The sequence below is a fragment of the Nelusetta ayraudi genome, unplaced genomic scaffold, assembly GCF_046127955.1.
Source record: "Nelusetta ayraudi isolate G7.1 ecotype Tasmania unplaced genomic scaffold, CSIRO-AGI_Nayr_v1 ptg000011l, whole genome shotgun sequence".
Lineage (NCBI taxonomy): Eukaryota > Metazoa > Chordata > Actinopteri > Tetraodontiformes > Monacanthidae > Nelusetta > Nelusetta ayraudi.
The window spans coordinates 8768417-9056774 of NW_027466061.1; the positions used below are offsets into that span (position 1 = coordinate 8768417).

Here is a 288358-nt window from a genome sequence, read left to right on the forward strand (position 1 = left end):
TCTGTCCTCCGACACCTTCCTTTGTTTCCCGTCTCTATCCTCGCGTCCCCTACGATGACGGAGCTCTCTGATCGGTGAGGAACACTCACACCACCCCTCCTCTTTCCTTCACTCAGCCTTCAAAAAGATACCTGAGCGTCGTGTTGATTTGCAGGGCTTTGCTCAGCATCTTGGCTCCGGAGTCCTCCAGGAGGTTGCCGCTCAGGTCCACCTTCCGCAGGCAGGCGTTGGAGCCCAGAGCGTTGACCAGCACCGTGCCCCGCTGGCGGAGCCTGGAGTCGGCCAGCGAGAGCGTCTGCAGGGCCTGCGGAGGAGCCGGTGAGGCCCGAGGGTACAGAGATAAACAGTAAGACGCGAACTGGACTTGGGCGTTAACATTCAATGAGCGATGTGAGGGAGCTTTATTTAAATTATATGTCTGCAAAACAGCACATCAGAGACAGATAAAACTGCTCATCCTGTAGCAAGCAACCACGCTGCAATACCCGTTAGCAGCAGCTGGACTAGCAGCTGCTTCTTGTATTTGTCCGTCTCTTCTGCAGCTTTCAATAAATGGCAGCAAGCGGCAGGATTTTCCTTATTGGTGGGCTGCTAAAATGGATTTAGAATGGAGCTTTGCACAATGGATGTGTTGCAATGTGCCAGATCGAAGCGGGAGAACCATCCCTTTAACTTCGTCTTTCGTCAATTTTTCATTAGAAAACACCAACGTGGCAGAATGGACTCCAGATAATTTACATTTAATATGTGACTCTGTGCTAATTCATGTTTGTTATGTAAATATGGGGCTGCAGCTGCCGTGTTTTTTGTTTGTTTGTTTGATTAAGCATCAAGAGCAGCTTCAGTAGCTGCAATGCAGTCTGCGGCTCAGCCATGCTAACAATTTCCCACTGGCTGCAGTCTCACTGTTTCTATTCCCCCTTTTTTGCACAGAAAATCTTCAGTGTTGATAATAAACACAGAAAAACTTTGGTTTGTGATGTGATATCTGATTGGATGGTTTCTCTAACGGGCCGATCCACTACCGACTCTGTGCACTTAACTTGATCGTGCATATTCATGTCATAGGCTATCCCCGTCACTAGTGGTAAATAATTCAGTAAGCTACATGTAACGTGGCTGGACTGGTAAAGCAAGGGAGCAGCGCCCCCTGGGGAGCATTTCAAAATAAACGGGGACAAAATGACTCAGTGGTACGTTTGCACCTTGCCACAGCGGCAGGTGGGAGAATCACACATGGGTGAGAAAATCGGTGGGTTGCTGCTGTGTGTTGTGGAGTGCGTGGCATGTGTGCGACTACCAAAGCGGCGAGGCGTCGTGTAGGCGCAGAACGCCGCGGTGGGTTTTCTGAGCGGGCTTGTCTGCGCGCGCAACACAGTGTGTTACATAATTCCACTCACACAATCTTCCTCTTGCACCAAATGAACCAGTTTCTGCAGAATTTCATCCAGCACCCTGAGGGGGCAGAGAGAGAGGGAGAGGAAGAAAAACATCCTTCATCACTTTCACTGTTGTCATCCTCAGCACCATGTCATCACCCCCCCGACACTCCGTACCTGCCCTTGATGTTGAAGTTCTTCCCCAGCATCAGGTGTTTGACGGAGGGATGCCTGGCGAACGCCGGGAGGACGGACAGTAAATCTGCATCCAAACCTGCAGGCACACACAAGCAAACATCAATAGAGGTCCATATGCAACAGCAGCAATGAACCGCTCCTCAGAGCCTTCTGACAGTGGAAATCCATTGGTGTAAGTCTTATTCCTTATTCCAGCAGAAAAAAACAACTTAAATGATTCACATTTAGAGGAAAAAAGTGTATTTTTTAATTGTTTCACACTGGAAGCGACCAAACTGACCACTGCTGGGCAGCACAGTCAGCGACTCATTATTCACTCTGCCAAGCGCGGATGACTTTCAAGGGGCCTTATTTTGCAAGCGAACTCCCGCCGCCCACGGAGATCACAAAGTGTGCACAAAATGATCCTCCGTGCACTCCCTCCGCCTCACTCCAAACCCACTCGGTTTTCCAATGGCTACAGGGCGCTGCGAAGTTACCATGGCGAGCTGCTATTCTGGCACCGCGGGCTAAAAGAGGCGAGAGAGGCGGAGGGTGAGAGTGTGTGTATGTTGCAAATCTTTTAGGAGAGTCAAGTTTATTCTGACAGCACAGAGGAAGAGGGGCAGATACTTCTGCCGCTACTGTCTCAATATTAATTCTATTATTCAAATGAAGGTGTTTCTGCTAAACTCCACTGTTAACATCCTTGTTTGAGTGGATCTCATTTATGAAAGCTTTATTTTTCTGTATTGGCTTTGGTGTGGGTGGTCTTTCATTTTCAAGACATGGAACTTTCTCTTTTACTGTCATTTTCAACATTTTCTGGTTATGACCGTGTGTGCCTCTACGAATCTCACTCTCAGACAAAGAAGGACATTATGATTCCCCTCCTGGACCTGACAGATTAGAGTCACATTGGGGAAAAACAAATTTTGCTTCATGAAATTAAATGATTGGTGAAATCGCCCCAATCATTCCTGGGCGCAGCGCCGCTGCTGCCCACCGCTCCCTCGGGGGAATGGGTCAAATGCAGAGGACAAATGTCGCATCCTACAGGATGTGACAATCACTGGGGCTTTAACTTTAAAGGTTGGTTTAATTGCACTGGACATGGACTAGAAACGGCCGCTTCTCTTGCGGACGACTTGAGAAGTCCAGCCGCTAGCATAGAGCTGCGACTGTTACCAGCAGTCTGCAAACACTGCCTGCACACAGAGCGCCGGCCCTCCAACCTCCTCCGTATAGGACTGTTGACTCTACTGTGCATTAATGTTCTCCACTGTTATCGAGGGGGATTAGCTCTCCCCTGGCAGCAGTCATCCGAGGAGCCTGAAATTTTCACAGCTTTTTCACCAAACTGCATCTGTTGCAGTGCTGTTGAACATTTGCTAGGAATTATTCTTTTTGTAGTGGACAAAATTAGGCTGAATAAATTTGTGGTGTTCCAAACAAATTCATGTCAAATTTAAGAAGAGGTTCAGGTCAGAGTTGCAGAGTCTATTTTCCAGCCAAGCTGCTGGCTCTCTGGTGCTGCGGTCTTCACCTCATGGCTATATTATTTTAGGTTCATCTTGAGTCCACCTGCCCTTCAGGATGATGTATCCTTCTTCTCCCAGAGGCAGCTGGGACACGATTCAACCCCCTCTAGCTAATGTACATCAGCAGAGCGCCTTTTGGTGTGTGAGAAGCTGGAGCTGGAGAGAAGCCATGTGGTCGCAGGGAGGAGATGCAACACAATGGCCGCCGGCCCTGGAGTCAAACCCACAACCTTCAGCACAGAAGGTGACAATGTCGGACACAAGTATGATATGTGACGGAAGTGCCATAGTCCATATGTGGAGAAGAGACAATGTCTGTCACATGGACGAGTAAATTAGATAAATAGAGCCTTTGCGATTGCGAAATCCAATTGTGAGTGAAGCAATATTTTGCTCTTGTTTTCTCTTAATTAATGAGCAAATGTTGCTCAGTTCTGATAGAGATTGATTACGTTGCAGCAACCGCACTGCGGCTGCCATTGTTCACAAGTTAAATTCATACTGATACAAGTCACCATTCACACATAACATAAATACTATAAATAACAATTTCATAATAGCAGAGAAGCATGAAAAGGTATGAAGAGAAAAATTCAAGTCCAGCAAATTAAGAGCAATCCAAGCAGGGCAGGAAATCGAGTTAGAAAGGTTCTTGTGATGGCTAGTTGGCTCCGGCTACTCTGTAGCTCCGCCTCTTTCTCCTCAAAAGATGCTGATTGGTGAGAGGGCTGGCGACATCATGACCAAGCCAGAAACAAATCAGACTAGAGCTTTAAAAGCCGGCAATGCGGTGATTCAGCCTTTTTAGCGCTTCACGTCTGTGCAGCTCGGGCAGAAAACGCATCGACTGGTTGCCCCTATTTTGGCGTCACGCTTCAAAACGAGATCTAAGAATTTCCAGCAGTACAGCTCAATCTGACACCCCGCAGCTGCCGCTTCAAAGACCGAGCTTGAAATTTACGCTGCAGGATTTCTCTTTAAAAAAAAGGAAAAAAGAAAAGCCAATGCCAAGTTTAAAACGGCCCTTCCGTGAGCATAACGGCACAGGTGGGTCTCACCGTTGTCTGAGATGTCTAAAGTCCCCACGCAGGAAACCCGGGGGAACAGCTCCTGGATCACACCTGCACCCGCCGACCTCAACTGTTGGGAGAGAAAGACAGCGAGGTGGCGAAACGTGACGAGCATGGCCAAAGGGCGTTGAGCTACGGAGGAGATGAGTGAGTGTCAGCCGGCGGAGCGTACCTCACAGCTGCTGATGTCCAGGTGTAAGTCGCTGATATGAGGGTTATTGGACAGACCCAGGAACAGAGCCCTGAGGGGAGGAAAAACACAAGCAGAGTTGGCACAGGGATTAGCAGACCAGCTGGTGATAAGTGTGAGAGTTGACCAGAGCAGAAAAGAAAAAAAAAAAAAAATTGCGAGAGAGAAGGAAGCGGCAACTAATGACAAAGCATAAGGTGAAATTGAGTTGGAAAAAAATAAAAGATTACGGTAGTTCCAGATTAAAAATCCAACGGCGACTCTTTTCCGCTCCGTCGAATAACCCGAGCAGATCATCCCACCTCCAAACCTTCTTTCTCTACCTCCTCCTGCACAACCATCCCAACAGGCAACCCTCAAAGTTTTAGAACCATCTTATTGGATTTAAAGAAAAGGAGCTTAAAAAAAGGAGATCTGAAGAACTCTCAGAAGAAAATCACCTTAAAAACCTCCAACTTGTCTTCAGGAGAAGTGGCCAACTGTTGCGCGCGAGTGCACACACACACACACACACACACACACACACACACACACACACACACACACACACACACACACACACACACACACACACACACACACACACACACACACCTCCGGGTGCAAGAAAGAAAAGTGCATTAGCACATCAAGGCTCTGCTGGAGGTTGCCATTGTGTGCTGAACACAAATTTGCGAGTGCTGAGCTGCGAGGCGGTGATGATGAGACGCCAAGTGGGAAGTCTGCACCGCCAACTCTGGTCAAGATCTGTTACGCAGCGCACTTCCCCGTTGTTGTTGTTGGCTTTGTTTACTCGTCGACTGATTGCTTTACGTATTAGCGGTGAATAATAGACGGTAACAGCAGCCACCACGAGGTAGAAAAAAGAATGTTGGATGTGGAAATATTCCGTGCATGCCCCTGAGGCGAAGGTTGTTTTTTTCTTTTGCTTGGCTGCTCTCCGATCCTCTGAAGCCTGCAAGGATGTTGAGAGCTGCACAAACACGCTTCAGCGCGGTGGACACCAGTCAGGACAGCAGGCTGTCCACTAAGCTGAAGGTCAGTTCTCTAGAACAACGGAAAACGAGTCCTTAAAGAGAGTCCTGACAGCTGAATCTCAAGGTCTTGACAGTGGTCTCTAAGGTGCAGGATGTTTTATAACTCGAGTCTGACATAATCAATGTCTGTGTATGATGCAGGAGTTTTGTTATGTTTTTTATTCTTGTATGATGAGCGGTTTAGCTCAATCTGACTTAAGGCCAACGTGCATCAGTTATGCATTAAAGGTCCCATATTGTCAGACTCCTTGTTCGATTCATAACATAGCTGGCCACATAAGGGTATATTTAGCATTGTGTTTTGAACCTGCTTCTAAAACAAATGCTTTGCCGGACCTGCTAAACGTGACGCCCATGCATAATAGTGAGCTCTTGATTCTTGGACACCGCTTGGACTATTAGCGGAGTGCTTTGGGCTGCAGGCCGGCTTCTGGCTGCAGCTTCAATGCTAATGTTACCACCGGGACCCTGTTGTCTCAGAGAAAAACAATGAGGGATGTCGATGGAAGGAAAAAAACAAAGTGAATTTCCACCAGACAACGGCATCCTTCCGAGGGAGTTTGTGCCACCTTTCTGACATGACAGCAGTGAATAATAATATGACGGGGGCTGTTTGTTGTGGCTGGTTGCTACTGTGGCTCTTTTTTCAGATTTTTTTGAGACAACTCGGTGCACACCTCCTCCACAGAGGTCATCCAAATGAAGAGGAGTGATGAGTCGCCAGTGTTGTTACAGGCGGTGACACACTAGTCAGAGCTGATGAATGGCGCAGGATTATTCATGACCGCCAACGAATGGAGATCCACAGAGGCACACACAATAACACAAACATGCAATTTGTAAGGCAAATGAGAAAGAACTGGGGTTTAGCATTGCTTTATTTTCCAATTTAAACTGGATCAGAATGAGCTTCCTGTTACCTCATTGCAAAGTCAGAGAACTTATTATTGTTACTGCTATATTCTCAGCCTTTCAACGAGAAACAGCAGCAACCATCAAGGCAAGCAAATTGTTTCCAGATTCCAATTTGCTCAAAACAAACAGATGCCATAAACTTGTTTACGATTGCCTTGTCTGTGTGTGACTAAACATGCTGCAAAGTCTCAGACGAGGCCTTTAGAACTTTGTATTGTAGTTTCAGCAAAGACATTAGCTGTGTTTTTATAACAGATTTTCACATCTTTATTTCTCATCCTGCCTGTAGCCTCAATTGATTGATTATTCCTACTCCTGTCTCAAAATCTCTGGATACAACATATGTAACCTTCTGTTTACAGCTGAAACTGATGGACCTGGAACTTCAACATGTTTCGAAGTGGCCAAATACACCTGACTGGATGTTGTTTCACGTCCCAAAGCGCTGAATCCCACATCTGTGTGTTTTGCCACACACTCTCTGAAAAGTGGAGCAAGGTAAACAAGTAGCAGATGGATTCCTCAGGGACGAACGACTTATGTTTATGTTAGTTTTATTACATTAATCTCACCGGAATCTCCAGAGGGAACGAGGATTGAATAAACACTGTAGTCCGCATTAACACATGTTTTGCAATGAGCGGGGAGCCTCGAGGAGCTTATCGGATGACAGTGACTCACCTCAGTGAATCAGGCGGCACCTTCATCGATGCCAGGCTGACGTGGGTCAGGCTGAAGGCCGAGCTGAAGAACTGGCGGAATGTGGGCAAAGAATCTCTCGCCTTCCTGAGGTGGAGAGGAAAATGGAAAAGAACAGACAGGAGACGTTCATTTGGAGTCTATAAGGGACAGGAAACAGGAGCGGGGCAGAGAGCACCAAGCAGGGAGGGACAGACAGGAGCCGGTGTGAGAAGATGGCGGAGGGACTCGGAATGTTAATGGAAAGTGACGGGAGACAAAGGGGCACATCGTGCACGACAGAGAGAAGGACAGTTAAAGCAGACAGATGTCGACTATGACATTTAGGTCAGGATTAAATCAAGCAGACACCGGGAAAAGGTGAACCCGGCTCTATTTACTGCCGCCGGTCAAAAAGAGAAAAAAGAAAAAGAGCCGGTGCAACTGGCCAATTATCCCAGCAGCTGTGAGGAAGATAACCCGACTCCAGAGGATCGGACGCTACATCAACATCCCTCCGAGTCATCAGACGTCTGGACAGCGGCCCCTGTGCTCGGGGGAGGGATCGCTCGAGTTCTTGATCTTTGTCAAGACACGCCAAAGTGTCCCCGTCTGCAATTTTCTGCGCAGCTAATTCGCAATAGGGGAGAGATGAGTGGAAAAGGATGAATTTGTCTCCCTGAAAGGTTGGAGAATCTTCAGGCAGCTGATGTTTATTAGAGAGGAGGCATCGATTTTATTATCTATTTAGTTTTCTTGCAACCTCAGCCGGATAAATAACAGGCTTATTTGCGAGATGACACACTCGGGAGAGCGCAGTTAGCGAGACACTAACACAGATCACTACCAGAGGTCATAAAGTTCAAATGCATAACGTGTTTGCATCTCCTGCTACTTGGGGTCTCACTGGTTTGTTGCTGACTCTTGACACCTTGAGACGTCTTACAGGTGAAAACTAATCAAATGTTTACACAGCAAACACTGTTGTTAGATGTGATGTATGTTATACACATATATGAGTATAATGCTTATTGCAATGAAACTGTATGGCTAAGATTTTAATAATAATGATGATAATGATAATAATAATAATAATAATAATAATAATAATAATAATAATAATAATGATAATAATAATAATGATAATAATAATAATGATAATAATAATAAACAACAGAAATGTCTCTCATCCATCCTGAACAGCTCCAATCCAAAGCGTTTTCTAGCCAGTCTTGGTATTATGTAACCACTCTGCCTCCTTTTGGTCATGACAACACTTGATGTGACTGCTGCAAGCTGCCCTTGAACCGCAGAAGAACCGAAGGGGAAGAGAAGAGGAAAGGACAGATGGCGGAGAGACTAACGTGCAGCGGCAACTTCAGATGAAAATAGCAAAGAAAGACGGACACAGAAGGCCTTTCTCCATGGGAGAACTGCTTCTGAACGGAGCTGAGGCAACAATATGTTAGTTATTCTTTTTTAATGTATTGACTTTAGACTCCAGCAAAAACCTGGCGACCCTGACTGCAGGAGTAGATGGTTACATAGAAGGAGAATGGATGTATTGACTTGCAGTAGGGCGAATCACACTCTGGTCTGTGGCAAGTGTGGTTCCTCGCTCTGCTACTGCGTCTTATTCCTTTATTTCAGCGTAAATAAAAAGTCATAGTGCCACTGTAAAACTCTGGCAACCAGTAAATATACCACCATGCCAGGCCATAGCAATGTTACCAAGTGAGGGTTTCAGCTTATGCACATTCAGCCTAAATTAACATCTCGCCCACGTTCAGCGGCACAGCATCTGCAATATGTCTCAACCTCCAGGACATAGTGAATCGCAGGGTTCTCTTCTCATGGGCGCCCAAGTGTTTGGCCCAGCTGTTTCAGACGTTTGCAAGCAATAATTTGCCTGCATGGTGACATAATGCACGATCACTGCAGGCCTGGAATTTTAATTCTGCCTTTCGCTAGATTCTCTGTTGTATATTGCACCGTTAAGACGGAGATAGATGTTCTACATTTTTTTTTTACCCATGCAAAGCAAAAAATGCCTGATGGACTGGATCCAATCTTGCCTGTACGCATTAAAACCCTGTGTACAACTGTTGGAAAGACAAAGTGGTGTGTGGCTGAAGCAGAGACTCATGAAGCAAAATGTGAGATAAAGAGAGAAAGAAGAATCTAGTTAAGTGTTAAAGAAAATACAGAGAAAGGCTGCGAGGGAGTGAGACACTGTACGTGTGTGTGTGTGTGTGTGTGTGTGTGTGTGTGTGTGTGTGTGTTTGTGTGCGGGGGGGGTCAAGCCAGGATATCAGGAAAACAGTGAGGGATGACCCCTCCGCCACCATCCCGATAACCTCCCTGCGTACTGGACCACCACCGACGCTCCCTTTGACCCGCTTGGAATGATTAGCATGCAGCAGGTCCAGCTAGCAGGTAGCAGAGAGCAACTTGTCACCAAAACATGTGCGTGTGCGCGTGCGAGCGAGCGTCTGAGTGAGTTTAACAGCATTTACATGGGCGGCTCGTTCTTCCTTCTAAGTGCCACGTCTGCGTGTCACATGGGTGAAGGTGGCGTCTGAGTCTCGCTCCGTTCCATATTCATGAGCGCCGGCCTCTTATCGCCTCAACTCAGCCTTGTGACTCGGCGATGTCGCTGCAGCCATCTGACCGGCAGCACTGAACCTGGTGCGCATTTAATATCAGGAGACCCCAGAGAGGCAGGGGGCGCGGATGAACTGCGAGCAGAGAGTCAGGGAGGAGGAGGAGCAGCAGGAGGAGGAGGGGTGGGTGAGGTGGGTGAGACGAGAGGGAGAGAGAGAGAGAGAGAGGGGAAAAAGGGGAATGAAAGGAAATGGAGACAGGTTAAGAAGTAAAGAGGATGATACAGTGAGGGAGGGAGAAGTAAGAAAAGAGGGATGAGAGAGAGGTGAGTGATAAAAAACAGACAGGGAGGGAGGAGGATGAGAGTTAGAATCTAGTTTGAGGATTTTTTGTTAAGGATCCAGCGAAAGCCAAAATTTCCATTGTGAGAATAAACAATGTAGGAGGAATAACGTGAAACCAGAGAAAGGCAAAAAAATGAGATGGATTAAGAGGGAGCACAATAGTAGGAAGGAATAAATGAGGGAGGGAGAGAGAGAGGAACAGAGAGAGAGAGAGAGAGAGGCAACCGAGCGAGGCCGGGGGTTGGAACAATAATTCCCTTCCAAAATGACTCTCATTTTTCACACATTCCTCCTTCTCTGCTATTCTGTAATGTAATCTAGTGAGGAGAGAAGCTCCTGGGGGACGAGGCATGATGAGAGCCTGAGTAGCTTCTGCCTGTTAGCTAGGTAAACACACACACACACACACACACACACACACTGAGGGAATGTATTATTAGATGCAAAAGAGGTCTTGCAGGCATAAAATCTGTGCCTGACAGATGGGAAACTTGTTAGCAAACAGAAATATGCGCACATCTGAGACAGACCTCTGTACATTCCCAACACACACAAACACACAGGCCCACACTCTCGCAAAAACCTACATGCTGCGTTGAACCAGAGCACGACGGGGGCTGGAGGGAGAGACGAACACGCGAACTCAGCCGCCCAAGTCAAGGGCTTGAAAATAATCTGAGGCTTCGCCTGGCGCCTGCTGGCTGGAATTCCTCCAGAGTCATTTCGCAGAGTCAGAAAAGGAAAACAAGTACGTGTGTATGTGTGTGCGTGCGTGTCAGTGTGCTTTAAGCCTTAACAGGGACTTAACACTTGAGCTGGAACACTGACCTGTGAGAGAAGGAGTTCTTGGACAGGTTCAGGTAGGAGAGGTCGGCACAGCAGCCCCGCAGCAAGGCCCCGAACAGCTGGCAGAGAAAAAGAGGAAAGGAAAACCAATGAGGCTGCGCTGTGTTGTCTTGGCCGTGGCCGATGATGTGATTCTGTTGTGTAACAGTGATTTGCGCTCTTCAGCGCTGTCCAAACAGATACAGCGCAGCTCAAAGCTGATACCAACGCAGGCCGAAGGGCAAAAGAAGTGAGAAGTGAAGCCAATCTTTTGTTGGCCGGCGAATCTCGGATGAAAACGTCCCTGAACACAACATGTAAAACACTGTAGATTTGCCTGGCAGGTCTTTGGATGGGGGAGAGTGAAAGATTAGGATCTAGATTCACGGATGACTTACTTGCATCACGCTTAAAATAATCAAACACTTTCAGCAGAGCAAGAAGCGAAACGCTGGCACACAATTCCAGTTGCATCAAGGTAAAGACTGCTAGCATCACATCCTTCTGTAAGTCATGGGACGACTTACAGAAGGATGTGAGGCTACCTGAACTCATCACTTTGGGGGAATTGCAGTCTATTTAAAGCACTGTGAAACCAGTTCTATTGAGCAATGTACTTGTTTTTAAATTGTTTCACTTCTGAAAAATAAATTATTTTGACCTGTTGCATGTTCTTGTGTTATAGTGCTATAGTGTGTGACTGCTGCTGTTCTGTTGTTGTGTGTATTGCTGTAACTGTATTTGCTGCTGTCTTGGCCAGGTTGCGCTTGTTAAAGAGATTTTTTTTACCTGGTCAAATAGAGGACATTGTTTGCATTGTGGCACAAATACATTGAGTCATGCAAAGGGATCAATGTAATAGGAGCACTTTTCTTTTGATAAAGCGCAGTAAAAACTGCAAAAACACATCAATCAGAAAAAGTCTTCTCTTTCCCCCAAAGCAGGACAAACTGGCAACAAGATGTGGAATTGTACTTAAGTGAACCAAAGTCAAGCAAGGAAAAAAAGAATGGAATTACTGACACACTCACACAATTCATCATATTGACTTTTCATCAAGTGACGGCCTTCCCATTAAATCGAGGAAGACGAAGTCGCTTAAATTTCCTCTAAGAAAATTAACTGAGCTTTAATGCTCGAAGCGGCACCGCGCACGGCACTGCAGCCATTCATCCCCCATCCATCAACGTGCACATCTGACGCAGCTTCCGTCTTGTGAATACAGCTCGGATCACTTTCAAAGTCTGCAGAGTGCCAGAAGGAAACCAAGGGGGAGAGTGACGCGGCCTGATTTATCTGGAACTAAAGATGATAAATGCGTGTTTGTCCGACGACGAAGTGCTCCTCACGTCTGACTCCTTCCAAGACTTTGAGTAACATCTCATCGCCGGACAGAGGTTAAAACAAGAGTATCCAAAAAATCCATCTCGGCCCAACTGAGCCACCATCCTTCAGACAAACTGACTAATCGACCCTTGTCAGTGCATCAATGCAGATTATAACAGGAACTTATTAATAATTCAATCGGGCCGACCCGGCACTAAAAAAGACAGAGTCTCTCTCAGGCAGTCCTCTGCCAAGGATAAATGACATTTAAGGAAGCGGCGCAGGAAGTTGAGCTGCAATCACAGACGGCACTTTTTTGTCCGTCCCGTGGGTCGTTTTGAAGGAAATTAAAGGGGGAGGAAAACGTCTGAGAAACTTGCAAAAAAGAAAGTCAAGTAGAAGCGGCGACTTCCATTCATGCAAGTAATTTAATACAAAATTTATGGCCCACTTATGCAGGGATGGAAGAAGAGGAGGAGGAGGAGGAGGAGGAGAGGGAGGGATTAGCATCACGGCTCGGACTGCTCCCTTCAGAAACTGATACCTGCCTGACAGCCGGCCTGCTGCTCCGAGGGATAAAAACCGCTCAAGTGAAGAGCGGCAAATAAAGAGGAGCAAACAGAGCTGCGGAGAAGAGGGAGCTGCTGCAGGAGGCGGAGAGTGTGGGGGGGGGGGACGGCAAACTCCACCGCCAGTGAAAGTCTGAAAGGGCTGCGTGTTAACTTGTTTGAAAAGTGTTGTCAGTCAGATGCACCTTAAAGGTCTGTTGTGTAAAGCTATCCTCAACTCTGCTTTCCAACAGTGATCTGTGTCTCCAGTCTGTCTGTCTGTCTGTCTGTCTGTCTGTGAACTCTCTCACCGGCTGCAGGTGCCACGCAGCTAACACAAATTGCTTTTAAAAAGCTTCACTTAGCTTCGGTGAATCTGATGAATCACAGTGATTTTGTTCAAAGTTTCTCAAAAATTTCTTGAAGCTGATGAAAATATGACGACAGCCTGCGCAAATCTATCAAAGAGGGAGAGAGAGAGAGAGAGAGAGAGAGAGAGAGAGAGAGAGAGATTGAGATTGAGATTCGTGTTCAGCTTGCTGAAGTTTACTTGGCTTTAGTTTATAGGGTCACTCTGGGAAAAGGGAAAATAAAACTTCCTACAGCTGCAGCAAAATCTTCAGGGCGATAAATACATTAGCAGAGTATAATTAATATAATTGAATCACATTTCAAATAACCTCAGGACTGCTTAGTGTTGTTGTGTTTAGTTTTTTTCTGCCACAGTGCAGCAGAGTGAGTGAAGTGGGAACTGCAGGTAGTTGATGGTGCAACGTTCAATGACCTGTGCACTCCGTTCACTTCCATACATACAAATCAAGTAGTGGAAGCAACAATTGCTGCAAGTTGCAATGAAGCCACTGCACCTCACTTAATGACAACTGATCCGAGCAAGACTTTTAACCAGTGACACCGACAAACTTGCTCAAAACACTTGACGCGACAATGATGCACGCTGAGCGCAGCGTTGCACGGCCTGCGGAACAAAAGTTCTCCCGAGCTTTTACGAAAGCAGGTCTGGAGGAAAACAGCAAGGTATTCTACATTGGAAGCTAACCTCTGACCTCCGAGCAGACCATCATTTATGGCTGCCCAACCTTGGACGTCCTTGCTGCACAATATCTTGTCAGCAGGTGTTGAGCACTGACGCAGCAGAATTCACTGTAGAGTGCCGGACAGGCGCGACCCGCCGCTCGGCTCTCGCACTTTGCACAAATCTTCAAATCCCAGAGGGAGACGGGCACCGAGAACCTAAAACATTGTGAGTGCACTTGTAAATTTGATTTTTCCACAGAGTCCACGTGTATTTGCGGCGAATCAGCAAGAACTGCCGCCTCAGCAGCAGCAGCGACGGGCGCATTAAAGCCCGGCCACTGAACTCTTTTGCAGAGGAAAGCGCCGTCACAAAGCCGTTTTATGGCGCCGCCGTCTTGCTAAATTTAGAGCGCAGTCACAACGCAGAGCTGTCCTCTGAAGTGACAAAGACACAAACAGAGGCATAAAACAAAAAGGCTCCTGCGTTGTTCTCACACAATACAACCCGTCTATAATTCATAAGTGGCTTCGTGTTTCAAGCGTAGCGCCGTCGTCTCAGGGTGTTTTAGCATCGCTAAAAACATTATGCACAGAGGAGCTTGGAGGAAGGCAGCCGCGCGACGTCAATCCGACGCTTTTGTCTGGCGGCTGATTTGTATTCGGGACGCTACGCCGCTTCTCCATTTCTTTGCCCGAGTCTCACTCCAGAGATGAGATCAGACGGTGATGGCCGGATAAAGACCGTAATAAGAATGGAGAATACAAACCGAGTCCACGGTGCAGTCGGTGCCAGACAGGTCCAGGTGAACCAGACAGTTGGGTTGGGCCAGGAACAGGAACAAGTTCTGCAGGGAAAGAAGGAGGGAGCGTCGATTAGTGAGTGATATAGTGCTTGAGAAGCAGAGAGCAGCTCCGCTTTCCTTGAACTACAGCTCCGTTGAGTCAATGATTAAGTGATTAAATGAATTTAGCAGAGCTGTAAATCAGACTTTCAATTGGCAATGCGCTAAAGCTCAGTGAGTCTGCAAAAAAAGGAGGCCACACTCTGGAGGAGTCACTGCTGCTGCTGTGGCTGCAGAGCCCCAGGAACTGCGGAGGAAACCTGTTGGCAACACTGTTCAACCTGCAACAGATTCTCAGGAGAGAAAATTTTATTTTTATAGATATCCAAACAGCTGGGCTACAGTTTGCCAGAAAGATTGTGCAGAACTCATCTGAATGAGTAGTGACTTGGAATTGTTTTTGCAAGATGGCATCTGAAAGGTCGTTTCATTTTATTCAGAGGTGAAATAAATACTGAGATATTCCCTGAATGGAAATAAATGAAGTCTGCAAAATAAGCTAAAAACATCAATACAGGTGTCCCTGAGTGACTTCAGATTTACATATTTATGCAGATTACAAAACAAAGCAGACTTTCTGTTTGGAAAAACTGTGTTTCTGATGCGTGAGCGAGATTGCAAGTCATCCGTCGGACTTACTGTGGCGTCCTCTCCAGACAGGACGCCTGGGTTTTTACTGAGGTCCAGATGCAGCAGCGAATTGGAATAGTCGTCGCTTGAACACAAGGCCTGGGACAGAGAGACCACACCTGAGGAGGAGAGGAGAGCGGAAGAAGAGGGGCGGATCAGAAAGTTCAGAGCATCTCTGACTCACGGCGCCATGCCACCTCCGTAGAGCAGTTTAGCGCTGTGGGCGTGACTTATTAGTGACTAATAAAGACGAGGCTGCATCGGGGGAGGAGGGAAATGAAACTCTGTGGCTGCAATTAAGGTAATAATTGAGCGTGCAGAAGCTAATACAGCAGGTTATGATCTAGACACCAGGCCAATCTGCCTCCTGTCCAGAATCCAGGCACAGCCTGGGAGCAGGAACCATGGTTCTCTCAGACCAGATGAGTGGTCTGGGAGAACCCAGCACCCAGTTAAAACCACAGGAACCTCACAATGTTACCAAAAGCAGAGGAGGGACTCGTTTATCTGTTTGGCACTTTTGCCACGTCGGGGGAAGCGGCGAGCTGCTACGTTGTGGCTCTGCGACGCCGACGAGCCGCTAAGCTCTTCATCCCTAATTTGTAGCGATTAGGGGAGAAATGAGGAGAAGGGAGGGGGCGGGGGAAGGTGTCTAATCCAGCCTCAATCCATCTATCAGCCGCTTGATTCTGCTGGAAGTGGAGAGTTCTGGTCTTGCTGATCTGGTGACGTGACAGTGGGCGAGCCTGCGTGTGTGTGTGTGTGTGTGTGGTGGGGGGGTCTCACACTGCTGCCTAGTGCGACTGAGCACCTCGCACAGACGACGCATCTGCATATGTTTTTCTTTTTTTTGTCCCGGAGCAGGACAGAAGGAGGTGGGGAGGCGAGAGATCCATAAATATTCAACAACAAAAAACCCCTGCAAAGTCACGCTAACACTCTCTCTTCAAGGTCAACAGCATCAACGCCTTTTTCCTCGAATCAAAGCGTCAACACGGCACCTGGAGAGCTTTTATCCCCGTTCTTAAAACCATCCGAAGCTCAAGATTTTAATTGTGCCGTGGATACAAACTCCAGCTTTGCATTTCTAATTGCATCTCAGCACCCCGCTGCCCAAAAGTGTCCTCACGAGGAGGAGCCGAGCAGACGGCATGGAAACATATTCTTGGCAGAGAGTGGGATTGGGCTTGACATCATCGCTCTCTTGCCTCATTAGACGCTCTCTCTCTCTTTGCTTCTGTTTGGTTTCAAGTCAACATCTTTCCCTTCATACTTTTTTTTGAAGCAGTGCACAGGAACACAACAGAGGTGGGGAGATAAAATCCCTCGGTGAGCTCCGGCAGAGCTCACACAAAGACATCTCACTTTTTATTTTATTTTATTAATATACATCACAACCAAAGTCTGGCTGCGTCAGTACATGTGGCTGAGCTGCGTCTCAGACAGGATTCACACCGCCGCTCACGGCGCTCCATTCCAACACGATGCTTGAGAAGCCGCCCATATCTGCCGTCTGTGTTTACAACTGGATTAGAGATTGCCTTCACTTGAAGCAGGCTGCACTCAGCATGGTTCGGCTATCGGCACTGAAAAGTAAATAAGCCGCAAGTAAACAACGATTCGGCAGCAAACGTGAGCATCATCCAGGACGCCGCTGATGGAGGTTGCATAAGAAGAAAATGACATTTAAAAGCTACAGTTTCATGCGCACAGGATGGTTGCTCTCAGTTCCACAAAGTGGCACATCTCGAAAACATATCACATTTATTTCCATTTACGAAGAAACTTTTCTCTTTTTGCGCGCACATTCATGTCATTTATTCATTTATTTATTATTATTTTTAATTTGTGCTCGCTTGAGCCACGCAGCGTAAAAAGCAGCCGTCATAATGCAGCGACACTTTGGCATGAGCGACCAGAGGCTACACATCATTAGCGCTAAATCTGAATAAGCTGGAAAACTGGAATGAAACATGCTAAAAAATGACCGGGGAGAACAAGCTGTGCACGTGTGGATGTGCACGCCTGCCACTGTGATCCTGATGACTGGGCTGTAATACGAGGGGATGGTCACACTGTGGGGATGAAAGCAACAGAAGTGGGACACTGGAATCATTCCAATATGGGATTTGTGAAGGGGAAAAAATTATGATCGACTACTTCTGATTCTGACCTGATTTATGGTCCAGTGGGGGGTTGGGGGTCTGCTGGTGTAGAAAAAAATGAAAGTGGCAGCAGAGCAGCACTGTGGTTCACTGAGGGGGTTCAAACTCACACTAAACGGGAAGCTCTCACTCGGTTAAAAGCCATTTTCATTCCAAGCCACTCCAACATTGAGTAGGTTGTTCTTTCTTTTTTTTCCCACGCCGGTAAATGTGTGCGGTTGCGCAGGCGCTGCCACCAGGGGGCGCGGAATCTCAGAGGAGTCTTCTTACCTTTAGAGGACAGGGAGGTCTTGGAGAGATTGAGGAGGCGCAGCCCCTTGTTGAGGCGACACACTTGTTGAATTAAGTTGGACACCCCTGAGACCAAATACATGAGAGAACAAAAAACACAAAATAGAGGCTGAGAACAAAAAAACAACATTATTTTTCTGCTTTTACCGGGAGCAGCAGGTCAGAAAAAAGGACCAAATTATTCTTTTGATACGACGGCATACGACAGATTAAGGCTAAAATAATCTTTCATGATCAAAACTGTTTACCAGCCAGGCTCCGTCGAGGAAAACTTAGTCTCTTTCAATGCACTTTGACGAAAAAATGATGCAGCCAGACGACAAGCGAAATATTCAGTCTCATTTTCTTCCACGCAACAACAGAACATCGTATGCCGGGCTAAATTACATAGAAACTACTGGCGGCTTGGTCACTCTCATTACCCATATTACAGGCATGATGATGAGGAAGATGATGATGATTTGAATCACTCCGCTTTATTAAAAATGGATTGCACTGCAGCGCCAACCCTTTTCCCCTGCCTCCGTGCTTTCCTCTGGCATTTTATTCATGGGTGCGTGAAGATGTGCAAAAGAAACATCATCACAATCATTATTATTACTCTTATTATTTAATTGATTTGTGAGTTTTATTGTGACGGGGATAAAAGCTGTGGCAGTAAACAACCTTGCAGTGTCGTCAGTAGGCGCACGTGCCCCAGGGAAGTTGATGGGAGAGTGAACTGCTACAATCTGACCTCAACAGACAACAAAGAACACGCACGCGCGCGCACACACACACACACACACACACACACACACACACACACACACACACACACACACACACACACACACACACACACACACACACACACACACACACACACCATCCAGCACAATAGTGAGCGGTGGCAGCGAGAGCACGGAGATTGCTTCAGCGTCTTTTGTGTGAAAACAGAGGCAGCGACAACAGGCGACAGGCAGTGAGGCGAGGAGCTGCTACCTTGGTTGTCGAGAGTGTTGTGAGCCAGGTTGAGGGAATGAATCACAGAGGCTGGGTTCTCCGACAGTGCCGAGGCCATCTTCTGAGGGAAATCCCTAAGGATAAAACAGAGAGAAAAGAGGAGATTCTCTGGCTGAAGTGCTTATTCAATAGCAAACGACAGTGAAACGCGATGGAGAGCTTTCCTTGATTCAATCGCAAGAAGCCGATCAAGGTTGACCCCCTTTGCACCGTGGGAATTGTCTTTGAATGGCCGCACTATTCTCAGTGTGCATTCATTGAACCGAGGCGTACTGGTGTTTTTAACGTAGTGCGGAAGGAAGTCGATTTTACAAAGGAGACAAAGAATGGAAGGTATGTTTTTAGAATCCGACGGAGTCATGCATTCAGCAAAGTTAGCATCAGGTTGGGCAAGAAAAAAAGATAAATTCTGCTTGGGAGGCGGTCAACAGAAGACTAAATATGCTGACAAACAATGGCGCTCCAGTGGACTGTGGAGCTTCCACCAGAAGCCTGAAAGATAAAGCTTTTCATCACAACAGAAAGAAGTTTTAAACTCTGAAAACTTTGTGACCTTTAATTGCAACGACTCAGTGGCTTTTAGGGATTTATTTAGCTTCACACTGACTGTTCTGCTAAACATTCTCCACAATAATTACATGTTTGTCAGCTAGCATACAACATACAGAGGTATTTGCACTGAAGTTAAGCAGGAGAATATTCATCATTAAAAGTTTCAATGATAATCACTCCCTGCTCTGTTCGTGCCCCAAAATCCTTTGAATTGGCAACATGAATACAATATATATGATGTTCAATACATGTTTGAAGCTTATGTTTGAAGCTTATGGAGAGCCACTAATAAAAGCTGCCCTCCTGACTGGAAGCGATTTAACAGAGGCGGCGCCTCCGTAACTTCATTAAGCTCAGTAAATCATCTTTCCCCGAGGCAACCCATTCCTCTCAATTACCACCGAGCAAGAAAACAGCCTTTTACCTAATGCCACCGTCCATGCAAAGAAGGTGAAAAAGTTAAGTCAGGTGAAGGCGAAACTTTGGCCAAAGTTTTAGCAGATTAACGTAAAAAAACAAAAAAACACCCCGAGGCAAATAGGAGAAATGATCTGATTATTACTGAATAGACGAAGAAAAGTTAAGAGTGTGTGCGTGGGAAAGGAAAGGTCACGACAGCAGCAGGAGAGACCGCCGCTGAGCTCTGGCGAAAAGGTGAGATGAGATAGAAGGAAACTGGAGCAAAGGAGGGGGCGGGGGTCTGACAGGTGATGGTGCGAGAAGGAGAAAAGGAGAAGGCCAGATCAGACTGAACAACAGAAGGCGTCCGTCGGGAGAGACAAGCAGGGAGACCTACGACTTCAAGCCGGCGTTCTCCAGGGTGAGCTCCTCCAGACTGTTGGACTTGCTGACCGTGTGCAGGACCTGGTCCACCACCTCTGAACCCTGGAGAGCCACCAGAATAAAAGAGAGAAAGGTCAGCAGGATCGTGACCAGAGCTAGAGCAAAGACGGTTAAAGCCATGATGATTCATACACACATATAAACGTATACAATCCTGATTAGAACTTTTTCAGTTCGTAAAGCTTGTGTTGTTGTTGAGCTCACGACAGTAAAGGAGCAGTTAACCATCGGCTAGTGTTACATAAACAAAACTCCAGCGGGTAAATTAGCTTTGACGAAGTGGCGACAACACCCAGATGCAGTACCCTCCTCTGCTCCTCACACTCCAAAAGAAAAGGACAGAGATCATTTTCACACTTTGCATTTGTGGCACTCTTGTTGTTGCTTTTTTCTCAGCTGTATTGATTAAAAGAAATACTGAACCTAAACAGCAAAACAATAATCTGAGCTTGTTGACTGTCTCTTGAGTGGAAAATCTCTTAATGCCCTTTATTAAAATTCAGCAGTGCAACACCACAGGGAAAAAAGATCCAATCCAAACAAGTTATTCAACAATGTGCAAATACAGTGTCACATAGTTTTTTTCCCAGCAACAGCCACTAGTCTTAATCTGAGAGGAAAACATCCTTTGCCAAGATGACGCCATATACTGATGTAATTTACTCTATGAGAAATCATCTGTCAACAGTTTGTTCACTCAGAGAGTAAGCAATAAATACAAGATAGGATAACAGGAAATACTAGAGATGACTTTGAGATGCTGCAATAGGCCCAGGCACTGAAAACATTCTCAACTTTTCAAATATTAATTTGTCTTACTTTTAAAACAAAGCGTTTACATGTGCTCTGCCTCCGATGGATTCTACTTACTCTAATGCATAACATCAATATTTAATAAAGATTGACATAATCTCGGTTCTTCAGAGTCGAGGCTAACTTGCCTATATTCTCTTTGTATTGTAACCTTTGATTGATTCGCTGCACATGGCTGTCACTTAAAATGTTATCTCAGGAGATTGAACGACATGTCATTGATTTGTACACGGTGCCTTTAGTCGCGATCGATAGCAAATTGATCGGAACCTTGTGAATTCTAACCAGTCCCTGGAGAATCATTTAAATGGGAATCACTTGTGGACAGCAAAATGAGATGCAGTCTGATTATACAGCAATATGTTCCCAGCAGAGAAAAGAATGAAAAGCGAAAATAGACCGGTTGCCGAAAAATGAAAGGTCCCAGACAATGAAAAAAATGTTCTAATGTTTTCTAACGATAATCTGTCTTTCTATGCTGCATCAAATAGCTAGTGTGAGCTAAAACTAGCAGTTCTAGTAATGAGCCCCTTGTGATGCCATTTAGGGCACTGATGACTGGTGTGGGTTACTTTCCTGACTCTTACAAGAGATTTAACTAAGCATCAGTTTTGGCAGGAAGCACAAAACTCCAGTGTGTGGAAATGAACATGGGACCTTTAACTGAGCAGCAAATTAGCAGATAAAAGTGATCAGATAATATCAACACGGGAGCAAAACTACGAGAAGCTAACAATGCATCTAAACAGTAAGGAAGAAAAGAGATAAAGGCATGAAAAGGTAGTTACAATGCGCAGGTCTTTGCAGTACAGCTTGGTGAACCAGGTGTTGTACGCAATGGATGCCACGATCACAGCCAAGTCCCTGGAACAGAGACAGACACATATTAGAGACAGACACCCAAAAAAGTTTAAAAATAGCAAGACTCCATCTGCTCAGAAGCTTTTCATGCCATTGATCCATAAATTCATGTAATCGCCAGCCAAAGTTTTTCTTTGTTCCCTTTTCTTGCAAAAGAGCAGTTCATCATCGGGACAGGGAGAACACCGTGGGCAGGGCCTGCTTTCTGCCAGATGATTGATAGCGCGGCCGCGGCCAGGAAAAAAAAGAAGAAGCAGGGATAGAGATGCAGAGATCGATGCCGGGGTCAGGGGGATTATTCAATAAAGCCACAGTTTGGTCCCGGCGACGGACCCTCGCACTGCTGCTAAATCCACTCCTACACTCCTACGCAAACAAGAGCCCACGGAGCACGCTCGGCCAGGTTTGTGACTGAGCAAGAAAGGAAGAAAGAGGGAGAGAGAGAGAGAGAGAGAGAGAGAGAGAGAAAGGGAGATTATAAAATCCTCAGAGGTCCAAGTAAAGCGGTCGCGCCGCCGCACCTGCTATACATCATCCAACAAACAGCAGCCTGCTGCACTGAAGGGAGAGGGAGGGAGAGGAAGAGGAGGGCCTGGAAACCTGGTGGAGGCAGCGGGAAGTAAAGACGGACAGGAAAACAGAGTGAAAGGGAACGCGAGGTGAAGACGGGAAGGAAAAAATAGTAAGAGCAGGAGAGCCCTGCTGCCGCCGACTGGCAGCGTCCCGCACTTTACATTCCACCTCAGAGGGGGAAATGGCTGCGGGCTGTGTTCCTTTTCTCGTCGCCGTGTTAGACATCAGACTGGTCCGCTCTGACTAACACAGCTGAGTCCCCTGTCGCCCTGGATGTGTGTGTGCGTGTGTACAAGCAGATGATGCACATGCCAGGATTCATCATCAACGCCGGCGGTCGACTCCCGTGGTGACAGCAGGACAGCGTGTCATTGACCTCCACCACGTGTCAATCATTCAGTCACGACACGGCGATCCTCCGCGCTCACCACCCGCACTTGCACTCGCGCTCGCAGACAACGCAGGGGGCTCACTCTGCACTCTGTGTTCACTCCTCCGCACGCGTCAATTTGGCTTTATGTGACGGGAAGACGCCAGGAAGTTGACTTGGAGTGGGGAGGCCCTGTAGCTGGGATCGGCTGCGGCGGCAACAGTTGGTCCATCAAACATTCTGCACCGCTCGCTCACATTCGGTCGATCAAACTCCATTCATTGAGCGTGAAATCGCCTCCGCAGGTGTTTCAAAGTGCTTTCACGACCAAAAGAGGAACCGAAGGACTTCGTCCTCAGCGAGCCACGAGCTGGAGGAAACCTCAACTAGATATCAGCATTTTAGCCTCCTGCTAACAGCAATGCATCGTCGACATTGCTTTAAGTTTAGATAAAATACTTTGTCTCTGTAGCAGGCGAACGTCTGATGTTTCGCCAACTACAAAGCTTGTTTTCAAACACGCGAGGCCGAGGCCGAGCACAAAAAAAAACGTCAGTAGTCTGAGATGCCGCCGCGCTCAGGCCAGTTTAAATGACCCTCATTAGAGAGGAACTGAACTCTTTCTACTGTTGTCAGTGTGGGCAGCTCGTCCAGGGACCGCGCTCGCCGTAAATCATAGCTCAAGGTTTTAAAATAGCTGCATCCATCCAATCAGTTATGAGAGATGATCCGCTCAGCCTGACCCACAAAAAAAAAAAAAAAAACAGTCCAAATCCAGAGCAAACAATCAACTATATGCTTCATACTGGCACTAGAATTGTCAGGCCTGCAGACGGGGAGAAGAGTTAGTGCTGTGGCGCTCTCCGTGGTGCTGATCCTGCGGCGCCGCTCTCTCTGCTCCACTAACAACTGAGAGAGAGATTTGGGCAAATTAAGCAGACAGATTATTCTGAACGGCTCTCAGCAGTAAAGAACGGCCACCACGCAGGACGAGCATTGTGTAAACGCTCTTCTCTGGTCAATCTGAGACCCTAACCCCCACTGCAAGTTAACGGTTGAGTTGCGAGCTTTAGCCGCGTTGTGACTCAAGAAAACACAGTGCTCAGTCATCCATTCAATCCATTAGTTAGCTGCTACATGAGTCGGTAACCCTGACTAAAAAGACAACAGCGTCCAGAATCTACAACGTCGAAAGCTTATTTTTTTTTAATTTAACAATTATCCTTAAGAAATTTCAATCTAATTTCATATTTAAAATAACATCCTCAGGCAAACCCTGCAGGCTGCAGCCTGCAGCAGTATGCAGCGCTAAGATCCATTTGTTGCAATGCTGTTGCCTATCAAAGGCATCGTTCTGAGACCGACTTTGTCCTGAGGTGGTAATGGATGGAAAAGGTCAGAGTTGCGCTCAAATTTAGGGCTCCACGGTATTCTGAGCGCGCCGTGCCAACACTTCACAACGATAAGGCAGCTAGATTACCAAATAGCTGGCGGGAAGGTCGTCAAGCGTCCACTAGGGAGCATGAAAGCGAACGACAATCTGCCCCTTTTAATATTTATTGTCCCAGAGTGAAATATTGTTTTGTTGCAGACAATAGGTCAGTGGGGTCAGTGGAACCGTAACTCACCCGGCGGGGATGGAGAATATTAACTCTGATTTGTAAAAGGTTAGCAGAAACTCAAACCATTAGCAAACAGCCTCTGGGGATGTTTGCCATCTGTGATAAATCAATGCAACAGCCTCCCTCCATACAGATGCATGACTTTAAGACTGGCAACGCAGGCTCATGGAGCTGCAGTTGGCCGCTCACCGCAAAAGCCAAACAGCATCTCGGATGCTGTTTGAACCAGAGGGTGTTACAATATTCCTCTCCGCCTCCTTAAATCTTAACGGACAACATGCGTTACAAACAGACACAGTGCAGCTCTAACGGCCCTGTAATGTCCCCATTTTCAGATTTCCTCTTAACAGACTGCAGCGCAGCGGCTTTGCACAATTATTGTACATATACGTAGTCTCTATAGATATATAGTGAGACATATTGTATATGTCTTTCATTAAATTGTATAAATGGCCAGAAAACAGTATATTTAGCCCTGTGTTGACAGCCTCCGTTAACAGGGGGATGGAGGATGTCAGAAATGTCAGAGCTTTTTTCTTTGTGGCATCATAAAGTACTGATTTTACACGTACACCTTCCAGAATGGCAAGAGTTTAGACAAACTTGACAGCAGGAAAACACGGCTGGAGTAAAATATTGCACAACATGAGGCCATTACACTGGAGCAGCAAGTAGCAAGTGGTAGAAACAGCTGCGTGGACATGTGCCGGTGTGGAGGTGGTTGGTGTGTTGGAAGACAGAGATGGCAAAGGAGGAGGAGAGTAAAAGTGGATAAGAAAAGGTGACAGACAGAGAGGTGTCTGCTTTCAGTAAAGAGCGACGGACGGAGTGGATGTTGGAGCGGACGGCAGCAGGCGCAGGCAGCACGGCCCTGTCACTCGAGGTAACAGTGGAGGCCTGGAGAGGATCAAAGAGTGCATGGAAGAGAAGGAGATGGATTCATCCACCACAAACAGAAAGACACCAGTCCCAGTTCCCCCCACACACACATAGACGCGCCTTCCTGACCATTTACATGTTTTTATGAAATCAGAATGAGTTGAGCCTCTGCAGAGGAGCAGGGAGAGGCTTCCGGCTTCAGAAGAGGAGACATGACACAACACAGCCCCTCCTGCATAAGGCTTTCTATTTTTCATCAAAAACTACATGAAACAGAAGGGGCAACAACAGCAGCGCCGTGATACAGCTCCTCGGTATCAAAGGCATTAATATATTAATAAGTTTGCATCGCCGTCATGCTCCTACGAATAGCTTTTTGATTTGCAGCAGGACTGAGCGCTGAGGCTTTCGTGGAGTCTCTGCTGTGAGGAGGATCCACCGCAGCTCAGTGCTTCTCACAGGACAAAACATCTGTCAAAGAACATCGAGCCGCACGGAATTCTACCAACTTCCGAGAAAGCTGTCGGATCTTTTGTGACTGACAGCCCTCAAACACACATGAACACACACCGCTGCACTACCCCACTACTTACACACAAAAGATGCAAACAAGGGGATAGAAAAGTTGTGACATCTTTTGGAGCTCTGAATGCTAAAAGACACATCGCAGCTCGCTCAGCTATGATCCTGAGAGACATCTGAGCCCAGACAACGAGCGACTGATGGCCTCAACTTTTACCCACCCAGGGTCTTGTTAGGAGAAACAGCTCTGACAGGAGATAGTTTAAAAGACATTTTCTTTCAGAGGAGTGGATCAGAGGGGAAAAAAACCCCAACAAACTCAGGTAGTTTTGCTTTTGTCCAAGCTCTGCACTCCATCATAGTGGATTTGAGAAGAAACAATGAGTTTGTCACAAATTGCACAGCGTCTGTGGAGACCACTTTGTTTATATTTGCCTTCAGTGAATCAGCGCAGTACACAAAGCCTTTGTGCACAATCTAAATGTGTGACTTCACAAGATTTAGCGTGACGTGACTCACAAGACAAAAACAAGATGCAAAGTAAAGCGGTCCGGCGACGCTGCACTCTTCATGGCGCAACCTTGGCAAAAGGCTGATTCTTGTTGTAAACTCAGGCATGACTTGGATCGCAGCACCTTCTCTTAAAAAAATCAAAAATAAATAAAAAAGCAGGAGCACTACATACTTGCTTTGCAAGCAAGTCTTGAAATAAAAAGGGGAGAGAATAAAAATAAAGCTCTGCCAATCTGGAAAATCTGTGGCCATTAATTTAGTAAATGAACTAATAAATTATGGCCTCTGCTTTTAGTCTACCTCTTACTTTACCTGAAAACACAACCGTGTCCAAACTCAATTATATATTTTCAGTATTTTGCAAAGGTCAATCCAAAAATGATTTTTCCATTTCAACACCAACAACCAAATTTTAATTGCTGCATGTTTGGAATCATTCCGGAAGTCTGAAATAAAGTGTGTCACCTGCTGTCGAGGTGGCTGAAATCCAGTAAATTGAATTCTCTGTTGTCCTGAGAGTGGTAGATGGTGTCGACATCCTGAAACAGACAAGAATAAAGGAGCCATGAGGGGAAAAACAGACGGGAACAAGAAGGATAGAAGCAGGCCAGAGAGCAGCCACATAAAAAACAGCTTAGAGTGGCTTTCCAGCGCGCAGCACATCAAGAGCTGACAGAAAAGTTTCTGAGCTGCATGCGACAGCGTCCTCACCCACTGCACTTCCTCTTTGCAGCCGATCCCGTTGTAGTCACAGAGAGCTGCGTAGGTCTCAGAAAAACCTCCTGCGGAAGACAATGAATCAGAGCATCTCAGATAAGAAGAGCGAGAGGGGATGAAAAGGACGGGCGAAGGCAGTGGATGAAAGGGGATGGAAGTCGGGGAGAGTGAGGCAGAGTTTGCCGGCAAAGAGCGGCAGGCTGGCTGTAAATATTGAGGTGAGATGAAAGAGTTTCGCCACGAAAGAGCCTCTCTTGTAGATTAACAGGATTACCAACAGAAGGCAAGCGTATCCAGCAACTCTGGCCTTCTGGCCCACTCAAAGGCCGAGTATCCATTATGATTTGGTGGAAGCCGGTGACTCAGAGAAGCTCGACGGAAGGGTGCGTCTGTGCGCCTACTCACCGCAGGTTTTGTGGGTCTCCAGCGAGGAGTCAGAGTTTGGTGACAACTTGTGGCTTCCATCGGGTACATCCCCCTCCGCCCGACAGATGGGAGGGCTGCGAAGAAGGAGGAGGTGAAGTATGTTATGCGGCACGGCAGTGACAGAGCAAACCGACTGGCGAACCAGTCGGCTTGCACAGAAAAAAACATGCATGTCCAAATAAAAATGACGCGTGGGCCTCGATCTTGCAGTCACCCTGTTTTTCATCTTGTTTTGTTTACCGCCTTCTTTCTTTGACACTGATGCACCATGTCTGATGTCTGGCTCCAGGCAGCAATATTTGATGACCAACACATCACTGCTGCATGTCAGTGACACTGAAGTCATATATTTGGCTTTCTACTTTATTTAGTAAACAGTGTTGGTTTGAGGCATTTTAATAATTTTCTTTTTCCTTACACTTGCAGTCACTTTGTTGTGAAGAGGTGTTGTTATACTGCTGGAAAAAAAAAAGATAAAAAGTGGTGGCCACAGCGTCATTATGCGGAACCGAGTAAAAATGAAGCGTAAATATCATCATTTTACCTCCCTGAGCTGCTAGAGTGCCGTTAAGTGAGGCCTTTTTTGCTGACCCCATGAAGCACTTTCATGCTTCGACAGTAAACTGGTTAAAGGCCCCACGTGTGATATCAAGAGGGATCCACTGGCAAGAAACTGAGAGGCATTCGCATACAGCATGTATGTCTGTCGTTCTGTAAGGTCACTAAAATTTAAACAATAATTATCTCACTAGCACTTCTCACTAGCGCTCTTCTTGCGACAGTTGCAAAAAGCTCCAACGGCGTAATGAATCATCAGGACACGCGGAAGCAAATTTAGCTCCTGTTTACAAAATAAAACACAGCTGCGTGTAATTTCAAAATAACACGGTCTTGTATATATCAGTGCTCATTTGTAACAGAAGAATGTTTGCAGCAAAGGCTTCACTTGCCAAATAAATAACTCACAAAAAGCACAATTGGAGCTCTGGGATTCAGCTCATAGCCACAGCAAAAAATGAGGACATTCTTTAGCCCGCTGCCTACTGTTGTTTGTATTTTCCCAAATATCTCCCCTCAATGGGAAGCAAACTGTGAGCACAAAAAAGGGAAGAAACGAGACGACAAAGTACATATCGTATTCATGCATAATACAGTGCTGTACCTGCTCTGACTCTTTGATAGGATTACACGGCTATACTGTGGCATTCAACACACGGCACCTTTAATCCCATTTGTCAACACACACGCACGCACACGCACGCACGCACACACACACACACACACACACACACACACACACACACACACACACACACACACACACACACACACACACACACACACACACACACACACACACACACACACACACACACACACCAGCATCCATGGCCTTAATCCCCCCCGCCCTATCTCTGCAATCATCGTCCACCCCTGAAGTTGTGGATCTCCAAATTATCTGCGTCCTGTATTTGATGCAGTGGCGCCAATCGTTGACGCCACCTCACACGGTCAAAACCCACCACAACCTGCCTCCTCTCCCGTGATGTTCTCGTTAAAACTTTCACACCGGAATAAATCAACGAGCAGAGAGCAAGCAACCTGAAGGATGACCTATAGTGGCGCAGTTAGGTCACCCAGGCGCTGTGTGGTCAGACCACACACGCACTGCACGCACGCACTGCACAATTCCTGCATGCGCTTCCCTGCTACTCACTACTCGCACTAAATAAGCGGGTTTTTAAAAAAAGACAACGGAGCCAACAACAATGCCTTCAGGAAACAGCCCACTCGGTGTCAGCTGACTGATCCAATCTCAGTGACTGTTGGTTGTTTCAGTCCGCTGTGACACGCAGAGATGAGCTGGATGCGAACTGCAGCGATACAAAAAATAAAAGAAGAGAAAAATGCATTTGGCTGCTGAAGAGGAAAAAAGCCCCAAAGTGAGGCTGCCAAGTTGCCAACACTCTGTCGAGAGCTGTTAACGTTGGCCAACTTGCCTCGGCTCCTTGGCGAAGGCACAACACCGAAACTGAAAGACGAGGCCGGAGGGGGAAGGGGGGAAGACGGGGGAAGGGGGAGGAGGGCGGCTGCCCGATGATGCTTACGCGTAAATGGAGTTGTTGAAGACTCGAGACAGGGCGTAGTTGATGTGGCTGACCATGTGATCCAGCTGCTCCTGCGTCTGCAGCCGCAGCGAGTAGGTGGTCTTGTCCGTGTCGATGACAACCTGCAGGAGGACGGCAGCACATTTCAACACAGGCACTCGGGAGAGGTCGGACAGAAGGAGCCGGACAAGAAGACAAGGCAAGCGGCGGTGTCACCTGGTGCTCTGGATAGGTGTTCATCGCTCGGATTTCCAGGAAGTTGAAGGTGACCTCCATCTGCAAAATGGCAAAAACAAGCTTGTAGTGCTGACTTGCTGTTAAATAGCTCTTGTCTTAAATATTTTACAGCTACTCCTTGAAACTTCAGCCTCCCCTTCTTGGTTTTCTTGTGAATGCGCCTAATCAGACGAAGAGTAAATATTTCTGCGAGATACTCCGAAAAAGATGTTGAACGTAGCCAGCAGAAACTCGAGCTGGCAGAACATTAGTCATGCTTGGAGCAAAAACCCCCACAGAGCGAAACTTGCAGTTTGGCTAACGATGGAGTGGGAGTAGATCTCCGCAACCATGACTTTTTTAAAAAACACTTCCAGAATTTGGATGCAGCAACTGAATAATCTACGTAGCAAAGCACAAAGCCTGAATCTGGACCACTCTCTAAAATACTGGCCTCAGCCTGCGCATTACTATTAACATAAAAAAAAAAAAAAATCTGAATGGTCTGCTTACTTACAGTCAACTGTTTAACTGATGTATGGTCTTCCAAGATTTGTTGGCTGTCACATTTCAGGAATTGTTTCAATAATGTGAACATAACCAAAGTGTCACAGTGACAGAATTCTGCGCTACATAAAGGCTAAAACAAAACAAATGTTTCAATCAGGTCTGACAGGTCAGACAAATCGCAAATAATCTCATTTTAAACAAATGTTGAACTGCTGCTTCTGCTGTGGCTTCATCCCACCCTCCCTCCTCTTTAGCTGCATCATGCCAGGCGTTGTCATGGCTCCTATCGTTCTGAAAACATCACCGTGGCCATCACTGCCCGTTATCTCGTCTCTGCCACGTCGCTCTGAAAGGCTACTCCTGTCTGAGTTACCGCAGGATCAAGGTTGGCAAGTGAGAGCCGAGGAACATTCACCTTGGTGGGCACTTTGACAGTGAAGAGATACAGCCTCCATGTTGCCAGGACCTGAGGGGCAGGAGAACACATTCATTATTATTATTTATCACTTTTGCTGTCACAGAGCAGGAAATACAAAATGCTAATCACAGCAAAAAAATAAATAAATAAATAAAAACTGCACAGTGAAGAGTCAGTAAAGAGAGCAAATCATCTCCCCGGCTCGCCCCAGCGGCTTCTAAGTTATGCGCACAACTCCAGACATTAGCGTGCTAATGGTGTTAGCGCGTGCGTGCAAAAAAAAAGATTATGGCGAGAGTGAGTCGCGCTCCGGCCCAATTCATTAGACTAAATTCTGGGCATCTGTGCAGCGCATATTCAACAGATGAGAGAGAGATGAGAGGAGAAGGGGAGGAAGTAGGAGGAGTGGGGGATCGGGGGGCTGGGGACCTGGGGGGGCTGGCGGACGGAGAGGTGTGCTTTAGCCCAAAGAACGCCATTTCCATTTAAAAGTGTCTGGAGGTATAGGAGAACATTTTTAAAAAAGAATGAATATATTCACATCTGCGAATGCAATTAATCTCATTCATAATTCAAAAAGCCCTCATTAGCATAGCCCATGCATGCATTGTGCATCTCCATCCTCCGCCCTCCTTCCCTGCTTCTCGGCCACGTTTTGGCCCCTTTTCATCTCAATCCGAACCCGCTCTCATCTCTCCCACACATCACATCACCTCATTCCTCGGATTCCCCTCTTCATCGCCATGGAAATCTGTTCATTTTCCCATCTTCCTCTTAAATCCCTAATCCCTCCATCTCCCCGTGCGCCACAGCGCCTTATACGTCTTGCCCCCCTCACACCTCCAGATACTTCCCCCCCTTTGCTCCTGACTCCCAGTCTCCTTTCTGTTTCAGTTTTTTTTCCCTACTCCTTTTTCTGCTCTGTCGCTTTCAATTCCTCAAGGCCCCTCTGAGCTGAATGGCTAATGGCGCCCTGCTGAGTGGCGGCGAGAGGAAGAAAGGAAAGGAGAAGGGAGAAGGAGGGAAAGACGGGAGTTGACAGGAAGACATAGACGGCAGAATTCCTGCCCGATAATGAAGTCTTTGGGCGCGACAGAAACACCCCGCAAGCCAGGCCTCCTAGCAGAGCAGCGCCTCAACAATAGAGACGTCCAAAACAGATCCCGGGGCAGGTGAGGGAAAGAGGATGGAGACGGAGACAAGTGACAGGGAGTCGAGTCCAACAAACAAAAAACAGCACCCTGAGCGTCAAAGAAGGGAGGATTGAGCACAATCACAACTCTTTGACGAGTTGAAACTGTTATATAAATGCAGAGCAGAGGCGGGAGGGGTGGGGGGTGAGGGGTGGGTGCAAGATATGAATGTGCCTTAAGGCACGCACGCATGCACACAGAGGAGGATAAAGATTAGGTGACAGATTTATATATAGTCAGAAAACTGAAAACCTGACGTTGGCTGCCCTCTGCCCCCCCTCCTCAAAAAGCCTGGCAGGCTGACAAGGAGAGGTGGGGGGAGGGGGGCACCATCACGTAAACAGAGGCATCAATAATGCACGCCCTCCGACGGCTGCCGATTTGATCTCCAGATGCCGAACAAGATCTCACACATCACTCTCTCTGTGTCTCCATCCTCTCTTCATATATCATTTACTGACCCTTGAAGTAGCGTTAAAAGCAGATCAATACTCCACGCAGTAGAAGCGTATCACGTGTCGTCATAGGAAGGGGGAAAAACAACCAAAAAAAAGGTTCATGTTTATTTGATACCAGCAACAAAGCGGAAAGGCTGACATCCCCGACTTCTTCCACACACAAAGGTGCATGACCGCAGCTGACGGACTGTTTGCAGTGGCTGCTGGGTGAACACATGGCAGCAAACTGCATCAACATCCATTTAAGAGACAAAAATACGAAGAAAAAAAAAACCCAATCCAATCTGTGTCTGTTTGCAGAGTGCTTGTGCACCACAGAGGCAACGAGTCCGTCTATGAAACTGTTGCCGTGTTTCCCAAAAACATCAAGTACAAGGTTATCATAATAGTGGGCGGGGTGGGTGGGGTGCTTGAGGAGGGCAGCCGAGTTCCAGAGAGAAAATCTTGCAGTGGGTTTCATCCTAAAGCCCAGTCCACACCACAGCTTTGCGATAAGCAGCGGAATATGGACACTGATGGATTTAGGAACGACCTCTTGTTCTGACTTCTCCCTGCTGTTGTGAGAAAATGGAAATTTGACTGATAGCATCTCAAAATATTAACGAATCAAATTAAGAGTTTCTTGCAATGTTGCCATTTGCAAACTTGGCACTTTGGATGAGATGCTTCCAAAAAACTGGGGGCGTTATTTCACGTCCTTCTGGGAAAGAGCTTACAGAAAAAGGATGGAGAGAGAAGGCCAGTTCAAAGTGATTGGATGAATTGGAGATCAAGTGGGATTTTCTTTATTTAAAAGACCAGTTGAACCACAGCTTCCCACTGGTACAGGGCATCACTCGACGCATGCCACAGTTATACAATGGCTCAGGAAGAGCTGCAGTGTTGTACTAGCAAGTGAATGTTTTTGATCTTCTTTTGATGCAAAAATAGCTTCTGATTTTGATTAGAGTGGCCACTTTAGCTCCCGTGCTCATCTCTTGCATTCACTGCCTGTGCTGTTTCCGCAGTTTAAAGATGGCTTGCGGCAGTCACTCTCCATTTCGTCAGAAAATAATTGCTGGTGATTGGTTTCTCACTGCTACGACCAAAGTCGCGAGACTAGCATTCAACAATCACCGCCGTTAAATTAGGCTGCTTCAATAGTTGTCAAACAGGGCAAGATGATACCTGCAGCAAGATTTTTTTTCTTTCTTTCTGTAGAATTAAGTTGTATAGAGAAAATCTAAAGCTATTAATATCAATTGGCTGGGATACCGAAAGCAGCGGCCAACCGCCACGGCAGACCTGCTCCTCAGCGGATCAACGGAGAATCCTAAAAGCTGCACAAAGACTTGTTTCACCAGACGGGAAATCCTCCTTGATGACTTCTTCTTTCTTTGTTTTTGATGTGCTCAGCCAAGGGCATGGCAGGTGACGTTCCCACAGAGCAATAGGATAGTGGCGGAAGAGAGGGGGACTGCTAGAGAGGAGTGCAGGGGTGCCCTTGCTGTGACAACGCAGCGTCACATGCACAATTTCAAAGAGCTGGTCAGCCAACCAGTCAGTCCCGCCAGCCAGCAGGCCAGACGGCCTCCTGAGCATGCTGGGAGGGCAGGGTGGGGGCATGTGTCATCAGAGGGAGTATGTGTACAGTATGTGCATGGAAGACAACAAGTATTATCTCCTTTTGAACGTGTGTGTGCGTTTCTATGCATCGTCGTCTGAGGGCAGAGGGCAGAGGCTTATAATAATCATAAGCTGTCAGGCTGAGGGTCCTGCACTTCAAACGAGATGGTACAAATCAAAGTGTGTGTCTGGGTCGTGTGTGCGTGTGTGTGTGTGTGTGTGAGAGCAGTGCTGCCTCTAAGGGAACGAGCTTAGGATCAGTGCCAGATTTGGCTGCCTGCAGTATTTCTGGCTCGTCCACAAGGGCATTTTAAACACACATGCAGCACAAAACATAGAATAAGAATTCCAACGTGGTCATCAACAGATTTCCAAGTGGGAGAGCAGCGGCGTGCACGTTTGCATTTTGACTCTCGTGCAGTGTACGATGCAGCACAGTGGCCTGCTAGATTGGCGCTGGGCTACAGTCGTCTGGATCTTCAGACACACACACACACACACACACACACACACACACACACACACACACACACACACACACACACACACACACACACACACACACACACACAGTCAGCAAACATCACTCAAGTGAATGCAGCATCAGAGAGAGAGAGAAAGAGAGAGAGAGAGAGAAAGAGAGAGAGAGACTACCTACCATCAGTCAATCTGTCAGCTCACGAGTAGGTCTCTGCGTGTTTGTGTGTGTGTGTGTGTGTGTGTGTGTGTGTGTGTGTCTGAAAGCACGATGCCCCAGGTTGTGCACTAAAAGTGGACTCTGGCTTAAAGAGGGAGGCGAGATGTAATGCTGCAGAACAAGACTTCTGCAGATCGTCAAGGGGGGAAAAAGGGGACATCTGACTGAAAGACGTGGCAAAAAGAGAAGAGAAAAAGGGAGAGAGAGCAATGAATGGCAAAGGAAATTTTAAAAATGGACCCACACGCACACATCCACAACCCAAGTAATAGGAAAGGGTTGCGGCATCATTCTGTTCACGGCAACCGGAGCCAGGATGGAGGGTGTAAGACGACAAGATCCAACGGAGTGAGCAGACGGAGAGGAAGGAGAAGCTGGGATGATGTAAATGTGGGAGAGAAGACGGGGAGAACGCAGGAGGATCAGGAACATGAGAGAGACGGATGATGGAATGAAGAGATGAAACTGAGGCAGATGTACTCCGTGATGCCTCCAGGTCCTGAAAACATGCACACACATACACACATACACACTGATCCGTTCACACGTTCACGCCCCCTTATGGAGATGAGGAAAGGTCGGGCCGTCGCACTTGATGGGATCGCCGCCACGGGCGAGCTACATGTGTTATGCTAATCACAAGAAAGCACGGCCCTAATTACAGTACAGGGCCTCGCCACGCACCGCCGGATGGTAAATACAACATGCCAGCGGGTGGAAAATGAATCTGTGCTGAGGCTCTCGCGGCCAAAGGCGATGAAATGTTTCAAAAAAAGAGCAGGAGAGAGTCGATGTAGGGCTTGATGTTCATAAACAAACAAATGGAGGTAAGAGTGAGACAGTGAGGGAGGAGGAGGGGGGGCAGGGTGGGAGCGAGGGAGCGAGGACTATTCTTCTGCTCACACAAGCCCGTCTCCAGTTTAATGCTTTGCACTGGGCCTTTTCTTCCTCAGCCCAGAGCTCAGCGGGACTCCCTCGGCAACAAAGTGTCATCCCTGCCGACAGCACCGACCCCGATTTAAGGCGGAAAATTAACTGTGGTAGCCTCACACACACCATACGTAACGGCTAATTAGTGATCTGAAACTGCGGACTCCTTTCTCATTCCAAACAGAGCTCCATCCAGGCGAGCGTCGGCGGTGCCAGACAGCAGTGAAAGGACAGCGGAGGAGAATTTCCCTTGTCTCGTTGATGGGAAAGAAAAAACCAAAAAAAAACTGTTGGTGCTCCTGCTTCTCTTCCCTTTTTCCCATTTTGTTTGAGACAAATTAGAAGAAGAGGATCGTTAGATTAAAGGCTGCAAGCAGGAGAGGACAGAAGTTGTCCTGCCAGGGGTGCAGATGATGAGATGATTCACAGCGCTCCCACTGATCAATGCTGTTCATTTCTCCACCTCTAACGCCACCTTCTCGGGCAAGATCAATGTTATATGTGCCTCCGGAAGGAGAAAAAAAAAAAACAAACGGCCCCAAAAACAGGAAGAACAGAGGAAAACTGACACGCAAATATCCCGTCTCATGTTAGATGAACAATGCTGCATTTGATTTGCAGCTTAAACGAGATGTCGCGCTGAATACAAACACAAGCTAACATCTATTCCTGGTCTCCCAGGCTCCACACTGTGTAAAAAAAATTATTGTTATTGCCACCATTGAGTCTTAGGAAAAGAGCTGAGAATAGCACAGCTGCTGTGTCTTTGAATAGGGCCTGTGGCATCTGGTTATGAGCCTCCTTGTATTGATCATAACTGGAATATGATGTTGAATGCAGACTAAGGAAACCCGGATTTTAGCATCTCCGGTTTCCATTGGCTGCTTGTTATTTGTACAGACGCCTGTGACGTTTTTTTTCTACAGCACAAAGAAGAAGAACTTTATATCAGAGAAAGATGAGACCACTCTGGCTGTGGCACCGCAACACACTTTGCACCAGTCAATGCCAACATTGTGTTGCAGATATGGCAACAGACTTAAATAGGTCAGCATTCCCATGCTCTCGCCAGTCTTAACTTCCAATAGCGTGTCATTCTTGGGTTACTGAAAGACAAAACTACAAAAGTGAGAAGCTCTTGTTGCCCCCACCATGCTTGTTCAGCTCATCCCTCACGTTCCTAAAGAATGGACTGCATTCCTGCCTTTCTGCATTATCCACAAAGCCAGGTCAAACTCCTCGAAACCATGATAAGATCCGGCTACTGCAATAGTGCACAAAAGAGCCAGAATACATAGAAAAAAGAAAAACAAAAAAGAAGAAACACAGACATATAATCGACGTACAAGCAGCCATATTTCCAGAAAGAAGAAGAGGAAGAAGGACGTTTCTCCGACTGTAAGGCTCAACCTGTTTGGACAAGGTTGGCTCAAGGCTCTGGGTCACAGCAGCCATCAGGCGTCACACACACACACACACACACACACACACACACACACACACACACACACACACACACACACACACACACACACACACACACACACACACACACACACACACACACACACACACACACACACAGCCTCTTGTACTGCTTGTACTGCGACTGCAGATTGTTCTGCTCTACCCAAAGCATTTACTGGTAGTAATGGCGAGAGACACAGGAAGCTTTGAAGAACTCAAACTGTGCCTTGAGAATATCTACATATTTTTTAAGGGCCATTAACACCCTGCAGGTAATGCCTTGAAAAGAGGTGTGTTGAATTATAGACTACACCTGCCAAGAGGCCAAGGATCTTGCAGAGTTCCCACTGATTTATTTCACAATGCCTAAATATGTAACTTCATTAAAAGGAATTCATGTTCCTCAATGTGATGACTCATTACTACAAGGACCCTGAAAAGAATCCGACCAAAACATCATTTAGTGGGAAATATTTCCTGATTAATGTTGGCAAAATTAGTTTCGATTATTTATTTTTTTAACCATGTTTTGAAGTGGTCTTACTTTTAAGCAGACGTTAAATTAATATTAAGATTATGATATTAAGACAGATGATTGGTTGGGTGAATGATATAATTGTACAGTAAAAGAAAAAAAAATCCTGCTGATCATTTGGATAAAGTATGTGGCCAAAACACTGATAATCTGATGGTAAAAGAACACACTTTCTGTAATCTTGTCTTTGCATCAAATTTGGCACTTGGTTGAAGTTGCTTAGTTAATTCTAATGAGGGAAAAAAAAATCTACTATTGCTCGAAACATCATCTCACATCATTTAATTCTCTGATATCTACATGTAGATTTACTTCCTTTACATTATCATTAGTTTCGATGACAGTTAAAGACGTTTAGTGATGTGGGTTTTTATCACAGAACACGACGCAGAGGAGCAGGGAGGGAATTCAGTTCAATTCCGAAGATGATTAACCAATCACAAGATGCTGGAAGAAGTGGAAAAGCAAATTATTCATTCATATTCGTGTAACAACAGAAGCCTTTTTGTGTTACTATTCCAGTGAAATTAACCATTCCTGTTGCAGCAATCTCTTTAACAGTCACAGCCGCTGAGCATCAACCTCCGAAACGCTTTGCAAAAGCCGCCCTCGAACCTCAGTTCCTGTCTCACGAGCCGGACCGCCGCAAAACCACACAACCTAAGTGGGAATAAGCGTCTAAAGCGACTGAGCGTGCTCTGGACTGTCAAACAGTGGCAGTCTCAGCCGGTAATAGGCCCCATTATTAGGTGGAGCCGCAGAGCCGGCGGAGGGTAACACAAAGTGACCCATCACGATAAATAAGTGGCGGAAGAACCAAATCGGCAACTGGGGCATCTCAACCACATCAGAGATTTTCTCCCCTCCACCTCCACTTCCACCACCACCACTCTTTCCTCCCTACACTTTTTTTCCCTCGTGGTGTGCCTCCTCCCTCCCCTCCCTCTCCTCATACACACACCCCCCCCCCCAGCAACCTCCCAGTCTCTCTCCACCCCCCTTTATGCCTTTGAAGATGCTTTGTTTTCAGACTTGCCTCTAATCTTGCAAATAGGGTGCTCTAATAATGTCCCTGAGTAAGTGTGTCGGCAAATTTTGACGCACTGAGCAATGTGTGTGGGTGTGTGTGTGTGTGTGTGGGTGTGTGCAGACGCCTCGTGCACATGTCAAACTGTGAGCATCAGCTTTCGCAAGCGTGCGTGTGTGTGTGTGTGTGTCTGTGTGGGTTTCTGCAGTGTTGCAGGCTTGAATGTTGATGCTCCCCAATGCATTGCCCTGGGTGGCGTTTGGATGTCATGCTGAGTCCTCCCCAAGTCTGAGGAGGGTGAAGGGAGATTTCCCTGCGTGTGTGTGTGTGTGTGTGTGTGTGTGTGTGTGTGTGTGTGTGTGTGTGTGTGTGTGTGTGTCAGCATGATGGCTGGTACAGTCAACACACACAGACAGCTGGATACCAGCAGCCTCCGGAGGGGAAAAGGGGGAAAGAGAGCAAGATGTAGGACAAAGACTTGAAAATAGACCATATGAACTTGACAGATAGCGGCGCAATAAAAAGTCATATTTTCTCAAACTTAATATTTTGAGTGCACAAGTGCGTGCAAAGTGCATTTAGTTGGCAAAAGCATCAGCGCAGAGCAATCCCCAAAAGGGGGGCAACGGCTGACAGACAATGCTGGTACAAAGTGGTGTTATAGCGTTAGTGTGCTAATTATGCTTAGCCTCCGCTAGCAAGCTTGTGCACCCCTCAAGATGGCAGCATATTTTAACAGGGAAGTGACACTGAGTGAATTCAGATTATACGTATAGTATTAGTAAGGAGAAGAAGAGGAGGCTATTAAAAGATGTGTCACTACTGCAAAGTTCAGACTGCAGTGTGCAGTTTGGGACAAGACTACTCAGGTTGCGATTAGTGCCCCCAAATAAGTATAACTGCTCTGAAGTACACTGACAGGACGGAGAAAAATGGCGCACAAGGAGAGTTTTAAAATTGGGATGAAGGAGAGAATCACATTAGAAGGAGGATAAAGGTGAAAGAAGACTTCAAATAAGCCTGCTGCAGGCTTAGAAAAAAAATGATGTTCAAAGACTAAATCTCGTCACATATTTTAGGAGGCCTAAAATATTCCACTTCCTCCATCCCCCCAATGCATGATTTTTTTCAAGCACAACGTGGATGTTTTAGCAGATGCCGCTGCCCGGCGAGACTGAAGCAAACGAGGCAACTTATAAACCCTGTCATCTGCTCTACATGCAAACGAACAAATGTATCCATTAGAGTGAAAAGATTGCCTTCTACAGGCGCGGACCTTGACAAAGAGCTGGAATGAGTGCTCACATCCCTTTCCCCCACCCCTTTCCTGCCTCCTTAAAGGAATTTCGGGGACGGGTGCAGCAACCGAGGCTTATTTGGATAATAAAAGACAAAGAAGAAGAAGAAAAAACCTCTCATAAGGCCGAGCCTTAATTGAATTGCTGCTGATGGAAAGGAGAGCTCAATATCGTTTTGAGCAGAGATAGGTGGAAGTTGGATGCGCATCACGAGGGAGAGGGAGGGAGAGAAAGGAAGAGGCGAGTGGCGATGTGGCAGTGGAGGGAGGGGGGCGGGCAGGGCAGGGGGAAAAGGGGGGCAATGACAGCGAGGACAATAATTGAGATGGACAGACAGAGAAGGAGGAGGATGAAGGGAAACAAAGAGAGTGGATGGCAAAAATATGGGAGGCAGAGTCGTAAAGGAGGAGGGGTGAGGGAAATAATCTGTGGAGTTGTGATTATTACCTCTAGCTTTCTTATTATCGTCTCCTGGGTTGATTTTTTTCTATCTTAACGTCAAACTTGGGCTAGGAAAACATGTCTTGCACTCGCAGTAACTGCCTGCGACTCACGGATCGGTTACGGATGTGGTTGAACAGCCGACAAAAGAAAGTGGCCTTGGTTCACAAAGGCTCTTTCGCACTCCAAGTAACAAACATATACCCACGCGAGCACACACACACACACACACACACACACACACACACACACACACACACACACACACACACACACACACACACACACACACACCTATAAAGACATGAAATGTCAGAGATGTCAGAAATGAATACATATAAAAAAAATGATACACTATCATAGTACAGACAAAGATAACTGCTCTCTCTCACTCACACACACACACACGCACACGCACACGCACACGCACACGCACACACGCGCGCGCCAGTGGCATTAAGGCCATGCTGCCACTTTTAATAAAGTGTGAGGAAGGACTCAGTAGGCCGTGTCAGTATGAGGCCTGCTTTGCTCTCCTTAACCAGCATCTGTCTTAAGCCTGATTCCAGTGCATCTGCTGAAAGTCTCAGATGGTGTAATCTGCAACTCCTCACAGCTCTTTCAATTCGTCACAATGAGCCTTCACTGATTTCCGCTGGAAGTTGAAGAAGTTGCTCGGTTTCACATTCAAGGGCACATTAGTCGCAACTGTAAATATCCAACATTTTGCAAAAATTCACTTGCACGCTGAAGTGCACTTCGGCATATCAGCCCTTCGTGATGTCACAAAAAGCAGTGATAACTTAATGACATCTTTCTAAGGTTATTGGCAGCACCCCCAGCCAGGCGCTGGTTCCAGCCTTTGAGATCTCCTTGCGGTCGCCTCGTTTCTGTCACCTTCCAAATCCAAGCAAAGTAAAACAAAATGCAAATTTTTTTGTGGGAGCCTGTAAACAGAGGGCTAAATAAGATCTTAAAATGGGTATCATATGGGACCTTGACAGGCACTAGATTCGATTTCATTTCACCGCTGGATGTCATCATTTAGCACAGCATGAGCAACACAACAAGCCAGCTCCCTGCACGTCCTCATCAGCCTCCAGTGCAGCAGCACTGAACCTCCGCTGAGCAAACAAGGACATATCACTTATATTATATTGCATTATATTGCAGCCCGAGGACGTTCCTCCTACTATTTCTACCGCATTCCTTTGTTTTCATCATAACGGGCTATGCCATCGTCAGCATCGAGCGGTGTCTGTACACCTCTACTGGCTGTTTACCGGCACAGCGTCTGAGAGAGCCAGCAGTTCCAAATGCAGGGAGAAAGAGGCGAGTCGCATGCATCAACATGGTCATGTTGTCAGCTGCCAGGTGACCCGGAGTGCCTCGGAGAGAGGCAGGGTGTGGCTGTGTCTCTCACCAGGATCCTGTCCTCGGTTTTTCCACTTCTTGTGTCCTGCCTGATGGCGCGAACAAACTTAATGGCCTGCTTGTCCAGCACCTTCCTGATGCTCTCTGGAGACAGGAGCCGAGGGGAGGGGGGGAGAAAGGGGCGAGAGAGGGAGAGGGAGTGAGAAAGGCAAAACGAAGCTGGTTGAGACGCCTTCAGAAACCCTGTAAAAAAGCTTTTACGTAAGAAATCAATCACTTTTAAAACACGGCTGGGCAATAAATGAAAGAAAAAGCCTGAATAATTAAGTGGAGAGACATTAGGGATGCAAGGATAGCAAATTTCCATGCCCCCAGTCTGGCCGTTAAGTGGAAAAGAACACCGAGCCAGTCTCATATATCTTTGTATTGTCGTCATGTTTACTGAAGCAAAGAGTTAACAACATCCACTTCTGTCAAATTTATCTTCCTGCATCCATCTGTCTGATGACCCAAGGACACATTGTGGCTGCTGCCTTTCCAACACAAAGTGTTGATTTTGAACACATGGGCAAAGCTGCATTAGATTTTCATTATGTTGATTCATTTCTAAACCTACAATTAACAGTAGCAGGTTCGCACAAAAAAAAAAAGACCTTTGTAAATACACAAATGTTCTCAAACTATTTTAAAGACTACAGGCAAAAATTACCTCCATAAACATCCTGAGACTTTAACCTTTTGATGTTCAGATTTTATTTTGAATGACAGAAATAATTGAATTATTGAATAAGCTGTTGCAGACCTTGTCAAAAACAATCACACAACCTTTGAAGTTTTTTTTTATTCAATGAAATTTTTGCCACTCTGGGTCTAGATCCAAATGTGCATGAAGGTTTATTGAGGTTCAGGGTCTTTTATTGTACCTCTTTCGAGAGCTTCATTTTTTTTTTTTTATCCTGGACTCCAGGGGAGCAGGCTCACATGAGTAATTTCCTTAAAGGCCCTATAGATCTCAAGGAAACAGTTAACCATCTGTTTGCAGCCTCCAATCTAAAGTGATGATTTGGACCTTTTTACGTGTTTGAAAGAGGACAAAAACAAGGCTACAGTAGGAAAATCTGTGCAAGTGGAACACATGGTGTCATTAATAACCTGGGGAAGCTATCAGGGACCTTTGTGACATCACAGAGGGCACCTATTAGTCTTTCTTCATTTCTGCGACAGGCTAGAGACACAGGTTACTGTTAGAAAACATTGGATAAGTGAATGTTCACTGCATGAGAGCTTTCAAGGCTATGAACATGGAGAAAAAAAACGGGTGGCGATCGTGCAGCCCAACGGGTGGGATTCCAGTCAGGGATAACAGCTTCAAGTGCCACTTCAAACAAAACATCTAACATTAAACTCATTGACCTCCAAATGGGGAAAAGTAATAGAGTTGTTCTGCATGAGGATAAAAGAAGAGAGCAAACAAGAGAGAAAAAAGGTCTTTCTGGTAAGACTTGGCAAGTGGCTTAAACCTCCATTAGATGTTATGATGGGTTAACTTTTAATTTGTCACCCCAACAGGTTGGAAACCAGCAGGTTCTGAGGCATAAAGAAATGATTCAGAAGCTTTTCACTTCGGAGCATAATGGAAAACCGAAGTCCAAATGAGTTTTTATGCTTTCCAGTCAAACCTTTGTATTAAAAAGTGTGTGCCGAACAATATTGTTCCTTTTTTAATTTCGAAAGCGAGTGTAATATTCCTTCAGAAACAAAGGGTAATAAACAGTCACAGAGCTGCAACAAAGACATAAACAAGAGGAAACACACACACACACACACACACACACACACACACACACACACACACACACACACACACACACACACACACACACACACACACACACACACACACACACTAACATCCTTGCACTGAGGAGGACTCATAACTGGGCTATTTTTAGTATGAGAGAAAGAAAGGAGCGGCCCGGCTCATCTCAGTGGAACCGACCACAAGACCCAGAGCTACAATCTTCAGGGGCCTCTTCTCCACCAGAGCACACGACCCTGCTGAAGCTCAGTGAACCGCAGCGGAGAGCCGCCGCCATTCACGTCTCCTCCGCCACAAACAGACACACAGAGCAACCTGCTCTTCACACACACAAGGTCAACCTATACACTCCGGAATGCAATCACACACACATGCCTGCAAGCTGTGCAGGCCTGACATTTGCAGGCGGGAGCCTCACCATATGAGCTCAATATGAGCTAGTCAGATGGAGACACGGCACATGATGCTGTGTCATGATGCTCGGCTGCGTCACCACCGTCCAAACTTTTGCACTTCAGACCCCCACACTCATAATTCTCAGTTCCCTCAGTCAGCGACAGCCAGAGTTGGCTTTCATGCTCCAGTGAGTGGCAGCAGGTGAGGGACGGTGGGACGGGGACGAGGTTGTGGGGGGGGGGTGACTGAATCGAACGGGCAGATCGAAGGAAGGATCAGCCAAAGGCAAACAGAGGGGTAGTGACATTAAGCCGGGGTAAGACCCAATCGCTTAAACCTTTTAACACACTCTCTGCCCCTAAACCTCCACCTCAAAACCTGTCAGCGTGACCTCAGCATCTGCTGCAAAATGACCAGAGAAGAAGATAAAAGGGATGGGGGGTCAGTCTCCCTTCCCTCTACATTTTCTTATTTCCACACTGTCTTTTTGTCACTTTTACAGAGCACATGCCCTCCCCAAACCCTAACACTCCCCCAACTTACCCTCCTGTCCCCAAGTGGCAGGTGTGTTAATAGCTTAAATCTTCCTGGTTCTTATCACAAGGCCAGACAGACGGAGATTTGACTCGGTTGAGCTGGTAAACAGCGGGATTTAACTGGCCTGGTCAGCATCAATGTGCAGTGGAGTGCACGTAGGTGTACACACACACACACACACACACACACACACACACACACACACACACACACACACACACACACACACACACCTGATCCTGGCAACACATTCTATATATGTGTGTGTTTGTTTAGACTGAGTGTGTCTACTTGCAGACTGAAGCTATGCTGGTCTGCTGCTCTACACACACAGCTCCCTGTAGCACAATAACTCCCACGCGCAATCACGAAGAGAAGAGAAGAGAAGAGAAGAGAAGAGAAGAGAAGAAAGGCGGGGGGTGCAAAGTCCTAATGAGCGCACATCAAAGCCTGATGTACACACGCATCCACAGCATCACTTTCAAATAACTGGCAGCGTGACAGCGCTCTACCGGCTTTCTTAATGCACAAGAAAATTTATAAATAAGAAAATGTGAAAGTGAACGCTGCCGATCGAAGCCGAGGTCGACGCGATGACGATCTCCACGAGCTCGCAACAGCTATCAACTATGACTCTGGCTGGGTGAACAATCCCTGTGGCCGCCCAACGTCCCAACTCTTCCGGGGCAAGACTTCGGTTGAGGAGGAGGAGAAGACAAAGCGGAACTAAACCCCTCACCCCTCGACACGCGAACTTCACCTCGTGCTCTCCGCACTCACCTGTGAGCTCCCTGCTGACGTTGGCGAAGCCCGCCGCTGTCGTCTCCTTGGAGGCCATAGTGCGCTCCTTCTCCTCCTCCTCCTCCTCCTCCTACTCCGGCCGGTCCGACCCGGCTCCTCGACTCGACTCCCCGGAGCTCTTCCCGACTCTCGTGGGTGCACTTCCTGTTGAGGCTGCAGGTGCTGCTCCTGGCGCGGTAGGTGCCTGCGCGCTGCCGTGCGGTCCGACGCGACGCGGAGCGATTCCTCTGCGCGCACTGGCACAGTCCCGAGGAGCGCGTCCGACTTCAGCGCTCAAGCACGTGAGAGGGAGGGAGGGACAGAGTGTGTGTGTGTGTGTGTGTGTGTGTGTGTGTGTGTGTGTGTGTGTGTGTGTGAGAGAGAGAGAGAGGGAGAGAGAGAGGGAGGGAGAGAGCATTTACAGTGCGGTAAATTATTTTAGACATTAAAAAGATAGTATAGAACAAGATTATATCGGGAAAGATGGCTATATTTTCGGATGTGAAACAGTTTTGAAGTGGGACAGAAATTCAATTGCTAGGAGGAACTGGCAGTGGGATTCTTATGTAAACTGAGATTGAGGAAGGTCCACACCAATCAACATAAGAATCTAGAATTATAGTCATTATAAATCGGACCAATTGTGCTAATTTGGAACGTTAATATAAAATTACGTTGAGTTGATGGCTCAAACGTCATTTTAATCCCTTTATCCCTTAACCATTCGCATCCTTGGTATTTAATAAGTGATCGGCCGTGTAACAATGCTAAAAAAAAAAACAACAACAATCTGTTAATAATAAACATGATACTAGATTAGTAAGGACAAGGAAATACTGTACCAGAAGTCTTAATTATGTTTTGCATTAGATGGCACGTATACTGTACAAGGGCACCGCAGATAAATTAATAAGATATATGTAACTTCTACCAAAATGGCGTCTTCCTGATTTTTAGAAGTCACCCGTAACTTCTCTCAAATTCAATCTTGAGACTGAAATCTGTCTGAATGTAACAGCAGCAGTGGCAGCTAGCTAGCTAGTTGATTTGTGTGTTGTTGTTGTTGTTGTTGTTGTTGTTGTTGTTGTTGTTGTTTTAGCATTACTTCAGCAGTTTTCAAATGTTCTTAGAAAGTATGAGTAATCTCTGTTGTGTTTGAAAATATAGAAAAATATGCTTGCTAATTTGGTCGTGAGCCTTATCGTGTATTACTAGACTTTAGACCTTACTGCGGCCGTCTCTTCATCTTTTCGCCATAGCTAATTATTAGCATCTAGCGCACATCTCCGTCAACTAATAGGGGCCTGATAGCAACTGTGATTGGCTGAAAATTGAAGGGAGCGTCACTCACACTTCCGTGGGAAAGATTGACGAGAATATTGTTGTTAAAATTAAGGAATTAAAGAGAAAACAAAAACAACACAACTTTCAAAAGCTGCAAGTACTATTTTGTCACTTTAGAATGAAGAAATGAAAACATGTTTGATGGGAAATGCAGTATATTTAAATGCCTTTCCATTTCTAATTTATATAGAATGATAATAATGTAGAGATCACGTTGAGGTCACCCACCAATAGATGAGGATTCCATACACTCAAACTTTATTCTAGATTTTAGTATTCCAGAGTCTTTTTCTTTTTAAGCCAAGGCGGAGTTGGGAGTCATTTGAGGACTGATTTTTTTTTTTAGAGGATTTTTTTTATTTTTTATTTTTTAATGTCAGAACAGAGAGATATGCTGCTGCCGATACATGTTTTTCATGGTCTTTTATCCCCTCTTCTGATGATGAAACGACATGCTATAAGTCATTTCTATCTTTTGCCTTTTTCTCATTGGGGTCCCCAAGATCACTGCTCACGGCTGTGATAGGATTCAGGATGGAGAATGAGGAGGCCAGGTTGGTGCCCGTGCAGCAGAGAAACATTGATGTATGATTCACACACTCGCCTGAATAGCTACTACTTGTCAATGTCAGTGCTTATGCAACATCGTTCACCTGCTTTTCACAGTAGCAGACCGGAATTAGACCAGAATGTTTAACTCTTTTTCTGCTCTCATGCATCACCTACTAATATGAAAACCGTCTCACAAAAGACCAACATGAATGGGCTGTGGATGGCTATGCCTACTCCCATTTCCAGAAATTGAGCCTGACAAAACCTGCTCCATTTGATGCACTGCACACATGCACACATTCTAGGGATGATTGTGCATGTGTGCATGTGTACCAGGGCCTTTGTTCTTGCATTTGATACTCTGATACTCCAATGAAAGAAGACTTAGCAGGGGGCATCAAGCTGGAAAAAAAGAGGGGTGGGATCGTGGAAGGAAGGCGGAGGGCCAGCTTGCTACAATGGCAGGTTTATAGTCTGGGGACTGCAGCCATCTCTTGTTTTCATCGGGTTAAAAACTTAAGCACTGTCTTTTTTTTCAAGCTGCACTTGAAACAGCCTACCATTATTTATTCATCAGTGTGGAGTCTCATTGACATGAGTGGAGATGCTCGATTTGCCCTCAATTACTCGCCGCTGTCTAGAAAAACTATATAAGCATGAAAATACCTGCGTAAAACAAAGCTGGGAATGTTTGTTAGTTTCCTTTTCCTTTCATTTATTTATTTATTTATTTATTTATTTATTGCTCCAAAAGACATGGTTAGTCAGGCAGGCAGTGTGTTAAAAGAGAAAAAAATTGTAAAAAAAAATAGACAAAAGACAAAAGTTGTGAGGGTTAACATTTGGTTGTCAGCTGGCACAAAGCAACAGCTTATATGTTAATAGAACAAGTCAGACAGTCGTTATCTCTGCGAAACCCTGAGAGTGACAATGCGGAAGAGAGGAGAGAGGATGGAGGAAAACATATCGAGAGCTTTAGAGTTTGTCGTTTCTCTCCCTCCACCTTTTTGTTTAAGTGCACAAGACGATGCTTTTGGAACAACTGTTTGTGTAAACCACGGCAATAAATGAAGGTACAGCGTCCCAAGGTGTGCAGAGCGTCAGGCGGCCCTTGGCTGTGGCATACTGCCCTCATCTGGTTGGATACACGCATGTCTCATTCACCCATAGGCTCAAAAGCACGACATGCAGGAGGAAACACTTGAGTTCATGATCTGGACTGTTATCAAAGGGTATTAATTACTTTAGATTTTTTTTTTTTTTTTGCATCAATCCCAACATTTTATTGAAGGCTGCTTTAAAGCAAATGAAATTATGATTCTAGTTTACGGCCAATATGTAATCTGTCACAGCGTTGCCATATTTTTATCACACCGGGTAGTTGTAATCTACCCAATCACCAATTATTAGTCATGACCACTGGGAGCAGCAGAAGCTAATGGATTGTGAGAACTACACTCACAACACATATGTGTACAGATACGTGTTGCAAGCACCCAAACTGTCAATTTATAATCCCCCTAGTCCTAGCTGCTTTGTAGCTACATGATAAAGAGATAGAGTGATAGAGTCAGAGCAAATCTGAGCACAATCATACACATGCCAGTGTGCATACTCCTCATGTAAAGTTTATGACTCTGAAAAAGAAAACAAGGGGTGAGATTTTTTAAGCAATAAGGCTGGTCCGTCAATTTCTATGTAACCCTATTTACAGGAACCTTGACTGAAGAAATAAAATATAACCCCAAATATTGCAAAAAAACCAAAACAATGCAAATCACCACTGTTACCTCATACTCGGTCCAAATGTAAATCTGGGCTTTGAATTCAGTCTATTTTTGGCACTTCCTGGGAGCAGCAACTTACTGCAGCCAGCCAGATGGAGGTTGAACGCCCCCCCCCCCTCCCCAACACACACACACACACACACACACACACACACCATAAAAATTAAGCGAGAGCGTGAAACAGCTGCCTGCCTTTGTGCACCAGAGGCGAAGGACTCTGTCAGGCTGCCTGCCTGTTGATACAGCACTTTATTCTGTGTGATGCCGGCAGTCGCCTCGAGATGAGCAACAAACAGAGACACAGGCTCGCTTACTTATTGGAGGTTAAGAGCGAGAGGAAGTGCAGAGTGGATAACAGCCTGGGATGAACTCTCTGCCTTTCTATTTCATGGCTCGACTGATCTGTTAATGTCACACACTAAAGGGCATTAGAGGGTATTGACTGGACTTGACGCCTCAGGTGCTTTACTGTCCTTTCAAAAATAAATCTTTTGAAGTTTTACAACAGGCAAGCGCGAATGGTCACATTGACAACACTGGAGGGAAAAAATGGGATCAAATCTGGAATCATTTTCATCAGGGTTTGATTTTATTTTTTTTTCTCATTCTGGCGTCTCCGCTTCTGAAAAGCACCTTGATGCATGACACAGATTGCTGCTGATCTCACGGTAACCGGTCAGTGCAATCTGAGATGCAAGGCATTTAAATAAAAATGAGTGGGGGAAAAAATCTCCCCCGCTCATTGCATGAATAAAATGCAGAATGAAGAGAAGGGAGTTTGGGGAGGTGATGTCTCTTCAAGGACCAAAGCGGGAGTAAAAACAAAGCAAAAAAGGAGGTTGTGATCCTGAATGCAAATATCTTATCTACAAAATTCACCTTTTCAACTGATGTTTTCTCATAGTCACTCATAATTCTCATAATGTTTACATCCTGTCAGAGAACTTCAAAGAATTAAGAAAAGTCCATTATCGGTTCTACACATTGCTCCAAATTTGTAGATGCATTAGTCTAAACATTCAGTTCTGCAAAAAACAACATTTTGAGATGTCACAAAGGGCACTCGCGATGTCTAGTTAGTGATAACGCCCTAGGCAGGTACTGGCTCCACCATCTTAGGCCACTTTGGTTTTTGTCACCTTCCAAAAGTGCAGAAGGTCCAACAAAGCAACGGTTTTACCAGGAAAATAAATCAGCATGTTTAGCAGCATGTTTAACAGGATGCTGTCAACACAGTGCTAGATAGATTTTTTTTTTTGTTCCCAGGGAACTCTACACTTTAATTACTTGGTCTGTGGAGAATGAAAAATAAAGACTGGCAAATGCTTTTCAGTGCTTTTAATAGCACTCAAGGTGCATGCTTCATTGCTTATTTTTAAATTTGGACTCTTGCGTTGTTTGATTTATTCTTTTTCAAAGTGCCATTACATGTGTTGGTTGCATATGACCAAACAGCACCATCTGTCCCTTTAGCTTAAACAGCAAACAGCAAACACCACCAAACAGTCACAACTGTGAAAAAGGCAGCTGCTTCTCCTGCAGGTCTACATCACCGTCTGCTGAATTTGACATGGCCTACAGTTGTTGATACAGGGGGGTTGGTTGACCGCCTCAACTGTGTTGAGACCCTGAAAGATCCTGTCGCATTCAACCTCAAATTCTTTGCTACAGTAAATAACTATTACTGGGTCTAGGCGTGGGGCATTGCATCCTAGATTTCTTTCTCTTTTTTTTTAAAGCATGGTTTAAAAGAGAGCGAGAGAATGAGAGAGGGAGAGAGAGAGAGAGAGAGAGAGAGAGAGAGAGAGAGAGAGAGAGAGGATTTTAAAGGAGGCTTTTAAAGTGCTATAAATGTGCAAAGCAGTGGGTTTGATTAGCTGCACAGCTTTGGTAGGGAGCAGGAGTCACACTGTGGTAAACATAAGCACACTCCTATTTGAATTAACGGCACCGGTTTGAAAACGCATAAGTGGAAGAGTGGGCGCATATTTTTGCATTTAAAGGGTACAATTTATAAGGCTACCCGACCTAGCGGTTGCTAGCAACAGCAGATGATTTTCCACATCGGCCTCGCAGTTACAACACCTGCAGGATGAAAAGACTCGGGCGACATCCACTGCAGTCTGACGCACCAGCCTTGAATGACTTCAATTCAGCTGCAGCATAACAGGATTCAGGTGTCACGACATGCATAAAAACACAAAAGTCAGCAATTTTGCAGAGGGAAATGAGCACTACAAGTGCTGTTTTGCAGGATAATAAAAAAGTGGAAACATTTTGAAAAAGCAACATATTATTCTACAGATGTACAAATGTGCCCCCCCCCCACACACACACACACACACCATAACTAGGGCTAAGCAGTGTTCCTCAGGTTCTTCACAAGACGTGATCTGCCTAGTCAAGCATACCTGCGAGTCCTCATTTATTCACTAATTAATTTTCTTTGCCCATCTGTTCTTTCTCTAGGGCAGGGGTCTGGAGCCCATCCCAGAATGCATTGGTTGAGAAGCACAGCGAGATAGACATGAGAGAGAGACAAAGAGAAAAAGGAGAAGAAGAGCACTCAACACAACCCAGAGAGAAACTGGAAAGGGGGTAATTTTGCGTAAATCAACTATTAAATACGGTTACAAACATGGCCTACTGCATCAGGCAAAGCATAATGTATTTCGTGAAAACTGAATAATGCATTGTTAACAGGACCCAGCTCTCAGCTGAGGGATAAATGTGCACTCGAAAGTAAAAAAGAATTAACCAGTGCAGCAATGAAAACTTCATTTGGCATGTAAATGCCAAAATAAAACTATTTATTCCACTCAATGAAGCAGCAGCGGTAGCAGCGGTGGGAGCAGCAGCAGTGTGTCTCCAGGTGGCAGCACGTGCAGATGCAGACTGAAATGTTCAAATTTGCATGAGTTAATCAAAACTGCAAAAAAAAAAACAACTAATTTTACAGCTTTTTGAATGAGAAGCAGAAATACCTAGAGTTCCCTGCAGCCTGCAAAAGGTGGCTTTTGACCTTTCTAGCCTATCTGCCTTTCTCACCCTGGAGAGTTTTCAATGTTCGCAGTTATTTGTATTCTGGAACAAACAATATCAAAATTCAGGGTGAATAAAATGTTCAGAAATATCCAAGTGAAGCAAACAGAAAAGCCACAATCACTCCAGGAACTGTGGGGGTGAGAAGAACACTTCTAAGGAAAAGCTGGGAAATTAATATCAAGTTAATACTGAGTTAGCGTGTATACCAGCAACTTAATTGGCAAACTCCTGTCCCATACTAGACAAGACCTCCTTTTCCCTTCAGAACTGACTCAATGCGGTTCTGGAAACATTTGTCAGGGGGATTTTGCTCCATATTGACGCAACAGCCTCTTGGGCGGCTGCAGTGGATTTGTCAACCACACGTCCAAAGATGCCAATCTCCCGGACATTCCAACACCTCATCCCCAGAGGAGCTCTATTAGATCGAGATCTGGTGGCCATGGAGGCCATTTGGGTCACAGAGAACTCATTACTTTTTTCAAGATGACAGGAGTTCTGTGCCATGGTGTGATACGCTGCTGTCTGCACCCACAGCTAAATAAGTTAAGTGTAGACGCAGAGCCATGCGCTCATGCACGCGGGCAGTGTACAAATGTAAAATACCCTTATTATACCCTAAATCACTACGACCTATTTTGGAAGGGTGTCTCCTTCCTCATAATTATGTAAAGCCGGTGGGTGAGAAAGAGACTTGACGCATAAGGGATCCTCCTGTCACACCCTTGTGGGGAGGGTGGCAGGGAGGGAGGCACTGAGTTGACAGCAGGGTGGCTGCTGAATATGTGTCAGTGTACTTTTCTGTCCACAAGGTGGCAGAAAAAGTATTTATTTTATTTTTTAAAAACAGAGACGTTGCACATACATGTTGCCAGTGAAGCATCCGTCCATTTTCTATGACCACTTCTCATGCACTCGTGGCCTCGAGGTGGGTGGTGCCAATCAAATCTGTCTTTGGTCAGAGATATAGGATTACAACGTGGAGAAGTTACCAGATGATCGCAGGGCCACATAGAAAGACTAACAACCATTTGCATTCACCTCCACTCCTATGTTGGCTTGTTTTTGGACTGTGGGAACCCGGAGAACTTGGAGAGAGCCCCTGCAGCCATGGGGTGACCATGTAAATGCCAAAAATAAAGCCCCAGGCCTGGAAATCAGACATCGCTGGCTGATGAAGAAAACTACGGCAAACTTCCAAACCTAGACAAGCACACGCTTTTGTCTCTCCGACATTGTTTCAGGCTTCATCTTTTCTGTAACTTAGAAAAGTGACATATCACATTTTTTCCCTTCATTTCCACTACCTTGAGTATTGTGACCTTTCCAGCTGACTTCCTGTAATATCCCGCAAAGAGTTCTATTGTCACAAATGGGCTGCAGGGGCACTTCCTGCGACGTCAAGCACACAGAGGGACTCGACAACACCCCATGTAGTCCAACAACAACTCTCAGCCGCACTGGGACTGCGGTTCTGTTCACTCTAACTGATGGCTGAAAGGTAAAGCTGCCATTTTCATGTTGCTGACAAATCGTCATGTGGCACCGTCCAATGGGATTACAACCCGACAACCAAACATGCAGCTCAATCAATTCCTTCACAAGTGACACTCAACACACAATAAACCTTAAGTGGGGACAATATTTGCACTGTTTTCCACTGTAGGTTTGAAATGGTTGCTGAATTATGTGCAGCTAGAAGACCTTTAGGTCTTATGATGCTGATTGGTTTTAAGGTTGAGAGGAGTTTGGAACAAACCTCAAATGTGTGTGATCAAAAGTTTCAAAAGTTAAATAACAAAAAAGTCTGCAGGTCGTCAGGGTGGACCCAGGTCAAAACTCAGCCGTTGATCCGAAACACAATGTACAAAGTGCAGGATCAAAATTGGAGGAGGAACAAAACAGAAGGGGAGTAACACGATGTTGCAGCAGAGAGGAAAGAAATCAAACTGTGGAGATGAAGGCGTGCCGGGCGGTGAACGAAGAGGGCAAGAAGAGGGGCAGACAGGTGAGACAGGAAGGAGGTCGTCTTGAAGAAAACCTTTTGAGTCTTGACACTAATGCACTGCAACAAAACTTAAAACAACGTCCGCGCTCAGGTTGTTTCAAGCGCCTGCTGGGACACGGTTTTATATCAGGGATCGAGACGTCTACTCTGACTGCACAGTGGCAATAAAGTGGCAACGACGTGGCAACACTCGACAAAATCACAAGCTGATGACAGCAAGGACACAGGATTCATGTAGTCTCTCGGTCTGCAGCAGTTTTTTGAAATCTGACTGACTCGGAATGAATGTGACAGATATCCAATCACCTGACATGTTGGTTTTCAAACGGTTTACTTGGGGCTTTTTCCCATATGGGTGTGTATAAATAAAATCCAGCTGATTGGTGAAAGATTCCAATTTGTGTGGTGAAGTCAGCGAGGAAGGCGAGAAATGATGGCACACGATGGAAGGTCCAGAAGCTCATAGTGTCTTTCAGTGTGATGAATAGTATTTGACACGAACCCTGAAGACATAAGAACCTCTGACATCTTGACACTGGTCAGCAAATATTGGATCACGGAGAAATCTCGACTCTGCTGGTAAACTTCAGTTTGTTTTCAGTCTGTTCTTAACATCCATTTTGGTACTGAGACATCAGGCCAGGACATTTCTGACTAAAGAGAATGGAATCCTACCAGGCAGAATACGCTCATTTAATCCCGAGCAGCTTGATCTAACACTGGGTGTTGATTGTGAGGGAACTGTCCCGCTGGGATTAGAAGATGCAGGAGTTTTGCTACAGCCAAAGAAGACTCTGTTGTTTTAGTCTTGAAGACTCTCTCTGCAGACCCCTGTCATGATTTGGCCTCCAGGTGATGGGAGGGGTATCGGGGTGAGCTCGCTTCAGGACGCCAGTCAAACTGGTCAAGCTTAAAAAGGGAAAAAGGGCTACGGAGTGTATCAGAGGTGTCTTTTTTTTTTCTTTCAATCATTCTCTCTCTCTCTCTCTCTCTCTCTCTCTCCCACTCTTTTTTTGCAAGCAAGCACGATGGTTGACGTCTTCAAAAATGAAAATCGTTGCCAGTAGAAGTTGAAATATGTGGCAGCTCGACTGGGGGGTTGGTTCAACTACAGGTCAGCACACAGCTAGAACAAAACAAATGGGCTGGTTTGCTTCAAAATAACGTCAAAAGCCTCAGAAGGAGCTGATGCGTGAGTGACTTCTTTTCCGGAGATCGTTATCAATGATTTGGAGAGGTGAAGACACAGGGACGGGACAGACGTACAACCAGACTTCTGGGTTTAAAGTTGTGAGTCGTAAGAAGAAAAGAAATGCAGTGCACACGGAGGGGGAGGAGCACAGAGCTGGTGGTTGATCGCAGATCTAACAGAATTTGTTTTTAATAACCAGCCTGGCCACAAGACAGACAGATGAGTGTTGTTCTCTTGGGACCTTAGACCGAGGCCACTCGTTTTTGTACTTTCCAAAAAACTGGGACGAGAAGGAAGAGAGAGAGAGAGGGAGAGAGAGAAAGAGCGAGAGAGAATTCCATTGCCGAGTGTCTTTTTTTGTTGTTGCCACCAAGTGGAACAAATCCAACCAACTGTTCCGCAGTGTTCAAGGATGATCGCTGTCAAGGACTCACCTCCCACCGCGATTGTTAGTTCTGCACCTTCACTCGGGGTAGTTTCCTTAAAATAAAAATGCCGTGTTGTGAAATGAGCCAAGCTAATTACTTGTCCCTGAAATTAATATCCAAATATATATTTTTTAAATAAAATAAAGAACAACTAATGAGTCTACCGAAGACTGTCCTGTGTGGCTGTGCGTTGGCGGTGATATCTGTGTGTCTATAAATCCCTTCCTCGGATGCGCTGCCTCGTCTCCTACCAGCAGACAGCGAAGTGCATTAATTAATTGTGTGAGCGAAGGGATGGATGCCAAGTCGAGGTGTTAATGTCAGCGTCCCAGACTGCCGAGGAGCAGCATTCTAAACTTCCACATCCCAGCAAGAAAAACACCCGTTACGTGCTCCGATGACATATTTGGAGAACGCTACTACCACGCTGACATTTCGTTTTGTTTTGTTTTTTTCTAAAGGAAGTGCGATTTAATTTGTCTAGGAGGAGTTTTTGCAGCAGATGTGGCTAAAAGGAGTTTATCCCCCCAGGCAGGGAGCGGTGCAACACACAGTGCAATAACTGGCAACCCTGCATGACTCCTGCTTTACGAGGTTTGTCTGCAGAAAGGTGATATTAGAGTTTCCCCCGGGTGTTCCTGAGAGTGCTCCTCAGTGGCTAGATTCAAACAGATTATTAAATTTTAATGTCAACTGCCACGTTAGATAAAGTGTCTGCAAAAGGAAACAGTTGCAGTTTAGGGGAGGATGACCAAACCTGGCATCCCAGATGTCTCCTTTCCCCCGAGTCCTTCTCTATCTGGGGGTCAGTGCACAGAAATCCTCGATGAAGGGGACGAAACAGAAGTTGATTAGCTGAACCTTCTGTCTGGCCAATTGATTTTTTCCTGCACACGTGGCGGCTGGGTGGAGGCTTCTTGTGAGCTTTGTCATGCTTCTTCTGTGGCTCTTCGGGAGTAGAAAGTTCCATCGTGTGTAATCCGACCTCCCCTGCTGTTATTTTTGCTTGTTATAAAGATGAAAAGGACCGAGTTAACAGCAACTGATGACAGTCAGTTTTAGTGCAAGATGTGGGCGACAAATGCCAACAAGAGTGGACTTTATGTGATATATTCATGTTCAGTAGAGAATTGAAATGAAATAGCTGCTAATTTTTCATAGAGACCATCTGGAGTCCTGCAGTTTTCCCTCTTTACTGCTTCCTCGGGAAACACTTGTTAGTATCCACTTAAGGCCCTAATTACAGACAAATTTCTCCCCTTTTGACTGGTGCCACTTCTTTATTTAAACACTCTCAGTGTCCATTTTGGATATTCTGCTCCTCCTCTGCCCTTAATTCCATTGACAGCCCACTTTGGCCTTCCATCACAGCAGCAGCAGTAATCAAAAAAGCAGCTGTGGTCTATATTTTCTGCTGGCGCACCGGCAGGGGATTGATGACGGAAAACGGCAGGGTAAGACAGCCCGGCTCTGTAAAATATATGAAATTATTATCAGGAGATTGAGCATGATATTATCTTGAGCTCTTTCTCCCTGTGCTAGAGTCTCTCTTGACCTCCTGTGACTCTTGCTCAGTGGAAATGGAGTCTAATATGGAAAAATGCAATTACAATGGCTTGGCAGATGAGAAATGCAGACAGAAAAAGAAAAAGAAAAGAGGAGCGACAAAGAATGCTGAAGGAGAAATGCATTTCCTCAGTTATCCCTGGGGATACTGAGTATTAAATACTCTTCAATTTCCCATCAGACCAATGCAAACAATGTGCATATAGGCAGGGAAAAGTCATGTCTGGTTTGTTTTACGGTTTCAGCGAGCAGGGAAACAAACAGAAACATAACACATAAAAAAAATAATAAAAAAGAGAAATCCTGTATCATGCTGCAAAAGGCCCGAGGACAGTAGACATGCTTGTGTCTCAGCGTGTTCGCAATCTGCGTGCTTTTCCAGGAGCCAAATCTTGAGTGATCGTCTGAGATGACAGCGAAAGCCAGTGGGCAAAATGTAGGAGGCAGGGAGAGCTGGACTGGAGCAGACTGATAGACACGGGATGAAAGAGAATCATCACTGACTTGGAGGCATCCCGGTAAAAGAAGACTGGGATGTCTTTTTAATTTTTAAAAGTGCAAGGCTAAAAAAATGAAACAAGGGGGACAATGCATGCACTCATACAGCCAAAATCTATCAAATAGATTTCCCCAAATTAGAAAAAAAAAAAAATTCTAAGCAGTTCTAGAAATCTGCCTGTTGTGATGTCACTAAGGGGCACTGACACCTCTAGGTTAGTGACAACGCCCCTTGACAGGTGTTGGCTCTGCCCTAAGGGATGGTTTTGCGTTTGTTACCTTCCAACCATGTGGAAGGTCCAGCAAGGCTCTGAAAACATTTATAGTGCAAACAGAAGGCTAAAATGTTCTGCTTCCTTGAGAGCTATTTTTTTTCCTTCTTTTTAAAGAAACAAAAATAGTTTCTTGATTGTTGTTTTAGGCCACTCACCTGGAACCTTGGATGAAAGGTAAGGATCTGTGATTTGGTACAATCAAGGACTCACAGCCAGGGTTTGGCTCCGCCCACTGAGAATTCTGAATTAGAAAAAAGCATGAAGGCAGAATGGTGCCAAAGGCAAGATTCTACAAAGAGAAAAAAAAAACTGTCTTTCTGCAATTCAAGTTGATATTACCTTGACTTTGACCTGAATGTAACTGATGACTGTGGAGCCTCAATTCCACTGCAGTGACTACTTGAATACTCGAATTCTTGCTGCTGCATCTGCTTCGCTTGTCTGCATCCATCAGCACGACATGATTGCAAAGACACAAATGTTAATTTCTCGATGCAACAACATTTTTAATTTAGTGAGTGACTCTGTTCCATCAACTCATACTCGGTTCCAAATCCATAAATAGCTTTGTACTTCAGGAAACTGAGTGGAAACGCAATCATCAGCCGTCTGTCTGGCTTAATTTGTCACAGCAGCAACAATATGAAAACACCATGTGCTGACAGTCAACAAGTTAAGGCATCATCATCATCATCATCATCATCATCATCATCATCATCATCATCATCGTCACCGTCATCATCATCATCATCATCATCATCATCATGTTGCAGCCATGTGTAATCTGAATCTCTAAAAATAAAATGCGACATAACCTCATCCACGGCTGTCGTCCTGGGCTGGCAGGGTTTTCATCAGCGCTTTTGCAAAACTGCAGTAATCTTATTAGAGCTGTCACACAGGCGTCACACACAAATAATGAGTGTGTTGTACGGTTCCAGAGCGGGATTAAGGCTCTTCTACTTCACCACGTCAATCCCAACTTCAGTATTTCTGCCTCCGCTGCTTTCTATTGGCATCTATAAGGCGTGTTTGTCTGGAATGAAAATGAAGATTTTCAACTAGAACTTTAAAGAGGCTTTCCACAATCTTACATTTTCAACAGGGAATCTATGAAATGCTCAATATTTTGTGTTTATGAAATTGTTAACATGATAAAAAAAAAATTCAGGCTGAGGCTCAGTCCCGAATAATGTTCTCTTTTGACCTTTTTACGATGAACAGTGTGCTGAAAGAACTCCAGCTGCATACCTTCCAGCAGGTGGCAGCATGCACAAACCAATGTGCATTCCTTCCCGACTGGAGCCATGACTGCTCTCTGCCTGTTTACAGGAGCAGCACGACAGATCAGTCGGTTCATTACGGCGATTATCATAAATATTAGAGTCTGAGTGATGCCTTGCAGCTCTGAAAAACCTGCTGCACAGACGGGTGGCTGAGAACACAACGAGGCTGGAAAAAAATAATCAAAGTCTGTGTGTTCGAGGCCCCCTTGAAGACGTTTGAAGAGTGCACATCAGCATCATGGCAGAGCTGGGCACAAATAGGTACAGCAAATCCTTCATTTCTGGCGATTGTGGGTCGCTTGTTTTGTTGTTCTAATGTCATCGTCATCATCATCATCATCATCATCATCATCATCATCATCATCATCATCATCATCATTATGACTGTGGCATATTCATCCCTTGCATTTTGAAAGTCACTCATGAATACCGACAAGCCCCCAAGCTTTGAGGAAAGGCTCCTTTAATCTCATTGTCCAACAGGGCTGAGCATTTTGCAAGAATCAAAGACTCTCCGAGCACGAAGCAAAGTCAAGTGGAATTTCGAGGAAGCTGAAGCATGAAATGGTGCACAAAATGTCCAAAACATTTCCACTCGCTGTAGGTGTAAAAACAAACCGCGGCAGGGGTGGTGGTGGTGGCCGACACTTCAAAAACTTCCCAAGCACAGTTAGTCGGCAGATCAATTCAATTCAATTCATTCTTTTGCCCTGCATCGATTGGGTTGCATGCCATTTGGATCCCCGACAGCAGCAAACTTTTCAAAAGGTGTCACTATGAGTTATGTGACTGCACTGTGACGGGAAGGTTGTGAGCAGTGACACGGAGTGGCTCTGGAGTCCTGGTGAGTAGAGAAACAGTCGTGAGTGAAGGAAGGGATGAGGGCCATTATACAATGCAGAATTAATAACATAAGTGATGTAACGAGCGCCAGGTTGCATCAGAGGCTGATAAGGCGCTGCCAGCCGCGTTCCTTGGCCTCCCTGATTAACGTCATCTGAGCGCAGATGAGCTGCAAGGAAAACAAAAGAACAAAAGCAGGGTGAAAAAATAAAATAAAAAGGCATTGTGTCAATCATATACATATATATTGAAAAGGAACAGAGTTGGATCCTGACAAGCAGGTGAAAAGTTGGACTTCTCTCTCTTCTCCTCTGATGTTGACATTTCTCCACGATCGATGTGAGACAATAAGAGGCACTAACATGGCGTTTCACATTTCACGGCTGCTAAAACGTCCGTCCGCCGTGAAAAAGGTGACTGGACCAACCTTTTGTCAAGTAACATTTCAGAGCCGAGTGGCCAGCTAGTTAAAGCGTGACGTCTCCTCTCAGCGGAATTCGCTTCACATCACTGCCGAGTGTGCTGCTGTGTCGCCAATTCAAAAAGTCAAAAACAATAATAAAAAAAACCCTCAGAATCATTCTTCCCTCTTTTTAACAGCTCATAAAACACCTTCTTCTTGTGCTCAAATTGCCTTGGCGGCATCAGCCACACTAAGCTCTCCACCATCAGCAAGATCTGAGTCACTTCCTGTCTTCCATCTGAGACTTTCATTTCCAAAAAGGACCCATGTGACTGATGTTTTCTAGCCACAGCACTTCACAAACTGTATTCAAGAACACTCAGTTCTGGAAACCTACCCTTGGTCACAGAGGGCACAGACAGACCTCCGAGTTTAGTGACCACACCCCCTGACAGGTGTCGGCTCTGCCCTTTGAGAACTCTTTTGTTTTTTTCCCCCTTCTGAATATGCATTTAGAACAAGGCATCGGTTTTAGCAGCAAGCTAAAACCCAGCGGGAAGTTGTTCACAGAAGGCTAAGTATGATGTTTTCTGGAGATCGGGGGTATTTTTGGGATTGTTAATTGTGTGTAGCTGCCCCACTTGGGGGGAAATATCTGAAGGGGGTGGAGCACAGGGAACCGCTTGCAGTGCCCGCTTTCTGCACAACAGAAGCTGATTGCTTCAGGAAGACTAACAACTCCACTCTAACAACCCTGAATTGGAGCTTAGCAAGACGGATGTGTATAGGCAAAGGTAAAGCAGCTTTATTGTTATTATGCAAATGAAATAGTGAGCTCAGAAAGGGGGCCAGCCCTGAGCCGACCTCGGAGCCCAACGTGCAGATAACATGCAAACTTCACACAGAAAAATCCCCAGGAGGCCAACCGGGGACTGGAACCCAGGTCCTTCTTGCTGTGAGGACACTAGTGAGCACTTGTGCCACCCAGGAGGAAACCTCAGCAATCCCACCAGGTTAAAAAGAAAAAATGTGGAGGCAGAATCTGCGAGTGATAACGTCTAGTTTTATTACACAACTCACTCGGTTGAACAATTAACCGCTCTGACGGAACAGGCTGATGACGCTCACGCTCCCCCCGTCTTTTCTGTAATTTGTTTTTGTGTTCACTTCTCTTTTTCTTTTTTGTTTCCTATTCGCACCCAATGCTCATCTGTGCAAATAGAGTCTGTCACCACACACACACACACACACACAAACACGCAGCTGCAGACTCATCCCCCTGAGCTCTGAGCCACCACAGCAACATCGGTGCAGATACGATCAGCCCGCCTGGAGCAGCCGACCAAACTCAGCTCCCAGGAAACCAGCACAGAGCTGATAAATAAAATGCAGGTCTGGACACTATCTGCCGTCCGCTCTCTCTTAAAAAATATTCTGCCACAGCTTGTATCTGTATCTCCTTTAGTGAATGGGAGAGGACAGGGAGAAAAATAATACATTCTTACAGGAAGGAGCCGGGCAAATGTAATTTCACTCCGGCCAGGTTCTCTTGCTTTTGTGGGCCGCGCCCACGTGGTCACTGTTTCCAATGACAAAAATCTCTTCTCCTTAGCTCATTGCCTCCACAAAGGATACCTCAGGAGGGTTTGTGATGGTTTCTGATAAAGGGACTCTCCCAACAATAGCAGACAAGACATCAGTTGTCGAGGGAACCAGGGAAAGAAAAATGCCGAGCGAGGCTCCTGTAGTTTTCTTCCTAAGAGCAGGGCGCTTATTTTAATTGTGCAGAAGGATAATAGTCCCCCTCCTGTCTCTCTTCTTCTACCAACTCTATCCCCTGTATGCAGCCGCCGAACACTGTGCCGCGGAATGCAAATGCGGGTATAAAGAGTGGGGAACAGTGGTGGCGCATGCTTAGCAGCGTCTTCCTATGATTACTGTCTGGCATTAGGGCAAAGGCTCTACGCTTAAGGAAGCATGATAAGGGATTATCTCGCCCGGAGCAAGAGCACGTCGTTGCAGAAAGGCAAGACAAGACACACTTCTAATGAAGATTCCCAGCTAATAATGTCCTCGTTAAGGAAGCCGCCCCATCCCGCCGCTTTGCAAACAAAGCAGAAACAGGAGGGGACCGACACGCAACCAACAGGCATCACACACACACACACACACACACACACACACACACACACACACACACACACACACAACACCACCACCCACCACCCTCAGCCGCAGTAAATACCTCCAGACCCCAACTTCTATTTCACTAATTACCCCAACTAATGCTGCACCCACCCCTTTTTCCATTAGCAAAACTCCCTCCCTCCCTCCCTCCCAGAAACTGGACTGCTGCTCCACTATGGATTCCCTGTCAGCTTGCTACGGGGAGATCGAAGTCTAATTAAGATTGTTAATGAAGATTTAATTTTCCACTTCAAACGAGCCACTGAAGCTGCGGGAGTGTCCCGAACTGAAACGGACCGGAGAGAGGGATAGGAGGGGGTTACACGTTTTAGAAAGACAAAAAATTTAATAATAAAAAGTACATTGTGAAAAAAAAAATAACCACAACAAAATCAATGAGGACAGGTGTGAGGTAAAAGTTGGGTGGGACAGAAAAAAAGAACGAGCGGAAAGTCGGCTTCACGTTGAGTTGAAGGAGTTAGAAAAAGTTGCACCCGGTTTCAGTTCCCCCTTTGCTGATGAAATTCACCTTATTTCTTCACTTTCCTTGTGTTTGGTAGCAGCCTTTAAAGCATGTACACTGTACTTGGAATGCACAAGATGCACAGGCACAGGGACAAGTAAACACACACACACACACACACACACACACACTCACACACACACAAGCATCCGCGCACAAGCCGAGCAACATCCACACATCCACTGTCTGAGTAGCCAGAGGGTTTGTGTGTGTCAGCAAGGTTCAAAGAGAATGAAGAATCTCACGTTCTCCAATCCACATGCACGCGCACACACATAGCTATATATTATATATATACGTGCTTGCATGCACTCACGCGCACACACACACACGCATGCGCGCGTGAACATGTCTCGCGCATGCACACGTTTGCTCGTCTGCGCCACGTGTCCTGTGATGCAACAGTGTGGGGCGCGGGCTCGTACCTGGCTTCCTCCCCCAGCCGACTTCACTCTGCGCTTCATCATTCCAGCGCGGCCCATTTTTATCTCGGGCCGCTGCCATTATGCTGCGATCAATTATGCATGCTGTAATTATTGACAGCGCCGTGACAGCCCGTCTCACCTCCAACGCTGCATTGCAGTGTTGATGCTGGAGGCAGACAGATAAACGGACACTTAGGAGCTGTTGTAAATCGATGGCGGCGTTGTGTTGCGTACAAGTTGGCGCTTTGTCTACCCGAGCGGCGGGAAAAGAAAAGAGGTCGGGGGTGGTGTGTGTGTATGTGTGTGTGTGTGAGAGAGAGGGGGGGTGGGGGTGGGGGGTTGTGTGGTAGAGGTCAAAGATGTTTCGCCTCTGTCGAGTTTAAAGGAAGAACTGGTTTGCAGCAACAGAAGATGAGGGGAGGAGTTCCCGATTTGCTGCAAACTGGCCAAGTTGTAGGTTTTCTTGCAGGTCAGCCGGCGCCGGTACCGACCAATAGAAAACCTGCTCTGAGACCGAGACCGAGTGCCATCTTGTCCAGTGCAGCTCATTGCTCAGCGGAATTTGTTTCCATCCAACATTTGCCGCATTGGCTCTGTTTCTGAAACAACCACCTCAAGCTGACTTCCAAACTTTCTTTTTGCAAACATAGACTTTCTTTTTTAATTTTGCTGTTGAAAATGGAACAGTAAAACATATTTTTTCTTGCAAACTTGCAAACGTGAACTCTGCTGTGGTGCAGCAGAGCCCCGTTTGATGAGGAGCATCGCTGCGAATTTGCCCCGGACACAGAACAGACGCAGAGGGCTTTATTCCTCCTCCTCCCTCCCTGCCTGCCTGGCACTCTGGGCTCTAAACCAATCACAAGCAGGCTTTTATGTAACGCAACAGACTCGCATATTAACTGCTAATGCGCTCCTTTCCCCTCTCTCCCCTCCCCTTTGTCTCTCCGCCCGCTCTCTTGTCTTGAGGCGAGTATTATCATTGTAATCAAGCAGAGACCCAGCTAACACGATCACTCTCTAAACCGTCATGTAGAAATAATCCCCTCCTTCATATTTGATTATTGTAATAAATCTTTTTAACCAGCTATTCAAGCCATGCAGCGGCGGCAGCAACTCACACATCCTCCCGATCAGTCGCTCAGCGGGGGGAAGGGATGGCTTGGTGAAGTGCTGCACAGATAGGTTGTCGGGGCGGGTGGGGGTGGGGGGCTTGGTTATTATTTGGATGCATCTGTCAGGTCTGGTCTATTTGCTGGGGTCTAAAATGTGCCCTCTCCGTCCCTTTTTTCAACTTCTTGCTGGGAACAAACAGAGAAGTCTCCTCTCGCCATCTCTCAGATGATTGCTCTGCAGAACTCAGCGCCTGTCCTCTATTACTGACCTCACACAGCCCTGATTGGACGGAATCGGTGCGGACAAGGTGTTCCTTCATCCTGCAGTCAGTCGTACTATAGAGCAACACACACACGTACGCACGCAGACACACACACACACACATTGTGGTCTGGAAATTTTGAGGCGGGGAAGCAATTTGACAAGGCGCAGCAGACCCCAAACTCACAACAAGACACTCTCATGAGGTGTGCACACATTTGTATGCACGGCACACCTCTCACTCGCACTCTCTTCACACTGACACACACACATACAGGGTTGTGTTGTGTAGAAAGCCAATGTGAGCAGTGGAAGTCTGATTAGCCAGACTGTTTTGGTTTTTTTTTGTCTTTTGGTGGGGGGGTGGGGGTGCAAAAGAAGGAAGGCAGCAACACAGGAGGCCAGCAGACTCATCTCTTTGAAATACTTTCTTTTTTATTCAAATTTACAAAAATCAAAAGTACAACAGAAATAAATACACATGGTTTAGCGCGCAATGGTGGAGCTGTATCAACATCGTGCAGGAGCAATGAAGTCAACTGGGGCTGCAGAACTAAAGGGAGGAGGGGACAACAACAGTCAGATTCTGCTTAAAACATTTTTGTGTTAATCTTGATCTTGGGTCTTTCTTTGACACAGGGACTGATGACCACCCTAGGGCCACATTGTATTGTTGGACTTCTTTGAAACTCCAGAAGGATTGTCTGGATCAGATCTTTACAGACCCAGCCGTGAGCAGCAAATGATGGATATTTAGGTCGTGGGTGAACTGACCCTTTAGGACAAATCGTCAACCTATCATTAAGTTCTCAGGGTGACAAAATGGCCTGGCGGCACCACTTCCTTGTCTTGCTGCGGCTCAGCAGGTGCATCCAGGTTGAATTTGAAAAGAGCGAGAGGAAGCCGAAGAGGCAGCGAGGCCGACGCTCAACAGCTTTTATCCCATTCACAACAGCCGACTCATCGACGCACTTCAGACTGAACCAATTTTCTGGCCTCAGGAGACCGAAGATGATAATCAGCTGGCGACAAGCTTTTCCACATCTCCAGAAACAAGACAAATCAGGGAGAATTGCTGCCTCTGACTCTGACCAATCTGCCAAAGTAGTGCCTCGAGTTAGACCAATCAGCGACGACCAGACACCTGGATCCAATCGTTCGTTTGGCATACACTGCCTAATTAGAAGGTGCACGGAAGGTCACTTGTTGGTATATGTGCTAATTGCTGCCTGAAAGTTGGCAGTGATGCCGTGGGAATGATTTCTGCGTGTGCTGAGACACAGAGTGGCTTAGAGAAGTTGGCACAGTCCACATGAATGCTGAGGAAAAACAACATTGGCCAGATGACGGCTTGGCAAAGCTGAACAATTTGAATTCTTTTCTGTCTTTTTTGCTATTAACAACAATGCTCATTCTCACACTAGGACGGCTCCAAGTTGGGAGGCAGGCGTTTTTATTTATTTCTACACTGTACACGATGCACTGAAATGATCACCAATTTACATTTTAAACCACTCAGAGTTTCACTGCAATAAATCAGTGTTTAGAGGATAATCCTGTCTCTTCTGGTGGTTTCAGTGATCGTCTTCTTTAGATTTTGATATGCACCTAATTGCTGGGGGGAAAAAATAAAACTTTTCAACAAGGTTAGGATGAAAAGATCTGACTGGCGGCAATACGAGCCGATGCATATTCAAGCCCCCTCCAATATAAACTCTTTAACCTTGCTAATCCGCCCATATGGTTGGCTTTATATTTTATGTGTGTTTGTGTATGTGTGTACACACACACATACACACACACACTACACAACCTGGCCTGAGCAAAACATTTGTAGTCAAAGCCACGGCTAAGCATTACAACCTTGGAACGGGAGTTACCTACGGGACAAAAACGGTCCCGGAAGCCTGTTTGCCACCGAAGGACATAAAAATACGAGAAACAGATTTTTAATGGGTCTTGTGGCCATATTGATGGCTGATGCCTCCATCCATTCATCCTGGAGTAACAGAGGCAACTGTGAGCAGGGAGATCTGTTACTGGAATGGCATTCTTGATCAGCACTTAAGTAAACATTACAGATTTTTTTTCTCAAATAGTCAAGAGGCCTGTGCTTTTGCAAGCTGCTCAAAGGAAGAAAAGGAGAAAAGCTCTGAACCATTGAATTCCTGCTCAAAAATGGCCTCGATGACGGTTGGACAAACTGCCTGTGTTGCACACTTGGAGCGGGTCAATCAGATTCCACCACTGTTACCTCACTGAGTCAGTAACAGCGAGATACTTCTTGTCCGAGTAACAACACGGCAAAATTGATGAGTTCTGTCCTGAACGATAGCCGAACAATTCAGGCTGGATATTCTGCAAGATGGACGTGTGACATTCAGACTTGAAACCTCTGAAATACAAAATCACTTACATAATTTCATATTAGACTTGTGTGAAGTGATGAGTTGCATCCCAGATCCCAACAACTAAGCGCCAGAACCAAAGTCAGAACCAAAATAGTGTCAAGATGTAACAGAATGATTCTTTAAGTTTGGCACGTGATACACACCTGTTTAATTAACCCAAAAGCTTTGTCATTTGGTGTTACACTGCATGAAATGAAGTTATGCAACACACACAGTTTTAAATCCTCCCCTCCTCACTGAGATTCTGCAAGCCCCACTGTTCTCCAGTCATTGAGCAGTTTTTGTACATTGGTCCAGAAAACATCCAGTCAGCAGCATTGCCACCAGCTGGACCAGCTCAGGTAACAAAGGGTACACAGGCGGGCATGAGCCTCACTTCAACTCGATGCTTTACTTCCTGTTTGGTCAAGCAAGTGGTCACAAGACGTTGACGGACAGGACTGACCGACGCTGCCGACTGGACTTGTGTGGGCGGAGTTACAGTGAACCGGCGATAAACTGCGACAGTTTCTGCGATGACACACCAAAGACACCACGTTAAGTTGAAGGTGTGAGGAGAAGCTCCCCTCCAGGACATTTTTGTCAGCCAATTGAACGTTGATCTGCGAAAGTTCAAATCAAAGTTTAAGATTTGTTGGGAAACGTTCTTCCTGTCAGCTGAGTTGCGCTGCATGAACTGTATAAAAAGTATTTATTGCTATTTTTTTCATTTTGTAAAATACTTATTTGTGCCTGAATCTGTATTTTTGACTGGTAGAGCCAGTCAACACAACATTGACGTGTTAAATTGACATTTAGAGCCCTTCCGCTTTTATTTCCTCTTTGGTGCTCCCCGATCACAGATAATGTTTGCTCCTTTTTAACCAATCTTTGGTGTTTTCTATAGGTCCCATAATTTCCGGTCCAGTGGAGCAGCCTGATTAATTAACTGGTTAACTGTTCCAAAATTAAAGCTGGATGTCTTGTTGGACTTTTCTGTGACAGGGGCCAAAAAGTGTAGCAAACACCAGGGAAAGGATTTTTTTTTACTCTTTGTGACATCACAAAGGGCTCAGAGCAGAGCAAGAAACAAACTTATGTTGTGGGACAACGTGTTTGACACTGTAAGAAAAAAAAATGCAGTAAAAGTATCAGCTCCTTGTTCATATGGAGGCAAGTTCAAGTTCATACTGGCAGCAAACTTCAGTTTTAAATATATTATTATTATCATCCATGTAGCAGAAGATCCTCTTTTATCTCCACTGGAACACCCACCCATTGCATTAATTAAAATCTTAATAAATTATTATATTTTTGAGAGTGTAATTATCTTTCAGATGTGGAATTTAATGAATTTATTTTTTTCCCTGGCAGTGCATCACCACTGACAGGCTCCTCAAAACATCACTAATTCCCCTTCATAGTCTATCCCTCTCAGTTTTGCAGAGTAATAATATCCTGGGGGTAAAAAAAAAAAGAAAAAAAAAAGCTTAACTTTTTTGCTGTGTGTCTGTTAGGGGGAATTTCTCCTCACTCCTGTGGATTTTCATCAGATCGGTTTCACGCTGGGACGGGCCAGTTCTGAGGCTTCCCGTCACTTGGAATATTCTGGTGGGTGCACAAACTTCCGCCTGAGGTCACGCTCGTTGCGTGTGCGTCTGAACTTGTCCTCAGACTCAGAGAGCAACAACCACAAAACCTGTTGGTTGGTTTGTTTTCACCACACAGATGTTGCAAACACGGTGCTGTTTTTGATGTTTGTTTCCTATCGATGAAGCTGCAAAATCCAGCTGAGATGATCCAGTTCTAATCTACAGTACATACAGACAGTCCCAACAGTGTTCCATCTGGACATGTAAGTACAGTTTTTAAACTTCTTCTCATTATTTTTTTATATACTCTCTTTTAGCAATAATATTCAGTGGTATTTACATCTGAAATGTTCGTACATACAGTCCAACGGAGCGTCGTCTTTTTTTTTTTTTTTTAATACATTTTCACTCTTTTTTTTCCTATTACATTGAACTGACATCTTATATATAAAACAAGTGTAAGCTTTGACGTGACTCATTATCTAGAATTGAACATCACACGGTACAAAAGTGCATTCCAGCTGAAAAGCTCATCTGCCTGCTGACCTTCAACAGGAACAGGAAGTCTCTGCAGGCTGCGTTTTCCCTCCTTCAGCTGCGCTACCGACTGATGTGTTGTTTGTGTTATTTATTTATTTTTTCCTTTTGGCTGGAATAAATGTTCAAAGTGGGGCTGATTGCCTTCCTTTTTTCAATTTCATAGTGTTGAAAAGGGAAAAAAAGAACAAAAACAACACATTTCATGCTCTCTCTCTCGTTCACTCACACACGTGCACACACGCACGCACGCACGCACGCACGCACGCACGCACGCACGCACGCACGCACACACACACGCACGCACACACAAACACACACTTGTTGTTGTCCTCAACACCTGTTCAGCTGGACTGCTGGAGGAAAGCAGCCGACTTCCTCAATCAAAAACACAAACACAAAAAGATCAACAGCGGATTCGCTCTCTCTCCGCAGGGAGTGTGGAGTCGATACGCTGCAAAAATTACTGTAGTACAATCAAAGCCTGGTGGTGTTTTGTCAGTTCTTTTGTGTGTGTGAGTGTGTGGGTGTGTGCTTGCTGTGTGTGTGTTTTTGCATGTATGTGTGTGCGTGTGCTGTAAACAACGCTCAAGTACAAAAAAGACGAGATGAGGAGCAACGGCGGCGCTAGTGGGGGGTGGGGGCGTGGGGGGGAGATCACTTCCTTAAATCTTTTTAATTTTTCACAATGTCAGTTTTCCTCACGGGCTGAGCGCAGGAAGAATCTTTTGCGGGATTTAAATGATTCATCATTTTCGTTTGCAATGAAGTGGAGCAGCAGCGGCGGCTGAATAATTCACTTTTTCCGCCGCTGTTGAGGAGAAAAGCAACAGAAAATTCCGTGCGATGGTCTCACTTCCTCGAACACCTCTCTTTCTCCTCTCACTGTGCCCCCCCACCCAACTTTGAATTCAAATATATATATATGTATATATACACATATATATACACATATATATATATATATATATATATATATATATGTATATATATATATATATATTTGAAAAGCAGTTGGCAGCGGCAACTCTTTAAATGTTTACTCTCACAAAACCGTCCATGGAAAAGCTAATGTAGCATCGTTTGTGTCATCACTTCTTAAAATTGTCTGTCTCCCCCTCTCTGCCTCACAAACACACACACACACACACACACACACACACACACACACAACAAGGAAAGCAAGAGACGCTTCCATCCTTCTTCCTCGCGTGAGAGTTGAATTTAATCGACTCCTGGATGTTTGAGCTTGTCTGTCTTTGTCCGGAGTGTTTAATAGATTGTTGTTGCCCCTCCCTCCCTCCCAATGCACACACACTACGAGACACACAAGCACACACACACACACACACACGCTACCAGACACACACACTCTCTCTCAGCCGAGGGCAGTAGCAGCCACGGAGACAGCAGCGTCGTGTCTCTCTGTGTATCTGTGCTCAACCGTCTCAACACTTATTGCTTTAAATTACATCAATCACCCCCAACACCACCCTCCCTCCACCCCCCACCCTCCCTGGGCTCATTTTTCTCTGTCTCTTTTTATTACTTTGCCTCTTCATCTTTCTCTCCTCTAACTTCTCTTCACATTATTCGGGCTCCGCGTGCCTTTTCATCATCCTCCTATTCCCAGCCGTCCCTCTCTTGCCCCCTTTGCCCCGCTTTGCTGTGTTTTTATCCTCCCTCAGTCCTTCGCCCCGTCCCTGGCCAACTTCACGCCCTCTTTTTTCTCTTTCCTCTCTTGCTCTTGGTCCTTCCTTTCCATCTCTTTTCCCACCTCCTCCTCCCCTTTCTCCTTATCTTCCCTCTCCTTCTCTCTGTCTTTGAAGAGTTGGGCCAATTTGCGGAACTGGGGACCCCACTCTTCCAGACCCGCGCCCCACTCCTCCTTCTCCCCATCCTTCTCTCCCTCGCTCTCCAGCGAGCTGAGAGACCCAGCCCGGGACCCGGAGCCCTCCAGGCCGTACACTTGCACCGAGTCGTACGGCGGCTGCGACGGGTCGAAGGTGACCTGCGCCAGACGCAGACGCAGGAACTCGCCCACTCTCAGGGCCAGGGAAGGGCCGGTGGAGCCCGGGGTTCCTCTCAGGGCCTCCAGTCCAGGGACCCAGGCCGGCCCGAAGCCCAGGCCACCGCCGTACGTTCCCTGGGGCTGCCCCGGGAAGGGAAACAGCTGGGGCGTCATATCTCTTCTGCCCAAAATGTAGCCGCCGAGGCCGACCCGGTCGCGCCAGTCCCCGATGAAGCCGGGCGCCTCCGGGTAGACGGATGAAATCCCTGCGCCCTCCCTGTCCGGCCTGGCCACCACAAAGTTGCTGCCCATCTCCAGCCCTCCTCTGCCCAGGCTGCCGCAGAAGTCCTTCTGCCCCGACGGCTCCCCATGCAGGACAGTGGTGTAATTGTGTCCACTTGCTGACCGCTGATGTCCGTCTGCCGAGGCGCCGCCGCTTCCATTTCCAACTCCACCTCCACCTCCTCCGCCGGAGTCAGACTCAGTTTGGACGGAACCCTTGCGTTTCGGGGACGTGCCGGCACGGGACCCCCGGCGTCCCGCCAAGGGCAGAGTGGCAGAATCGCACACCCAGCCTCCCGAGCAGTTCCCCGGGCCCATCATGGAGCCGGAGCGGGTCATGACGAGGGTGTGCTCCCTGGGCAGCGCCTCCGACTGCACCTGGAGGAAACGTAGGCGAGCACGAGTGGTTTCAGTCTGGGACTGGGGTAAGGTGTGGAACTGGTCAGGTTACAGCCGCACAACAGCGGGATGAATGATTGTTTTTGGGTAAAGAGAAAAAGAGCAGAAAGAGAGAGAGAAAAGCAGCAGGGCGGGGAGGAAGAGCAGGAGATGTTGATTAAGTGAAAGCGGTTGAGACAATGGGGGGAGGGAGGAAAGAAAGCAGGGAGGAGGAAGGAGGAGAAGAAGAGTTGGAGAAAGCCATAGATATTAATTGAAAGCTAAAATGAGCTAACACTGCACTGTGAGAGGGAAATGGAGAGGGACGTGATGGAGAGATAAAATATTTGAAAATTGAATTAAGGGAGGGCCTCTGAATGGCCTAATAAATAAAACAAAACATAGAACGGACGGATAATAAAGAACAGGATGCAAACTTGCTGATTTGCCTGATTCATCATCTACTAGCGCCTTTGTCCCGGGTGCGTCCCGCCTGAGCAAAGAGAATAAAAACGCTGCAGCCTCCTGGCGGATCCACGCATACAAAAGGTTGAAAGCAAACCCAATTATTTCAGGTTTGCTTAATTACTTCCGCGCTCATCTGTTTAGTAAATTGATTATCTTGGTGATTCATTTATATGTGAAGTTTTTTGCCCCCCACCTGCCTCCACTACCAGCAGCCACCCCCCCACCAGGGAAGCCATCTATCGTTAATCATGTTTAATATATTCTGGGATTCATTATTCAGGGAATAATACACCTGCATCACTTCCTCTTCTTCATGCCTCTTTAAGCATCCATCCATAATCCATACGACCGTCCGTCCCTCGCTCTCTAAGTCCCTCCCCCTGTCCATCCCTCTCTTCTTCCATCCATTCATCATCTATCCATCCCTCGGCCCATGTAGGCTTGTGTTTTTATTTTGAAATTCACAGGCTGTATTGTTCGGTAGACACCTAGGATTACAATATGGGCAGAGGCGAGGCAGCATGGCCTAGTACAGGTCTCAGGCCCACTAGCTGCCAGACGTTAGCTACCGTGCGGCTACGTGAGCGTCATGCCATTGCGTTTGAAGCTGTCGAGACATCGTGTGCCTCATCAGGTGTTTTAGTTTATTTTACTTGCACGTAATACAACTGCATCAAGTTGATAACTTTGGCACATGGGAAATAACAGCTAGTGAGAAAGAAAAAAGAACTGAAAATATCATGTGCAGGTGAGAAAAACCCTTAAGGACGTCAGCTGATCGTTTAAAGTCGGCAGTCTCTCAAACAAGCCGAGCGGAAGCAGCGGGTACTTTCAAAGCAGTTACAAACTCTGTGCACATGCACGAAGGGAAAAAGATGATCTTTCTGTTTAAAATGAGTTCAGAACATGAATGCACACTGCATCCCGTTGCCAGTTTTGCTGGCAAGAGCTGCCGCCTGTGTGTGAAAAGCCAACTTCCTGTCTGTGCACCTGAAAATTCCTCAGAACATCTGGGGTTTTTGTTCAAGGAGCGCTTCCGTGCAAAAAACAAACGTCTGTCATTATAGAAGCTATGACATCCTGCAATGTGGAAAACTATTTTCCTTTGCAATTCTAAATTCATTCAGTTTATTTGGAAAGCCTTGAATGATCTTTCAAGTATAAGTGCAGACCTTGAAGAACCCCACCCTGCACCAGTTGGTCAGTCTTACCCAGTCCATATCTTGGCTGTGGCTCATTTTGTCTACGCTGCTGCCGTCTGTGCAGTTGCTGGCTGTTCCGGTCCCTGCTCCCCTCTCCTGGCTGTCGCTGGTTCGCGGGGTGCCGCCGTCCGAGGTGCTGACCCCGCTCTGGGGCGCCGTCCCGTCGCGGCTCCCCGTCCGGCTCCCGTTGCTCAGATCCGTGGGAGCGATGTACATGGCGCCGGCCTCCATGGGCCCTGCCATGGCCGCCTGGTTCTGAATAACCAGCGAGTGATCCGGCTGGCCCGGGAAGCGGTAGCCGATCTCTGCCAGGCCCGGTTCAAAGGTTCCGCCCGGCGTACGTCGGAGGATGGGCAGCGTGTGGCTGCTGTAGCAGAGGCGGCCGTAGAGAGGCCCGCCCGGTGCTGCGTAGCTGTGCTCACCACCTGCAGTCTGAACCCAGTTGTAGCTGGACTTGTCCTGTCCGCGATGGGCGTAGCGCCTGCTGGGGCCAAAAAAAAGTCCAATTAGCAGTTTGAGGAGGCGGAACTAGACGACAAGGCGCATAATTCACATCATTTCACGTTCTTCTGAAGCAGAAAGAGCAAATCTGCAGAAAAAAAAATATGTGAAGCTTAAGCAATATTTTTTTCCCTAATTCCTCAATATTGAGAGACTTATGAGGACGGAATTTAAATACAGAAAACTGATGCAATCAAAGCCAAGTTATCTCCACTTTCATCCGCCTCTGTGTTGCTTCCCAGACTTCTCTGCTGGATGGAACCAGAACAGTCCTGTTTGATCAGCTCGAGTAGCCCCTTCAGCGGCGCCACCAGCTACGCTCCGAATACGTTGCGTTGAATTACTCTCAAATTGGACGGCATGTTTCAGTGAATCCTAATTAGAAACTGCTGGCATGTTACTGAAGATTGGTCTGACCGAGAATTCGAAAAGAGTACCGCTTTTGGCCCTCTCATCTAATATCTGAGTTCGGTCCTCTCTGTTAGCTTGTTGAAGAACTCTTGACGAGCACTAAAAACCAAACACGCGTAAACACATACAATCAGGGCTTGTTTAGCTTTTTTTTGCAATTCGGGGAATCATTTGTTAGCTTGTCTCAATACTTTACACTCACCCGCCAACTCTAATTTAGGTGCCAACTTTGACTTAACCGCTAACTCTAGAGTTAGCATCACAGAATGTCTCCAGAAAATTCACAGGAGCAACAACAGGTTGAAAATTTTCTCCAGCGAATCAAACCAGGAAACCTCGTCCTGTTGGCCCGCAGAACTTCCGGCTAAAGTTTTTCCAGCCCCACACGGAAAGATTCTTTGTGCACACATGCAAGTGGCAATGGCGTGTTAGCGATCATTGCTTCACACCAACCGTTCCTCCACGTCAACCAAACACTAAGAGCATCACAAAGGTTTGTTTTCATTTGGTGAAAACATTGCAAAGGATTGCGTTCCGCTTGAAAGGTTTTTTAAGTTGGCTGGCCCACCTCTGTAAATTGCGAGAAGCAATTTTTGATAAAAAACAAAAAAACAAAAAAAAAACAACCGCCGCCTTTGTACTTGTTTACGGTCTCCGCTTATGGCCTGCATGACTTCATCGGAGCTAATTATTAGTCCAAAGGCAATAACATTGTTTCATAAAAGACATCAAAGCTGGTGTGAAGCGGCCCTCAGATGTAGCAGAAGCATAAACAGGCTTTTGTGAAAAAGAACATTGCAAAGGGGCTCTTTTGAGGACCACAAAGCTTGATAGCCTGCGCCACTTGATTATTGTGATCCGGAACTTATCACTTACTCGCCTTGCTTATTTTGGGCCAAGATAAACTTCTCACTTTGTCTTTTTAGCATCCAAACGTCCTTTAACATCGCAATCAAGTATGACGCAATAAAACATACAAAAAGAAAAGAGGGTGCTATTGTGTAGCGCAGTGAGTGGACGGACTTACACATTCCTGCTGTCTAAGGTGCGGTAGCCGCGAGAGCGCGAGCTGTGGGGGGCGCTCTGCAGAGCCGCAATGTCAAAGGCGGCAGTGTCGGCCTCGCCGCCTCCCTCGTCGTCGTACGTTATGATGTTCTCGCGCACGTCGTCCTCCTCCAGCGGCGACAGCGAGTCTCGCTTCTGACGACGCAGAGACAGCGACAGGGCGCTGACGGCTGCGGGGCGGCGGGATTATTGAGGAGTCGGAGAGAGAAAGAGAAATTGGAAAAAGAATGATGAAGAGACCGAGGGGGGCAGCAGTCTCCGGGGAAATAAGGGTAAGAGAGGAGGAAAATTTTGAGGGAAACAAAAGAGGGGAGGCGTCGCAGATACAGCGGACGCCTCTGGTTGGAGCACGGCTGTATCATATCGCGCGGTGCCGCATTGCAACCGGTTTGGAGCTGCGGCCAAGAAACCGGAGGCTCGACTCTCCAGCGACATCGGAACTCTTTGTCCGTATTCTCCAAGCATTCGAGCCCATTTTAAATGTGAGCGATGAGCAAAAACTCCCCCGAAATAAAGGGGGGCGAGATCCTGGTTGCACTGCCGAGTGTATCTTTTACACTTTAAATATTTAATGTTTCCAGCTGATTTACTTTAGAACTCTGGATAAATCAGTGCAGAGCACCTTTTAGTGTGCTATAAAACGTTTTAGCGTCTCACCCCACCCCTGTTGGATGGAGTCCAGTTCGGCCTCAGTTCAAAGTAAAATTGCTAAATAATTTAGGGTAGAAAGGTGATGCAGGTTGCACTGTGTTCAAGCTGATGCTAGCACGCTAGTTCACGCTTATTTTGGACAGCGCTATGTTCCATTGAGCAAAAAAAGCTGCAAATGACGCGAATAAGGGGAACAATGGGGAGTGTTGCAGAAGAAGTGATGAATCTGTTGGCGTAGTTAGCATTATCCAAGAATGCTAGCCACACTAACGGACCCCGCTGTATTTGCTTTTGTTTTTCTAAGCCGCAGAATACTGCTGAACGCTTTGAGGAGGTCTTTGTTTACTGGTTTTGGTTGGATGCCCTCATCACCTCCGCCTAAAAACCCCCGTGCGGCATGATCACCTTCATGCCGTGTCGCCTCCTCTTCATGGCCGATCACTCTGGCCTCTCCCAGAATGATAATGTCCCCGTCTGCGAGGCATGAGTAGCCATTCAGCACGGCGGTTAGAAATGACAGCGATGCTGGCCGCGTGCCAAAAGCCTCGCCTGCGAGCACCTTGACACTTCTACGTTTCAGCGAAGGCAGTGGAGAGGTTTTATTGTCACTCTCAGAAATGTTGCTTTAGCCGTGATTAGCGCTGACCTTGTCGGAGGAGTGAACAGGAACATGGGTCAGGATGAAAAGCAAACCCTGCTATTGAGCAGCCGTGACTAAGAGAAAAATCATGCCGCCGCTCGCCTCTGTTATTTTCGTATGCAGATTTAGCATCGAGGGATGTGTGTGTGACAAGGGTAAACAGGCCTTAACGCTGTTTACTCGTCTCTTCATCCGTAGATTATCATTAACCTCTTTTAGGGGCAGGAAATGTAAATCGGATCTTCGTAAATAATTGATTTGCAGTGTTGGAACACGAAAGGGGTTATACAGCAATTTTCTTTTCTTTTTCCGAAGGTACCGTTTTATGCAAATGGCACTTTAGTGATGTTTGCTAACAATTCTGTTGCTCTGAACTCTCAATTGGCTAAATATACCATTTTACTGGGGATTCAGTGTTTTCTCTGGGGACAAGTGATCATGCAAAGGCTGCCACAATGTAATATAGGGACACAAAAGACTTTTAATTTGGAGATTTTTGGGAGCGACACCAAAACACAAAATAGTCAGAAGCTTTCAGGGTGATTTCTGTTCCACTGGATTCCGAAATGAAAAGTAAAGGCTTGAAAACATAAAACCTCACGATGGATGGCTGTTAAGATCCTACTCACCCAGCAATGTGGCGACGCAGGCCAGGATGGCCAGAAGGGCGGCGGTGCTGAGCCCGGGGGAGGGCAGTGTGGACTGCTGGGGGAGACACACGGCCTCCCGCTCCCAGTCCCACTCGCCCACCTGGGCCTGCTTGTTCTTCTCCTTCTCGCCGGCCCGGGCTCCTCCTCTCAGGCAGGGACAGATGGACACGGTGACCGTCCCGGTGCTGGTGAGACCCGACGTCCCGTCTCGCAGGACCAGCGGCACGTGGAGTGTCAGGCTGGAGGCAGCGGAGCGGGACAGCGGCTGCAGCTGGGAGAGCAGCACCAGGCTGGCAGTGGGTCCTGAGGGCGGGAGGAGGGCAAAGTTCACACAGCGCCACAGCCTCGATGAAGCTTTTCTTTTTCCTTAAATTTTGCACATTTGCAAAAGTGCCATTCAATCAAAAACGCAATTGATTTCACTTCCTCCTTCCTTCCACTAAAACCTGCCGTCACTGCCACCTGTTTTGTTGGGCGGTCTGGGGAAAACAGTCACACCTGTTAGCTTGCAACTGTCCTGATCGACTACGCTAATACGACACCAACCAAGTAAACCTCTGTGGATGTCCTTCCCCAGTAATATTTTTAAAGATGTAAATGCAATTTCCAGCATGCTTGTGCATTTTACCATGATTTCAGATTGAAAATTTCCTTCCACTTTCATTCTTTTGTACTCTGCAATTAATGGCTACTATTTGATTTTGCCAGTAGCACAATACACAGAGGACTGACACTGGCAACCTTTTGGAGCCGAGGATTTAGAAATCACAAAGTGAGTTATCAAACCAAACCTTTGACTTTCTATTTAAGGTGAGGGGTACGTGACCCCCCTCCAAAATGAAATTCTGGTCACACCCGCGACCACTCAAGTTAAAGGGCAATTTTGACTATAATGGAGGTTTTGCCAAACTGTTGCAAGTTATTGATGGAGGCAACGGCAACACTTTTTGATCCATGCTGTTGTTTGTGGAGGGAAGGAATTTCACTTTTCATGTGAAGAAAAGAGTATTTCTTCCACTAGTGTGGCGTCAACAGCCTCAGTTCAGTTTTATAAAACAAAACAGAAAAAAAAGAAAAAAAAGATTTAGCTAACATATTCTACTCTCAGTCCTTTAACTGGTATACACTGTACCACTACGCACAGAATTAACATGAGAATTTGAATTTTCTCTTCATCGGTCTCCTGTATTTACAGCAGCTGCCAGGAGCAGGTGAGCACGGCGGCTCTGCCTTCATGCTAACAACTTGGTCTTGAGCCGTTCCTGGAGCGCTGACAGTAGCAGCGTTGCCTCATGCCTCCTGATCGTTTGTTCCCACTGACGCCGCCTGCTGCATGACATTGAGCTATGCGGGTCACAGTGTTTGCGTTTTATTGCCTCATCTTATCCTTACGTTATGAAAACAGTATCTTATGATTGAACAGATGTGATCATTCCGAAGCTGACAGAAGACGTTCTGTTCTGAGGCAGCTCCACATGCGTTGTTGTGTCGCAGTCTGTGTGTGTGTGTGTGTGTGTGTGTGTGTGTGTGTGTCAAATCCACGGAATATAGAGGAGATGCTGCACAACACACAGACACACACATTCAGGCAGACAGACACACATGCACACAAGAGGAGCGAAATGGATATTTTCTTGAGGAATTGCATTATATAAAGCAGCTCTGATTTCTTTGAAGGTTTTTCATAGGAAAATGTTAGTGTGCGGGTGTGTGTTTGTGTGTGTGTGTGTGAGAGAGTATGTGTTACTGTTGGCAAAACAATAGGAAGACGGATGGCAGATGAGAAAGGCAGAAGTGCGGAGAAAAGAGGGGAAGGAGGGATTTTCAGAGGGAGCTGAGAATCCTGAGAGAAGAAGAGGTGGGAAATAAACAGCGTGTGTGTAGACGACAGAGGGAGGGAATTAAGAGATGTACAAAGAGAGAGAGAGAGAGCGAGAGAGAGGGAGAGAGAGGGGGGGAGAAGGAAAAGATTGAGTGCCCACCGCCGCTGTCCCTGACGCTGAAGTTGAGGGCAGCGTTGGACTCTGGAGGGATGCTGAAATACACGGTGCTGTCATTTCCTCCCTCATCTCTATCAATCGCCCGCAACACCTGCACCACCTGAAACACAGAGATAGAGGGAGCAGAGCAGAGGAGATTGGATGAGCGCGCGTGTGTGTGTGTGTCGGGAAGAGAAAGACGCAGGGAGACGGGAGAAAACGAGAAGGTAATGGGAGAGCAAAAAAACCAAAAAACACTTACACAAAGTGCTTTTAGCCACAAAACCATTAACCCACGTCAGCAGGAATCAAAACAAGCCAAACAATTAGCGGAGAAACACACGTCTGATAGCCGCACAGAATAAATAACTGCGTCTGACATATCCATCCCCTGGCTCACAACACAGTGTGGGACGACTTTCTCCTTTGTCAAATCATGTAATAGCTGGAGCTCCGGTCTGCACTGACAATCTTTGCAAAATTAATGGAAAATAATCTCCCGCAGCCGTCGCTGATGGGTCATTTCCTTTAAATGTATGAAAAAAGAAAAAAAGAAAAAAAGTCGTCATTAGGCAAGATGTCCTTTCAGAGACACTTTTGAGTGCAAGTCAGTGGGCTGAGAGGAGGGATGAAGGGCGCCACATGCTCTCTGAGTCAGTGTGTGTCTGTGTGTGTGTGTGTGTGTGTGTGTGTGTGTGTGTGTGTGTGTGTGTGTGTGTGTGTGTGTCTGCAGGCCTTGGGAAAATTTGTAACGTGCAGTCTCTGAATGTTATCAGTTGGTGTGTGTGAATATTAAATTGCAGTTTGGCTAATGACTCGCCATGCAGGGAGGCAGAGCGTCACAATGTCATAATCCTGCTTTTTTTCCCCCTCCCGTCTCCGCAGCCTCGCACACGCAAACATGACACATCACAGGGAGGTTCTGGTGGGGGCAGAAAATAATAAATCGACGGCTTCGCCGAGGAGGCACAGATTCAGCGGCCGACTGAAAAAGACACGCACAGAGCAGCGTGAAGCACCAGCAGAAACAACAGATGGGCCCAGATAGGGAGTTACAGAGCCGGCCGCGCGACGCCAAGGAGTGAAGGTGAGCGAGAGAGTGAGTGAGAGAGAGAGAGAGAGAGCGAGAGAGAGAGAGAGAGAGAGAGAGAGAGAGGGAGAGAGAGAGAGAGAGTGGATGATTTCTGTAATGGAGAAAGGCTCAAGTGCAGGCGCCTTAATGCAGAAAAACAGGCAGGAACGCAACTAAAGCATGATGGATGGTGGCGGCGCAGAGGGAGACGCGTGTTTTTAATGCGGATGGATGCTGCAGCCCGTCTACGCTGCGTCTTGAGCCAGTGCGGAGCCAGAGTTGGTCGGTCAGTTTTTGGTGCAGGTAGCTGAAAAAAGTGCACAGCGGCCTCCGCTACCGGCGTCTGCGGGTCGGTCTGTGATTGTCCCTGAATAATCAAGAGCACGAGATGAGGAGCAGGTGCCGCACATTCCTCTGAACAAGGCTGTTTATGCAATCTCAGTGGCAACACTTGTGAAAGTGCAGTATGCAGGTCTGCTAAATGCATTTATTCATGGCAAGGTCTGAAAAAACAAAGAAAAAAGAGCAGGCCTTCGCTGAGGCTCAGTCCTGAATAATGTGCCTATAGAGTGCAGTTATATAATCTCTACTCAAAAGTGAGTATGTTAGGCTCCGGACCCACAGTTCATCTTTCTCTATAGACTTGTGTGAGGGCGCCTCTGATTTAATTTTGTCTGCTTAAGATACACAAAATAAAAATAAATGACTTCAATATATAAAGTAAAACAGTACTGAAGCATTTGGCAAAGAGTATTATGAGGGACTTTGTTTACTGCAATTTAAGGCAAATGCATATATTTATTTTTTTTTACTGTTTTTTGCCCAAAACAAAACAACCTGAAGCCTGCTGAGCATTTCTCCTAGTAACACTGTATTATCGGGCAATCCAGTACGGCGAATATCAAGAAAGTTGCAACTGTGACCTTTTCAAAATAATTTGGCGTTGGATATTATTGTGATATCGTTTGGCGAGTTCTGCTTCCCTCTTCGAGCAGTGCTGGTAACAGCACCAACACTTACAATGCGCTAACAACTATGACTTTACACAGTGTATATCAGCAAAGTTGCAACTGTCAGAATAATGTGTATTTTTTGTCAGTTACCTTCTGTCTGTTATCATCATATAATGATAGGGCAATATTCATTACATGCTGTCTTCTCCTTCTGGCAGGGTATTGAAATGCATGTGCACACTGCACCAACTGTAGATCCAACACTGTGCATACAGGGAAATCACACCTGTGGCCTGTGTAAAGTCAATATCACACCAACTGATACAGAAGAATGAAATGGATATTTCTATCGGCCCCTTTTGGCAGCGTATGGAATAGCAGAAACACTGGAAACCCTTAAAACATCAGAAAGTCAAGCAAAACTGTGCAAATGTATGTGTATGTGCTTGGTAAACTCATTTGGTTCTAATTTATCAGAGGCAGATGTTCAGTTAAGTTGCAAACAATTCCCTCTGTTATGTTTGCTTTCAGAGAATCTGTTTAGTGCAAAATCTAATTGGCTGCTGCAGAGAGTTTTACACTCAAATACAACAAACATAAGAATCTATTGTATCAAGTAGGTGTTTAAAATGACAACCTCATTCTGCAACACTTTAAACATTCCACATAAAAGAACGACAACGTATTCATTTATTCTGGCTGACAAATTAATGGTGTAAAAATGACATCTGAGCACTTGTGGATCTGGCTTGCGGAGTCTATCTCCCCAAAAAGATTGCAATGAAACACATACAGAGGGTAATGCAAGAGTCATTATTTAGGTACCACTTGGGAAAAACCTGGCAAGTGTAGTGTAGCGACAACAACATAAATCTAAAAGCCACAACCACAACAACAAGAAGAACAGCGCTGTGAAAAAGTAAGAAAGAAAAAAAAACAACATCTTGCAAACTTTAGAAATAGATTGTCTTGCATGTCTGACAAATTACGATCGTCAGCGGCGCTGACAAGACTTCAGAATGAGCTGGAACTTGAATTTAGTGGCGCCACATGAGCACAAAGCCCAAACTTAGTTCTAACAAGTAGTTCCTCCCCGCGGCAGAGACAGAAGCAAGGGAACAAAAGCAGAACGACAGACTGCGGCAATACGTCAAATGTCCCCTCCTCCGCCTTTGGTTGTGTTGCAGAAAAACAACAAATGACAAAGGCCTGCATCAATTTTCACCAGGATCGTTGCTACCATCAACACAAACAAAAGTCTGTTCGAGGTGAAGAAGCTGAAAGACAATGTTAGAAATCATTTGTGAGGCTTTTGGGGGGAAAGGACTGGGCCTGTCCTGACCTGGCCAACGGAGGAGGAGTCGCACAAGGCCGTCGTATACTGTCGGTCCAACTCTGGTGCGTTGTCGTTCAGGTCCAGAGTCTCGATGGCCACCACCACCCTGGACACCTGGCTGGGATTGTCTGCCGAGAAGAAGAAGGAGAAATGTCATTGGTAAAGCTTGGGGACACACTGTGCAACTCATTTCCAAATTTGAAAAGAAGTGGAGGACACAATGATTGACACAGAAACGTAACGTAACGTAACGTAACGTAACGTAACGTAACGTAACGTAACGTAACGTATTGCAATGCAACGCAACCTGTTTCACTTAATCACTCTTAAATTTGCCCCTCACCATCTTCCGTCCGCATGTCCTGCCGTCATAGCTCTCTGACGCTATTTCCTGTGTCCCACCGTGTTTGCATTTGGCTTCACACCATTGCACACTACCACCCTGTTGCTTCCAGTCCACAAAATTCAAGCACGTTGGATTTGACTTAAGAGCGGCGGAGTCTCAAGCACTAGTTGAATGGAGTCTTTAGCCATCATACAATGAGTTTTTTGCGCCAACCGCCCCCTGCTAGTGTTAATTGGTGCAGGCGAGGCTTGACTTTGAATCCTGGACAGGAAACCCAGGAAAAACTCTCCGGTGATGCAGTTCTGCAGCGGAACAACAAACACCAGCGTGCTGCTAAACGCTGTGGCTGCAGCCACACTCCATTAGGTCCGTCCAATTGTCCCGACGAGCCAGATCAGGCATTGCGAGCCTTTGCCCGAGAAAGATTCCACGGCTCTCAGATCACATTAGGGAGTGCGCACAATTGGCTAAATATACAGTGGTGCATTTGGTTTCATTTGGCTTGTGTTAGCTGGAGCGCGACTCAGGCCTCCGTAGCAGAGGAATTTTTCCACATCAAAGTGTTTCGCTCTTAGCCAGAGCGTTTCACAGCGCAAATTTTGTATGTGTGTGTGTGTGTGTGTGTGTGTGTGTGTGTGTGTGTGTGTGTGTGTGTATACATGTGTGCAATGAAAGCAGTCAATCTGCATGCAGTTACACAAGGGTGCAGTTTAAATGGATTGGCAGAGGGGTCTCTCGCTCTCTCTCGTTCCCACTTGGCGTGGACACACACATGCTCAAAACACGTAGTCGCCACAAAGTAGCACTCATTCACCGCGGAAATCCAGGCTAAACTAGCGCAGCGCAGTGCTAATCGGTGGAGATGTGCGTCGGCGAGCCTGGAATTCTCTTGATCGCCTCGACAGGAAGGCTCGATGTGCCACGGTGAACACACACACACACACACACACACACACACACACACACACACACACACACACACCAAATCCCTCAGCTGTAAAACCTGATTGGATACAGACACTTCGGTGTGTGCAATGTGTCTTTTCCACTATGTGAAACTTCTTTTCATGCCCTCCACGCTGACTGAGATGTTCCATGGATCTAAATATTAGGGCATGTCACCTGCACAAAAAAGCTAACTGATGTATATCAGTTACTACATCTATTGCTACATCAAACTGCTACAAGCAGCTGGCAGACGGTTGTAGATTCATTTTTCTCATTTCTGCCTCTGGACTGAGAGCAACTGCTGCAGCTCGGCAGCCCGGTGAGATGCTGACCAAATTGACTTTTTTTCCCCCCAAAAAAACCCTCATTCTGTTGTCGACAGCTCCTCTAGCAGCTCCTCCTCAACAAGAAGGTTTGGCGATGCTCCAACGTTTACTCTTAAACTCGGAGAGAGCAGCTGGTCAATCGGATGACCCAGAAGAACTGTTCCTCAAGTCTGGATTCAATTAGAACTTAAAGATCTCGTTCAGGGAAAACAGCAGAGTAGGAGGTGGAAACAAATCTCCTACTCCTACTGCTACGGTGCTTAAATTGCTTTTAGCCTCAAGAATGAGAAGTTTCAGGAGGAGAAATTTAACAGGCAGAAAATGTGTTAGAACAAATGTATATTTTAAACTACAGAAGTCCTGAGAGGATGATTTAAAGGTATTGTTAATCTTGTTCAGGTCAACAAAACAAATCAGGAAGTTGCCTGGCTTTTGTTTCCAGCTTGGCTTTGTTTTTGATTGATTGATTTTGTTCTCTCTCTCGCTCTCTCTCTCTCTCTCTCTCTCTCCCTCCCTCCATTGTTCTCCTCGACGTACTCACTGCTAAGTAACTGATGAACAAACCGTCTACCTGTTTGATTTGTTTTTAATAAAAGACCCCAAGAAAACAGGTTTTTCTCCCGCCTCCACTTTTCGATCACAGACTGTCAACTAACGGATGGCTTTGAGGTTTGATTGTGCGCCGTCCGTCTGTCTGTTTCCATGAGTGGAATAAAAAGTGAAAGGAGCAGATGAGTGATGGGCGATTTTGGCCACATTCGACGCTTACTGATGCTGTGCACAATTGAAAAGAAAGCTCCCTTTACCATCCCTCCATCGCAGCTGCCATCGATCTGTTGACTGTAAAAAAAATAAATTCTCTATCCTCTCCTATTGAACCCTCTTTTGTGAGCTGCTCCAGTAACTCAGGCCCTATAGATCAGCTGATTCCCAGGCGTGCCGCATCAAACTCCCCGCTTGATGTATCGAGCGCTAAGCTGCTTAGCCGAGTGTAGCGGCTGCCGGACGACACAGAGAATGGACGGCTGACGCTTTCTTAAACCTCTTATGCCCTTATGATCATTAAAGGTTTTATTTTTTTTTCCCCGCTCGACATAATCCGACTGACAAGCCGCTAATGTCAAGAGAGGCGAGGAAAGAGCGACCTCTGACCTCTCTGGGTGGCGATGACGGTGATGTTGTGCCAGTGCTCCCGCTCCCGGTCCAGCTCCATGGCGGTGGTGATGAGGCCGGTGTCCGGGGTGATACGGAACAGCGCCTCCGGGTCTGACTGAGGATCAATGGAGAACCTGGAACACAGATAAAATAATTAAATAAATAAATAATAATAACAATAATACCGATATGGGAGAAAGACGTCAAGGTGAAGATACGGGGCTTTGGGGTTGAAAGAGGGAAGGTGGATGGGAAGGAAGAGAGAGGAAAAGGAGGGCGGGGGGGGTAAAAAAGCAAAGGGAGGGATCAAGCGGAGATGGCGGCGATAGCGGCAGATGGGGCGAGTGTGCGCGGCAGCGATAAGGAAGTCTGCATTCAAACGGCCAGAGATTTAACGCAGGGAGATTATCGCCGGCGATAGCGGCTCTTTTGAAGTGCCGCTGATTATCTAAATATCTCCATGAATATACATGAATGTAGACCGTCATTCCTCCCTGCACATGCTCCTCGTCACCCCCCCACCCCACCACCACCACCACCACCACCACCATCCCGATGCTAATCGGGACATGCTCCAACGTTGTGGCGCAGAGCGTACGGAGCGACTCGCCACCCTCGTTGAGGCCACGGAGTCTCGACCCAGTGGGCGGATGCACTTGATGACTGGATAAGGTCACACCCGGCAGGGTCCCGATGTTGTCACTTAAGGTGCTGGGGGCGAATTTTATTTGAAAAACACCCACCCACATTTGCGCCTCAAGCAAAATAACCCAACATCTCAAAATCCAACAATACATTTTTTTTCTTTCAAAGTTCTACGAACCAGAAAACCACAATAATTCCTCAATGCCAACAGTAAAAACATCCAATGATGCAACTAACAAATCTACAACCGGATTAAATTCTTATGTTCTCCGTTGTAGATGTACCTCCCGGGCAGCAGGTGTTGCACACACTCTTGCCTGACTGTGCTCTTGGTGGCCGAAGATAGCGCAACCGGCCATAAGACGCAGATTGTTTTTCGCACTTTTAAGGGTTTTGGTTCTTCACGGAGTCAAGAGTTCAAAGAAGTTCTTCAGTTGAAAAGGCACAACACAAGTCCACCGATCATTTCCGGGAATAATTCATTTTCTCCATCTGGCCTGTTACAGATTGCTTGTAAATGTCGGTGAAAGAAAAATGCTTCTCATGGAACAACTTTCAACCAGTATTTGGATGTTTTGTTGCCACAGGTTTTGTATCTGTCATTTCTTGATTTGTTGATATTTCATTACGTAAATCACACAAACACGGCCATGAGCATGTCATTGGAACCCGGTGCCCAAAGATTTGCCACATGTTTGACCTTGAATTGACAGGACAATTAATGATGAAACAATGTGAGACGTGCATTTTCCCAGCTAAAGTTCCAGTTTTAGTTTTAGTTTTTAGTTTTCTTCTTTTTAATCTTCACACGTTTCACCAATGCCTACATTTTTTCCAGCACGGACAAAAAGCCCGCTGACATACCTGATGTTGTTGGTGAGGCCGGTGTCGGGATCCACGGCGCTGACCCTTCCCACGGTGCAGGCCGGAGGGCAGTTCTCAGACACGTCCATGTGGTATCGGGACCTGGAGAACCTGGGAGGCTCATCTGCATCCAGCACCGCCACTCGGATGGAGGCACGGTCCTTGAAGGGGCCTCGGCGCAGGAAGCGAGGGTCCACCATGGGGTTGAGGACCTCCACTGAGAAGGAGTAGGAGCTCCTGCTTTCATAATCTACCGCCTGAGGGACAAGAGAATCGGAGATGAATGGCAGAAAATCTACTCCAACAACGATCTCTCTCTTTGTCCTGTCGGGGAAGTCTGCAGAAATGAGAGAAGATCATCCTTTACTGCTTCTGCTGGCTCCACTTTTCAGAAAGTGTGTACTAAAGCATGCTGTTTGGGGAATCAGCCCTTTATGATGTCATAGAAGGCAATGATATTTCTCCCTGTGGGCTAAAAATACTGTTGCTCAATAGAAGAAACTGCTCAAATGGAGTCCTACTTGAAAATGATTGGAAAATGTGGGAAATAAGCCCATTGTGATGTCACACAGGGCTCTGTGACGTGATTGTGACGTCACACAGAGCTCTGTTTTTTGTGTTGTTTTGGTCTCCTTCCAATCATGTGAAAGGTCCAACTGAGAATCAGTTTTAGCAGGAGGCTTGTGTTGTTTGGTTTTGGCTTTTTTTGGATCACTACTCACACAGAGCTGCTTCACCGTGTCCGGCATTAAAGACTAAAGATCTGTGAAACATTCAGAATCTGGGACCTTTAAGACCCACGCCTGCTGGGAAATCAACAACGGCGACACCTTTCAACAGCAGCAACTTTCTGCAAATGCCTCTGCTGTCAGCGTCAGAACCAATTAACTGTGATGCACTTTCATTTGGTCCAAAGCTCGCACCAATTCCTATTTCTTTGTGCACAGGTGACTGCTAAATTACACATCTAAAGCAAGCAGATAGACAGCTAATCATGAATTATTCCGACAGAGGATGGTTCTAAATGACAAAAAAAAACAAGAACTATGATTTGGAATAAATAATACTGTTGTTGCTGTGCACGTTCGGATGTGCAAAGTGACACGTTTGAAGGGAGCTGTGGGCGGAAGCTCAGACTGTGAAGTTTTTGTGTGTGAGTGAGGCGGGACGGCAACGTAACGCCAACATCGCCAAAGGACTTGAAAGGATTCCTGATGGCTCTGACACGGAACACCGCAACGTACATGTCAAGTGTGTCGGTTTGTCAGAGTTTTGCTCAGAGGCCGCGTGTTGGATTCTCGGCGCCGCGGGGAGACCGAACGGCGCTGACATTTCCGTAGGAGTTGCGTGCTAGTAAGTTTTTGTGGCGTTTCAGCGGCTGAAAACATTTTAGTGGAGCCGCTGCTTTTTGTTCGCCTGGCAGGTACAGTCGTCTTCATTACAGGGGAAAAAGAAAAACCCGGTGCAGCCGGAGTTTGTCCGGCTGAAGCTGTGTGTGGGTGGGAAGCTGTTTTTTGTGAACGTACAGCAGGACTTTGAAGAGTTTTTTTTTTGTTGTTTTGTTTTGCTGCCCTGATTTTTTTTTGTTTTTTTGCTGGGATGAATGTCATAGATGTTTTGTTTTTTGTTTTTTCACCCTCTTGTGTAACTGAATAAAAAGAGCAACATTTTATCAAAAAATAGAAACACACTTCACACGGCTGCTGCGACAAGAGTCGACCCACTCCAACCGATTTTATCGTTTCTGATTAACTGCATTGACTCGGGTGGAAGACGTTCCGGTCAGGACGGCCACTTCAGGTGTTTGTCTGCCAGAAACTCGTGAAGCCGCGAGCGTCTGTCTGAGGCGAGGCCTCTGATTGGGTCGTTATCGCTAGCGAGGAGCAGATCAAGGCAGAGAGGTAATGGAACGCACGCCGCTCTCTGTCTCGCCGCTAGCATTCGCGCCGCTGACTGAACCTCCAGGAGAGACGCGCAACACGTGCGAGCCTCCTGCCGAGCCTTCCAACTTCATCAGCGCACGTACGAGCGCCTCAATGGCGAGGAAGCTCCACATCCGCTGCCAACGTGCCTCCCGTCCTCAAAGCCAAAGTGTGCGTGAATGAATAACTCTGCAGTGATTGGCACGGGGAGGAGCGCTGGGCGGAGGGTAAGCAGGCTCCCTGATGATGCAGAATAGTGGTTATCAGACTCAAACATGGCTGAAAGACTAATATAAATATATATTTCCCGTGCCTGGCAGGCACAATATTGACATCCTCTCGTTTGTGCCGCGCGTCCGTAGCTATCTCTTCTCTTTTCCTCAGAGCTGTAAAGCAGAGGAAAATTGTCTGATTGAAAATCTGCAGATTTTATATTTATTATGTGTGTATCTCACTCGCTCTTTCTCTCTCCCCCTATACATATAGATGTATAGAGTAGAGTGGAAAAAGAGATCTCTGCAAGGAAAAATAAACGAAAGAGGGGTGTGTGTGTGTGTGTGTGTGTGCGTGTGTGCGTGCGGGAAGAGAGAGGAGGTTCTCCATAGTGGGTTCCACGTTACGAAGGGGAGGAGGACAGAGAGAGTCAATCTGTCTGAGGCGGAGAGATGTCACTTACACTGTGAGCACACACTCATCACTCGCCCGCCCCACTGCCCTCTCTCCCTCTCTCTCTCCCTCTCCCTCCATCACGCCATACTCCTCCTCCTCCTCGCCACCCCACACACTCCATGCCTGCGACACTCCTTAATTGTCTGACACAAAGCTCCAAATTAAAAAATAAGTCAGGCAGTTAAAGGGACGGCCTTCCTGAAAACGGAGGGTTTAACTTTACAGTTACAGTTGCTGTCTGCAATCCTTTGCAGAACCACCACCATGGACCGAGTGGCCAAGTTTGAAAAGTCTCCTCATGCGCTGAAGCATTTTGGGTTCCTCAGGTCAGCAGGAAAGTTGACAGACAGGGAGAAAACCATCTGCTGCTGGAGTGGAACTGCGACACCTGCAGCACTTCATGGCACATGCTGTGTAATCTCAACGAGCGGTCGCTGTTCTTGAAGCACCAAATGCATTTTCTTTTTCTGCCTTTTTAAAAATATCTCAATAAATATTCCACAGTGAACTTGATACTGAGATATCATCGTTTTCGCTCACCTGCCTGGCTGCGTTCTTCATCTTTCCTGCTCGCCCACCTCCGAGCCGCTGAAATACTGCCGCTCAATCTGCACCAGTGTGGTTTTCTTTAAAACTAGCACAGCACATTTGACCAGAATCCAACCCCCCACACCCGCCGTGTTAATGGCTGATGGCTTTCATGTCCAGTGAGTGCAGGACGACATGCCTGTCAGTGCAGGAGCATTTTTATATTAAGTGTACATTAAACAGCCATAAATGGTAATAACTATCGGGCCATCTCTGGCAAATGAGGATGAGCAAGATGATGATTTCTCTTCTTTGGTGAAGCCGTCGAGTCAGAGGGAGAATCATCACGTTGAAATTGACCGTGAAATAATTGTACTCCAAAGCCCTGCTGTGTCCTGACACACGCTCTTATCTCTTGTTAGCATTGCTTTACACACACACACACGCACGTGCACGCACACACACACACACACACACACACACACACACACACACACACACACACACACACACACACATACAGGTTGGACTGTAATTTTCTCCTGCATGGCCACGCGCTGCACCGGCGCTCTGTTTTGAAATTCAAATTCCTCCACACAATGTCCCTTTCAGACGCGACACTCAGTTAGCAGAAATTAATTAGCCGGCCTGCACGCAAGGCTGCAGATACACAATACACCGGCTGACCGAGTGTGTGTGTGTGCGTGTGTGTGTGTGGTTGTGTGTGTGTGTTTCCGTATATGTAGATTATCATAAATGTTCATCTCACCAGAGATGCTGCTTCTCTGTGTGTGTGTGTGTGTGTGTGTGTGTGTGTATTTGTGTGTGTGTGTGTGTGTGGGAGTAAATCCTGTACATGCGCATGTGAAGAAAACAAAGGAGCACATTTCCAAGTCTTCTTGTCAGGGAAAGTGTGTGCTGGGGCTCTGGTACTGCTCCGCCCTGCTGTGCCTGCAGCCTGGTTCCTTTCTTGGTTTTTTTGTGCTTTCTAGATGGAGATCATACACCAGGCTTGTCTGATGACAAACACGGCTTTGGACATTCCTGCCGACGAGCAGGGCTGCGGCGAAGGTTGAACAAAGACGCCTGCAAATCTCCCTCTCTCTTTTTTTTGACTTTGTTCATGCCTTCCGTCCATCTCCGCTCTCGCTCATTCCGCGTCTCCCTCCAGCCTGCGGTGTCCGGCTCTACCCATCCAGCCGTCAGTCCGTCTTCACTCCACCCAACCCCAACACACCCAACCCCCCCACTCCCCACAACCCCAGCAGCTCTGAGGAGATTAGCGCAATCTCCGCTCTGCGTGAGAAAACAAACACAGATAATCCCGGCCGCGTTGCTGGCGTGTGACCAAGGATTAGCCAGACGTTTTTAAGTGAGATCATATGGAAATAATAAACGGCAAACTGACACGTGCCCGAGATCCCTTGTCCCCAAGGTAAAGAAAAAACAAGAAGAAAGGGCAGGATGGAAGAGGCGCACCAGCAGCAAAAACCAAGAAAAAACAGGGACACCCTAATGCTGTTGGCTGGCTGCTGTGTGTAATGAGGCACTGTGAAAAGCAGGGAATTGTTCCTTTTTTTTCCTTCTTTCTTTATGTTAGGTCGCGGCGTCAGTGCTTATCGGGGACCTCTTGAGCCCCGAACCTCAGAGGCAGAACAATAACTACAGTCCTGATGTAGAGTCAAGCAAAAAAAAAAAAAAAAATCCTGTCCCTTAAACAGCCTCTGGGAGAGTGTGTATCAAGCAGCGATGTGCTTCTGCAGGTGCTCCCTCCTTTTGCTTGTAGAGGCCATTCCGTTCGCCGACCTGCAGGCAGCAGGTGTGCAACCTTTCGCTAATAGCGCCGCGTGCACAAGGGCTAGCGGGATGCATGGGAGAGCCGTCCTGCTATTTTCTGCACCTGAACCTGCCTTCACTGGCTCGACATGCAGACTCCACACACACACACACACACGCCACACAGTCCTTGCTGCGGGGCCACAGTGCCGCATCACGGTGGCACTTTTGTGTCTATCACGTCACGACTTTCTGCATCTCCGCCCGCGCCCTTCTTCTAATTGAGGAAATCTTCACTGCGTGAATTCATTTGATGGGGTTCAATTGCATTGGGAGGAGAAAAAAAAAAAACACCAGCTGGAAGATGATACAGGCGCCTACACCACCACTGGCCATTAGGGGGCACTGCTGCAGAGCAACAAGCGTCATAGAGCGGCTGCACCGGAGAGCAATAAGCTAATTCCTCCATTACACCGTGGCCTTTGTTCAAACACTGTATCCCAAATCTATTAGCCACGACACAGCGTGTGTGTTCATTAGCAGGGCTGTGTGTTTAAAGTCAGAAAGCTGGAGCTGAGCGGCCGGCATGTGTGTGAGTGGGAGTGTGGGGGGGGTGTCATGGATGGAAATCAGGAGGAATGTGGCACCAAAACGTGCCGTATTTTGGCCGACGTAGTTTTTTTTTTTTTTTTGGGGGTGGGGGAGACTCGTGGTTGAATGTGAATGAGGTCTCGCTGAGCTGAGTCAGAGCCGCCTGACATGGTCTCCACACAGGATGAGAGTGAGGACGAAGCCGGGAAGGGAGGGGAGGGGAGATAGCGCGCGTTTGTGTGTGTGTGTGTGTGTGTGTGTGTGTGTGTGTGCTCTAAATATTTGAATGCTGCACAGTGAAGGTGGGGGTTGGGGGCCGGGGGGGGTCAGACCAGCGACTGATGAGGAGGTAACAGGGTGGGGTGGCTGGATGCTGATAGAGGGCGGCGGCCACCAAAATCCTTTCATTGCTGGGGGAGGATTGGAGGGGTGAGTTGGGCCTGGGGGGGGGGGCTCTGCAGGGCTGACAGTAAATAAGCAGTGATAAGCAGCGCCGCAGCGCTCGGCGGATGTTAATGAACCAGCTTCTCCGCCTTGTCCCTGTGTGACCCTCCCGCCTCGTCCTGCGCCTCGGCAAAGTCCACTTCCTCCGACTCGGTCGGTGTGATCACCTCTTCGCCCTTCATCCTCCTCCTCATCGGCTCATTCCTTCTTTTTTTGTCGCATACTAATGCTTCCGGGGCTTCATATCCAAGAGTCGCTGCATTGTCGGTTCTCCAAGGCCACAACAGATGGTTCAGAACAACGGGTCTTCCAAGCACAGAAGTGTGGAGTTGGGAAACTGGGAACTGGGAACTTCTCCGCCATTATCCTTGGCAGTCAACTCACACTGCTCTTGGACTACACTGGTCTCATCAAGTCACACAGAACCCAAACACATTTTCCTGGAAGTCATCCAGACACGGCCAATCTACCAGCCTGACATCAGGACCAGAGTTGTGCGCTCCTCCTCAGAAAGCCCTCTGCCCGGAACGTCAGTGGGAGGAGGAGCGCACAATTACACAATTATAATCACATTTAAATAAATAAATATTTTACCATTTATTAATGTTGTGTAACAAAAAGCAATCTAAATGTTTTTTTAAGGCGTAAATGCTTCATCCTCAATTCTACGGTGGATTTGGAGTGGATTTGGAGTTCACGCCTCCATGGAATTATGCGCCGACGTTTTCTGCAGCGCAAATCCATGCTAGCAGGGCATCTAACTGTAAAATGACCCGAAGGTTGAGACTTGAGAGGTTCCAAGACTTTCTGCCACCGATCCGAGTGCGAACTTCCACACAGTTTATTCTGCTTTAAACTAGTTTCCACCCAGCGCTTTTGCACATTAGCTCTGTTTCCAGGAAGGACAGCAACCGCGCCGAGCCAGCGTCAAAACAAAAGTACAAAAAAAACTAAAACTAAACGAAAGTGGTTTAAATTGTTCTATTTCCATAAATTGCCCCACCGGATTCTTCAATTTCTCCAAAACTGACTGTCTGGAAACTGACTGAATGACTTATTGTCAAGGTGTTGACATCCGCCCAGACAATCTCTCCTCCTGCTCCCTCGCTTCACCTCTGAGGTGTCGTTTCCGAGGTGAAGACGTTCTCCCCGTCCCATAAAAGAGCAATCAGGCCCCTCCCACTCCTCCCCCCGCCAGCCCCTGCCCCTCCCCCGCGGCCGCTGCTTTCTCACACTTTAAACACAACCGAGCTCCAAGGTCATGATCTGTTCTCTGGTCTGATGTGTGGCTCCGCTTGTATCATCCCTGTGGTTTTTATTGGTGTGTATAAAGCCTGGGCACAGCTCCGTGCGCGTGGGTGTGCATGTGTGTGTGCGTGCGCGGCAGATCGGCGGTTAAAGAGATTCAGCCCACAGCGGCGAGATGACCAGCAAGGTCAAGGCCGACTCTGTGGCGGCACAAATTGTTCCACTTGGAAATCCTTCCTTTCTCCCGGGGTCAGGCGGATCATCTCCGCTCCTCTGGTGAACCTCTGAATCCTTCTGGCTTTCCATTAAACGCACGCCTGGGATTCCTTGGCGCGACCTCACTTATGCTAAACAGGGCAGTAGATGTACCGAAAGAAAAAAAACGCCAAAAAAAGCAGAAGAAGAAAGAGCCGAAAAAAGTGTTTCCCTTTTTTCGTTTTTCTATATTTTGTTTTGCACGTGTGTTTGTTTGGGTGACGAAGCGTAGAGGGAGGGGCCGGCTTAGCCTTAATGTTCCGCGCTGTTTGTTTTAATTCTATTAATTAGTTTGGTTGATTTTTTGCGCCCTCTTTCTTTTCATTAGCCGCCGCGCCTGGCTTCTCCGGGAGGCCAAATCCCCTCTTAACCTCCCGGAGACGGATGCTGTTTATTCATGAGCCTCTCCGCCGTGACACACCCACCTGGAAGGCCGTGGCGCCGTAAATATTCAAGGCTGCACTTCTTCTTTGCCTGGCTTTTCAAAGAATAAAAAGGAAAAGGAAAAGAAGCTGCAGCCTGCTGATGGGGGAAGCCGTGTTGAAACACTCGCCACTCTCTGCAGGTGGGCGGCGACGCAGGAGGATTTGTTTGCGCGCTTACAAGATTTCTTTACGCGTCACTTTCACCAGTCGATTGCAACATGTCGAACTGATTGATCACCGCCCCCCCCCGACCCACCCTGACCCCGCCCACCCATCGTCACCCACCTCTGGCTGCGGCCTCCTTTTCCACCCTCCTTGTATTTCTCATCTCAGTCCTTTCTGGACGCTATTCCTATTCCTTCCCTGCTAGCATTGCAAATTTCTCTCCGGCTGTCAGTGATTTTCCGCGGCTCCTGCTGTCTCTGCACTCCTCCCACACCTCTGCGCTTTCAATGTCTTCCTCGCCCCGCTTTTTTTTCCCCCTCTGCGCCGTAGTCTCGCTCACCTTGTTACACCCCGACTCTCTGCTGTCGCTGCCTCTCAGGTCCTCATTTTAACACTCCTCTCTCTTCCCTGCACTTCATCCCATCACCTCCTCCTCCTCCTCCTCTTCCTCCTCCTCCTCGTTCCCGGGTCCTCGCCTTCGATCTCTTTCTTCTTGAATCTCTCACCGTATCCAGTCCTGTCCCTGCCTCCCCGCCGCTCTTCAAAGGAGCTCATCCAGGGCTTGGAAATCCTGCTCTACACACCACCTCCAGGTGCGGATTGTTTTTAATGAATCCTACAAGTCCGAGAGTGAGAGCTGAAGCGGCCGTGAAAATCACACACACACATACACACATGGACTCTGTATGTGTGCGTGTGTTTGTGTGCTTTGCGTCTCCAAACACGGAGTAACACTTTAAAATGCACAAGACTTGCGCACCCTCGCCAGTAAATCTTCCATTCATCACAACTGGGATGTTCTGTGTTTGTGACTTTCTGCAGAGATTTCCTGAAAAAAGAGGAAATGCCTGCATCAAGTTAGGTTGTCCTCGAAAAAAAAAATGAAAAAAAAAACTTTTAATAATGTATGTTTTACTCTTTGGTGTTGGGAGAGAAAAAAAAAAATAAAAAGCGACTAAAGCAATATTTTCACAAGGCCTGGGAGCAGAATCTCTCTTCTTCCTTTTTAGAAGGTTGGTTCTCAATCAATACTTTTGTTCAAGGAGCAGCATGCAAAATTCAGCAAGTTAGGAAACGACGTGCTGCTGTAGTGTTCACTGCCCTGCTGCTACACAGCATGAAGGTTGTGGGTTCGATTCCGGCACGGTATCTGCCTTGGCACTGTTTTCAGGCAAAACGTAGGCGAGCCTTTGCTGCTTGCAATGATAAATGTGTATTTATCTGCTGTGCATGCATTGTGTGAGAGCTGTGTGTTTTAGGCTGTGGCTGGTTGTTGTTGGACAAAACAATGCATGGCAAGAATACCCCTCGGACCCCGGGACACAGTAATGGGATTTTTTTGTTTTGCATTTTATCACCTTCATACACTAAAATATTAAAGTTCCCCAGCAGACACATTCTGTAGTGCATAAAATACCCTGCGAGGACTAATATTTTATTTAACACAGTTTTTGCCACATTTAAAAAGTCGATGCTGGGAGACAATTTACTCTTTACCCTCAGTGTGGAAAAAACAACATGAATCCAATATCAGCGTCGGACAAACTGACCAATATTGTCAATTTTTCAAATATGACAATATCAATATTTCACATCCTGTTTTTCTTGCAAACACAATTGGAAGAAAAAAGAAAACAATCTAATGAGCTGCCTCTACTTTCTCACATTCGTACTTATATTCGTATTGCCCCGAGTCTATTTGAGGAAAATGCATAAATGAATTTCAAAAAACGTCAACCTGCATTTTTCATCTGAAAAAACAAAAACAAACAAAAAAAACAACAACTGTGAAGAAACAGCAATTTTTAGCACACTGGCAAAGCAGCACCGTATGTGATGGGTGGGAACTATTTTCAGCAGCGGAGGTGCAACAAGGACACTGTCTGTGGGTGGAGTTAAAATAAACTGTGTTTGTATGTGAGATGTTCGTGACACAGAATATGGAAACCTGCTCACTCTCACTCGTGTGTGTGTGTGTGTGTGTGTGTGTGTGTGTGTGTGTGTGTGTGTGTGTGTGTGTGTGTGTGTGTGTGTATTTTTATATACTCTGGGTCATGAGGTTCCACCAATTTTGGCAAGATTTTCTGGATCAATGCAGCAAGATGTTGGCCAATAGAAAATAAAAACTGCAACAAATTAGATTCAGGTGCGTCATCTGGAAAAACAATAACATTTGATGGTTCGGCTTTAACTTTGACCTCACTGAATTGCTCAGTTACAAATTCTTAAATCTCAAATGTTTGGCTTGTGGGGCTCCCATATAGCACTTCAAGTGAGTTTTAGTGTTACACACTAAACAGAACAAGACAAAGAAGAGGAAGTGACAATTAGACAAGCTGTAAGGAAGTTACCATGATTGCTGATTGCATGATCAGCACTGGATGGAGATTCTTCAGCTCTAGAAGAAAAACACAATATTGCACTAAAGGCTTTTTTGGTGAAAAAAAAAATCAGCTTCACTGCTGATTGACACCGTGAGCTGAATGTTGCAGCTCACCGCTGACACAGGTCAGCGAAGCCATTTGTTGTTACTTCCTCGTTCAAGTAGAAATAAGGAAGAAAAAAAAATTGATTGTGTTGTGCTTCAAATCTGACAATTAAATAGGTTCCTATAAAGGTTTTATGTTTTAAAACCCTCATTTTCTGATCTGTTGGAGTCTGTGTGTTCTGCCAGGTTACAACACTGAGTCTGCTTGTCGACTGCAGGTGGTTGCCAGACAGGAGAAGGTGTCTGACTTCATTAAGGCAGACAAACGCGTCCTACCATTCAAAGTCTGCAGGGCCGGACTTAAATGAAAGGAACACATCTCAGACCTGCCCCTCCTCCCTCCCTCCTACCTCCTCCTCCTCACTCCCTCCTCCCTCCTCCTCCTCCTGCTCCTCCTCGTCGTTAGGGCCGCGTTACGTCTGAGCAAAGAGGCGTCTCCCCTGACGAACGGCGCCGTAATGAGCAGGTGTCGGCACTCATCCCCTACCACTGCACGCATCTCCGCCAGAGAGCATTTATTGGCGAGGACGGGCGGCATCGGGAGTGACCATTTGAAATTGAAGTGGTGAGGCGTTGCACCGTGGGGAGCGATTAGCCAGCTGAACTCGGGATGAAAAGGCAGAGCTTCATTGATCCCTTCGCACAAGAAGGAAATGCTCCGAGGGACTCGAGGCAAAAAGGAAACACGACAAAGGAATGAAAAGGCCTCTGCCGAGAGGAGCCGCGTCGGCTGCGGTCAAAATATTTTGCTGCCGAATAATTGCGCACATACAAACATCCGAACACGGATGAGGAGCCGTGCTCTGACTCAGCCCGGCGCGGATGTTCCATTATCTCGGCACTAAGCAGATGGAAACATCGATAAAAAGAAGGAGACGACGGTTGGCAGCGACTCAAGCGGGAAATTCATTTGTCAGAAAGCCGTCAAAACACACTCGTCAAGCGGGGAGAAAAGTGGCGATGAATGCAGATCGGCGGCGGCGCTGTGGAAAGGATCTGACGGCGTCAACGCCACCGCGTGTCGGCCAGTGATTTCCAGGTTAATGGGCTTCAACGAAACGTTGAATTGTAAACAAAACGCAGCGACGCTCCAAAAATCCCTCCCGCGTCACCCGAGGTGACACAGATTCCTCCCCTCTGCTCCATCCATCACACTCTGAACCTCAACTTATCTTCTGAACTTCAGTTCCGGGATAAAACTGTAAACCTAAACTGGGCTGGGTTACAAACAAGCTATTAATATTTTTTTAAACTTTAATCTGTTTTTTGAGGATAAACATCTATGTTTTGACCGTGAAAACATTGTCAAAAAAAATTAAAAATAAAAAAAAATAAAAAAGAGTGGCCGCATAGCCCCATTCAAATAAATGAAATGCTTAAGGCTTCTTGTATCCGTTCTGAGGAGAGCTCACAGAAAGTTTTTGCACAGGAGAAAAAAAAAAACACAACAGACAAGATAACAAAATTGAAGGTGATTGGATGAACCTTTGTCCATCACAACTCAAGGTGGCCAATAACTGTTTTTAACTGCTAGCGTAGCCACTTAGCAAATGGATGCAAACTGAGCTTTTAAATCTTGTGAGCTTAATGTCCTGAGCGGCAGCTAGTTTAGGACCACTTTCACCTGCTTCCTAATGCTTTTAGTCAAACTCTGATGGGAGCTTTGTCGGGTGGATGTGGGAGGCTTCCAGACTTGGAACCACATGGACTCAGCTGCATTGGAAAGTGACGTTCAACCACTCAAGCATTGAACCCTGACCTTTGCACACCTCCTACCTTGTTGAGGGTGATGACGGCCTCCTGGTTGACTCCGGTGATGTTGAAGGTGTCGCCGGACTCGCCCTCCAGGATGGTGTATTCCAGCTTGGCGTTCTCTCCCAGGTCAGCGTCTGTGGCCGAGATCCGGCCTATCTCGGCGCCCGGGATGGCCAGCTCAGACACGGAGAAGGACCACATACCTGCAGGAGACATGCGACAGACGGGGTGTCACGCGCCGGTGCACTTTTTTTCCGTCAGCTGAAAATTAAACCTGCAAGACCCACCGAGCCAATATTTACAGCGCTCGGCTCCAGATAGGCGTTTAAACGCACCGCCGAGGGTGAAGGGGGAGATAAAAGGGAGAAAACGCAGGAGCTCAGCATTGAGATGTTATTAAAAGCCGGGCAAAGGGAAAAAAAAAAGACCCAATTAAAGAAGGCCAGGATTATTTAGAGAAAAAACACACACAGAGGGAACAGAGGAGATAAGGGGAAAAGCGAGAGATTACAGGTAGGAAAACACTTGAACTTGGAAGATATGAGCTAACTGCTCATCGCAAGCAGACGCTTTTGGGTGCGCGAGGCGTCCGCTGCTTCCTGGGGCGAACAGGAGTTAGCAGAGATAACAGCCGCTTTTATGTTTGCTGTCATCATGGCTGGAAACGTTGGGCAAGGTGGGGGCTGGGTGGGGGGGCAGTAGGAGGGGAGGGAAGGGAAGGGGAGGGGGGATGGATGCACGCCGCTGCAGCCCTTCTGCAGATATTGCAGGGTGTTTATTCCTCTCTTTTATTTTGCTAAATTATCATTACAGGACGCGCGGAGCATATCTGTTAATGTACACCTGATCACCTGTCTGATGGACACCCTGGGAGCGAAGCGGTGCATGAGTTCACTCCGCCAAAAACACATCAGGGAAAACATTTATTTCAGCAACCGCCCACAACTTTATTAGGGCTAACACACACACACACACACACACACACACACGCACACACATACGCACACAAATACACACTCCCAGCCTCGCTGACGGGAGGAAGAACGATAGCACAGATAGAAACGTAGCACGGGGGATAAAAAGGTTGGATGCAACTGCAGGCGAACAGACAGGAAGCTGTTCAGACGCAATTGTTATCGGCTCACTTCGAGTTAAGTTAATCAGATAGAACCCCTTCTTGGGAAAAATACAAAAAAAAAAGTGTGAATCAGAACAACAACAGACAGAATGTAAGATAAGGCCGGCACTTGGAGCAGCCGCGGTCTCGGACCCAATCTGAACAATCTGGCGAGCTCTTCTCGCCGCGACGGAGCCCAGCGACTCACTCAATCACTCCGTCTGTCTTTCTAAACCTGTTGATGGCGGATGCTTTGCACCTCGTGACTGATCCACGGTGGGTCAGGTTTGGTTCAGAGGTAAAGAGGAAGGGGTCGGAAAGCTTTTCGCTACAATCTCGCAGGAAATGCGATGAAGAATGCAATGTATCTACTTTGCCTGCACTAGCTCACAGTTTAGACGTGAAGGTCTAAACTGTAGAGTTACTTATCATGTGTTTAAATGGTCTTCCTGGACACTTCTTCATGGACACCATCTTGCACTGAATTGCCCTAAACTAAAAAAAATCCACTCAAAAAAAAGTATTTTTAACCATCAAACCATTTGTGGTAACAAGCTACCGAAGATTGTACCTAATAAAGTGGCCGGTGAGTGCACACGAGTAATCTCTAATCCAATCGAATTGGACGAGAGATTAGATTGAATTTTTTTTTTGTATCTCTCATCAGTAAATTCCATCTAGGAAAGGCTTGACGCTAATCCTAGCTTTCTGACGTCCCACTTAATCTCAAATCTGTTTTATTCCAACTGTGACGACGTGACAGCAAAAATCATAAAACCCAGATCAGAGCCACGTCCGACACTACTGTTGATACATGTTGGCCACCGCCTTGAGGATGGACCAGCCCTTCATTTAAACATAAACACTAATGATTTGCATACGGAGGTGGAGCAGTTGTATATTTTCAATGTCTTTAAGCTTTACGTACTTTTTTTTCAATCAACCAACCCAAATAAATTTTACACATAGGACCTATAAGTGAGTGTGAACTGCTCGCGGCTCTTTGGCGTCCTGCGTGCACGGCTGCTAAACGGCTTTGCTAACGGGGCCGTGCTAAGAGTCGTCAGGCTGTTTCCGGCGTCGAGGTGTTTGGCAGACGAGTGAAAGGAGCTGATTGGTTGAGTGTAGAGCAGGAATAGACGTAGAGCAGCTTCCGTTTATTAAACGCCGTCTGAACACACTTTTTCCCCCTCCTCCAGCGGAGGGGAAAATTAAATCACACTCAGCAGTTTTCAGAATTTTGCTCTCTCTATTCTAGTCAACATGGTCCTGAGCTTTTTTGCCCCCCTTCATTTGTTCTTTCATTTAAAAAAAAGTAGTAGAAGTCCCTAGTTTGGTTTTGTTGCCAGAAAAAAAACCCTAATATTGCCTTTTGTCCTTTTTAAGTGCTTTGTTACGGCGCTGCAGCAGGTACACAGATGACTCACTTGACTGCGACAGAATTTTCAAAATATAAAAGGGAAGAAAATCAATTATTTCTGCTTCTTTTGTTCCCACCATCTCTGAATCAGAGTTTCTTGTCTGCTGTCACTTTTTGTGAGCATCACGGGTGTCATTCCCCCCCCCCCATTAATATCAGACTATAATGGTATTTGCCTCTGCTGGCACACACTTATCACATCACTGATCGACATGCTGTGACAGAGTCGGTGCCTATACTGCAGCAGACGCCATGGATTTAATGGGATTAAGGCAAATTCATCATTAAAACCGCTGCGAGTGAAAGCGTTTATTATGACGCTCACCTGATTGGCTTAATGCTCAGGCGGACACATACTCTCAGACGCATTAGCGGCCGTGTGCGTGTGCGTATGTGCGTGCGTGCGTGCGTGCATCCGCAGCTGCAACATCTACGGGATTTCCAACAGCAGATTCTCAACAGAGAATATAAACATCATTTGGTGCAGAAATTATGCTGTTGTTTTTATTCCCTCCCCCACGACTTTGGAATTGCTGTGTTTGGTTAGCTGGGCAGCACAGTTGCATTTTAATGGCACGCGTCACAAACAGACGGCTTTACTGTTGGGATGAATAGCTGCAATTAGCATCCTCTAATCTCCAGCCTTTTTTTCTAATCCCCATATATATGTGAAACCTTTGCTGTGGACGAGCAACTCAAGATCCAATCAAGATGTTTTTTTTGTTTTTTTGTTTTTTTAAACAATGAATTTAGTGAAAGCAATTATTTTGGGGCAGAAACATAAACATGTGAAAAACATTTTTTTTTCCTTAATTCCAGCATCTGACCGTGCAAAGTTGGTGGATGAGCACGTCCCAATCTAAGTAGACCAATCACTGTCTTTCAATCACAGGTTCACCAATCACATAATGGAGACTGTTGATCTGATTGGCCTGATTTAAATGTGGCAGAAAGATTATTGGTTCATTTGCCAGCTCATTCAAGTTTTTCTTTATTTTTCCTCCTTTGAGTCCGAGTCAGAGACCCGTCCTTGTCGCTGAGTTTTCTGTCTGGTGTGTTGTGTTGCATGTGGCCGACATGTTCACCCTGTGTATGCGTGGGTTCTCTCCGGGTTCTCCGGCTTCCTCCCACAAACACATGCATGTGAGGTGAATTGGAAACTCTAACTTGTCCAGAGGTGTGTGTGAGTTTCAATGGTTCTTTGTCTCTATGTGGCCCTGCGAAGAACTGGCTTGTTCAGGATGTCACCCTGCCTTTGCCCTATGACAGCTGGGAGAGGCTCCAGCAGACCCCCAACAACCCTGAGTTCAGGAAGAAGTGGGTGTGGAATATGGATGGATGGATGGTGTTCTAATTACTCTATTTATTCCCATTTTTCTTGCATCACTGACAGTGTTGTCATATTGTTGTTTAAAATGTTTTGTTTCCACAAACACCAAGCTGTATTTGTATTTGAGATCCATCAGCCACTGAAGTGCAAATCATTTCCCGTAAGAGACGACTCACTGTGCAGCTCCGTCTCAAATGTTTACATCCCGCTAATTTGCAATGTTGAGCCAGTTTGCAGGAAAACGCAGTGAAGAGCTGCCCGGGCTGCATTTTCTATCAACATAATAAGAAAAAAAACCAAACTGTAACAGTAAGGTTTTACAAAGACCATCTTTGGAAAAACAAACAAACAAGCAAAAATAAAACCCAGCAAATGCATGCAGCATCTTTCCCTGGTTATGTCAGTCAAGGTTAAAGATCAGCAAAGGTTCTGCTCTTGGTTTGATGAAAAGCATCAGGAATAAATCAGAATTAGGACAAACTTTAACCTCAGCCTGCCTGTGATCTCAAAGACGAGCTTTGCCTTAGATTAATATTAATGCCTGCGCAGTTGGAGGATCCAGCCGACGGAGCAGTTTCAGCTGTCAGAAATGAATTAATAAAAAAACACACAAAAACAACAATGCCGGCGAAACACAATCCAGGGCGCAATTATATTTTCACCCACGACATAATTGCGGCAACGAAAATTGCAGTTATTCCTGACATCATGTCTGGCTGAACGGGGCTGTTCTGTGCACGATACTTCTAATCTTTTTGCTCGAGAGAACAGGAAACAACGGGGAAACTGGTGTCGCCATGCAATTAGTCGGGATCTTACGCCGGAGTTGAGAACAGGAGATGTTTGATTTGCTGTGAACACCAAAAAATACAGAAATTAATAACTCCACTCTGTTATGACTCTACTTTGCCACCGCTGACACCTACGGAATGTTAAAATACAATTAATGAGCTTCATTGTGTCAGCATTTGTTCGCGGTTTAGTGGCTAAATGGTCAGGGGCCAAATTCTCAGGCGTTCTCAACTAAAGATTGCGGCCACTGGACTAATAAGTGAATCAAAGGTCCGTGTGGGAAGTGAGTCAGTGTGGGGTATTGATTCTCCGAGGCCTCGCTGACTGCACACATCCAGGTTTACAGGCGGAGGAGAGTCTTTGTTTTTCAGCCCGGACGATGATTGCAACAATCTGTGGCTGCGTCGGTGAGAGGAAACAAAGCAGCAACATCTGCTGCATCGTTTAGATCGTTAGTGGGAGGTAGAAGGTCACAACCAACAATCCTGTCTATAGTGAGTTTCCCATTTACACGGTTGGTTAAAAGAAAAAAAAAAAAAATACAGTCGGAATTTGAGGCTTTGAATGGTTGGAGGAAACGCTGCCGTTTTGTTTGTTGTCTACAGGTCGGTGTGCTTGGCAGCCGACTCACTTTTTTGTCGAAATGGCAAAGGAACAAAATTGACCAAATCTGTTCGTTCGCTGCTCCAGTGACCCGGAGCTGCTGCAGAAAAACACCATGGTGGACTTCAGTTTCAGAGCATGAAAAGCAGCGATTCAAGACAAAGCAGGCCATGCTGGACAGGAATGTTGGACAAAGAAATAAAGTCTTGATCGTTTGATTACAAATCACATTTGCATAAATCTCCCAAACAGAAACAGCGGCTCACTTCTTCTGCTCCTCCAGTTAGACGTCACAACTTTCTTTTATTTGTTTGTTGTTCTGTAGATATCAACAACATACATTGTCGCTCAGTCTTTTGTAGAAATCACTGCTTCTCAACTCAACAAGGGAAGTTTTTCATTTCTATTCAGTGTAACTTTCATCTTCTAAGCAACTGACCGACTTGCAGACACTTATGAAAACTAAAGTTTTTGGGGTTTTTTAAACCGCAGAAAACAAAAAGACGAGTTGAGAAGATAATCAGGGGGGGAACAACTGCAAGAGCAGCCAATCAGCTAAATTCCAATTAACCGCTTTCGTAACGAGCTCAGTCCTAAACACAGCTACCAGTCTGCCAGCAGGTGCCTCTCTGCATTCCTTTGTTTTCTCTGTTCCGACTGTCGGGGCAAGAGCACATCCGACAGTAAACAATCATGAAAACAAAACAAGAAGAGTGACAGAACTCAGACTGCACGTCAATCTCCCGGGACAGATGTGTGCTACGCCCACTGAGGCCCTGCTCGGCTCCGCCCACACAAAGCAAAAAAACAAAAACATGGACAACATGTGGCGTCCAATCAACACAGATTGTGTGCGGCGCAATTAGCATGGCAAGCATCTGGGGCTGAGACTAGGATGGCGGCGGCAGGAGCAGCAGCAGCAGTGGTGAAGACTCGAACGTAAACATGGATGTTGCTAATGAGACGCCAAATTAGGGATGTTATTTACAAGGTGGTGAGAACGGTTCCTATTGATCTGCGTTGTTGTATCGGGAGGAAGCAGAGGCCACGCACACCCACTCACCCACACACACACACACAATAACGGCGATGAGGTGTGTGATGAGAGCAGCGCCAGCGAGACGAAGTCATTATCAGCTTTCAGCGCACGTGGCAGAGCAACTGACAATACGGGTCGTACATCATTCCCACCTGTGATGGACTACAGGGGGGAGTGGAGGTGGGTGGGGGGGAGGATTCAGAGAGGGGGAGGGGAGAGGGACAGGGTGGGGGGCCAGCAGGGAGTGAAGTGAAAAGCTGGGACTCCCACCTCATTTTGCACATAAAGAACCTCAGAGGGAAGGGAAGCAACAACAGGCTCATGATAAGAATCAGCAATGCGAAGATAATGGAGGGTGGTGACGGTGGTGGTGGCAGCTGCGCCACCACATCCCTCCGCCTTTGTTGGCCCAGGTGGAGCCGTGAGAGGGGACAAGAAAAGACAGACGTCTCTCCTGCGCCTCCTTTCGGCCGGTGGAGAATCTCTGTTATCTCCTCAACACATTTAACGACATTTAGGAAGAAATGGAGGCCCCAGGAGAGAGAGGGGGGGAGAGAGAGAGAGAGAGAGAGAGAGAGAGAGAGAGAGAGAGAGAGAGAGGGAGAGAGAGACAGGTGGTTGGTATTAATTAGGGAGGATGTCGTTCGAATTGGGCGACAGAAGAACAAGGGAGACGACGTGAACTTGGAAATAGAGCGTGTGATCTTGGAGGTGAAGGAGGCACCGCAACCTCAAAGACAGATAAATGTTACAGGAGGGATGAAAGACGAGAGGGACCCGGAGCGAGGGAGTGAGGGAGGGATGAAGGGCGTAAGAGGCTGAGGGTGAGGAAACCCAGCAGGGGAGCTCGCTGAGAGGGGAGGATGGCGTGAGGGAGAAGATGAGGTTGAAAGGAGGAGGGGGAATGAAAAAAAGAGAAGTTGAGAGGAGGAGAAGAGGGGAGGATGAGGACGGAAGGAATAGAGAGGAGCAGCAATCAGACGGAAGAGAATCTTAAACCAGCATTTTATTGTTTCAAGCACTCACTTGCATTACCAAAGCCCTCAATTTTTCAGCGAGAGAAGAGTAGGAAGAGGAAGGGAGGAAGAGAAGAAGGCGGAAGGTAGAGAGGGAGGTGGCTGGGAAAAAAAAGCAGAAGATGATGGGGACAGAGAGAGAGAGAGGTGAGAAGAAGAGGGGTGAGAGGATCAGACGGAAGGAAGACGAAGAGTGACGTAAAGATGAGAGAGGAGAAGGAGGAGGCGAAAAAATGAAGAGAGGAAATGAGTGGGAGTTGGAAGGAAGGAAAGGAGCAGAGGAAGAGGAGAGGGAGGACGAGAGAAAGGAAGGAAGACGCAGGAATTGGAGCAAAGTGGACCTTTAACTGAGGCTTTATTGTTTCAAGCACTCAATTACATTAAGTGACACCAAAACCTTTAAAGTGTTTTATCAGAGGGAGGAGTGAAGAGAGGATGGAGAGGATTATGAAGAAAGGAAAGAAGGGAGGAGGGGTGGAGGGGGGTGAGGGGAAGTGGAGGCAAAGCAGCCGGAGAGGGAAAGACGAGGCGAAACAGCAGAAGAGAGGACTGCGGAGGAGGGAGAGAGGCAGGGCAGGGAAGGAGGGAGGGACGGAGGAGAGGAAGATTGAGAGGGACCATGTGACGCGTCTTATCTGAGCGTTTCCCACCACAGAAGGCGTCGCATTGGGGGAGTCATTAAAAAAAAAACCTCGAGCTGGCAGAAAGCAGCAAGCAGCAAGCAGCGGGTTTTCAAAACAGCCTGAATCAAATCTGAATCCATTTAAGGAGGTGTGGTGGTGGTGATGTTGAGGGGGTAAGGGGGGGGGGGTTGAGTGTTGGCGGCCTGTCTGCAGGGGGCGCTAACACCGGAGAAGAGGGCCGGTAGGTTCGTCGCTGCCGCCCGGCTGCTGCAGGGTCTTGGCGGAGTGCACCACCGCTCGCCTGCCGCTGCTCCCCGTCGTGGCTAATGGGGTTAATAATTCCTCCCTGCTGCAGGCCACTTTTATAAAACCAGCTGCTGCTGCTGCTGCTGCTGCTGATGATGATGCTGCTGCTGCTGCTGCTGCTGCTGATGCTACTGCGGCTGCGGCGGCTGCGGCGGCTGCCGCTGCTTAAGTTGCCGCGTGCCAGAGAGCGACAGGCCATTAGCCATTACTGAGCTCTGCTCTTGTGCCGGGATGAAAAGGCCCGGGGTATGCCTGAGTGTGCATGTGTGCGTGTGTGTGAGTGTGTGCGTCCATTAGTCCATTAGTATGTGAATAGCTGCACTTTGCATGGCGTTGTGGACGCAGGCAGGTAGCCGAGTGCAAACAATGCAGGGGGATGCTGTCAGCGGCCTAATGCACCAGTGACTCTGATCAGCTGCCACATCTGTTTCATTGCCCCTCCCCCTCCCCTCCCCCTACCGCCCAGAGATGTGCTAGGCTAGCTCCACCCCTTTATTTTCATAACCAGCCAGTCTAGTATTTCTTTGTGTGTCCGCTACACCAGCGGCCACTCAGCATTTCCATTTCTTACGCCGACTGACCCGGGTCACGACAGAGGGGAGGTTGGGGGATGAATATTGCAAAATTACGCAGCATCCGTAAGACCAGCAAAACATCAGAAAAATGAAACAGAGGTTTTGTGTCAAACACCCCAGTGGAGATCGTGGCTTTAATTTTGGACGATCATGTGACTGTGACAAGCATCTGGCCACACACCAGTGGGCGGAGTCAGTCGGGAGACAATCTCAAGATTCCATATTGGAAATAAAAGAAGTTAGTATTTTTTTTTGTCTGTGCGGCCCTGGAGTGGGCGGCCCTTGGACCTGCGCTGGTATCCAGGGGCCCACATCTGATGAGGGTGGACGTCTTGACTTCACCTGGCAACTCAGGTGAGCAGCATCGATCGTCGGCGTTGTTTTAATGTTTTATTGTCCTTTTCTTTTGCAGACGCGCAGCAAAGTGACGCCTGACACGGTGACTAATGACGCGGCTGCAGGAGTATCGTGGCTCGGTGCCGGCTGCGGAGGCGGATTCTACATTTTGCAAGACGGACACGTTCCCGGCAGTTTGAGAGGAGAGGAGCAGGAGACGGAGCAGGGGACATCTTCTCATCCATTTCGAGTTTCACTCTCTCAATCTGTGGCTCATGTGACGTTAAAATAATGAACCTGTGACATGCATAGAATGCTGGAGTGACGTACCGCAGCCCGTCCTGTGCGTGACATGAGTGGGCAGTGCGAAGCTGGCACAGTTGCCCAAGTGTGCGTGCGTCACGGCACTGCAGGAAATGTTTTTTTTAAGTTTTAGTTTTTTGAACAGCTTTTCCAAAAAACAAACAAACTTTGAATGATTCAAACTTAAATGCCATTGATTCCAATCAAGTTAAGTGATAATAATTCAATCAGTACAACCTCAACCTTGACCAATCAAGATCCACCTGTAGCGGCATCATGTGACGCAAAATATTCTCTTCTTTTCCCTCAGTGTAACTAACATTTTTGTTTCAAGTTGTTTGATTTCACTTAATTTCATATTAATCATAAGAAACTTGATTGTCTCATCTTCATAACTAACCACTGGACATCGCCAAGCTGACTTCATTCTTGACGACCATGCGGTGGCCGATTGTTTACCTGCTCGTGTTTAGATGAAGCTCCGGTTCGGACGACTTGATCAGATTTAATCTCGGAGAAGCTCCTGCGACAGAGACGCGGCCCAGCGAGGAGATTAGAAGGAAAACCATTAGAGGGTTTCATCTGTATACTGAGCGGAGGTGATGAAAAGACAAAGTGGTGGCAGCCTGGCAGGGTGGTTTAAGAGGAAAGCAAAGCTCAGTCGGCGACATGCTCCGATTGGAGGCGCCGCCACTCGCCTCCACCTGCCACATATTGAGTGAGAAAGGAGAGAATGAAGGGAGGGAGCTGCAGGGGAGGGAAGTGAAATGAGAGAAATGCGACACGGAGGCCTGGCAGGGAAAAGGAAGTAAGACGGGAAGGAGTGGAGGGGGTGAGATGTGACTGAGAGCAATGTTTCCAGCAGTGATTTTACTGTCTATTGAAGCAGAAAGCGCTGAACTTTAGATGAAATATTAATACGGTGCGAGAAAAACAGGGGGGGATGGAGGAAATAAAGGGATAAAAGGCCCGATGGTGTGAGTCACCTCCGATTTAATTAGATCCCGCTTTCATTTCAACTCCTCAAGCTCTCATTTCGCCTTCTGAAGACCGAGAACTTAATTATGGAACAACAATTATTGGAAATTATTGCCTATTACCTAATTGTTTGGATTATCGACCGGCATCGTCGCTGCTCCTTTAGCAACCGCAGCCCCAAAAAATTAAAGCCAGGAGAAATTAGTCCCCATAACATTTTTTCCTCTCCTCCTCCTCCTCTTCCTGCACCCCCTTCCCCCACCCCCACGACTGAAAATGACGCCAGTGCCAAGCGGTCGGCTTTAATTAACACGGGGTGTCGTTGCGGCAGCAGGATGCGGATTTGACAGAGGGGCTTTTGGAGCCCAGATGAAAAAGTTGCATCGCCCTGACAAAACGCCATCAATCCCCCGACAACAGAGAGTCACGGCTGGGGAGGGACAAGAAACAGAACAAATTAAATAAGACCCAAATTGGAGATTTTTCCTTCTTATTTTTCAGTGTTTTGTTTTTTTCTCTGGGTTGCCTGCGCCGAGTGATTTAAACTAATTGAATACATTATGTTCAGCCGCTGAGGCTTGGAAATACAGCCGGGGAACCGGATTTATCAGCCGTCTCAGAATTGGCCCTTTGATTCATGTTGACGGTGAACCGCCGACTATAAACTTTTAACTGGAAGGAGGAATTATGACGGCGGATCATCCCGCTGCTCCCGACCGTCGGTGCAGGGCTGTAAATTGCGACGCAAATTCAAAATGCAGATTTATTTTCTTTGATTTGAGGCTTGCCGGCTACAAATGTGGCGGCGGCATCGACATCTGTGGCCAGAGAGCTTCAAACAGCTGAGACAAGACTGGCAGAAAAAGAAGCGCTCGCTAAAAATACTGAGGTTGTGAGCAGATTTCTCAGAGATTTACTGGTTTCAACATGTAATAAACTTCTTCTGCATGATGTGGGCAGCCACAGTGCAGCACCCGCAGGACCAGATCCAGATCTAGACCCAGATCCAGAACCAGATAATGATCCAGATCCAGGTCCAGATGCAGATGCAGATGCAGATGCAGATGCAGATCCAGAACCAGAACCAGATCCATTCCAGGGCAGTGGACTCAGGCTGGATATCAACCCAGGATACATGTTTCTGATTGGTGGAGAGCACCAGGGAGAACATGCATCATAGCGACTCACATGTTTAGATGATCACAAAGCAGGAGAAAAATACAGGGGGGCACTGTGATGTCACTTCCTATGGTGATATGATATTATCAAATCAAATCAAAGTTCGTCTGTACAGCACCTTTCATACATAAAATTAAAACCAAGGTGCTTTCACCACCGCAGGAACAGTCAGGCAGTCGTATCCTTTCTGATACGGACAAACATACGTAACCAAACCTCACATGTAACTTTTCCCCATGCAGGCCTCCTCTTCTCCTCTTTCTCCCCCTTTTTATGCAAAGCGCCGCACTTTTGCATTGGTGCACTGTGTCAGAATGGGCCTAGCGAGAGTTGAGCCAATAACTGCAAGTGCAGCAGTTCCAGGTGACCACATGGGAGCGCTTGTACAAATGCGGCGGCGGCGGCGGCGGCAGCGCAGCAGAGCAGGTGTACACCTCCGGCCACATTAGAGGAGAGCAGAGAACACTCCATCCACTTGCAGTCCAATGTGGTGGGCGTTCCGGCTCTCGGCCGAGGAACCAGGAGCGGCTGGAAGCCGAGGCTGTTTACTTTTCTTGGTGAATATATGAGGTCATGTTCAGGTCAGACTCCAGTGGCTCAGTTTTTCCTCCACGGTGTTCTTCCTTCTTCCAATTATGAATTCTAGTATGAAAACTAGATGCATATTTATCAAACAAACAACTCCTGCTTGTTTATTTTAACTCATTTTTTTGGTAGCACGACGGGAGGCGAAGATTCCGAGCCGGCCCGGCAGGATGATATCACAAAAGTTATAAAAGAATAATCATCTGTTTGCCAAATGCTTTGGGCTGCATTTATGATTTATAAGGGAGCTGTGAAACGTTAGAACCACTGGGTTTCTGGCCTCGCCTGCCTTTATGTAGAAGGGACGATACCGTCCGTTCGTCAGCCCGCGGCGGGGCCGTTTTCTCCCTGGCGGAGTGCAGGGAGTCTTGGGGAAGATGATGAGCTGCCGGCCCACTTCCAGCTGTGCCCTCGCCGAGCCCTCGGAAGAAACGGGGTCGGAGCGCTGAGAGGGCAAGAGGGGACAGCGAGGACCCTCAGGGAGCGTGTCCGCTCGGCTGCTCAGGGCTCCTCGGGGGTTTAGGTAGGAATTGTGCATGTTCACCCGAGTGGACATCAGTGTAGTTCCTTGGCAGCGGCGGGGGGGATAAAAGCATTTTTAATATACTTTCACTGTTCTCTTCAACTTTTCTTCCAAGGATCCATTTTGAGGACCTCTGGCTGGGAAAAAAAAGTTGGAATCGCACTTTGCACGGACAGCCGAGACAGAAGAAGACTAAGGACAAAAAAAAAGGAGCCAGTATCACTCTGGTGTGAGGCAGCCGGCGACGGCCTGCCACACCCCGTCGAGGATGCGGCGCTCACAGTCCAGCGACTCCATTCATCAAGCTAGACAGAGAGAGAGGCAGAGTGCCGCGGAGGAGGGAGGAAGAGTGGAGAAGTAAACAGAGGCTGAGGGGTGAAAGGGAACACGGCGAGACAACGGCGGCGGGGCTGAGCGGCCGCGTAGCGACAGCAGGTGTTGGTAGGTGAGAGAGCGGGGGGGGGGGGGGGGGGGGGGAGGAAAAAGAAAGAGACACGAAGCGAGAAAGAGGAGGATGAGGAGGTGGTGGGGGAGGAGGAGCGGGGCAGGGGGGCGTTTAGACGGCGGCAGGAAGCTTCCCATTAGCATGGAAATCACTTCCTCCTCGCCGCTCCTCCATGGCTCACTGATGGCTCGGCAGAAAGAGAATGGCTTTAGCTCCTATTATTCTGCGTGAGGGGCCACGCTGCCAGGTCAGATGAAAAAGTAACGCAAGGAAAAAATAGGAGGTGGAGAAGGGCGGGAGGACTGTCAAGACTCTCTCTATGGCCCGTTTCCCCTCCTCATTCTGCGTGTTTTCCACAAGCATGGTGGTGGTGGTGGTGGTGGGGCGGGGAGGGGGGGGGGCAGGGGGTGGGGGGTGGGAGGGGGGGGGGCCGAAGGAAGGTGTGATGGATTCAGGTAATTTCCACAGCAGCTCAGGCACGGGGAAAGGAAAGAGAAAAAAAAGCAGAGGCAGGCGCACAAATGGTGCTGTTTGCCGGTGTTCAATGAAGTTTTAAATCCCCCCCCGTTTGTCCTCGGCAGCGGCGGGAATGTTTTGCCAGGGCGAGAACGATGCGAGCGGCGAGGATTTAAAGGCCTCTCGGGCTTCTCGCTACGTCAGAGGCCGGATTCACGGCTCGCAACGCCCCACCAATCGCTCCTCGCGGACTCGTTTGGCGATGGAAAGAAAGGCCGGTGGGGGAGGTGTTGGCGTGCTCACCGCTTCAGACGTGACGCTAACGTTGCCTCGTTTGTCGGATTGGAGCCGAGGGACAGGAGTGAGGGAGTGAGGGAGAGAGGGAGCGGGGGAGCGAGGGTGGGAAGGAGGAGGAGGGGATAATGGGACGCGTACCGTCCGCCGAGGCCGAACTATTGAAACTAGGACTTTTTCCCAGCTGGAGCGGTGGAGCAGGCGAGGCTGCATCATCACCGCGCTGGATTAAAAAAAAAGCCTGCAGGGAGGTTGAGGCGGAGCCGCCGCCCACTGCAGGCAAAAAGCCCTAATTGTGTGCTGTGATACGAGGGAACCGTTCTAAGGAAAGGCTTCTCCTTTTTTTGCCTTCCACCCCCCAGAGCGAGCAAAAGAAAAACCCAAATCTATTTTTTTTTTTGTTTTGCATATTTGCAGCGCCTTTGAAAAGTCCATCGGCGTTTATCTCGGGCAATCTCATCAAACTCGGGTTCGAAACCGGCGCTCGACGACCAACAGTCAGCTACTCTGCCGTCCTTGCTGCTCTTCTTCCTGTGTGATTATCACAGCCACCATGAAGCCATTAGCTCCCACTTCTCTTCCCTCCGCCTGGCCTCCCTCCCTCCGTCCCTCGATCCTCCCTCGCTGTGTCCATCCTCCCCTCCTTCCTCCCCTCCTTCCTCCCTCCATCCTTCACGCTTGGCTGCACTCGCCCCAAGGACCTGCTCTTGTGCATTCTAAAGAGACAGCGGCGTCCCGTCTTTATGATGCCGGCCTCCCTAAACAAAAGGCTGGATGCTTCGCCGCCATTGGACGAGGGGCCGGTGGCGTCGGGACCCGGATTGGCCGACACCGCCTGTCCCTCAACTTTGATGAAGCCATTACTCCTCGTCAGACGCGCATTAGTCATGCCATTTAACTAAATTCATTATCGACGGTCTATTGAAGGGGACACAAGCTATTTTTCGATATGCATTAGGAGTCACTGAGTGCGACTCTAAATAGGACGGAGCGGACAACGATGCAGGAGTGGCGGCGGCCCCTCGGGCGAAACAGGCCGGTCTTACCGGACCTAACGGGGTCGTTTGGGGGGAACAGAATTTCACCAGTTTACCTGATGATGTTTCCTAATCCACAAATAAAAACAGGTCAAGCTGACACGAAGCCTGGCGCAATGGAAACAAAAAAACTGTGATATGTTTATAGTATTTAAATCAACTGCTGCAAAAATAAACTGACAGCCAGGAGCCGCTGAACTCGACTTTGACCTTGACTCACACCGGAACCGCTGAGTCCTGCAGACGCCTCGGAGTCACATGACCACCCTCATCTCACTACCCCCCCTTTCATGTTGCGTGCGTGACCACCACTGGCTCCCATGGCATCGGAACAGGGTTGAATTGTGTCGGGGTTGACCCGGGTGCTGCAGGAGGTCACAGGTGAAGGAGACGCAGCAAATCATGATGTCAACCTGCTCTCTCTCTCTCTCTCTCTCTCTCTCTCTCTCTCTCTCTCTCTCTCCTGACTCACCCACTCCACCCCCTCTGTTGGCCGACGCTCCTCCTGCCCTCTCATCTCCGCTGCACTGAAAGCCACAATTCCTGCTTTATCCGTCCCGTCTCCTCAGCCCCCATTCTCTCTCTCCTCCTTTATGTTCCCAGCGCCTCCTCTCACCCACTCCCTCTGCACCTCCTCCTCCTCTGCCTCCTCCTCCTTTCTCTAACGCTTGCTCTTCGGGGCAATTTTTATCACACCTTCCTCTCTCACAGGCACCGTCATTCTCTCTCTCTCTCTCTCTCTCTCTCTCTCTCTCTCGTTGGCAGAAGAAGAAATCGTACATTCTCTCGCCGGCGTTTCCATCTCCTCTCACTCCTCTCCGTTACAGAGCCCGGCTCTCCAGGGAAATGAATTAGTAATATTTATGACAGAGTCCTTCCTCCAGCTCCTGCCTCGCCGCCCCGCCCCTCCCCCTCCCCCACCTCTGCTCTGCTCTCTCTGTTTCATCTCTGCCGTGCATGAAATGACACTGATCTTGTCGACACTACCTGTGTAGTCACCTGTCAGCGCCATCTATCTTCACATCCAAGGAGCGGCGATGGCTGCTGCCACTGTTTTTCATGCGGCGCCGCTGGCGGGCCGAGGTTGTTGGGAAAGTACATAAAAATGGGAAGTGCACTTATTTATTTATTTGTTCCCCAACGGAAAAAAAGCCAAAGTTTATGCAGCGAGTGCATTTTATGAGTTTTCACTGGGAAGCCCCCCTCCTCTCTCAGGAGCTTCTGTGTGTGCTGCTAAATTAAAATAGCAAAGTGCCGCCGAGAGTCGACAAATGAACGTTTTGCCCTTTTGACAGCCGAGCCAGGGCGACTGTTTCTGAACTCCACAACGGAGGGACAGTTGGCAGACAGATCTCGGGGATTCGTCCAGATCAACTCACCCAAATGTTGACATTTAGATCAGGAAGAGGCAGGAGACGAGGAAGAAAAGTGGAGAGGAGATGCGCCGCTTGCACGTTTTGAGCCCACGTGCACGTTTTGAGCCCACGTGCGTTTTTTATGTCCTTTATCCTCATCTGACGACTAAATGTGAAAAAAAAAAAAAACACCTGCATTGGCTGCATAACGAGCTACACAAGCCCACTTCATCACATTCTGGGGCGTCTCTCCGTTTCAGGTGTACGCCGGGAATTTATCGCAGCATAATGAACACAGACGGTAGATTAATGAGGTGCACGGTTATTATTTCAAATAAAAAGATGGTAAATGGCTCGATCAACCCAATGACACGGGCCGGTGAGGGTTGTGTAGGAGACAGCTGGGGCCGCGATAGCCTCGCAAGGAATTTGCTCGAGGAAAGAAGAAGAAAAAAAATCTAAGGCAGCACTCAAAGCTTTTGTGTGGCTTGTTGGTGGAAGATGATCAATAACGCCTGGTGTTTCTTCATTAAACTTCAATCTTGGCTTTGACAATGAGGCAGTTTGATGATGATTTCTGTGCACAAGCACACTGAAGTCCCGTCTCCGGTTCCTTCTGCGTTAATCAGAGCCTCATATCGGTGAACAGCGGTTGAAGTTTCCGTTGTTGGATGTTTCTGTGCTGCATGAAAGAGCCTGAATGGATCATGCACTGTCCCGGTGCTTTCACTGGCCTTTGACTGGCTTTTATTGCGTAGCCCAGCATGACTAATGGGCCACGGCAAGAGAAAGCTTGTGGGCGGAGCTCCAGATTTTTCAACATGTAAACATTCACAGGGAACATCAGGACATCTTCCATCACACTCAGACGCCTGGAGACTGCTGGCAGACATGTTGTGAATATATTTAGTCCCTTTGCTGCGTGTTTTTCTTTGCTTCTATTGTGACAATTTGTTTGCGTTGGTCCATAAAAATATCCCGACGTTTAAATCTAAGAATACACTATTATGTTGTTTTCGCTCTGCGAGTCTGAGTGACTTAAAAGAGTGGAAACCTCAGCTGACTTGTTTACACTGAACATTAACTAAACATCAGCTGACTGACTTCAGCGTGGCGACTGGATTAGCGAGTTATTTTCCTCACACACACCCAAAATTGGTGTTTTTGTTTTGCAACAACCCGGGAAAACAACTGGGTCAGGGTTTATTTTTGTGTTTCAAGATTGTCTGCTGCGTGGGTTTCTACCTTTGTTCTATTTGGTTTTGAGCTGACTCACACGTTGCTTCCTCGGTTGTGCGTTGGCGCAGTAATTTCCCGTGATGGCAGGCAAGCCCGTAATTAGGAATCTCTGCAAAAGGTGGGAAACAAAGGTAAAGCGGTCGAGGCTGCAGCGTCGAAGGCTCCCGTTGCCGCTGAACAAGGTGAAGAAGTGTTCCAGAAACAAATTATTCCAGGTATCTCATTGGCCGGCTTCATAACCTACTTTGCAGAACGAATGTGACGACTGAGCTATGCGACCGCCTTGTGCCTGGGTTGGCTGTAGATGGCGCCGGGTGGATATGTGCTCAAATTGTCCCTCGGAGAATTATGTGGCTGCGACGTGCACACAGTGATAAATTATTCAGCTACTGTAAACACGGAGAACCGTGTCTGAATAAATGACTACATGAAAACAAGTGTATGAAATCTGACTTCAGCCTCGGAAAGACGACGCGGCGGCCCCTGCTAGCTGCTACCGCCATCTTAATTTCCCTGCGGATGGCTCCCAGGGAGAGGCGGCTCATCTGCTGCGCCTGTCCCGAAGCTGTGCGACACCCGAGTTGATCGCTGGAGATGCGATTTGATACCCAACCGCCCCTTGTTTACTCTCAAACAATTACCCAACCATGCACTGCGGCGTGCACGCTCGTAATTAAGCACTTAATCAGGCGAGGATCCGCCATGGAAAGGGGACGACGAGAGGACCTCCCCCTCAGCAGCCTTTTATTTTTGCATCCATCTGCCTCGCTAACCAGATATATTTTCTTTTTCCTCGCAAACCATCGGATTCCGATGAAACCAGGGCCAGGCGAGATACATGCATGCCATGCCGTGCAAATACAGCGGGAAGAGAGTCCAAGGACACCACTGGGATTACAAGAGAAAAACAACATCTAATGATTTAAGCGAATTGAAGAAAACGATTATTTGAGGGTGAAAGTATTTGACTATATTAAAACTTTTCGAACACCTGATCTTAACGCTCAAAAGGAAGAAGAAAAAACATCCAAACACAGTTCAACTTGATGATGAAGCTCGGAGGAAAGTGTGGTTGGTATGATGCCAAACAAAGCGAAAGAAAGTCCCAATTTTACACTTGTTTAAACCAAAAATGAAAAAATATATCATATAAAAAATAAATAAATGAAAAACCCCTGGCTGGAACAGTACTTTAGCCTAGTTTCCCTCCCGCTATAGAACCACTTCCTCGGGGCTGGAAGAAAATCCCAAGACAGCGTTCAAACACACACACAACCCCACTTAATTCCGGGAATGGTGTTTTCGGTGAGGGAGAATTCTAGGGCGCCACGTAGAAACAAGCTCCCACACAGCAGCAGCAGAGGCAGCACCTGTTTCATCTTCTCCTTGTGAAAACATACAGTTATGTACCTGCTCCATTGTAATCCCTCTTCCTTTAGTAAGTGGCACAAAGGAGGGGAAAAGAAAAAGCGCAGCGTTGACCTTGGCGTGCTGGAATTTTGAGTCTTTTGAGAAGAAGCATTGGAGCGTAATTGAGTGCAGTAGCCGGCTTTGAAGGCTCCACACAGGCAAAAGAGCAACAAATAAAATAACAAAAAAAAACAATCCCTAAATAAATAAATAAGCAGAAGGTAGGTCACAAACACAAAGCAACACCCACTCACGGTAAAAAAAAAAAACAAACAACAAGCCGTGCACGCGGTTAAACGTGTAGAGGCCTCCGCCAGAAAGTTCGCGGGCAGCCATTGGCTGGACGAGGCTCCTCGTCGCCCAGGCGGATCAGGACCCAGGCTGGGTTTCCTCCAAAAAGCCCCACAGCATGGCACTGTCCCGGCACCAGCTTTGATCGAGCTTCAACCTCGACTGAGGTCGAGACCTACACTGCACATTAGTCCAGTGTTGGCATTGGGACCGTTGGCCTCAAGGGCTCGCCAGCAGTCACGTGGCTGTTCCCCACCTGAGGCAGCTGATCCGTTGTTAAAAAAAAATGTTTTGTGTGAGCACCTCAATCAGGAGGCTCTGATCCGATGCAGCTCCCTCAGCAGCTCAAAAATACGAGCAAATGGTTAAAATTGTGCTACAAAAATACTGAAGGGAAACCTGAGGTAGCTAGACGTTGCAAAAAAGGAGAAAAACCAGATAATCAGACAATTAGTCAGAGCTGCAAGAAAGCAGGAAACTTAAACGACTTCCAGCAGGCTCGTCGTCAAATCTTCAGTTGACTTAATCAGACACAGCTTCTTTTCTGGGATATCCTGAAAAGGGGAAACTCTGCATGCGTCCGAACCATTTATTCTGAATGAAGGGTTGATGTGTGGATCACCGTGATGGGTTGAGATCGTTTCATTTCGCCCTCATGAAATCAGCAAAGTAGACAAATCTCTCCTCCAATTAATTTTAATGCGACTAAAGACATTTTGGGCACGTAAACATAGCGACTGGCAGGTCTTTGAATCAAGCCAGGCTGTTCATACTCAGAAGTGTGGAATGGAGGGTGTTTGACTTGCATCATCGTCAGTGTCTCAACATGCAGCAGGATGCATGAGTTTAAGTCGCCCACAGCTGAATTTGTTGCTGACACATTTACCCATCTGATTAATTCTGAGTTGGCTAAACAGCTGAAAGAAGCCTGTCTGCTTAGTACTGCACGTCCGAGCAAGCTGCATGTGGGCCGGCGTTTGGTTTTGTTTTTTTCATTCGCTGATGTTAAACGGACAACAATCTCTGTGCAGTTCAAAAGAGCAGCTCAGTGCTGAGCGGCATGGTAGGAAAAAAAAAAGAAAAGGGGCCAAGGTCAGAGTTTTTCAAGCTGCGATGCCCGTTTTTCCTGGAAGAGTTCCAGGAGGAGGGCGAGGGAGCGGCGCGAAGAAACAGCGAGAGGTGAAAGGGGAAGGAGTAACGCTGGTGTTCAAAAAATAAAGTGAAAGTTTGTCTGAAGTTAGAGCAGCGGCTCACAAAGGTCAGCACGCTGCAGGCGCAATTCAGGTCTCCTTTGAAGCCCATCGGCTGTAGATTTATTGGCCAGTACCCGATCCAAAATATTATTATTATTATTATGAGCCCACAAATCTGAGACCAACATTTTACAACTTGTCTAGTGAGTGACTCACTAATGTTTTAACTTTTACTTTGCTGACAACTTAAAATAAGTACCAAGAAACTAATGAAGACGAAAAGAAAATATGACCAGCGTCCCCAGTGAATGTGATGCCAGCACAAAGTTTGAGCTAGCAGCTAGTTTGAAAGTGACGGATTCTAACAAATGCCACAATGTGATTTAGCACTGTGCTAAGTTCATGCTACAAAAATAAAAGAGAAACATTTAATTTAAAAGAACTGCCTAAAAAAAGTAGCTTGTCAATGTGTTGCTTTGAACCCAGAAAACAGGCTAATGGATTGTTTTGTCTGATCCTAATTTGTGCAGAAAATAAATGTTTCAAATTTAATTAGTTATGATTAATGGGGCTAAATATTACACAAATCATCCTTGCAACGGTTTTCTGCATGAAAGACACAATAGACTCTGATGGGGAAAGCCAACTATCTCTCTGCTCGAGAAAAAAGGGGAAAGAAAACAACCTAACAACGGCTAATTAAGGCAACAACGCATTTCCAGGCATCGACTCTCCTTTCTTTAATTGGAGTGAGGTCAGCAGGTATTGTGGAGGAGGACGGCATTAAGTGAAGGGAAGACAAGAGCGCAGGTCATTGAGAGCCCTTTGCTCCCCCAACCCCACCCACACCTCCCTGCTGTTCCACAACAGGAACCGACGGTTCGTCTGTCTCAAGTTGACAAAGAACACGCTTCCCAATTTTGGTGGTGTCACTCAGTGAAGAGAAGAATTAATTTCCTACGAGAAGAAACGGACAAATGCGGAACGGAGGCGAGTAATTTGCAGTTTTAATGTCCAGCCAGGACAATAAGCAGCTAATAATCCAACTTGATTACAAAAAAAAGAAGAAGAGAGAAATCATGTCGACAGGCAGCATTATGCAAACGAATCATTTGATTCAAATTTTGTTAACACTAATCCGGCGGTATTATGGCCACATCCGTGAGGCTTAATTTAATTGACTTTTATCAAGAGCTTCATTCGCACGTCCGCACAACCCAAATTCCTCCATCGATCCGCCGCACCGTGAACGCCGCCGTCAAAGGCTTTGCCGAGGATCCAATTAGGCCGTTTTGACGAGCGCCGCCATCCGTTAACCCAATCGCACGGCTGCTGACGGGAGCATTAAACCGCCGCTGGCGTGAAGGAGCCTGATGTTTGGCTGCGATGGGGCTGAAAATGTCGAAGTCATTCATTCTAACGCTCACGCCTGCAAAGTGTGGGTGAAACAAACTATTTTAAACAAAAAACAAGCCCTGGACCGGCGATGCGTGACTGCAGGCGGCTGGTGGACGGCGTCCACGCGTGCACAATCACTGCCATTATGCGCCGGCAGCGTGCTGAGTTACTCACTCTGGGTGAAGCGTGGCGGGTTGTCGTTGACGTCGGTGAGCTTGACGGTGACGGTAGTGGTCCCGGACAGGCCGCCAAGGTGTCCCCCCATGTCTTTGGCCTGGAGCAGCACCAGGTACTGGTCCTGGGTCTCCCTGTCCATGTCGGGCACGGCTGTGCGCAGGATACCTGAGGATCAGCACGTGCGTCAGGGGGTTAATGACGATGACTCACAGGCAGCAAAAAACATTGCATTCATTTTTCAACCTCCGCCTGATGAGCTAAAGAAAGTGTTCGTCAAACTGGTCTCATCCAGCTCTGCCGTCAGCGTTGCCACATCTTTTCAGCCCTGTCCTTCACTCAGAGAGTTCTGTTTGTTTTTCCTTGGCGTAGAATACACTGGGCCCACTTTGTTTCAGCTTTATTTCATTAATGTCAGTGAATGACTGGATGAGATTGTAATGAATGTGGTTGTACACAGAGGCGGAAGTATGGAACACTTTTGTCCTTGTCTGATGCTATCTATCTATCTATCTGTCTATCTATCTATCTATCTGTCTATCTATCTATCTATCTATCTGTCTATCTATCTGTCTATCTATCTATCTACCTATCTATCTATCTATCTATCTATCATACTGTTGTGATGACAAGTCTATTCATATCATTACAGGACACCACAAAAAATACAAAGAACACAACCAGAGTGCAGTAGATGCAAAAACAAACAACAAAATTCGACAGTAACATAATGAGTCTGAGACGAAGAAGAAGTAGAAGGAAAAAACACACCAAACATCTTTTGGTCATCCGAAAACAATTAGCCTTTCGACACCAGGGGTATGTTGCACCAAGGTAGGATTCCAACATCCATAGTCAACAACTAAGCCAAGTTCAACCAATCCAAAACTTGAGTGTCCAGGCATAATTGGTTGCACAAAGACGAAGCCAGGATAAGCAGACACAGATTCATCAAGCCAGATGAAACCTATCCTGGTGCGCAAGCGGCATCCTTCAATATACCCCGTGATGAAGTCATCCTCGTGCTCAGATTATAAATCAGTTGAAATTGTCGGTGAAATTGATTTGGGGTGTAAGTAAAATTGTGTAAATGTGACTCCAACAAACTGTAAAAGTCTATAAATAAAATAAATAGAGGCGCTCACTGACTTAATTGAATTTCCGTTTGGGATTAATATAGTTCCTCTGATCTTGTGTTTACTACTCACACTCCCCTGTCTCATTTGCACTAGCAAGTGTGTGCGTACCGGGTGTGGGTGCCGTCACACACGGACTGGATAAATTGAGCCAGGATAACCAAGATATCCTGGCTTATTCTAGTTTTGTGCAATGGGCCCCAGTGTAAGGTAGATCAGATGGCAAACACAACAACAAAACACAACAAATGATAATTAAACTGACTCCTGAGAAAAAATTAGCAGAACCAACTCTTTTTGACTTTTAACAAAAATAATTTGACAAACATGAGCCTATTTTAAAACGCAACATTGGCTTCCCCAGTTAAAAACATAAAACGAAAATTGAATTGTTATCCAAAAGCATCAATCATACTTTTAAATTAACAATATCAGGATTGACAGGTTGAAGTGTAAAACATAACATTGCTTCAAAGTAGCAACAAAAACAATCCTTTAGGAAGCTTAGGTCTGGATAACAGGAGACTAACTGCGAAAACCTCGTACGTCATGTCTGGAGCGTCGGTAAAAAAAAAAAAAATCTTCATGCCTGAGAGAAGATTGAAAATACGAGAAAATTGGTGAATGCAACAAATCCTCCTAAATTGCTCATCCAAGCATTTTTAAGAACAAATCTGTTTGTACAAATGCTTCTTGCATAAGGCCCATTGATGTAAAAGCATTTGTATTTAACCAACTTAAAAACATTCATTGTGTGTAATCAGTAGGAATCAAGGGAAAAGGTGTTTTCTCTGAGATATTTCTCAACTAACCAACTTCACTTCTCTCTTGCTAAAGTGAGAATTCCAGATCTCAGGTGTGCAGCTAATGAGCCGCAGCTAATGACTTTTTAATACAGTAAACAAGCGGTAGTTAATTAATGTAAAAAAAAAATCTGTTTCATAAGCCCATGTGCCCTAATTTTGGATATGATGAACACAATTGATTTTCAGATTGAAAAACAAATAAACGTCCTCAGACTTTATTTCAGCAAGTCAGCTTAATCTCTTAACAAAGCTCATTAACACTTTGATTTTCGACAACGCACCTTCACTTTGTGAGCACGCCATCATCAAAGACTCGGTTGACTGAGTTTGATCCGAGCGGCAGAGCAGTGAACAACGTCCTGTATGAGGGACTGAGGAAGCGGAACAGGCAGCGTGACCTTTTGCGAGTGCCTTGTTAACATTTACAAAACCAGATCTGATTGCTCATTATGAGCCAAGAAAGTCGTGACCCCTTATTAAAGACTCAGTCAGGCCTCTGATGTTACACCTGTTAGTGAGTTATGAATTAAAAAGGCCGGGAATTTTCTCAGTCGAGGTTTTTCATGTGTTTCAGCAAACAGCTGCAGCGGTTCACCTGACAGACGGAGGGCGTGAAGGTGCGGGGAAACAGGGGTTTCTCGACAACATAGCAACCGCGGCGGTGTCATCTAGGCTTCTCGCTGAGCGTTGCTTCCTGTTGGTTTTATGCAAATAAGTTTGAAGGAGTTTGAACAAAATTTTACGCATAAATCACATCCACTACAAATTGCAAAGAATATATGTATGGCTCAGATAAACTGATACAGCTGGGACTATCAGTTATTTTTGTAACTCATTTATCTATTGATTATCATCTTTGAGTTGATTGAATTTTTGAATTTTATTTGAATTTTATTTGAATTTATTTGTCTTTGAATTATTTTGATATGCAAAAAAATAGCAAAAACTTGTAAGATGCATGATCAATGTCCATTTTTTCAGAGCCAGCTGAAAAAAAACAACCATATAAAGTCTGAAAGTCTGAAAGATATCTATCCTGGCCATATACGTCGGTCGTCCGTCTGTTGTGAAACACAAAAACGGAACCAATGTTGAGCCTCCACTTAGCAAAATCGTTGTTGAACGACTAATCATTTTAGTAATCATTTTCAGCAAGTGAAATCACAGGTGGGCATTGATAAGACACATCACCACAAAAGCCCCGCCCACCTTGACCTGCCTTAGACCTGACAGATGGAGACTCAGGCCCCTATTGCCAGAAAATGGCAAAGTGACAGCGTGCTGTCAGCATTCGCCGTTCTGCATTCGCACTGAGATGCAAAGAGACGCATCAACCCATCACCAAGGCCATCGACTGGCTTTAAAGGCCATAAAACCATCAAAGTGTCACAAAATAACGGCAGCCTTCCCTTTATAAGCGGGAAGGTTTCACCTCTAATTGACAGACGGCACTCATTTCAGACCTTTAAAGCAGTTCCCAAAGTCTGAGGGACGACGTCAGTCCGCTCCGTCAGCGGGCTGAAGACGCCGCCGCCGCCGCCGCCTCCGACAGTCTGACAGCTTCTCTGATGGTTCGGGAGACACTCAGCTGCCGCCTGACAGCTACAATATATTACTTAATGTTGCATTGATGGCGCACTTGCGCGCCCGCAGACACACGCACACACACACACTCGTGCATATAGATACATAAGGAACAAAAATGTGAGGAGGCTCATATGGAAAAGATAAATCACTCCCCGCCGACAGGCCGACGTGCTGACAGAGCATAAAATCTGGTTCTGCATCGCGCAGCTCTTAGCGAGCGCGGCCCAAGACACATCACTTACAGGCGTTCAGCATCAATCACCTGCACCTCGGCACAAACGACCTCATTCCGCCGCATGCCATTGGACGGCGCCTGCCGCTCTCGCCGGCCGACGTCAGCCGGGGGCCCGAATGAGTGGAGGTGAAGTGGCGCTGGACTGTTTTGAATGCTTGACGGACGAGACGTGGGAGCGTCCTCCACGTTTCCTGAGCGGCGGAATTCATGAGCAAACAACGTACGAGCGGCAAATGGGCTCGCCGGGGTCCGAAGCGCCCGTCTCTAAATGAAACCTTTGGTGATGGAGCCAACGAGGAGCCGGATGATTGAAAAACGGGAGATAGAGAGCGGAGGGGTGGGCAGAGGGGCGGGGAGTCGGGACGGAGCGGAGCAGCGGACGTGTTGGGAATGCCAAAGGGCTCCAATGGCACAGAGCAAGGGCGGAGCTATGCGGTAGCCAGTGGTGGCTTTGCACTTGAAAAAGGTCTGACACTTCCACACTACAGCATCTCAAGTCGTATCTTTGTTGATTTATGTACAGTGTCTTTTTTAACATGTATTTCTGATTTCATGATTGTCCTGGGTTTTGTTCTTTGGGAAACAAGACATTCGAATAAGAACTTTAATCTCACACTAACCCTGTATTGAGGACAGTAGGAACAAGCTGATGAAGGTTTATTCTTAATGTGAACATTGGTGAAGATTTGCTTTCCTTTAATTCATAGAAATGGTGACTGGCTGACTCATGAGATCACACTGACAACGTTGAATAAATGCAAAGAAGACTACTGTTACTGTAACAATTGGAATTATTCTAAAAATAGTCATAGTCATTTCCAGTGATGGGCAATAACGCGTTAGAAGTAACGCATTACTGTAATCTGATTACTTTTTCAAGTAACGAGTAAAGTAAGGGAGTACATTTGCAAAAACAGTAATTACATTACTGTTACTTTCCCGCAAGCTGGCTGCGTTACTCAAAAAACAACAAAACTACAAGGTTTTGTTGTTTTTTTTTCGTGGGACTGTCTCATGACAATGACAGCGACGCGACGTATTCGCGACGTGCAGATATACGTAAACAGACAACATGGAGCGCGAGAGAGACCGGGACCGTGCAGCGTTTAAGGCTTGGAAGTAGCGACATTACATTGAGTTTGACTCAGTCAAAGATGAACATTAGATAAAAACATTAGCGTCCACTGTACACTCTGCATGGGGGGGGGGCTTTTCTACCTTAAATCTGAGCAAGCACCTAGCAAACCGGCAAAGGAACGTGAAACTGTACAATAAATAATATATAAATAAACCCAGGGCTAAAAGTGGTGCCAAGCTGCCACAGAGAAAGTCATTTGCAGCAGTGGAACAGTTGTTCAGTTTAGGTGGATTGGTGATTTCCCCGGAAAGGAACAGACCTGTCTGATAGGAGATTTGAGCAGCTTTTGCTGATGCGATAATAACCACGGTTTCACTCCAAAAGAAAACATAAAAGCATAGGGCCTTGTCAGGGTAGCCATAACCTGAGACCTTAAATGTGGCATGCAACAGCATTTTCTCTGTTTTGTCAAACACATTATTGCTCCTCACTGCACTTTACCACCTGTTAAAAGATGTAAATGTTAATAATTTGGAAAATAATCAAGAGACAGATTTTAATTTATGTTTGTTTATATATGTATATACATGTGTACATATATGTATGTGTACATATATATTTATATATATATATATATACATACATATATATATATTATTTCTATGCTGGGATATGCACAAATATAAGTTAACAGAAAGAAAGAAATGCTTTATGTTATGAAAATATTGTGGAATGTGCAGAAAATAGGTTTAAATGTTCAACAATTTTCTACAAGTTTTTCATTTCAGGTATTGACTTATTGTCACCCCTGTGCGAGTCATGATCTCACCCGGTGAATACCCCAAGGAAACATTTCTGGCTCGCTTACTGGCTCAAGGGTAATGGCTGAAACACACCAAGTGGTGACTTACAGTTCAAAAGAATCAGATTCAGAAAACTAAACTGAAAAAGCTGGGTGTGTTTACTGCAGCAGCCATCATATGCAGGAAGCAGTCGACTGAAGACCGTCAAGAAGCGGCCACCAGTGACTCATGTTGGTACAACAGACCGTCTATGCAGCCAATGTGAGGGAGGGAGGGGCAGACAAGCCCAGATGTAATAAGATTAAATAATTTAGGCCTCACTACGTCAATCAAAAACAAACATCTGATGCATCAGACGTTCGGAGGCTTATTTTTAAGTCAACCAGGAAAAATGGTTTCTACCCTCCAGGTGGAAGCGGCTCCTTGAAACTGGGACAGAAAATTGAGGAAATAATTAGAGGGAATCACACCACCTCCAGCCAAACTCCAGGCTCCGGGTGACGTCTGCGACAGCTACCCGGGTTCAGCCTTAGCACTTCAGCTAGCGGGGGCCATGGTTGACGTCTCTGTCAGAGCTTTCCAACATGGAAAGAAAAAACAAGAAACAAGACGACGAGGCTGACAAGGCGAACGCCAACCCTGCTGTCGTCACAGAACCGTTTCTGCTGAGTCATACTGGACCGAAGCAGGATATGACTGGGAGAGGAGCTGCTGTGCATATATGTACAGGCGTGTGTGTGTGTGTGTAGTGAATTGCAGTTTTAAGAGGAGGAGGACATTTGAGAGCGAATGAGAAAAATAAAAAAAAGTGGGAGGAGGCGAGAAAAGATGGATGACTCAGTGTGACAAGAAAATGATGGATGCACCGAGCGAAAAGTGTGAGAGTGTGTGTGTGTGGGTGTGTGTGAGAGAGAGAGAGAGACAAGGAGAGAGAGAAAGAGAGATGAGAATGTGGGAAAATATATTTGCCTGGCAGGTTCTTGCATGTGAACCTGTTGTGCGTACCTGCACTGACACACACAACACATATGCATATATGTATGTATGTGAGGATATATATGTGTAACGTGTGTGTGTTTGTGTGTGGTATTGCTTCACTCTGACTTCCATCCATTTTCCAGGATTCTCGACATCCTCGACTGGAACCCTTTCTGCAGTAAACCACACAAACAAAACCTGAACCAAAGCATCTCTGTGAACCGAAGCCTCCACTGTAAAAGAAAAAAAAAAAAAAAAAAACTTCCAGAAAGTTGTAGATTTGCCAAGAAGGTCCTCACTCAGCTAGTTAGAAACTTGTGCTAGTCCCCACAATGCCATATCTTAACTGGGTTACGTCAACTTGCAGAGAAGAGACAGAATGTGATTCCTGGCTCGCAGCCTGTAAGTCAGTAGTGAGAAGTGAGAACTTTGTCTTTGTGCTCAGAGTGAAAGTCACTTTCAACGTGTCCTTGCAGAGCCGAGTACTCGGAATCACACCAAGAGATCCTCGTAAGCACATCCATGTGCAAATGTGTGTGTGTGTGTGTGTGTGTGTGTGTGTGTTCTTGAAGTATATCATTATGAGGACCAGCATGAATTTCTAACTAAGTACAATGAGGACATTTGCGGAAGCAAAGACATTTTTACTGGTCCTCACAAACTCGTTCGGATGAGCAAGGTGAGGAACAAGGCTAGTTTGAAGTTGTGTTTGACATATTGAGGTATATATAGTCCTCAGAAAGTGTGTGTGTGTGTGTGTGTGTGTGTGTGTGTGTGTGTGTGTGTGTATTATGCATGCCAGGCCACAAGTTGATGCTGCAATGATGTATCATAGCAGCAGAGCAGAACACAAACACAAACTGCAGGCGTGATCTTCTACTAGGAAGTAGTAGTACAAACAAACAAACAACGCTCACTTCAGTGAGGAGGGATTGGTTGGAGGAGGGATTACAAATCCCACCTGAACTGGGAACGCCTCGGGTCCCCCGGGAGGTGCTGGGAAGCGCTGCTCATGAGAGGGAAGCCTGAGATAACCTGAAAAGTCTGCTGCCACCATGGCCCACTTTCAGATAAGCAGAGTGGAAACCAGTGGCTGGAGTTCTGATGGAGAAGGCTCAATAAACAGCCTGCGCTCTTTTGGCTATTTGACCAAAAACGAGCTGCGACGTCACTGTTTTCACCAGCCGGCGATGCTGTTGGAGAATCCAAAGATTCTGCACTGGGCTTGTTCTCAAACATCGTGGACGCTTCATTGTGGAAAAAGGCCAAACTGCGACAAAAACTACGTTTGATGTGAAAACCTTTGTCTCTGGCAACGTAACAGCGCTAATAACAAAGCTAGTAAAGTCATCAGAACATACAGAGTCACATCTAAGGATAAGCCATGTGTTGGCAGCAGCATCTTCAGTGGATTTGCTGGGTTTTTTTTCTTTCCCTTTGACAGCTTTCATGACATCCTCTGGTTGAAAAGACAGGTGCAGAAACACACACACACACACACACACACACACACACTGTCTGTATGTTTGATGTGTGCACACACTCACCTGTCTGGGGATCGACAGAGAAGTACTGCTGGCCCTGCACCAGCGTGTAAACCAGCTTGGCGCTGTTGCCATAAGTCGGGTCATCGGCATCTGTCGCTGTCACCTGGATTATAGACGTGCCTGAAAGTAGGAGAGGGGGAATGGGGGAGAAAAACAAGAAGAAGGAGAAGGAGAAGAAAGTGAATATAGGTGCATTGTCACAAACAGGATGCTGCTGTCCTACAGGAAAACTTCAGCTGCTCCTAGCCGCTCCTTTTCCAATCTCATTCAGGCGGCGGTGGCGAGACAAATACGTTATTCGCCCCCGCCCACACCGTCTCCTGCCGACCCCCCCCTTCATCCCCTCTGTCTCACTTCATTTCTCTTCATCTCCGTCTCCAATTCCCATTAGCTCCCGCTCTCGATCGGCTCCGTCTGTCTCCTCCACGGCCCCCGTCTCCCACTGGCAGCCTTCAATCCCCCTTTATAACTCGCATGCCGAGTGACAATTTGGCAGGGGAATTTAATTTTTTTTTTATTTAAAATTGTTGGCCAAAATATATATATATATTACAGACTATATATCAATCTCAGTAAACACATTTGATGTGCAGAATATTCACATTTGTCTATTTTTACATGAAAAGTGCAGGCAGGGCAACTATTCCCAGATGAACTTGAGCCAGACAAGATAAGAGGAATGATTTTTTTTTGTTGCAAAAACCACTGTCATTTTATTCCTGATCAAAGGCGCTGACGGTAAAGGGAAGATATAGGTTGACTGTATGTGTGTGTGTGTGTGTGTGTGGTCCAGAATCGAGGTCCGGACTGCTGGTCTACACGCAGGGAGTCCAGCCATATTATTGTCAGACAGTTCAAGTCACGAGGGAAACTTTCTCTGTTACGTGCTGAGAGTCATTTTATGTGTTGACGTGTGTAAGTTTACACAGTAGGTCAGAAACATAAGTAAACAAATAAACCCCGGGATCAAACCGCTTCACTGCCGCGTGAGCCTCAAAGCAAACAAAGAAATTAGATTCTCTATTTTTTTTGCCATTTGTGTTGTTTGGTTGGCAATATGGTTCTCAGCATGGTGGATCAGTCTGAACAAAAAGCAACACAAAACACTCAGGTTGACTCAGTGGTCCTCAGCTGGCAGAGTTAACCTCTGTGACCTCGCCTCGCCAGTGGCTGTGGGTTCGCCGCTGTTCCTTACTCACAGCCTAAAATCCACCACAGTAGCAGGACAACATCCTTCATTGTCAGATTGCAGTGAAAGCCAAGACTGAGGTTGGAGGCAACATCCTAAATAAATCTCTACACCCACGCCTGGGGACAATGCGCCGTTGCCAATTTACCAATCAACCCAAGTTAGCATGTCAGTCCAGAGATGTCGCACAAGCCCAGTGGAGAACATGCAGGACGGCCTTGGGTGAGAATTGAACCCTTTACCTTCTCACTGTGTCAGCCTTGAACAGGACGACTCTCTTCAATTGCCTGTGGCTGCGAGGACTAAAGGCAAAGCGCCTTGAAAAAGAAGTCAGAACAAACAAGACTCAAGGCAGAAAAGAGATGTATAAAAATAGATGAGAGCATTTTTAAATAAAAGAAACTTCTGTAATAAAAAGGTAGTTGGGGAGCAGGGATGGAATAAAAAACAGTAACTCGTTAACACCTTTAATGTTGGGAACAAACAAAATAATTGTACAATTACTGGAATAAATACATCCATTTGAAAACGGAGAACAGCTCTTTTTTTGCTTTTCTTTTGCTTTGGTACGTGTTTAACCAGACACTTCTTCAATAATAAATCCAATTTCAGACGACTGTCCCAGAATCTGTCTTCATAGCCTGACGCTGCGTTCTCGCGCTACACTTGAAGTCCAGGTGTGTTACTCAGGAACGGGCTCATACATGTCGCATGCAAAAAATGACGAGCGGGATTCTCGGTCAAAACAAACAGAAAACAAACAAAAACACAACAAACTGCGGCGGCGAGGAGCCGGCCCCGGCGAATGAGCGGAAGTTGATAATTAAACAGCGGCTGAATCTTTAATCTCCGTGTGAAGTTTAATTAGCTTTGACACCAACAGTCGGTGTAATCGAGGCAGATCATGCATCATTTAATGTGAGGGTGCTTTGTTTTCCAGTTGTTTGCTAATTACTCGGAGGGGGGGAAGTGGTCGAGTGCTGGCTGTGTGTTAGCGTTCGGGCCTCAGACGCCTTCTGATGTTTGGCCTGTTATTTTTTAAGCCATTTTTTCAAGCTTTTCAACTGCACCCATTCTGCAGCAGGAGGGGGAGGGGCAGAAAATACTATCTGCACTTTTTCTATTTTTTTTTTTCTAAGAGCCTGGCACACAGAGTGACACTACAAAGTTGCTGCTTTTCAATTGCTTTATGAGTCAGCCTCTGTGACACACAGACACACACGCGTACACACACAATAGATAATATAGAAGAGTGTGCGGGAGGCACACACAGATAAGAAGACAGGAATGTTCCTTTTGACAAGAGTTAAGAGCAATCAGAGTCGGGGATCAAACGGATTGACTCCGGGGTTGACGCAACAAGTGCCAGGCGGCGGCAACAGTGTTGGTATGCAGCCAGTCAGCCGCTTGGCGATGGAGAGCCAGTCGCGCTCGGCAAGGATCAAATATTCAGCGACAAGCATCCATCTGGGATGCTGCTCTTACCGCGGGAACTTCCGTCTTGTGTTGGGCGCAAAAAAAAAAAAAGAAAATATAGACAAGGAGCTGTGCTGCGCTGCAGTGGCATAGCGTTACATAAGCACGTGCACTTTCTAACGTTGCCGCTCAAGGTTAAACTTGAAATGTCGGCCTGGTAGATGCACGTCTGCCAAGATGTTTTTACCCACTCGAGTGAAACACAAATCAGTCAGTGGGGGGCGGCGGTGGGAGCTCGGGGCGCTGCCTTTGCATCAGTGTCTGGTTGGTAAAGATGAGCTAAATATTGAATCCATGACGGAGTGAACAGCTCGATCTGAAGGCTGCGGCCAGCAGGTGGCGACGAGGCGACTGGTGGCATCACTGGAGAGTCTTCAGCATTTTAACAATGAACTCAATAACTCGACGCGCGTCCCTGGATGACTTCAGGAGGAAATGAAACCTTCAAAAAGGCGGCTGTGAGGAGACTTCGGCAAATTTGTTGTGTGTTTGCACCAATTGGTATGTTTTCATAAAAATATGGAGCGAATTTGTCCAAAGAGAAGTATTTTTTCTGATTTTGGCTCTCTTTTAAGAGAAAAGTGCACCTCTGAGTGGAAGCCATTTCCATTTGGGTGTGTTTAAGTGGAGACCAGAGTAACTTATACCCACAAACTGTTTCCTTTCCTGCCGGCTCTCTGCAGTCGAGCCCTGAAATTTAAACACACTGCAGGTTGAAACACTTCTGTTTCACCGCACACACACACACACACACACACACACACACCGTGCACTTGGCTGCTGCTTGTCCAGTCAAATTGAAAGCAACGTGACAGTTTTGTAAGCCTCCAAATGTCAGACTTTATCTGGGAGGACGCTTGTTTTGTACCGGCCGACTTTCTGAGAAACGCTCCCAAAGTGTCCTGGTGTCCCGCGCCGGCAGACGGTGTTGTTTGGAACAGTGAGGCCGGGGTGATAAGGGTGGGGAGTGGGTGTGTTAAAGGAGTCTGATAGACACAAACAACCATAAATCAATGCCAACATAAAACAGGACAGTGGTTTTTAACAAGAAACAAACCCGACTGACGCAGCCAGAGCCGACTATTGATAGATATTCAGGTGTGTGTGACCCAGAAACCCACTTTTCCTTTTTCCTATTATGAATAAACTGCCGGCAGAATTTAGTCCTATTGAAATATCCAGCATCCCTGTAATGGTTTAAAAAAAAATAGTGAGAAAAAAGATTTTACAGTCTGATGCTCGGATATCTAGGACTGCTTGTTCTTGACACTTGGCAAATGGGTGCACACACACACACACACACACACACACAAACACAATAGGTGTAGGCAGCAAAGATATTAAATATGATTAGATTATTAAACAAACACACGACTGCTAGCGTGCTAATAGATGCTTTGGGTCGCGGCCGGTGGTGTCGGCATCTCGTCCGTTTCACAAAGAGGTCATCTCTTTTCTTCGATGAGGTTAGAAAACAAAAGCGCGAGGCAGCGGAATATTGCTCCTCTCTTTGGAAAGAGTCCCAGTGAAGCAAAAGTCTGCGCACGGCCAGAATAGCAATAAACAGCAGTAGCGGCGGAGGGGAGATGATGTCTTCTTTACTTAAAGCGCAACAACAGGAGGCTTCTCTATTTGTCGAACGCTTCCTCTTTGTTTGCACAAATAATTGAATGTATTGTCTTAGTTTTACTGGCGCTGGGACAACAGTTAGGGGACCTTTTGTCCTACAAACTTCTGGGCGTCAGGGAAATGAACCAACAGTAAACTTGACGTTGATATTTAAGTAAAGCAAACTGTATGGGAAGCATGCGGCGTGGAAAAGGGAGACCTGGAAAGAATAGTCTAGCACAGTGATTGGATGTTTGTCCAATCCTTTCCTTCACATTCAAAATGAGCCAATATTGTTCTCACGACTAAGCCCTGTAGCCCCGCCTCTTTGGCCTCAAAGGACCCTGATTGGTCTGGTCTGGTCTGGTTTGAATGCGATTCAGACTGGGGCTTTTAAAGGTGGGAACAGCTTTAAATCACACATGAATTCTCAGGAATCCAAAAACTAATCTAGCGGCTCCAGAAATGTTTTTGGGGGGATCTCCTCTTCCTGGCTGCTGTTTGGTGCCAGCTGGTTGGGATGGAGTGAGTTTTGCCAGTGTTACCAGTTTTCTGGAGCCGCCACCAAGTCTTGCGCACACGGGATGGTTTTGGCAGGTGTCGGCAATCTCTCAGTGTGTGTGTGTGTCTGTGTGTGTGCTTGTCACAGGAAAAAATGTTTATATTGCACATGCAGCACTTAACATTCATTTTATGGAAATGTGGGCTAACTGAAACATTAAAAAAGTCTGTTTAAGTCACTATCATAATTACACAACCTGGGATTTACCCCCAGCGCTATTAGGAACGGTATTATCATTATAATAAGGCAAACGATTTGACCTTTGCATAATTACAAGCTGCTAATTTATTCAAGCTATCGTCTGGAAACGTATGCGGTGTCTCGTCTCTTCACCTGCAGGTGTAGGTGAAGCTCTGACAGCTGGTTGATGCCAACGTGAAGTCTTAAAAAAAAAGAGAGATAATCTGACTGCGCGGCACTTGAAGTGTCCTCTCATTTGCATCTGATTCAGGGTCTTTGTGGAGAAGGTCTCAGGCGCTCATCCAGCACCGCGCCGGGCTGAAGGATAAACCCCTGATGGCCCTTCACGCTACACAGCCGACGCTGTTTCCTCACGTATTGCTGCTGGTCAAGGGTCTGCAGCAAGTGATGCACTGACACACACTTTTGCTTTTGCTCTGGCTGCACTGCTGGCAGTGTCAAATATTCATGACAACTGAGTGAAAAAAAACGACTGTGTGACATATCGCATTCACAAGAGCCCTGATTGCAGCACTGAAACTCCAAGAAGGAACAATAAACTGCAACAACTAAGAGAAACACGTTCGCAGTGCGGAAGTGTGAAGTGGCCATCGTCGTCATTTCATTCCATCGGTGAAAAGCCATCAAACTACGGCAGCCTTTTTAGTTCAAATCATGTGGTGCAAACCAGGCAAGTTAGTGTATGCAGGTCCAGCCTGTTCCCACTGCACCCAAATGCACCGTCCACAAGTCCAACTGGGCCAACCCCAGCGCTGCCTGTGCAAAAACACTAGAGAGTAAAAGTGGACAAACTTGTTATAGACTCATATTTCACAGAGGCCAATTTAACACCAGTTCTGATTGTATTTCTCCAGACAAAGGAGGCTGTGAAGGACGGCCGGAACTGTGGCCTAAATATGATGAAACCATTGCAGCACAGACGTCCTTCACTGTGAGCCACTTTTAGCTCGGACCTGCACTCAAGGCCAATAAGAAGAAGAAGAAGAAGAAGAAGAAGAAGAAGAAGAAGAAGAAGAAGAAGAAGAATATATATCTAAGAGTCAGAATCTGAAAAGGGCATCCCAGAATACCTCAGAGGATCTTATTCTTCACTTGGACAGAAAGCTGCACTGAAGAGAGGAATGTTTTGCTCCTTTGTGCACCTGCCAGCTGCGCCACTAACGTTAGCAAATGTTTGCAGAGAGCGTCTGCGACTGTACAAAGAGAGGAACCACAGGAAAGTTAAAAGAGGCATTTGTTTATCATTATTATTATTATCATTATTATTATTATTATTATTATCATTATTATTATTATTATTATTATTATTATTATTATTATTATTATTATTATTATTATTATTATTATTATTATTATTATCAGAAGTAGTAGTAGTAGTAGTATTAGTATTAACATATCACAAGGATGTTAGGCCAGCGAATAGGTTCATCTACATTTTAATGGAATTATGGTTTTTGGTTTTTGTTTTTTTAAAAACATTTTTAGCGTTTTAATTTGGTAAATCCCTTGAGCTATTCATCTGCAGTTCAGGGATGTGGTCAAAAAAATATGCATGCATCTATTTTTTATTGACTAAATAATTTATTGTTTGGTTTTTAGAATGTCCTCCAGGGGCCTTGCGAGGAATTCAAAGTATTCTTCCATTATTTAAAAAAAAACATCTTGTCATCTTGACTAAACAAGCAGGAACAATAAATCAAAACTCACTTCACCCTCACAAAACATTGAGTGTGTGTGCGTTTACAGCTTGAAGGATAAAAGCACTTCACGATAAAGTGCAAGCAAATGCGGCACTGGTGAAATGGTGGCAGAGAGTCACGGCTGCACAACAATAATTTAACTGACTCACGTGATCAAGATTCCTCCCTTCCTTTCTGGAGGATGAGTCATGTTTGTGTTTCCGGTTGACAATCCCATATGATAAGTGCACAAACCCTCCTAATTTTGCATTCTGGAATTGTCTTTCTGTAAAGAAGTGACTGAAACTGACTGTAAAGAAAACATAACACCCATTAATGTCTCCATTTTGCCAAAGGTTTACAAGCATGTGCACAGTATGGGAATGCAGTGTGCTAATGGAAGCAGGAGGTGATTTTGTGGCAGAACCTCTGCGGCTTCATCAGCTTGCTCAGTGTCTTTTAAACACTGGCTCGTGTCGATTTTTGTTGGACTGCCTTTCGCTGCAACGGTTTAAATTACAGCTCGGCGTTAACACTCCCACTGCCGACTCCATTACCAGTCTAATTTGGCTAATTGGTAGTTTGCCTTTTTTTTTTATCCTCATCGCTCATTCTTCACAGTGAAAAGTCATTTTTAATAAAAAAAAATTTAGCTGCGCGGTCGATACAGATACGCAATTCAAAGCTATTGAAAGAAATACCTTTAGACATTCTCCCCTCTGAGATAGGAATAATAAAGCACACTGTCTCGCTTTGGTCAAAGGGGACATCCATCTTTTTCTCTCTTGTTTTTTTTTGGAGGCTGACAGCAGCGAGTAGCTGCTCTGATTAAACAGCAAAGCAATAAACTGCTACAGGCCCTTGTTGCCACAGCCAGAACCACGGCTTTAACAACTCACTAAATCAAAGTTATTTATTATCCAGAGCTATTAAGATTAGTTCTTGTTTTATTATTTGGCTCTTGTTCCTGAATTAGAAAAAAAATGAAATGAAATGAAGAAAGAAATGATCGTAATAAATGGACGTGATATGTAAAGGTGGCATGTGGCCAATATTGCAGGCGGGCTCCTTAAATCCAGGTTGCTTGGTATGTCTCCAACACCTACATGTCATCTTCTGCTCTCAAGATTAAAGGCAATAATCCCCTTATAATGAAAATCTCGTCGCTGCTGTGTCACCGCACAGTGCAGATGGCGTTACAACGGCGATTCAGTCGAGTTATAGCTGCGGTAAAGAGGCAGCGAATTGGGTTTCAGTAGATTACCACACAGGTCAGATCACAGCAGTAAAGACCAGACAATCGAACGGCTCTGAGCCCTGGGCTGGTATTTCCAGCACAAGCGTCCTTCCTGGCGAACTCATTTTGGTGGATGCATTAAAAGGGTCGAGCGCTTCAACGTGGGCGTGTTGTTTTTCCACTTGTATCAAATGCCAAATGTTGATAATGATGCCAAATGATGGTATGCCAAACATCATGCGGTTATAAAATGCTCCGTAGCACTTTTAGATTCCTGTTTAGGGGTTTGCTGTTTGAATTCCAAGTGACGTGTCCCTCTAAAACTGATTCACCATCAGGATAGCGCAGAGAATAGATTCAATTTTGACAGCTAGCGAAAGATGCATTCTTAGCATGTTCAGCTGAAGCCAATGGAATCACATGTACTTTAGCATTTGGCCTCTTTAGCAAGCCATCTATTTTCTCCAAGCTATGCTGTAAACACGACGTTCATCAAAATGCGGTACGTCTAAAAACTCTAGTGAAATATTCCCAAAAGGAGGTTTTGCCATGCATGTCAATAGCCAATCAGAGTTCCGGAGTTCATCTCATATAAAGTCTGGATGGTGCCAGGATCTACGTTCCCTCTCAGAGGTCACCTGGAGGCTTTCCTTCTTGGAAACTCGTTCTTGGACAAACCAACACACCACACCGACACAATGTTTCCACGTGGACTGACACGCTTGTTCTGCCTGAAGACTGATGAGCCAAATGTTGTCTGCAACCTCGCACCCACCTATGTTGGCCATCTCCGGCACAGTGGCGCTGTAGGGCCCCTCGTCAAAGACAGGCGGGTTGTCATTGATGTCCTGCACGCGAATGATGAACTGGGACGAGGGTTCCAGGGCGCGGTCCGTCTGCCTGTCGGTGGCCGTGGCGATGAGCCGGTACTCGTCCTTCTCTTCGCGGTCCAGCGGCTTGGTGACGTGGATGTTGCCCGTCTTCTCGTCGATCACGAAGACGGAGCCCGCCCCCTCGCCTCGTAGAACATACTTGGTACGTCCGTCATTCCTGTCCATGTCTGTGTGGAGCTGCGACGGGGGAAGAGAAAAATAGTACATTAAAAATGGAGGGAGCGGGGACTTTAGTGGGAGAGAAAGACAAGTTAGGAAATTAAACTGTTTGTTTTTAGGGGTTTTTTTGGAAGCGTGACAACAAAAACAAACCATTTTTTCACTGAATGCCTGCAGGGTACAGTGGATTTAAAGAGAGATACACCAAAGGATTGTACACAACACCTCCTACATGTACTCTCGCAGAGGCGCACATACACACACACATATGCGCATGCGCGCGCACAAGCACACGCACACGCACACGCACACACACATACACTCCTGCTATTGTGCAGCTCTGTGTCTCTATTGCTGACGCAGAGGCTGTTGAGAACGAGCCTAATCTCAACCAAATCTCTCTCTCTCACCAACCACACACACACACACACACACACACACACACACAAGACTCCATTTGCCATTTCTTTTCCCCCCAAGATGCCGGTGGACCAAACAAGCTTGCAAGTCTCGGCACATCCAGCGGCTCTGGCTATTTAATGAAGGCAACGAATAAAAAAGGGAATAATGGAAAGTGGGCCGATCAATTATCTAATTACTAATATGGGTGTCTGAAGGTGTATCTGAGGGTTGCGCAGCAGTGCGACGCGCTGAATCCAGGCCAGTGCCAGAGGGGCCATGGTGGATCGACGCCTGCTGGGACCCCGCAGAAGCAAGATGAGGAGAGAGTCCTGCGGCCCCTCCAGCACTGAGAGGAGGCATAGTATCTCGGCAATGTCCGCCGTCCCCGAAGAGAGGGAGGGATGCTGCATCACGTCAGGACTCAATCTCATTAGCCCAGTCCCCCACGTGGGTTGGATAACTGTAGTGGGTCGCTAACAGAGCCCACCGAGCCACAGGAGAGCGTGGAGCCGTGACTTTAGTCAGGAAGAATCGAGGAGAGACGTCTGAGAAGGACTGTGTGTGTGTGTGTGTGTGTGTGTGTGTGTGTGGGGGGGGGGGGGGGGGGGGGGGGGGGGGAGCGTCTGACAAGAGCATTGTTGCGTGGCAACAGCTAAGCACATCTCACGAACACAGAAAAATAAGAAAAAAAGCAATGAGAATAGATGCTGTGGATCCAAACGCTCATTTACTTTGAGGAACGCAATTTTTCAAGGGGGTAGAAAAAAGAAAAAAAGGAATGCTGCCGTCCACTTTCCGGGGGGTAAACGATAAGTATGGATGTTGACAATGTTGTTTATCGCTGCTGTGAAGGCAATCATAAATTCAGGCTGCCTGGGAGAAGTTGAAAGACAAAACTGGGGGAACAATTTGTCACAATGTCCGAAGTGAGATGAAAGAAAAAATAGCTTCCACTTTACTTTAAGATTCCTTTATTCAAATGAAGATGCAAATGTTTGAATTCCGCATTCGCTCGAGCCAAGGACCTTGAAACGGGCCGACGATGATGTGGAAAATCTCCTCATCGTGCCCTCTTCATTCACAACATGTATTTGTGCCTGTCAAAGTTAAAATGTTCAGATTGAGTGACTGATTCAAAATGAGTGAATATTTGGAAAAGAAGTTGAAAGCTTCAACACTAAAAATCTGTTCTTTGCAGCATATTTTATTGAAAATAGATTAACCTAACTGGAACTGGGCTTTCTTGTCAAAAAAAGCATCTTAATTTTGAACCTGCAGGAAAGTAAAGCCAGTGTGGAGCCAGAAGCCTTCCAAGTGATGGAGATGGACTTGGACTCGCTTTTTGTCCAATTATTCTCCCATCGACAGAATCAGAATTGTCTTCCTTTTTTTTGCACTTTCCTTGAAGCTCGCTGCTGTGAGCTTCAAGGAAAGTGCAAAACCACAAAGATTATGTGGATGACTTGATGCTACCAGGCCGCAACACGTTTTTCAATTGTGAAAAATACTGTTTTTTGTGGAAAAAATACAACAAGACCAACAAACCAAACCCCTTGCGAAATGTAAAATAAATAAATAAATAAATAAATAAATAAATAAATGAATCCATGAAGCATTTTTCTTCTTCTTACAAGTTTGTCTCCTTGGCCAAGTTTCAAGGTTTAGCTGCCAAGAGAAATGTTTCTTCTTCTTTTTTTTAACCTGAATGGTGAAGCGACACACAGACACTTTTTTTAAGAACAAGCTGTGGAACATGTGCAGAGCGACATGTTCCAGCTGTATGGTGGGAAGGCACTCAGGCGTTCTGACACACCAGAGCAGTCAACGGAAACATGACTGTCCAGTTGGAGTGACAGTCTTTAATCGCTCTCGCTGAGCTCATGTCTCTGTTAATAGGCGCAACAGCGACCAGTCAAAACGTTACTTCGCAAACAGTCAATTCAGCCGGTCTGCAAGTGGGCATTCAATCGCTCAGACAGGAGAGGACTAAATTACAATGCAAAGCTGCTGAGGGAAAGTACTACGGATGAATGGATTTTTATTTTTTCTTATGAGAGGCTTTAAAAAAAAACTAAAGTGCACTGCCCGGCAAATGATTGATATGCAAAACCGCCCAATGAAAAAGAGTGACGGAGGTGTTTTCGTGCGTTTCAACACCTGTCAGTTCACAAGGCCGACAATTCTCAAGACTTCTCAGCAAATTACGCATGATAGCTGAGGGGGATAAAAAATATTTAAAGTACGCAAAAACACAGAACAGATGTTTCCAACGGCGTCGCAGCTCCATTATAAACCCAAAAGTGCAAGTCGGAACAGCAAGTTTTCAATTAAAACAACCCAAATGCACACGTACTATATCTTGACATGTTTAACGTTAACATAATTGTAAATAAGATCAAGTAGATGTAAGGATTGCGTTATCTATTTGTCTAATAAATAAACATGAATGCAACAAAGGTTAACCTATGCAGAGACGGTGAAGTGGGGGAGAAAGCATAAGGCTCCAGGTGATACACAGAGCCGTGTTTGAAATCTTACAGCTCTTCAGTCCAAACCGATCAACCTGGACGACTGCTGTGAATTTTATTGATTGGAGGAATTACTGACGTAAAAAACGTTTGAGAAAACCCACACAAAACATCTCCTGCTTTCCCTTTGGAGGCCTAAAAGCACACGCAGAAGGAGTTGCCCTTGTGGTACCAGCAGGTATTGCAGCTAAAACGCTCTCTTTTTCTCCTTAGACCAATATATCAAAAAGACTCTTGTTAATTTCCACCATCTGTTGTGAGACAAAACAGACTAAAGAAACTCTTTTGGGAACGATACGCAGGCGGCTAAACTAGAAGCGCACCTGGAAGCTGGGGGACATTTTTTTTGGGTGTACAAGTACAAACTATTTTGCAATTTAAAAAAGAAACTGCCTGCAGCTGCCAAACTCCACTCAGACAGCCTCCCCTTCCATCCACCTGCGAGCAACAATCCGTTGCACAAAGAAATCCTCAAAAATCTCTTTGACCACTTTTGACGATATTTGTAGGGAATTTGTTGTTGCGACAGTGATATGGCTTGTGATAAATACAAGAGTGCAACTAATGCTTCCAGTGCCCAAAAAGTGAGTTGACAAAAAAGACAAATGAAAAAAAAAAAAAAAAAAAATGGAGAAAGTTCAACATTTCAATGCCCGCTTAAATCATTTCGATTTTCTGGTTTTCCAGGAATTCCTAGAAGTTAAAAGCCTCTGTCATAAGCATCTGAAATCTTGTGTTGGCCATCAATGTACTGTATATTGGCCAAATATATAAAGCATGAGCTTGGTAAAGTCAGTCAACTGAACTCCTGCAGCTGCTGCATTAAACAGTGACGCAGCGTTTGCAGCATACGGTGCAACATGAAGGCCCTATCCACACGGGAACGTTACCGTTTTTTTTTTCTTTCCCGGGGTCGAAAAAAGTCGCGTCCACACGCTGGCAGATGGAAATGGAACGGTGGGTGAAAACGATGTAATGCGTATGCCACACCGAAACGTGGCGCTGTTAACAGACGCTGACAAAGGCAACGGACCCAGAAAATAAAAATAAGCCCATTTCCGCTACACGCCAAACACGAAAAAGAAACAATGGCGAGTGGAGGGAAAAAACTTTGGGGTAGATCCTCAAAGAAGGGCGCGCAGCGCTAAAATGCGTCGCGTTTTGCGGCGAGATTGCGGCTGCAATTTGCGCCACAAATGCGGGTATCCACAAAGGTTTGCCTGAAACAGGTGCGAATGCTGCGGTCTGGCAACCTGAGAGCAGTTTGCGCCAAAGGTTGTTGGTGAGTGCGTGTGTTTGACAGTGAAACTCTGCGAGGATAAAAGCGCTCCTGTGCTCCTGGCAGTACGATGCCTCCTCCGTCTACCAAGACTGCTGCCATAATGGAAAGAAAGTCAAGACACAAGACACGTTAGTCACCAACACCTGAGTACCATTTGTATTTTTCATAGCCTATCTAAAATATTGGCATATATACTGTAGTCTATGCCGATCTATATATAAGATTTGGGGAGCCATATACATATTTCAGGCTTTTCAGAGAGGAAAGTTTCACTCAGAAGCCAGACACACTTGGACAGGCAGAAACTGCGCCTGGTTTTGGCTTGCGGTGTTTGCGTCTGTCAAACTGCGTGCGGACACGAGCGCAAACTCTTTCTGGATCTGCCGCTGTTTGAATGAGGCATATTTGCATAGAAGGGGGGTTCATTTTGCGTGTAATGACTCATTTAAATACATTCAAATCAGTCTGGCGCAACCCTGCCGCTACCTGCGCCTCGGCGCATTTTGCGGCCATTTTCACGTTTGCGTCCCCTCTGTGGATCGGAATCACCGTTTTTGGCGCTGTTTACACGGATTTTCTGGCGCAAAAGCCGTGCAAATGCTTTGTGGATCTGGCCCTGAGTCTCTTGTGTGGACCGACGGTGAGGTGGAATTACTACTACATGTCACACTGGATTACAAATCCGCTCGCCGCCATCGTTATTGTTTGTGCCGCTGCTGCCGCATGGCATGTCTTGTTTTTTTCCGGATGTCATGACGGTGACGGTGCGATGACATCATCGTTTTACAAGGAAAAGCCGTTTTCACTGTCCAGATGGCAACGATATGACAACGACGAAACAGCGTTGTCGGATTTTCCCACTCTGGGACCCGTTGTCAAAAAATACCGTTTCGGTGGACCCAAAACGCTGTTGCCATATGGACGAAACGCCGTAACGGTTAAATACTTTACCGTTTCCACCAAAAAACGTTCCCGTGTGGACAGGACCTAATTGACAGCAGAGTTGAGCTGGCCATTAAAAGCCCCACTGAGTACTCAGGAAACCCCTGGATGAGTTGTCACCAATCCATCGAGCAGCACCAACAGGCAACCAACACATTGCAGTGGCGGTAAAGTCGATGGGAAGGGAGGCAGGCCGCTGTGTGATTACTGAAGTTGTCAACTTGAACAGAGTTGGATCGCGTCTCTTGGCAGCAGGTTCAAGTCTCAGCCCTTCCTCCACTCAGACCGGGGCCAATTGGCTAAAAACCACCTGACCGGTCAGGACCACCACAGGAGCCCACTCCCCACAGCCTCTCTCCTTCACATAGTGCCGCTAACAATCAAAGTGTTAATGGCCCCGGAGCTTAACGAGGGGACTTAACGAGCTCCTTCATGAAGCCCAGACCGTCATTACCACAGCGAGCGGCGGCGGCATGGCTGATTGAAGGCACCGCTCGGAGTCACTCTGGAGCAGTAGGAAGCCAAATCCATTTAAAGACGACCTCTCACCCTCCGCCGCTCCTCCAAGATTAATGGGAAAGTATAAGAAAGAAAAAAAAAAGAAACGCACTTAAGCGGATAAAAACAGCTATGATGTTTTATGGCCACGTTGAGGTGGCTCCGCCCGGAAACATATTTCAGCCGTCGGCCCGCGTGCAAAAACACCCAAACAACATTACGACGCAGGTGGCTATCACCATATTTCACATCCGTTTAACTTGAATAATATGACATCTCATAACTCCGGTGTTTCATATCCCCCCTGATATACCATCAAATATATCAGGAGCCAAACAATATGAAGCCACCGGCCACGAGAGTCCAATTTACTGACGTTGTCACCTCGGCTCGGTGAGCGATCTCTGCTGGATAGGCTGCCACTTTCCATTTTCCCCGCCAACCACTGCGCGTGAAGCAGGCCGACTCCTAAATCTCCTCAATTACTTATATTATCATAAGGTAATATGCTCGCGCTCATATACTCAATTTCATATTTTTGTGATAATCATAAATCACTGAGCAAAAGGGGGAAACTAGTCCGTGCCAACCTTCAAATCACTCAGATAACTAATATACCACACACACACAAGCACACACACACACACACACACACACACACACACACAAACACACACAAATTCACATTTCTGCAGCACAATAAATCAAGAAAACAGGAGGAAAATGCACCTTTTTCCCCGCAGCTGTGCGTTAACTTAATGAATGTGGATGTTTGTTTTGCCTAGTGTATTCAGCCTGTGCGTGAAAGTGTGTTTGTCTGTATGCGTGTGTGTATGGATGGTTCCTGATAACAGACTGGACAGGAGGTGAGGTTATGACCTGTGCAGGACAAAAAAAAAAATCATCTGGCAGCTCAAGTGAGACGCCTGCGTTCATTTGTCCCCTGGCGCCAAAGTTCAATCCCCACAAGAGGTTTGGGGCAGTTTGCAGCAGGTTGCACTGCCAGATTTGAGAATAACCCACCTATTAATCACCTTCAATGTGAGAACTTTCAATAATGTTCAAATGTCACTGAGAAAGAAAAGAAAGAGGTTGCAGGTAATTCTGTGAATTGAAACACAGCTGCTGGTCCTCTTAAATGAGCCAGGAAGCGGCAGGGAGTGCTGGGCGGCACAGGGCCCGCAGGGTCCAGGCAAATTCATTTGCTGAACACCCACCGATTCATAGGAACATTTGGAGAAAAGTGAGATGGCAGGAGGACAACAAACTCTCGCAGGAGCGCAGGCTTAATGGACAGCGGTGACCTAGAATCATGTCAAATAGTTTAATTTTGAGTTTCTTTTGGCAAAAAAGATTCACGCTTGCAGCAATAAATACAGAAAAACTCTATTCATTTATTAGAAATGATTATGTTTGCTATCTGATTGTGTCTGTCTTCACAAATACTAAATATTAGTGGAATAGAAATGCTATTTATTATCATTATATTGTCTACGACAACATTTGGATTGGGCTTCTTTGGTGGACAGTTAAGAAAGTTTCAGACCAAGTAAAAGAAACAACAGACGAGACTGAAAAGAAAGTTGTTGCACTCGCTGAAAGCCTTCAAATGTATTGCACCTCCTTGATATATTCTACTGTAACACTTGATATTATGAAGTTAGATAATTATAGAATTGTTGATAATGAGGAGACGGTGAGGACGTGGTTGTCAATCTCATTGATAATCTTTAAAAGTGCATTGCGTCATATTCTGAAACCCACTGGATGCTGTGCATGTTATTTCCTGCTGAGAGCAGCAGGCAGCGCTGGAGCCACAGGAGCCACCAGGGCCACCGAGGCCACAGGAACCACAGGGGCCAGCCAATTCATTTGCTGCACACCCACTGATTCAGAGAAACACTTGGAGAAAAGAGGCCCGTCATGGAAATAAAAGAAAAAGGCAGCAAAAAAGGTTTTGGATGCGGCCAGTGTGTGTGAAGTTCACTGTCTGAGCTGCTTTAAGCCAGTCGGAATAAAACCCCAACGGTCACCTTCCTCCGAGCAGGAAGAGGCGGGACCTGCGGCCAAAAACAGGAAGCTGCTGCAGGCTTGTTAAAGTCAGCAGTGGCTGCAGTGTGGACGCCATCTGAGCCCTGCAAGTGCAGCGACGTGCACTGACGAGCGAACTGCCTGCCGTCTTGTCGTCGCAGCTCCGCTTGAAAGCTGTCGGATTCAGTTTCAAACCCCCAGTCGCACCCAGTAGATCAGATCACACCAATATGACAATATATAATACAATATAACAATATATTATATATAATACACGATATAAGGACTATAAATACATGTTCTATTCCACTTAGATTTTACTGTTTGTAATGATGGAAACAATGAAATAGTAAACATAACCATTTATAATAAATAAACAGAGTTTTTTCTGTATTTAATGCTCCAACAGACTCAAAATTGCGTTCAAGGTCGCCATCGTCCATTAAGCCTGCGCTCTTGCGAGAGCTGGTCGTCCTCCTGCGATCTCGCTTTAGAAACACGTTCCATCGCTACTCCTGAAGGGGCTTTTTGGATGCAGTCTTGTCAAACGCGCAGAGACTTTAAATCTGCTCCACCCGTCTTAGATGAGGCTCCTTTCCAAAACGACTTCTGTGGGCTCTTTTCCAGGCGGACGTGATCCGTGCCTCTGCGGCATATTAAAGATCCTCCCTGGCACATCGAGCTTGTCAGATGTGGTTGCGGAGCTTGTTTGTTGTGCACGACACTGTTTAGTTCATAGCTCCAGGTGGTTATACAAGGGTGTGTGTGTGTGTGTGTGTGTGTGCGTGCGTGCGTGTGTGTAAGTGTGCGCGTGCTGGTAGCAATAACTTTAAAGGAAGTGGTCTAATGACTCTGAGACTCCCTCTGGCCTCAGTGAGCCTCCACTTGGCACAGCTGCTGCACCGGGTGGACAAGAAGCCAAGATGTAACTAAGAATCTACGTGTGTGTGTGTGTGTGTGTGTGTGTGTGTGTGTGTGTGCACATGCGTGCGTCAGCAGCGGCTGAAACGGAAGTGGGAAGAGACAGTTGAGAGCAGGCCAGGAAGTGTGGAGCGATTAAGGAGGATGCCAGCATCTCTGCGGCAGCTAATAATTAAAGTCAACATCTCTACGGGTCGACTCCAGTTCGGTTCCGCTGACGTCTCCGCTCGCTTCGCCATCTGGGACCTTTAAAAAAAATGATCGTAGTCACGTGCCTCCCCCGCCGCCACACATTAACAACATGTTTGCCGTGTGCTGTGATGTCTCTAAAAATTCCAGGGTGGGATTAAGGGCACAAGTGTTTTTTCCTGGCGAGGGGCTGCATGGAAATGACTGCTTTGAGACGAGGAGTCGGAAAATTATGCTGAACTGTTTAAAGAAAGCGGGGGGGGGGGAAGGAAAATCCATCCCCTGCATGATTAATATGTCACTTCTTTGGAAATAGAAAAAAAAACAGCTAATACCTCGACCCACAATCCATTTTTGGCATTAATAGAAGAAAATATGCTCTTTCATCCTCGCTAAAAGCCACCTTTCAAATTAAAAGCGGGCTACTTTCTCGCACGTTCGCACTCCTAAAGAGTTTCCAGTCAAATCAGACACTTTCTAATTTAAATGAGATATCCGTGCGACAAAGGGCTTTATTCAAACGCGCGCTGTGATTGTTAGGCATTCATTACAAACGACTGCAGAGCGTCTGCATGCGGCGCCGGGTTTTTCAGTTTCTTTTCATGCCACAAAAGAAGGAGAAGACAAAGGAAGAGAAGAAGAAGAAGAAGAAGAGGAGACACTGGAAGAGAGGAACCTGCGCCGTCAGACCGAACATGAGGTCTTAATCGAATCCGACCGGGTGCCGTCTGATAACGATGCCCCTCGATCGGTTTTACAACAAGGCTCAAATCGATTGTTTACACACGAGAAAGTATCAATAAATTGGATTTTACATGATGGACATTTGTGTGTTGGTGGATTTGACGCTTCCAGCCAATAAACTTTACACCACTTCAGACTTTCTTCTTCTTTTGTTCCGTTAACTTCCCTTTTAAAATGGTGCCACAGTCGTGAGGAGCCTGCATTTGTGTGACAAGTGTTTGAGTTGACAGCTTCCCCAAAATCTTCTCTGCCGACACCAGACAGCCGAGACTGAGGACAGATTAGCCAACGGGAGCCTCGTTTCAGCCGTCGTCTCCGTCCGCCTGGAACTCACGCAGACGGGCTCGCTTTAAACCCCGCCCACCCAAACGGAGCACTTGTGACTCCGACAGAGACCATCGTAGTGTGACAAGTCTCCCTGTACTCTGTCTGAACCTTCAGTGATGGCTCCTGACAGCCAGCGTGCCGGGTGACTTCCTGCGTTGCGCTGCGTATCTTGTGTTGCCGTGGAAATGTGCACGAGAACAGAAGTGTTTTGTGCTTTACAGACGGATTAGAGGTGAAAACATCGACTACGCTGCTCAGCGCTGAACCACATGGATTACATTTGCGCTGCCACGCTTGGCCCACAAGCTTCCAGGAAATACAGGTACCAGGAAGTACAATGGGAGGACGCACCTGAATGCCGGTATGAACGGGTCCTTGCAGCGGCTCTGCGGTTCCAGTAAGTCATCGGTGAATCGTTCAGCATTGATTCGCCACCGATAGTTTGCCGGTTCGCCCCTTTCTAATCCAGCTGTTTGGTGGACCTGTTGCCTTATTGTCATCTGATCGAATGCAGAGTGGGCGACTGCCCTCTGTGTTTTAGCTCACACACTTCCTAGCACACACATCACTATACCCCCTGCCCCCAGCAGCAGAACATTCATTATTCATCTGTATTAGACTTTTCCTTTAGCGCCACGACGCGTCTCGCCACTGGTCTCTGCCTTCGCCATCCATTATTCAGGACAAAACTCTGCTTTTAGCCTGCCAGTATGCAAATCCTACGTTTTATTAGAATAATCAGCCCGTGTGTGCAAGTGTGTGCGAGTGTGTGTGTGTATGTACACGGCCGTTTGTCCTGGCAACTGTTTTATGCGTTTTATTGCTGGGGCCGCTGTCGGCGAACACTTCAGATCATATTATCAGTGGAGGGAGACGAGCTGGGGAAAGGCCATTGGAGGCTCCACTCGCTGCTGTACATTTAAAGGGCAAATCGCCCACATGTATGCCACCGTTGCGTGCCACTGCCCAGAGGAACGGCTCTTTACCGCCGAGGCCGCCGCCAGAGCCCTGCGTCTGAGTGTGTTTACGCGTACAAGGCAAGAAAAAAAAGCACTGGGCAACAACAAAAAGAGATTTTTTTTCCCACCCCATTACGGTTTTGTCTGCTTTGTTTTCCAGCACCGTCTTAAAGGTCGCTTTGGTCTCGTTTTAAAATACAGCCGGTACAAAACAATCGCCGGCTGCCAGCGACGAGGAGCTCTGACGCAAGCGACGCCCTTCTTTGATTGTTGGTTCAGTGTCGGACCACTCAAAGGTTTTGGTTTCACAGCCGCAGCTGTGTTCAGTTGTCAGTACAGTCAAGACTGAGAGTTTGGCAGCATTTCTGCTGATTTTAAGGTTAAAATAAAGTGAAAAGAGTGTCGGCGGTCTTGGCTGGATTGTTAAAGTGCTGTCAGGTTTGGCTCCAGATACAATGTGTCCATTTTTAATGCCTTAGGAAAAAATGTTTTTTCCAAGTTTCAGCAGAAGGTTTTATTACAATAAAACACTGGGGCCTTTAAAATTCCGGGGGTGTTTGATCAAACAGCTACTATGATGAAATGGAGGGAAAGGCTCGCAGGGCCATTTCTGTATATCACACTTGGGTGCCACAGTGCAGGTGTGAGTTCAGTGTATGTTCATATGCATGTTGTTTCATGTATATTTCATGCTTTATCAATAATGCGTGTGCCTGTTTGAAGGATCTGCGGTGAGCCTCAGATCAACGCACATAAATATTAACCTGCGCTTGTCTCCATCTGTCAGCAGGCCCCTCCCCTCCCCGCCGCTCCCCTCCCATCCCATCCTCTCACACTTCCTCACCTCTGTCCCCGCCTCCCCTTCACCCTCTCCTCCTCCCTGTCTACGCTGCTCAGCTGGCTCTGACCCTGCCGCCTGCCCTGAACCTCCCCCCGCCTCACGCCAACTATTGTGCATGCGGAAAAAAAACAAAAAAACAAGCAAATAAACAAATCACATTTACACGGGCTGATAAGTCCTCAGAACAAACCTATCAAAGAATGCTGTTCTGTATGATGGGGAGATGTTTTAAGCCGCCCTGATCCATGTTTTCAAATCAACAGTGAATGAAATGGCTGGATTTGAAAGAGCATTTCAAACATCTTCCTGCGGAGCGCGCTGCAGTGCCCCCCGTCTCTGCTTCACACTGGTTCCTTTTTGGGCCCAGCAGGTGGTCGTGTTAACCCAAGCCCAAAAAAAAACCTCCTAAAAACACTGTGCATGCTTCATGAGTCAACACCAAAACACGCTGCTGAGCGTGGAGGAGAATCTTTTCAAAAACAGCCAAAGAAAAACCAGCGCTAGGCTCACGTCTGTCAGGTGTCCTGATCATCTTCCTGTCTGCTTCCTCTTTTGCTCGACGTGTAAAAAATGCAGTCGACAGTTCAAAATGGATTCAGCTTTAAAACAGTTTATTCACAAATCAACAATGAAATATTCAAAATTAGCACAATAATGACGAAATAAAATTGGACTATTATCCTCAACAACACAACATGTGTAATAATTTCCTCATTAATAAAACCTGAAACTGGCTCACTAAACCCAGCTGTTAAATGGCTGATCAAACCACACATGAAACTGAATATATTAAACTGAAGATCTTCACTTTTCATCCCTGCCTCCCGTAGACCAGCTTCTGTGATTCATTAACAATAAATACACTGAAGGTAAATAAAAATGCTGGACTCATGCCTTGAAAGGGGCATATTTAGCCCTCTGTTTGCAGCGTCCTGCTAAAATCTCCTGCTAAAATCGATATGATTTCCCAGCAGAAGTATCAAATGGGCTTGACTAATTCCTATAGCCAGTTCACCGACAGGCCAAAGTCAGAAAACAATGTCATTTTCACCCTGTGGAGGTTTAAATCGATCACTTCATCTGACTGAAAAAAAAATAAGCAATCCAGCTGGAAATAGTCTTGTGCACATTTAAATAACAAACTTTCACAGAATTTGGTCCATTACGGCAACACGTTGATATTTTCTGCGGCGCCGAGGCGGCTTTGTAAAAAGCGCTAAAAGTGGGAACAGACAACCCGTCGCACCTCATTTAACGCAGCTCCAGTGGCTCCCAATCCAGACATTAATAATGAACCACACCAGAGAGCCGGAGAGCGGCTGCTGCTGCTGCTGCTGCTGCTGCTGCTGCTGCTGCTGCTGCTGCTGCTGCTGCTGCTGGTGCCGCCACCACGGCGGCTTATTTATGAGTTGGAATCAGGCGTGTTTAGCAACAGAGATGATTGACTGGCCAGATCCTCCTGATAAACTGCAATAATCTGTTGCACCGAAGCTGCCTGAGGGTGATTTGTGTCAACCCGCAGCCACTGCCCTTTCCCCCCCTCACACACACACACACACACACACACACACAGACACACACAGGCACACACAGGCACACTCTCCTCCCCCGTGCCGACTTGTGACTCCTGCTTGTCCTCTCTGGCCTCCCCCTGCCCTCCTCTCTGGCCCTGCCCTCCGCCCTCCCCGACTCGCTGCCGCCTTCGGGGCCGATGGAGGCAGCCGAGTTTCAGCTCAAGGTCGCGAGCGCAGAGCTCAAACTGGGCAGCGCATAAATTAAAGACTAGGCCAGCTTGGCTTGCACGCTAGGTGTCACTAGGTGCTGCGGCCGGGTCAAACGCTCTTCTTCGGTCCTCTGACACCGCTAACCTTGACAATTCAGCCTGGGGTGATGGAATAAATACCTCTTCATGCAGTGCGTTGCAAAGGCTGTGCACCGACCGCTGCACATTTCCAGGCATATCTGTACTTCTAATAAACAGTCTGCAATGGACAGCCTTTTCAGCTGGTCTTACAGCAATATTTTGGAGTTTTTCTAACTTCATAACTAAAAAGAAAAAAAAAAATTTTTACATTAATGCACTGATAGCAGGGACAATAACGCAGCACCTTCTTGCCACAGGGCACCAGTAGCTTATGCTAAAGCACAAGCTAATCAACTTATCAGCAGATACTTTCAGCAGGACTTTGGCTTTCTTTCTGTATCTCTTCTTCATCCCCTCTTGGTATATTTAAGGACAATTTCACAAACTTTACAGCTAGTTTGGTTCCTATAAAGCAGGAAGGGACTGCCGGAAGGGTTAGGTGAGGGGGAAAGAAAGCAGAAAGCAACTGTGGCAAAATAAAATGAGAGAAAAGAACAAGACCAAATGTTTTGTTTTGTTTGTTTGTTTGTTTGTTTTTGTGGTAAACATGTTTTCTTTTTACTCCTGACTGGCTTAGGCAAGAAAACAGGTGTTGCTTTAGCAGCCAGCTGAAAAGCCTCAAATTTATCAACCTGGCAAAACTAGCAGTAAAAAAAAAAAGGCAATCTAAATCAACAGAAATCTTACAGGCAGAAGAATGATTCCATTTTCAAACACTTCCTCCGGGCTTTTTACCAAATGGATGCATCAGATAAATCCAAAGGATTAAGGAAACATTCCATTTGGTGAGTCAGGATACATTTATTTTATACGTGGGCCCCGATGTATGCTAAGCTGTTCATACAGATAAAATAGTGCTTTTTCTTTTGCTTTATTTTTTTGCATGGGAGCAGCGCTCTGGATTCACATGCTCACTTTGCTGATTTGTTCGACATTATCCCGAGATGAAACAGCGGCTATAAAGGGAGGAGGAGGATTGGAAGTAAAGGAGAGAAAAGGCGGCTGCGCTTCCTTTGACTTCCATCTTTAATAGACTCCACAGTGCCCCCCTCCCACCCCCCTTCCCCTCTCGCCCCCCACCCCCACCTCTCCTGTCGCCTTGTTGCCTCAGTCGTCTATTATTTTTTTTCCTTGTGATCACGTAGCAGCTCTGCACGGAGGCACATTTGAATGCGGCCTCCGCCGGGGCTGGCGATAAAACGATATTTAACTGCTTGCTCTCTCCGAGGCTCCTATTTTTCCTCGCCATAAACCGCCGCCGTGCCGAGTCCCCCCCAGGGTGCCTTCCCCTCCTCACCCGCCTCCCGTCACTCTCTCTCGCCCTCTCTCTTTCTCCGGGCACTGAGGTCAGCTTCACGTGTGATCTCGCCCTGATGAGCCTCATACGCTCATCCTCGCCGCCAGTTGTAAGCCATTAACCTTTTCTCCTCCTCACCCCGTCTCCCCACGACCCCCCGTCTCCCCCATCACCCCCGCTCTGTGCCGCTGCACGTCATTAGCGCCGGTCTTCTTGAGCCGCAGTCACTCTGTTCTCTGCCGTCGGTCCCACCCCTTTTCTTTGGTTTTTCTGCACAGCGTCGCTTCTCCATCCTCGCCTCCGTCTCGTGCAGTTACCTCTCCTCCCCCCCCCTCTCCCTACCCCTCCCTCCCTCGCCTCCTTCCCTAATTGCCGTGTCGCCCCTGCTGCGCTCAGACCCGGAGGCTAAACGGTGTCTGCAGGGAGCGGAGCGGTGGCGGCACGAGAAAGCACAGAGCTGCTCACAGGATCTCACTTTCCTTATTTTGTTATCGTTATTATGGTTAATAAGCCGCTCGTCAGGAGGAAAGTGTGTTTACAGTCGCTGTGGCCGCTGCCGCCACTACTACTGCTCCTGCTGCAGTTATATTGTGTTTTTTTTTTTGTTTGTTTTTTAATCTCATCTCAAATCACTCAGACTTCCAGCAGCCTGGTTTCAATAACATCAATTTTATGGACAGCGCCTTTTTTTTTTTACACCTCACTTCTCTATGGAGGGAGGAGGGTGGGGATCGGGGGGGTGATAGAGGGGTGTCAACAGCTGCCTTACAACACTCCTGGACTCACCTGGTAGTAACGATACACAGATTGGTTCTGCCAATGTTTAATTCATCCAGCTGCTGCCCTCAGCTGCAGACCTGCACTGATTTAAGAACCTCCACTGACATAAATGTTTCCCGCCACCTCTGCACGATCACTGGGAGCCATATTTCCTTTAAGAATAAAGTCTCAGCTCTCGGGCCTCGCAGCTGATTTCTGAAGTGTGGCAGTTTTTGAACCAAGAGTGAGAGCAAAGTTGTTACCTCTTCCAAAAAGGTATGACGTATACATACATATATATGTATATTCTTTTTTGATTGTTCATCTGAGTTGCAAGAGAAATGATCCCCCAAACTCACTAGAGCCCAAACAAAGAGCATTTTTAGCCGTCTGTTTACAGCCTCCTGCAAAAACTGATGCTTTTTTTGGACCTTCTATATGTTTGGAAGAATCCAAAAACATGGCAGTCTCAGATTGCCGAGCCAACACCTGGCTGGGGTGTGGTCACTATGGTGATGTCACAAAAGGTGCGTTTCAAGTGGGTTTCTGCGAAACAGAGCGATCTGAAGGAGGTAAAATATGGTCTTCCCTCATTTGTGGAGTTCAGTGGCAGAGAACAGATTAGTGAAAGAACACACTGATAATGTGGACTTTTACATAAAATACGTCCTTCAAATTTGCACGGAAAGTGTTTTTACAGCAAGCATGAAGTCAGGGGGGCAGGAGGGGTTAGGGGGCCTCTGTTGATCCAGCATGAATGTTTTATGTTTTATGGACTGACTGACTGACTGACTGACTGACTGAGCTGGCGGAGAGAAAGACATGAAGGAGGAAAGAGAGAAATAATTAACACCCAGTCCAACAGTTTCAGTTTCAGGAGAGTTTAAATATTAAAGTTGCTTCCCAGAGAAGACGGGCAGCTTGAGGGAAACAAACACCTCAACCGCTGCCGATCTGCTACCGAATTTATTTATGGCCAACTCAGCTGGATGTGTGACGTGGCGCCTGCAGGATGAAATACATAGTGTGCAGGTGGCTGTAGGAAGTCTTCCAGTTCATGCTAATGAATGAGGAAATTAGATGCACTAAGGTTTTCCAATGTGAAATTTGTCTCAAGAGAATGCTGCTTCGTCTTTTTTTCACTTCAAGTAACAGCGACACAGAGAGGGGGAAAAAATCGAAACCTAACATTTCTGCAAATGTGAAAAAGAAATCAAAAAAGAAATGAAACATTTATAATTACCAGTCTGGAGACAGAGATGTGGGTTTCTAGCACCAAGACACATAAAAATATACAACAACAACAACACAACACCCAGTAACGAGAGAAACTCCTGCAGCCTGTGATCTTTACAAATTGCCGCAGCTGAAGTGAACTTGTCGCAACGCGGCTCCATTTCTCAGCAGGACGCCTCGGAGTCGGAGCGCTACGTGACAGGGCATTATGGGTACAAATTACAAACAACGAGCTAATAATGTGTGCGCGACTGGACCGACCATTAACAGACCATTTACACACCGTTAGTCGCGCTAATGAAACGACTAGGCGGATGTTAAACTTTCAGTAACAACGTAGTTTGATGGAATTTTATTCAAAACTACAGTAATAAATAATTTATGGGGCTGATTATGTCTTTAAAAATAATGCAAACAGGCTGCAAGCCAGAAGCCTAAAGGCCTGAATCTGATTTTAACATGAACTTTTTCATTCTTCTTTTTTTTCCCTCCAGCTCTCTCTCTCTCTCTCTCTCTCTCTCTCTCTCTCTCTCTCTCTCTCTCTCTCTCTCTCTCTCTCGCTCTTTCCCTCTCCATTTTCACCTCGCTGCAGTGATTTCTTTTTCGGGGTGAGAAAAGGTGTGACTCAGCGAGCAGATTACTGTTCCGCCGTCAGCGGCTCGATTAGCCGCAGTTAGGGAGGGGAGTCATACACAGGGCGACTGAGCCGCCTCGCACCTCCTCTGCCAGCGAAAGGAAGTGAAGGAAGAGTCTCTTCGCTCCGTTCGGATGGTTTGCCGTCTTATTCAGGTTATTCAGACACTTTCTCTTTGGACCCAGATTGTCTTTCTTGCTGTAATTGGTCAACTCCCAGATAATGTCACAAATATCTTTTAGACCTCGTAGAAATACCTCGTAGAAAAAGAAAAAAAAAAAAGGTAGGAAACCGCTTTTCACTCCGCTGCCGACTTCTCGTGTACTTTACCGAGTTTGTGACGTTTCTCTCGTGTCAACTTCTGACAGAGACCACAAGAAGTGCAAACTCCCGAGAGATGTGGAATTTCACATTGAGTCTCTCTACAAAGCTGTTCCTCAACTGGCTAAAGTCTTTTGCATCACAGATAAAATAGGAGAAGGTACTTCAGAGACACTGTATTCAACCTTCTTTATCTTTCATCCTGAACTCCTGTGGAGAAGCATCACATGAATAATGACACAATAACTATTAATTTAATTATATAACCCAATATGAGTGAGAATATTCAGAAGAAGCCTTTATGCAATAGATTAATCTCTTGACGACTACTACTCTACGCCCAAGAAAAAAATATATACATATTTTTCAATTTAAGGTCCCTTGCTAGTCAAAATTCCCTTTCAGCGGCACTTTGCTGCTCTGTCCATCCTTTACTTTGTTGTTTTCTCCAGTGTGTGTGTATGTGTGTGTGTGTGTGTGTGTGTGTGTGTCTGTGTCTGTGTGTCTGTGTGTGTGTGTGTGAGTGTGAGTGTGTGCCCACACGCACACTCGCTCGCTCGGAGACCCGTGTATGGAAATCACCCCTCTGCAATTCTACACAGGAGGCTGCAGAGGACGTGCAGGGAGGCAGTTTGTTTTGGTACTATGTGCAGTGATGACAGACAGACAGACGGAGGACGGACGGACGGACGGACGGACGGACAAACAGACAGACAGAAAGACAGCTCTAAAGAAGAATTTGTCAGGGAGTCCGAATACTGAGCATTGTTGTCAGTCAGTCAGTCAGCCAATCAAGGATTTAGCAGGTGGCTGTAAACAGAGGGCTACATTTGCCGGACATCTACTGGAGTGGAGCGGAAACAGAGACCTGGAAAACTGGCACAAACCTTTAAAATCCTGAAGCCCTTCAATAAGAGTCTGTAACCACCGACCTGCCTTCCAGTTGTTGTACCTCCGTAATGACTGCATCACGCAAATCAAATCTCGGGAAAAAAAGAAAGCACAATGCGCACATGTACATGGCAGCCACCTCCCTGCCGCTGCTGCCTCCACCTTGGCGCTTCTTCACAGAGGCAACTCGACACCGGGGCTGCTGCCATATCATGTGCGTGCACGTTGCCGCCCCGAGGCGCCGCGGCGAGGCGCAGGCATTATCAATGAGACTCGGGTCAATAAGTGTGTTATTTATACATCTTCACTCGGCCGCCGGCCCGGCGGAATCTTTACAAAGCACACACTGCCCGGCAATCTTCGGCACAGAGCGCAAATGAATTATACAACGCAATAAGGAGGCTAAGTGAACTATTCCCGGGAATTGGGGGTAAGTCTCTCTCGCTCTCTCTCTCTCTTTCTCTCTCTCCCTCAGCACAGCTCCGAGTGCTTTATATTCACCGAGTGCAGCAGCCGGAGTGCCGTGGCAGGAGCGGCGGGGACAATGATGTTAATTGTGTAATACAGGTATATATTTGACTAAGTATGAATTATGGATGCGGGCGCCCGTGTTAACGACGTTCTAATGGTAATGATCGCCTCCGTCCTCGTCCCCGATGCCCCGCCGCATTACACGGCGCGGCGCCTTCATCCGATCGCCCGACGAATGGAAACAAGGGAGAGGCAGCGGGCGGAACTTCCTGTCGGGCAGGAAGGAGGAAACTGGCGCCGCGTCACAGTCTTTCTTCCCCGGCGCGAGGTGTGAGCGCTTTCACATTTCAAGGCGGCGAGCGAGCGAGCGAGGACGGGAAGAAGAGCTAATCAGACAGCGGCATGTTTTCTCTCTCTCTCCCTCTCTCCCTCTCTTTCTTCCCTTCCTTCCTTAATCCCGGCTCTGCTGAGGCGCCTTTTCTCCTCCGGAAAAATGTGTGTTCCTTTCACGCTGGCTCTGCAATCACTTGGAACCCAAGTACAGACCGTGTGACAGCATCAATTAAATTCACAATTATCATGAGGCAGAGACACGCCAGCGTCAGAAAATATAGCAACACGGTGGCGTTGTGTGTGTGTGTGTGTGTGTGTGTGTGTGTGTGTGTGTGTGTGTGTGTGTGTGTGTGTGTGTGTTTCTCTGCACACCGGCATGCTTTTTTGTTTGCGCGTCAGGAGGCAGACGACCACGACTCATGGGGATGTTCAGTGGCCTTTTTTGTTTTTCACCTCGTGTGAACCTCAAACAAATGGGACTCAACACGTCTCTTGACGCTTGTTGGGACAATTTCATAAGGGCAAATGGACGTTTTTTCGTTTTTCGGATTCATGTGGTTGGAGGCCAACAGGGTTTTGTTTTTGTTTGCTTGTTTTTTGAAGTGGTAAAACCACTATTGAGAAAATAAGAAATGAGAACCAATAACCAGTAGTTTGAACAAAAAAAAATAATAATCTGACGTGGAAATGGAAAACAGGAACTGAAGTAAGTGTAGCAATCTTGTGTTACGTTTTGCAAGTTCATGAAAAAGATTCAAGGTCAGTTTCTGTGACTCGTCTGAAGAGTGGTGGCGCTTGTTGTTGCTAAATATCAACCCACAGCGTGCGAGAATCAGGCTTAGAGTGCAAACAATTCAGTCCGTCAAGCCTCCCGCCACGAGACGTGTGTTCATGTGAGAGTCGCGCTGCCGGGACTCACGCCGGCTTCTTCGCACACTTTTGTTGTTGTTTTTTCTTCTCCTCCCACTTTATTAAAGGCCAATCAGATCCCGGCTGGAAAAGACGGCCAGTGTGTCCGCGGCTGATCCTCCACCTACTGTGGCGGCCGACCCACACTGAGGCAGAGCGGCAGATTAAAAATTCATAAGCGTATTTAGATCCATAAGAGCTTTATTCATGTGTGCCGCCACCGTCTAATACAGCAGGGCAACTAATCACACACGCACGTCCACACACACGCACACACACATACACACAGAGTCACAATGCCGCTCTGGTTCTATTCCAAGTGTCAGCGCTATCATATGGGCTTGGGTGTGTGTGTGTGTGTGTGTGTGTGTGTGTGTGTGTGTGTGTGTGTGTGTGTGTGTGCTCGCCCTGGCATTGTTCCCCTCTTCAGAGTGCCATACAATGCGCTGGCATAAATACCTGCTTGACACAGCAGATTGCCACTAATGGCTTTTACACACAGCGCCATCTGTAAGCCGAGGCCATCAGTACCACCCCCTCCCCCACGACCCCCGCTCACACACCCCCCTCCCAGCCCCGACGGCGATGATTCACACACAGCGTTTGCATCGGTTGAAGGCAACCGAGGCAAAATTATGGCTAAATTAAAATGATGATATTCGCTGCTGAGGCCCATGACGAGGGGCGAGGAGCGCAGAACGAGGAGCGCGGAATGAAGAACGAGGAGGGAGGAGCGTGGTACCCGGCTGCAGACGACACAAACAGAAGCGTGAAACCTGATAAGACGGGATTGTTGCCTGCCGGCGGAGCGGAAGACAGACAGATCCGCTCATCAGCCGACGCTCCTGGAGATTTTTGCACTTTGACCGCAGGGAAATTTACGATTCCTAATTAAAAAGCTGTCAATAATAATTAGCGACTGTGTTTTCGGCGGCACCGCGGTGGCCTGGGGGTGTTGCCTCGCAGCAAAAAGGTCACAGGTTCAATTCTGACCTTTCTGTGAGGAGTTTCTCCACAAGCAGCCGCCCAGCCCGGCCCGGCCCGGCTCGGCTCGGCTCGGTGCTGGTTTTTCAGCTTCTCCAAGAGACATTTTTAGAAAACCTGCCAGCAGCGTATTTATGTTGAAAGAAGGACGGGAGGAAAACGCTGTGTGACAGAAACTATTCCGGACTTTTCTGGACTCAATGACAAATATTGTACTAATGGTTTATAAAACCTTGCTTATCCTTGCCTCTGCACAATTGACTGCCTTTTGCACATCTTGCTCTTGTTTGTTTGTTCCATTTGGATCTATCTATCTATAGCACTTCTGTGTTCGGTGGCTCAGAGTAAGCGAGACGCAGCAACAAGAAGGTCTATCAGAACTCCGAGCTGATGGGTCTCAGCGGACTTTCAGAATGTGTCGCGAGAAGCTGAAAAACTAAAAACCCTTTGATATGATACAGATATGGAACCGTCATATAATGACGCCAGTGGGTTTGGTGCTGGCGTGCTCTGACGGCTACGCCCACGTTGGAACTCAATTGTTGTGGAAAATGAGTCGAGTCGTGTAGAAACTATGTCATGGAAAACCGCCAACAGTCTCTCTCTCTCTCTCTCTCTCTCTCTCTCTCTCTCTCTCTCTCTCTTTCTCTCTCTCTCCCCGTGTCCCTGTGATGAACTGCTGACTCGTCCAGTCCACGCAGTAGTTCAACACAAAACAGTCTCAGTGCATGTTTTAGGTTCGTGCTTCCGTTTTTGTCAATGGCATCCTTTTGTCTCACACAGTCTTCCACGACTACATCAGCTGTCGTGACTCCAGGCCCGACACGCTGGGAAACCAGGGCCGATGGGGCGCGTGTGCGCCAGTTCTGGCTCTGGAGCAGAGGATGCAGGTTGTGGCGCCTCCGAACACCACGGAGCTCCGGCAGCCTGCGGTCACCACGCGGGGATCATCACTATTCATTTGCGCGGCAAAACGGCTGCAGAGGCTCGTAAATGAGTTCATCTAACGCAGCTGAGACGCAGCTTGACACGCGGCAAGGCCGCCGAGAGCGCTGCCGCTACGGCGCCACCGCCTCTCCCTCGTCCGCCGACTCCGTGGTGAGAAACACAGCGGGGCTGAAATGCGGACGGTCGATGATACTGCTAAATCACAGCGGCCTGAAGGAGGCGGAAGCAGCGGTAAATCAGCGGGGGTGGGGGAGGGTTGTTGGGGGGGTGCTAGCAGGACTCGGGCGAGAACCTTGGAGCACTCAGGCCTTTTCTGCACCCCCAGGGTGACAAATCAATGGCGAAGGGAAGACGAAGGAACAAAAAAAAAAGTAAAGCTATTAATTCTCCTGGATATGTCAATTCTCATTGGCCGCTCCGGATCGCTCGCGATCACAAAGGCTCCCCCGCGGCCAGACGGGATCCCAGGATTCGGTTGCGCCTCAACGCACTGTTAATTCATTACCGTTTTTTTACAGCTACCTAGAAGGCAGCGCACAGCGGCGGAGTGATGTAAATCAATTCCGATAGCAGGTTTATAACTCGGAGCAGATGATGGAAGAAGGGAAGAAAAGAAAAAAAAAGACTCAGAGGGGGCGTGACTGCAGGGTTAAATTATGCTAACAGTTCCTTGTGTAAAATGTGTAGGCTGGCTGGTAAAGGGGCGCCTGGGGTTAACTAAGCCATGACAGAGGAACCTGGAGCTGAATTATTCATCAGACGGTCGGTGGGTGCTGGTCTTACCCGTCCGATGAGCACAGGTTCCGGCCCCGCGTACTCCTCGATCACGAAGAACTGGTTCCAGATCCAGCTCCTCCTGCTGCGGGAGCGCGACCCCTCCCTCTGCATTGGCTCCTCCTCCTCCTGCTGGTGCTCCTGCTCGCCCTGCTGCTGCTGCTGCTGCAGCTCTTCCGCCTCCTCGAACACGAGGCCCGGCCCGTTCTCCGAAACGATGTCGCGGCTCCACTCGGGCGCCGGCCGCAGCCTCAGAACATGGCCACCGCCACCACCGCTGCTGCTGCTGCTGTTGACAGCTTTGCCGTCTTCATCTGCCGGGTACTGAGCCGCGACCAAGTCTGTTTGAGCAGCGCCATCCGACTCTGTTAATGGGTCTCTGCGGGGATCTGTGGCACCGCCGCCTCCTCGCCCTCCCAGGGGCTGCTGCATCGTCAGCACAGCCGGCGGAGAATCATTTGCTTCGGGGGGGCGACGGCGCGGCGGGGAGCGTTTTGCAGTGGCTTCTGTTTGGCCGAGGCCGACCTGGACGAGGTGTTTGGTCCTGCCGTCACCACCGTCCAGACTCTGCAGTTCACCCGCTACTTCATTTCGGGGCTTGACTGTCAAGCCATCGTCGTGATCTGCACCGAGCCGCTGGGTGGTCGCCGGCCCCGCGAACGGCGAAGTGGTCTGATTATCGGAGGTGGCATGCTGCTGAGCGACAGCCGCGTCTTGTCTGGGCAATTTCAGAGGCTCTGACTGTCCGCGATTAACGTCAATCAAGTCCCTCTTGCGGCTCCGGCTGCCCTTGCTGGGGAAGCCGAGGCCGGCAACGCTCTGCATCTGGGAGTTGACAATCCTGACCAGGTTTTCTTTGGAGAGCAGCTTCAGGACGCCGTAGCTGCCGGTCAGGTTCAGCTTGCGGCCGGGATCCACGCCGAAGCCTTTGGCCTGGGCCTCGGCCAAGTCTGGCCTGGTCCTGGATCGGGAGCCCGACTTAAAGCGGGTTCTGTTTGCGTGTGAATCCGGCTTGTGGTGAAGGGCGAAGGTCTTCTCGGCTCGCCCCGTCTTCCCGGCGATGTCGGCGCTCTTGGTCGTGTTCTTCACTTTCCTCATGTCCTGGTTTTGTGACATGCGGGCGCTCGGCTCTTTTTTGCTGAGCGAGTCGCCCTCACGCTTGGGTTTGGGGACCTTTCGCTCGCCGCTGGCCACTAGCGCCACACCGTGGCTCTGCACTGGTTTACTGTGAGAGTAAGTCCCGGCGTCGGCCGCCTGCTCGTGACCGATCAGGTTCCGGAGGGTCACGACGGGCATCTCATTGGTGTCCGCGCCCGAGTCCCACTGGTCCGCCGCTCTGCTCGCGTGCGACCCGCTCGCTCCTCTCCTCCGTACGACCTTACTGGCCGAGGCGCTTCCTGCAAGCCCCGCCCACAGGCACAGGGAAACCAGTAGCAGCTGAATTCTTGCAATCATCGTGTCTCGTGGCAAAACGTCCTAGTTCGAGCGAGCTTTGCTGAGAGGCAGGTGTTGTTTTCCGGCTGTCTTCATCCTCTTCATTCTCGCGCGCAGCCTCTCACTCTCCCATCCTGCGCCCTTCACACGGAGCCGGAGGGCAGGTGTCACTCACTCCTTCCCCTTTAAGTTGTTTATTTCCGAGCCGCCCTGACTATCTATCTAAGCGAGGCTCTCTCCGCTCCGTAGTCGTCCCGCCAAGCGTTGCATTCGGCTTCCCGCGAAGGGGCTGGATACCCTGAGAGAAAAGATAAAGATAATTAAGTTAAAACTTTAATCATCTCGCAGCGTTAATTAAAAGTTGGAGGCTGCGCAGACAGGTGGGAGGACTCACGGACAAACAGGAAAGGAAGACAGACAGACAGACAGATAGACAGACAGACAGACAGATTTTAGAGCGCGAATCACGACGACACAAGCACAGAGACATTATTATATATATTGTGGACTGTGAGATCCATTTATACCATCATAATGACCTGTGTGGATTTTTATCATTCACGTTTATTAGATAGCTAGCGACAAAGCTATCATTACCATATTCTGCATGAGCGAAGATGGGATAACAGTGATAAAAAAAATGCTCTGAGCGCTCTGCGGTGGAAGCTACTGCGAGGGATTCCTGACTGCAGCTGCAAAAAAAAAAAAAGATAATAAAAAATGGAAGAGCCGTGACGGCTCACTTTGATGTGTGATTAATTAGCTAAATGAATATTTTGCTTTGATCAGTCGGTTAGAATGTCAATAGAGATGCGAGCCGTAGATACAGACGAGCTTAAAGTAAAAGGTTTATCGCCTCCTCACTTATCCGACGCCAACAAAACTGAATCTGCACACCATGGAGAACTGTTGCCGCAATGTAAGCAGGCACTCAGACGGCGCCTCACTGCCCTTGAAGGCTGATGAAGACGCAAGCGGCCGAGGTTAGCGACTAGCTGCATAAAGCTCACATAAAGCTCAGCGGGTGAAAGTATGAGTGGAAGGGGGAGTGGTCATTGTTTTTTGTGCATTCAAGAGAGTGGATTTCCCAGTAACTAAATTCACTGCCAAAGAGTCAGCTGTAGCGACGCGTTTTCTTCTTGATTAAGACCAGGGTGCATATTGTCTCACTCTCTGGGTTCAACGCTGGCACGAAAACCAAAAACAAAGAAACCCATTAGCGCGCATTATTAGGTGTTTTTGTGTTCAGCATGAGTCATATCACCGTCGCAACACTCAAAGCACTTATCGCCTGTTTCCCAACAATCTGCGCACGTCTCCAGCGCACTCCAAAGGCAAATCCAGGACCCAGATAAAAACATCAGGTATCAGCCAGGTTGTCAGGGCGGAGGCACAGGGGCGCTAACATCCGAGCTCTGTGGTAACACCAGCCCACACACCTGACAAACCATCGCTGGGACGCTTTCCCCATGTGCGTCATCGTATCAATCTGCTCTATGTTTTTTATTTTCTACTAAAAATTGCACAATAAGACAGCCAGCGGGTTGAAATGTGACCTTCACTGGTGGACTCAACACACATCCGCAATCATTTCTTCACTTGTTTGTCAACTCCCAAAAATCACTCTAGATTTTTTCGCAACTTGAGTTATGTATGTAAATGTATATACATATATCAAACAGAGACACTAAAAAAGCTTGTCTCACATGTGCACATGCTTCAAAGGGAGCCTGATGTGTGAACACAGACCAACCCGGAATTTACCGAGCAAGCCCCGCCCCTTGTATCAAGTCTGCGTAAGCCGAAGTGACGCTGGGGAAGCGGGGAGAAGGCGCTGGGTGGGGGGGATCAAGGACGCGCCTTCTTCTCGGTTAATGCCGCTTTAATCAGCTGCAAGTCAGACGTGCACGCGGGACGTAGACAAATGCCTCCCGGAACTGGAATATGTCAGAGTTGTGCAAATCATGTGCAGCATGTTTTCCCTCCGAGCTCCTGGCGTGGAACCGAAACCTGGCCGGAACCAAGTGTAGAAATGGGGACAGGAGGTAGGCTGGTGGGGCGGAGCCAAAACCTGCCAAGGGGTGTGGTCATCAACCTTGGCGTTGTACCAGTGAGGTGTTGATGCACTTTACGACATCACAAAGGGCTTACTGGGTGACTTGAGCACACTTTGTGAAAAGTGGAGCAAAGAAAGCAGCTAAACGCCTCCATTTCTGGGGGTTGACTGGCAGGATGGAGACACAGACTGTCCTGGGAAAAGTGAACCAGTGAATTTTGCATCATGTGGGTCCTTTAATACAGCATGCGCAGATTCTGTCAAGGCAAATATTTGCTGGCAGAATCTTTCAGATCTATTTTTCCAGCCTTCCTTGATAAATAATATTCACGCTTAGCCCTGTGTGTGCAACGTCCTGTTAACGTTGATGCCTCCTGATATTTGTCAGTTTCTTCTCAATGGAGCCACAAACAGACTTCAACTCCTTCATTAAAGTCTTGAGTTGATTCCTTCAAAACGGTGCGATAGAAAGAGATGAGAAACTGGAAGGTAGTTGGTCTGAGGACTGAACTCTGCTCTGCTCTGCTCAGCTGCTTGTGAATTCACAGATGTATTTTGGTGAAACTCGCAGCGTCGGGCGGCTGCAGTAGGTTCCATCCTGGTCTCGGTGCCGACAGACCCTGTCAGCGCCGCTCGTCGGGGCGTGACCGGAGTTGGGACGTCCCCTCCCAGAACAACGCTCCGCCTCACCCTCTCCTCATCCCACTCTTCCCCATCTCTCCATTGTTCTCCTCCTCTTCCCTCTGACAGCAACTGTTTTTGTGATGCAGTGAAGCAATGGGAGGAATAAAAAAGGAGAAATTATCCCTCCTTCCCTCCCTTGCCACCATTCTCTCTTCTTCCACCTCTCCCACTCACCACCTGTCTCCTCCTCCTCTTTCTTCGCTGCATCCGTTCTTTGAAAATCTCCTCTCTCTCTCTCTCTCTGTCACTTTCTCCATGTGTGTTTTAAAAACCTCGACTATTGTCTCCGCCGCTATTCTCTCATCCTCCCCCACTTGTCTGCGTCAATCACCGCGGCGTCACCCTCCACGGCTTCAAATCAATCAAGCTGCTGGCTCCCTCGCCACTTCCAATCGCCACGCCGCGAGTGACAGGCGCCTCGCCGGCAAGCGTCTCGCCATTCGCCGCAGAATCTGGGAGAAGGGAAAAGGACAGAGCCGAGAAAAACGCTGCCTGGATTTTCCGCCACAACTTCTATATGAGCGCCAGAGGCCATTACGGAGGAGCTGATGCTGATGATTGGGCTGAGTGTGTAATCTCATACAGGCAGCGCCGGTAGGAAATCTGGTGGAATTCGACGGAGGCGCTCTCGCCCGTCCCGCAGGAACCTGATGGCCGGCCAATCATTGCCGCAGGTAGCTTGTTAACAAGCCCGAGGGCAGGTGGCAGGAAGCGGCCGCGTATACAACACCCCCCACCACCACCCTCTACCGCCCCTCCCATTACGCCCACATCTCTTTGAAGCAACAGCGTAAAAACAAACAGAAAAATAGTTAAAAGCGATTCTAGTTTTTCATCTTTCTTTTATCTCTGCTACGGTTCAAAAGCTTAGAATTGAACTCGGAGCTGTTTTAAGTCTCCTCTGTGACGTATCGATCCGTGTCACCACCTCCCGCGGTGTCCTCCCTCCCCCTCGTCCCTCCCCCCACTTCCCACTACCCCCCAGCCTGGTTTCAGGCCTGTTCGGCAGTAAGTGAAGTTAATTGGCTGCTCTGGTTTGAGAGTGCAGGGGAGCACATATGTCCCCATTACAGCTTCGTATAGCGTAATAGGGTGAAATTGCGGTTTTCATCTTTGGCGGTAGCAGGGTGGTGATGATTTCACCTGCAGCCATTTACGTGCGGCGGTGGTTTTTTTTCGCAGGCCGGTCAATAAAGATAACACGGCGCTCCTTAATTAGAGGTTCAGGAAATGCCTGCTTCACGATTTGCAAAGTTCAAAACGCTGCCGATTCGGGTCTGCCCCGGTTTGAATTCAGTCAGTTGGTAGAAATCTGCCCGGTAACAATGGTGACAGAACCGATAGCATCCAATTCCGGTATCAGGGTCTGTTATTGACATAATTTATTCATTGGATATCGATCCGGCAGGGCCGATCCGTGCCGCCGATCCATATTCCATTCCACCGCTCTGTGTTGGACCGTGAACGCGTCGTTGGCATTGGCAACCCGGGATGATCTGCATGGGTGCAACTGTGGCGCGGCAGTGAGCAGCGTCGCATCGCAGAGCGCAGCCTGATGAGTCCAGCATCTGGGAAAGATTTCCACTAAGGTTCGGCAGGAGTTCCTGCTGGCGAACAGCCAAACTGGTTCTGCAGCGCTTCTCAGAGCGTTTCGAGGTAGATTTTTGATGCCGATATTTGCGGTTCTTGCACTGTAATTGAAAAAGACTGAAAAATATTTGCTTTGCAAAACCTTTCCCACTGGTCGCCGCCGAGCGATACGCTGTCCCGTGACGATTGCAACCAGATCAGGGATGGAGAAGAAAGCAGGTCGGCGTCTCTCTAACCTCATTGATCACAAATAATTTGCGGCTTTGGAGACGGCTTGGATTCAATTTGGTTCACCAGTGCTGCAGCCAGATCATCGCCATCGATTGAGAGTCATCAACAACTTTTACAAGATTGAAAGTTTGAATTGTGACGTGTCTTGCTGCCTGGTAGCCTGTCATTGTTCTCCCCCTCGGTGCAAAAACCTTGCAGCAGGAGTGTGCAGGAGTGCAGGAGTGTGACTTGCGCCCTCGTGACTCTTCGGAACGTCTATTTATCTGCTTGTATGTACATTCAAAGAAATGTACGTGCAAAATAAAATGAAGAAGAAAGAAGTCCAGAGCATTACTGGACACACAAGCTCTTGAACACGCTCATGAAATTCATAAAAGCGCTCGCGACAACACAAAGGAAGCATCCACGCGCTCTCAGGCTTGCCCTGCATTTCTCCTCTCACCACTGATGTGTGCGCTTGTTGTGAATAAGAAAGGGTGGGAAAAAGAAAAAACCCAGAAGAAAAGCTCAGGAGACTGCCTCTCTGGACAAAGTCAAAGAGAAGAAAGGAGGCGCTCTCGCACATCAGGAAGAGGGAGAGAAACAGAACCCCCCTCCCACCCCTGAAAGAGAATTATGCATGGAGCGACGGAGGTAAGCTGGAGAGAAAAAGTTGGACACGGAGAGAAGAGCAGGAGGGGAAAGCGGCGGGATGTGTGGATGGATGTTGGTGGGTCAAAACTGATGTGGAAAGAAAGCAGCAGAGAGCAGGATAAAGTTCGACACGGCCGCCACAGTTTAACCAGCTGTTTTTTTTGTTTTTTTTCCTGCCACCACATGTCACCGTCGACGCCTTGATTGCTGGGATAAAAGGTCACCTGTCACTGTGTGGGGAAGAAAAGAGAGAAAAAAACAACAACAACGGCGGCTTTCATCTGCCGCCATCCCCCTGGCCAGCCTCTTTGCTTCCTCCCCGTCCCGGCTTCACTGACGCTCCCACAGCAGCAGCTGCTCCGTCTCCCGGGACGACGCACAGCAGCCCACAACTCCCAGCAGGCTGTGGGTTTGTGACGGGACATGACAGCGGCATGGTAAACATCCAAATTGCAGCAGTTTTTTCTTTCTGTTTTTTTTTTTAAATTTCCTTGAGCTGAGAAATTCCAGTCCGCTTATGGGTGGCTGCCTGTTGTTGAGATTAAGTCTGAAAGAGGCCGAGTGTAACAGAGCGGCGACAAGGGGCTTTGGATTTGCTCGGCTTTTAGTGAGATCAATGGGTTTGAATTAAATGGCAAAGAGTCAGAGGCTGGTGGCGCACGCCGACAACACGCTGCTTTTTGCACACAAAAAAATAAAAAAGGCCGCTGACATGTTTTGCCTCTGCCGCCACCGCCACCTCTGGCGCGGCTGTCGCAGAGACGCTCACACTCAAAAAAACAGCATGGTGCAAAGGCTGAGTTATTGTAGATGAAAAACATCCTAGAGAACATACAGAGGGTTCATCTTTGAAAAGAGCAAAATCTGAGTCCGCAGGCCGGTGCTGAATCCGTAAGAACGCGTTGGTAGAGAGAGAGGGCGTTTGACAGGCCGGGAGAAATTCCCAGAGTACTGATGTTCAGGTGCAACAGCACCGGGAGTTTGTCCTAACTTTGCTCTCTTTGCTGGTGTTGAAAGCAGACGCTGCAATTGAGGATTGTATTTGCATTAAAACATGATTAAAAACACAGAAGGAGGCAGGAGCAAAGTCCACCAGAATCTTGCTGCTTATTTGTCAAGCCGGCCTTAAAGAGGAAGTCCTGAGCAGTCAGAGCGCATGAATAAGTCACGGCAGGGTGCTAAGTTTGCAGGCAGCCGTCGGGACGACGGGAGCTAAGACGGCAAACTTGACCAATCGTTATAAATAACAACATCCCACAGAACAAACACAGAGTTCATCCTGGAAAGCAGTCAAAAGAGTCAGTTCTCTGAACAAGCCTTTGGGTTGGACGAGAAGCTGACCACTGGAACTTCTCACTTCTGACATGTATCACTCCACCTCACAGGTGCTCTCGTCACTCATCCACACCAGAATCCCACCCGCACTGCGTCCAGACAAACAGATCAGACAAATGCAATAAATCTGCAACTTTTGTCCGCTTCACTTGGTAAAATACGCTCAGGCAAATGAATGTGTAAATAAACTCTGTATTCATGGTAATGTGTCTGATCTATTTATTTTGGTTCTTCTGAGAGCCTTCCAAAAAAAATTTAAAAACCTCACTAACAAATGACTCATTAGAAGCAAATTAATGACGCCTTAAAAATAAAAACTCCCGCGCAGAAAAATTTGATTTGGGAAATTACACAATTTCAGCTTGTTAGATTTTAATGGAATGAGGCAGCAGGCCGTTAGTTTTTTTTTTTCTGGAAGCAGCTGATAAAAACCAGAAAAACATTTACTTAAAATAAATAAATAAATATATTGCTTGATCTTACAAGCTTACAAGCGCAGAAATACCATATTCGCTGTGACAAAAATCAAACTTCGGGGTTTAATTTGAAGTTGGCTGATAGAGGAGAAAGTCGGAGTCTGCAGCGTCGCCGCGGTTTGGCAGCGGCGTTTTAGATATGTGAAGATCTTCACTCTCTCAAACTCTTCATCCCTCTGGTGCAGCCTGCCTTTAATTAAGGCTACAGATAATTTTCATCCCAGTAACAGGCAACCACTCCAGCCGGGACGCGTTTGATCAGCGAGAAGCCGATGGATCTGGCTGAACATGTTCCTCAAGAGCAAAAGCTTCTCCTCCTCTTCCTCCTCCTCCTCCTCCTCTTCCCCCTCCTCTTCCTCCTCCGCTGCTGCAGTATATAAACTGAGAAAGACGCCATAAAGATCAAATAAATCACGACAGGCGACGCTGCGGAGAATCACAAAGCCAGGAGAAGAGCCAGCAGGTCACGACGGCAGCAACGTTTGCAGCCCATATTTTACCACCTTGGCGGGGGTTCAAGTACTTCTCACCTCAATTCTTTCTTTCCGTGTGTGTACGTGTGTGTGTGAAAACGCAGCCTGGGAGTGTGTGAGCACAGCCAGTGGTGGGGCTGACCTGCTGCTAAATTATGCTCTACCATCAATAAATCAAGCACAAAATGAAAGTCATTAACATATCCTGGGTAAAAGGTTCCTGAAAGGCAATAAATGTATTTGCGATACGGCATAATATTACTAACAAACTGGTTAATTGACAACATCTGTGGCAATGAGGCTGCGAAAATCACAGGATCGTTGAAGTTACGAGACTCCAGCGCTCAGAGCAATCATCGTCTTTGATGGAGTGAATTTGACCGTTTTCAAGCTAATTGCTTTGAGCACAACTGTAGCTGCTTGGCAGTTTTAATGGTTGGAACGTTTTCACTGTTGTGATTTATTACAACAACTTGGTCCGCAAAATAAAACGTTTCCTAAATTTTATTGGATTTACTTCTCGTGCATTCAAAGAGGGAAGATAAAACTAGCAAGGCGATTGGATGATCTATCGTCTGGGCTTTCTATTGATCCAAGGTGTGAAATTAGCCAGATGTGACGCCACCTTTTGGCTGTGCATTTGATTTTTTTGTTTTTGTGAAAAAACGGTTTAAAGAGAGGTCAATTTGTGCTGCTCACAGAGAAAAGCGTTTTTCTTCCACTGCAGCATCTGTGCTCATCTCTTCAGGGGCAGCCGATGTTTACAACTCACAGCAGCTTCTTCTGTGGTTGGAAAGGTCACCCCTCCACTTCGTCACAACTTAACCTCCTTGCACATTTTTTTTTTATCCCTAAGTAAAGCAGACTGGTCTTGGAATCCACAGGGACTCCAAGAGACAGTCAGTGAGCAAGATCTCTTAGTGGAAGTCTGAGGCAATCCGGCTGCCGTGCGAGGTTGATACCGCAGCATTTCCCATCTCTGAGTGGTGGGAAAGGGCGGCTGACACCATGCCAAGTTTCAGTCCTGACTCAGGTCGTGTTTGCTTAATAAAGGCTCGACATGAAAAGCCACAGCCGTCTAGGAGTCTGGCACGATCACGATCACAATAAGGCAAATGAATTCTATCCCAGGCACCACGTGCCGTGTGTTTCTGCGTGCAGGCTGCAGGCTTTTCCTCCCTGCAGAATCTGCTTGTCAGAGCTGATCGCTGCTGCGCTGCACCACATTTGTGACTCTGGCGATGCACCTCGCAGCGACTCTCTGGAGCAGCTCCTCAAGAATATGCACCGAGTCCACTTTTGATGTCGGCCGCGACTAACGGTGCAGTGCGGATGAGGTCGGGCAAGAGACCAGACCAGGAGCGATGTGAAGGCTCTGTCTGTTTTGGAATAAAATAAATAAATAAAACAGTTTCTGCAGAGTGGCTGTGCCAGAAGGAAGTAAGTGATGATAAGTTGGGGTTTCACACCCAGAACCTGGGCACTTACTTAGAGGCTGTGCATTGAAATAAACCGATAGCATTAAAGGTCTGATTCTGTGTGCTTTTCTGGATCATTAGTTTCCAACCCTGCCTCTAGTGGAGCAGCCTCGCAAGATTAATTACCCCAGAAACTCTGTAGATCCCCAAAAACAGAATATTTAGCTCAGTGTTGCACCAAGAAAATGCTGAGTTTTTTAGCCATGTCTTTGTAAAAGTGAGAAAAACAAGGCAGTCCGAGAGGGACAGAGCCAACATCTGACAGGGGGTGTGGTTACTGACCAGGGAGAAGCATTTTCTAATGGTGCGTAGAATTTTTTCAGTGTGTCTAGGCTTTTAGCCCTTTGTTTTCAGCATCCCTGCTAAAACGTTGGTAGCTTTGATGGACCAGCCCTGGGATAGGAATTTGACAAAAAAAAAAACAAGGCTTTGTCAGAAGGGACAGTCACCACAGCTTCTTATTTTACCAGCACTCAAAGGCCCCATATTATAGTTTTTGTCATGTGTTTTTCATCTGTAACTCCAGTGACTCCAGGGCCTCACATGATCACTTATTCTCAACTTTTCTCTTTTCTGAGTTTACATAAAGACAGAAAGTGATTATTCTTTGAGAACACTGGAGAAGGGAACTTTTCTTAATATGGGGCAATTAAGTCGCCGACAAAAAAAATAAGAAAATGTATGGAATCGGAAGCGGCAGCAGAGCTGAATGTATAATTACTGCAGCTGACTGGCAGTTTGTGATGAGGAGGAAACAGGAGCTGACGACGGGTGTCTCACTTCACTCTGAATCAAGACGAATCGAGCAAAAGGACAAAAGCACACTGATGAGCAGGAGGTGTGTGGGTTGTTTTTTTTCTCCCTTTTTTTCATTTCCTGCCCTGAATTTGGTTCTCCAACCGCCCTGGAGCCACGCAGGCCCTTTCACGTCTCACAGCAAGGCCACGCTCTCAAACGACAGTGATGATGATTTCGCCCGGGGGGGGGCAGGTCCGCCTGCGCGCACCTCACCCCGTCTCAACCTGTCCGACAGACACGAGAGCACAGGACTGGAGCCGGCTCCAGTCCTGTGCTCTCTCGACGCCAGAGCCGCACAGCCAAAGACGGCTCCTCTCGATGGCGTGCAACGCCGCGGTGACGTTGCACATGTATAAAGAGAAAACGAGAGCGGAAACGTCTCCAAGCTCTGCCTCATGATATTCAACACATTAGGATAATTGTTGCCTTACTGCCTGCAGCTGCTACTTTGTTTTTATGGCTGCTCCTAAATTCAGCGGACAAGCCAAGAAGAGAAGAATAAAAAAAAGCAATAACATGCAAGTCCAGGGGACAAATGCAATGAAAACACATTATACATGACTTTATTGGGGGGAAGTATCTGCCTATAAGATTAATGTGGAACGCCAAAATCAAAGTATCGTGACGAAAGTGTCTCCATTTCTGTTTTTTCACGCTATAATGAAACAGGAGTGTGTGTGTGTGTGTGTGTGTGTGTGTGTGTGTGTGTGTATGTGTGGGTGGGTGGGTGGGGGAGGGAGGACTACAGATCCCATCATCCTTTGCATGTCACTTGCAGAAGAGGAAGGAGCTGAGCAGAGTCGTGGTAAAAAGAAGTTTGAGGAATTGCTGAAGCATTTCCGCGTCTCCCTCAAGAAGGACTAGAACTTTTTTCACACTTGCAGTACTTTTCTTGCACGGTGAGTGTGTGGCTTTTCATTTCCTGCTTGCGCTGCTGCCACTAGCCAACACAGTGCTGGCTGCAGCCGTATCGCGGCGCCGCTGCTTCCAGTGGAAACTGGGATGAGACTTTGATGGAACTCCAGATAAATCCCGTCCCTGTGCAGCTTTCAAGGCGGCTGCCTGATTTTCCCTCTGAATGCATCAGAAGGTCATCGGCAAATCAGACGCCTCCTCACCTTCAGGGCCCTCGTGCAGTTTTGCGTGGCAGCGCCAGAGGAGTCGATCAGCTCCAATGAGCCTCACGCACCAAAAGGTCGGCAGGCGTTTCCCACGTCACGTCGCTCATTGTCCGTGCTCGCAGGTGCCCGCCGCGTGCTCTCTGAATGGTGAGTCACGGGCCTGCCAAGGCAGTTACCCAAATTACAGCAGACGCCTATCGGGCCTGTCGTCGCTGCTCTTCCGCGCGGCCGCACGCGCCGCATCGGAAAGAGCGACGCGATCCTTTCAGCACGGCAGCTGACATTTAGCAGAGACGAGTCCTCGGGAGCCACGAGACGGACTTGGTCTCCGTGAAAGTGTTTCCGAAACAGAGGGGATGAGGATCTGTCAAGGCAAGCGTCCGTGCGCGTGCATGCGTGTGTGTGTGTGTGTGTGTGTGTGTGTGTGTTTGTGTGTGCGTGCGTAATGGGATGAGAAAGAAGAAAGCTTCTGTCAAGAGGAAGCCTGGAAACTAGAAACCAAAAAAAAGGGTTTGTGTGTGTGGAGGGTTGCGGCAGGGGGCTCAGATTTCAACCCTGGAATCTCATTTGTCCGTCTTGCCAACAGAGTTTCCACACATGCTGAAAATCTCATCACTCCATCTATTCCTTACTCCTCTCACACCAACTACCTTCATGTTCCTCTTCCACTATCATTGTGAAATCTCTCCATCTCCTCCTGTCTGCCAGGTCGGACTGAAATCCTCACTGTCCCTCCTCTGGACATCAGCCGAACCCTCTCAGTCTGGCCTCCCTGCCTTCACCTCCAACACTTCTAACGTCCCTCTGTTGTCCTCAGTCCTCAGAGTCTCTATAGCCAAGGTGACACCTCATCCACTGCAGCTTCTCAGGTACAGTTCAGTCAAATTCAGCGTGGACAAAACACGTCACAGCTACAAAAACAAGACAAAACTGTGTATCCTGCTACAATTATGTAACTTGTATTTTTTTCAGTTTTGTTGAATTAATCTTTTGAAGATAACTTTTTTTCAATATTTTTAAAGCAGTTGCACCTCAATGTCGGTTTCATGAATGTCAAAAGAGGGAATAAATCAGGATCCTGTGCTGCCAGAGCCCCAAAAGATAGAGTGTTTGCTTATTTAACTTTACGGAAGGCTGTGCAGGCACAGCCATGACTGGAGATGCAGTCTGTGTAGAACTGCCAAACACCAGCCAGTACATATTGAGACACAGGAAGTGTATGTGGTGCGTAACTCCATCTGATTCGTCTGATTCATCTGATCTGTCAACTCTGACCTCACCACTCGTCCCTCGGCTCGAGGTTCAAACAGGGGCCTTTTAACCGTGCCGCACTCCAAGATTTTCTCTCTGAGTTGGATAATTCATGCCACCGCTTCACCTCCGCCAATTTACATTATTATTTTTTTAATGTTGGCCATCCGTCCAAGCAGAGATCTGAGGGGAAAATAACATCTAGAGTGAAACAACGGCCTCTTGGCAGTCTGAGGATGCTTCCATCTCCTGAGCTCTAAAAGGCTTCCTGTTCCTCCACAGGTGTTCACGGCCTTTGTCTTTCCTTCTGTTCGCCGCCAGGGAGAAAAAAAGCAACACAGAAAACGACAGGTGTTCGTCCACTGAACTATGGCGGAGCCTTTGTTCCGGCCAGCGGGATCCAATGTGTTTCGATTCTTGTTTCGAAGTTCTTGGAAACGCATTTGAGTGAAATTGTTCACTATTTTTTTTCGTCTAGCGAGAACAGTTAAAGTCCAATAGCTGCTCTGCATTTTGAGGATGTGACTTTTGTTTACAATTCAGAAAACTGAAAAATTTAACACATCCACCAACAAAGAAACAATCAGGTGAATAAGATCTGATCAGCGAAGTCAAAACTAGTAATAGTAATAACAATAACATTTTATTATTAGTAGCAGTAGTAGTAATAATAATAATAATAATAATAATAATAATAATAATAATAATGATAATTATTACAATTCTAAATTATTATTATTAATAATAATAATAATAATAATAATAATAATAATAATAATAATAATATTAATCATAACGGTAATAAGAATAAGAATAATATCAGATCAAATCAGTTATTATTAGTCAGTCATTTGATTCTGACTTCCACTTCTTTTGGCAACAACAGCCTCAAACCCATTATCAGTGTTCCGTCAGCTGCATCCTGCTGCCTGCAAGTTGCCGGCTGTAGCATGCGCTGACTTGCGCTGACTAGCCCAGACTAGTGCTGACTAGGTCTTACTTGGGATGACAAGCGCTGGCTAGTGCTGACTAGCCCAGACTAGCGCAGACTAGGGTTGGCTGGCGCTGACTAGCGCTGCCTAGGGCTGACAAGCGCTGACTAGCACAGACTAGCGCAGACTATGGCTGACAAGCGCTGACTAGAGCTGACTAGCCGAGACTAGCGCAGACTAGGGCAGACTAGTGCTGACTAGCACTGTTGCGCCATCATAATCCTCCTGCTCGAAGTCATAAAGGTCTGATTTACACCCGGCACAACGTCTTATTTCCAGCTTTGGAGCCGGCAAGGTCTTCTGCCTGGCGCCGGCCCTCAGCCTCTGATTCATTCCGCCGGTGTCTCCCTCGATTTGGGTCACTTTGTTGTTTTGTTTAGTGAACAGCGGTGGCGGCAGCGGCTTCGGCTCAGGCACAGAAAGCAGATTGCAGCATGTGTAAGTCGCTGTCTGTGGCAGGTTATTGCAGCGAGGCCACCTTGGGGTGAGGATGGGATAAAGGACGTGGAAATTAAAAGTGAAGAGCGACCTCGGCGGCCGTAGCAAGTGAGCAAGGATGTAGCCTCTCCGCCACTCGCAGCCACATGGTTTGAAGAGGGACTTTCTGTCACGCTGGCATGTGTTCTGGGGGAAGATTTCCCCGAAGGCCCTGATACCAGCGGGGTGTAGTCGGCCGAGGCAGGAGGTCAAAGATTGGCTCATGTTGTGTTTTCAGGTGGATTCATGTTTGGGACGTTCTGGTTGGGCGCCATCGCTGCACCTAATAAATTCTGTTTAAGGCGAAAGGGGGGAGGAGCCCATCGAGAGGCAGGAGGAGGAAATCTTCTTCCGAACACACACACACACACACACACACACACACACACACACACACCTTCTATCTGGTTTGTATCGCTGTTTTCCTCCACAGTCGCCTTCGTCTCGGTGCAGGTGCAAGTCCAAGTTCTAGAGTGACACCGTGGAACAATCAGGTGTCTGTGCTGATGTCCGAGTGATGTCACAGGTATGAAGGTGTGACAGACATACAGAGGTATAGTACAGAAGTATCCATTGCGTTTGTCTGCATTTGGTTCCCACAGCGAATTCTCTGTCTGCCCTGATTATGCAGATTTAAAGGACAGAAGAGTTCATATGAATTCCAATGCTGGTCAAATGAGGTCACAAAAAAACAACTATATCCGATCTGCACAAATCTGATTCCAATAGATCAGGTCAGATTTGTATTAACACAAAAGAAATAAAATAAAATAAAAAGTCACATGTGGGTCACATTCACACTGGCCAGGTTGAACCAAATCTTGAAGCGTTTACACTGGCGGTGCAGTTTGTTTGTCCTACTTTGACTCACTAACACTGTCTCTCTCTCTCTCTCTCTCTCTCTCTCTCTCTCTCTCTCTCTCTCTCTCTCTCTCTCTCTCTCTCCCCTCTCTCTCTCTCTCTCTTCCTAACCGGCCAGTCATCCAAGCCAATGACAGGCAGTGAGGTGGAGACATGTCACTTCCTGTTGTTGGTCCATAACCTGCGGAGAGCTGCGATCATGGACCTCCCTGCAGCGGCGGCCGAGGTCACAGCGGGAGAATTCCTTCCTCACGGCTGCCGCTGCCCCGCCCCCTCGCCTTTTGTCTCCAGTGTGGGGCGGGAGTAGCCGGAGCCGCCGAATTTAGAAAAGCCTCAGTGTTCCTCCCATAAAACCACGTCTATGGCCGTGGAGGAGCTTACAGCGTAATCCTGCATGACGGATTGAGTCTGCCATGCCGCTCCCCCTCGCCCCTCCTCCCCTTCTCTTCTCCCCCTCCACTCCCTCCTCGCCGTCTTCTAGTCTTCTGGCGAAAGATAGAAGACAAAAAAATACCCGTCTGCATGTCCTGGGTAGCGTAACGCGGCCGCTCGACTCGACTGGACCAGTTTGTTTGCGTCTTCATCAGCAACTAACTGGCGCCGCCCTCCTGGAGGAGCGGAGTAATGCACTGCTGCATTGCTTCCTCTCATACTTTGCTCATTCGTTTCAGCAGTCTCTCCATCACCAGTATAAGTAAGTTGAAGTCCAGCACAGCTGACTGGAAGTTGCCCCACCACACCCTCTCTCCTGCTGCCAGCTAGCCGAGATGTTGGAGACGCCGTCACACTGACTTGTGTCCGCGCCGGAGGAGGAATCCCAGCGGGAAGTCTGAGTCTGGCGCAGCGATGCTATGGACGTGACCTGGATTTGGATTCTCAGCCTCCCGTGCCACGGATTACTGCACAAAGGCGGGACGGGGATCTCGCACGAGAGGCGAAAGGATCGCTGGCGGTGGGCGCCGTCCTTCCCTCCTTCACTGTGCGGCCACTCAGCCTGATTCACTGAAGGGTTGCGTGCGTGAAAACAAAGCAAAAAAAAACCTGGCTAAACATGAGACCCAATCAAAGTCAAGTCAGTTTTAAAACTTTGTTGAGGAATCCCTCAAAATGGCCGGCTAGTAAAGTTTTGACAGTATCAGTGGCCTTAGTTTCTTAGTCTTATTATCATTTAAATGACCCAGAAACGATGTTTTGCTTGACTAAGTCGCCTATATGACGGTGATGTAGTGTGTTAGTGTGATTCTTTATGGATGCTCGAGCCGTGGTGTCATATTGACACTAAATATGACATCACTGATGACCTAGGCGTGAAATGCACGGCCCGCCACTGGTGTAGCGCAATTAGTGACTGACAAATAAATAAAAAAATAAATAAAAACATGTCCAAGGCTTTGAACTAAATGCAGCGGCTAAATAAATTTGATTTATTTAAAATGCATTTTAATAGACATTCATCCTGTGAATGTCAGATTGTAGCCTCCAGGCTAATGTCTGTTGTCCCTGGGGGGCCACAGCATATTAGTCTTCAGTTTTGAGCCTATTGGCAGCAGCCAATCAGTGCAGTGCAGCAGGTTGCAGGTGACCACCGGGTTTAAAGTCGTCCCCCAGGAGATTTCTTTTGACTTTTGCCATTTACTTTCGGTTTGGTGTTGAAAAGGGAAGGGTTTTCCTTTTGCCTCTGCGTGGTAGCAGTGAAGGGCACTGGTCCAGAACCAAACCACTCCACTGCTGCACAAATAAACTGGAGTTACCATTTTTTTTTTTTTTTTTTTTTTAATCTGGCAGCGCAGGTCTCACTCCTTCTTCATAGTTTTTATTAGGCTAACTGAATGTTCATTTACTTCTCCCACTGTGTACAGTTATATAATCCACACTGCTCCTCTGCACACAAATTGGAGAAAAGAGAAAAAAAAGGCTAATTCTTTAAGGGCTCAGGCAGGAAAAGGTTCAATCCGCCCAGTTTGCTGGGCCCTCCCCCACCACCTCCTACCCCCCACATATACACACACACACACACACACACACACACACACACACACACACACACACCTCCTCCCCTCTCTCCTTCATAGACCTTCCTGTGGCTGGTGGCACAAGTTATCACCCCATCTCACTCCCTCCATCACTCCATCTCTCTAATCTTCCCTAATCTTCCGGCACAGAGCGAAGTGAGAATTACTTTCTCGCCCGTCTTTCATCAATCCCTTTCACCTCCCCTCCTTATCCCCCTCCGTCTTCATTCCTTCTTCTTCTTCTCCTTCTCTTCTCGCCATCTCTTACTCCACGGGATCATCTTCGCCAGCTGCTTCCTTAATCCCCCTCTCCTCTCCTCTCCTCTCTTCTCCTCCTCTTCTCTTCCTCTCCCTCGTCATCCCTCTTCTCATTCGGCTTGTCTCAGTCAACAAACCTGCCGAGGTCACTTCTGCATTGCCCTCCATCTCCTTCTCCTTTTCTCCTGTGCCCTCTCCTTCCATTTTCACATCCAACTCTTTGGATTTTTTCCCCTCCCACTCTACCTCACTCTTCAAAAGGCCCCGGGAGAGTTCTGCATTCAGCCCAGACTATTAACCCCGAGCCGTGTCCGTGTCCGTACCTACTGCTGTTTGTCCATCCCCGACAAAACACATTTTAACACAAACACACACACACACACACACACACAGAAAAAAAACTTTTCATCCTGTGTCGTCTTTTTTCCTATAAAGAAGAATTCCAGCAAGCTGCTTCTGAGTCGGCACTCAGTCTTCCCGTCTGTATGTCTGAATGCACTTTTCAGCCTCATCAACAGGGGCAGCAGTGTAGCTGCTCAAAGACAAAATTCCTCATCACAACATCCCTGTTCCAATGTGAGACGTTCAAATAAGTGGCGACGGCAGACGGATGAGGCGACACTCTGAGGGACGTTGTGAGACTTTGACTCAAGCATTTCAGCCACTTGGAGAAAAACAGATCGTTAGCACAAAATCCTCCTGGTACCCACATCAATAATAAAGTGATAAAAGTCCTGTCATGTCATATTAATAATGCAGCTCATCACTCAGCTCAATGTCTCATTACATCACAGACCTGCTTCCATCCCAAATTTTGAACATTAGCTCAGTTTCCAAAAAGGAAAAAAAAACTCAACCCAATCAGAAGAAGTTTGAATTTTGCTGCTTCCATAAATTTCATAATACAGGTTTCAACATCTTAGGTCTTGATGGGAACTCACTAGGTGGTAGGCCACTGTAGCTGTAATGCTAACTAGCGCAGGGGTGGGCAAACTACGGCCCGGGGGCCATATGCGGCCCGTTAAGCGTTTTTGTCTGGCCCGCTGAACTTGAATTTTAGAAATTATAATAATAATTAGTCAGTCATAAAATAGCTGTATTTCATCCATTATCTCAGCCTTTTCGAGGTCATTTCAATAAAAAGCGAAATACAGTGAGGCTTCAAAAGCCACAAATGTTGTTGTAACTTTGCTTTTGTTCCTTTTCAATACACATTCAATCACATGTTTTCAACTTATCCCATGATATATTTCTTCTTCTTCTTCTTCTATGAGGTGGGTCACCAAAACACTCCATCCACCTGCTGCTGCTCTGGCCCCTCTGTCACATTTTAGAACCCGCTGTGGCCCAACTTGTCAAAAGTTTGCCCACCCCTGAACCAGCAGTTTAGTACCTAGCAGCAGTTAAATAAAGAAAATTACACAATTACATTACAACTTCGCAAAGGTGGAGATTTTTCCACTCTTCTGCACCCACAATGGGGTGAATGAAAATAAATAACAGGTGGGAGGGAAAAAAAACCTGGTAATCACAGCTAAAATGACTTGAGATGCTGCCTGTTTGGACCAGGCTGTTAGAAGGACATCATGTGCCATTTTGTGTGATGCTCTTTTTCACACCGCACAACAACAACATCGACGCTCCCTGCTGGAGCCACACGAGGTGAGAAAGACTCTGTCGCACAACCTGAGGTGATCGCCGACCCCGGGACCACCGTGGAACTCTGTCGCTAAAAGCCCAAAGCGAAGAAGCTTTGATACAAATGCAACTCATGAGCGACTGTAAAATAAAAAACAAAAACATGTTGCTTTGCTTCTCCTCCGTTTTCTCCCCAATTAAAAATCATTTCCGACTCTTGAGTAGAAAAAAAGAGTTAGAAAAAAAATCATCGGCTTGATTAATGAAAAGCCTCGGTCACAAACAGAGTGAAAACAGCGTCCTTGTGCATTTATTAAGGCTTGTCGCTGTATCATCTCGACAGCAAACAACAGAGAAAGGCCACATTTGCCAAGGCTCGCTTGACTCGCTCTCTAATTTCCAAAGTAGTGCCACGCACACTCACTTTAAATCACACTTTGATTGGGTAAGCCAGCGTGCCACTTGAGAGAACACCCATTTACATTTCACATTCCCGGTGGATGCAGAGCAACAAATGAATATTAATTCCGCTATTTCTCATTATCAGCCCCGCGTAATCATGATGAATGCTATCCTGCATTGAACGAGCCTTCGGGGTCGGGGAAAAACAAAACGCATGCGATATTGCATATCAGTAAACACTGAAAGTCAGGAAATGAGTGCGAGCAGAGGGAAGGGGAAGCGCGGGTGGAGAAAAACTGCTCTCAGATCCTGACCTGAGCACCGGCTGATATGGAAATAACGCTCACTGCAGCCACATTTGCAAGCAGGAATAAATCTGCTCACTGAACATAAAAGTGGAGTTGCAAAATACGTCGACTTTTAAGAGATGGAACAAAATGGAAACTATCAGTATTGTGCAATGTAAGAAAAAGCTTGTTGGCAATTTAAATTTAAAAAAGGCCAAATCTGACAGTGACTGATCTTTAACCAAGACAAAACTAATAATGATGTGTTTCAGGTGAATATGTCTACAAGCACTTCATCATGTGATCACACTGATATGTGATCAAAAAAGGTTTGAAAAGTCAGGTTTGCAGCAGTAGAAAGATTCAAACATGTCAACAACTCATCAAAGGTCGAGTGGTGGTGTGACCGCACGAGCACTAGCATCCACTAGCTAGCCAAATGTTCTTCGCACCAGCGCCACAATTTAATTCAGGCATTGAATTGATGTTTTTGCAGTGTGTCTCTACCATTTGTTTGTGTTTTGCTGTTAAAAAAAATTGGAAATAGAAAAAGAAGGAGAAAAGTAGGTGGTCACAAAACAAAAGGCAAGGAAATAAAAATAAAACACGTTAGTGCTTCTGGTGATTGAGAACAAGACTTTGCATGTGGAGATTAGGGTTCTGCATTGAATTAAAGCGTACGTAGCTTAATTTCTTAATTCAGCCTTAAAAAAAAATAATCCTGAGTCATTCCAGTGAAAATTCTCTTTTTTAGCGGGAATAAGCAACACCTTCGTGCACAAAGGTTTAAGCTACGGCACAGAGATTCTTTACGCTGTTTCATGTACAGAAATAATCTATGCAGCAGCAGCAGAGCTGCAGCAAAGGCGTACTTCAGTCTCCTTACAACCAAACGATACGGCCCCTTGACTTCAAATATATTTATTAAGTCCCGTTTGTGTTATAAATTGTCCCCTTGAGACCTCGGCGGATGATGCAGAATTAGCTTCCAGGCTTCAGCTCCACGCTGAAGGAACGACGCTGAAGAGCAACCTTGAGCAAAGGCACGGAACCCGCGAGAGTGGGTGACGTCGAGCTCCAGATAAAAAGCAACAAAAGGCATTAATGGAGAGAGCAGGGGATGGCAGGATGGAGAGGGGGGTGGGGGGGAAATGAAGATTAGCGAGAGCAGGATAAACAGATAAGGAGCGCGCGCACGTGACGAGGGAGGTAACAAAGTTAGAGAGATACGGGCACACGGTGGGGTCGAGATCGGCATCCGCTAATCTCATCTTCCTCAGAAATGAGAAAAGGGGAGAAAAAAAATAGATGGTGGGGGTGGGGGGAGGAGGGAGGGTGGCAAGAGACGGATGAGGGATGAGAGTCGCGCTGAGCCAAAATGGATGAGGGCTGATTACAGCGCAGACGAGCGCCGGGTCAGGTTGTTGCCTTAATCAGGAGTGGATTTGCCGGGCCGGTGCAAGGGGACGTATTAATACAGTGGAGGAAGAGACCCGAGGAGGTGGGGTTAAGCTGCTCGCCACCAACGCTGCCACCCGCTGGCAGGCCCGCCGCCCAAGACGGCGGCGCCAAGGCATTAGCATGCACGCGACAAAGCGCGGAAATCACGCTAATCGCCGCGAATGCTAATGGCGGTGATTGGCGCAATCACGGGGGAAAGGTGGAAGGGCTGAGACGACGGGAGGTCAGCTGCTCCCTGATGCTGCCACTCCGAGGGGCGGTGGAGTGGGACTGGGAGGGAGAGCGGGAAATAAAGGCATAATGTCACTGCTCTGTCTGACGTCGGTGGGCTCATTAAACCCACCGACTGGCAAACACCGAGCTGTTCCATTCTAATTTTAACCGCTTTGTCATCTTATTCATTCCAAAGCGAAGGCGTCACGACTGAGGGCCACGGCGTCCCACCTCGTCCCCCTCTCCCGGCCGTCGCTATGTATTGCCTCCAATTATGTAAAAAGCCTGGCCTGCATGTGGGGGTGGGAAACAGGCACACCATCGCTAAAAGCTAGCAAAATAGCAAACAGGCCGCCGCTTGCATTTTTTATTTCCCCCCCTCCCCCCCCGAGGTTACGGCCAAGCCGTATCCATAATCAAGGCAATTAACCTGCGCATGTCTGCTGGGACCTGCAGCTGCGGTATCTAGTGGTGGTGGTGTTAGTGGTGGTGTTAGCGGTAGAGGTGGTGTTAGTGGTGGTGGTGTTAGTGTTAGTGGTGTTAGTGGTGGTGTTAGCAGTAGAGGTGGTGTTAGTGGTGGTGGTGTTAGTGATGGTGTTAGCGGTAGAGGTGGTGTTAGTGGTGGTGGTGTTGGTGATGTTAGTGGTGGAGGTGGTGGGGGTGGTAGTGGTGATGTTAGTGGTGGAGGTGGTGGTGGTGTTAGTGGAGATGGTGGTGGTGTTAGCGGTTAGTGGTGGTGGTGGAGGGGGTGGTGGAGGGGGTGGTAGTGGTGATGTTAGTGGTGGTGTTAGTGGTGGTGGTGGTGGTGTTAGTGGTGGTGGTGTTGGTGGTGGTGGTGGTGATGTTAGTGGTGGAGGTGGTGGGGGTGGTAGTGGTGATGTTAGTGGTGGAGGTGGTGGTGGTGTTAGCGGCAGTGGTGGTGTTAGTGGTGGTGGTGTTGGTGGTGGTGGTGTTGGTGGTGGGGGTGGTGGGGGTGGTGGTGGGGGTGGTAGTGGTGATGTTAGTGGTGGTGTTAGTGGTGGTGGTGGTGGTGTTAGCGGTAGTGGTGGTGTTAGTGGTGGTGGTGGTGTTGGTGGTGGTGGTGGTGGGGGTGGTAGTGGTGATGTTAGTGGTGGTGTTAGTGGTGGTGGTGTTGGTGGTGGTGGTGGTGGGGGTGGTAGTGGTGATGTTAGTGGTGGTGTTAGTGGTGGTGGTGGTGGTGTTAGCGGTGTTGGTGGTGGTGGTGGTGGGGGTGGTAGTGGTGATGTTAGTGGTGGTGTTAGTGGTGGTGGTGGTGGTGTTAGCGGTAGTGGTGGTGTTAGTGGTGGTGGTGGTGTTGGTGGTGGTGGTGTTGGTGGTGGTGGTGGTGGGGGTGGTAGTGGTGATGTTAGTGGTGGTGTTAGTGGTGGTGGTGGTGGTGTTAGCGGTAGTGGTGGTGTTAGTGGAGATGGTGGTGGTGTTAGCGGTAGTGGTGGTGTTAGTGGTGGTGGTGTTAGTGGTGGTGGTGTTATTGGTGGTGATGAGATGGACCAACTTTGACAAGCCGGCAAAGTCTGGCTGGTGGAGGGCATCTGTTTGGACGCCTCAGCCGGGCAATACCGTGTAATCACGTTTCACGCCATGCTAATCACTTCGTGCTAATTTATCGGCACCGTGAAAACAATCTTATGCACTATTAAGGCAGTGCGGGGGAGGAGGAAGCAGTGGAAGGGAGAGGAAGAGGAAAAGCAATAGGAGGAGGAAGAGGACAGACAGGAGAACGGAATTGTAAATTTTAGTCTGGAGTTAATTCAATCTAGGGAAAATCCACTGAGCGCTGTTCCTCCACCCTCCTCCACCCTCCTCCGCCCTCTGCTCAGGCCGTTCCATGCGTCTCTTCTGATAGCAGCACTGTCGCAAGTGGAGGGCTGTGAAAATAAAAGGAGGAAGGGTCCAAGAGACGCCAGAATTCCGGAGGATTGTGTGGCATCAACTTCCTACTTAATTAAAAGTCTAAATCCTCCTCACGCTCTAAGCCCCCCGCCCCCCCCAAAAAAAACCAGCCCCCCTGTATTTTATAATTAACACACTGATCTCACAACCGTCCCCCTCTCTTTGGAAAGAAAATGAGGGAAAACAATTTAAAAACTTTCTCTTCGTGATTTATTTTTTAAATTCCCAAACACATTAATTAAAAATAGCCAATGAGGAACGGTGCAATATTGAGGCGGACCCCCACTTTGCTCATTAGCCGCTGGTTAATTGATCCTAACAGCGATGTTTACCAAGGGGACGCTAAATAGGAAAACATTATCATCTTTACCGCCACTAATTGCAGAGGGGTGGAGGTGGTGCTGGCGGTCCTCAGGGATGTTATCGGGAGGTTTGAGATCACACGGAAAGAGGATTTGAAAGTTCCCCCTGTGGGATATTTTTTCTTTCATTTTTTTTCTTTATTTCGTTCTTTTCTGGTCTCTGCGGAGGTTTACAGTCGTGTCTCGCACATGTTGAAGGTTGTGGGATATTACAGAGCGAGAGAATGTAGCAAGGCTAACAGCAGGATCCGCTAACGTCCAGAGGGCTGCATGTTCGACAGCTTTGAAAGAGGCAAAAACAACACGTAAACACAGACAAAGAAGACAGGGAAGAGGAAGCTAATTCATTCTATTCTCGTGTGTAAAATAGGAACAAAACAGCAGTAAACCAAGAGGACAGCAGGGTAGTTAAGCACAGTGACTCATTGCAGCTAGCCACTGGCATCAAACAGGAAGCCTGAACCAGTTGGTGGGCTAGCATGTGCTCACCCTCCAAACTTAACAAACTTATTTCCGCAGGCTTTTGCCCAGACGTCCATGAGGTGCCGGTAGATCGACTGTTGCTGTTGTTCTCTGGCGGACGAATATCAGTGGGACACGTCTCCCCACCACTCAGAGCGACGCGGCTCATCCATCAAAAGTCCATTACTCCAGATCCATCACAACGGCTCCCGACTGCCGGGGGGAAAAAATAAATAAAACTTAGTAAAAAGGGCCGACTGGACTGCTTTTATTTTCGAGGGGACCATAAATATCCTCGAGACGTATTAACTTTCATGAAACAACACTGGCTTTTATTTCCTGCGGGTCAGGGGACGGCTAATGACAGGCGGCCCAACAGGTGAGACAGGCGTGAGAGATGGAGGCCAGCAGAGCTGCTCGCCATCACGGCTGCTGCTCAGGATATGATCGCCGCCGTCCGAGAGCACACAGTGCATTTTATCTTTGTTCCACATTCACATTTCTCCTCTTTTAATATTTGAAAATCCTCTTTTTCACTGTTTGGACTCTGAGAAAAAGTGCCCGCAGTGAGTGGCCGTTCTTTCTTTTTCTCTTTCCGCGCCGACACTTTTCAAGTCAAGCGTGAATTAACCGGAGTCGTTCTTCAACCAATGCCTTAAAGTTTGTCGGAAACCGTTCAACTCTGTGTTCTGGTGTGAGTCACACATACATTCCCCCAAATAGATACCATTCCACCCAGAACAGGTTGTGCAGTACTGGATGTTGGGCACAGAACCAAAATAAAAGCAACATCTGATGGCATTCATCGCTGCTCCGCCAACAACAAACTACGCTCCGTAGGAAGATCACAAGCCTGTGAAAAAAACACCTTGAATTAATGATTACTCCAGCATTTCATTAGACATTCGAAGAAAAAGAAGAAGTGCAGAAAAATCTCCAAAAGCATCGACGGATCAGCGCCTCAGTTCTTCTTCACATCTTCTGTGATCTGATTGGCCAATTCTGCGCTGCTGTGATTTTTTTATGTTAATTCTTTCCTTCGACACAATTCAGCTGTTTTCCTCTTGCTGGCCTGCCGTCTCCTCTTCTCCTCCTCACACTCCTTCATCCTTCCTCTTCCATCAGCCTAATGCCCATTTCCTCTCCCTCCCCCCTGCCTCCCCCACTCTGCCGGGTGATTTGACCCTGATTGATAAATTCCCTCTCCCACAACGCAGCGTGGAAAAAGGGGCAAATTAAAAAAAAAAAAGTACATATATTATTAAAAATCCATCAGATATGAGTTCTGTTGGTCCTGTGTCTTTAATGCCGGCGGAGCGGAAAAAAGGGCACTGTGCGCTGAGGTGGGAAGGGTGGGTGTCATGTTATTAACATGAGTGATGATGTCATTAGCATGGCACCTCCCCTCTCTGTGTCTGGCCCGGTTGTTGGCATGTTTGCAGCGTGGCGTGACAATTTGATTAGCGGAGCCGCGGCGAACGCTAAATCACGTCGGTCGCAGGGTGGAGGAAAAAAAGAGGTTCCGGGCCCGGCTCAGCTGCCCCCTGCAGTCCACTCACACCCCTCACCAGGGGGAAGGAGGATCATCGGCTCCGTCTGACTGGAAGGAGCTCGACGGGACCAGATCATCCCGGCAGCGCCTACACAACCCCAGACCCCCAGAGCAGTGTTTTTCAACCACTGTGGCGTGACACTGTAGTGCACCGTGACATAATGTCAGGTGTGCCGTGAAAAAGAAACAATAATGTTTCATTGTTGAGTAAGTGTGCTTTAAAATGAGTGTGAGCCTGTTTCCCTCCCTCGATCCCTCCCAGGATGTCAGCTGGAAGTGCATCAGAGCAGGTCTCGCACTGGCTGAGTGTAAATAAATGAAGAGACTATGTTGTCATTATTAGGCTACAAAAAATGTCATTTTATAATATATTTGGTTTGTGGTGTGCCAAGGGACAAGAGGCACAAAAGGCTGAAAAACACTCCTCCATATCTCCCCCTGGCCCCAGGAGCTCCGCCCCTCTGCTCTGCTCCTCTCTTGGCGGGCTGCGTTCCTCCACTCGCTGCCCCTCGTATTATTTTATTCCTCCGTCGCCGTACAAACACAAAGCCATCAGTTATTTATTCTCCGCTCAATAAAAACTGCTTTAATTGTCTCCACTCTCCCCTCACACCCCCCCCCCCCACCCCCACCCACCCCTATTTCAACCACTCGTTTTTAAGCCTCTAGTTTTTTGTTTTTGTTTTTTCTATCCGAGGCGCTCTGCTCCTTTTCCCACTCCAGCTTCTGAACCGTTGTTTTTTTTTTTCCCTGCCTGCCATCACTCCCACCCTGTCTCTTCATTTCATTGTGTGTTTTTTCTTTTTCTCTGTCCGCCGGCGGCCCATTTCATTCAATTAGGTCTCCCCGAGCGTCGCTGTTATTGTTATGGCTGATAACGGAGGCCGCCGCCGCCGCCAGGCTGTCACTGGGACCCTCGTCAACAGCCGTCTCAGCCAATCAGCGACCTTATTACTGACATCTGTGAGAGGAGAGGACGGCGCGTGAGTGTGTGTGCGTGTGTGCGTGCGTGCGCAAGAGCAAGACAACACAGTGGTGGATGGATGGATGGATGGATGGATGGATGGATGGATGGAGAGCTTGAGGAGGAGAAAGTGAGAGAAATGGAACTGGAAGTGAGGGTGTGTGTGTGTGTGTGTGTGTGTGTGTGTGTGTGTGTGTGTGTGTGCTGGATGCGAACGTGTTTGGCTGGTTGCGAAGTGTGTGTGTGTGTGTGTGTGTGTGTGTGTGTGTGTGTGCTGGATGCGAACGTGTTTGGCTGGTTGTGAAGTGTGTGTGTGTGTGTGTGTGTGTGTGTGTGTGTGTGTGTGTGTGAGTAAGAGAGAGGGGGGGGGGAGAGAGAGCATGTGAGTGACAGAGACAGACAAGCCAGAGGGATTGATGAGATTATTATGAGGCTGATATGTGCATAAACAGTGTGTGTGTGTGTGTGTGTGTGTGTGTGTGTGTGTGTGTGTGTGTGTGTGTGTGTGTGTGCGCAGGATGCCTCCAGGCTGTTGCTGGGGTTTCTGAATCCAGGACGAAGGCTGATGGACGCCGACTTAATTGGCGGAAACTAGTTTTTGCTTCGTGTTTCTGTGGAAATGGAGACAAAGCGCTCCACGTATTCCGACGCCGCCGCTGCCTCGTCCCTGTTTATCCCATCCCACCACCTCCAGCTCTCCCCCCCCCCCAACCCCACCCCTCTCTCTCTCTCTCTCTCTGCTCACATTTACATTTCTGAGTCTTCTTGTTTTTTTTCTTTCCATGAGAAGAATCTACCGGTGTGTCAGGCTGATTCCCTATGGACCAATTAGAGGAGTTCCTTCGTCTGTTCCCCCACCATGGCTCCGCCTCCTTTACAGTCTTCCCCTTCCACCTTCTTTCCACTTTTAGTACCATTTCAATATTTAAAGTTCCTACTGCCAACATTTCCAACATTGTTCTTTTCGTCTGCATCCTGACATTCACTGTCGCACAGGAAAGGAATGCGAGTCGAGTGTCCATAATATGACGAGTCTGTTTCTGTCGAGATTTGCTGCCAATAAATGAGGTCACAAATTTCGGGGATTTCGAGAAAACTTTGACCTCAGCTGAATCTTCGAAAACCTGTTTCCATGCCACATTTTACATGTACCAAGGTTTTTACGAATCTTACTGGAATATTCCACCTCAATATTCTTTGAAAGTCAAAATCAGGAAGTATGAAGTGCCTTCGAGTGCCAGCTAATGTGCTGGTGGAAGTGACATCAGTGACCTTGTCCAGAAAAAACAGCCGTCAGAGGAGGTTCACCTACCACCAATGATTTAGATCTTTTTGTTGCTTTCTCAGGAAAGTAAAAAGCAGCTGCGTGCACACACACACACACACACACACACACACACACACACACACACACACACACACACACACACACACACACACAACCAGAGGAAGAGGATGATCTCACTCTTCATCCAGGGTGTTAAACAAAGACAAACCTGTCATCTTAAGAAGATTCAGGTCACTTCTGACAACACACATGAGTGTTTTTCATTTCATTGATTAATATGACGAGCAGTGACCGTGGTGACACTGTGTGTCGAGGCGACAAAGCACTTTAGAATCAGGCTTTTCACCCAGCTGAAGACACCACAACACAAGGTATTGCTATTGTGAGAGCCACACACACACACACACACACACACACACACACACAAGCTCGCACGGCCTGACAAATCAGGATTCGCCGACTTTCACCACACACACAAAGTTTTCGAGACCAGAAAAGTGGAAGCGTGAAATCCAGGAAAAGCCTCTGTCGTTTTTCCCCGTTTGGGAATCTTTGCTCCTTTCTTCCCGTCAGGTGCGTTGACTCTTCGATAATGACGGAAACTCCCGGGAAGCCGCTTCAAAGCTCAAATGTCAGCGTGCCGCGTCACCGCCTCGGAGTGAAGATTGCTTCCAACAACCATGACCTCCTGCGATACATTGCCTCTCTCTGCTGGCTGACTGCCTTAAAGTGATGAAATCTCCACAGAAGAGCAGCGGGGGGGGGGGGGGGGGGGGTATAAAGCAGTAAAGGTGAAGAACTCAGTTGCTTCAGAAGAAGGGCAGCAGTGTCTCCCAGCTGGCTAATCAGGCAGTAATGCTGCCCCCCCTCCCTCCCCCCAACACCATCTCTCCCTCACACCAGCCAGAGGGGGGGGGGGGGGGGGGGGGCTGCTGGGCATCGCCCCGCAGAGCAAAGAGTGGAGGGGTTAATCCTGCCAGCACCGTGTAGCTCCTACATTCAATTAGCTGCAGTTAACACAGCCGCTCCCGTCTTAACTCCTCTCATCCACCGCCGCTGCAGCGCCAGGTCGAAGGCTCTCCTTGGACTCTGGGGCCACGGGAGGCCAACAATGATTTGGTCTCCAACGAGACACGTCGTGGGAGGGCGGGGACTGTGAGGAAGGCAGGGCTGAGGGAAGAGCGGCACGAGAGGACCAGGGGGCCACCAGGAGTGTCAAACTCATCAGCATCATAAGAGTGAGAGAGTGTGTCAATAAAGCAACCGCCTCTGTATTAGTTACTAATACTGAATATGGATTTGTATGGCAGTAAGGATATACAGTAGATATGCGAGCTGCCCAGTTTTATGTTATTATGACATGAAGGTTGAAGAAGACCAGCATCACCCCATCGATCAAAAGTCTTTCAACAAAGACAAATGTCAACAAAAACACAAGTCACGACAGTATCTGCAAACATTGGACGCCAGCTGTCAGTCTGCATCCTGCTGCATTGTGGGAGATGCAGTTTTAAAGCAGCACAGACTCTGAGATTCTGAGAGGGTTTAGGTCTCTGACAGGACGAATCGCTGCAGCTCCAACGGAAACGCACTGAGGTACAAATGGTTCTAAGGGTGTAGTATGACTTCTCTCTCTCTCACACACACACACACACACACACACACACACACACACGCGCGCACACACACACACGCACAGACGACCAGTGTGTTTGCGATGTGTGTCTCGCTGAGAGCTGATCTCTCCCTGTCTCAGCTGGAAGCAGCCCAGAGTTATAAATACAACAGCGGGAAATTTATCCCTGAAATGAAGCACCAGGAAACTCTGCAGCAGCTTCCTTTTATTCTTCCTTTCTTCCTTTCTTTTTCCTCAGATGCATTAAACGATCATCTGGCCATTCTCACATTGCCGGACAAAGAGAGTCACAAACCCTCTTTCAAGTCATCAGTTTGCTGAGGATGTAAAACCATAAACGCCAAGCATGACGGTGGCCGACTGAACGACTCGTCGCTCCTCATTGTGACTCTTGGCTTCTTCCCGCTGAGCTGCTCTTTCTAACCGCCCGCCTCACGTTCGTTATGCTTTGTCACGCTTCCAAATATTCACAGAGCTTCCCAGCGCTCCCACCGTCAGTGGCGACACCCCCACCCACCCCACCCCACCCCACCACCACCCCTCTCTTTTTGCTGAATCCCAGGATTTTTGTCTTCTCTTTCCTTCCCCAAAAGAATCCCCTCGTCCGCGACGTCCTGAAAAAGTGCACGCCGGTCGCACACCGAGGCCAGGATTGCGCATTGCGGCTCTCTCCCCACCGCGGCGTATCGCCACAGCGGGATCATTTCCGTTAATTAGAAAACAACCCCCCCACCCCCCCCAACAACTCCCCCCACACACGTTTGCGGCGCTGTGTTTTTTAGAGATAACGACTCGCCAAGATGGGAGAGATACGGGGCGAGCGAGGGGAAGACGGGCTGCGACCCAACGCCTCCGGAGGGTCACCGGCAGGAGGCGGAGCCTCGTGACGGAGCGCCGCCCTGCCCGGACGTCCCGCTTTCACACAGTAAAGAGCTCCAGCGACAGGGGGTGACATTCCCCACTTCCAAGAGGAAACAAATGTTCCGACATGACGGGTGCTGCTGCTGCTGCTGCTGCTGCTGCTGCTGCTGCCGCTGCTGCCGCTGCTGCCGCTGCTGCCGCTGCCGCTGCTGCCGCTGCCGCTGCTGCCGCTGCTGCTGCTGCTGCCGCTGCTGCTGCTGCTGCTGCCACTGCTGCCACTGCTGCAGCTAAGGCTATAGCTGATGAATATTTATTGCACTCGCACACTATTAGAGCCGCATCGCACTCCTGCCATTTCACGCCGACACTCCACATGCGAGTGGAACTGGGGCGCAGGGGACACTTCTGGGCCCCCTGATGAGAGAAAAAAAGGCTAAAAAAAAAAGTGAGGAAAAAAAACAGAGTGTGTTTTTATATTCTCCCTACTTCTTGTCCCCGATTTCCACAGTGTGATCATGTGACGGGCCCTCAGGTGGCGTGGAAACAAGCTTGGCTGGCTGCTCTGGCTGCACTCCCGCTTCCATACCTCCGAGGAGGCCTCTGCTCCCGCTCCCCACCTCACTCCCCCCCACTGCCGCCATCAGCGCCGCTCCCCGGGCCGCTGGATTCCCTCCATGTTCAGCAGCTCTCTAACTGACCTCAGGCCAGTCTGTCTGCAGCGCCAGGCCCAAGCCAGGCTCAGGCTAAAGACTCCAGGTCTTGGGGGCCAGACTTGCTTCAGGAGGCGCTGGGATGGGATGAGGTGGTGACAAGCGCCAGGCGGAACTCCCTCGACTGCTCGCCTGCACACCTCGGCGTGCGTTTGTCACAGTGAAAATGAGCTGCTTCCTGGCTGCCGCTCTGCCGAAGGAGCAGCGAGGTGGAGTAATTATAGGATCCGGCATGAGCGCTTTGATTGCAAATCAGTGTTTGAGGGAAGGATTATACAGCCGTGAGGAACGGCAGGTGGTTGAGAGACTTTCCCCCCCGCCCCCTTTTGTGAAGCACAAACAAGTGCAGAGATTTAACACTGTTTTCATGCACAGTTGCTTCTGCCTTCTGCCTTTTCCGAGCGCCTGTCTGAAACTGTTCTGACTCCAGCAGCATGTGTCCTTGGCTGGTTCGACCTCGCTGCTGAAACTTAAAAAAATATGAAAATATAAATAAATAAATTGTCCATTTCCGACCTCCGAGGACCTGAGGCAACAAATCGAACGACACCTTTACCTGCTGCGCTGTGACTGCAAACCTCCGTGTCTGCAGACGCGAGGAGCATACAGCGGCCCGCTGCCGCCGCCTCATCATCGATCTGAGGCTGCGAGACTCAGCCAAGGAGCTATCAACCTTTTAAAGTGTCACTTTCAGGAGGAAATGGATTGGCGCGGTGGGACAGCAGCGGAGTGGGGAGACAGCGAGGGTTAGATATCCGAGGACAAACAACCCAAGTAATCAAATCACTCCCATCAGGAGCTCATCGTTCACGGCTAAACTGTTCACTTCGGGCTGTCTTCTTGACTTTTTTGCTGCCAGTCTGTGTATGTGTGTGTGTACTTGCCTACCTATTAAACAGGGGACATGCGTGTCATTACACATTCACCAACAGAGGACTAGAAAGGCAAGAGGGGACATTTCCCAGGTCGCCCCTTGGACATGCTTTAAATCAAGATAATTTCACGTCTAAAAGTCTTGTTTCTATTGTTTTTTTGCATTTAGTTAATAACCAGTCCACATTTAGCTTGTGAGGGATGATAGTCCCCTGTTGGTAACATACACGTGTATATGTGAGTGTGTGTGTGTGTGTGTGTGTGTGTTGCCACACGTCGTATCGTACCAGATCAGATCACGATCAGAGGACCGCACTCCTGCTGCGCCGCTAAGCCTGGTACCGCGGAGCAGCGTTGATGGATTTATTTATTTTAAAGTCCAAACAGGCTGCAGTCGATGAAACGCCTCCGGCGATCTTTAGGTTAACAGGTTCCTCTAGCCGCTGGAAATCCGAGAGCAATTAAACCGCAGAAAAAAGAGAAAAGCACTCAACTAAAAGCTGCACTTGTTCCCCCCGCTAAACGCGCGAGGCCGGCACAAACACTCTCCAGGCGCTGAGGATCTGCCTCCTGCCAGCGACTTGGAGCGCCGGCGCTAAATTAATATTTCCACTTCTTATTACCCAGTGTTAGAAAAGCTTCGGGGGGAACTTTTGCCGACGTGAGAGAAAAGCGCCTGAAGCAGATTTTCCGAATGAAAGACTTATTTGTGTATGTTGCAGCTGTAGGAAAGAAAGGAAAAAGCAGCAGCAACAGTAGAAGTCGGTTCGGAGCGTTTGACCACACGTCTCTGCGCCACCAACCCGCACGCCACTATCGTGAATAATGAAAAAAGAAAAAACACGGCTGTGCTTTTCTCCCTGCATGCCGCCGGCTTCGCCCTCTGCTTCGCTCTCTCTGCTGCACGCATCGCACAGAAGAAGACTTCTGTCCTTCTGTCTGTGTCACTCGAGTTTTGTTCCGGGAGCGAAGCGACGACGAGCGAGACGAGGGGAGGTCACGCTTTTTTGGTAAAAAGAGAGGGAGGGTCAAGGTCGAGATGCGACCGGTAAAACGCTACATTCAAATGTGCGAAAGATCGAAAAAAGAAAAGAAAAGAAAAAAAAGCGGTGGAGAGGGTTTTTGTAATATAGGGAACATTCACACATCACAGGGTTCGGCAATTACTCGGAGCGCTGAGAGGCACGTCGGCGTGGAGAGGAATTAACTTTTAAAGACGGACTCACAGAGTCGACCGACCTCGTTAATGGAATATTTAAAGGGAGAGTTCACCCCAAAGCTGACATATCGCCCATTTTGCTACTCGCCCCCTTGTTGCTGCGGACGTTTTCTAAAGGGGGCAACAAGGCTTTCTATGTTTTTTTTTCCTCAGGCAGAAAGAAATCTTCTAACTGGGCCACAGGTCAGAACATGGAGTCATGAGGCGTCGCCCGGGTGTCAGGAAGACGAAGAACCACACCACGTTTGTGTCACCGTGACAGCGACGAGCACCTCCAGCTGACTTCAATTCTTCCACATTCAGACTGCAGGCGAATCTGATTCAAATCATTTGACCAATTGACAGGTGCAGTGCTCAATCCGTAGAGTCATAAATCCATAAATAAGTTAAGTTAAGAATAGTTTTCCCCTATCCTTTATAAAAAGTAAATGTTTCCCATTGTTTGAACTGCTTTGTTACCAATGAACAAAAGAAATAATGTCTGTATTGTATTGAATCTTTTCATTCAAAATATTTTTTACACAACAATCAATAAAGTGCAGGAGGAATGGCTTTTTACAAGGGAATTAAATAAATAAAGCTGAAAAGAACAAGCAATCCTGATTCATAGCCTGCTACTCAATGCAGCCAGTGCGCAGTTGTTGTGAATGGGTTGCGCAGTGGCATTGCCTGCACCGACGTAGATTACAGCTTAGAACGCACACTCTATGGAAACGAATGTGCGTTTGCATCGATAATAAAGTTATGTTCAAGATGGTTCAGAAATGCAGGGAAAACCCCAAGCCAATACGTTTTGTTTGTGATGATGTCTCAGTCTGCTTGTTAGCTTAGAAGCCAATATTTTACGACGTGAGTCAGACTCCGACTCCGTTTCGATCAACTGTCCAACGTGCTGTCTAAAAGCTGAAATGTTTCCAAACTTTTGAAGTCTTGCACGCGTCGCTGTGGTCTCGGACGTCGCAATATAAGTATACCCTACCACTCGGTAGAGACGCTATTGCAAACATGCGACTCTCGGTAGAGATCGCAATGAAGTGAGATGGCTGACTCCACTGGAGAAAAAACACGTCTGGCGACAATAGTCAATGGAATTCATTGTCGACTATTTTTATTATCAATTTTTGTCGACAACGTCGACGAATCGTTGCAGCCCTATTGTTGACCCATCTGACAGGTTGCTGTAGCAACGACGTCGGAGTGGAGGCGTCGTCCAGCACGTGTAGTGTGTGACGTCACAGCGGCAAAAACTGAATGGACTTGTTGCGATACATTCCCTGGAGCTTGGCTTGAATGGAGCCATCACCCTACAGACTGATGAGCCAATGAGTTTCCTCCTCTGTCCAGGCACTGCTGTTTTCTACTTCTTCTGTCTGCTCCATTACGTTACAGCTCTGCACCTGGAATGGCTCTCTCTGCTCTGGCACATTGGGTCTTGCGTCGCGTAGAGTGACATTACAGACAGTCAAAACCGATGGGTGAGAAGCATCTGTCCAAATGCCATTTGAAACTACCTCCTGAAGGAGGTTTCAATGCGTTTTGCAAAAATCGGATTTCATGTCATTTGTGACTCTTCAGACTACAAAAGAGCCATCCAGGTTTCAATCTGGATGGGCTGAAAATCGGATTTTGGCTGGCAATCGGAACGCAGCTTAAGTGACTTTACAGCAATGGCCACATGAAGACGACTGCTAATTAGAAGGCGGGGTTGGATAATTAAGCTGGCTAGCTAGGATCAAAGTGGACCAAAACACCTTTCAAACAATTTGATGACATCACGCAAGTAGAATGAAGTTATGTTTTTTGTGATAATTGTTTTGGGCTTTTTTTACATTGGAGTCACAGAGGCTCCAACCCCCCCAGACTCATGATACTCCAGTTACACAGATCAGAAAAAGTCACAAGGACAGAATTTAAGGTGAACTACTCCATTACAAAGCACAGGGCACTATGGCAACTCGTCTGTGTGTATGTGTGTGTGTGTGTGTGTGTGTGTGTGTGTGTGTGTGTGTGTGTGTGTGTGTGTGTGTGTGTGTGTGCGTGTGTGAGGGCGGTGGTGTTCCTATTGTGAGTGTGTTTCTTGTTCTTGTTGCAAAAGTATAGTCAAGGAAAAAAAAGACCCGCTGGACACAAAAACCTGTAAAACCTGACAAGCACCAACACACACGCACACGCACTCACGCACGCAGACACACACCAGCGCATGTATCAGCATCGCGCTGGCATCCCGGTGCATGGACACTCACTCGCAGCCACGAGCGCGGACTGTACTGCATGAGTACACATATATCCCTCTGGAGGGAGGAAATCCAAAGACCCGACAAGACAAGTCAAAGGGATGCGACGCCCGGAGGCAGAGGCAGAGGAGGACGAGGAAGAAGGATGATGGGAGGGGAGAGAGAAATATTCATGGGAGACCCCGGAGAGCAAAAGAAGGAAGGGTGGGCAGAGAGAGAAGAGAAAGGGACAGCGGACGAGGAGGTGTGGGAGGAGAGGAGTGAGTTGGAGGGGTGGGGGGTGGGGGGGGGAGCAAGAGCGCAACGCAAGTCTGAGGGACGCGGACGGCTGGAGAAAGAGAGATGTGTTGGACCGGATGAGAGCGAAAGAGACAAGAGGAGATAAAGTGTCAGAAGGATGCGGTGGATCAGGAGCGACAGAGCGGGAGGACGACGGCGTTTAGACGTCGGATCCTGCGAGGAGTTCGGAGCGCGGCTAAAAGGCCCCAGCGATGGGGAGTCTGGGAGGAGGAGGAGGAGGAGGAGGAGGAGCTTGGCGGCGGCGCTGCGATGGCGATGATATCTGGCCGCCTGTGACACAATCTCAAATTGGAAATCGCTGTTTCAATCTCGGCTCGCCCGCCCGCCACCCGTCCAGCTGATAACAAGAAGGAGCCTTAATTCTATTAAAAGTCTCTCCTGAGTGTGGCGGCGGTGGCGGCGGTGGCGGCGGCGGCCGTGATGAAGATGTCAGTAGCGGGGGGGGGCGATGATGGGGAGGGGGGGGCACGGTGATGGGGAGGGAGGGGGGTTCTGGGGGAGAACGGTGGAAAGGAGAAGAAGACAAAGTTCTCCTTGGTCTCTAAACTGCTCATCATCTCAGTCCTCACCAACCTCCCATCACCCGCACCCCCCCCCCCACCCCCCCACCGCATGTGACCCATCACCCTCTCTTCCTCCTCCTCCTCCTCCTCTTCCTCTACCTCCTCCTCCTTTTCCCTCTCTTCCTCCTCCTCCTCCTCCTTTTCCTCCTCTTCCTCCTCTTCATCCTCCTCCTCCTCACTCCCGACTTTTCCTCAAACTCGTCTTGTCGTGCCAAGACGGCCGACCTCACCACCGGCGGCGCCGCCGCCTCGACACTCGGCCGTTTGCTCTCCACGACCTCCTGCAAAAACATTTTGGCAACGTCGAGCCGTGAGCGCAGTCAATCTTCCTGTTTTCCTCTCTTTTTTTTTCCTAAAAGAAAAAGAGAAGCAGCTGGCTAATCGCTGAAGGACAGCCGGGAAGCGAATAGATGTTGGTTTACTTTGTTTTTTTGCAAGTCTTTGCTGGACTGATAGCTGGACGGCCGGGACCACAGACTGTCAAGAAAATGATGGAGAGGTAAACTCTGAAGAGAGACATCACACACAATATCATCCCGCTTTGACTTCAAATGAAGAAGAAGAAGAACAACAACAACAACAACAAATAGAAGAAGAAGAAGAAGGCAGAGCCTCCAGACGAGTGTGTGTGCACGCCGCCGACCGGCAGTAATAAAAAAGGGTTGGAAAAAAGTAAACAGCTATGACTGGAGCAGTCAGGCAACAAAGTGTCAGCATAATGAATTCATCAGACAGTCATTAGCTTCTATCTGTAGAGGTCCAAGCCAACCACCCTCCACCCCCACCCCACCCCCCGCCACACCGCTTCTCTTTCTTCTTCTTCTTCCCTCTCGCCCTTCACTCCCTCCCTTCTTTCTTTCTATTACAGACACGGAGCGCCGAGCACTGGAAGCGAATGCTCACTCAGCTGTGAAAGACACTGTGTGTGTGTGTGTGTGTGTGTGTGTGTGTGTGTGTGTGTGTGTGTGTGTGTGTGTGTGGGGTGTGTGTGCTCAGTTTAGCGGCTCGGCCCGCTGATGATCGACTGTCACACAAATAAACTCAACGTGAGGTCTTTCAATTTTTCCAAAACAAGTGCGAAGTGTGAGTGGAGGGAGAGGAGGAGGAGGAAGAGGAAGAGGAGGAGGAGGAGGAGGAGGAGGAGGAGTAAGAGGAATAGAAGGAGGAGCAGAAAGGGGTGGAGTCAGAAATAAAGACTTGGGTGGTGGACAGTTGGGAGAGGGTCAGAGCCCAGAGATAAGACACTGGGATTAGGAGGAGCTGTGCACTGCAGGAGATGAAGAGGCCGAGATACGGAGAAGGGCAGTTGTGTAATCGCCGGGCTTTAAAACCACTCGGCCGCCGCCGCGCCCAGAGCCCGGAGCTCTAAATTGAGATTATAACGGAGGGGATTGTGGGAGAAATAGACACTAATAATGACAAAAGATGAAGCCGAGGATCAAGACGATGGGCTGTTTGCCGGCTAATCCCCGCCCTTCAAATCTCACCTCATCTACTTGCGGTGGGACAAACTGTGCGCCAGACGCCCACCCGCCCGACGCCCGTCAACGTAAAAAAAAGCAAAAGCTTCAGATGAAAGTCCGTCTCTTTCAAAAAGAAGAAAGAAGAAGAGATCACTCCCGGAGCGGTAACCTGTGACGCCAGAGCCGCGCTGACATATGCAAATCCAAGAGAAAAATGGAGGGAAAAAATAGGCTGCCGACGGCCAAATATAGCAAAAATGAAGAAACAAATAAATAAATACAACAAAAGCAAATAAGACGGAATAATGAATTTAAATTATTATGGATCCGGCGCCGTAGAGACCCGTTTAATTAAACAACACAGCAGCGACTCAGCTCCCACAGAAGCGTTGCACTCAGCTCTGCCGCTCCAATAACACTCCCTCGCTTTAGCCTCCGCCGATCGATGGTAATAACCGCAGGATGTGGAGTCGGACTCGGTGAACTCGCTCAGGTGATGTTAGTCGGGGCAGGAAAAGTCGGCAGAGTATTAAAAAGAGGAACTTGCGTCAAAACTTTGGAATCTGATCACTAAGGGTCCAGATGTGGTGAGCGTTTAGTCGGGCGTGGGGGTAAAATCTTTAATTACTGGGGTCAGTGTCACACCTGCAGTTGTTGAGCTCAACCTGGTCGCAACCAAAAAAAAGTGAAGCGGCGTTTTGTTGTTTGTTTTTTATAATAAAGCAGGAAGAGTTCCTGGATGTCTTGCAACACCTCTGTCTGTCATTTGTTAGTTTTGGTCACGCTGGTCAGTGCAGACTTTAGCTAACCACTGTTTCGTTTTTTAATTTTTGTCAAAGAATGCAACAGAAATATTTAACCCCCCGCTTACAGCTTCTGACATAAACTCACTCTGTCTTATAATATTATTTTTTATGCTAGTTGGCATTTATCATGCATGATCACTTTGGTGAAGTTTGGTGAGAATTTTAGGTTGTAGATATGTTGAGGGCGCTCATTCTCTGGTTGTTCTAGGCAACTCATAGACTTTAATTTGATAGAGTGTTGATTGGTTTCCAGTTCTGTGTAACTACGTTGACGGACGTGCAAACGAGTGAGGCTAAATGACTTCTCAGAAAGCCGTTTCATGCTTCGACCCTCTCTCTTGACATCACAAAAGACACAAAATGTAATCACAGTCAATGGAAGGAATTCACAATGCTGAGCTGAAAGCGTCTGCTCGCCGAGTCCTTTGAAAACTAACTAACTGACTGTGAGCAATATTGGCCATGACTGCACTTTTCAAGCATCTCTTTGCAGCCTGCCAATAATTGTGCAGTGGGAACAAGTGAAGCTGGATGTGAGGGAACATTTCAAGTCCGGCTGTCATCAAGAAAAGCGATAAAGTGCCACAAGTCCACCGCTTTTCAAGGGTTGTTTTCCAAAAAGAGAGAAAGATTCTATTCTATTTCGTCATTTTGGGCTTCCTCAGTCTTAACCTCATGAACTTAGTCCATTGGCTTTGATTGTCCATAATGTCAACTGTTCCAGATGTAAACAACTTACAGACGTGGGTTTACAACTCTGCAGCAGTGGCAAAGTCACGGTTGCTCTCCAGTCCCATTTCATTAACTGGCGAACGCTAGGAAAACAAATAAAACCCCACAAGTGTCATTTTCGCACCACAGCGCTTTCAATCCATCCCGGCACAATGTCACGTCACGTCACGTCACATCACGGCTGCGTCTCTACATGCACAAAAGAAACCATTTCATCAGGCGCACTTACGCAAAAGAGTCGACCATTTTAAACACATGAATATTTAATCAGGTCGGTAAAAAGCTTTGCGTGAGATCTCTCCGTGTTTATGTCGGGGCGAGCAATGCACTAAGAGCAGCCCTAATAAACAGGCATTAATATAACATCTTCATTAATTCAGCAGAGGCGTTAATGCGGCATGCGCTGTGAAGGGCCACTCTCTGCAGGCGCAGCGAGAGCGAGGCAGCGGAGGAGGTGTCGGGTTTGGGCGGCCGCGATGCGTCACCGGAACTGCGTAACTGCTTGAAAAGTAAGCAGCTCACTGGGTGAGTAATGTCTGTCTGCTTGCGAGACGTTGAATGGACATTTTTACAGTTGGTCTTACAAGCTAGCTAGCAACAGTGGTGTTTGCTAGCAGTAGCGCATATAAGAGAAGAAATGAAACGTGGTTTGTGAATTTTTTTTGGGGGGGGTAAAAATATAGAGAAACAGAGCGTTAATATTAGCTGTAGCTATTAGTGGAAAACATTTAATCACCTGGCTGCATCAGTGACAACCCAACACATTCCTTTATTTAGCATTATGGCTACGTTTTTACATTGAAATTAAGACAACACACGCTTACTGCTTTTTAAATTCATTCATTCATTTTCTATACCCGCTTCTTCCTGAGCTCAGGGTCACAGGAGTCTGCTGGAGCCTATCCCAGCTGTCTTAGGGCGAAGGCAGGGGACACCCTGGACAAGTCGCCAGTTCATCGCAGGGTCACATAGAGACAAACAACCATTCACATTCACATGCACACCTACGGACAATTTAGAATGTTCAATTGACCTCACATTCATGTTTTTGGAGTGTGGGAGGAAGCCGGAGAACCCGGAGAGAACCCACGCAAACACAGGGAGAACATGCAAACTCCACACAGAAAGGTCCCAGGCCCGGAATCAAACCCACAACCTTCTTGCTGTGAGGCGGCAGCGCTAACCACTGTGCCACCGTGTCGCCCCTGCTTTTTAAAGGTGTCTGAAAAATTGAATTTCAAGTTGTGAATATGCAGGCCCAACATTCAGCTACAACCTCCTGAAAACAGCACACTTAGCCCTCTGTTTACAGTTTCCTGCTATGACTGAACCTGTGTTGGGACCTTTGTCCTGTGAAGAGCCAGAGAGCAGAGCCAACCCGAGGCTGGGGGAGTGGTCACTAACTGTTTGGACCGCACACCGACTGACTTTCACGTCAGATGAAACCAGGAAAGGGAACCAAGTGAGTGGGAGGGAGTGGCCCAGTGCATTCTGGGACATATAGGCTTTGTGCCACTTGAGACTCGGAGTGGAAAAAAACACATCGTTGTAGCAGAGCTTCAGAAACTCTCAACTCAAAGACAGAGGACTCTTGTGAGGAGCACTGCTGCCTCCTTTTTCACCGACTGGCCGGCGCCGGTATTGACCAGAAGCGGTTGCTTCCCTCCGATGGGTCGCGGGAAGATTGGCAGGACTTATGGACCCGATCCATCCGGCCGTCTTGACACCCGTCTACCCGCCGTCTAGTTTGGTGAGGGGGGGGGGGGGGGGGGGGGGGGGGGAAGATAAGCGATCGATGAGGCCAATCGATGGCCATCCAAAGACGTTGAGCTGCGCTGCTGCAGTTAAGGGGCTGTCGCTCAGCTGCAGCCGCCTTCAGGGGGCTGCAGCCTGGCAGCAGGAGACACTTTCTCAGTCACTCGCCCTTTTTCTCTTCTGTCAGCGGGGAGCAAACACTCCCCAATGCTGGCAAGAGGCAGCGGCGAAGTGGGGTGGTAGTGGGTGAGAGGAGCTGGTGGGGAGGGGGGTGGGGGGTTAGCGGCTCCTCCCAGGAAGTCATCACACGGCGGTGGGTTGAGGGTCTCTCTTGTTCGCCAGCAATAAAGAGGCCCTGATGATGCGACACCCAGGCTGAGCGTCGCGGCTGAACGGGGGCTGAACGTGAGGCTGAACGGAGGCTTCATGGGGGCTGAACGGAGGCTTCATGGGGGCTGAACATGAGGCTGAACGTGAGGCTGAATGGAGGCTGGACGGGGGGCTGAACGTGAGGCTGAACGTGAGGCTGAACGGAGGCTGGACGGGGGGCTGAACGTGAGGCTGAACGTGAGGCTGAACGGAGGCTGGATGGGGGGCTGAACGGGCGCTGAACGGGGGCTGAACTGAGGCTGGATGGGGGGCTGAACGTGAGGCTGAACAGAGGCTGGATGGGGGGCTGAACGGTGGCTGAACTGAGGCTGGATGGGGGGCTGAACGGGGGCTGAACGGAGGCTGGATGGGGGGCTGAACGGGGGCTGGATGGGGGGCTGAACGGGGGCTGAACGGAGGCTGGATGGGGGGCTGAACGGGGGCTGAACGTGAGGCTGAACGTGAGGCTGAACGGAGGCTGGATGGGGGGCTGGATGGGGGCTGGATGGGAACTCTGCACTTTCTGAAAGGCAAAGCCGAGAGATTTTGCCGGAGGATTAATCCTTTCATCAGCGGCAAAAGAAAAAAAACTGGGACATTAATTGCGGCAAACAGCTGCATGTCGCATGTTTACACAGCCGCCTTTTCTTTTTGTTTTTTCCCCCTCCACGACGTCGCCCCTTGAAAAATATATAGAGAAAAGCCATCATCAATAAATGCAGGGGCAATTATGAATCAAGCTCAAATGAGGTTTTCTTCTTCTTCTTCTTCTTCTTCTTCTTCTTCTTCTTCTTCTTCTTCTTCTTCTACTTCTTCTCCTTTGCCAACGTCAAAAACAGCCCCCACGGTGGCAGAAAACACGTGGCGGGAGACGGGGAAAAAAATGCATGCACGTACACACACGCACATACGACTCCACGGTGGCAGCAGAGAGTCGCTGTGAGCGCTGATCAAAGGTGGAGCCGCGTGGGGTTCTGGCTGATGAGGAGGAGGAAAAGAAGGAGAAAAGGTAGAAGAAGAAAAAAAACAGAGAAGGAGGAGAAGGAGAAGACAGGAAACTGGGAGTCAAATCACACAAGCGGTTGAGAAGCTGAGACGGCGTGGACGCCCCGACGCTTGGGAGGAGGAACTTTGGAGGGCTGAGAAACAGCAGCAGGGAATTCAGAGGAAAAAAGTCTGGAGGGAAAAGAAGAGGAAGGAAAGAAAAGCAGCGGCAAAGTGACCCAATGGCGGAAAATAAGGGCAGCGGGGAGGTAAAAACATCGGGGTGGAGCACAAGCAATAAGAACCAAAGGGAAAAGAAAGACTCAAAGTCAGCGGGGAGCTGCGCAGCGGAGGCGGCGAGCAGGAGAGCAGACAAGGTAACATTCACCGTCAGAGCCGATCAATTTCCTGTCGCCTCAATAATAGATGTGACCAGCACGGTGGGCTGTTACCTGCCAGGCCTGACCAACCCCAATACAATCCCCGGTGGGGCACACACACACACACACACACACACACACACACACACACACACTCAAAAAAACAAGCAAGTGATGAGAATTATTCCCAAACACTCTTCAGGCAGAACTCGTGACCTCGCGACCTTTAGGCTCAGCAAGGAAAAAGGGAAGCTGAGCGGCTGAATCCACGGTGGCCTCGTGCACCAGCACTGATGTCACCATCACTCCCATTCATCAACCGGCCACTAAACCCCCACCTGCACCCCCCACCCGCACCCCGTGTCTCCTCTCGCCCTCGCGTCGCTTCCCTTTGATCTCTCCGCCCTCCATCTTCCACCACACGTGTGCGTCCAAGGCCATGCGCGACTGCGGCGCTATCAACACACACACACACACACACACACACACACACAATACACTCACACAACAACACACACACTGGTGATTGGGTGCTTCTCCAGCGTCATCACTGTCAGGTCGTAATCACAATGCTGCACTTTGCAGGAAGGGATGGTGTCGTAACGTACGCACGCACTCACACACGTGCGGCACAATGAACTGCCGTCACGCACACGCACATCCGTTATACAAAGCGCCGCCGCTGCCGCCGCCGCCACTAGGTCACTGTGGGAACGCTTTGACGTGGCCTGCAGAGGAACGGACACCACATTGCACCGGATTCTGCAGCATTTTTACAGAGTTTTTTAAAACGTTTTGGGGGCGGAGACTGAGGCAGGCCCCTTTTGATTGGTTGCTTTTAATCAGCTGAAGGACGTCAGCGCCTGTTAGCTAGCCAGCTAATATGCTTCAAGCATGGTGGTATTATAAGAACTGGATAGTGGGCTGCCAATATGGCAGTGTGGTGATTTTTTTTTAACAAGTGGCCACTTGAGGTATTGCAGCCAAAAATCCTGTGCAGCTCACAAAGCTTTTTCCCCATAGACCACAATATGAATATGAACTTGTTAAACGGCTAACAGGACGACTGCAACCTGAAACGCCATTCATAATAAATTTTTATATGGTAGATTTTTTCAGATCTTTCTAAAAAATAAAATTAAAAAAAGTGTAAAGGCCAAAAAACCCAAAGAAAATAGTTAATTCAGATTGTGATGTCACAGTTGTGTCTCAGCTTGTTCTGATTGGCTGATGCATCCTGGTGCATCACACGTGTTGCACGAGTGACACTACTGCACATGCTCTATGGGCCGCGTAATGCTGAAGCAACCCGTGACCCAAAAACCTTTTCGGCATATGTGTTGGCTGAGCGACTCCATTGAAATGAATGGGCCGCAGGATTAGGTCCTGGAGGCTTGGCCTCAAGTTATGGCCGCAGGTTTCAACGAGGTATAATCGTGTGCAGTGGCATTTATGTATGTCAGCGCTAAAACAATGCCATAACTGTCAACTGTCTGCAATTGGCTGCTGAAAAAGCAGCAGCGGCAGCAGGAGGAGGAGAGCTGTCACTTCTGGCCGGCGCAAAACAGCAGCACATGATTTGGGGGCAACGTTACTCACACATTATAACAGGAGAATTGCAGCACAGCTTGTTTATTGGATCATAATAATGATTCTTTGCTCCCCCTAAACGCACGTGCGCGGGCAGGCGCGCACACACACACACACACACACACACACACACACACACGGGTGGCGCAGCATCCATTCACCTGCTGCTAACAGCTAGCGGGAGCGTGCAGCAGACGGTGGAGGGCAGACATGTGGAAGAAGAATCAGCATGACAGAACACAACAGGAACAAGAGCTTCTCACTCGGCCCGTATCTGCCAGGCCGCCATCACGCCGCTCCACCCAGATGTGTAACAGCAGAACACACACACACAGACACACACCTCACATTCATTTTCACTGCAAGCAGCGTATGGCTAACGGAGGCATCAGGTTAATGATTGCGTGTGATCAGACGCTTGCTCTCACTTGTGTTTGATGACATTTTCCCCATTTATTTGGCACAAACGCACGCCGGCAGAGGCTTGCAATAGTCGTTGTGTTGTGGCAGGTGGGAATCAACAGAATCGAAAACACATTCGCCCGACACGCTCAGAAGACTTCCAACTCAGCTGGGGGTTTTTCCCAAAAAAAAGTGAAGAGTGAAGTGGAATAATCGGAGGAGATGCATGCGGCGCCCTGTGTTCAGGAGTGCACGCTGGGAACTCTCTGGCAGGAAGCCGCAGGGGGAGGAGTGTAAAAAAGAAAAAGAAAATCTATTTGGAAAGTGTTGAGACTTAAACGGCAATAAAAACCGATGAGCCAATTTGTGGGAGTCAGCTGGACGTCAGTGGGGTAGTCATCTTCACAGTCTGTGATCACGGATGACAAACACTTGGACGGGAGGCAGAGAGAGAGAGAGAAAAAAAGAGGGAGAAAAAAGAGTCTTTGGCGCAATAGAGGGGAACAAAAAAAACATGTTGACAAATGGGGGGGGGGGGGGGGGGGGGCACCTCCAGCAATCAAAAAATGAAAAAAGGCCGTGCAATCAAAGTCGGCTCATACTCTTGCAATTTAATTGCGCGCCAAGCAAACTTCCTGCTGTGCGTGTGAGTGTGGAGGAGGTGATTGAGCTGGCCTCACATTCTCTGAACGCGGGGAGACACAGCTGCCGGGTTTGTGTTTACAGCTGCGCAGGGTTCAGTAAAAGTCAAATAATCGTCTCGGCACGACGGGTTTGTCGGGCTGCGGATCCCACAACTCAGCCCGGGAGTCAAGGACGCACTGGAGGTTCGGGACGATGAACCTGATGAGTTCCATCAACTTTTTCCTCCAGCATTGTATATATTGCTATATAGTATATTTGTGTGTGTGTCCTTTGTTAAATATTCAGGCTGATAACCAATGTGCGTGTGTGCAGAAATGCGGAGGTGTCCTTTAATTATTCCCAAATGCAATTTGCATGGTGTGACCTTTTGGAAAAGATTAAATATTTTATCGCTCTCTGCGGCGAGATGATACTTGGCGAGGCTCCTCTCCCGGCGATAACAGATCTGTCACACCGGATAAGCAACCTGCCCGGCTGACAGCGACCAGCCTCGTTAGCTTCAGGTTGGTTAGCACGCGGCAGGCTCAGCTCAGCTCTGAGTGCAAAGGTCACGCCCACGGCACAGCCAATGAGAGGCGGCCAGTAAAGAGGAAGTCAATCAGCTTTCAATAGAACAGTGTTGAGTGACCCAAACTCAGGAGAAAGCCCACTTTCTAGTCTACAGTGAGATGTGATCCTGCTCAACTGATAAACTGAACTGATGTGCAAATGAATGTCATTTTGGGCGAATAGGTGATTATTTAAAACTGAAAATACTTGTCGTCTAATACAGCCATAAAAGACACAGTGTGGAGTTAAACTTTTTCTTTTTTTGTTTTCTTTTTTTTTTTCATTAATTCTGCAAGAATGATAATAATAATATGGAACCATATATTACATATATATATATATATATATATATATATATATATATATATATATATATATATATATATATATATATATATACATATATATATATATATACATATATATATATATATATACATATATATCACAAACCTCTTAATCCAGTTGGTAACTGACTAAACACTGAAATGCAAACATTTGCATTAATTTCATCGTTGTCAAGGAAGTAGCTATAATGTGGGTGTGTAAAAGATTCAACATCAGCTTTTTTTTTGGAAGACTAAAAAGCCGTTCTAAAGTTGTTTGCCACTAATTCAAAGCAACGTTATATGTCGGGGCAGCTGGAAGCGCCGCGGTGCAGCCCTCTGTTCTGACCCTGGCCAACGCTGGCAACCCGCCAGGTCGCTTCCTGCCTCCCTGCCCAGTGCATGCTGGGATTGGCTGCGGTGAACTTGTGACCCTTAACAGAAATGGACCTTCACATGAAACAATCCTTCGCTAATGTTATTCACAGAAGAAAGTCTGCAGGATGCTTAAGAAACAAGCGCAGAGTTAGAAGTAGGAAAAAAATCCAATCACTTGAAGCTTCTGTAAATTTTGCACACCTCTTTCATGCCGTTTCAAATCTCAGCCTCCCATAGCTGAAAAAAATCTAATAAAATAGCAGGAATCGGTGTTCAGCAATAGGAACAGGAGGTATCATTACATTAAAAAAAAAACATGTACCTGGAGAGAAGAAACAAAACCGCTTCCTCAGATTCAGGCTCGACTCCCCCGCGAGCCGCTAACTAGCGGTGTCGCAGCCGAGCGTGCGACAAAGCAGGAAAACAAGGAGGACAAGTGAGGGGGGAGCGGGGGATGGGGGGGGGGGCGCGTGGGCACGACGGTCCACTTGAAGAGGAACAAGGAGCTGCAGGAAGGCGAGGAACAAACGAGCCTCACAGCGTGAGTCCAAAACGAGACGAGGCTCCGTCGCAGCTCGCTAGCTACATCGCGGCGTCAAAGCCGAGCCAAAACAAACGCCGCGTCAACGCCGTAATGAACGAGCCGCGTTTGAGTTTCGCAACGATGGTAATTAGTCTGGAGACGGCGCGCTAGCGTAGCGGAGGCTGAGGAAACATGGAGGCCGCTTGGCAGCAACTCAAGAACAAATGCGTGCTGTGCGAGTGTGGGCTGTTCCGCTAATGTTCCACAGAGTTGGAATCTGGCAGCGGCGCGGTCGCAGAACCTCGGAGATGCCGACACCTCCAGGGCCAGGAGAGCAGCCGACTGCTGGAGACGTTCAAGTTTCCTGCCGCCGCGGAGAAAATTCTGGGTCGCAGGCGAACGTGGCAGTGGCTGGAAGTCGGTGAGCAGGTGACCGTGTTTGTGAAAGAGAAGTCCGATAAATAAGATTCTTCCCAGCGGGCCAAGCGGAGCGTTGTGAGCAGGTGCAAAAGGTACAGCGGACAATTTCAGAGGAGACGGATCACCGTCCACCGTCCACCGGCCTCCATCGCCAACACCAACCGCCTCCTCCTCCAGTAGCAGCAGGAGCATCCTTCCAAACATTCATAATATGGGCACTGCTATCCCCTGCTTATATCTACATATATTGATTGCTAGATTCAAATTATTAAAGTGTTGCCCTCTGGAGCAAAGTATATTTTTTTACCTCTTCTGAATGAATGAATACAAAATACAAAAATTGTCATGCTTGTCACTGGCCAAGACGCTGCTGCATTTTGAAATAGAATTCAAATTCAAATTTTAAAATGAACTTTTCATTCGCTATTTTGGACTTTATTTTTTTTTAACCTAATTTATCTAATTTTTAGTGTAATATTATATTTATCTTATAATTATATTATAATAACCTGCCATTGCTGCTTGAGTAGAAGTGCAGTTGTTGTCATGAATAACGTCTATTTATCCTTGTAGAAAATGAGAAAGGCTTTAAATGGTGTGGAGAAATATTTTCTACATATGGAAAAGCTTTACCCAAATTCTGTCCTGAACTAAACTAAAAAAATCAGTTGAAGATCATGAAAACTTTATTGTTCCTGGTTGACTGATACCGGCCGTCTTATTACTTGCTATCAACAAGAAAAGTTGCATGATTGAGAGAAAGTGAAGCTGGAGTTGAGGCGCTGCTGGGCCACCTGGCGGGACGCTGGCTTCAGAAGGGCAGCTGTTAGCGCAGAGAGCTAAACGCTGCCACTGTTGTCACTATTGGAAACAACATCGCTGCCTCCTGTCATCCTGAGGAACAGGAAGTACACGCTGGCCGCCTTCCCGAGTAGCTGGCAGACACGGGGGGGGGGGAGGCGACTTTGTATTCCATTAAAGCAGTTTCTTCGTTGCTCTTTCTTTTTCCTTTTCTTTTTTTTCTCATTTTACTTTATCCACGGCATTAATTAGGCTTGAAAAAAGTGAGCGTTTTTGATTAAAGCATCAAAAGCACAGCAGTGCGGTTTAAGTGGCGAAGGCCTGATTGAAGTGAAGCTTTAATAGCAAATCAGACGACACTGAAAAATATAAAATTGAAAAAAAATAAAAAAAACATCGGCAAAGCAGTCTGACGCTCTGCCAACGTCGCTACCACCCCGACACTCGGCGTGTCCAGCGCATCAACGTGGAGAACAGGACAGAACCACACACACACACACACACACGCGCTGGAGGATCATACAAGGCGCTTCAGAAAGGCGGCTCTGCATTGCCGACTCTGGCCGCCGCTGACCGCCGCTGCCGCCACAACGCTAACACATTTTCACGCACACAGACACACACACACACACTTCTGCTACACACCCAATTACAATTAAACTCTGCGGCAGCGGCCGCTCCTCGGGGGCCAGAGTATCGATGATTCATTTTGCGTTTTATCAAAGAAACAGGAGTGCCATTAAAAAGAGATCAGTCAGCCACCAGGCTTGAGGAGTGTGCTCCTAATTGGCCATTCATCAAAAGGGCCTCTCAAGCACATCGCCGCGCTGAAATATCACGCGCGACAACCGAGCAGCCAACAGCCACATTTATTACAGCCGCTGATGAACCTCTGCACTCGCCGGCTCGACCCCTCTTGTGATTCCAGACAGGCTGGAGGGAAACACACACACACACGGGCTCGCACACACACACACACACACACACACACACACACACACATATAGGCTGAGACGGGCACGCAATCAGAATAACACTCAGACTTTAGGAAGAGAATAAAGGCAGCCTCAGCGAGCGGCGGCGAGCTCAATCCATCTCAGGACGTTACAGAAAGTGACAGCAGGTTTGTTTTGAACCGCCCACTCTTTCTTCTTCTTCTACTACAGCAAGTTACAAAGAAACGTGGAGAACAGCAGAGACGACATCAACATCAACATCTCAAAACGCATCAACGCAGATTTCTTTCAGGTAGAATAGATTAGAGTAGAAGTGCTTTATTGAGCCCAAGTTGGGAAACTGCAGTGTTACCGCGCTAAAAACAATACAAAAATAGAGTACACAGTAATTAAAAGAAAAATAGCCTGTTCAGTAGTTGGAAAAAATAAAGTAATTACAAGAAATGGAGCAGCTCCTGCTAACATTAGCTAGCTGTTCCAGCAGCGTTGCAGCACTCGCGCTACAAGTGTTTGGTAGAAACACTTTGGAGGACAATTTGGAGCACGTCCTGAAGCAGCACCCAGTAGTTCAACCTTTAAAAATGTTACTTTAAAATCATTGATACAGTTTTTGGACCTGCGATATCAAGAATGGCACACTCACGATTCCGCACAGCGCCCCCCTCTGGCCTGATCTAGAACTGCATGCCTTGGCTGCCTGCCCCGGCACTCTTTGCTCGCAGCCTCTTGTCTCTCGGCCTGGCACGTTATGTAGACCTCGACAGGGCAAGCAGGGGGCGACGTTGTCAGTGACAGGGGTCGACTTGTTACAAGTCAGCGGGTCCCAGAGAGGATTTTTAACGGTATAAAAACGCTGCGGCGTTGCTCTAACTGTCGTATTGTTAATCACTGCATTGTGGTGGCACTGAGTCTGGCTTTTTGTATTGTTAGCCCAAAGACAGAGAGGAAATCTCCCAGGGGTGCTGCCATTGCATCTGCTCGGTGTCATCAGTCCACGCCTTCAACCGCTTCACTTTGCAGCGCGTCCGTGCAGAGAGCCCCCCCCCACCCCCCCTTTCTCTCCCATCCACTAAAAAAAACCTAGCGTCATCACCGTCTGACGCTCGTCTGTTCAGCTCAAGTCGCAGTCAGGCAGGGGTTGTTTTGTTTTTTGTTTTTGTTTTGTTTTTTATCTGAGCTGCGACTCTCACTCACCACGTGAGGGGAATTCTCCCTTTCATCCGTTTCCTGATGCACTCCTAACTAGACAGTTTTCGGTCATGTCCCAGAATTGTGCACGCTAGCTTCCCCTCTCACACGCGCGGCTGTGAACAGCTGCACATCCGCTGACAATTCATCCATCTCTGATTCTCTCATTTTCTGGTCTGAGCTTTTTTAGCGTGTGCGCACACACACACACACACACACACACACACACACACACACACACACACTCATCTCCGAGCTGCAGGATCAGCTGGAGCTGAGTTCATCACTAAGCAGTTGCCCGGAGGCCAAGAAACAGAAGCAACTGCTGTTAGAGTGGCCACGGAGAGAAAATGGGCATAAAAGAGCTGCATGTAGTGCGAGCACAGGCGCACATGCACTGTCTCTCTCACACACACACACGCACACACATGCACACTTATCCGCCGCCTTTCCTACTGGCACGGAGCTGATGAGGAAAGAATCTTCAAAGTGTGCAAGTGAAACCCAGATGGTGTTTGATGTGCGGATAATGATTTAGGTGAGGCTACGCAACGTTTTCTCCGCATCCACGGCCGATAAAAGCTCAAAAACTGTCGAGCGTATAAAAAATTGAGTAGTGCCACCAGGCCCGGCCGTCAGACGCTGCAGTTTCTGCCGAGCGCACACTGTTCCTAGGACGACCCCTTTGTGGGAACTTTTAAACGTGCGAGACAAGCGAATCTCTTGTGGTAATGGAACTTACAAAGAGTTTTCTGCCCTTCGCAGCGGCAGGAATCTCCCGGCTGCGCACTGCGGCTATCAACTCGTCATCACCCTACATTCCAGAGTGCAGTGTGCAGAGAACGGACACGAGCGCACCAGCTGGGCACGCCAAGGCCAGTCTGCGGCCATTCAACACTGGAATGAGCCAATTATCTCCACTCTCACAACAGGACTCACTCAGTTCCTGCAGGACTCAAGTGTCAGGGCTCTGAAGGTAGGTTTCTCTCTCTCTCTCTCTCTCTCTCTCTCTCTCTCTCTCTCTCTCTCTCTCTCTCTCTCTCTCTCTCTCTCTCTCCCTCACACACACACACACACACACACACACACACACACACACACACATACGGTGTGCCACATGCAGCCTTGCAGAAGCACATTACAAGCAGACACCTACACAGTTGCTCTTACCTGAGGCACATGAAGCTTCTGTTTTTTCTCTCTCAGGAAACGCTGGCAGCCGCACCAAACAGGAGCCAAAACTTGCTTGCGCTGAATAAAAAACAATGGAATTGGCTCCTTTCTGTGCAAGAGAGAAGAAAAAACACATGAAAGGTTATAATCCTGAGCGTGACAAATTGTTATTCCTAAGTGCCAGTCACAGTCATCATTTGTTGCAAAACTTGTTAAAATCTTTCCAAACTGAAACTGACTTATTTGAGAAGAAGCCATCAGTGATTTCTATTTCGCCTCCTTATTCCAGATAAAGCCTCACCGATTTCAAGGATTTTGCAGCGAAAAAAACCAAAAACTACGACTTCCAGGCAGAGTTTGTGTCGGGGGGGAGGAAACTTGCTCAGTGTTGAGACGGAGACACAGACAGACCAACTCCACAACTCCATAACGTGACCACTGACCTCCTTAAAGTGTCGCCTCAGTCAGAAGTGACCACGGCCTTCTTCACTGGTTTAACTGGGACACTGGGAAGGACTGACTGTCAAACCCAGCGGTCCATTAGTAACACTTTGTATAGCCGAGCTAACAAGACCAACGTGAGTCAACAGCCAGATCAGAGGATTGGCAGGACGGTAACCCTGGATATGAAACAAACTCTTCACACATTAGCAACAGAAAGAAAGATTTTTAAAGGTCCCGATTTACACAGAATGGTCCTTTACCAATAAAGTGTGTGTGAGAGAAAAGTCTATTATTCAAAACAATAAGGAAACCAAATCTGAATCTCCTCAGTATGATGTCACAAAGGGCTTCTGATACCTCTCTCAGGCCTGTGGCCACCCACCCACCGGCGAGCTGTTGGTCTCAGCCCTCTGAGACCAACAATCAACAATCAGTTTCAGATCAGCAAGTTGGAACTGGAACTGGCAATTTAGCATGAGGCTAAAAATGAGAGTTGTTGTTGTGATTATTTAACCAGGTGAGGCTGCTTCACGGAAGTCGGAGATAAAAAAAAGTCCTAGTCACCAATTATGGGAACTTTAAAAGCAGACCAGCTAAACTCCCACAATGTGCTGATGACAACCATGGGATCAACTCCATCTACATTCTCCAGGTTGTTCTCTTGAGATAAAAGATCAGTGAGCATGAGAGAATCCAAGCCGGTCAGATTCAACTTCTCTGCAAGATTTTTGAGGTTCCACTGCGGCAGGCTGAGTTCTAAACCCTCTCCCTGTCGCCCTCTCCCTGTCTCCCTACCCCCCCCCCCCCCCCACCACCACCACCACCACCAGCAGCAGCACTCTGTCCACCATTTCAGATTCCAGATTCATTACCCGAGCGGTGCGGAGGAAGCGGTAAGCCGGGCCGTGTGACTGATACCCCTGTTCTTTGATCCACTCCTCACTCGGACACCTTTATCCCCCCCGCCGCCGTGAGTCACCATTTTAAAGAATGTCACAGGCTGGAGAGTCAAAGCGCTTTGGCCAAACAGAAAATCTGAATAAGCTTTGGACGGGGGAGCAATTCTTCTTCTCGTTCTTCATCTTCTGCCGTGCAGACACAGAGCCGAGACCCTCTAAGAGAAACAGCTTTGTTGCAGTACCCCCTGAGGCCACTTGGCTTTGCGGGTGTGTTGTTCAACCTGTTGCGCTCACAACTGATCCGACGCTGCAGCAAAATCGTTTTCCGTCCTTTTTTTAAGCTGGCGTAGTTGCCAACCTCGGCTCCCTGCAGCCCGCGCCCCGCTGCGCAGGTCAAACACTACGCCAGGAGGTCCGAGCAGAGACACAACATCCCAGTGTGAACGCTGCACAACACACACACATACACACACACACACACCGCATGATGCAAGGCTTCAAAATCAGCCACATCTTTCAAGTCATTTCTTAAGAGCCAGTCGCCTTTTTCTTTGTCTCTCTATTTTCTTTTTTATGAATTTATTTTAGAGTTGTCCATCTATTTTTTCTCTTCCTGTTGTGTTAAGTGTCACTTTCCTGTTTCTGCTTTGTGGTTGTTGGCATGTTTATTTTTAAAGGTTCAAGGTAATAGTGTTATCATGATCATTATTAGTAGGAGTTTAAAACAATTACAAAAGGGACGATTTGCGCATGAAACAAACAGACCTGCACGCGGCAGCGGTGAGGCTAGGCTAACGTTAGCCCTTCACCTGCTGTCCAGGCGTCTTGTTGCGTCACCGAGACTCAGCTGCCGCCTGTGAAACGACTTCAATTAGCAGGAGACGAATCTCGCTTTCCTTAAAGTGTTAAAACTCGTTAGCATGGCGCACAAGCTAACGAGCCCGCGGGTTGCCTGTGACTCTAAATGAAGCAGGAACTCAAAGTAACTATAAAAACACATAGTCTCAATTCATGTCACACAGTGTGTGAGTGGATATTCGTTGTTTTCACTTCATTATATTCAAAGTGGGAGGGTACAGTGAGAATGGGCGAGAATCAGTCAATTCCTGGATAAATAATTTAGCATTTCACTGGAAATAATGCAGAAAGCTCTTCTTCTTCTTCTTCTTAATTCTTTGTTTAATCAGTTATTTATGTTAGGAAAAGGTGCATAAGTTTTTAGCCTGTATTTTGTAAATAAATGTGATTGTAAAAATCAAAAAAAAATCTTCTTCTTCTTCTTCTTCTTCTTCTTCTTCTTCTTCTTCCCCAGTGGCAGCATCTCTGCAACCGGCCTAGCAAGCAGCCAGTCGTCAGCTTCTCCCGGCCCTGCCAGAGTCTTCCCCCTTTTATTTCTACACAGTGGGGGCACAAATGTAAATACAAAAGCAAACACACACACACACACACACAGACACGCAAAAACACACAGCGATGGCAGAGACACACTCAGCCTCGAGCATCCTCCCGTCTTTCTGTATAACAACGTCTCCAGTGGAGCGAGTTGCAGCACTTTTCTAACTGGAGTCTTCCCTTCATCCCAACATCCATCCACCGCTGAGCCGGGACGCTGTCGTCGCCAATCCACCGCCCTGCATCTGAAATTCGGACCGCATGGGCGACAGAGCCGACCCCCCGCCGGAAAGAGACGAGACGAGACGACAACGCAAGTTTCAGCTGCAGATCCCAGCAGAAAATCTCCCCTCCCCCCCAGTGTACAACTGTTTTTTGGTTTTTCGTTGGGGTTTTTTGTTTTGTAATAGGAGAGTCATGACTGTGGTGACGAGTATTTTTCTTCCGAGTTAATGTGCAACCTTTTTTTGTGCATGTGCCTCCTTTAATCTTTGTGTGCATATTTGCAACCTGAACCCCTTCTGCATTACCGCCGGTAAACAGCGGCGCCGGCCTGAGAGCAATCAGACCGTGACAGACTTCAGCAGCAGCAGCAGCATCCCACAATCCTCCACGGAGAGAAGGAGAGGGGATGGGGAGGTGGGGTAGGGCGGGGGGGGGGGGAGGGGGGGGTGGTGAACGACTGTACCGCCAGACATTTTGTCTGAATGACCACTGCCACCGCCGACGGGTTGAAGCTGAGGCGTCTTTTTCTTCCTCTTCTTTTTCTTCCCGCAGTCTTGACAGGGGAAAAAAAATCATGCATCGGCGTCGGCAATCAGTGCGCCTCGTTTTCCATGCAGAGATATGCACGTATCCCACCTTGCATCTCGTTTAAAGGGAGCGTCACGCACGCACGTGGGCAGGGAAAAGAAAGAAGCTTGTCGGCCACCTGAGAAGGCAACTGAGAGGAGGAGGCGAAATAAAAAGAGGAAGTGAGGACCTCGCCGTCGGCACTTCACCCGCCTCCGTCCGCAGAGCGCCGCCAGAACAGAGGAGGTTCGGCTCTCAGCAGGAGCTCCCAGCGAGCGACATTCCCTCTTTTCCATCTTCTCTCCCCTCCTCCCAAACTCCTCGTGCCTTGAAAGCGAGGGGGAGGGAATAACAAGCAGGATCTGAGGCGGTGTCAGATCCTGGAAGCTCCTTCTTTCCTCTCCCGTTTGAAACAGGCCGAGAGGGAATTCCACCATTACATTATTTCTGCGCGTGCCGAGGGCCCCGGGGACTCCTGGCGTCTTGAGCGACGAGCGTTTATTTCCTTGTTCTCCGGGAGGGTCCCTGCAAGGCCGCGTTGTCTGATTCATTCCACTGCCTTGTCAGCTAATGAATGGTGGGCGCCCGTCGAGGCGCCACACACACAAACACACACACACACACACACACAGAGTCGCACAATCGCAGACAGAAGCCGCCAGGCCCCGACGGGTGCACGTGCGGGGCTTCTCTCGTTCTCATTAGGAGGGAATCAAAAGGCATCATCGGCTCACTGATTGTTTTCAACGTCGCCGCTTGCCTGCGATGACGTCCGCTTGTCTAATATGGAGACCAGCGTGTTGAGCGTTAGGAGTTGCCTCTTAGTGAGTGAGTGAGAGAGTGAGTGAGAGAGTGAGAGAGTGAGGCCGAGTGCTGACAGACAAAGCGGCAAGCCGCAGGCTGTGCCGCATAATTAGCAAGCGATCTGTAAGCAAAACTTCACGGATCCGTGTGGGAGGCGGAGGGTATGGGGGGTGGGGGGGGCACCCGCACGTCTCCGGGATTCAGTGTCAAACGTGCCGTCAGAGACGGTTTTTAATAACCTAGATTAGCGTTAACCTCATATGACTCAGATCTCTTCCGTGTGCTCCGACAGACAGCCGCTTTAGAGTCTGTCTGCGCGGGATTCCAGAGCCAGTCAGCTGCTGTTAACTACCGAGAGCTGCTCCTGGCAGCGGCCGCAGGAGAAGAGCAGGAAATACAGGAAGTAGCCAACAGCCTAGCTCATGCTAAGAAGCTAAAAAGAGAAAGAGAGAAAGAGAGAAAGACGAAAAAACAGACAGTGTGCATTTTCTCAAGGGTCATGTCTGCTCCTAAATTGAAAAATTTAGATGGACACAAAGATTTTTAGGGGCACAGTGAAAATGTTTGAAGATAATGTGTTTTTCTTTTATTATGGGACGCGAGGAGGAGGCATTTGGGAGCAAATGACTCATTTTAACTACAATATAAAACATACACTCTACTTTTCAAGTGATCCCTTGTGCAACTGAGGTACTTAACTCCAACTTGACTTGACTTCAACTTTTTGGACCTGTTCATACTTAAACCACCAATGGTGGCCCTGAAATAAATCATGTGATTTGAAAACAGCTGATCTACAAGCTCAATACACGTATCTGTGACTCACTGTGAGCTTCTAATTGGGCTGCTTTCCACGGAAGCCCATCCGGTGGACGGAGTGTAAACTGGCACAGCTAGTCTCTCTCACAGCACGTCCACACAGCAAAATAAGATAATTAATTGTTTTTAGTCCAACGTGCTCCTATTTGCATTTTACCTCTGGCGCAGATCTACTGAATGTTAGGTCAGAAATGTGACCACAATGATCTCACTGTTAGTCCTGCCAGCACGGACGCCGCAGCAGCCACTTTGCTTCACTTTGCTCCAAACTGGCTTCTGCAAACATATCAACCACCAAAGTGCATCACACGGCTCCAAAATACAGCCAAACTAGCAGTAGCACACCACGCTGGTCCGTTTGAACGTGACCAGGCCGCCTGTCACACCCCTGGTTTCTCCTGCGCTTGTCCAAACTCTGCGTTTAGGCTCTTCACTGGACGGATGGGTGAGATAAACCCAAAGGGATTAGGAAATCCCACGTGCCAGTTAAGATTAGGTTTTTTTTTCTGCCCCTTCACACATTCTGGACTCGCTCGTCATATGTCCATCCCGTCCTCCCTCCACTGTCAGCCTGGACACACAGTGACATCGGCTAACGGGATTTGCAGAGTCCTCTGCCTGTCACAGCTGCCCAACCTCTCGGTTTTCTCTCCGCTGCGGTTCACACGGACCTGAACATCACTCGTCCAACCCAATCCACCTTTTGCCTCCGCCACCCAACCTCACCCCAGTGTGTGCCCCCCTCCCCACCAAACCACTCCGCCCACCCCACCCACCCCCGAATTCCCCTCAACGTCCTTTGATTGCTCATCACTCTGCTCTGCATGAAAATGCAAGAGCTCCCTGACGCTCGCTAACCAAGTGCTGACACACAGATTGCCGTACTGCCTCTTGCTCTGTAACACCCATCAACACACACATACACACACACACTCACATACAAAACACACGCACCAACACCCAGTGCGACAAGCCTCAGCTGGTGTGTATTGGCGAGGGAAAAACCAATATACAATTATTAGGGAAAAGCGCTCCGCATTGTGAGATGAAAAGTGCGGGGATCGCGGAGGAGAGCACGTAAACAACATGCACATGACATGACAACACGCTGGATTGATTGTCGCTCCGCCACAAGCCTGCTGCCATAACAGTGATGTTTAATACATGAGCTGTGCACATACATAAACATTCCCAACGCTGATCACAGCCATTAGAGTCGCTTAAGGGCCATCATGGGTGATCTGCGCGTCTGTGTGTGTCTGTGCATGTGTGTGTCTCTGTGTGTATGTGTGTTGATGTTTTAACAGTGGGGTGGCTGAAAGCACACGTTCTCCTCTGGAGAATTGGCCGAGCTGCTGCGCGTCACAGGCTGCCTTTTGCTCTCCACAACGTCGAGAAATTTCAAAATACACTTTTCTGCCTCGCACATTGACAAGAACAACAACAAATAAAACTCAGCGCATGGAGCAATCGATGACCCCCTGACAGGACAGCCGGCTCGTAAATTTCAGCATATATTTCCCCGTAGAGTGATGGTGGTGGTGGTGGTGGTGGTGGCGAGGGGAGCCACCCGGACACACAGGAGCAGAACACTGGATGCAAGTGTGCAGCGCCTAAAATAAGCAGGAGCTTAAATTCGCTAGATCCTGAGCGCGGGATCTGAAGCCCGATACATATTATGGGGTGGATGGGGGGTGGGTGTGGGTGTGTGTGTGTGTGTGGGGGGGGGGGGGGTCCACGTCATAAATTAACACAATTAATACGCTCAACCTCATTAGCGACGCGCTGATCCGCGGACATGCGAGACGGCCGGCGTGCAGGGGTTAACACACACACACACACACACACACACACACACACACACACACACACACACACACACACAGGACCAGTCTGACCTGCAACTTGACATCCGTCACCGTCACCGCTGCGTGCAGACGCTAAAGAGTGCGCGTAAAAGCATACAGTTTGCGCCAAAATGTATGTATAAAACACACCGCCAGCACCTCCTCCTCTTCCTCCTCCTCCTCCTCTTCCTCCTCCTCCTTTGGCCGGCGTGGCTAGTGATTGGAATAGATCCGTAAATCCGATGCAGTCGATAAATCGGTCCGCAAGAATCGGTGGCAGTAGACAACAGTTATTCTGCCGTGAATACCTGCCGCCGCCGCGCGCGCGAACACACACACACACACACACACACACACACACACACACACACACACACACACACACACACACAGGCGAGTGTGAGGCAGCCGGCGCACAGCTCCTCGGTCTCCCCGAGGTTGCGCGTCCATTATGTAATAATTCTCAATACGTACCGACTTCAGTGTAAAGGTCCTTTTGGAAGAAAGGAACAGTTTGATTGGGACATTAATTCTGTGGAGAGAGGAAGGAAACCTGCGCGGGAAATTTTTGTTCTTCTCTTTTTTGGAAATGTCTATTTATCCGACAGGATGCAAGTAAATCACAGTGAAACGTGTCAAAGTGTTGGGATTTCTGATCGCATAGGAGGAAAAACGCGATTCTCCTTAAATATTCATAAATAATTAAATAAGTACATAAGAGCGGAGCGGAGACGGGGAAACTGGGTCTGATCTCGAGTCTGCTGGAATCACAAGACAACACGCGCGGTCACGGTGACACGACGATGCTGCTCTAGGGATGTTCTTTCCTTCTTTCTTTCTTTCTTTCTTTCTTTCTTTCGTTCTTTTTTTTTTTTTTTTTTTTCTTCTTTTTTTTTTTTTACCTCTGGATGTCTGGAACCTCGGCGCGGTCTCGGTCAAGTTCGTCCGTCGGCCCGTCCGTCTCCCGTCCGCGTCCGTCAGCACCACAAACTGAGTCCGAGAAGGCGCAACGCTGCTGCCGCGTCCCTCTCTGCCGCTCTCTCCCTCTCCGCCTCTCCCTCTCTCGCTCTCAGACTCACACACAAACACACGCGCGCGCGCACAGTGATGCGCGCAGACACCGAGTGATATAGCGAACCGCTCACTCGCTCTTCCAATAACGTGACTCTTGAAAATCACGCACCGCGTGCCCATCACCCTCCCGCCCTACCTCGACGTCTCCATCCCAACCCCGCGCGCGCAATCATGATCTTGTCGTGTTCGTCACCATCGCCACCATCAGGCGTCACGCACGCACCATCCCAAATTCTCAACGCGCACTCACAGCCCCGCAATAAGCCGCCCCCCAGCCCCCACACGCCCGATCACCGCTCGGTTTATTTGCAGTTTATAAGATAAATAACTTGGCGCAGTTCTGCGTTTGGCGACTGTTTTGCCAACTGGGGGCCACGCCATTGTTTCCGACTGATTAGTGTGATTAAAAAGAAACTAGGTCACTGCTACACAAGTACAGTTAGTCAGTTCTGCAAAACATGGTCCCCAAAATGCGACTTTTTGGGGAGTTTTTCCGGCAGTTACAGACTAAATTACAGCGGCAGATAAGTCAGTGACTTGGCCTGCTGGAATCGCACATGCACTCGCTCCATTGGCGCAGGCAGAAGAATGTACTTGCCGTGGGCCGGTGTGAAAATTGGACAGGCAAATCTTTCCCGAGAGGAAAAAAGGACTCAAAAACTGAAGCTGAATAAACTAATAGGAGAAAAACATAGACTAACCAACACTTTCACCTTTAAAATTTTGCGTTAAAAAAGACAATAAACAGCAAAGCACTGCCACTGCTGGGTTGACTAGGTTGTTGAACCTAAGCAGACCCCTGTAGAACTGCTAACTAGATAGATAGATAGATAGATAGATAGATAGATAGATAGATAGACAGATAGATAGATATGAGCATTCACTCAGAGTTATCTTAAGAAAGATTAATTATGTGAGTGGCTAAATAACACACCAAATATGAATAGCAAAATATAAAGTAAAACTAGTTTTTTTCAGCCACCCACCCACAGGTCCTCACATGCTTGACTGAAAGTCTGATCAATAATGTAGAAATGTTCTAATTAATAATTATGAGGCTTTTAATGGGGTAAAACAAAATAATACTTGGGGTCGGAGTCACTGAAGCTTTAACTTATTTTGAGCTCCAACAAGGAAAATAATGCCTCGTTAAATCAACATTAAGACAATACTTGTTGCATAATTGAGGTGTTTTTTTATTATTATTATTTTTGTCCACATATTCTTGGACTTGCACTCTGTAAATCACTGAATTTAGTGACCTTGACCACCCAAGCACAACATGTTTTATGAAGTGCCAATTAAAAACTTTGTTCTAACGACTTATAACCCACTAAAGCCTGCTCATTAAAGCGTGTGCAGATTGAAAGGCTGTGAGTGGTCGTAATGTCCGGCAGGATTCTGTTCACTCGTCAGGTTCAGGCAGGACCACCGCCTTTATTTTACATTATTGCAACTCGTTTTCAGCATCGTTAGCGTCACCGTTATCAACGCCACGTCATCGCCTGATTAGCGGCCAGCGATAACAGAATAGGAGCTGTGTTAATCACCACGTCTTCATCGTCGTCTTTCTTCATCTTCGTGGTTGTGGTCCCATTTCAAAAAGCTATTACCTCCTATCCTTATCACTTAAGAGCAAATTACACCTTGTCACGCGCACACATGCATGCGTGTGCGCACACACATACAGGTTTCCCCAGCCTGATAGATCCTCCTCAGTCATTACACATGCTGTAAGTCCCCTATCTGCAGTCCACAGTGGACTTGTAGATTGACTTCAGCAGAAGCCCTTTGAAGAACAGGGGGAGGGGGGCAGAGGAGGGTTTGAATGTGTGACCGTCGGAATAGTGAAAGACAGGGAAGACTCCTTCTCTATTACTGAAGCACAGCAGAACAGGAGCAGGCAGACGACCGAGCATGAAAGGACTGATTTATCCGACAGGGAGCGCGTGTACAGGCGTGTGTGTGTGAGAGAGAGAGAGAGAGAGAGAGAGAGAGAGAGAGAGAGAGAGGGAATGAAGAAAGTAGTTGAGCAGCATGAGGAAGCGAGGAAAAACAAGGTAAGAGTGCAAGAGTGCATATTTGCCAGTTTTTTCCCTTTTTGCGCTCTTTGTTTTATTGATCAGCCATGTGTATATTATTAAATCGAACGTCAACACCTGGAGCGCCCTCAGTGCTCCTTTCCGCTCCTGTTTTTCTTTTTCCTCTGCCTCTTCCTGCAAAGCCAGGCAGTACGTCTGTCTGGATGCGGCATGCTCTCCTGCAGTATTTTTTTTTTCTTTCTTTTTTTTTTTGCCATACATGTGTTTGGCAGGAGAATCGGCCGGCCGTGCAGGCGGCTCCTCCACCAGGCCTCGCCTTGCCCATTTATCCAGCACCAGAAAATAAACTTTGGGGTTTTGAGACACTGAGCAAAGAGACAACACGCTGCTGGGGAGGCTGCGTGACGGACGATCTCCCCGGAGAGTCCAGACTTGGTCCACTCTCGACTGGGTCACGCTGCTTCAGCCGTGTGCAAAGAGCGAGTGGTGCCGGCCAGGTGGAGGTCACCTGCTTTCATCTCGCACAGCAGACAGCCGCAAACAAAGCTAACATTTCTACTTCTTAAACCAAATTGCTGCGCAACAGAACACTGACTGTGCACTTTGACAAAATTCCAACCTAAACATTTCATTTGCCCTCTAGTGGCAAAAGCGTGGATCATCGGCCTCTCTGCCTCAGTGGTTTCAACACACAAAACAACATGGAGCAAATGGGAAGACCCAGAGAATAAAAAATAGATAGCAATACTCGCTCTTAAATAAGAATGTTAAAGGTCACCTATTATATTAATTTTCGGGCTTTTGTATTTGATATCTGGCCCCTCCAGAGCAGCAACGCACGATTTTCCGCGCTGAAAGCTTTTTAGATTTGCGTATCTCGCGGCTCGTTTCCTCGTATTTACTGCATCCCGCGAACACGCTCTGTTTCACTTCACTCCACCCCCAGCCTTGCCGGTGTACGCCCCCGCCTCGTCCACTCCGCTGTGATTGGTCACACTCTTCGTCGCTGCTGAGCCTCACTTCCTCAGTTTGCCGGTGCGGGAGTGAAGAGGAAACGGCAAACTTTATGAAACAGGCACAATTTAAACACTTACCGTCGCGAAGGCTTCACCCTTTAGCAGCTGTTTAGCAGCTAATCCAGCTTCGTACGGACCCAGCGCGGGCTGAGTTACGGCCGCAAGGCGGACCAAAGGTCCCTGGACGTTTTCTGTGCCATCCGTGTCCCCGGAAATATATTTTACTTTGTGTACTGACCGTGTTTTTGTTTTGTATTTTTGCGAGACATCTTAATAGGGCTTAGAATGATTTGGTTTCATACTGTTGACTTGTATCAAAACACTGTCCTAGCAGAGAAAATATGTACGCTGAAACGATCACTTCAGTCATAGAGTCGTTTATTATGAGACAAGAATATCTGCACAACTTACGTCCACACCAAGCACAAAGCAGGAAGAGCTCTATACAACCCATGTTACCATGCTGGCAGCGTGAACATCGCTATTAGGAGCAAAACTTGCGAGTCAAAATCGCTGCCTCTTCAGTTTCGCTGCCAGCGAACACAACACACTTAACAAGCAGAGCACGGAGTTAGCGGTGGTGGCTAACAGTTCATCAACACGGTTCAGCGGTTGTACGTCGCAAGTAGTCTTAAAACTAATGTTGCTTAAGGTCGCAATACACTCACAGTCCTCATACATGTTTTCAAATATTGCCGTGGCTGACTATTCTCTCGTCGTCCACCAGGGGGGCCGAGTCGAGCCCGTCTCCCTCCCGTGGCCGACCGGACGAGAGGGGTCTGGCTGCAGACCGGTGTTCCATCGCATCCGCATATTAGGCTGAACAAACCCCCAACATTTTCTCTGTTCGTTCCACTCCGACGGTTGTGGTCCTTGGTGCTTCGGTAGTCGCTCGGTATTTTTTATTTTATATTTTTTAATTTCCCTGAAACCGAAAAAACATTTTCTTGGAGCAGCGCATTGCGACATCACTTCCGGGGCAGAGCGGGGGAGGGCGGAACCAGTCCGAGAGTGTGCCGGAGCCTGGCCATGAAAGGAGCTCCGGCACGCAATTACGTCATTGCGTGCCCAGTGTTGAAAAAATCTCCGTGAACAGAGCGTTTAGAACCATGCCCAACAATTTGCAGGGCTCATGTCCAAACGCATGAACGTCATTATTTGACGATATCGAGATCGAGAGTTCAACATTGTAACAGGTTTTAAAGCTCAGAAAAGTGGAAAAGCATCATAGGTGCCCCTTAAAAATGAAAATTAAAAAGGGGCAAGGCCCAAGCAATTCGATCCAAAAAATGAACAACAGCCACAAACAAGTGTTCATCTCAAAAATGTTTCACTGACCAAGCACAACAGGTCTTCCTCAGCGTGTATGACCCAGAGAATGCCAGTAGCCATATGCTGCACATGTGTTGATGTTTGTTTAACATAGCAGAGCCAAAATTACGCTCGAAATGAAAAAATGTAGCCCTCTGTTTACAGCCTTCTGTAAAAACGCAGCAAAAACTGACTTTGTTAGACTTTGTACACATTTGGATGGAACAAATACAAGGTGGTGCCAGAAGGCGGAGCCAACACCTGACTGGGAGGTTGGTCACTGACCTAATCTATGAGACCCATTTGTGACATCACAAAGGGAGGGGGTTTTCAAAGTTGTGTGTTTCAATGGACACTTGATCAAAAGTGGAGAGCCAAGCAGCCAAGGGCGAACTTTTCTTACTGCAGACAGGACGGAGACTCTAATTACTGTCAGGAAACATCGGGGAGAAGATTCCTGAACTTTGGCGGCGCTTTCTTACCCTGTTCCAAGTTAATCTCTGTCAGGAAGCGTAGACACGTCAGACCAGAACCCCGGTGGGAGCTAAGACAACCATCAAACAAGCCGTCATGCTAAAACAAAAACAAAAACAAAACAAAACACACACAAACATAAACACAAACACACACACACACAAACACACACATACCCAATTCATCCGCCATCCTCTAAATCTCTTCTAGACACTTTTATTTTTTTCTGCACACACCAACAAGGGCATGTGCGTATGCGTGTGTGCGCGCACGCGGATGCACATGTGCGTGTGAGAGTGCGTGTTGTGTTTTCGAGAGCAGGATGACAGCCACCGTGTCTTTTGAAGGCCAGTGTCGTGTCGGGGGAGGAGAACGGGGCTTTGCTTTCATCCTCGTATATCTCTCTGTCATCTATCAGTATATAAGATCCGGCGGGGAGGTGGTTAGAGGGGGCGGGGGGGTGAGAGAGAGAGAGAGAGAGAGAGAAGATGCCGCCATATGCACAGCGCATACAACAGCAAAAGAAAATCACAACAAAAAAAAAGACACCTCAGCAATGGTCTGTGGAGTGACAGGAAGACAGAACAGGTACGGACACGTCTGACTGGTGAGCATGTGTGTGTGTGTGTGTGTGTGTGTGTGTGTGTGTGTGTGTGTGTGTGTGTTGAGTGAAGGTGGACGTGCTGAAACACAAGGACAGACGGGCAGAGTGACAGACAGCATGAGGATAACAGACGGCCGGACAGATGCATCATGGTAGTGCACATCTTAGGGACTGGCCAGGTATAAAAAACTATAGTGGAGACAGACAGATGCCCTTCTCCCCCTCCCCACCCCTCCTTCTTGCCGAGAGAAAGGCACCCACACAGCGCTGGGCTGTCCTGTCCTCCTCCCCTCTCCACCTGTCTGCCTATTGCTGTCAGGCAGCCAGACAGCAGGTGATGTTTGTTCCCTCAGGCTCTGTCATCTCCTCTTTTGGGCCACTTCTCTCCCTCTCTCTCCCCCTTCCTCCTCCATCCCTTCCCTTTTTATTTTTAAAGGTTTGGCATTTACTATTTAAAAAAAAGACCCCACGTCGCATTTTACAGCCACGGACAGGCGGCAGCGGCCGCTGGATCGTCTGCTTATGCGAGTGACGGAGGCCCGAGTGCAGGTATGAATTTGACGAGGGCTCCCTGCCAGGGGTAGGGGTGGAGAGGGGAGGACAGGGAATGGGAAGGGAGGAGATGGGAGGGGTCGGATGAAAAACGTCACTTAGCCTCTCCACTCCCTGCTTCTATTCTTCCCCTGTCGCTCATCCAACTGGCGGCGGCTCCCTTTCACATATTATTGCAGCCTTTGAACGCCTCTCGACAGTCAGCGAGGGTGAGAGAGATGCATATGGAGAGACGAGGAGACGGAGGTGTCAGTGAAGCCGAGGCTAAATCTGGAGGAGTGCCTTCATACGCAGGGCTGGCTGGGAGTGGAGGTTGATGGGGGTGTCGTAGGCTGAGATCTGGGTTTTGTCTTAGCAGCCCAGCTGGTCCCATTAGCATGTAGTTGGATCAGTGGCTCTGGTTGGTCTCCTGCAAGACGACAGGGCTGGAAATGTTCCGGAGGAGGCCGTCTGGGTGCAGGGAATGTGAATAGAAATTGATTTAAAGCTGGCAAAATTTCTCAGCGACCGCATTCGTCAATGAAAGTGCTGATAGAGACGTTGACGAGGGGCTTGACAGAAGCAGCCGTCACCTTTTGGAAATCCATCACGGAAATGGAGGACTCAATAGAGCGCCTCAGCACGGCTCGGCCTTAATTGATGTTTCACAAAGGGGGAATAAGCTGCGGATGAAACACGAGAGCGGCAACACTGTGTGTGAAACAACCTGAAATGCCAATATAACTTCACACTTTGGACCCGAGTTGGATGAGGGTCAGCTCATTCCACTTACTTTTTTTAGGTTTTACTGCCTTTTCTGTCCGCTGGTGTAGCAAGTTGTTTTTCACCTTTAAGAAAATAAAAAACTACTTCATTCCGAGCTCACCTCAGCCTTTCTGCTCAAACTGCCTCCTGATTGGCAGAAAACGGCTAAATGAGCCACATTACACCCATTTTCTGGTTTCATCCTGAGCTACACTAAATCAGCCTCATGAGGTGAATTATCCAAAAGGCCTGCAGATCTCCAGAAAACTGTATATTTAGTTCCACAATTAATTCCTCCAGCAAAACTTCAGTAGGAAAAGTAATCCCAATACCTTCTGATCTTCATTTTCTTTTATCCTCAACTTTATCCTCAACTCAAAAAAAGCCACAAAAGTGAGAATATATCTAGAGAAATTCTTTACAAAAATAAACTCGACAGTTTCCCAGAAAAAAGCCTTGCTAGCCCTCTGTTTACTGTTTACTTCCTGGACATGCCAAGGAAATATGAATGAGGACGCCACAGACGGCAGAGCCAACACCTGGTGTGGTCATGTGTGACATCAAGTGTGTGTGTGTGTGTGTGTGTGTGTGTGTGTGTGTGTGTGTGTGTGTGTGTGTGTGTGTGTTGTTTCAGCACTCACTCTCTGAAATGTTGCGCTGCTAGCAGAAGTGCATGGTGGACTTTTCTCAAATTACCAGGAGTGAGTAGTTGGCACAGTTAGTTTTTCCCAACAGAGGACCCTCAACCTTTAACTGATGTAAACAACTACAAGACGAGTGTAGCGGCAGCCAATTATTTGAGTTTAGAGCCCACAAAAGCCATTTCAAGAACTGAGATGCATTTTATTTCCATAATAAAAAAGTCTGTCTTTTTGCAAAACAACAGATGATGAAATAAAGCAGATGCAAGAGCACCAGGGAGAGACTGCACACCGCTGTGGAAACACCCAATGTAGCACAAAGTCCTTTGAATGACGTAACAAAAAATGTCAAAATAGATAAATAAAAACACCCACAGTATCACAAAGACTTGTTTTTTCAGAATTCAAGGCATTGTCTTTCATCAGCCAGCCTCTGCTGTTGTGGAATGCGACTTTTTAGGTGCTTACGTTATTCAATAGACTGCAAACTGTCTTTCAATATTAATCAAACTAGGAACAAGGCAGATGGCCAAATGCTCTCTGGCACTGACCCGTTTCCCAGACATTCAGACCAATCCGCAAACTGCAGATGAATTATCGTCAGCCAGCAGGACAGCGGCTTTGGCTGTTCAGGATCAATCAGCCCCTTACCTCCATTCTAAGTCTGCCCTTTATTCCTCTTTTAAATTGACAACGTGCCATTTTCGGAATCGTTCGATTTAATGTAATTATGAAAATTGGTATGTGAAGGTTTGGTGGTGCTATTTTTAGGGGTGGAAGAGCGTCACACCACGGCTTGCCTCCCTCCGTCTGTTGATATTGAGTCCTTTCAACTTCAGAGAACGCTTACATGCGCATACAAATAACACAAAGCGTGTTCCAAATGAATGCTAACGTTGTAGAACCCGGAGGCTTTGCCTTCTGTTACCATTGATTCCATGAGGACCGCAATCAGTAACCGACCTGCATGCGTGAAGCCTCGGTCGACTTAATGGTTGCTGGGCTCAGCTGCGCCCTCTAGCAGTGACAACAATTAACATATTGCCACTTTAAAACATCTTCCCCTCCCCTTTTACTCTGCCTTCAGCGCGTTCTCGCCACCTTTACGCACATACACACACACACACACACCCTCCCCACTGCCGCCCAGCCTCCTTCATATTGCTCCATCATTTCATCAGCGGCCTTTCTGTCTCAGCAGACTCATCAACCGCCACCACCACCACCACCAGTGCCGTGTTTTATCTCTTCGCCGCTCCAAGGCCGGCGCTCCCTCCATCGCAAGAATCTCCCTCCCATAGGGATTGTAATCGGGCCGGCGCCTTTTCTGACGAGATTTAATTATCACGTATCATGCGCCGTAATAAACATTATCGTTGCTTCATTCACTTATCCGTCCTGGCGGAGCCGCTCGCAGGAACTGCTGAATGTGCAGTGGAGTTGCTGCGACAGTTTACAGAGCAAGGAGGCAGAGCGGAGGCGGCCAGCGTGTAGTCGCTGTAGATAGCAATTAAAAGGCCTTCACGCAGCGCATGCAGGACGGGTACAAAATGGAAAATGTTTGGGTCAGATTTCTTCACTTCGCAACAGACACATGGCAAAACTAATTCAGACAGGGTCACTTTGTCAAAAATAAACAATTTATTACACAATCAAGACGTTAGGTTTAATCAAGACGTTAGGTTTGGTGGTGTGGTTCTGCTTGGGGTCCCCCTGCCCTTCCGCGTAAGCATGCGAGGAAGCCTGAGCCCTTCCCGCCCTTCACGAGCCATCGTGAAAGGCAGGGAGGGCAGCTCAGGTTCGGTTTGGGGACCCCCTCTCCCACGCGCTTGCGTGAGAGGCCTGGCACGAGCCATCGTGAAAGGCGATGCAGGGAACCCAGCGGCAGCAACTACAAACCAACCCTGCAGAACCAGAGCTACGGAGAGAAATGTTAGTTTCAATCGTGATGGAGGAGCAGGGGAGGAGGTGGTTTGTTCGATCGCCGGTGAAGAAGCAGAGGAAGATGATCTGTTGGGGTTTCTTTTAAAAAGGGCACTTCTAAAAGAGGCTGACCAATAGGAGCTGAGGGAAGTGATGTAAGCCTTCGGCTAATTAGGGTCACACAGCTGGAATACTAATAAGGCGACATCATGCCCTGTCAGAACTAACGCTTCGCTCAATTTCATGCAGACATTTTTTGGCAGGAAGCTCAAAATAAAGTGGAGTTTTGCCTCCTCGTGCAAGAGTTGAAAGTGTACCAAAGCTGCTACCAGACAAATTTTGGGTTTGAGTTAAGATACATGGTGAAGGCCTTTGTCCTGGTGTTCTCACCTTAGCTGAGAAGACAGAACAGCAGCCAGCTTTCTTCGGAAGGACCATTCCCCTTTCTTTGAAACATTTCAAGGGACTCCTCTTCAGATGGCTGAATAGAAAAAAGAAATTCCACCTGTCTTGTCAAGGTAACTACATCTGGCTCACGTCTCCACACTAAACTGATTTAATCCCTCCAGGATCAGGTGGGACATTCTGCCTGACATATTCTCACTGCTGTTATTTGCCAGTGGCGCTGTGGGAACGGTGATTTTGCCCCATCTGGAATACACTCGTTACTCCACCCCACAAACACATTTCTCTCAAAGATTGCTTTGTGCAAGAGATCCGCTACATATAATCACGCTGTCACAAAGAGAGGCGCCTCGTATTCCGACACTGAGACAAGTGGACAAGGAGAAAACACTGTCCTCCTTTTCTTTTTTACATCCTATAATGGCTCATCTAAAAATAACGTCTCTTTACCCTCTCTAATCACACCGCAATCATCACAAATATGCTGTGATCGACCGCTGGTGTGCCCAGCCTCCCCGTCCCCAGCACATCACAACCGTGTGCCGGTGAAACATAAATCCTTAAATCCTCTTTAATGCTCCACATTATGCACGCAGCCTCCGCAGCTCTGTCTAACTTTCCGGGCAACGGAGGAACTTTCATGCTGTCCTCAGCCGGTATGAGCTGAGCAGCAGAAGGAAGTCAGATTATCAGTCTTAACACGGATTTCTGACATTGACACACAGCACAATTTGTCATGTTTTCTCTAATTTGCTGCTCTTCTTTTTTTTTTTACACTGCAATCTTTACAACCTCGTTGTATTTTTGTTCTTTCTGTGGAAATTCATTTCATGGCATCTTTCTCCCACCCTCGAAGCCTTTTGTTCGTCAGTCTGGCTGAATCGCTGTGGTTCAACCACTTTAGTTGGAAAAGGGCGAAAAAGTCTTTTTGTGTGACTTTAAAAGCATCTTTTAAAAAAAATTTAAAGTGACAAGACTAAAGGGCGGCAGCATTTCAGCACATTCAAAGAGATTCTGGATCAGTGAGCAGCACAGCAAAGTCCAACAGTTAAACTATCGCAGTTCAACCAGAGACTTTCTACACAGACAGGCAAACAATCCAAGCAATCAGATACACAAAGAAAATCATAAAAATAGACAAACAAGCAAGAGGCCAGAATAAAAGAGGGGAAAACACTTGTGATGGATAAAAAAGAAGAAGAAGAGTCATCAGAAACGCTCAGGGCCAGGAGGTTAATCTGACGCAGGTGGGTGGGGGCGGGGCCTATTACCGCAACAACAATGAGAGTAAAAGGGGGCGTAGAATGAAGAAAACACAAATTGAATTCTAACAGGTGACATAAAAGCAACGCATGAAAAACAAACAGTTGCCAAAAGAAAACTCAATTCAAGTTATTCAATATATTTAATGTCTTTTTGGGGTTTCTTGTCCATCACTAAATTTGGTACTTTATTATTCACGCTTCATTTTACCAAAACACAGACATTTACAAAATGTAACACAGCGACTGGCAGCATTGTTGTTTTTTTTAAAAAAAATTCTTGGTAAAGCTGAAATGAAAAACTGTAATTTTGACACATTTACAAGACGTCTTCTATCCAATATCAAATAATTGATTTCATGAAAATTGCCAGATAAACATATTCATTTGTTTTTGTTTTTTGGGGTTTTTTTTTCATTTTCTTCTCATGCAGCCACATGACATGTGAAACTGCATCATGGTGTACGGGAACATTTCCACTCACAGTGTTGCGGCATCCGGCTGTCAGCACTTGGTGGAATTCTGCAGAACTCAGGCGGCCTTCCAGCCGGCGACAAAAGTGTGAGCTGAACATTTCCCAACAGCTCCCGGCTCCTCCTCGCCCACCTTGCAAGTTGATTTAATGCCAGGTTAAATACCCGCTTTTATCGAATCATGCGCCGGATGAGTCCAATCCATCAAAACTCTTCTCTCAGATTAATCTCACGACAGCAACATGGCACCAATTTATTGTGTGCAGCCTCAGTTGAAATTGGATGAAAATTGGGGGACAACGGGGAGCACGCTGGCAGAGTTCACGTCTCCTTTCAGCGTCTCTCCATTTTTAATTCCTTTTTTGCTTTTCTTGTCTGCTCGGTTTGTGCGAAGCTGCATTTAACAGGTTGTCATGTTTTCCTGCGAAACAAACGGAACTGAGGATCTTTAATGCCGCATGGAAATACTTTTGGCATTGAAGTAAATGAACGTTGCCGACTTCGGTTGCCAGGTACATTTCCTCCTCACACGCTCACTTGAGAACCTCACAAGAACGTAGATTTCTTTAAGAAAAAATAAATAAATAAATAAATAAATAAAACAACCCCATGGTCTTCTGTCAAATCATCTCTTGTGAATAATTTGGTTAATTTGCTGGCTGGTTGGCGGCATTTTCAAAAATATATTTTTTCTTTATGTCGGGTCGTGACCTTGTGTGATACCATTTGGAGATTCTGTGCGGCAGAATTTCTCAGACATCAAACACACTACCTTCCTTCCCTGAGCTGCCGGCTGTTCACACATCTTCACACATCCGGGCCGGGTCGGTTGAACTTCTCCTCGGGCCGCCTCACAACCAGCGTGCACGGCGGCCACACGGCTTCAGATGAAGGCCTGCAGGACCGCTGACCAGGGTCCTGCAGGGACCAGTCAGCGGTGGCGCCGGTTTCCCACCAGTCAGCCAGAGCCCACCAGGTTGCAGCTGCAGGGTTCTTCCTTTAAAGAGTCGATAAAGCAACTCCAGTGGATAGCCATCCTCCAGAACATTAAAGTTTAACATGATTTAAGAGCGTCAACAGCAGCCGCAGAGGTTAAAACACTTTCATTGTCAAATAATGACATTTATCGTTTACTCAGAACCAACAGATTCAACTTCATTCAGGAATAAATAATCCTGTGCTGACACATCTGGAAAGATCTCTGGGGAAAGGTCACGATCAAAGGATTTCATTCACGGCAAAATTTCACTTCAGGAAAAAAAGCCTGCAGATGAAAAAAAACACCTTCAAAAGAAACTTTTATTTTATTTCTAATGTGGATGCCGAAATGTAAAAAACAAAACAAAAACCTCTGCACTGCCAAAACAAATTTCTTTTGAATTCATCCCCATTAAATCCTCGCTCTCAAGTTGACAGCCAGCACCTTTGCAAAGAGTAAAATAAATAAATAAATCAAACTGAATAATTTGCAATGACTGCAATGAGCATAACACATATTTAATTTGACACCAGAATGAAAAAGTTTAATTTTAAACTGTATCTCCTTAAAAGTTTGTTACTGCTGAAAAAACATAGTAACATTTTGGTCTCTCTTTAGTGTTATCATAGCAATTACTGAAACCACATGAAGTCAAATTTGGATGCCACGCAATGTATGCAACCATACAAGCCACCGGTAGGGGGCGAAACTGTTGACTGAAAACGGTTGTTTGAATCTTTCGAAACCATAATTTATGTGACTGCAGGCAATACCGTTGCGCAACCCATTCACAACGACTGCATACTGGCTGCGTAGCTAGCAGAGAGTAGGCCATGAATCCCGATCACTTGTTCTTTTCAGCAGCAAACGATAATGGCCGAGGCTCCTCCCCATACCAGGGAGGAGCTTAGGCTTCACAGGCGACGATACACGTCACCTGGTAAGCGCAAGCAGATGCAGAAGTTGCATGCAAGAGTGGGAAGATTCATTTGCGAGTATTTTCTGTGCTACAAGAAGTGACACAAAATTCATTCATTCATTCATCCATCTTCTATACCTATTCAGGGTCACGGGGGTCTGCTGGAGTCTATCCCAGCTGTCTTAGGGCGAAGGCAGGGTGACACCCTGGACACGTGGCCAGTTCATCGCAGGTTAGACAAAATACACCTGGAATAGGAAGTTACACAGCGAAAAAAGAGAGCTGTTTACCTTGGTTTGCTGTTCCACACAGAAGAAAAAGAAAACTATGTTGAACTGATGACTGTTCATGGAAGAGAGATGTTCATGGGAGATGGATGTGGCAATGAGGAGGAGTGTTTTACAGTTAAATTGGAATTACTTTTCTTTTTATGAAGAAACAGGACACAAAGGACTTCACAAAATTGACATGAAGTCATGTGTGGTGGTACAAGGAGCATCACTATCCTGAGTTGTACTTATTACTTTTATTTTTATTTGCTTTATTTATCTAATTCCTTTGTCAAAGCCATCCACCCTGCACTGTATTGATTGTTGTGTAAAGATATGTTCAATTTAAAGACTTCAATACAATTTAAACATTCAGCTTATTTCTAATGTCTGTTGGGAACAAAGCAGTTCAAACTATGTGAACCATATTCTTTTTGAAACCCCCTTCTAAGTTATGATTTGCCACTACTGGCGAGCCACTGTCCTGTGAAGGTCATGGCCCCGAGCACTGCGGGAGGTGTCCTTTATTTTTCTTAATGAAAGTTGGCAACACTATCCACCAGAGCCACCCTCATTGCCCCAAATGTCTCTGTCGAAAAAGAAAAACCAAGAACACGACCAGTAAAACAAATAAAACAATCTGAAGTTCTTGATATTTTTCAGTTATTATTATACCATGATTTTATAGGTGTGGCCCACTTGGGAATAGATTTTCATCGACTGTATATGGCCCGAAATTAGACAATTTAATGAATCTCTGACAAACAGACCAAATTAAGGACGAGAAGCAACCAGAGGCCTCGTGGGGAAATCTCCTTTATCTTCATTAATGTGTCAACAGTTTCTGAGGATTTCAAAACAAATTTTCCACAGTCGCCTCGCTGCACATTGCCAGTGTCTCCAGTGTGTGCGTGTGTGTGTCTGTGCGGCCCCGTGTGGGGCTGCCAGCAGATGATGCCCCGGCTCGACCTGCCGCTCTCCCCTTTTCCTCGCATGTGTTCCTCCCTTTCCTTCGCGCTCGACCTCCGCCGGTAGACACCCTGCGTCAGTGCCTGTGTCCCTGGAGCCAGACGACCGCACCGGAATAACAATTTCCCGACGACGCTTGCATCAAGCCCAGCGTGCCACTCCGGTGGGCGAGTGGTAAAACAGCCACGATACGTCGTCTGCAACACTCGCTCGGGACAAACTCCGAAAAAGAAAAATCCAAGCGATAATCACAGGGATGACGATGACCACCGAGCATCTGAGCAGAGAGAAATCTAAAAATAATTGTAATGATAATTATAAATGAAGAGCCAACGTCAGCCAACGGCGCAGAGCTGCAGCCTTATCAGCCTCAATTCCTGCAGCGCTTGATTCCGCCGGCTGATGAAAGACGTGAGTGCGTGAGCCGACTGTGGATCTGGTTGGAGGGACGCCAACCAAAGGAGGGAAATCTTCATGTTGCAAAAAAAGGCAATTTTTGTCTCCGCCCACTCCCCCCTCCCACCCCATCGCTGCACGTGTTCTTTCATCAAGGTGGGCCAGCATTGTTTCAGCGCCGACAGCGTGTAATTTACAGGTGGAGGCCAACTTCCAGCCGTCCGCCACAAATTGCTCTTCTTTTTCTGACATCAAGGCTTTGCGAAAGTGTGATTTCTTTGATCCTTTCAGCCTTACGGGACACCACTTCTCCCCTCCCCCCCGCCCCCCCCCAACCCCTCCCCCGCCCCCCCCCAACTCCGCCACTGTGCCCGTCTCCTTTCTTCTTGCCCTGTTTGTCTTTTGTGCCCGTCGAGTCACCACCGCTGCTCTCCTCCGAGCCTCCCGGTGCTGCTGTCACTTTATCACTCATCTCACTCCTCTCACCATCCTCATTTCCTCTCCTACTGATCCTCGTGCCATCGTGTCACGCCTGCAGTTGCATCATCAGTTTTGATCATTTGTATACTGAAAGGCGAGCATTTGCGTGCGTTTGTGTGTGCGTTTCATGAAAACATTTGCTTCATCATCATCGCTTTGTTTAAATTCTCCAGGAACTTATTTCAACATTTTGAGCGCCAGCTCCTTTTGCATGAAGACGAAAAGGGGAAAACAAAACACTTCAGACCAGCAAACTGACTCCCAGGTCTCCTCTCAGCCTGGCGTGCACGTCCCTGGACTGTGGGAGGAAGTCGGAGCACCTGGTGAGATCATCATCAGGGATCACCGCTGTCAATGTTCAGCCCCGTCTTTTGAATTTGCTTCGTCATTCATTCACACTGTTCTCATAACTCTGATTAGCTGTGTCCCCCATCGGGTTAAGGGGTCGCAGGGCACAGGGTTGATTGGCTGTAACGACCCCTGAAGGGAGCAGCCAAAGGGAAGAAGAAGACAAGGCCTCTCATGACCACATTTCAATTATTCATATCTTTTTGGGGAATTAATGACTAATTGTCAGTGCTGTCAATAGCTGTATTTTTCATCGATTATACTGTTGTAGGTGGCACCATCGATGCTGCCGCTGGAGTTTTCTGAAAGAGACTGTCGTCGCTTTCAGCTCTTGCAGAATTCAAGCCGTTGTAGTTCGTAAAAAAGGTCTCCTGGCTGGGCTGTGCAGCTGCCGCAGGGAGTCAGCATAGGAGCCACTGGGTGTGGCGTTGGGGGTGTGGGTGTGTGTGTGTGTGTGTGGGGGGGGGGGGATAAAAAGCATCGCCTTGGAGCCACGGCGTGTTATTATGGAGCGGACAAAATAGTAATAATCAGCGTTAATGACAGCGCCACTTTAGTGCAGTGGAGTAGCGTTGGAAAAGAGAGTGCCAGAGCCGTCGCTTTGTAAAGCGAAGCTCCTCCTGCACGCTGTCTTCCGCCTGACGGGGAGATGAAGGAGGCAATGCAGAGCAAAGCCAAAGACGTTCCTCCTCCTCCTCTTCCTCCTCCCAAGAAAACACACTCCCAAAACTCAACAAGCCGGGAGAAAAACATAAAAGTGCCAGGCAAGATTTTTTGTTTTGTTTGGTTTTTTGTTATTTCGATTGTGTTAATGTGAATTGGTGCCGCCTCAACGCTGGTGGGGGGGTTAGGCGGCCTGAGTATGTAAGGTTATGGCTGCAGTCAGTGTTTGTATCATGGCTTGAAGATGAATATTTCATTTGAAAAGGGTTGTTTTCTCTAAAACTGCTCTGCCCTAAGTTGTGCTCGGGGTTTCTCACCACATAAATAGTGACTTTTGAACTTGCCTAAAGCATGGAATGATAAAAATAATATGTTTCGTTTGAATTTCACGAAATCATTTATTTTGGAGAGGAGCAAAAACACAAAATATGAATCTTTTGCCAAACAATCGCTGCACAAGACTTCTCGAGCTTGAAAGAACACTCCCACTAACCTAACCCTAACCCACAACCTCAGCAAGTAGCTTGGAGTTCTTGACATTAGCATACAAGCTAACATTAGCTCCTAGCCACAGTGGGATGTTTTGCATTTATGTTGTCCTTTTGGTCTTCACCATCTGGTTGCAATTCACAGTCAAAACACAAAGTAGTAGAAGAAGAAACCTGGCAAAACTAACAACAGTGGTGTGCAATTTACTCGACGCACGTTGCGCGTGAACATTCCTCATTTGCTCATCTGTGACGCAGCCGCAACCTCAAACATCAAACGATATGAAATTCTTAAATTCTGCACATATTGTTCATCTTGAACGAGACCTATCTGCATGTTCTTTTTTCTACTTCCTGCTACTGCTTGGCTGTGGTGTGCACGGCACGTTCAATCTGCTAACAGGTTTAGCAGACAGGTTTAGCTTCTTTTTTTGTCTTTGAAAGCGTAAAAATCAATCGCTCCACGATGAGAAACATTAGCCAGGTTGTTCTTAGTTTGAAAGAAATAGACTAAAACGCTGTCAATCTGCAGCAGCCGCCACAGATTAGCCGTTTCTGTAATGACTGTGTCTTTTAATCACCGTGTAATTAAAACCTAATATATTTACACTAAAGGCACAAAAAAACGACCCATTAATTATGAGCCTTGTCGTGAGTGAGAGATCGCAGCCTAATTAGGAGATCTTTATTGGAATAATGGTTCTAAATGTGTATTCTGCTGTGGCGAGGCGGAGCGCTGACGCCGTCCCCTGCCCATATGTCGGCCGCGCCCCGCCGACGCTGGCCAGAAGGTCCTGGGCTGCTGCTCTGATGTCTTCAATCTGCAGGTTGCCACGGCCAGATGGGCCAGCAATTATTCTCACTTCTGTTGGTCACTTCCATTTCATATTACGCAGTCAAAATGTAAATTCAGGCCTGTGACTCCCACCAAGGATATCGTTCCCTCAAGAAGTGATACTTGGTGTCTGGGAGGGGATTTTTTTTTTTCTTTTCTTTTTTTCAAATGCTGCAGATTTTTTTTCGCGAGGATGATGCAATGCATCACAGCAGTGAGCTCTGAACTCAAAAAACATCCTCACAGTGACAAACTGAGGAAACTACTTCATAAAAATGTGAGAAAGAACCACTGTTAAAGGACCTACATTTACTGACGCATCACATTGTTGTGTCTGGATCTCCCTTTTCTCCTCGTCCAATAGGGGAGGAAATGTCGACAAACAAAGATCTCCCCAATACGAAATCTGTCTTTAAGGGGAAAGGGATTTGACTGTCTTACAGTCCTCACAACCTTCACCGCCTTCCTGCTACGAGCGCACCAACCACACCATTTACGCTAATCTAGTAGTAAGAAAAGTGATTTTAAAAAAAATGTAAAAAAGTATAGACCAAGTCGGACTTCATGTGGTTGCAATATTTTCAACTCACTCTGTCCAAAAAAAGTGATGTTTTATGTTGATGATTTTGCAGTTCAGCGCCGCTACATCAGAGGCTGCTGAGGATGTGCAGGGCAGTTTCAGTCAGTTTTAGTGCACCTGCACACATGCAAAATCTACCAAACAGCAGCGACCACTTCCCCCGTCCGGCTGTTGCTCTCGTCTGATTGGTCCAGCCATATTCCAGCATGCTGAGAACTGATGATTGGCACCTGGATTTTTTTTTCAGCACGAATATTGACCAGATCTTGACTCCAGATGTGGGCGACCCAGCTTCCCTGGGAAGCCTTGACCTGTGTGTGGTGATTATCATGTGACAAAGACGGTAACTGATGTCGCAGATGGTGTCCACAACTTCATTAAATGCTGAAGCCTTTTAAAAAGAATGAATGGAATTTTCCCCCTCCAAAAAAATGATAACCTTGAATATGTCTTTTGCTGCATTCTCACTGTTGGGGTCAAGGCAGAATATTGGAATTGTGTAAAACAGGGAATGTTCCTCGGCTGATAGGTCTGAGGCCGAGCGGGAGACGATTCCACGCTGGTTTGCTGCACCAGGTGGCTGCTGCTATCTGAGAAAATTTGTGGGTTTTTTTTTTTGGTTTTTTTTGCCAGGAGGATCCTCCTCCACACGACTGCAGCTGTCTGCCGCTGATGTCCAACTACACCTGAATTCCACCTGCTCATGTAACTTCCATTGTGGAAATGCAGCGAGACAGCCACTGCAGAGGATTTGACTGGTGTCAGACAGGGGAGCTAATGAGACGCTGTCCGTGTGACTTCACGGTAACGAGATTATCAAGTCCTGCGGCAGGGAGGGCCACGGCGTGGCCTGCATCTCTGCCGTTTTCATCCAGACTGTGGCTCACAAAGGGTGAGAAAGGAGAGGAAGCATCGCCGCATCTTCTGTCAGATGATACGATAACGTTACAATTTAGGAGAGCTGAATTTGTTTCCGTAAGGGAAATTACTGAATTTTTGCAAAATTTCAAATATGATTTTGCACTCAAATTGAAGTCTTCATTTGTTTTTTTGTGTTTGTGTTTGTGTTTTTTTTTGTTGTTGTTGTTGGGGTTTTTTTTGCCTGAATAGCGCAACAAGTGTGAGTTTTATCAGGAGCTTGCCACTCTCTTTAAAAGTCTACTGAAGAAGTTTGCAGGAAAAAATAGAAACTCCTGCGACAAAAAATAAAGCCAATGTCCTTGTTTCAATCTTCTTAACTGTGCCTCAGTTGGTAGAGTGGGTTGTCCAATGGTTGAAGAGTAGGCGGTTTGAATCCTGGCTCCAACTGCCCACTTGTTGAAGTGTCCTTGGGCAGGACACTCAACCCTAAATTACTCCCAATGGGCCTGGACACTCGTTGGTGTCTGAGTGTGTACATGAATAAGTGAGGTAGAAACCTTTGTATCGTGCTTTGATGGAAAGCACTAAATAAGTGCAGTCTATTTACCATTTGATAGGTAGTTGTGGTAAGTGGAGTCTGCCGCGCATGTGTCACTTCTAGTTGGCTGCCTGGACTCGCTCCCATCGGTCGCCTCATTCGTTTGGAATATAAAGGAAGCATGTCTTAATATTGGACATAAGCCGTGATTGTCTGTGTATAATTTGAGCTGATGACCTCCCGCCCTCCGTCCAATCTGATCAGAGTCACCAGCCGCTCCGTCGGATCACTCTGCTCCTCAGCAAAGCCACAACCTCCTCCTAGCACGTTTCCTCTTTGAGCGTCTCCAGCAGCAAACTCCACGCCGCCGCTTCCTTTGTGCCACAAAAACAGCGAGAATAAAACATTTCAGCTGTCTCCCCGCAGGTCCATCCTGAACTCAGGTTGTCTATGTTCTGCTTTTATTGTCGTCTTATTCTTCTTCTCCTTCTTCTTCTCCTCCTCCTACTACTGCCTCCATCTCCCTACGTGCATCTTAGCAGCAACTTAATGAGGGATTTCCACCTACACGGCTCCAGGATATGGAAGCGAGACGCAGTCCTGTTTACATTTGTGCTCGCTGTACTCGCAATGGCTCCCCAAACACATCTGCAAGCGTTTTGGCAGCTTGGATGACAATCTGTCCTCATTTGGTGCATTTACAGCTGTTTATCTTTGCCTGCGAGCACAAACTGATTGACATGATCTCATACACACACACACATACACACACACACACACACACACACACACACACACACACACATACGAACACGCACATAAAATAATGTGTGAATGTTGTAAGTTGAAATAATCAGAGGACGCTGTCAAACTAATGCAGAAACTAGCAGTTGCCATGATTGCCACTTTGGTTTCCAGCTGCGTCAAAGACGCAGCGCACACCTCAGTCAGCCAAGCCACTATCAGCAGATAATTGTACCGCTGCCGAGGAGACTTTCAATAACTCCATAGCCTACAAGAACACTCAAGCGTTTTTTGGGTTTTTTTCTAGAGTTACGCTGTTAATGAGGTCTTCAGCATACGACTAAGTTATGTTTTTCTATAGAGGTTACATCAGTTTGGTGCCATTTTTTCATGGCTCCAGTTTTAGCAGGTCTGAGTGCAATCCTTCAAAAGCAGCGACGAGCCAACGAAAAAACAAATTCACGTTAAGGGCACCAGCTGTGAGACGGGTGGCGGTGTGTTGTGTGTGGCTCAGTCCACGACAAACACAATCACTGGCTGCAAATATCTGGCAGCAAAACAACAAGGCTGTGTGTGTGTGTGTGTGTGTGTGTGTGTGTGTGTGTGTGTGTGTGTGTGCGTTTGTGTGTGCATGCACAAATTTGGCTCAAAATAAAATGCATCACTTGTGTGCGTGTGTGTTTGTGTTTGTGTGTGTGTGTGTGTGTGCGTGTGTGTGTGCGTGTGTGTGTGTGTGTGTGTGTGTGTGTGTGTGTGCGTGTGCATGGTAATGAGGAAACATGTCACCCAGTGCACCACGGTGGCTCATTGGTGGGGGGGTTTTTATATGTCTGTTTGTTCTGCGGGACAACAACAGAGCTCGATGACACACAGAAACATACACAGAGAGGTTCAGACAACAAAGCCAATTAGCAAAATCTGCTTTTTAAAGTCACCAGTTCAGTAATTAGCCGTTTGAAAGTGTTTATTTTGCTGTGTCTTTTCAACAGGGGCCACCGATGTTGTTTCAATTTTCTGATCTGTCTTTTTCATCAGCGCAGCCGATTAGCATCAGCATGCAGCAGTTCAGGAGGGAGCACTTTTAGCCCCCTGTTTACAGCCTCCTGCTCAATCCGAGGCTCTGTTGGAACTTCCGCATGTTAGTAAGGGGGACGAAAACAAGGCGGAGCCAACGCCCACAGCTGCACCTCTGGAGCCACAACTGACCCTTTCACCAAGCAGGTGAATGTTGCTCTACACACCTGATACCAGTGTTTTCAACAGTGCAACATCAGTGGAGCCTCTGCAGCGTCCACTGGCACCTGAGGCTCTGCAGGCGAGCTGCTCAAGCACACGCGCACACACACACACACACACACACACACACACACACACACACACACACGCACAAACATGCGAGGATCTTTCCCATAAAGCCCTCCAGCTCAGCCCCCTCCCACCTTCGTTTCATCTCCCCCACTTTTCCTCTCTCCACCAGATGGCTCACCCATCTGCTTCCCCCCGCACCCACCTCCACCCCCCCGCTCTCCAACGCCGCCATCACCGCCGCCGCCGCTGACGCCCGGTGCCTCATGTGGTCGGCATCCAAGTCTCTGTGCAGACAGGCAGGTTCCCCCCGGCTCCCATCCCTGCCTTGGTCTGCAAGGTTTACCTCACCCCCTCTGCCCCCCCCTGCTTTTCTTTTTTTTTTAAGGCGCATCTGTTTGGTCGCCACTTCCTGTGAGCGTGCGCCCACGTTTTGATGCCATTTTCTAACGGCAGCCCTTTTTTCCTCAAGACTGGCTCCTGTTTACTTGTGTTTGAGTGTGTGTCTCTGTCCCTGTGTGTGTAGCTGTAGCTGTGTTTGGGTGCACATCTGTTTCGGTCGCCAGGTTTGCTTCCGTGTTGGCCGCACAGCCTCCATCTGTTGGTCGGTGCGCGTCTCCGCACTGGGAAGAGGGGGCGTCTCTCTGACTGCGGATTTGAAAAGGTGTCGGTGTTTGAGTTTTAACTGCGGCTCATGCGGTCTTAGAATCAGCGTCAGTTTGTGCTCAACGGCTACAAACGTCTTTGTAAGGGCCAGGAAAAAAGATGCCTTTATTTGCTGTGCTCCATAGAATCACTGCTGCACAAAAAAAGAAAAGGAAAACGAGAAGGCAGCCTCCAAATCCTCGTCTTAGCGCCTCGCGCACTTCCTGTTGAAGGCGGCTTTGTTGCTTCTTTATTCCGCCTCGTTGTTCTCTGAGTAAGGCTAAGGCCCGACACGGGGGGTCCGAGAGGCGACGATAAAGGGGCTGGAGAGCTGAAGTTGCTGCTGCTGCTGCTGCTGCTGCTGCTGCTGCTTCTGGCATTTAAACCTGCAGCCACCAGCCAGGGCTGAAAGAGAAATCCTGGTGAACTGGTGTGAACTGGTGTAAACTGGTGTGAACTGGTGTGAACTGGCCGAGTTTGCAGAAATTGTCGAGTCTGCTTCCACTGACGCTGTGCCGAAACCTTTCGCATGTTTAGAAGAAGTTGAGGCAATGTAGGACGGCGGCGCCGACGCCTGGCTGGGGGTGTGGCCACTAACCCGGAGGAGCCACACTTGTGACATCACAAAGGGAGAATGGTTTTTGAAGCAAACGAGGTAAGTGGGTTGAACTTTCTCACTTTGAGGCCGTTCCGCTCTCAGATTATTGTTGTTAGAGCAGAACACTGGTGAAGCAAGTTTTGCATAATTGGGGACCTTTAGAGGGTTTAATATGAATGTCTGCAGTAATCCATTAAAGCACCTGGAAACCTTCATCGCGGTGCACTGGATTAAAATACAAAGCCCGCTAACAGGCTGTTTTATGCAGGAACATGAAACCGACTTATTTTCAAGAAAAATATTCCCAACTCCATCTTGGTCTTCCAAAAAAAAAAGATATATGTATATATATATATATATATATATATATATATATGTATATACACACACATATACATATATATTTAAAATTGTCTCACTAATTGGATTCACCCACTGTGTATTTCAGACCCGTAACAGCACCGGCAGATACAGAATCCAGAATCAGCTTCTTTTTTTTCTTTTCTCCTTTTTTCAAAATTGCAAAATAAAAAGCCCACAAATCCGCACTCCTAAGAGGAGGGACGTTTCCGACGCGGCGCTGCTGCTGTTTTGCAGGCTCACTGTTGGCTCTACCTGCTCCGCCGTGTCTGAGTCACCGTGACCTTGCCTTAGCAGACAGCTAATACCCTGCCGAGAGACATTTGAATGACAGGCGGACACATCAACAGCGCACACACACACGTGCCCACACACACACACGTATTCCGCGGCCACGTGAACGAGGTGGCACCAACGCATGTCGGCACACACGCAACCACCAGGAGGTGCGGGGAAAGGACTGGAGGAAGGGAGGGGGAGATAAACGGCAAAAAGCACGAGGAGGAGAGTGATTGCTTCAGACACATGTGGGAAGAGTCAGTGAGGAGAATGACAGGGGGGTTTGTGGGGGCAGCGAAGGTTAGCTCGTAGCAGGTGAACATCAGAAAGCCATCAGAAAGTGGCGTCCGGCTGACAGCCGGGCTGGACTGTCGGGCGACGTGACGGGCAGACCGAACGACGGGCTGATATTTCACCCTGCAAACCAGCGCCTCCTGAGTCGGGAAAAAAATAATGATTTTTTTTTTTTTTCAAATGAAAAACAAACAGAATTTTGACATTTCAAAAACAATAGGAGAAGAAGCGGCGTCTACCCAGCCAACCTTCCTCGGCTCAAAGAGAGCAGGCCTCAGATGTGGAGACAGTGATATTTGGTTAAGGGATGGAGGAGCCGTGTGATCACAGTCTTCAGAGGAAATGAGAGACTGGGGAGGGGGGGCGCGGATGGGGGCGGCGAGGCGGCAGGACGCTTCAAGGATGTTCGGCTTGTTTAAATATTCACAAAAGGAGAGGAAACAATGTGAAACACACAGCGAAGGTGAGAATCGGATCCCTGCAGTCAATCAGACATTTGCAGTTATTTCTTCTGCATTCTTTGTTTTAACTGAGTGCAAACTGAGTTCCGCTGACCTGACACCCGCGACTTTTGCCGCTGATTTTAAGGTCAGGGTTGTTTTTTTAGAAGCCAAAATGAAACAATGAGTGTTGTTGATGCGATGAGCTCCTGTGGCCTCGGCCCCTTTGTGCCTTCTGCTCATGAAACACTGCGATGCCGAACGTGTGAAGTCTATCGCAAGTCTTCAGCTTCATCCAGTGCAGTGAGGGGGGGCAGTGTGGTTCGCAGTGCATGCTAAGGCGCTAACTAGCTGGGTGTCTCGAAGATATCAAGAACAGTTTTTCTTTCGTAAGGTTGTCGGTTCTGCTCCGTCAATCGCGGCGACAGTGAGTGTTTTTGCGAAATATCAGCCAGCTCTTCCAGCGAACAGTCGGCAGCAGGTGAGGCCTCAGGTGGGGAATGGGGCAGCCTGCAGAGGACACAGGCAGGTCAGCGACAGCGTGTCAAGCGCTGGGTCAACTGTGTTCGATCGGAAGGCCGTCTGCGCCGTGCAATTCCCCCGCCCCTCCCCCGCCATCGCTCCCATGACGGACATCTGTCCTTCAAGTCACGCGGAAAATAAGGCCTTGATGCCATCCGATGGTGCGCCGGCAGGACGCACATATGCTCCCTGCACATGCTCGCAGTGGCTCGGCCCCCACCAGATCCGAAGGAAGCGCAGAAAGCACCGCGGGGTGAGGACAAGTGTGCAAAATGCGCCTCACATGCTTAAAGAGCGTCGTGACACTCGACAGCCGCCACCGACTTCTGGCAGGGTGGAACGCAGCGAGGAGGAGTCGAGGCCACCGGGGGTTGTGGAGCAGCGACCTTCTGCTCTCCGACGTCGTAGGCTGCTTTAACCCTTTGCCAGGTTCCCGCACGCTGCGCTCTCACCTCCTCCTCCTCAGCAGCTCCTCTCCCTCCTCTGCCTCTCTGCCGTAAATCCTCCAGAGAGCCCATCACAACCAATTAGGCGAGATGAAAGCCTCGCGCTCGAGCCGGGCCCCGCCAGATCACAGGCGGAGAGCAGAGACGAGCATGACTCAGGTGAAAAGAGAAACAAACAAACAAATTAAATTCAAGGCTGCAAAATGACTGCGGCGGCGTTCAGCAGCCCGGCGCCGTCCGAACGGCACGTTCCTGCACCCCTAACAGCAAATGTTCCTTGTGTGAGAGGTTGTGTGAGGATGCAGTGCACTATTTACACAACAGCTGCATCACATACTTTTGTAATGGTGACACTTTTGTATAAAATGTCACCAGGTATCCTTGCGCCTTCTGTGACGTTTTATTAGCATTAGCGTGCAGCATGCTAGCACGTGCACAGATCAAGCAGCGATGCAAAAAAATTCACTGATTCACAACTTTTAAATAGGAGAAGAAGCTTTTAAAAACCCAACAACTAGGTTCTCATGTTTGTGGGGCATGCAGTGATTTGGCAATATTACTGGTTTGCATGCTAACGTGTGTGTGAGTGTGCACTGACAGAGGTTTCAGTCTCCCTGCAAACTGGACGGACAGTGCCAATGTAAGAGTAGAGAGATATTGTTAGCACGGCGGCTAACACTACTAGCCAACACAAGGGCAAATTAGCTGGAACTAGCAACACATTTTATCCAGGCATTAGCATGATAATGATTTTTGTGCAATAAATTGTTGGAAGTGCTTCTGAGGGCAGGTGATGAGATGTGGAGTCGACTTGCAGCTCTATCGGAAGAGTCTCTTTATTCTTCCTAATTCAGCAGAGACATTGCATAAAATACCCAGCGAGAGGCCAAAGGTTGGGATAACAGACAAGACTGTAAATCTATTTATTCCTTTTTCCAGCTAATGACAAGGGCGATGAAAAAAGAAAGGTGCGTATAAAAGGGGCAAGAGGAGAAGCATCTCCTCGTTCATGGGGGAAAAAGCACCTTAATGTTTTATGTGGTGGGACGGCGGCGCCGCGCTTTACTGTGAGTGGAGACGTCGTATAAATACACCTGAGCGGTTTTTACAAGGTTGTGCACAACAACGCGCAGCAGTCGGCACAACGGCAAATATCCACAACAAGCGTCGGCAAGCCAAAGACCCTCCCCGAGCAATAAGAGGCGCTCACTACTGAATAGTCAGATGAAGGGTATTGTTGTAACAAGCACTTCGGGGATTACAGGCAAAGGCGAGGCAAAGACTCGGCTTACTCTGATATGTTTTAACAAGAGGGAAGAAAAAAGGGGCGGGGGTGGGGGGAACCCAGCAGAGGAAACGGAGGAGGAAGCAGATGGGGCGAGGAGGAAGCAACGCAAAGATGCAGAATCTCAACATCTGGCAGAGACAGCGGCGTGCTGTCCTCCCAAGGCAGCAGCCCACAATTAGACACCGTCAGATACCACAAATACTGAGGATAAAAACACGTTGAGAGAGACAAAATGCCGTTTGAAGTTTTCTTTTGTTTTGACAAGATGTAATGCCGCTGCTGCGCTGGAGTTCTGTCCAATTTTAGGCATTTTCCTCCAGCAGCTGCCCGACTCTGCTCGGATTTTAGGCCGTAACCATGGGGTGGTAGAACCTGGTACCGAGTAGTATTTGAGTACCTACAAGCCCAGCGAGTAGAGTCAAGCTAACAGAGCGTAGGCCACTGATCGGACAGAAACCTGGTAACAGTCTTTTGTGTTTGTTGAGGTATAAAAGGAAAACAGTGAGCAAACGAAGGGGAGCTGAGGAGACATTCCTGTGCTTGGTGATACAGGAAAACGTCCAGAGGGAACACGACAGAGTGAGCCACATCTACCAAGAGATCTCCGCCACTCTTGGCCACTCTTAGATCCAAGCAGAAATTAAAACAGTGCTGACAGAAGCTGAAAAAACTAAAAAATGAATACCGTAATATGAAAATGACACCATGACTTGATGATGTCTTTGGGCCCACCTTGCTATGAAGACTCCGTCCTTGTTGAGGTGGAACTGGAATGCTCAAACTCACAGCAAATCGAGTCAATTCGAGTCGAGCAGCGCTGAAACTATGCCGTGGGAAAAGCACCATTTGTTCTGCCGAATCCTCAGGTGGAGCCGGTGGCAGAGCTGAACAGCCAAAAGAGTTTGTTTTTACTTTCACTGCAGACACTTCTGAACTCAGCCAAGCTGTGATTAATGGAATCTGTTCTGCTCCCACTGCTAAACCAGCACCGACGACTCTGCTGAACCATCACACCGGGACAGTGCGCGGATGTTAGCCACTATCCACGTGCACTTCCCTTCCGGTCACGTGTCTAAATACACACACGCTGGACCAGGGCCATTTCTAGCTTCGTGGGGGCCCTTGGCAAGATGCTGTTTGGGGCCTCTAGTTTGTCCAACAAAAAATTAAAGATGTGGTGATGCTGTTAATTTTGAACAGCAGCATGCAGTGGCAGGCAGAACAATTAAATACTCTTCCACTAGATGGCAACAGGTAGTGAATTAACCTGTGTATCCACCAGCTGCGGCTCAAACAGCAGAGTAAGTGATGCTTCGAGTGAGACAGCGGCAGTTATACACGGTGGATAAATATTTATAAAGAAAAACTACTCAATCAGAACCCGCTGGTCCTGACGAACATTCCGATCCAGAAAGTCGGGTTCAGTTTCTGTACGTTGTCATACTACAGTTTCTAGGTGCGCTCGATTTGTGTACCCAGCTGTCCAAGAATAACATTGTGATTTAGTATTTCTTCCGCACGTTATCACTATTTTGTGGCCACAAATAAGTATTTCGTGGGAACAAATTAGTATTTTGTGCACACGTTATATATTTTTTTCCCAATGTCATGTCTGGAGCTGTAGTTATCTGACGCTAGCTAGCTGGCTAGCAGGACAAAAAAAACAAACCGGGGGGGGACAGTTTCACCTCCACCTCTCCAGCAATCCCACATCACCAACAAATAACTTACTTTTATCCTTTGCCCATTTTTCTTCATTACTTTTCTTTTTCTTCCGTTTTTCCGCATCGCTGGGATAACTCCTTTTTGATGCCATTATGGTGTTTGTTTGTTTTTTGTTTTTAATCCTCTTGCTAACAGGAACAAATGGTAGCTGTCAATCATTCCCATTATACCTGTCGGCGTCGCCAGCCCACTACGTCACTGACTGTGTGACATTGCAGTCCAACGACCTGATAATGCAAAAAAAAAAAAAAAAAAAAAAAACAGCCACAGCTTATTATTGCAGTTTATTTTATTTATAGCCAACGTTTATTTTTAAGCATATAAGGGGTATAACAAACACATGAGAATGTACATTTTAATTCTCCTCAGAAGAGGCTGAACATGCGGCTTTGTGGAAACCAGGGTGGTTTATTTGTGCAAGATACATGATTTCATACATGAAGAGAAAAGTGAAATGAATGTGAAATGAATGTTCATGATAAAAAAAAAAAAGAATGTTGGTTTTGATATCACAAAAAGTGGTGTGCCAAAGGTAAAACATTATTTGCACATTTATGTTGTTTCAGTGAATTTGAAAAAAACTATTTTGTCACCATTTTGGCTTTTAGGGAGGGCATGAAAACTTTTCTTCCTCCAAGGTGGGGCGTGACAGAGAAAGTTTGAGAACCACTGCCCTAATGCCATGCAAGTCTATGGGGTCAAAAGTCAACTTTGTCCTAGAGACATGGGAGCACTTGCAGGTTCATTGGGATCCCTCAAGACACAGCCACGTCAAATTTGGGGCTTCTAGCCTCAAATTTGGGGGGGAGGGGGGGGGGGGCATGAAAAAATTTCTTCCTCCAAGATGGGGCGTGACAGAGAAAGTTTGAGAACCACTGGCCTATAGCAAGAAACGGCTGAGGCGGTCTGAAGAGGACCGTTTCTGCCTGTTGCTGGCTGAAAAGTGGCTGCAGAAATGTGCACACTTACTTGGATGTTTAGCTGTTTAATTGAACCGGTTGGCCTGGGAAGGCCTGTGCATTGTCTCAGCCAGTGGGATGATCTCACCAACCCTGAGTCCTCACCACTCTCTGAGGCTTTGGGTTTTGCAGTGGTACATGATAGAAGCACAAATTATCAGTTCTCTTACCTCTGACCACTTTCATAAATGGAAACGTGTTGTAAATCACAATAGTAATTCCCAGGCGAAATGATCTACATCAAACGGCTCCTTTCAAGTAAGAAAGCAAAGAGAGAGGAAATCAATAGCATTTACGAACTGAAAGAAATTACAGATCTTATCAGTAAAGTATTATTAATCAGTAGGTATTGTGAAATAAAATAATTTTACTCTCATAAGTGAATGTTGTTTCTAAATGTAAAAATCTCTGTGCACCATCTTTCAGCTGAGCCCGTTTGGTGTCTTCAGCCAGACTGCTTACTCGTTCTAGACGGCCATGAGGTGCAGTCGTGGGAGGGGGAAGGGGATGGGGGGGTGGGGAGGCAGCGAAGGTTGGCTTGTAGCAGGTGAACATCAGAAAGCGTTTAGCGGCCAAAGAGCCGCATATTTCCCTCAGGTCGCGGCAGAGACCACAGCAGGGCGGTAAATATTGGACTCATCTGTCAGCCAGGGACAGGATGCCAAACACACGTTAAGTGATGTGTGAAATCTAAAAAAAGAGAGAAGCGGGTGTGACACGATCGGCATATTGACTCACCCTGCGACCGTATCAGCGCCTGTTTCGGCTGCTGTCAGGTGGCCAAAACCTTAATGACTTGCTTGTTTGAATTCCTGAATAGCTTTTGATGGATGTTATAACCTGACAGTGAAATACACTGGTAAGAACCGAAGAATAGTTGCTCCCACCCGACAAGAAAAAAAATCAAAATTGGAGGAAGATGCCTCATGCTGTAAACAAACCATAAAACCAACTCGCTAATTGCCAGTTGGTTTCTGCAAAACTGCTGTTTGAGTTACGGTGGATGGTCTCTCACTGGTAAAACACACACACACACAAACATATGCACGTGTGGCTAGCCTCATCCTCAGACCTGCTAATTAGTGCTCCGTCAGCTTGAGGGGAAGAACTCATCAGTGGAATCACCTGCTGAGTAGGAACCTGCAGATTTTTGCCTCCTACTGTCAACAGAAGCTCTTCTGCTACCAGTCAAACGAGCTGCATCCAGAACACATTTCAAGGGCTGAATTTACACCGAGTAGTTCAGGTGACCCGATGTCTTGTTGTTGTTGTTCCTGCCCAGCCCCCTACCCCCTCCTTCCTTTGACTCTCAAGCACTGCGACCAGGATGTTGAAATAAACGGAACAAGAATCAGATATCTGCTGATGCATCTGCAGGCTCAGCAGGACAGTTAGACGTCATTGAGAATTTCAATGACATATTCATTCATTCATATACATATGCTTCCTCTGGCACTCAGGGTCATGGGGGTCTGCTGGAGCCTTTCCCAGCTGTCATGGACAAGTAGCCACTTTACCACAAGGCCACAATGAAAGACAAACAACTACTCACTCTCTCACTCTCTCTCTCTCTCTCTCTCTCTCTCTCTCTCTCTCTCTTTATCTATCTATCTATCTATCTATCTATCTATCTATCTATCTCACACACACACACACAGACACACACGTATAATTAAGTTTTCCCAATTTGCCCTAAATGCTCGTTCTTGGACTGTGAGAGGAAGCTGGAGAACCCATGCAGAACATGCAACTTGCACCCACAGGGGAAACATGCAGACTCCACACAGAAAGGACGCAGCAGCCCCAGGGATCAAACACAACCTCCTCAATGTGAGATGTGAGTGCATCACCGTGTTGCCCTTGATGATATATCAGTATTACTAGACTGTGTAAGGACTTTTTCCCCAAAGCAGTTTCCCTACTGACCCCTGGCCCCTGTTAATCCCGCAGCCCCGACACATTACTGAACATGTCACCTTCCATAGCATCTAAAACCTGTTTGTATGTTCATATCACCTCATATCTGTGCATTCGTTCTATATCATTCATATTCATGTGTCATAACCTGTAATGTATTTATAGTATATTTATAGCAATCCATATTCTGTATATCATAATCTATAGAAAAATCTGTATGCTATTATCAATAGAAATACCTGTATAATCTGCAGCCAATAATTTATAGATAACCATCTTGCATATAGTTCATACTGCAATATATATATATATATATATATATATATATATATATATATATATACATATATACATATATACATATATATATAAATAGTCATTCATTCATTCATCTTCCATACCCGCTTATTCCAAGCTCAGGGTGACGGGGGTCTGCTGGAGCCTCTCCCAGCTTGTCCAGGGTGACACCCTGGACAAGTCGCCAGTTCATCGCAGGGCCACATCGAGACAAGCAAGCATTCACACTCACATGCACGCCTACAGACAATTTAGAATGTTCAATTGAACTGTGGGAGGAAGCCGGAGAACCCATAGAGAACCCACGCAGACACAGGGAGAACATGCAAACTCCACACAGAAAGGTCCCAGGCCCGGGCCCCGGAATCGAACCCACGACCTTCTTGCTGTGAGGCGGCTAACCACTGCGCCACCGTGTCGCTATATATATATACACACTTATATCTATATACTCTGGACAAACTGTGAATTTGCACGACAACTTATTGCAATTAAGGTTAGATGCCAAACAGCATTTTGTGACTCTGTACCTGTACATGTGACAAGTGTAATGAAAATAAAGCTGCTGCTAGAAAGCAAACAGGCTCCATCTGTAATTTTCTGTCCTGGTGAAAATGCTTTGCTTATCATCAGAATCGTGGGGAACGCTTTATGAATACCTCTCAAGGCTTCAGTTGCACCTTGCAATACAATGCAGTTTGCAAGTATTTGAAGACATGAAAAGACATAAAGGAGAAACATCTGAAGGTACAAAGAGTATAAAATAGCTGTAGAATGACCTGCAGGTTGCTCTCGTCTGCGTCCATTGCAAACATGCTGTGCCTTTGTTGTACTTTGGCTGGTTTCCTTTTCTGCGTTTACAGCCGAGCCGCGAGTACACACACAGACTCGTTCAGATTTAAAAAGGTGTAAATGCAAACACCAGGCATGGGCTGGTTTTACAAGGAGTTGTGAGGAGGCAGACAGAATCCAGCCAAACACAAGTTTTCCTCAGTCAGGGAAGGAGTTGTCGTCCGGTGAGGAGCCGTGACGACGTTAGTGCTGCCGACAAGACCACTCAGGTCTTAATAGGTTTTGAGGGGATAGTAATCTTTACAGGGAATGAAATGAGTTAACCAATAGCTCACCGGGACTTGCAAAAGAAGCTCCTTCTCCCTGAGCCGCTCCACCGAGGAGACACAGGTGCAGCTTGTGAAATTAATTATGAAGCAGGTTTGATTGCATTAATAGGGTGGCTTCACTGCTGGAGCCTCGATCAACACTCAAAAGAAAATGTCCCTGTTTTTTGGTTTGTTTTGCTTTTTAAAAAAAAAATCGACAACATGAAGCTGTCTGTTTCCTAACAAGAAAGTGAGCGGTTTGCATGCAAATGTTGTCAGCAGGAGCTTTTTGTGTTTTCAGCAGGTTTACTGCAGGTGGGCTGTGATTCGCTAGACCTAAAATTATAATTTTATGCTCTTTGTAAATTACAAATGATTGTTCCAATATGGTTTAAGAATAAAAAAGTTACATAATTTGCCTCTTTATGAAGCAGCAAACGTGGGCGGAGGTGACGTGACCTCTGATGAAGAGGATTCGTCATCGTTTTTACCACCTCCAGCTTCAAACTGAGCCATTTAAAAAAGAAAAAAGAAGAAAATTCAGCAAACACCTAGGAGGCTGACAGGTGTGGGAGGAGTTTACCTTGTCCTGCAACCAGCACAGCGTGAAGCTGCTGTGTTTGAGAGGTAGCCTTTAAAAAACATCAGCCAGAGGCCTTTGTGGAAACACACTGGACTCAAAAGTCAAGTTGCACGAGAAATTCACATGTAAATGTGCATTTTCCTGCCCCACCACGCATGCATCTCTTTTCTTCTAACGGCTACGGATGAACTGATGCAAGTCAAACTGTGGGTTTGTAAGAATTTTTCTCCAGACGCAACGAAAATTCAATCCGCCAACAACAGAGAGGGCTCACATCCTCTCCGCGCCGCTGCACTCCTCCGTCTTTCGCCGCGCAAAGGACACTTGAAATGCATCCGCATCACTTCCATTCAGGCGCCCACTGCTCTTTGCATTGCATTGTGGGATTTGCTCACTTGGACATGCGGCGCTGTGGAGTGATTTGTGGCTCCTTTGAAAACAGCTGAGTCTCCCGCCAGACACAACTCTTTATGTCATGTCTGTGTGCTGGTTTGACCAGAGCCCCTTTTTTTACTGCAAGATTAAGTGTAAACCGCTCTTGGCCAAAGCAGCGAGCTCGTTTTGCAGCTTTTACAAGATGCCCCTCTGACAATGTTTTAGTGGCCGGTTTACTTCCCAGAAACCCAGGGTATAAAACCTTTTGTATAGCTGCAAACAGACTAGATGGACAGCTCAAAGAGGCCTAGTCCTTACTTCTCAAAAAAAAAAAGACCCCCCAAAAGTTAGAAAATATAGCAAATACGCCAGGAAGTTTTGAGAAAATATGTAGCTAATGACACTCAAGACGCTTTGAATATTTCTGTTTGAAGGAATGGAGAGCCAATGCAGAGTCAGGGGATGAAAGGCTGTGGTAAATATGCCACACGGCGCAGCCGCTTCAGTGAGCCAGGAGGAGCGCAAGCGGATCATGTTCAACACCGAGGACTTTTTACTTTTGCTCCCTGCATTTGTTCACAAATATCTGTGCTTCCTGATCCTTACTTTGGAAAAATATGATTGTTACATTTGTGTTTAAAAGATACAAAGGTAAAATTAGGTATAGAAGTGTAAACCTCCTATGATGGCTCACACACAACTACTGCTGATTACAGTTTGGTTGTCTTTCAGTTAAAAAAGAGAAAAAAAAAACTAATTGAGAGTACCAAAGCTGTTCAAACTTACTCATGCCAGACCTCTGGTCAGTTCAGTCCACATAATTATGTCAGAACCTTTTTATTTTTGCAAAATTAATTATTGTTTCATTAGTGGAAAAAAAAAAACTTCTTACTTAAGTACATTTCCAAACCTATTATTTCTACTCGAGTAAAGGAATTGAAACCGTTCTTTTAGAACAGTATATTTTTACACAAGTGTCCATAATTTACTTGAGTACAGAATGTGAGTCCTTTTGCCACCTCTGCATGTACGTGAGTTACTCTCTGAAAGTGACTTTGTGGCAAGGAGAAAAAAAATGATGAAACTGCTTGGATGTAAACACTTTCAAGGTAAATCAGGCAGGCTCAAGCAAAAAAAAAAATAATAATCCTCCCGTGACAGGTGGAATAACAATCAATAGGTCACAAAGGCTGAAGAGCCGGCACATCCATCCAAGTAGAACGTATCAAGGCCTGGGTCTCTGCCGGTGGCGACGAGGCTGCGGCGAGGCCTTGGAGAGGCGGCGGCGAAGGAAGGAGCGCGCGCCGCCATTCCACTGAATCATCGTCGCCATCAACGTAATGAGAGCCGATCGCTTCTGTGTGCAGAGACGCCAGGAGAGTGGACGGGATGGAGAGAGCGGGGAGGGGTAATGGGCAAAGTAACGAGGCGGTGGGTGGACGACGCCGAGCAGCCAGGCGGAGAGAGGGGGAGAGAGAGAGAGAGAGAGAGAGAGAGAGAGAGAGCGGGCAGATAGAGCGAGCGGGCGTGCGAGGATAAGGAAATGCTGCTGATCGGTCAGAGAGTGAACTGGAGGAGAAAAGAGGCCACCGGACAGGAAGGAATGGATGGAGGAGGGGCTGGGTGGGGGGCGGTCTGCAGGATTAAGAATCAGCAACTGGGCGAACGCACATTCATACAGAAATATTTATTTATTTCATCACAACACATGAGAACATCAGAGGAAGAGAGACTCAAAAGGAGTCCACTCAAGATTTTTGGCACTGAAACGGTCAAGAAGAGATTTACAAAACAAAAACAGGGGACAGAGAGATGACAGGATGCCAAGATGGTGAGAAAAAAAGAGGAAAAAAGAGGCGTCTGGTCCAAAAACAATCTATAATTTTCCTTTAATGCCGACCCGACACAATATTTAACGGCAGGGACAACCAATTTTAAAATGTTGTCCGCAGCAGGAGGGCATTTCTTTTCCCCTCTCTTGTGTACTTAATTAAATTGCCTTTTCAGTGATTTAGTCCATTAGCTTCTCATTCTCGGAACGCCTTCAACTCGGCCGCGTCCCGCAGCGGTGACAACCTGGGCTATTGTTTGTGATCAAAAAAGCTGAACCTCCAAGAGGCCATTACTCATTCCTGGCACCGGTCTCGGCTCCAGAAGTAGGAAGTCGTAAATTATTTCCTCCCCCCACTCGCACGCAATCTCACTGCCAAAAGCGTCTTGTCAATCACTGCGGGAGTCAACTCCCGACCCTGCGGCCGCCGGTTCTGTCACGTCCGGCCCGCCCGATCATCTATCAGCGGGCGATGGTCCCCAGTGCGGACGGGCACCCTACGTTATTAGCCCCGCGCCTTGGGGGCTGCTCGGCTGACTTACAATGGCCGAGTAGGGTGAGGATCCGGGAGGCTGAAGGGGCCCAGGGCCCGGGTAACGAGCTGTGGGGTGGGTAATTAATGCCTCCGGGGGGAGGCGGCATTGATCAGGGCGCCATCAGGCCAGAGGGAGGCGGGCGAAAGGCGGAGGAGGAAGTCAAACTGTAGCAGAGAGAGGGGTTGAAGGATGGATGGGCAGAAGGAGGTTGAGTTGGAAAGGAGGAAGTCTTGAAGCCCAACAGACTGAAGTGGTTCCCCTGGAGATGAGTCTTCCTCTGGGGCTGGATGCTCTGTCAAAAGCCCGCCACTCCGACTGACGCTTCAAACCTATACGGGAAAATAAAAAATCCCACGGCACCCTTTCACGCTTCTGTCGGAATTGCAGAGCAGAGAGACATGGGTGCTGGGGAGGGGGGAGCTCGATGCGGAATCCGTAGCTGCGGGTCAGCGGGAGGCTGCGCACACTGTACTTGTCAATGATTTATTCCAGCGGCAACCTCCGGCGGAATCATCTCACAGCTCGCGCATCAAGAGGAAAATGAGATTAAAGCGGTGGCGGCGGTGGCGGTGGCGGTGGCGGCGGCGATGGCAAGGTCGGCCGGGAGGAGACAACACAAGCAGCCGTAATGACGCGTCACCTAAATAAATGTAAGTGATCACGCAACCTGAACTAAACTGCCGGTAAAATAGCAAGGACCCCGGGACGAAAAGCCAATTGTCACTGCGGAACAGCAGCAGAATTCACTTTTATCCCCACAACCCTCCCCCAGGGACTTTAGTCATTTCAGAGGACGCAGAGCGATATAAGCGACAAAAAAAAGAGAAGAAAAAAAGAAAAGAAAAAGAAAGGAGGAAGGAGAAAGAAAGCCAGGAGCCACCCGGGAGTAAGCAGAGTGACCGTGGCAGCCACCATCGCTCTCGCTGCCGCGTCTTTAGCTTCAGTCTCCCTGACCCTGTCTCTGTTTGCCTGCGAGGCTCGGCCCGCCGCCGCTGACGATAAAGCAAACAGACAGGCTCCATTTATACAGTCAGGTGTCATGACAAGGGATAAACAGCCCATCGCTACAGACGTCTCCAGGCACTGGCCGCACTCACAGACAGGGGGGGGGAGGGCGCAAGGGAGGGAAGGACGGACGGAGGGAGGGGGTGCCATCAGCACCCTCGTCCTCATCATCGCAGCCAATCTTCATTAAGGGGAGCGGCGGTGGTGGCGACATTGGCACCAGATGCTTAAAGGTGCAATGCTCAGGAAACATACGCTGCCCTCTGTAGGAGCAGCTGACTTCGTGCCACACTGGGTGGTCTTTTGAACCTGAAGATGAGGGTTTCATTTCATTTCAAAATCATTTTTCTATTTCACTGACTTGTAACAGGGAGAGCTGAACCTCTGCCACGGGCACTATGCGCTTGACTGGCTCAGTGTAGGAGGGTATGTATATATTAATTTAGTGGCCTCACAGCCAACACCTTACGCACCGACATGAACAGAAGTGTGACGAAATGGCCATTTGAAATGGCAGAGGGAGCAAGAGAGACCAAAGAAGAGTGTAGGAGGAGGATAAGAAGACAACCTGAAGAAGAGATACGTTTATAGCATGGATGTATTACAAGAACTGGATACCAGACTTACAATATGGCAGTGCAAGAATTTTCTTTTTGACCACTCGAGGTACTCCAGCCCAAAATCCAATGCGGCCCAAAAAGCATTTTTCCCAATCGACCGCAATACAAAAATAAACACCTCTAAGACAGCTGACCTGAAATACGGTTCATAAAAATACTTGTAGATTTTTGAGTCATGTATTAAGGCCATAAAATCCTCAGAAAATAATTTGTTCTCAGCGTGACATCATGTACAAAAGGTGCCGGGCAGGCGACTAAAGACATATAGTCTGATACTTGGCCAAGTGACATTTCCAACATTAAAAGTCAATTAACCAAGGCTGTAATCTCATGGTAGGAAAAAATACAAAGTGTTGCACAGACAAACTCGCCAAGAAGCTGCAAATCAACATGATGTGCAGGTCTTTGGACTGCCAAAGACACAGGAAGGTGCAGTTCAAGAATCAAACTCAGAACCTCCTTGCTGCGAGGCCACAGTGCAAAACACTGCACCGGCCAAGCCCCAGGAAATGATGAGAAAAAATTGCGGAAGGAGGAGAGGATGAGAGAAGAGACCAGGACCACAAACGCAATTATCTTCACGCCAGCTTTGTTGTTTGGCAGAACTGCCGGGCATTTGAGGACCTGAGCGCGCCAATGATGTGACACCCGGAGAGCCTCTGGGTGTGGACAAGAGGCTACAGGCAGGGAGTCATTATCCCAGGCTGATAAACTCTCATTTATTTTTTTCATTGCGGCATCATCAGGAATAAACAATAAGGGAAAGATTGTCAGTCGCGTCCCCACCCACCCTCCACCCCTCCCAAAAAAAAAAGCAAATCGGTGCATTTGTGTGTGAGCTGTTTGTCCTTTAAGGGGTCTGAATGACGCATTAAATCACAGCCAATCATAGCGTTCGTCCCCTTAAAAAAAATGAAATTGTCCAGATCTTACGTGTCTGGGAGTGGAAACACATATGACCACCTGACAGATGGCATAATGTGGACACGGGTTATTTTCTGACAGTGTGATAAAAAAAAAATGATGCTGGAACCTTTTAATGCCACCAGCTGGTCTCCCATTTTTTTTATTTTTTTTTATTAGGCAGGAAAAGGAAAATATATATTTTGGTCCTGCCACCCGGCAAAGTGTCACCAGCCTGCCCTTACTGAAAAACTTTGGAAAACATAAACAGTGTATATATATTCTGAAACCAACACTGCAGAGCTGCTACGCTGCTTCATTTCAAATACAGAAACACGGGAGGACACCCGCAATTTCCATGCTAGACAGAGACGAGCGTCCACGCCGGTGACACGTTGCCAACAGTCGGCTGGCCTGGAGCTGAGGTCAGGCAAACAGACAGGGACTATACCAAAAACAACACACACACACACACACACACACACACACACACACACACACACACACACACTCAAAAACCCACCCAGCTGTGGGAGACGTGACTTCTTCCATAGGCCCAATGCAACTGCAGACCGAGTCGCAATTTAAAGCTGTGCATGATGTCGCCGAGCCAGAAAAAGTCAAGAGTGGTTCGATGCTTCACAACAACCTGCTGCCGCCAGCCAGGCGCTGGCAGGGCGCCGAGCCCACAAAATGTTTGTGACGCCTCCAGACACTAAAAAGCATGCGAGGTGCTGTCAGTGTATAAAGGGGAAATCACACAGACACAGAGATGATATCCCAACATCAGAGTGTCTGCGGAGTGCTTGTATGGGCCGCCAGACTAATTAGGGAGGGATCGGCTACAGTGGAGCCGCTACGTGCTAGCGGCTAAATAATTATGAGCAACAGCGGGTACATCATACAGTTCCTGTGCAGTTCAGCCAGAAGTCAGATTTAATTTTCCATTGGCCATATTTTTTGTCGCTCAAAGCTCTTGCTAGTTATTTTACTCACTGACTGGATGGAAAAAGTCATCGTGATGAGGCCCGCTAAGCCCAGATGTTAGTTTCGTGGTCAGCGCAAATCAGTTTCTACCTTGGTTTTGACACCAGAGGATTTCATATTTGGATGTGTGGGCAGTACCAGAGGTGGGCAGTGACTGGAGCGAGTGCAGTGTGTGCACCAACACTCGCCAACACGCAGGTAGGCTGACAACAGCTGGGTAATGAAAAGTAGCCACGCCCACTCATTTTTTCTTTTAGCAAACTTTGCTTAAGTCAGAACAAATTAGACAAAATGGGCTTTGGAGACGATTTTTTTATCGATCCATCCATCAATCCATTTTCTATACCTGCTTCCTCCCCGGGAGTCAAGGTTGCGGGGGTCAGCTGGAGCTTATCCCAGCTGTCATATAGGGTGAAGGCAGGGTGACACCCTGGACAAGTCACCAATTCATCACAGGGCCACATAGACAGACAAACAACCATTCACACTCACACACACCTACAGGCAATTCAGAGCTCACAATTTGTCTCACATGCATGTTTTTGGAGTGTGGGAGGAAGCCGGAGAACCTGGAGAGAACCCACACAGACACAGGGAGAACATGCAAACTCCACAGTACATAGAAAGGCCCCAGGCCCGGGATCAAACCCACGACCTTCTTGTGATGTGGCTTCAGTGCTACGCCTCCATGATTAACGATTCAGACCAACAAAAACTATTTGTGAAATTATGAAAATTTCGGCTGACCAAACAATAAAATAGAGGTTTTTGGCACTTCTGGCTGTGTACTGATCCTCTCCAACAAACCTCAAGAGGGCCAAACGTCCTTCTCAGTCCACTTCACAGGCAACAGCTGGCCAATAGGACTGCAGTCCACCTCTCCGTTAATCTTCTGGGGTGTGTGGAGGTTCAATTAATCTTGAAACAGGGACATTAGCATTCGCCAAGGTCCAGCTTGGACCTGCAGGCGACATTTGAGTATATGGCCCCCATCATCTTCCACTGCCTTGGAACGGGGTGGGCTGCCTTTCCTCTGTGAAACTCTTCTTGGATGAGGGAGGGTGGGCGGAGCCTCCATCAATATATTCGTGAGTAGAAAATAAAAGGTTTTCTGAATTCTGGTTGCACTACCCCTTTAAAGGTAATACTGCTACGGAACAGGTGTTCTGAGGAGATTTTGGGGAAATAATGTCATGATGCCAACACCCAACAAAACTTTCATCTTTCTAGATGTTGTTTCAGGGAAATCTGCTATTTCTTTTAATCTCACACAAAAGTGCTGGAGTGAAAAACCTGCTTCTTATAGGATCCCTTTGGGGTTTTTATATTATAATGCACAGTTCCTACTTATTTAAAGAGTGTATTATCAAAGTGTACAGTATCAGGCTGACCGTTTCTTGTTCCTCTGTATACAGCTCACAGCACTAATAACACAAGGCAGTGTCCAAGATATTTGTTGTAGTTGTGGTGGACAGCCCTTCCCTTTATGCTCAACTCATTTCAAATGAGATTGGTATCAACACTTGAAATGAGTTATTCACCTTGTAGGAGAACTCCTGTTGAATCCACGAGCGCAGCGAAAGAATTTGAATGGTCTTCAAACTATTGATTTAAAAGACGTTCTCTGCTTCTGATCCCCCCCCCCCCACACACACAAACACACACACACACACACACACACACACACACACACACACCACCTCCACTGGCACACGCACTCCGTCAGCGTCTGCTTCCGCTAATGGTGCAGCTCTCATTACTTCATTTACCAAGCGGAGCATTGCGGACAAAACTCGCTCATTTACTCCGTTCGTGGAAAATCCCATTTCTGTTCCATCTGCTAACAAGTCACCTGTGAAACTAGTTTTTAAACCATGATTTGAAACACAATGGCTTTGGATGCGTGCCACCCCCCGACCCCCACCGCTGGTGTTTCTTCCCCGGCAATAAAAACTGCTGGAGGGGCACAACACCACTGGGGCAGGTCGTTACCTTGTAAAACACAGTGGCGGTGGTGGCAAACCAGGCTGCGGCTGCGAAGCTCAGAGTGGTAGAAGAAGAAAAAAAATCCCCCTCCCTCTTTCCAATTAAAAGAGCTATTTGTGCAACGCGAGCGCAGGAAGGGAACATTATCAATGAGGGGAAGAAAACACACCACCACAACTCAGGAGGCACAATTGCGGAGGACTGCGCTATACAATTAAATAGTGCCACTTAGACAGAGCTACGACCGGCTAATAAACACAGAGCCTATAGGGGAGACAAAGCAGGTCCGTCGATGCTGCTCCCAATCCCCAACAGCTGCAGGAGCAGATGACTGAAAGGTAAACACAAACAGGAGGAAAATGACTACACCAACATAGTGTGCGTGTGTGTGTGTGTGTATGCATGTGTGTGTGTGGGGGGGGGGGGGATTAGCATAAAAAGGAAACTGAATCCAGAGACGTGTGGCTTTCATAACATGAGAGGAGAAGAGGTGATATCAGTTGTCACAAGAAATAATGAGAACACGGTTGGAAAAAAGAACATCACAGGCTTTATTGAGACAGACGTGGTTTCCCAAGATATGAGGCAAACTAAATATAATGTAGGGCAGGCAAGCACTCTCCACTCCCACACCTCCACACTCCTCCTTCTGCAGGCCCTCCAATCACACTTAGTGTGGGCTGAATGGAGCTCACTGCTAACTGATGCACTAACTGAAGTCTGAAGCTCACGAAAGGTTAAAATGGGTCGTGGAAGTAATGCAGGTGGATATTAATTGTCCGTTTCAGTGGCAGGTTTAACCCTCCTGATGCATGTGTAAACCCGGAATACTACAGAATAAACCCCTGACCACTACTGCCCCCCTACTGCTGAGCCTTGTACTGCTGGTGCAGCACGAGCACGTCGTCCTGGGAGACCCTGGTCCAGCCCTCGCTGTGGACGTGGTAGAGGTTGACTTGGCCGCCACTGTAGGCGTCGCGGTACGTGGCCTGGTAGATGGCGCGGCGGCCCAGCTCGCAGGCCTCCTCCACCGACAGGTCCTGCCGCAGGCCACTGTCCATCACGCCATAGGCGTACATGGAGCCCGAGCCCACAGCGAACAGGTCGCCGCACACCCGGTTGCCCTCCGAGTCCACGTAGTAGAGGCCTGAGGAGAGGAGAAGGGGGGGGGGGTCAGGAACGCAAGAGCAAACTGGTGTTGCGCTTCTTTGCAAAAAAAAATCAAAAAAAAGAAACACAAGCACAGACGCACATCAAGAACTCCCATTTCCTACAAAGGCAGAGTGAGTATGAGCAGCTGCAGCTTCTCCAAAATATGGGATGTTAAAAAAATAAATAAATAAAAAAATTAAAAAAAACACACGCTGGCAGATATGAACAGCTGCATCCTCTCAAAGTGAACGGAAGGCGGCCCCCAGAAGCTGCTGACGAGGCGGGGGCCACGCCGCTGTCTACCCAAGGGCCACTGCTCCAGGCCTTATTGATCCCCGCCAAGGCACCAAAAATTAACTATCGACCCGCAACCGAGCTGCACAGGTAACTGTATCTCAAAGCTCAAGCAGCACGGGAAGGAAAAACAACAGTGATTTCACATCCTGTGAACATCAGCGGGGCACATTAATCACACACACACACACACACACACACACACACACACACACACACACACACACACACACACACACACACACACACACACACACACACACACACACACACACACACACACACACACACACACACACCGGTTTGCTCGGCGCCACGCAAGACATTTTGTTCTGTGCTGTGACACACTGGCGAGGACAGAACTCAGAGTGAGGCGGCGCGGGTGACTCGCTGCGGCAACATGTGAGCTCGCCCACAGCCGGCATGCAGATGGCCCAGAGAGAGAGAGAGAAAAAAAAGACAAGCCTGCAAAGAGGCTTGTTTTTCAGAGCTTCACACAAAGACAAAAAATGTGTGAAAGTGGCGCTCGCGGCGCCGAACGCGGCAACACATGCATATGAAATAGCCTGATATCCTGCGCCATCACTCATCTCTCACATCACAAAACACTTGAAAATGCTCCCAGATTGCGCGTCCTCGCCTGCAGAGTTCCTCCACTGAACTAGTGACAGTCTATTAGGGATGGAGAGCCACTTGCCTCTCTGGGAAAAAAAAGTAAAAAAAAAAAAAGGGGGGGGGGGAACGGGGGGGTTACCGTGGCTTTCAACTGGCAAATTGCAGCTTCCTCAGCCTGTCGTTAGCTTGCCATGATAATCATCCGGTGCCTGTCTATATACACGGGGGTAATTTGCTGTTCTGAAACCTGCCCGTTCCCGCTGAAAGCTGCAAAGGACTCGTTGGGGGAAGAGAGCGCTGCAAAGCCAGCCTCTCGCGTCGAGTGGGGCGGTCGACGGAGGTGGATGAGCACCCTTGACGAGGTCCAAGTTTAGAAGCGGAGCGGCGCCCGGGTGAGCGCGTTGCCATGTCCTTTGCAAACACACCTGGGGTCTTTGTGACAAGCCTCCACGACTTCAACACGGGTGGGTTGGGGGGTGGGTAGGCAGCGCAGGAGAGCACAAAGGTGGCACATTAGCGCGGAGGCGAGGCCGTGCGCCATGGCGGCGGTCACGTGAAGCTCCTTCCACTTCATGGATCAACTCGCGGCTGCTTAGGAAGCTCTTTTCCTCCCAGCGCCGGCAGCAGTCGTGGCGGCTGAGTGGACTGACAGCTTCCAGAGGTGTGCGAGCGGCGCAGCGCGGGGCAATGGGTGGGTGGCTTGCGTCAAAAAGGTCAGCGCATGTCCATCATCTGTCCGCCGCACTGTAATTTAGCACTGGACGAGGGGCGGGAGGGGAGCGGTTGAACAGACGGAACCTAATGCGTCACTCCCTCGGGGGGAGGCTGTAAAACACATGGGCCCTGCCTGATGTCTAGTTTTAGTAAAAAAAAAATGTTCTTTGTCATGGCTACTTTCCATTTATTCACACATCACCACTGTTTTACTGCACTGTTCACCATTTTGGAGGCACAATCAGCTCCATTTCCTCCTCAATCTAAGTTTTTTCCTTACATTTGTGTGCAGGAAGACGTTATCATCGTCAATCGTACGTCCAATCAACATAATGGTGGCGATTTGCAGCGCATCACCTGACACAGGGCGGTCATACAGAAACAGCTGCGCTCCGCTTTTTTGGAGGGCAACGACCTTCGCAGTTCTGCAGCCGACGTGACCGCCAGCCAGCGAGGAGTCCGATCCATGCCCAAATCCGTTTATACTCGTCAATTTCGCGATGACAGGAATCGTGGCTTATCCCGCACTCAGGGTCGCGGGGGTGCTGGAGCCCGTCCCAGCCGCCTCGGGGTGAAGGCGGCTGGGACGGGCAACCATCTGCCCTCACACTCACTCCGACTGAAGACAGTTTAGAGTTGTCAGTGTGCCTAATCTTTGGACTGAGAGAGGAAGCCGCGCAGACAAGAATCAAAGCCGCGACCCCTCCTGTGCGAAGCGCTCCGTGTCGCCCCACCACAGAGATGCCGAGCAGCAAGCAGAGCGCAATCACTCCCCTCCATCCGAGCAAAGCCACTCCAGCATCATCGCGCGCTAACGAAGACCCAATGAAGTGTCATAACACCTAATCTCATTAGATGGAGCCACATTTGACAAGCTCCTCAACATGGCTTTTATTTGATTTATTTTGCACGCCATTTACGACACTCCATCAGAGGAATAAGTGCCTTGACATGACTGTAGGCAGCTAATGAGCTCCCCCGCTTAATCGCGATTGATTTAATTTACATGACATTTACCTCTCCATTCAATCACACCTTGTGTCTGCGCCATGGCGCAACTCTCGCACCTATTGAACTAATAACGGGATCATTATTTCCTCAATTGATTGGCTGGGATTTGCAGCGTGTCACTTGCTAATGTTGGCACAGAGGCGGGCTGTCATTGTTCACACCGCCACTCTGTTTGCCACACAAAGGCAGCATCGATCTCGGCAGGTGCATGGACATTACGCATGCGACCCGATTGCGCAGGGGCTGGGACCCAATGTCCATCATCCGGCCGCCTCCCGGTGGCCTGCAGTCCCAGACTCATTGATTTCCCATTATTGTGTCACTGCGGTGGCCTCTTTAAGCACACCCTCTGTGATGTACAGCCTCAGACCGCAAGGCATGCACACGCCAAAGCTTAAGGTTAAAAAAAACTTAGGCAGATCATTTTCTTTACGCTGCAGCATCACCTGGTGGTAAATGCCGGGAACTGCAAGTGCTTCGATTAGCTAAAACGACAAATCGCACCAAGACCAAATCAATCGACAATCACCAAATTTTTTGGATGACAGACAATTGGAAAAATTGCATTAAAAAATACGTAGTCAGGCCAAATTGTCCAAAATGACGATCCAGATTTTTTTTTTCTTTTCATCATTTAAATTCTGAAACTGCACTGTAGAGAAAAATCCAGTTAAGTACTTTAAACTGACATAATGTAAGTTCTGTAGAACTTCTTCCTATGCGCTACACTGAAACATGAAAAAACATTACAAAATTGAGTTTCTGTATGCTTCCGTTTTAGTAAACCTCAACATTAAAAATCCCACAAGAAAGGTTAAACTAGTACTGTTTTGAATGAGTGTCTTTTATCTACTCTTGTTTCAGGGGAGTTCACACACAGAAACATTGCAATGAAATCATCTGAGAAACAAAGAGGGGGACAAGCCCAAAAATCCTGGTTTCCCGCATACACACAAGAAGGACAAAGCTCCTGTTTCAGTATTCTTTTTTAAAATCTCTTATAGGAGATATTGATATATGTGTGGACATGGCCTAATACAGAGAGTGCGTGCATTGACAGTGTTGTATTTACCTGGGCCTCTCTTGTCCCAGCCACACACCATAGTTCCCATGCTGAGCCCCATGCCTTTGTACTGGTACACCATGTTAGCAAGCAGCTTGGACGCCGCTGCCACCGAGATGCGCTCCTTGTTGCGCAGCTCGTAGATGCGGCACTGGCGGGCCAGCAGACGTTCCCAGAAGCTGCAGTCGGCGGCCCCTCCAGCCATTGTGCCCAGCAGATAGGGGTTGATCTCAATCACCTTCTTCACCGTCTGCGAGGCGATGTAAGAGCCTGCTGTGGCCCGAGAGTCCACCGCTACAATAACTCCATGCTGGAACTGTGGGGGAGCACAGCAAGGGAAGGAAAAGATGTCAAGTCACTAATCTGGCCAGTTGTCTATATTCTTTTTTTGAAGGGAGAAAATCCTTTAGAATCATTTTTATTTCATAGCTTGAAACTGTGGCCTCGACTGAACTCAGATCAGCAGATGTTTTGTACAGAGGTTTAAGACAACAGATTTGGTCTGTCAGAGGAAGATGTCTGTTGGCAAAGTCTTCATCTACCAGCCGTCACTCTACACAGGGATTAAAGGATAATGTGGTTCTGTCTTTTTTTTTTTATTATTATTACAAACCTCTTTGAAAGACCAAAACCAACTGTGAGGATTACACTCAGAGCACACAATGCGCTCGCTGCTTGTTGTCAACAGTCAAAGAAGAGAAATTCTAACACTGAACTAAATGTTTTGTGCCGCTTTTTAATGTATGCATGTATGTATGTATGTATGTTCAATGGGCGTGGCTCCTCAGCTAACTTTGTGGTGTGTTATTTGAAAATAGACAAGACTGTGTCCTCTGTTTACGTAACATACCTCAAACGTCACAGATTATTTTATGTCAAATAACGGTTATTAGGTTAAGGTTATTAATTCGTTAGTTAAGATTGTTTTTCAATTAGGTATATGATTTATTTTTAGTTAGACACAGTCGGACTATCAAAAATCTCCCGTGACTAGTTACACAAGATCTCATCAGAGCGACGCTTTTATTCAGTGTCAAAACTCAACTACCATGTTTAACGACTAAATAACAAAGTAAATCAACATACATTACAATTTGCTTCGTCCCAAAGCATTGTTCCACATTGACGTACAAGTTACATTGGATTTAACGCCATTTGCTTCTTTCGCTGTGTAAACGTCTACAATGATGAAGCGGTTTATAGCCGCGTTAGCATGCTAACACGAGTAGCGCGCTCGCTTTCAGCGTTGTGGTGGTATTTCAACGTGTTTATTTGCAAAAACAACCCTTTCACTGCATATATTCGTGCGCTATTACACGTTCTGTTGTAAATATGACAGAATTAAGCACTTCGCACACTTACTTTAAAGGCTAAGGTGGTTGTTCCATGCAGGAACTCGATTTTCCTCTCGACGCCATCATCCGTGTCACTCAGCGAATTTTTCACAAAAAAACTCAGACCATCGCCCGGTGTGGCGTCAAATCCTTGACTGCTGTGTCCGGCACCACATCGATTTGGAAAGGGCTGAGTGCTTTCAAACGAAAAATCCCCACAATCACTGTTCAACACACTAGCGAGAGCCATCTTTGAAACTGTCGAATGAGCAAGCAACTTCCGCCGGCAAATTATTATCGACATCGGGACATGGTTGCAGATTCGTTGGCGCCTCCAGTGGTTGTGGAGGACTACAATGACGTTCGGATGTTAAAGCGTTTTACTTTTTTAAACTATAGGCAACATTAAGGAGAGGGGGAAAACAATTTTAAATTATGACAAAAGCATTTATTTGAATAACCAATAAACAAGTAAAATTGTATGAATAAGAAAAAGTAGATAATCTAAAAGTACTTGCGTTGAAGGACCTTGTTTCAACCAGCAAAATCTAATTCAGTGAGTCTTTTTCTTTGTTCTACGATCATTGCCTCCCTCTTCTTTTCCCTATAATATTCCTCTTTCAGGTCCTCTCTTTGTCTTTGGCTCCAGCCCCGGGCTGTGACGTGGAAGATGTCCACATTGTTTCCCGAGTAGGCATCCCTATGAGTGGCTCTGAACACTGCCTCCCTTGCCAAGCTGACAGCCTCCTCCTTACTTAGGCTCCATCTCAGCCCCACATCAAGGACACTGACAGCATAAGGAGAGCCTGAGCCCACCGAAAATATGTCCCCCTGCAGCCTGGCTCCATCACTGCACACATATATTAGCTTTGGACCTCTGTTATGGCATGCAGGGGAGACTGTAATATGATGTCCAGCAGGTGAGGAGTTATCACCAGAGATGCAGGACGAGTCAGCTTTCTTTGCACAGTCAGTGGTAACTGCTTCCTTATCCCATCCACATAGTATGAGAGCCACACACACTTCAGTGCCTTTAAAAGGGTGTAGCATGAAAGAGAGGAGCTTGGCCGTGCCCTGTATGGAAAGGCGGCGCCTGTGCCGCAGCTGGTAGAGGCGGATCTCTCTCGCCAGGAGTCGCTCCCACTGCATGCAGTCTGCACCACTACCTGAGGAGGTGACCACCAAATGGGAGTGAACTGGGGAAATCTTCTGAATATCTGGATTGGCAACAAGCCCTCCGGCACTGGCACGTGTGTCAGCAGCTGCGATGATGCCACCTTGGAAGATGAAAGCTAAAGTTGTTGTTCCATGGGAGAGAGGAAAAGGCCTGTGGACTGCCAATGAGTTGTTGGATGAAGGTCTGGAGCTGAAAGGCACTGAGTTTGGCACTGTTGGTACGAAGAAATGCAGCGGTGTGGCACTGTCTCTCCCAGAGTTCCTCAGCTTCTCTGTTTGAAGTGTATAAAAGTCAGTCATAGGATGAGATGTGGTTGTTTCTTTGAAAAAAGCATCAGAAAACACCTTGCGATACGCAGGAGTGTACTTAAAGCCACAAATATCTTCCAAAGCCATGATGGTACCACAGCAGCAAATTAGAATAGATTCCTTGATTGGACAATTACTGTCCTTTTCCAAAAAAATATGGGGAATCGCTCGTCAAACAAAGATTGACCCAGACTCCATCTGTGAGAAATAATTAGGCCTTGGCAAGCTCACATCAATTTTTCATCTACTGTATGGCCCAAAAGATCTGTTCCTACCCATTTATAGCCCTCCCAAAACATGCCATCATGCAAAAATATGCAAACACAAACTCAAACTCGCAAGCTTGTTCTTGTTTCCGTTGAAGTAAGCAATATTTCTGTCAAGCTGCATTGAAAATAATATCCAAAGAGAAGCTTCTTTCTCACCACAGAAGCTTGTGTGTCTACGTGACCCATGCACATCCTTCAAAAGCATTTGTCTCTTGCAAGATGAAAGTGAAAACAATGCTGCGTCTCGGCTGCCTTAATTACAGCCAACAACTGGATAATTCATCAAAATGACATGTCATTTGGGATATGAGCCTTAATGGGAAGGCTTAATCGACATACAATTTACAATCTCCTGAAATAGGTGGGTGCATAAATAGGTTTAATGCACCCGTACTGCCATTAAAGCTCTGCCTTCATCAGGACCAACATTTGTACAACTATTGTGCAGCTTCCTTTTGATTAGCACATTTTGCAAGTTGATTACAGGTGTTTAAAATTTCCATAGGGAGAAGTGACATGACATATTCACCAAACAACAGTACACTTAGAACACAATATAAACAACTTGTGACAATCTTGAGACAGAGAAAAAGAAAAGAAAAATCTGCAATTCTTTTAGAAAGGGAAGGTTTGATCAATGAAATCAATTTTCCAGCTGCCATACAAACTCAATAATCTATGTTGTAATTAAAGTAGTAAAAATGTGCTCAAGTTGCCAAATTACAGTGTGAAAACGCCATACTAACTGGAAGGTTTTAAACAGAAACGTGCAACTTCAAACATTATTCATAAAGCGCTAACGCGCGTAGATGGGGTTATCGCGATAATTAGGCCAAAAAGTGCGACTGAGATCCACGCAGCGCCATTTTGGGTCTGACTCGTTTCGTCAGCCAATGGGCGTGCGCCTCCTCGTGGATCCAAGATGGCGTCCGTTTCGTCGGCACGCAGAGCATCAAAACCGTTTCACTCCGCCTCGTTCAACTGGCAAGAATCATGGCGTCGGCCAGCACAGGGAGCAGAGTGTCCTGTGGCAGAGATTTGAGCTGTGTCCCTGAGATCGCCGACACGTTGGCCGCGGTGGCCAAGCTGGGGTAAGGAGGAGGACGCGTTACGTAAGCTCGGTCGAGTGGTTTTACAGAACGTGTCAGGATCAGAGCTGCAACGTGCCGGTTCGCTAGCATCGCTCCAACGCGTGATGGTTGCTAAGCTAGCCACCGGTAAACCACCAGCACGTGCACCGTTCTCAACGATGCCTGACAACCTCGGTGGGTTTGTTTCTGCTCGCTGGGCCTCACGTCGTAGCGAAGTGTCTCACTGGGGTGCGACAGTGATTTTTCACGGGAAGGAAAAGGAATAAACCTTCCCCGCTGTGTCGACTTGAAGCATCACGTTGGTTTCAGTCTCCCTGCTTTGTGTCTCTGCCAACCAGGTTCGATTTCCTGTGCATGCCACTGTTCCACCCGAGGTACAAGAGAGAGTTTGAGTCCCAGCCCGCCAAGACCCGACCCGGCGCCCAGACCCGCTCTGACCTGCTGCTGTGTGGAAGAGGTTCGTGGTTCTGCTCTGTTGGATCTTCACAGTGGAGACGGTGCTGATGCGGATGGATCGATCCGTCGACAGGAGCATGTCTGTCATTACAGTCAAGGCGCGAATAAAGCCATCAGTAAATTATCTAGAAAGGAGAAAATTCCATTCATCACCTTTTTTGCTCACTCACTGTGCTTGAACACACAGTAATGCAAAGAACCCCCTAGTGGTGTCACAAACTTACAGGACACTGTAAGTAATGGTAGTTAAAAAAAACAAAAAACAACACACACACACATTTAAAATATAATTCCACACAATCATTATCAAAGTGTATATTCCTTATTATGATCATTTGTTTTTTGGAAACTAAGAGACTAGTGAGTCTCGTATTATGGTGCTAAAGCTGCCTGTTTGCTTTGCATAGATTGGAATACGCTCATCGTGGGGAAGCTGTCGCCATGGATCAACGTCGATTCAGAGCTGGAGACGGAACGCAGAACCGCAGAAGCCGTAGGTTCCTCACGCTGGATGTTGTCTCTCCGCGAGTCTTTATGTCAGCCTGCCTGGCCGTCGTGCTCATCCTTCTCCTGACCTTGTCTCTGCCCAGGCCCTGGTGCAAGAGCTGAACTTCTCAGCCTACTTGGGTCTGCCTGTCTTCATGATGCCCATACATGGCCCTAACAATGCCAACCTGGCGCGCATGCTGCTGAATCACATTCACACCGGGCACCACACTTCAAATGTAAGTCCGAGAATCACAAACGCAGACGGGGATCCGTCGAATCAATTTTACTTGACGCCTGTTGCTCTTTGTCTCCTCATTAGTTCTGGATTCGTGTTCCCCTCATGTCACCAGAAGACGTGAGAGAAGATCTGATTGAGAATGAGCCCAACCCTCATGTCGACGAGCTCTCTGTCGATGAGAAGACCTGGGGCTGGTGAGCTTCACACGAGTCTGTTCCTGAAACAGTTAACGCAGCACAACAAATCAATCGATGTCTTTATGCGGCAACGGTTGCTATTGATTTCCTTTGAACCGCTGATTTATTATCTTTACTTCTGCTCTCAGGTGGCACTCGTTTAGATCACTTTGTGATTACAACAAGAGGATCTGTCTCGGTAAGACATCGCGCTATCGAGCAACAGCCTGTGGATAAAACAAGCAATAATTACCCCGGTGTCCACCGAACAATAAAGGTTAGTTTCTTTTGTCTTTGTTTCCCCGCAGCTGTTGAAATTGGACCCGACATGCCGTCAGAAGCTGTGATGGAAAAGTGGCTGGGTGAACCCATCAAAGCAGCCATACTTCCAACCAGCATCTTTCTTACCAATAAGAAAGGCTTCCCCGTCCTCTCCAAAGCCCACCAGCATGTCGTCTTCTCTCTTTTCAAAGTATGGATCGACGGAATCAACTCTCATTTGCAACCAGTCAGTCGCAGTGTTGTATTGCAAATAGCATAACTCTTTTTGTTTGTTTGTTTGTGATTTTCCTCCCCTAGTTGGAGGCACAGTTTATTTTCACAGGAATCAGCCGCCACACTGAGAAGGACTTCCGATCGTACCTGCAGTACCTGGAGTACCTCAACCAGAACAGACCTGCACCCAACGCGTACGAGCTCTTTGCCAAGGGCTACGAAGACTACCTGCAGTCTCCACTCCAGGTGAGCCTCTGTTCTGCTAACGTCGCCAGGATTTTAAAAAAGTAAAAACTTGCTGGATTCACGTCGCTTTTTCAGAAATGAGACATGAATTGTTGAATTCTCTCCTTTTTGTAACATTGAAATGAAGGTGGACTTGTTTTGTGTCTTTGCTCCCCTCAGCCGCTCATGGACAACCTAGAATCTCAGACATACGAAGTTTTCGAAAAGGATCCTATTAAATATTCACAGTACCAACAGGTAAGAACACAAGAGCACAAGCAGATGCTCATTTAGCAGCAGCAAACCCATTTTAATTTCTTTGACAAGTGGTTTTGTAGATTGTAAGAATCTGTTTAATATTTTTAAAACTTTTGATGTAAGATTGAAAGGATTACTTTTCTAATGCTTACAGGCTGTGTATAAATGTCTGCTTGACCGAGTTCCAGAGGAGCAGAAAGAAACAAACGTACAGTGAGTAATTATACACAAATCTTCATGTAAAATATGGAAGAAACACTACTAGTAGTAGTATTTCTACTAGTCTCGGTAACAGGGATTGTCCTTCGTGTGGAGAAGAAATCAACAATACGAGGAATGAAAATGAGAGAGAGAGAATTTTGAAACTTTTCTGATTGTGTCTGGCAGGGTGCTGATGGTTCTGGGAGCGGGTCGGGGTCCGCTGGTCAACGCCTCGCTACGTGCTGCCAGAATGGCGGGCAGGAAGTTGAAGGTGTACGCTGTGGAGAAAAATCCCAACGCTGTCATCACGTGAGTGGAGCACATCGTCTTTGTTGCTCTTCATGAGAGGGAGGGTGTTGGTACATTTGGAAAGTGTAGGTGGGAATCTTGACGATGCATCCTTGTGGGAAATGTGGCACTGGAGTAACATTTTTAAATCCGACTTTTGGCCCGACTCGCACTTGCACAGGTTGGAGAACTGGCGCTTCGAGGAGTGGGGCGATCAGGTGACGGTGGTGTCCTGTGACATGCGGGACTGGGCGGCGCCCGAGAAGGCCGACATCATCGTCAGCGAGCTGCTGGGGTCGTTTGGGGACAACGAGCTTTCCCCCGAGTGCTTGGACGGAGCGCAGCACTTCCTGAAAGGTAGCGAGCTCTTATCCCAGCGAACGGTTTTGCACACGTTGCAGCTTCTGGTCTTTGCCCTTAATTGCTGTCTATGCTTCTTTTTCACCTTGTTTCACTTTCTCTCTCTACTTTTCATTTTGGTGCAGAGGACGGCGTGAGCATCCCTTGTTCCTACACGTCCTACTTGGCCCCGCTGTCCTCCTCCAAGCTCTACAACGAAGTGCGCGGCTGCCGGGAACGAGACAAGGACCCTGAGTGCCACTTTGAGACGCCGTATGTGGTGCGTCTGCACAACTTCCACCAGCTGGCCGAACCCAAAGCCTGCTTCACCTTCAAACACCCAACGACAGGTAGGAGAAACACCTGGGCTGTGAGATTGAGTTGTTTTTTTGTTTTTTGTCTTTTCATTTTGTCCCTGATCCTATTTCAGACATGAACAACAACCGGTATCAGAGTCTCCGTTTCTCCATGAGTTGTAACTCAGTGCTCCATGGCTTTGCGGGCTACTTTGAGACCACGCTGTACAAAGATGTCACACTCAGTACGTCACCTTCTCGTAAGGCCAGGTTCCTTATGTGCTGAGACTTGAGCTTTGTATTCATGTTCTGCTGTGTGTGTGTGGCAGGTATAAAACCAGACACGCATTCCCCTGGAATGTTCTCTTGGTTCCCCATCCTGTTCCCTCTTAAAGTAAGTCTCACTCAAAGAAAAAAAGACTTGCTCCAGCTATTTTCGTTCAGTGTCTTTCACCTGGCATGTCAGCTTTAGCTGCTGATTTACTTCCTCACTTCTTCACTTCTTCACAGTGCTACATAGCTCTTTGTGATTGGAGCGATGGAATTGCCTTGATGTGTTTATCACTTTTTTCCTTCTCTTTTGCCATCAGCAACCTATCTGTGTATCACGGGACGACGAGGTCACTGTGCGATTCTGGCGCTGCAACAACGGGAAGAAGGTGTGGTACGAATGGGCGGTGACTGAGCCATCCTGCTCGGCCATCCACAACCCGGCAGGGCGCTCCTACACCATCGGCCTGTGAAAGACACACTATAGCTCATCCAGCAGCACACCTAAATACACACACTCACGCATATTACTGTAAGGTTGTCAGAAATAGCCTGGTTCCTTTTGTACCTACACTTTTCACTCAGGCTGCTGCAGAATAATTTTGAGGGAAAAAAGCTGTCGTGTGTCTTCCTGTTCTGTTTTCCTTGAAGAAAAATGTCTGGAAGACGTAGAGAATTCATTAAAACTTTGGGGGGGGGGGGGTGAATTACAGTAGTGGTACACTTCTCCGGGGCCACGGGAAATTATGGGATTGCGTTATCTCCTCTCCATTCCTTTCATAAATGGACAGTTTGGAGCGCTCTCTGTGGAAGGAGATAGGAAAGGAAACAGTGAAGTTCCTTTCTCTGGAAAATTTGATCAGCGTCCTCTTCAGTACTTCTGGGTCAGAGAGAAGCTGCAAAATAAATAAATAAATAAAACCGATAAGCCGTCTGAAGAATCAGCCTAGGGCTTTTGGAAGAGAAGAAAAGCCCCTGAAGTGCAGCCTAGCTTCTCAAACAACCTTAGGTAGCATCAGTGGGCACTTTAGAGCTGGCAATAAAAAGTTGTGTAGATCAGATTTTACGCTCTGTGCTGAGGCCTGTTTTGAGCAGGCGTGCAATGAGAAAAAACACCTGTACACAAAGGTTGTTGCTGAGAGACTGGCTCTTATGAGGTCCAACACATCGCCATTGATTGATTTTTTTTTTTGTTTCACGTATTGAATTTCTTATTTGTTGTCCCACTCCCATGCTGTCTTTAATCTAGTTGGATCGTTGCCTTATGAATCTCGCATTCCATAGCGATAAAATCCACTTCTCCTCGTCAAAAACAATGTTCAGGTCACATGCCATGTCTTTTTTTGTTTTGTTTTGTTTTTGGGGGTTTGAAGGTTGGTGGGGTGGGCGGGTGGGTGGCTGTCTCTTCATACATTTTCTTTTCTTGTCTAAATGTGTCAATAAAGTCAACGCTGTAATTTCTGAATTGCCAGCCCTTTTTTATACATACATTTTCTGAGTTGTTTGGCATCTACTGTAAAATAAACAACTATACTTTACTATATTTTAATGTTAAGTGTGTAATATTTGGAGATTCTGAGAGGAAACGGCAACATCAAGTGGTTACATTTTAGATTGCAGCGCTCTATGATTCCCCGGCCCTATCCTAAGTTTGCCTGTGAACTACGGTGGCCTACGCACACAAACCTAGATACCTCATCGACCTTCTTCTTCGCTGGTTTATTTAGGCACGTGAGTGTTCACCCTAAATACGAAAGGCTCTGTTAGGTGGGCTGGATTTTCCAAACCGGCTTCCTTAGAAATATGGTGGTGCAAGATGGCAGCCACAGCAACTGGGAGCAACACCGTTGCTATTTGTATATTCTTTATATATGTAAGAACTGTTCAATGGATATGAAAACCACATTGGTTTTATTAAACTGTGAGTATAGACTTAACTTAACACTAAATGTATTTATGGGCAGTGTCATTAAGCGTTTACCAATATAAAAATTGTAAAACAGGCCAAATTCTACATACTTGATCTTTAGCATTTAATGAGAAAGTGACATGCTGTTTCCCAGTTCTTTTAATTTCTGCTGTTGGTGCTGCAAGGCTTTCTACGATGGATTCTGTGGTGAAAGCCTTCGGTAGGCTCTTGAGTCCAGGATAAAGCAAACGGGTCAAACGGGACCTTTTAAATGCGTGTTCTGCGACTGGAATTCCTTCATTTGAAGCCAGACACACAGTGTAGCCAACAATTGTATTTCTGCGTCCTCACATGCTGAAATACCAGGAAAGCTTATTTCTAAATGCTAAAATAGCGTCCGCTGACAAGTGGCTGCTCCTGAGGATGATATAGTGTCACCTCGAGTGTTTACCCACTCTGACTTGCCTTGGTTCTTGACTGGAGTGTGCTGTCCCACTAACACACACCCTGTCTGATGTTATCAGGCCAAAAATGCTTGGCTGTACATATCTTACAGGCTGCAGTTGTGGTGGGCTGCTATAGGACTGTAAGTATCAGCCTCAGACTATATTCAACTGTGGCCTTTTTGACATTTTGATAAATATCAATCAATGCTGCGGCTGCAGAATGCATATCTAATTTACTTTCATTGTAAATGAATCTTTTAAATTTGATATTTTTCTTCATATGGTCTAGGAGCTAAGTCATACAAACATGAATTTTGCTGAGTCGTGGAAAGCGACTGGGATAATATAGGACCGGGCTGATAGTGAGCGTACAAATGTGTTTCCGTGTTCATTTTACTGTATGTGATTTTATATCTGAGGTGGAACCCACCTGTATTGTTTTTCTTTTTTCTGTTTTATTAAATGTTCAAAGTTCGATTCAAATGAATAATCGACCTATTTTCTAATGGGTTTCTGTTCTTAAATACAGTCGGTGCGTCAATGAATAGAAATCCTGCAAAATACACGAGGGAATCCCTCCTTTCAGGCGCTCGCATTGGGGGCAACAGGGCGTGTCCTGAGGTGTGTTGACAATATGGGATCCGTCGATTGGCTCAAAGCAACCAGCTGTTCTATTAATTGTGGCCTTCAGCTGTGTCGTCTGTGTTGTCGGAGCTGCTCATCGCGGCCAGCAGACACGAAGTCGGTCACCTAACGGGGAGTCACTGGACTCGGGGGGATTACTACGAGTCATTTTAAAGCAAAAGGAGTCTCCGAAAAGGTGAGTGAAAACACCGAGCCGCCCGCTTCTGACGGACAGCCTCGCAACAGCAGCGGGTCACAGTTGATTGATGAATTAATTGAGAGTTGGCTTGGTGATGCCGAGCCGTCATTATCTCAAACGCTCCCTGGGAAATAGTAAATTCAATTTGTTGCTCTGGTGCCCTGATTTGAGTATAAAGAAAATGGATTCTCATTTAGTCTAGAATGAGTCGGCGGAGAATACTTTCTTACTTAATGGCACCAATGGCACTCGAAAGTTGTTGTTACAAAGGTTGTATGATTTATTTTTAAACTGATGAATATTTAAATATTTACATGCCAAGTTAAAATGGTGTGTGTGTGTGTGTGTGTGTGTGTGTGTGTGTGTGTGTGTGTGTGTGTGTGTGTGTGTGTGTGTGTGTGTGTGTGTGTGTGTGTGTTGTTTATCTATGTATAAATACAATAAATGTGTGTATATGTATGTATGACTATGTGTATTTATGTATATATATACTCTAGCAGGAGGATGGCCGAGGGTCCGAGGAAGCGGAGCAGCACCAGTGATGCGGCAGCGAGTCTGTCTGGGCGACACAGCTCTGCCTCGGATGCAGGAGCTGGTGTGACGCTGCAGAAGCAGATCGGACTTGTCAGCGCCTGTGGATTCATCATCGGTAAGTTATGCCATGCGGTAGGTAAAATTTGTTCTGACATTGCTGCACGCGTCTCCCTTTTCAGCTAGACGCTCAGGTTATTAATTATCCCCAATTAAAAAAAGGTCTGACCATGTGTTAACAGCCTCGTGCTAAATGAAAAGCAGTGCAGGGTGTTTCCTGCTTGCTGCTGAATTTGTGTTGGACCTTCCACAGCCAGAGTTTGTATTCCTAGCTCTACTTGTTAGTTTGTTTTCAGACGGCAAACACACAGGAGACAACCAGCATGCTGTCTTTTTCTTATTACAGGACACCTTTGGTGTCTGCCCATTCTGCATGGGCACTTTAATTACCACCTTTATGTTTAAGTGCAACAAACCGGCTTGGGCTTGGAGTCAATAAGACGCAATCCCACTAATGAGCATCTTCTGCTCCGGAGAATACATCTTTCGTAACAACTTCCCCTGCAGACAAAGAGTAGCTGGTTGGGACTGGATGATTTATGGATAAATTAAGGAAAACCTTCACACAGTGCAGCTCACAGGCTTGCGTGTGCACCGGCATGTGCGTGCGTGGTAGGCAGGTTGACTGACCCATTTCTAGACATTCAACTTTACTGTGGTCAAAAATAAAGCTGACTCCTTGTAAAAGTTAAAATCTGTCTCAGACAAGACTCTTCTGGCCTTTTACTTCTCCTTAGGGGTCGAACGAAATGCGTGCGTGCGTGCATGCACACACACACACACACACACACACACACACACACACACACACACACACACACACAGTCCAACCTGTGGGCCGCACATCATGCTTTTCTCACCATCACTCTCATTATCAGTGTCAGTATCTCTTTTCTCAACCCGTCTATTGCTCACTTTAGGAAACATCATCGGATCAGGGATCTTTGTGAGTCCCAGAGGCGTCCTGGAGAATGCCAGCTCAGTGGGCGTGGCCATCTTTGTTTGGCTGGGCACAGGGATCATCACGGCCATCGGCGCTCTCTGCTACGCCGAGCTGGGCGTCACCATCCCCAGGTCAGGGGGCGACTACTCCTACGTGAAGGACATCTTTGGAGGTCTGGCCGGGTGAGGAGGTTGTCACGTTGCTGATCAGTGCGCATGTGTGTGTGCACGTGTTTTCATGTCATGCCAGAAAACTGATCATGCTCAGTCTTTTCAATAATAATGAAAACGGTAACTAAATCCTGTGCTCATCCCTCCACAGCCACTGACAGGCTCAGCGCTTAATTAATTCTAGCGTAATTTATAATTCCCAGCATCCCACAGTGTTACTGACCCAGTTGTGTGTGTGTGTGTGTGTGTGTGTGTGTGTGTGTGTGTGTGTGTGTGTGTGTGTGTGTGTGTGTGTGTGTGTGTGTGTGTGTGTGTGTGTGTGTGTGTGTGTGTGTGTGTGTGTGTGTGTGTGTACTGTTGCCCCCTGTTGGTGTCCTCCTGCAGCTTCCTGCGCCTGTGGATGGCCGTGCTTGTCATCTATCCCACCAGCCAGGCGGTGGTCGCCCTCACCTTTGCGAACTATGTGCTGCAGCCGCTCTTCCCCTCGTGCCTCCCCCCCGAGAGCAGCCTGCGTCTGCTGGCCACTGTCTGCCTGCGTGAGTCATGCAGCCAAACTGGGAACTGTCACCGGTTGCCAACAGCCTCAAGCTGTGAAGGTCACAAAGAAAGCACATCAGAGACCAGCGAAGAATCTTTTCATTTGTGCATCCATAAAGTCCTGAACGGGGATATTTTGTAGTGAATTTACAAGGACGGAATCCCTGAAGGGATACGACATTCAAAACTGACGTTTTCACCTATTTGCAACACCATCATTTGTGGATGGAGGATGTGGTGGCCATTTTGTTATTGTTTTCCTTTCTAATCTACATCACAGTTGAGGGGATCCTAGGGTCAACAACGCCGATGGCCACAGGCTTGACTGTCCACTTTGACTTTGAACAGCCAGGTTAATGCAACGTTTGAATCTGAAGCCAGGGATCTGCAGCCAGGCTAGTTGCTAACATAAGCTAGCCAAAAAGATGATGATGATTTTTATTGTTGCTTTTATCCTGATTCCTGGCCTAACTGATGATATTAACCCTTTCTAATGTTCCCCCTAAGTGTTGTTGACGTGGGTGAACTGCCACAGCGTCCGCTGGGCCACCCGCATCCAGGACGTCTTCACCGCTGGCAAGCTTTTAGCCCTGGCCCTCATCATCATCATGGGTGTCGTCCAAGTTTGCAAAGGTGGGACTTGCTCCTTCCCTCTTCAGTGTTTCATTGCCTTTTTCATTTGTTCCACAGTTTTATTTTAGTTCTTAATTCTGACTATTCTCCTTGCATTGCTTTTATCCAAAGTAGCTTCTTATTTAGGTGAATGGGTTTAATATTGGGCCGCATTTGTCTGAATTGTGAGCATTTAATCCAAAAAGCAAGGTTTTGTCTGAATGTCCAGAGGTTTGAGGAGGTAAAATCCCTTAGAGCAGTGTTCTTCAACCACTGTGCCGCAGCACACTTGTGTACCATAAGATAACATCAAGTGTGCTGTGAAAAATTATCCACATTTTACTTAATTGGTCTAAAAAAGTAATGACATTTCATTGTGGAGTGCTTCAAAAGGAATGTGAGCCTATTTCCTCCCTCAATTCCTCCAAGGATATCAGCTTTGTGTGCATCTAAACAGGCCAAGGTGTCACACTGCCTGAGTATAAATAAATGAAGAGACTACATTTTCATTATTAGGCTTAAATGTGTCATTTTATAATATTTGGTGGTGTGCCATGGGATTTTTTTTTTTTCCAATGAAAAAAATGGCTCAAAAAAGGTTGAAAAACACTGCACCAGAGTTCCATGATAAATATGCAGATTGGCTCTTCGCGTGTACCTTACTGTGCTGCACTCCATTTTTCAGTCCCCCAGTCTGGAAAAATACTGTCTGCAGGCCAGATGCTGCTGCAGCTAAAGGGGAAGAGGGGGGTTCTTGAAACGGCACCACTAGAGCTCGAATCACGATAGAGGTTCCTTCTTGTGTGCCTCTCATGGGATTTTTGATCCCAATGTGGAAGCAAAAAGGGATTTCGGTCCCTCAGAGCTCTTCATCCTACTCATAATCCCCACCCACAAACACACACACAAACACACGCATGCACACGCACACACAAATACGTCAACACATATACAATGACTGCATGGCCCACAGAACAGACTGCTTCAAGGCTCAGCCTTCTTATATGTATATTTTTTTTCGATGGAATTCATTATCTTTTTTCCATTTCATATTTTCACTCTGTTTAAGTGCTAAAATCATAACTGTTTTTTTGTGTTTTTTTTTTAATGAAGCAAAATGACTGAATGAGACATAACGTCTGCGTGAATATAATTGTTATGGTCAATAACATCTTAAATTATCTACAAATCCACTCAAATGCTATCAGGATCGAAGAAGATAAATGAAAGCAATCTGAAGGATGAAAAGAGAGGCAGAAGGAAATGCATTATAGACCTCCGGATCTGGAACTACAGAGATCTGGCGCCCTCTGCTGCTTATATAGAGACATTGAAAAGAGTCTGGAATCAGGCTGGTGTGATTAGCTTCTTTCTTTCTTTCTTTCAATTTAAAACGTGGCCTTGTTTTGGTCCCCCAGGTCACTACTACTGGTTGGTGCCGGCGCATGCTTTTCAGACCTTCAAGGATTACGACGCAGGCCTGATCGCACTGTCTTTCCTGCAAGGCTCCTTCGCCTATGGAGGCTGGAACTTCCTTAACTACATCACAGAGGAGCTGGTCGACCCTCACAAGTAAACACAATTTCTCTGCTTTTTACACTTGGAGTATAAAAAGCTTTTCTGTTATTTTGCAAAACCACAGGGTTTGCAAGTCATGATAATGCCTCCAACCTCCTCCTCACTCATCCTCTTAGGAATCTGCCACGTGCGATCTTCATCTCCATCCCCGTGGTCACATTTGTTTATGTGTTTGCCAACATGGCCTACGCCACAACACTGAGTCCGCAGGAGCTCCTGAGCTCCAACGCTGTGGCAGTGGTGAGTAAAGTGTGTGTGTGTGTGTGTGTGTGTGTGTGTGTGTGTGTGTGTGTGTGTGTGTGTGTGTGTGTGTGTGTGTGTGTGTGTGTGTGTGTGTGTGTGTGTGTGTGTGTGTGTGTGTGTGTGTGTGTGTGTGTGTGTGATAACTTGGACAGATGCGCCTCATCATTCTCAATCAGTTGCTTTTTTTTTTCATTTTATTTTGAAATGCCCTGTTTTTCTGTGTTCCTGTCAGTCTCCCCCTGACCTCTCCTCTCCTCTCTCCACTCTGGATGTTTCCCCCAGACCTTTGGAGAGAAACTGCTGGGAGTGATGTCATGGATCATGTCCATGTCAGTGGCACTGTCCACCTTTGGGGGGGTCAATGGCTCCCTCTTCACATCGTCAAGGTCAACCCCCCCCTCCCCCCCACCTCTTTGTTCTCATACTGTTTCATTTGGTGGTGGTGATTGTTCTTGGCTTTTGTGTCTTTGCATAGTGGGACGACCCCACTCAGTTGATGCATCCTGAGCCCTTAGAGGAGGCTGGGGTTGACAATATAACTGGCCCGGTGGCCCGGGCGTACTTTAAAAACTGGCCCCGTGGGGCCAGTAAAAAATAATGCCCTTAAAGAAAACTAAAATCTAATTTCACATTCATTCTCTGTGGGTCAGTGTTTTACAATTACTTCTGTGAAATCGTATTGATCACTGCTAACACGTTACACGTTACAAAGACAGCCAGTGCTGTGATCTTCCCGCTTTGGATTCCTCTCGCATACTGTCTGATAAAGATAAAGCATAAAGATTAAAAAAAAGAATTGAACCAATTAAATTCAAGCAAATGCCATTATTTAAATGCCAGTTTACCACAGCTAGTGGTTTCCCGTTGGAATGATGGACTGTTGCTTTGTGAATTAACTTGTGTTGAAGCCTGTAAGAAGTTGCATGCTTCAACACCTAAAAATCACCGTTTTGACCCGAAAAGCCTTTTGTGACATTTGTGTTTAATTATAAATGCCTCCTTATTCCGCAATACTGCCTCTACTGCAGCATCCATGCTAGTCTCCTTAGCATCAGCTAAGCTGAAAGGAAGCAGGTTTATTGGAATTCCAAGACTGACTGGAAATGGACGTGTGACAGCTTTAAATCTAAATTTAAAACTGTGATTCGAGCTCTGCTGCAGACTCTAGAGTTTCCTGTCCAACACCATTCTCGCTGTGCATTTCTTGCATTTCTGCTTGTTTTTCTTTGCCCACCACCCCTGCAGCCTGCTGCTGCACTGGCGCTTCCATTATCTCTTGAGCTGTTTTCCAGCTGAACACCAGCTGGCTCTTCTCTCAGGACTCTAACCGTCATGGCTCCCCGTCTTTCAGGCTGTTCTTGGCTGGAGCGAGGGAAGGACACCTCCCCCGTCTGTTGGCCATGATTCACGTCAGACGCTGCACTCCCATCCCGGCCTTGCTGTTCACTGTGAGTCTCACAAGCCCACTGGCTGCTATCTGGCCCTGCTGTGTTGGGAAACAATTACAAAGTTTACTCTTTTTGACTTTTTTTTATTTTTAGTTGGTCTCCACCCTGATGATGCTGTGCACCAGCGACATCTACACCCTCATCAACTATGTTGGTTTCATCAACTACCTGTTCTACGGGGTCACTGTTGCTGGGCAGATTGTTCTCCGTGTCAAAAAGCCCAACATGCATCGACCTATCAAGGTGCAGACTACAACACTTCAGCACCTCTCAAACCCTTTATCAATTAACCTTGTCTTAAAAGTCCTGAACTGCGCAAAACTCAACCAATGCTGAAACAATAACCTGTCGCAGTCTCGCAGTTCAGTGAACTTTCCAGAAATGTTGTTTTTGTTTCCTTCCAAACACTTGACGGTCCAACAAAGCACCATTTTTAACAGAAGGCTGCAAGAAGAGGGCTAACTATGCTGTTTTGTGTAGTTTTCTTGGATAATTAATTGCGCTTGGCTTCTCCACTGGGGTCGAGGATTAAAAATTAAAGGGAAAAATAAAAAAGTAATGTCTTTTCCAACACCAACTCCTCCCTCTACAGGTGAGCCTGGTCTGGCCAGTGATCTACCTGCTCTTCTGGGGTTTCCTGCTGGTCTTCTCCTTCTACTCGGAGCCTGTGGTCTGCGGTGTTGGACTGGCCATTCTGCTGACGGGCGTCCCAGTTTACTATCTGGGAGTGTACTGGGAAAACAAGCCAAAGTGTTGTGATAGAGCCATGGGTGAGACAAAATGATGCCTTTACAAGTGAAGTCTCTTAAACCTTAATTTCAGTTACAGCTGGTTCTCTGTTTTTATCCTTCATTTTTCAGCTAGATTGACTCATTTTTGCCAAAAGATCTGCTCAGTGGTTTACCCAGTTGCAGATGAGAGTGTGAACGATGACGCTAAGGACCATGAAGAAAACCAAGAAACAACTTCTTAAACATGAACCACCAAACACGGGTGTTGCAGGCAACACGGTACTGGCGCACGCTTCCCCTTGTTTTCTTAACACTGGAATGGGAGCAGGTTTCGTCAGCCACAAGTCACAGACACTTTCAAACAAAATGGACATTTTTGGATTAGGGAATTTGTGGGAAAATATTTTAAGATGCAATTTTGTATTTGTTATAGTTCTATTGCTTGAAATGGGAAATTTTCCAAGGTTGTATGATTTTTTTTTTTAATCTCATGAATACACAAATGTTTACATCCCAAGTTGTAATAATAAATAATAATTTTAAAGGATTTGCTGAATGTGTTGTTGTGGTGGTGTGAATATTCGATTTTTTTTATATTTTTTTCTGTTTCCCCTCAAAAAAATGTAAGATACTTATGACACGACCAGAAATATGTGGATGCCTTGTATCATACAGCTGTTCGTTAGATCCACCTGTTGGAACGCCTGACGCATACGCGGGGCGGAGTCAAAGCGTAACGGGCGATCGAATTGCGGAAATCGTAGTCGGCTTTGACAAACTCGGGCTAGCGTCACGTCACAATTAATGAGGCCGGAACTTAGATGGTAACCTTTCAAAAATAATACAAAAGTACGGAAACCCAAGCAAAAATGATTTAAGATTATTGCTTCTAGAAATATAAAACGAAAAATAAAGTAATGTGAGTGTTTCAAGGCGGGGGATTAATTAGGGGCTTAAACTAAGCGACTGCATTGCTTAAAATGTGTCTAAAGAGCACAAGAGTATTGCAATGGAGAACCTTCAGCAGAAACTGTAGTTTTTAGTGTCCTGAAATGTATTGCAATGAGCCACTCTTAACACATATTATTCTGTATCAAATGATTTAATATAATGTTGTTTTCACACACACACACACACACACACACACACACACACACACACACACACACACACACACACGAGTGGTTGTTTATAACTAGTCCCAGTAGTTATATCATTAATAATGATGATAAAGCTAAGAAAAAGAAGACACAAATTCCTTAGCAGCCAGATAGTCCTGTCTTCCCTCTCCTCTAATTGAGTGGTGTCCTCATTCCGTCGTACTTATTAGTGCTTTATCTTCAGCGACAACAACGACACGTTTTATTTTGAAGACGTCGTGACCGGAAGTCTTTCAACATTTTCGCTAGTCTAATGGGCAAATGGACACACGGTGGATTGTCATCCGACCGATTGCTGCCGCGAACCGGGAGGTGGGTCGTTTGAGCCAGTTCACTCTTTAGAACACCGGGGACTGTCGGCACGGCGCAAAGGTGGGTTCTAACGTCCTGCCAACTCTATAATAAAATCACACGAACGGATCACGATGCTAACTCGGCTAGCTCTTAAGCTAGACGGTCTGAGTGTCCGAGCTCTTGACGGCATCTGCAAGGTTAGCAG

At 47.2% G+C, this 288358-nt stretch overlaps 8 protein-coding genes and 1 long non-coding RNA gene across 12 annotated transcripts in view; 4 read left to right on the forward strand and 5 right to left on the reverse strand.

The window, feature by feature from the left end:
- carmil3 (capping protein regulator and myosin 1 linker 3) overlaps positions 1–45423 on the reverse strand; it is a 66333-nt gene extending 20910 nt beyond the window's left edge. For both annotated transcript variants that reach the window (XM_076020553.1, XM_076020552.1), the window contains exons 1-21: positions 45103–45423; positions 41620–41714; positions 30543–30593; positions 29618–29677; positions 29402–29523; positions 27273–27367; positions 26862–26932; positions 26616–26689; positions 21599–21674; positions 19951–20039; positions 18582–18676; positions 17577–17663; positions 15151–15260; positions 14437–14514; positions 10764–10840; positions 6991–7095; positions 4340–4409; positions 4156–4237; positions 1557–1653; positions 1401–1455; positions 132–304 (exon numbers count right to left, since the gene is read on the reverse strand). In XM_076020553.1, the coding sequence (XP_075876668.1) occupies positions 132–304; positions 1401–1455; positions 1557–1653; positions 4156–4237; positions 4340–4409; positions 6991–7095; positions 10764–10840; positions 14437–14514; positions 15151–15260; positions 17577–17663; positions 18582–18676; positions 19951–20039; positions 21599–21674; positions 26616–26689; positions 26862–26932; positions 27273–27367; positions 29402–29523; positions 29618–29677; positions 30543–30593; positions 41620–41714; positions 45103–45160 (1820 nt within the window). In that variant the 5' untranslated portion in view covers positions 45161–45423. The remainder of the gene's footprint in view (positions 1–131; positions 305–1400; positions 1456–1556; positions 1654–4155; positions 4238–4339; positions 4410–6990; positions 7096–10763; positions 10841–14436; positions 14515–15150; positions 15261–17576; positions 17664–18581; positions 18677–19950; positions 20040–21598; positions 21675–26615; positions 26690–26861; positions 26933–27272; positions 27368–29401; positions 29524–29617; positions 29678–30542; positions 30594–41619; positions 41715–45102) is intronic.
- Positions 45424–70690: 25267 nt separating this feature from the next.
- Positions 70691–162312, reverse strand: cdh24b (cadherin 24, type 2b). The gene is made up of 13 exons (XM_076020564.1): positions 161795–162312; positions 138424–138718; positions 129697–129816; positions 121527–121694; positions 99531–99712; positions 87244–87500; positions 85732–85868; positions 82966–83087; positions 79602–79719; positions 77599–77922; positions 75641–75848; positions 73711–74182; positions 70691–72031 (listed from the first exon to the last, which is right to left on the reverse strand). The coding sequence occupies exons 1-13, from the start codon at positions 162215–162217 to the stop codon at positions 71045–71047; spliced, it is 3813 nt and encodes a 1270-aa protein (XP_075876679.1). The 5' UTR covers positions 162218–162312; the 3' UTR covers positions 70691–71044.
- LOC142884277 (uncharacterized) lies at positions 162220–222361 on the reverse strand. Its single transcript, XM_076019790.1, has 4 exons — positions 222221–222361; positions 214319–214430; positions 162311–163517; positions 162220–162246 (listed from the first exon to the last, which is right to left on the reverse strand). The coding sequence occupies exons 3-4, from the start codon at positions 163238–163240 to the stop codon at positions 162220–162222; spliced, it is 957 nt and encodes a 318-aa protein (XP_075875905.1). The 5' UTR covers positions 163241–163517; positions 214319–214430; positions 222221–222361.
- Positions 222362–251213: 28852 nt separating this feature from the next.
- On the forward strand, positions 251214–251482 carry LOC142884201 (uncharacterized). Its single transcript, XR_012926135.1, has 2 exons — positions 251214–251328; positions 251419–251482. It is a non-coding gene; the product is annotated as an uncharacterized LOC142884201 (long non-coding RNA).
- Positions 251483–264440: 12958 nt separating this feature from the next.
- On the reverse strand, positions 264441–270366 carry psmb5 (proteasome 20S subunit beta 5). The gene is made up of 3 exons (XM_076020567.1): positions 270121–270366; positions 268768–269074; positions 264441–265056 (listed from the first exon to the last, which is right to left on the reverse strand). Exons 1-3 carry the CDS (start codon positions 270340–270342, stop codon positions 264773–264775), a joined length of 813 nt encoding a protein of 270 aa, XP_075876682.1. The 5' UTR covers positions 270343–270366; the 3' UTR covers positions 264441–264772.
- Positions 270367–270475: 109 nt separating this feature from the next.
- Positions 270476–272296, reverse strand: psmb11a (proteasome 20S subunit beta 11a). The gene has a single exon (XM_076020566.1). The coding sequence runs from the start codon at positions 271662–271664 to the stop codon at positions 270627–270629; it is 1038 nt and encodes a 345-aa protein (XP_075876681.1). The 5' UTR covers positions 271665–272296; the 3' UTR covers positions 270476–270626.
- Positions 272297–272750: 454 nt separating this feature from the next.
- On the forward strand, positions 272751–278211 carry prmt5 (protein arginine methyltransferase 5). Its single transcript, XM_076020565.1, has 16 exons — positions 272751–272937; positions 273276–273394; positions 273801–273886; positions 273984–274118; positions 274202–274314; positions 274446–274495; positions 274605–274768; positions 274876–275037; positions 275197–275274; positions 275429–275487; positions 275662–275784; positions 275945–276120; positions 276249–276452; positions 276533–276643; positions 276728–276792; positions 276989–278211. The coding sequence occupies exons 1-16, from the start codon at positions 272840–272842 to the stop codon at positions 277139–277141; spliced, it is 1896 nt and encodes a 631-aa protein (XP_075876680.1). The 5' UTR covers positions 272751–272839; the 3' UTR covers positions 277142–278211.
- A 1435-nt stretch (positions 278212–279646) lies between these two features.
- On the forward strand, positions 279647–287246 carry slc7a8b (solute carrier family 7 member 8b). 3 transcript variants are annotated; one of them, XM_076020570.1, is made up of 12 exons: positions 279647–279843; positions 280347–280495; positions 281358–281562; positions 281935–282086; positions 282595–282720; positions 284118–284271; positions 284394–284517; positions 284803–284906; positions 285872–285968; positions 286062–286211; positions 286561–286738; positions 286829–287246. In XM_076020570.1, the coding sequence occupies exons 2-12, from the start codon at positions 280351–280353 to the stop codon at positions 286939–286941; spliced, it is 1548 nt and encodes a 515-aa protein (XP_075876685.1). In that variant the 5' UTR covers positions 279647–279843; positions 280347–280350; the 3' UTR covers positions 286942–287246. The 3 variants fall into 3 exon arrangements, with proteins under 3 accessions (XP_075876685.1, XP_075876684.1, XP_075876686.1); XM_076020569.1 differs by having other exon boundaries at positions 279648–279843; positions 280344–280495; XM_076020571.1 differs by having other exon boundaries at positions 279649–279843; positions 280344–280495; positions 286855–287246.
- Positions 287247–288072: 826 nt separating this feature from the next.
- The window catches only part of ap1g2 (adaptor related protein complex 1 subunit gamma 2), a 10836-nt gene continuing 10550 nt past the window's right edge, over positions 288073–288358 (forward strand). Inside the window, exon 1 of the mRNA XM_076020568.1 lies at positions 288073–288231. The gene's annotated coding sequence lies outside the window, so the exon portion shown is untranslated. The remainder of the gene's footprint in view (positions 288232–288358) is intronic.

Bases quoted from the DNA above. Each gene is read 5' to 3' on its own strand.
- cdh24b (XM_076020564.1), bottom strand. From the start codon at position 162,217: ATGCAGCAGCCCCTGGGAGGGCGAGGAGGCGGCGGTGCCACAGATCCC. The intron at 83,088-85,731 runs GTCAGAGGTCGC...TCTTCTCGGCAG, and splicing joins CGTCATCGCCACCCAGAGAG to ACAATCCCAGCCAGGTGTCC. The intron at 79,720-82,965 runs GTCAGGACAGGC...TCTGTGTTTCAG, and splicing joins ACTCCTCCTCCGTTGGCCAG to GTGGTGCAGGTGTTGCGGGC.
- LOC142884277 (XM_076019790.1), bottom strand. From the start codon at position 163,240: ATGATTGCAAGAATTCAGCTGCTACTGGTTTCCCTGTGCCTGTGGGCG. The intron at 162,247-162,310 runs GTCGGCCTCGGC...GCCCCCCCGAAG, and splicing joins GGACCAAACACCTCGTCCAG to CAAATGATTCTCCGCCGGCT.
- psmb5 (XM_076020567.1), bottom strand. From the start codon at position 270,342: ATGGCTCTCGCTAGTGTGTTGAACAGTGATTGTGGGGATTTTTCGTTT. The intron at 269,075-270,120 runs GTAAGTGTGCGA...GCTCCCCCACAG, and splicing joins CAACCACCTTAGCCTTTAAA to TTCCAGCATGGAGTTATTGT. The intron at 265,057-268,767 runs GTAAATACAACA...TCCTCTCCTCAG, and splicing joins CTGGGACAAGAGAGGCCCAG to GCCTCTACTACGTGGACTCG.
- psmb11a (XM_076020566.1), bottom strand. From the start codon at position 271,664: ATGGCTTTGGAAGATATTTGTGGCTTTAAGTACACTCCTGCGTATCGC.
- prmt5 (XM_076020565.1), top strand. From the start codon at position 272,840: ATGGCGTCGGCCAGCACAGGGAGCAGAGTGTCCTGTGGCAGAGATTTG. The intron at 273,887-273,983 runs GTAGGTTCCTCA...GTCTCTGCCCAG, and splicing joins AACGCAGAACCGCAGAAGCC to GCCCTGGTGCAAGAGCTGAA. The intron at 275,785-275,944 runs GTGAGTGGAGCA...GCACTTGCACAG, and splicing joins AATCCCAACGCTGTCATCAC to GTTGGAGAACTGGCGCTTCG.
- slc7a8b (XM_076020570.1), top strand. From the start codon at position 280,351: ATGGCCGAGGGTCCGAGGAAGCGGAGCAGCACCAGTGATGCGGCAGCG. The intron at 282,087-282,594 runs GTGAGTCATGCA...GTTCCCCCTAAG, and splicing joins GCTGGCCACTGTCTGCCTGC to TGTTGTTGACGTGGGTGAAC. The intron at 282,721-284,117 runs GTGGGACTTGCT...TTGGTCCCCCAG, and splicing joins TGTCGTCCAAGTTTGCAAAG to GTCACTACTACTGGTTGGTG.